General features: G+C 41.2%; 4 protein-coding genes across 9 annotated transcripts; 3 read left to right on the forward strand and 1 right to left on the reverse strand.

Moving 5' to 3' along the window:
• Positions 1 to 4376: 4376 nt before the first annotated feature.
• LRIT1 (leucine rich repeat, Ig-like and transmembrane domains 1) lies at positions 4377 to 15475 on the reverse strand. Its single transcript, XM_055537910.1, has 4 exons — positions 15354 to 15475; positions 11027 to 11493; positions 6822 to 7127; positions 4377 to 5350 (listed from the first exon to the last, which is right to left on the reverse strand). The coding sequence occupies exons 1-4, from the start codon at positions 15473 to 15475 to the stop codon at positions 4377 to 4379; spliced, it is 1869 nt and encodes a 622-aa protein (XP_055393885.1).
• RGR (retinal G protein coupled receptor) lies at positions 4645 to 31895 on the forward strand. Its single transcript, XM_055537917.1, has 8 exons — positions 4645 to 4925; positions 11743 to 11855; positions 20942 to 21048; positions 22076 to 22197; positions 23664 to 23817; positions 25444 to 25561; positions 28351 to 28464; positions 28942 to 31895. Exons 2-8 carry the CDS (start codon positions 11769 to 11771, stop codon positions 29071 to 29073), a joined length of 834 nt encoding a protein of 277 aa, XP_055393892.1. The 5' UTR covers positions 4645 to 4925; positions 11743 to 11768; the 3' UTR covers positions 29074 to 31895.
• A 40793-nt stretch (positions 31896 to 72688) lies between these two features.
• CCSER2 (coiled-coil serine rich protein 2) lies at positions 72689 to 239268 on the forward strand. Of its 6 annotated transcripts, none has more exons than XM_055537937.1 (11): positions 72690 to 72945; positions 82321 to 82453; positions 111191 to 112646; positions 113771 to 113967; positions 145273 to 145363; positions 155730 to 155892; positions 168178 to 168373; positions 186493 to 186576; positions 193545 to 193631; positions 208069 to 208158; positions 237197 to 239268. In XM_055537937.1, the coding sequence occupies exons 3-11, from the start codon at positions 111230 to 111232 to the stop codon at positions 238013 to 238015; spliced, it is 3144 nt and encodes a 1047-aa protein (XP_055393912.1). In that variant the 5' UTR covers positions 72690 to 72945; positions 82321 to 82453; positions 111191 to 111229; the 3' UTR covers positions 238016 to 239268. The 6 variants fall into 6 exon arrangements, 5 of the variants coding, with proteins under 5 accessions (XP_055393912.1, XP_055393902.1, XP_055393926.1 ...); XM_055537951.1 differs by lacking the exon at positions 82321 to 82453 and adding an exon at positions 226529 to 226613 and having other exon boundaries at positions 72691 to 72945; positions 237197 to 237433; XM_055537927.1 differs by lacking the exon at positions 82321 to 82453.
• Positions 105170 to 105892, forward strand: LOC129657455 (adenylate kinase 2, mitochondrial-like). Its single transcript, XM_055587655.1, has one exon. The coding sequence runs from the start codon at positions 105185 to 105187 to the stop codon at positions 105890 to 105892; it is 708 nt and encodes a 235-aa protein (XP_055443630.1). The 5' UTR covers positions 105170 to 105184.
• Positions 239269 to 288358: the final 49090 nt, after the last annotated feature.

Here is a 288358-nt window from a genome sequence, read left to right on the forward strand (position 1 = left end):
GATTCAATCCACGGGTATCACAAATGACCAGTGAGTTCTTTTCTCATCCCAAAATAAAAATGCCAAAAGAGCCCTACATCCCCTACAATTTCTTCTCCGTTCATCCCATCTAGCTTTCTTAAAAGAATCCTGCTCAACTCAGCCTTCCAGTGGTCTGCCGGGAGCTTGAGAAGAACGCCCACTGGCATGTCCTCTCTGAAATCAGCCAGGTCACCTTTGCACTGCTACTTCTCTCCTGACTCCTTCATCTTCTGGTTTCCTTATCTGATATTTGGTCATAGGGAGTAGCTGTGCTGTTGGCTAGAAGACTAAACTCAAGAGATGGAACAACAAAGGGAAGGGATCTGAGAATACTACACTTCCATCTCCCTTCTGGCAGGATGCTCTTAGGAACGTGTCTCTTAGGATTCTTAGTAGAGACGGGATCATGGAAGAGGAGTTACTCTATGTTTGTGAAATAATTAGATAAAAATGGCTTCTGGGCAGAAGCAGATTTCCTGTCTATTCAATTGGAAAAAAGTCACTCCAACATGACCGGAACTTTTTTTTTTTAATATTTATTTATTTGGCTCTGCTGCATCTTAGCTGTGGCATGCAGAATCTATAGTTTTGGCATGTGAACTCTTAATTGCAGCACGTGGGATCTAGTTTCCTGACCAGGGATCCAACTGGGCCCCCTTCATTGACAGCATGAAGTCTTAGTCACTGGACCACAAGGGAAGTCTCATGACCAGAACTTTGGAAGAGCTCAGACTGAGAACCAGACAACCTACTAGGGAGCAGGTGTGTTATCTTTCCTCTTTCTCCAGCTGGGGTTTTTCCTTCATTCTTCCACCTGCTCCAACCACGTCTGAGATGGTCCTCTAGGCTCCCCTTGCTCTGGGGCGTGCCTGTGACAGACGCACAGAGGACTATATCCCTAGGCCCTCTTGAAATAGGTGGGCTACATGACCAATATTCACGCCAATGAAATGTTGGAGGAAATAATGTTTCAAAGGTCCCTCCATGATTCTCCAAGTTCTCTTTTCTCTTGTTGGAACAAGTGTTGCCATTCCAGGTGGTAGAGCCTTCATCAACCTGTGTCCCTGGGTGAATAAGAGAGCAGGACCCTTTCTCCATCCTTCTTTCCCACTCACTCAAGTAGACTCCATGAGAGCAGGAATGTTTCTATGTTAAGCCACTGATATCTGGGAGCTGTTAACACAGCATAAGCCTAAGCTATCCTGACTACAATGCCCTTATAATCAAATAAAATATGCTCAAATAATTGTAAGTTGATTTCTGTCTCTCTTGGATTAAAAGTTTTCAGCTCTAGTCTTCTAAACATGCTGCTGAGTCTCTTGATTAATAGCCTAGTTTAATAACCACATCCACTTCCCAGGATTAAATTCCGCTTGTCTGCCTTTTAGTACCTTGTAAGGTTGCAAGTCTGCATCGAGTGACCTACTATGTAAATCAGGAGGAATATAACCATGTTGCATTTAAAAAAAAAGAAAGACATCATGGAGATGTCATGATTTCAGCCAAGCTCCAAACAAGGCTTCCTAGGGCCACATGCTGTGGGATCACCATAGTACAGGCTGGTCTTCAGCATCTGGGAGATTAGAAATTCTTTTCCCAAGACTCTAAGAAGACATTAGGTTAACCAGACTCATGTACCAACAGACTAATATATAAACAGGACATCATTTTATTTTTTACAACATGAATGTGTTTTTTCCAATGACTTGAATATTCACGAGCACAATCCAGGATGATTCTTCTCTACAAGAGCAAACCAAGGAAGACAGAACACACAAAGAGAGGCTGACAGAAAGGTGCTGGGAGGCTGACCATCTGGGGAGCCATTCCCTTCAGACCACTAAGGTAGGTCTTCATGAATCACTGGGAAGTTGAATCTTTTTTCGCTCTTTTTCACACACACACGTGCGCACGTGCTGGGGGGCACATACACACATAATATTGGATAAATACTAACAGGTTTTTGCTTTCAAGTTCCTGATTTTTTTTCAAACAGGGCTCAATAAAACTGACTACATGTTAGTTGGGCCAGTAGTTGTTCAATCTTGATTGGCTCAGTCAGTCATTTAGAGAAAATATCTTTATCATTTCAACAGATGGCTGCTTTAATCTACCACACTTACATTTGTTCTGATTTGGGGAGTGCCTGTCAGTCTCATACATCAAACAATTAGAGTTGAAACTTGAGTCTCATAAGGCATTGCAGAATGCCTTTACACATCTAGATTGAGGGGGAGCCCAATTCAGTCTGCCACCTGTTTTTGTAAATAACATTTTCTTTGAACTCATCCGTGCTCATTAACTTGCATATTGTCTGAGACTGCTTTCACACTCAAGAGATGAGTAGCAGCAACAGAGCTTAAAGTATCTCTTATCTGGCTTTCTTTACAGAAAAAAATGTTTGCTGACCTATGATATAGACAGCAGCTTCATCATCTTCTAACCAAATAATTTCTCTAGCCAATAGCAACGGTTCTCAAATTATAGTCAGTTGGACCCTCCAGGTGATGGGCAGGAAATATACATGTGTGAAAATCCCATGTTCGTGTGCACTGGTACTCTCATGGTTCTGACCCCAGGTTTCACTTAGATGGAGAAAAACCCATTTCTATAGTAAACCTGCTATGAGTCACACTGCAGAGATCAACACTGAATAAAGACCCTCAGCCTGGCCGGAACATTATCAAAGATTCAGATCCTCCAAGAAAATTTATCACTGTCCTCTATAAATTATTCAGCTCTTTGGGCTTCAGTTTTCTTGTCTGTTAAGTCAAATAGCCCAGGCTTCAAAACAGGTCATTTTGAAGATCAAAATGAGAGAAAACAAGAAAATAAGTTGTAAGGTCGTCCATTGTAAGGTCTTTTGTAAATGTCACAGGAAGTAGTTTAGAAATGATTGCATCACATTGGTTTTTATATTCAGCAAATATTAAAGAAAATACAGGGTCTCCGATGACACTAACAAAGTAGCTTCCTTGCATCACTTGCTGTCCCCAGTTTCAAAAAGCTGTCCCATCACTTGCTTTCCTCAGTTGTTACCCAAAGGCCTTGGCTCCAAACACCTTGGGTGTTCTCTTCATTAGAAGACAGTTCTACAGACAAGACAGAACGCTGTCCTTCTGCGGGGAACATTTGCCTTCTCCTGTGCACAGAGACCACATCTCAGAGGTTTCCCACCTTTAAGCAAATTGAACAGGAATCCTCCTTTGACGTGGCTTATGGAGTGACCCAGGAGGCTCTGAGACACCTCCAGGAACTCAGGTAAGTTTCAGTTAGAATCACAAAGAGTGCTACATAGGGACAGAAGTGAGCTCTGTGCCAGACAGTGTTGGGTGTACCATGCCACCTGCTTCAGAGGATCTCTCAGATCCCTTCAGTCTCACATTCTGAGTAAATGAGCAGTAGTCTCAGGGCATCATCCAAACCTCTAGAATTTACTAAAAATCAGATGATTAGAATCCATAAGTGTCCACAGTGAGGGCATGGTGTTTGTCTCTGTATGTGTATGTGTGTGACTATACAAATGTGGAAAATGGACAAAGAGATTAAATGTGAGTGCCTACGAGTTAGCATACATGTAGTCAAGATGCAGTGTAGGAAGCAGTAAGGACCAGCAACTCCGGAAGCAAGTGTGTGATCTGAACGCTAGAGCTGCCACTTCCTAGCTGTGTACTTGTGAGCAACATAGGTTAAATCACTGCTCAGCAAAGTTTGTCCTGCCCCACCATTACCTCTGTGGGAGAACTGTCCCTTTCTGCCCTGTTAAAAGCTTAGTTTTGGCCATGAGACTCACTTTGGCAGACAGAATATGGGCAGAAATAGCAGTGTTAAGGAGCTTAAGACGTATTGTATGTTTTTTCTCATTTCTCTATCATCTGACATCTCCATGAAAGAAGCCTCCTCCAGATAGCCACTGAGTCTCCATCCTGGGCCCCAAGTAGGACACAGGGAGCAGAGCCACCCCGGTCAACCCACCAGCCTGTAGACTGTGTGAAAATAAGTGCTTGTTGCCTTGTACCCCTGCGATTTTGCCTTTATTTGTTACGCAGCAAAAAGTGATACAGGCAAGTCACTCCCCCTGTTCCTTCTCCAGGTAAGCTAGGAGAAGGGTGGTGCCCGCTGCAAAGGACTGTCATAATAATTAAATGCGTTGATATATATAAAGCACTTAGAACACTTCCTGGCACATAGTAAGTGCTTTTATAAGTGTGTAAATGTAAGAGGAAGCAGGCACCCGGGTAGGTAAGAGTGGGTGAGCATGGACTCAGGTGTCAGAGTGAGCGTGTGGGAGGAGAAGAAGGGGAGTAGGCGCAGGGGTGCAGGCAGCTGTGTGCAGGGAGGGGAAAGCACGGCCCTCAGCAGAAGTACTCGTTGATCCGTCTGCTGGCCCTGATGCCCACGGCCTGCGAGTCCAGACTGGAGCGAGCAGAGAGGAGCCTGTCGGCCTCACTGAGGCTGTGCTGCGACAGATCCTCCGAGCCGTCCTCGCTGTGGCCCAGCCTCTCCAGGTTGACGTAGGCACCTGTGGCCTCGGCGGAGCCCCCGGCGCGGCACTTGCGCCAGCGCCTCCGGACGGCGCCGCAGCAGACGAGCAGCGTGAGCGGCAGGGCGATGACGGCGGCCACGCTGATCACCACCACGTTGATGAGCCGCTGGGTGGCCTCGGCGTCCACCACCTCGTCGGTGGAGAAGATGACGCACTGCTCCTTCCGGGGCACCAGGCCCCGCACGCAGACGCACGCCACGTACTTGACCTTGGGCACCAGCCCGCGGATGGTGACGCTGGTCTTCCCGGGCTGCACCAGCACCCGCCGCATGTCGCGCTTCCCAAAGACCGCGTAGAGGACGCTGAAGGCAGTTGTGTTCCCAGCCTGGGGGGCCTTCCACACCAAGGTCACGCTCTGGTAAGTGTCCCCCACCACCTTGAGGGAGCTCACCGTCTGGGCCTCCTGGGAGCCGGCCGGCACGTCCGAGTGCTCTTCTGGGGCTCTCATCTGGAAGTGCTGGAGGAACAGCTGCTCCTTCGCGTTGAGCACGGGGGGCCCGGTGGCCGGGACGCCAGGCTCAGGGACGTGGGGAACGTGTCTGGCCACCATCTTGTTATACGCTGCAGCTTCCGCCCCCTCGCCCGTCCTTGCCCACCGCGCCCCTGGGCCCCCACTGCGTTCCGTGGACGTCTGGGGCTCCGTGACGACCAGGGAGATAAGCGTCTCAGAGGCTCCCAGGAAGTTCTTGGCCTGACAGATGTAGTCTCCTGAGTCCAGGTGGGACACGGCAGGCAGGCCCAGTAGAGCCCAGCTCGTGCCGTCACTGGAGACTTCCTGGTGCACTGCAAGGGGGAAGAGAGACACAGGACGGAGAATGAACAGCCCCATCTGCCCCAAGCCTATTTCCAGCCAAGTTCACAGCCCCTGGATTGTGTACATTCTGCCCAACACCCGAGAAAAGACTGGGCCTTATTGAACTTTTCTTAGATTGGCCAAGGGAATGGAGATCAGCTGGGATTAAATTTGGGGAGACCCAGACTGGGGCATGGACTTCCGTGGTGGCTCAGACGGTAAAAGCGTCTGCCTACAGTGTGGGAGACCTGGGTTCGATCCCTGGGTCGGCGAGATACCCCTGGAGAAGGAAATGGCAACCCACTCCAGTACTCCTGCCTGGAAAATCCCATGGACAGACCGGAGGAGCCTGGTAGGCTACAGTTCATGGGGTTGCAAAGAGTTGGACACGACTGAGCGACTTCACGTTCACTTTTAATACTGGGGTAGAGTGTAAGAATGATCAGCCATCTAGATCTGAGATGTTCCAGGGCTGTCTTTCAGGGGCCTGAGTTCTGAAGAGCTGACCCCTCAGAGGAGGTGGGCTGATGTTTTGGGGATGGGGGTTTGGGTGCACCTGAGGCAGAGGCCCAGCTGCAAGTGCTCTGCACACCCCTGCCCGGGGCCCACTGCCACTTCCACCAAGGCATCTCCAACTTTTCTGTTTTAGGTTGAGTGGAACTCCCTCACAGTTTTGTTGGTACATCGATTTCAAACCCACAGTCCTAGAACAACACTTGCCAACATAGTTGAGGGAAACAGAGAAGAAAGCTGGGAGGGATGGGAGGTGTTGTGGTCAGAGGCCAAAAAATGATGCCTCCTCCATCCTCTTTCTGCATGTAGGTGGGCTGTGATGCCTGAAAACCCCCTCCCTCCACTCAGTGCCAGGGATGAACCATCTCTGTCTACATAGCAAAAAGGGCACAGACTAAGGAGCCCCAGTTCCTCCTTAGGAGCTGTGTGGTGTAGACCAAGCATTTAGCCCCTCAGGGCCTCAATTTACTTATATGCAAAATAGAAAGATAATCAGGTTGTTCTTTAAAGTTCAGTGACATTATGTACATAATACATTTAACACATGAAGAACTCAGTAGATGGTAACTCGTAGCATTAATTACTCCTAGTGATACTGGCTTCATATTTACAATGTAGAAACTTACTGTAAATATTAAATACACTAAGAGAGCACTTTCTACCCCAAAGCCAGTGTTTTGTTCCTCTCGGGTGGGCCCCGAGAATCCACCAGTCTGTGGCTGGTGGAATATGACAGAGCAGGTTGAGTGCCGCTATCATCACTGAAGCCACTGCCCCCATGCGCACCTCAGGGTGCAGCCCTCCAACTCCATTCAGACAGGACGGGAGTAAAGAGCCTTCCTTAGCCCTCCTCCTGGGAAACCTGAACCCCCTCCCCACCTGTGTGGGGTGTTGACCCACCCATTCTAGTCTGGGATCTCACCACAGTGGTCCCTGTAGGTCACACACCTGTGCCATTGAGAGGGTGCCCATTGGCCCTACTCCAGCTCATCTCTGGCCCGGGGACCCCAGTGGCCCCACAACGTAGCAATACTCTGCTGCCTAAAGGCGACCTGATGCTGGTCATCCCCGGACGGAGCTCCGGACTCTGGCACTTCCTGAGTTCCAGCTGGCTGAAGACCACTCCAGCCAGGCTACGTGGGCTGGCACACCTCAGCCTGGCCTCTATGAAAGCCAGGTTTGGAGCCCAGCCTTCTAGGAAATGGACCAGGTCGTAGAGTCGGCAGTCACACACCCAGGGGTTGTCCTGCAGCCCTGCAGGGGTGAGAGGGAAGGCAAGAGGTAAGCCCAAGGTATTCAGGTCCCCAGGTCCAGCGCCCCTGGTATATCATGAGCTCAGAGTCAGCAGAACTGACCTCCAGGCCCAGCTCCTTGCCTCACTAGCTATACAGCCTTAAGTCTGGTTCTTCATCTAGAATGACAGCATTGGGAATTCCCTGGCAGTCCAGTGATTAAGGCTCCATGCTTTCAATGTAGGGAACATGGGTTCAATCCCTGGCGGGGAACTAAGGTCCCACATGCCACACGGTGTGGCCAAAAAATTTTTATAATAAATAAATAAAATAGAATAATAGCATCGCTCCCTTTTCTGGGTGGCTATAAATATAAATAAAGGTAAGTCATATTAAGCACTGGGTGAGTGGGACAGCATCATGCATGGACCCAGGAGCCCGGCAGGCTACAGTTCATAGCATCCCAAAGAGTCAGACACAACTGAGGTGACTTAACACGCACGTGTGAGCAGGACAGCATATGGACACAATTGGCAGTTACCGCTGCCACTGTTGGGCTGGTCCTCTCAGGCTCCTGGCCAGGCACTGGGTATTTCCGCAAAACCTGAAATATGCCAAAATCTATCTCTAGAAATGCTTCATGACCCCGACCCTTGACACCTGTCCCCCCAGTGTAAGTGTGCTTTGAGCATCACTCCAGCAAAGAGGGTGGATGTTCTGAGCCATGGTCCCTTTGACACAGGCTCAAAAAGACAAGAGTGAGGATGACAGGAAATCAAATCCTATGTTATATCCTCAGCCCTCTTTACTTTAAAATTGAACATCTTTCAGAGGAGCCTGGTAGGCTGCAGTCCATGGGGTCGCTAGAAGTCGGACACGACTCACCGACTTCACTTTCACTTTTCACTTTCATACATTGGAGAGGGAAATGGCAACCCACTCCAGCGTTCTTGCCTGGAGAATCCCAGGGACGGGGGAGCCTGGTGGGCTGCCATCTATGGGGTTGCACAGAGTCGGACACGACTGAAGCGACTTAGCAGCAGCAGCAGCATAGAGCTGAATGCAGGTCACTGCACCCACCCTGTCAAAGAACCTCCAATATATAGAGAGGTATCATGTGTCCTCAATCCTAAAACACAATTCCGTTTCATATGTTTAAATTTCTCAAATACAAAATGAATCATTTAATGTGATGTCCTTCTGTCCTCCCCTGATTGTTATTGAATTTGATAGTGTCTAACCAGTAGCCATGAAATTAAAAGACGCTTACTCCTTGGAAGAAAAGTTATGACCAACCTAGATAGTATATTGAAAAGCAGAGACATTACTTTGCCAACAAAGGTCCATCTAGTCAAGGCTATGGTTTTTCCAGTGGTCATGTATGGATGTGAGAGTTGGACTGTGAAGAAAGCTGAGCGCCGAAGAATTGATGCTTTTGAACTGTGGTGTTGGAGAAGACTCTTGAGAGTCCCTTGGACTGCAAGGAGATCCAACCAGTCCATTCTGAAGGAGATCAGCCCTGGGTGTTCTTTGGAAGGAATGATGCTAAAGCTGAAACTCCAGTACTTTGGCCACCTCATATGAAGAGTTGACTCATTGGAAAAGACTCTAATGCTGGGAGGGATTGGGGGCAGGAGGAAAACGGGATGACAGAGGATGAGATGGCTGGATGGCATCACCGACTTGATGGACGTGAGTCTGAGTGAACTCCAGGAGTTGGTGTTGGACAGGGAAGCCTGGCGTGCTGTGATTCATGGGGTCGCAAAGAGTAGGACACAACTGAGCGAATGAACTGAACTGAACTAAACTGAACCAATAGCATATAATATATTTACATAGATGTATTTGATATATTTGGAGGGGAAAATGTCAGGTGAATTCACACATGCTTGTATATCCATGACTCTGAGGTCCTTCAGAGCACTGGTTAGAAGGCACTAGTTTATTTCCCACCCCCCAACCTCATTCCATCCTGGTGACTGCTATCCTGTGTCACTGGTTAAATGCATTTTATGATACATCTGCATCCCAAGAGTCCTCACTGCCCAGCTCTGGTAGTCAGCTCTCTGACTTCACTTGTTACGACAGAATCCCCAAAGAATAAATACAAATGGCAAAGTGCAAGGAGAGTGAAACCTTCACCAGTCAGATTGGCAAAAGTCGAACATCTGACCACTTTGATCGTTAGCCTCATGCAGGAAAAGATGTCCATCCATCTTGCTCACTGCTGTATGCTCACAGCTAGAATGGAGCCCACACATTGGCTGGCTGAGTTCCTCAAATAACCTTTCTGAGCAAACATACACATGGGTGGGGGGTGGGGGGGCGGGTGGCGGGTAAGAATGGCACGTTAGAGACCATGGTCGATATGAAAACATCTAACTTGTGCACTCCATGGACCCAGAAATTCCCCTTCTCTCTTCCTATTCTAGAGAAACATTTGTCTCCGTGCACAAGGGTGCATTGTCAAGAACGCTCTCTGCAGTACCACAGGTATTAAGAAAATAAGGGAGACAATGTAAAGGGCCGTAAAAGGAGGGATGGCCAGATAAACTGCAGTATAACTGTTTGGTGGGCTTCCTCCGTGGCTCAGTGGCAAGGAATCTGCCTGCAATACAGAAGACTTGGCAGGAGCCTTGGGCTTGACCCCTGAGTCGGAAGATCCCCCAGAGAAGGAAATGGCAACTTGTTTGGAGAATTCCATGGACAGAGGAGCCTGGTGGGCTACAGTCCACGGGGTTGCAGAGAGTTGGACATAACTAGCAACTAAACATCAACAATAATAACTTTATGATGGAATATTATGCCAAAGTTGAAAAACAATGAAGTTGATCCATTTGTGGTAAAGTACAAAGACCTCCAAGACTTATTGCTGGGTGGAAAAGTGCTGTTTTTTATGTATAATATGATGAAATATTCCTAAAGTTTCTATGTGTGTGTATGTATGTTTATGCATGTGTATGTAAATATATTGTAGAAGAGAGGGAACATGCAAATAAACATAACGGCTACCTTTTAGGAGAGGGAGAAGGAATTATAATCAGAAGAGGGTACTACACACACACACACATATATGTGTTTAGTTCATTTCAGTTCAGTCACTCAGTTGTGTCCGACTCTTTGTGACCCCATGAACTGCAGCACGCCAAGCCTCCCTGTCCATCACCAACTCCCGGAGCCTACCCAAACTCATGTCCATCAAGTCAATGACGCCATCTAACCACCTCATCCTCTGTTATCTCCTCCTTCTCCTGCCCTCAATCTTTCCCAGCATCAGGGTCTTTTCAAATGAGTCAGCTCTTCGCATCAGGTGGCCAAAGTATTGGAGTTTCAGCTTCAACATCAGTCCTGCCAACGAACACCCAGGACTGATCTTCCTTTAGGATGGACTGGTCTCAAGAGTCTTCTCCAACACTACAGTTCAAAAGCATCAGTTCTTCGGTGCTCAGCTTTCTTTATATATTTAAAGGGCATTCAAATTTGATTTTCAAATAAACAATTTCTTTCCATGTAAGTACTACCCTATACAGTGTTCTTTACTAGGTAAGAAAGTCTGTAAAGTACACAGAGTTAGAATGGGCTTTGCTGTTCCCTGCCCCACTTCCAGGGAAGTGAGGTGTCTAAATTTTCCCTGTTTGAGAGACATTCCCTGGCCTCAGGGCAGGAGCTGCCCTGAACCACCCTAAGATTGCTCCAGCCCCCAATGCTGGACCCCACATGAGCCGAAGCATGTTTAGGGGACATCTGTCTCTCTGATGATACTCCTCACCCACTCCCCAAGACTCCACCAGGGTTCCCCAACCCTCCTGGGACAAGGGGAAAGTTCAGAGCTGGGATGTGAACTGAAGCAGTCTGGCTGCGAGCTTGAGCTCCTAACCCCACCTTGTCAATGTGTGCCTCTTAAGAGATGCCATTTCTTACCTAGGACCAACCTGGCATGGTGACCGGGAAGGAAGGGCCCGGTGTGCAGGTGGATCCAAGTGGCCAGCAGCTCCTGCGGGAGCCTCAGCAGCTGGTTGCTGGAGAGGTCCAGGAAAGTGAGGTTCCCCAGGAAGCGCGCGGCCTCCGGCGGCACAGCGGAGAGGCGGTTCGCCTGCAGGTCCAGCAGCCGCAGCTGGGGGGCGTCCCTGAGCGCCGCCCAGGGAAAGGCAGCCAGGCGGTTCCCGGGCATGCGCAGTTCGCGCAGGCGGCGCAGGCCCCTGAGCATCAGGGCACTGAGCTCGCAAAGGGCGTTGTAGGGCAGCCACAGCTGCTCCAGGCGGCCCAGCGTCTTGAAGGCGTCACCGGGCACCCTGCGAATGGCTGTCCGCTCCAGGCGCAGTTTAGAGGTGTCCTGAGGGACAGATGCTGGAGGCAGAGTCATGTCCGGGTCGTTGCACACCACTGTCCTGGACACAGAAATGGGAGTATTTCAGCAAAGGTTCTGTGGACTGGGCCCAGTCACCTGCCTGAAGGATCTCAAGCTTGAATTGCTACGTCCCCTTACAGCCCATACCTCCTGCAGCGCACAAAGAATGAATAGTATTTAGAAATCCTGAGACCGTCTCGTGTACTGTTCCATTGCATCTATGAATTGAAAGGGTTTCTTTGTTAAATTATAGCTCAGTTTGTGACTGCATTGCCTTTTCTTCATTAAGGTATATATATATAGCAATGGCATCAGATGTGGAAACCATACAAGAGATGCCTCCTGACTCTGAGGGACCTTGAGATGATCAAGGTGTTTAGCTGGAACTTTGCAGTCTCACAGGTAGGTCCACCTCTGGGCTCTGTCTTTGCTTGCTGGCTGTGTGCCCCTGAGTGTGTTATGTAACCTCTCTTTTCCTCCGTTTCCCCAGAATAATAGACTCTTCCTCAGAGGGTAGTTTTGGGGATTTTAATGAGGTCATATGTGTACCACCTCTGCAATATCTGTTACCCATAGAAACCCAATTACTGTTGACCCGTGTTGTAAGTTTCTGCGTCTAGCACTGCAAATACATCAGGTCAGTCTGACCAGCTCCTTCCCATGCTCTTTCTGCCCAGACAGTGACTTCTTAAACCTCATTCTATCAAGTTTGACCCTAAAGCAGAGGATAGAGAGATAGCAGGAGGCAGTCCTGGAGGAGCTCTGGAGGAACGTCCAATTGGAGCTCTGGAGGAGCCTCCAGTTCAGGACTCTGCTATACACTATCACTGAGAGCAGCACACCCACGTATGGTGAAGGGGAAGATGCTTAAGAGAATAAAACTTGGAGGCTGGGCCTGAGGGACCCAGCCCTTGTGCAGCCCCCATTTCATCCGGAGGACGTCTCCGCTCACACTGCAGGAGGTGGGGAGTGGGGTGGGGTACTGGTAGTTATACTAAGAGAGGTTGTACTCTTGTAATGTCATAACACATTGCTCATATCATCCTTCCTGGCACCACACACACACACACAGGCTCCACCAGCATCCTTCAGCTTAACTCACACACAGTACTCAAAAGTCAGCTGGGCTTAGCTCGTTATTGTCAATGTGCCCACAAAAGGCCCAGTTACTTCCATCCACTCTATTCAAGACGTACATGGAACTCCTACTGAGCGATGAGATTAGTGGAAATTCAGAACAGCAGACTCACAGCCCCTGTCCCCATAAAGCTTATAATTTAGCAAAGAAAGAAAAAAAGCATTGGAGGCAATGATATCTTCAGGGATAATGGAAGCTTGGGTGTTGCAGGGAGGTAGGTCTGGATGTAGGTAGAAGGAAGGGAGTTGATGGGGAAACGTGCTGGAGGGGGGAGAAAACAGTCAAGGAAGGGATGAAAGAAACCAATAAGAGCCCAGTACAGGCCAACAGCATGGCTCCTGGTGGGGCGAAAAGGCACGGAGGACATGACACATCTTTCCAGGTGCCCAGACTCACCCTCCCCCCAGGAAACCACAGGGACCCATAAGTGCACACAATCTTTTTGTGATGAGGGAGCATGGAGCACAGGCAGGCCCACCAGGCGCTCAGATGTAAAAATTGGGCCCTCCAAGAGGCCCGAAGGCATCTGAGATGCAAAAGCAGCCTTGGTCTGACTGTACCATCTGTGCCTGTGGCCACTGGGGACCTCAGGATCCTCTACAGCCTTTCAAGGCCTCATGTCCCCTCATAAGACACTATGCAGATGGCCTGGTGCCTATTAGCTGTGGGACTTCGAGGCAAGTGAGAAGCTGGTGAGAGCTCTGGCTTTAGAGGAGGCAAGACTCTTGAGAGTCCCTTGGACTGCAAGGAGATCCAACCAGTCCATCCTAAAGGAGATCAATCCTGGGTGTTCATTGAAAGGACTGATGTTGAAGCTGAAACTCTAATACTTTGGCCACCTGATGCGAAGAGCTGACTCATTTGAAAAGACCCTGATGCTAGGAAAGATTGAGGGCAGGAGAAGAAGGGGATGACAGGGGATAAGATGCCTGGATGGCATCACCAATTCAATGGACATGGGTTTGGGTGGACTCTGGGAGTTGGTGATGGATAGGGAGGCCTGGCGTGCTGCGGTTCATGGGGTCACAAAGAGTCAGACACGACTGAGTGACTGAACTGAGCTGACCATTGGCTGACTTTAGGGGCCCTGGAAACTGCCCTTGGAATTTCATTTCCATCCTAAAGCCAGCTTGCTGTCAGAAGCCTTCCTTGGTCCTTGCTCATGGCAGCATCACCAGGTAAGAAGGATTCTAGAAGTAAAACTGCAGCTCTGAGTTCTAGGAGCAGCTCTGCCACCAATGCTGTGTGACTTTGAGCCCTGGGCTCTCTGTGGGTTGCAAGGGAGGCTCTTTGTCACTCTGGTCACACTGTTCTTGTGTGCTAATTCACTTCAGTCATGTCTGACCCTTTGCAATCCCACGGACTGTAGCTGCCAGGCCCCTCTGTCCTAGAGATTTTCCAGGCGAGAATACTAGAGTGAGTTACCATTCCGTTCTCCAGGGGATCTTCCTGACCCACAGATCAAACCAGCATCTCTTATGTCCCCTGCATTGGCAGGCAGGTTCTTTATCACTAGCGCCACCTGGGAAACCCCTGTCCTTGGCCATAACGTGTTTCGTGGCCTGCTCAGGGCTCAGCCCTGACTTCCCTTGGGGAGAAAATCCTTAGCTCTGATGATCCATTTGAGTTGGAGCATCACAGACTTGGGCTGAATATGGAGCTCTTCCTGTTCTTTAGACCACATGGGGTATCCTTTCTTGGGGGTGCCTCTCCATTCTCTACCTCCCATCACACCCAATCAGCCTGACACCCACTGGTAACATCATTGAAAGAGTTGTACTGATAACATTGCTGCCCTGATCAGAAACCATCAGTGGCTCCCCAACCCTCATCTAAGACAAGGGAGAAAGGGAGGATGAAATTCCAGAAGGTTAGAAAGATGGTAAGAAAGACCCTAAGCCAGGGACTGAAATCCTTGAGCAAAGTGGGAAATGGCAGCAGTCATTAATGGAGTGCTGAAGAGGTCAGAGAAAAGATAGTTTAAAGATTGCCAAAGAGAGACAGGGAATGAGCCACAGGGGAAGAGCAAGGGTCCACAAACCACGGGGGCCTTGGGAACATTCCAGAAGGGGGCAGAGGAGAAGATATAAATGCTCTCCAGGCTCAGATAGCAAATGGGAAAAGTCAAAGAAGAGGCTGAGGATGGAAGGGCCCTTGCTTGCAATGGAATGGGCACTCCTGGCCTTTCTGAGAGCCCATAGAATGGGGTCAAGGCTGGATAAGTGGGCCAGAGGGGACCCTAAGTGGGAAAAGCATGACGGAGCAGGTGGTCCCATCACGGGTGGGGTGGTAAATACCTGGGATATGATTGGGTACCCCCAGGAAATGAGGAAAGAGAATGGAAGAGTCCTGGGGAAGAAGGAGCTGGGGAGATAGTGAGGGGATAGTCAGGGGCAGGAAGGAAGGAGAAGAAACAAGTGACAGGGAGGTTTCCTGTGCCCTGAAGGAGGTTTCTTCTCTCGGGATCCTGGCAGAAGATTCAGGAAGGATTTCCTGGAGCTGGCACCCCTGTGCCCCACCCCTGCCCCCTGTGTATAGGTACCTGGTGCCCCCACCCCATCCCCAGGGTAGAGGCACAACCTGCTGACTGGAAGAAAATGAGGCACAGACCAGCCCATAAGACCCTCGGATCTTGGTGACCAGGGAGATGGAGGGGTTCACCCAGCTGTGGTCTAGAGCCCTGCATCCAACCCCTCCCAGCCCAGACTAGCTGGGAGAGCCTTGGGGGCTGGGCTACCCACCCCGCACACCTGGTGCCATACCTGGCTTTGCTGCCATCGCTCAGGACGTGGAGGCTGCAGCTGCATTGAGAGGGGCAGGCACCCTGGGCCTGTGGGGACCCTCCGAGGGCCAGGAGCCAGAGCATGCCCACCACCACCCTCATGGCTCCTGGCTCCTCTGTAGCCCAGGCAGGGGCCTGTCCCTCACTGCTCTGTTCTGCCGGCCCAGCAAACCCAGCAGCTGCCTACTGCTCATCGTCTGCCCACACCCCCACTTGAAGCCATCGGATAAACACAGACAGGCTGGGGATTAGGGAGGGGAGCCCTGGCCACAGCACTCAGCAGCTTATTGCTTCCTGGAATCACCCAGTCCTGAAGATGGGGGTGGGGGATCCCCTTTCATGGCAGCAACCACAGGCCCAGAGCACGCAGGGCACAGCCAGAGGTGGGCAGTCACCCAGAGGGGCAGGGGGCTGCTGGACTGACCGGCAGGGCTGCCCACCTGCAAAGCCACTGCACGCCAGCTAAGCTATGACTGCACAGACCCCGCAGGGTGTCTGGGCTCAAAGGAGATGAGGACAGAACCTGGCCTCTAATAAGCGCCCCTGGAAATTCTCTCAGTGACAGTATCTTATAGTGAAAAGTCAATGAGATGAAGGCTGTGAAGGCATTAGAAAGAGCCCAGGCTCCTGGCCAGGTCAGCCAGGTTCAAACCTCAGCTCTTCCATTCATAGGCTGTGATCTAGGAGAAGTTACATGGCCTCTCGTGGCCTCTGTGTCCTCATCTATCAATGGGAAGTAACGTTACTCTGCTCAGGGTGCTTACAAAAATTAAACAAGCCACGTTTCTCAGACCTTGACAGCCTGTGGGAACAGAGGCTTCTTGGGAGTAGTAAGTACCCTGCTCCCCTGGTGCTTCCAAGGACGAGCTGGGTATATTCAGATATTTGGGGGTGACCACAGAGGTGTCTCCCAAGGGCTCATGAACTATCCCAGCCCACCACCCTGAACACCCCATGGACACAGTCTCAGATCACTGCCATCTGAGCCTTATGGGCATTGCCACCAATGGCAAAGGCACGAGGTGTCTCGGCCTGAGGGCAGAGAGCGCCCCTCACCTCTAGTTATCTCTCTCTGAGGAGGGTCCCAGAGAAGGACCCCCCCAGAGCTCTTAGGGAAGGATCTGTCGATTTCTACTGATTGGCCTCATCCCACCCTCAACCTCATCCCACCATCAGCAGCGCCTTTCACTCATCCATTCTTCACATTTGACTCCAAGGCTTTGCTCTCTGGCCAGGCATGCCCTACCTGGCTCTGATGGCTTTTCCAGAAGGCTACTCAGCCCCTTGCCCATGGGCCTAGACAGACCTCCACCAGTGAGGTGTGACCAAGACGGATAGCTGGGGCCCCAGTACACGCAGAAGGTCTGTGCCTGTTGTGCCAACGTTGGCTTCCAGGCACTGTTGGTTTCCATTCCTGCCTCTCTTCCGATTCAGCCAGCATGATTTTCTCAGTGTTTTCCACCTGTAACTCCTCCTCCCTAAACCAAAAAGCCAGCCCTGCCCATTCCCACATCTCTGGCTTTTCTTTCTTCTGTTGGGGATGCCTTTCCTTCTCTCTTTTGCCTACCCAAACTGTACCCTTGATTCCTGGCCCTGTCCTGCTTTCTCTTCTCCCCTGAAGTCTTTTGTGATCTTGCAGGCATGAAAAAAAAAATCTGACTTGTGCTTCTGGTTACAGTAATACAAGATAGAAATCAGGAAGGGCAGGGAGGATTCTGTGGTAACAGGGTTATCAAGGAAGGCTTCCAGGAAGACATGGAGGGTCAGCTCAGCCCTGAGTGTTGTTAGGCTTGGATACAAGTGAGGATCAACAAGAGGAAGGACATGGGGAATGAACACTTCCAGAATAAAATGAACTGCTTGACAGGGAGCTGTAGGGGTAGGAGATTGGGCTTCTGTTCCAGCTCCATCTGTGAATCGGTGTATGACTTCAGGCCAATTCTTAACTGCACTGAGCCTCAGTTTCCTCGCATGAAACTAAAAGGATGATGGTATCTAATTCTTGGAGATGTTGCAAGCATCATCGTAAGATCATTTAGCACAGTACCAGGCCCTGGGCGAGCGCTCAATAAACATTAGCTATATTGCTGGTGTCCTAGGGAAGAACAACCCTGACTCCATACTTGTAATGGATCTGTTTCTTTTACTTTAACCTTTGTTATTCTTTTGCTTTGGCTTTAAGAATTCTGCCTAGAGGGGAATCCCTGGTAGCCTGGTGGTTAAGATTCCAGGCTTTCACTGCTATAGTCTCAGTTCAAACCCTGAATAGGGGGAGCTGAGCCATGCAGTGCAGAAAAAAAAAAAAAAATGTTGCTTTTAGCCTGAAATACACAGGATACCCAGTTCTCAAGGCTCTGACCTCTAAGGGTTTAACACATTTCCGTGTGCATAGAGATGAAAAGTTGTATAAAGACAGTAACATTTGTCTTTTGGAGGAACAGCTGTAAGAACAAAGGATTCTGACACCAAGAAATTTGCAACAACCAACCACACCCCCTTTTCACCTTGCCTTTAAAAGTGCTTTGCTGAAGCTCTTTGGGCAGTTTGGGTGTTTGGGGCAAGAGCCACTCCTTCCTGCACGGCCCTGCACTAAACTTTTCCCTACTCCATACTCACGTTTGGGGTTCTGCATTGGGTGAACCCAATTTTGGATTCAGTAATATTAATAGCAGCACTCTGGACCTTGGTTTCTTTATATGAAAATGAGTTAAGTTGTTCTGGATTAGTGTTTTCTTCTTCCTTTCTTTTTTGGCTGTGCTGTACAGCTTGTAGGATCTTCGTTTTTTAACCAGGGATTGAACCCGGGCCTTAGCAGCGAAAGCTCAGAATCCTAACCTCTGGACCACCAGGGACTCCCCAGAGTTAGTGTTTCTTAATGTAAATGTCACTATAAGCCAGTGTGTAACTTATACCAGGACCTCATTTAAAGAAGGCAAAGTTCTTAGTGGGTCGTGGGCCACTTTCTGTCTCAAGCCAGTGCCTTGGGAGATGTTTATGCTTGCATAGGTCAGTGGACACATAGGTTAATGGGATGCAGGAAACGAAGCCCCAAAGGCTATATCCATGATGTATTCTTCTGACCAGGACTTACACAGGCCAGGGTGGGTGGAGAGGAGTGGGGAAAGTGGTGGGAGATGCTTACTGTGCAAAAGAGACGACTGAGATGACCCCAGAGGGTCTGCCCCAGGGACATAGGCACCAGAAGCAGTCTCTAGTCCCAGTTGGAGCTCTTTCCATGACAGCAAATGACTTCCAACCATCTTTCTTTCCCCAGGGCATGTGAGCATACACATGAGCTCCGATGGACACACATACACGTGTACACACATGCACACAGGTGCTCAGCTTGTCAGCACCTCCAAACACGGAAAAGCCTGGCTCCTGACCCATTCTCAGGCTTGGCTGCAGCTCAGATCCCCCCTTCTGCTCCTCATCCTGGCCCTCGTTATGCAACTCTTTTCTAATTCAGCTTTCGGCTATACACCATTTGGATTCTGGGTCCTTAATCCGATGGAGCTGAAATGAATGAGGCCGGATTCCGTGCTGGCTTCACAAAGGCTACACTGTCTAACTGATGAATGGGTTCCTTCTGTCCGGGCCAAGAAGATGATTTGGAGGGCCAGGGGGCAGCAAAAAAAGAACCCAATGTCTAGCATAATACCCTGCATGTGCCAGCACGTGGAATGGCCCTTTATAATGGAGGAGCCTGGGTTGAGGCAGCCAGAGAAGAGCTGGGTCAGCTGGGAGAAAGGCAGAGAGAATGGCAGAGTCTGGGACCCTGCCCACTGGCTTCGGGGAGCTGGAGGTGCTGGCCGTGGGGACGGTGCTGCTGGTGGAAGGTGAGCCAGGCAGGATCTGGGGTGGAGCGGGACTCAGCAGGCCCCAGAATGCAGGTCACAGCTGCAAAGCTGGCAAGGAGAAGTTCCCAAACCATACTCCTCTGTGCTTAAACCCATAGGGTCTTCTGATGGCTGTACCCGAGGGCTGCAGCTTGCAGCCTGGGAGCCAAGAGAGAGAAGCCGGGCGTGGGACAGGGAGGGAGGAATTTTGAGAAGGGGATGTCTGCCCAGGGCATGACCAAGAACCAGGCCTTTTCATGTCCCTGCTGTCAGGAGAAAGTTGAATCCACTCCCTGGAAATCCTGCTTAGAATCTCGTATAAGATCCGGCCCCTGGTAGGCTGTGAGGACAGTCAGCTCTGACACCTGCTGTCTGAATCACTGAAACCAAGACACCTAAGCTCTCTGACCCTCAGCTCCCTGACATTCCAAATGGGTGGTGGGGAAGGTTAGATGTGATCAAGATATAAAGTGCCCACCTAGACAAACCCAATATTCAAGTTCATTCACTCCCTTCCAGCCCCACATTGCTTTCACCATCTTCTTGCCCTCAGCCCTAAGCACTTCCGCCCTAAGGGCAACGTGGGTCCATGAGATGCGAGCTGCAACCCAGAATCCCTAAGATGCTCACTGAGGCCAGGGCTGGACCGATAGATCCTAGAGTTGGGTGAGCCCAAGTCTAGGGCAGTGGGGGATGTAGCCTTTGTTCAAAGCAGATTCAGAGACAAAATCAACACATTTGAGAATTGACAGTGGAGCGGGAGCAGCCGCCACCAGGCTGGCCCTGAGGCCCTGGACCCCATCAGTGGCGGCCTCTACCCCCTTTCCTCTCCTCTGGGAATCCTGCAATCTAGCATCCCTCTAGGTCCTCAAACGTGCCTTGAAAGTTTACAGCTTTATGTTTTTGCACGTGCTGGTCCCTCTTTCTAGAATGCTCTTCCACACCCTGTCCTCCCTGTGAATGCTCACAGTTTGAAGGCAGGATCCTCCCAAATTTCTCACTTCACATGGGAGAAGCTGAGGTTCAGGGAGCCTAAAGGAGCAGTAAATGAGTGACAAAGCTGAAATTCACAGTTGGGTCTGTCTGCCACTGGGCGCCACCCGCTTGCAGCTCGCGCCCCTGCCTGGGGTCCCAGGAAGCTCCCAGTTCTATTGCCCCCTCCTTTCTGAGGTTCTCCCCAACACTGTTCCAGAGCCCTTGGAAAGGGCATTGTGAAATTGGAAAAAGCTGAGTTCAAGTCCCAGCCCTGCCCCTTACTAGCAGTGTACTTAGGCCAACAGCTCTGAGCCTTGGCGTCTCCGTGGCAAGTCGGGAGGACAGTGTCCAGGTGAAGACTGACTGGGAGGATCCGTGTAAAGTGCTCAGCCTGGCGCGTGATAGGTGCTCAGTGGCTGTCCATAACGGGGATCGCGCTGGCACAGACTGTGCTGCACTTGACTGATTTTCTTCCTCGTCTATCTCTCTATCAGACTGTGCATTGGTAGAGGGCAGGGTGTACATTTCATGGCTTTCAGTATGTGAGGGCCAGCCCGCCTCATAGGCACTTGATAAGCTGCAAGGAGATGGCTGCTGAGTGTGAGGGGGTGGGGGGTTGTAGAGCGCCCATCCATTCTGTGGGCCCTCATTCTGACCCCAGGAGGGCCTCACAGCTCCGGTGCCAGCTCTCCCCTTCTTTTCAGCTCTTTCTGGCCTCAGCCTAAACATCCTGACCATCCTCTCTTTCTGCAAGACCCCAGAGCTGCGGACCCCCGGCCACCTGCTGGTGTTGAGCTTGGCGCTGGCCGACAGTGGAATCAGCCTGAACGCCCTCGTTGCAGCCACGTCCAGCCTCCTCCGGTACCTGCCCCCACCCTAGTCCCTGGGCTCTGGGGCCTGACCTCAGGGCACTGGGAAGCAGGCCAGAGACATGCTTCCTATCTGTAGAAAGCTATAGAGGAGAGGGCAGGCAGACCAAACCAGGGTAAATCCGAATTCCAGACCATGCCTGCAGAACCACAGCTGATTTCTGGAATACAGGCGTTCCTTGGACCTGACCATCAGAGCTGGCTGACTGTGGGGACTAAGAGCCTGGGCCCTGCAACCAGGCTGCCTAGGTTGGAATCCTGACTTCGTTATTTCTATTTCTCTGTAAATTACGTATTATTACCCAACTCATACGGTTGTTGGAAATATTATTTGTAAATAATTTAAAACAATGCTTGGCACCTAGGAAGCCTTAGATAAGTATTTCTGAAAGCAAACAGGCTTTTGACAAGTGTGTAAGACCTTACGTGACCGGGGTCTTCCAATGCGGTCTAAGAAGGTGTTTATAGGATTTTCTTAAGCAGATGGATCATTCCTGTGGAAGCTAGAGCCCCCCCCCCCCCCCCCCCCCCCCGCCCTGCCTCTGTGTACGAAGGCTCAGGGCTGACTGTAGGGTCTGAATCAGTGACGATTCCTTGCCCTGTTGTCCTCTGCTCCTTCCCAGGGTGAGGGACGGGCAACTGAAGCTTCCGCCCTGCCTGACCTGTGGGGCCGGAAGTTGGGAGGCCCGGGGTCTCCCCTCTGACTTTGCCTTCCTGTGCTTTGTGTCACTGGCTCCGCATCCCTTCCTCTCTGAGCCTCAGGCGCGAACTCTCCGCGCATCATGTTGCTCCATTTCCTGTGACATAGGCACCCGATTACCAGGGAGACTCTTGGATCCAACCAAGGTGCCCCTTCACCCCAGCGGCTCGATCCCTAAGGCCTCAGTTTCCTCATAGCAAAACAGACACTAACGCCCTTTTCTAAGGAGCCGAAGGTGCCCTCCAAGCTGCTGACAAGCGGCTGAGGGAGGGGGACGGGGCTAGGGGGAGGGCTCACTGGCGCCCCGTGTCTCCCACAGGCGCTGGCCCTACGGCCCGGAAGGCTGCCAGGCTCACGGCTTCCAGGGCTTTGCCACGGCGCTGGCCAGCATCTGCAGCAGCGCAGCCGTCGCCTGGGGGCGCTATCACCACTACTGCACCCGTAGGTGTCTGGGTTCCACGGACTGAGGGTGGTCAGGGCGAAGGTCTGCTCTGCATTTCCCAGTTCAGGGAAGTGCGGGTGGGTGTACACACTCAGGTGTGCCTGAGTGTGGGGTGTGGGCCCCCAAGAAAGGGAGGAGGGCGGGGGAGCACAGGAAGGTTCCCTGTGCCCCTCACTGTGGCCTCAGGCAAGTCAGGGGTCCTCTGTGAACCTTGGTCTCCTCCTCTGCACGGATGAGTTTTGTAACCAACGTCACACTTTTATTTGGAAACTCAAATGAGATTCTGGATACAGAAGATGCGCTTGAAGACAGGCAGTGTTGGGAGGCAGCAGAGAGGTGGTGTGTGTGAGACAGACTGGGCGCGTGCCTTTGCACCTCACACTTCCATGGAACCTCTGCCATGCAAAGGCTTCATGAAAAGGAGCCTAGTTCAAGACTTCCCAAGCTGTATTGTCAAATTCCCTTTTCATAATTAGACATATAAGTGTACCACATGCTTTGTTATTTACCTGATGTTTTTCTTAAGTGACTCATTTTTAAAAATTTAAACAACTGCTTTAGTCTCATTCTAAAAAGTATCTGTGGAATCACAAAGTTAATGTCATAATTTTAATTCACATAAAGGTAAGAAACACATTCACCCATAGACCATGTAGAATCTCACTCATGCAGAAACATAAACATTCTTTGGGGGCTGTGGCTCAGTCACCCCTCACTCAAACCCCCAGCTTGCAGACTGGGAAACACAGGTTCAGAGAAGTCAAGTAGCTTGCCCTGACTCACACAGCTACAGGAGCCAAGCTGGGATTGTGGCGGCCTGGATGCCTCAGGGAGCCTCCCATTTGTCCCCTGGGCTCTGAGTCCTAATTCCCCGGCACGGAGGTTACTCGGGCTCACAGCTAACATGGCCTTGAGCCATGAGCATCAGGCCTTTGGAACTGCAGATCTGCCCTGTGGACACACGGCTCACTGCCCTCAACAGTGTCACATGCTTCTCTCCAGGGCCAAAAACACAAGCGCCGTTGTTCTCCGCTAATGCTGGCTCCTACCTGCCTCATCTGACCTTGGAGCTCCTCTTCCACTACTTCTAGCCCAGCCCTGTCCCCAAACTTCCCGCAGATCATCACTCACACGTGCACGCACACCTATCTCTTTGCCATCTCCCTCTTTCTCTCCCTCTTTCCCTCTCTTCTCTAAAGAAGATGGTACAGAGTGTCTCTAGGAGACTTCCACATCCATTGTCTCTTTTATTCTTCATAACAATTGTCAGAGGCAAGGATTATCATTCCCAGTTTATGAAGAAGAAAACTGAGGCTCAGAGAAACTTAACTTGCCTGAGGCACTGCGCTGTTAAGCATCAGCGCCAGCATTTAAGGACATTCCGCATGACCACCAAGTCCATTGTGTTTTCACTCTGCCAAGCTATTGCCTCCCCTCCACCATCCTCCTCCTGTGTCCCACGCAGGCAGCCGACTGGATTGGAACACGGCCGTCTCCCTGGTGTTCTTCGTATGGCTGTCTTCTGCCTTCTGGGCAGCACTGCCCCTCCTGGGCTGGGGCCACTATGACTATGAGCCGCTGGGGACCTGCTGCACTCTGGACTATTCCAGGGGGGACAGGTGAGGTGTGGGCAGCAGCTTCGAGGCTTCTTTCCATGGAATCTGGGCTTTGAGCCAGTAGGACAAAAGTGTCAGCTGAAAATCCAAATGGGGATGTGCCAACATCTGCCAGACACTCTCAGCTCCTTAGCCACGATCCTCATGTACAAGTTGACAGGGGGACTAAGGAAAGCCCATTCTGAAGACTGGCCAAGGGATGGGAATGTTACGCAAGTTGGGGTGCAGAGTTGGGCCCCAGAAGGGGTCCTGTCCAGGGAGCTGCGTTGGTTATAACAATGCTGATCTCCTGTGTTGGTTATAACAATGCTGATCTCCTGTGTTGGTTATAACAGTCACTGAGCCCCACGACCCCTTTGCCACCTTCAGCACAGTCAGATCTCAGCTCTGATTTATTGACTCCTACAGGGAGCCATATCCTTGGTTCTATAGTGTCAAACAATGTTAAGATCTTTGCATTGGGAGGGACCTCTTTGGCACTGAGAACAGTTCTCTGGATTCTCTGAGCATTTGCTGTGGGCCAGGCCCTGGAGAGACAGCAGTAAATGCGTGATGGCGCCCCCATCAGGAAGCACTCATCCAGTACCGCCAGGCCCACTGGACTCTGGGGAGTCCAGGGCTCCCTCTAGGGGCTGCCTCGGGGAGGGACCACATGGCTCCAGCCCCGACCTTGCTTCTGCTAGAGACAGGCACACTGCAGTCATCTGCTTGACATGTTTATTCATGTTCACTCATTTATTTATTTGGCTGTGTCGTGTTTTAGTTGCAACAGGATCTTTCATTGTGGCACACAGGCTTAGTTGCCCCGTGGCATGTGCGATCTTAGTGCCTGGATCAGGAATTGAACCCACATCCCCTGCATTGCAAGGTGGCTTCTTACACAGTGAACTGCCAGGGAAGTTCCTATTCATGTTTATTCCTCGTGCACCTGCCTTGATGACAGGCTTCTCAGGTCAAACCCACTGGAGAACGCAGGGGCTGGTCTAATGTCCTCCAGGGAGTTCACTGCAGGCATCCCCCCTGCTGGTGTCCAGCTCCTCTGGCAGCCCTCCCTCCCACCCCTCCTCAGTGGACAGCAGCCAGATGATGTGGTCTCCACCTCACAGAATGGCAGTCTGTCTCCCTGTGACTCCCACCTGCTCCTGGTCAGCCCTGTGCCTCCCCATGTCCACTACCTGGGACCCCTGGTTCTTCTCTGGTCCCTTCAATGATTTCTCCAGTGATACAGTGTCCAGTCTCATCCACAGGACTTTCCTGTGAATGATCTTTCCTCCTGGTCAACTGACATCTCCATTTGCTAAACACATTTCCCAAACAAATTGTCCCGTTCTCCATGTTTGGGGCACATACAGAGAGAAGGGCTGAGTCCCTGAACTGCCCGGCAGCAAATCGAAGCCGGACTATTCTTTGTCCCAACTCCTTGGCCTAAAGGCAGGTTCTAGGAGGACCTCATAGCTCCTGGTTCCCAGGAGAGTTCAGCTGGGACCTGGGAGCACCCATAGTCTGAATACTCACCTGATGGGAGGAGTTCCCTGCATCTGACTGTCTAGCCCGATTCTGATGGGCCTTCTCGGCAACTGATCATCTCTGAGAGGCAGTTCTTGACTTCTCCATCCCCTCTGCCTACAGAAACTTCACCAGCTTCCTCTTCACCATGGCCTTTTTCAACTTCCTCCTGCCCCTCTTCATCACAGTCGTATCCTATCGGCTTATGGAGCAGAAACTCGGGAAGACCAGCCGTCCCCCGGTAAGGATCAGCTCCGAGAGGAGGAGAAACACCAGGGAACATGAACAATGCAACTGCAATCAGGGGTTCTCTGTGTTTTCAATGATTAGGAGAGAAATCCAGCTTTGTATGTAGAGCATGGGGTGTGAGGGCAGAAACGCACGCTCCCCTCCCGTTGCTGGAGATCGCCAAGATCTGGGAGGAAGAAACAGAGCTGCCCAGGTTTCCCAGACCCCTTAATACTGAGAGGCAGGGTGGCCTAGAGGACATCACCCTTGCTTTTACCCTTGCTTCTTCCCAAGGATACAAAGATTGACACAAAATTCCGTGCATTTTAAATGGCTTCAGGATGTTTCATCTAACCGCAGGCACAGACTGTTACCCACAGAGTAAAATCACACCTGCAAGCCCATTTGTCCAAGAGAAACAATGATTCAAAATAAGCCCTCCTGGCCAGTGCTCAATTTCTGCATTAATATCCTCTTACCGGATTTTTTTTTTTATTACCTGAACAGTCTCTAGCAGATGAGTCATAGCTCTAAAGATTCAAAAAACGAAAACAAGCTAAAAAAGCTCAGGTACTAATGCAACTTTGTGTGCATTATATCATTTCAATTTTGCACCCACGCGCTGAGGAAGGAAGGCTTTATTGTCCCTATGTCACAGATCAGAAAATTGAGACTGAAAGGGGCTATTAGCTAAGCAACTGGTCAAAAGCGGCCCCATTGGTAGCAGCAGCATTGGATCAAACCCAGGTCTGGGGCTCTGTCACTCAAGTGGGCAATCCTAGTGCATAAAAGAAGCACCCTCTGTTGAAACACCTCATCTGCCACATTTTTTCCCCTTGTGAATTGGAAAAACGCTGTACCAGTTAATTGTAGCTGTGGACCCAGGGTTTTCTGGTCACAGAAGGAGAGCAAAGGCTGTCCGGGTGTTTTCCTGTTCATCACCGCCTCCACGGTTGCCTGCTTCCAGGAGGCGCCCGCTCCTACCCCTGCCTGGGTGCTCAAAGTCGCCACGTTCATTGGAGGTTCAATGGGCCAGCAGACAAGGCTGCCACACGGATTTTCTCATTTTTCCCAGTTGACTTTAAACCATCCGTCTCACTAGCATCAGCAGGGGTCGCCACGCATTGTCCCAGGGACCTCAGATGCGAGCTTAAGTTACCTTCTTTGTTAAAGGGCGACATGGTTGGTTAGAGAATAGGCACTGATTTTTAGCGTCAGAATTTTAACCTCTGAGTGTATGTGCTGCTGCTAAGTCGTTTCAGTCATGTCTGACTCTGTGCGACCCCAGAGACAGCAGCCCACCAGGCTCCCCCGTCCCTGGGATTCTCCAGGCAAGAACACTGGAGTGGGTTGCCATTTCCTTCTCCAATGCATGGAAGTGAAAAGTGAAGGGGAAGTCGCTCAGTCGTGTCCGACTCTTAGCGACCCCTTGGACTGCAGCCTACCAGGCTCCTCCATCCATGGGATTTTCCAGGCAAGAGTACTGGAGTGGGGTGCCATTGCCTTCTCCGCTGAGTGTATGTGGCGAATCGTAATTTTGCAAATTCCATTCTGAAAATAGTACGGGAATCGTGCGCCCTCCTGTGGCCACTTGTGGTACCACGTCGCCCGCTGCCTGGTTGGTTGAGTCTCTCACAGGGTGGAAAGCGGCCGCTTTGACCCCAGGACAGGTTGAGCCGCCAGTGAATGCAGGAGCTGGTTGCAAGGTAGTTCTGGGACAGAGTTGTGAGGGCAGCTCAGCCTGGGGACCTTTATACACACAGCTACACTCACGCAGCCCCGGGTTTCTTAGAGAACAGACGGAGAAGGAAGCGAATCCTCTACTCCAATGGCTGCCTCCAGGCAAGTCAGGCATTATCAGGCCACTTTTTGGACAAGGTCACTGAGGTCAAGAAAGCTTGCATGAGAGGCCTAGGGTCAAGCATCTTAAACAGAAGAGAGATTCAGCTGGTCCCAGTTTCCACAGGCTCAGCACCTTCCCACAGCCCTGCCAAGCTGGTCCTGGGACCTCATAGGGCTGCCAATGCCGCCCTCCTTTAAAAAAAAAAAAAATTAGAGAATAATTGCTTTACAGTGTGTGGTTTCTGCCATACAACGTGAATCAGCCATAAGTATACACATGTCCCCACCTCTTGAACCTCCCTCCCACACCCTACCCCATCACACCCCTCTAAGTTGTCCCAGAGCTCCGGGTTGAGCTCCCCATGTTATACAGCAACCCCCCCCCCCAGTTATGTTTTACATATAGCACTGTGTATGTTTCAATGCTACTCTCTCCACTCTTCCCACCCTTTCCTTCCCCTGCTGCGCCCACAAGGCTGTTCCCTATGTCTGCATGTCTATTTCTGCCCTGCACATAGGTTCATCGGTACCATTTTTCTAGACTCCACATATATGCATTAATATAGGTTATTTGTTTTTCTTTTTCTGACTTACTTAACTCTGCATAACAGGCTTTATCTACTTCACTGGAACTGACTCAAATCCACTCCTTTTTATGGCTGAGTAATATTTCATTGTACATATGTACCACAACTTCTTTATCCATTCATCTGTCATTGAGCATCTAGGTTGCTTCAGTGTCCTGGCAATTGTAAATAGTGCTTCAGCGAACACCGGGGTACATGTGTCTCTTAGAATTGTGGTTTCCTTGGGGTTTGTGCCCTGGCGTGGAATTGTGGGTCACATGGTGGTTTTATCCCTAGTTTTTAAAGAAATCTTCACCCTGTTCTCCATAGTGGCTGTATCAGCTTACATTCCCACCAACTCTGATGCCACCCTCCTTCACCCATGTCTCCGCAGGTGAACACCGTCCTGCCAGCCAGGACGCTGCTGCTCGGCTGGGGCCCCTACGCTCTCCTGTATCTGTACGCCACCATCGCGGATGCAACCTCCATCTCCCCCAAGCTGCAGATGGTACAGACACCTCCAGCACTCCAGTGCCCTCTCCCCATCTGTGCACCCCTGCTTCTCCCCATCTCTCTCTCTCTGGCTTTATAGCCTCCATGATAGGCTCGCTCTTCCTCTTTTCCTCTGAACGCTCATAACTCACCGGGTATTTGCTTGTCCCCCTGGTCATGTGGGGCCACTGCTTGACATTGCCCAGGCCTCACGTGAGATGACAGGGACAGCCAGCCAGATGGTAATGCACACGCTCTGGGTCCAGGGACTGAGAGTGGTGTCTGGGGAGGAGCAAGATTCCACGCACCATCCGGCCACTAGTCAGAGAAGGCTTAGCGGCTGTGGAGTCAAGCCAAGGGCAGATGCTTGGCAGCTGAGGCAGGGCGGGGTGGGGGGAATGTTGGGTTGGGGGGGGATGGTGGTCACCCACTGGGACCAGGGAGAGGAGCAGAGGCTCTGAAACTTCTTTCCTGGATTTCTCCGTCACAACAGGTGCCCGCTCTCATTGCCAAGGCAGTACCCACAGTCAACGCCATGAACTATGCCCTGGGCAGCGAAATGGTGCACAGGGGAATCTGGCAGTGCCTCTCGCCACAGAGGAGAGAGCACAGCCGAGAGCAGTGAGCCTCTCTGAGGGGCTGCCCAGACCTAGGCCCACCCTGGCCTTCCTGGACTGAGCCCCTGCCTGGGGAGTCCTGTCCAGCAACCTCAGGAGCCAAGCTCCAGACACTCACCCTTCATCCCTGATGGCCCTTTGAGCCTGGCGCAAGGCTGGACACAGGGGATTCAGAGAAAAACCAGACTACATGGAATGAGCCCGGACTCTGGAGCCACACGGACCTGTGTTGGCCATAGCTCTCCACATAGAGGCTGAGAGACCTTGGAAAAGTCACACTCTGACTCAGCTTCCTGGCCTCTAACGTAAGGATGTTAATACGGACTTTGGGTCTGTCGTGAAGCTTGAACTTGGTAGCATATACTCATGTACGCATAGAAGCTGCTGCTCATTAGTACAGCTCTTAGGATTCAGAGACTTACATAGAAAGGGTGAGAGCCCCAGGTCTGGTTGTGGGAGCTCAGCCCAGGCTGCCAGCGTTCAAACACCTTTTATTAAATCGTGATCTCGTACAGGTGGCTTCCACTTCTTGGGCTTGTGTTTCCAATTTGTAAGGCATGACGACAGGAATGGTGACTTGACCATGCAGAAAGGCCCAGCACCTTACCAGGCACGTATGAAGTGCTCATCAAGAGTCGCCATCACCACCCTCCAATTAAGACAGCTGGCTGCACGTTGCTTAGTTGCCAACATTAAAAAAATCAGGACAATTTGTTTAGAACTTCAGGCACCTGGAGGTGAGGCCCCGCCAGCCTGGAGGAGGCTCCACGGTGACGGTTTGGGGCACAGAGTGGCTCTGCCCTCCGTCCAGGGCATGTGCTCTCCCGCCAGCTGCAGCTCATGTGCTCCCTTTGGGGCCCGTGGCATCTGAATCTGAGACACTCATGCTAGGGCCCCCACTCCTGGATTCACCTCTGCACTTCCCATGGGCTCAGCCCCTCAGGGACAAGGCATAGTAGGTGCACGGGCCTCAATGGCACCCAGGCCTGGTTCTAGAGGGAAATGGAGATGGGTGGAGGACAGCTGAGGGCGCTGCAGAAGGTCTGACGATGGAGGGGCAGCTGCCCCAGGCACCACCTAGGCAGGAAGTCTGAGAGCCAGTCCCGTGGAGCTGAGGGAAGGAGGTGCCGAGTCCCTGGTGGGGGTGGGGGACGTGCATGAAAAGAGCATCTGAGAACCCCGCAGACCAGGGTCTGCCTCTTGGCTTTGCAGATGTAGAAAATCAGGCCACAGAAACACGAGACCAGAAGTCTGCACAAAACAGAGGCTGGTTCAGTCATTTTGCAGAACCTCGTGGGGTAAGGAGAGGACCAAGTCTTCATGCAGCACTGTTTCCAGGCACCGTGAAGACGAGATATCACTTGGCCTCATTCCAGCACCCACGCAGGGTTCTTGCCTTGGCCCTGGAGTGGGGCCAGGGTGGGGAAACCCTGGGGCTTGATCCAGGCTCACACACACACTGAAAATGCAGGAAAGCAATGGGTTCTGGGGCCCAGAGATGCTGACACTGCCCCCACAGCCCGTGGATCTTAGAAGCACAAAGTCTCTAAGGAGGGACGAGGGGCCACAGTGAGAAGAGAGGGCAGATGTGCCCCAGAGTCCACGAGAGAAGGGCTGGGAAGGTAAGGGGGGCTGAAGACTCCAGCAGGAGTGGCCCATGTCCCTAAGCAGATCACACCCCTGCCTGTGCTCAGAGAGGAGGGGAGGAAGTTAGGTTGACTGGGCATGGCCAAGGAAGGCGTTACCTTGAGCCCTATATCCCCAAGTTGTATCTGTCCAGAGCTGGGATGGTGGGCTTGGGGCATCTCCACGCTGAGCTGGGTCGGCCGGAGATGCGAGGGACTGTCAGCCCCCGGTGGGGAACGACCAGAGCCCCCCCTGAAACTATCAACTCAGAAGCCCCAAGCCCACCCACACCCCTGCATCTCACTCATGGGCTGGGTTTAGGGAGCCTCATCACCTTTAGGTGCCATGCCTGGGATTATATAAAGCCCAACGTAAAAGCCACAAAGTTTGTGTCCTAACAGTGACCATTCTAAGATCCATTGATTCCAGGGTTTATTTAAGCTCTTTTTAAAAGAAATATAAATTGGGAGATTGGGATCGACATATAGACACTATGGATACTAGGCATAAAATAGATAACCAGTGAGAACCCACTGTTTAGCACAGGGTCCTCTACTCAGCGCCCTCCTGTGATCTAAATAGGAAGGAAATCAAAAAACAGGGAATCTATGTACACATATGGCCGATTCACCTTGCTGTGCGTTAGAAACTAACACAACACTGCAAAGCAACTATACTCCACTAAAACTTATAAAAAAATAAATATAAGTACAGTGAAATAACATGCCCTCATCTCGCCCCATCTTCTTGCTGGGAAAGATGACTCTGCCTGTTGACAAGTGGACTTGAATTAAAGTTACAAATACAGTAGCAAGTTGTTTCTGAGGTAAAGGAATATATAATCTCTGGCCTCCACCCCAATATCCCCCATTGGAACAAGTTTCCTGGGGAGAGAAGGTCTTCATACCTGAAATTAGGAAAAAAAAAAAAGAAAAGAAAGAAAAAGAAACAGATTACTTATGGCCTAAACTATGTCTGTATTTTCTCTTAAAAGTAAAGGGCTTTTGCACATTTCCACATGGATAAATTTGACAGCCGGGTAGTTGGCCTAATTCATTTACATCTTTCCCCTTGCCACAAAATTGAAAGGATTTCTGCTGTTTTCCCTGTTAGAGAGAGTTCTAGTTCAGTTTTTTCAAATACAAGCTCCCTCTCCCACTGTCTCCTGAATTGTTTTTCCAATCTCAGTAAATATCATTAATATCTGTCCTGTCATAAGCTTAAATGAAGAGAAAAGGGTGGGTGGGGGTGAGGATGGGAGAGCTGTGTGCCCTGTGATGGGCAGAAGTCCTTACCCCAAAAATAAGGGTGATGCAGTGCCTAGTTTCTGCCACAGGGTGGCAGTGCTAACTCAATGATCAATTAATTCAACCTGGGCCTTCAGCGCAGCTGTCTCTTGAAGAGCCAGGAGGTCTCACCAGGCTGCTTCGGTGAATCATAGATTTCTGCAGGATCCCAGAGAAGCTTTCTTTTCTGCTCTTGTTATAGAAGCGTGATGTCTACTTGCTTTCCCCTCCAAGTAATGTTATGATTCCACATCTCTCCTTGAAGGGCACGGAATTGCACTCCCACTGTCCACAGGACCCCCAGAGGGCCTTAGCCGGCTCCCCTTCCCTCTGCCTACAGAGCAGTCATTGACAGGGCAGCCAGATGTCAACCTCTCAGGTCTTCCCTTGCGTGGGATGAGGTTAGGAGGTCTGGTCTGGCTTCTGCCTCTAAATTGTGAGAAGTTGGGACAGTGCCTGAATTTTTCTTACTTGGATTGCTTATCTAGAAGCAGAGGTGATACACCTTATGCCAATATTACACATGGAAACACACTGTAAACTACAGTCATTACAAGGACTGTGTGCAGAGAAGCGGCTCAAGCCTCAGCCGAGCTGCCGCAAGCGGCACTGGGTGATGGGAAAGAGCTCTGGAAAAGCCCCGGGTGAAGGCCAAAACCACACTCCTTACGTCTTCCCTGTCCTCTTGGCTGAGGTAACTTGCTGCTCCCCTCTTAGTACTGCTCCCTGGCGGGCACCTAAAGGAAATCAATCCTGAATATTCATTGGAAGGACTGATGCTGAAGCTGTAACTCCAATACTTTGGCCACCTGATGGAAGAACGGACTCGTTGGAAAAGACCCTGATGCTGGGAAAGAGATTGGGGGCAGGAAGAGAAGGGGACGACAGAGGATGAGTGGTTGGATGGCATCACCGACTTGATGGATATGAGTTTGAGCAAGCTCCGGGAGTTGGTGAAGGACAGGAAAGCTTGGCATGCTGCAGTCCATGGGTTGCAAAGAGTCAGACATGACTGACCGACTGAACTGAACTGAACTGGCCGAGACACTGCACATCTGTTCCCTCCCCCCTGCTCCCTGCAGCTGCTGCCACAATGCCTCCATTGTCTCCCTGTGAGGCCTCCTCCATCCAGCTGCCCTTCTTTTTGCAGCTGTCAAGACACCTCCAAGTCCTTCTCTATTTAGGTGAGAGACAGCATGGCAACTTAGAAAGCACTTAGGTGTGGGTATCAGAAAGACCTCGCATGAATCCAGGATGGGCCTTTTTTCAATGTGTGACTGAGTGTGAGCAAGCTTCTTATCTCTGACTTTGTTCCGCTTCCACCAAAATGACCTTGTTGGGGTGGCATATTTTAAAGCACATAGTATGTAGTGCGTGTTCAATAAATATTAGAGTCCGACCTTATCAACAACTCCCTGATTTTTACTATCACTCAAGAAGGGGGCATATGAAAAAAAGAAAGAGGTGTACAGGAGAATTATGATTGAGTGATGGTTTTATGCAACATGTGTCCCCTCCACAACTTTATTTTAGTTCCCCCACCACATCCTCAAAAACATATCCTCAAGCTCATTGGCACCTTTGAACCATCTTGAGACCTGGCGATTCAAAGCAGTCCCTGGACCAGAAACATCTGAATGCTTGTTAGAAATGCGGGTTCCCATACCCCACCCCAGACTTCCCAAATCCAAATATGCTTTTGAAATAACCCCCAGGACCTCTGTGTGCATCTTAAAGATTGAGAAGCACAGTGGAGCTTTACAGACGGTGATGTCTGGTTTCCTCCCGTGGAGGCTGATGTAATTGGTCTGAAGGGCTGGCTGGGCTTGAGGCTTTTAAAAGCTCCCAGATGATTCTGTTGTGCAGCCAGGATTAAGAACCATTGATTAGGGGTGGGGGTGGGGGTTATGGACACTCAGTTTATGAAGAGTGATTTAGCTGAGATTTACTCTGAGTCAGCTCTGAGGCCATTCTTTGCTGTTCTATATAAATATATTATATATACACACACACATATATGTATCTCCACACACACATATGCATATACTTTTCTCTCTAGAAGTCTATTTCTTTGTTACTCACCCCATCTTACCCTATGGCTTGCTCTCATCTTTCATCTTGTATTAATTCCCCAAATCCCAAAGATCATGAACCCAGCAGCAGTGTTCCAGCCTAAGTAAGGCTTTTATCACCATGATATCATTTACAAGAGAATAGGGTCAGGTCTTGTAATCGATGGAGAGACAGTCATAAAGAGTTAAACATACTGCTTAAGGCCATATAGTACGTGGGGAAGCCTGGCTTCCGAGTCCCAGTCCAAAGATTCTGGGGTATCAGAGCTGGCAGTTCACATACCAGCTGGTAGAGAGCTGGGCTTCTCAAGCCATAAGGTGCACACGAACCATTGTTAAGGGCACATTCTGATTCAGTAAGTCTGAGGTGGGGCTAAGATTCTACATTTCTAATAAACTCCTGAGTGAGGCCGATGATGTTGAAGCTGTGGTGTATTTGCCCGGGGAAGCACACTATGATCCCTAGCCCCGATGCCTGGCTTTGCTTTCCCAGTAGCTGAGCGGGCTGTTCAGTCAGCCTCCCTCACCTGCCAGACAATCCATACCAAAGTTTCAAGGTGTGACATCCGGCAATGGACATCTGCTGATAGCCATGCTGTACCTCAACCCACCGCTGGGTGGCGCTCTGGGAACACCTCCCTGCAGGATTTCACGTTGAGCAACTCCTTGGTGTTGGTTCAACAAATATTTATTTAACCTAATTATATCAGGATACCATTTGAACAAGACAGTCAAGGTCCTCATGAGCAGTTTACATTCTAAGAAAATAAACAAGTGTATAAAATAGATCATTATAAACTGTGCTAAGCAAGGACTAGAAGAGGTGGTGAGTAAAGACAGCACCCAAGTGGTGATATTTGAGCTGAGATTTAGAGGATGAGAATAAGGCAGTCAGGTGGAGAGAGAGGGGAGAAAGCAGTCCAGGCAGAGGGAACAACAAGTGGGAATGGGCTTGACTGTTCAAGGAACATTAAAGTTCATGATGCTGGAGCAGGTGAAGTCAGGAGAAGCAAGAGGAGATTCAGGGGCCACGTTCAGTAGGGCTGCAGGATGGGGAAGAAGCGGAGGACAGGTTATTTTAAGAGCAAATGAAAGCCTTTGAAAGGTTTTAGGGAAATAACAAGATCTGATTTCTATTTCTAACTGATGGAGCTGACTGCTGTGTAGAGGCTGCTGTGGAGGGGCCGATGGTGGGGGTAGGAAAGTACAATAGGCTTGTTACAGTCGTTCAGGCTGGAGGCACTCTTGCCTTCACATGGAATGGTGATGATGGTGGCGGGGTGGGACTGGCGAGAAGTAAACAATATAGCACATAATTTTGGAAGCAGATGGGGCAGGACTTGCCAGTAGTTTGAACAGGTTTATCAGTTTGGATGCTTTTGATTTCAGGAAACAGAAAATACGTTAGTCAACTATCTTCAGAATATAAGGTGAATTTAGAGACTCACACAAATAGAAAGTGTGATGAAGATAGGCTTCAGGCAACTTTGATCAAGGCTCTAACCTTATTTTTCTATAATTTTCAGTCTCTGCACAGCTCTTTCTGTGTTGGTTTATTCTTAGGCTGACTTCATACATAATTGCCAGAGGCCTTCAAGAGCAAGATACATGCATGCTTGCAAGATGGTTCCATTTGCTTAGAGGAGGAACAAGCATAATTTGTGACAATTATGAAACAAGAATCTTGATCTTGGCATTGACTGACCCATATTTAAACCAATCCTTATTGCCAAGAGCATGAATCAGATAGGTGGCTTAATACTCCTACTATACCTCCATTGCCAGTGGACTGATTCACTTTGATGAAGTTACTGGAAAGAATTACCATGTGAAATGGAATTAAATTAGTTGGCTTGGATCAATGACAGTATAGGTGTGGTCTGTCCTACCCAAATGACATAGGTGCTGCATAGTAGGCGAGAACAGCATGGATGTTGAGGAGAAGGTTACGATTTCCACTGTGGGAACTATATGAGATTTGAAGGCATGGGAGAACATAAGGATGACTCCTAGGTATTTTGGAGGTGTGATATCTAAGATGGGGGAAGATACACAGGTTTGGAGGGGAGTAAATACAGATGCCTCTTAGAGGCTCATGTATCTGAGTCCAGTGAGCATTTGGAAACATGAGTAGGAGCTAAAGCGAGTTGTCCTGGGTGGAGTAACCCACATCACATGCCATCCTCTAGGTGTGGGACAGAGTGACCAACTCCCAGTCTTGGCACAGTCTCTCTTGACAGCCCAGGAATTAGCACCAGGATAGGAGTGCCCTAGGCTTCTGATGAGAGATTTAGGGCCAGTGATTCTCCAGACCAACTAAAGCCGTCAGTATTAGTATTCTGCTACTAGGGGGATAAGTGGAGGATCTTAGTGAATATGTGGATTGGGAAAATTTAGAATTAAAAACCTCTTTAGGGACTGCCCTGGTGGTTCGGTGGTTAAGACTCTGTACTTCCACTACAGGGGACGCAGGTTCAATCCCTGGTCAGGGAACTAAGATCCCACATACTGCATGATATGGCCAGAAAAATCACAAACATACAAAAAAAAAAAAAAAATCTCTTTTTCAAGTCTTTTCTTTCTGTGATTCTTAGAACAAACAAAATAGGAAAGCAGGAAGGAGATTTTGAGCCCTCTTTTTTCTGAAAAACTGAGATTCACACAGGTTAACTGATGACACCAGAGCCTGCACGAACCCCATCCTCTTGATTCTAAATTAAGCCTCCAAACCCCGCAGATCCGAGTACCAGATAAACTATTCTTGGAGCATATGTCCATGACTCAAGACAGCACGTGCTCAGATGTTTTTTCAGTGGTGACTTAACAGGGTGGCAACAGGTAAAGGGGAAAAACCCTGGGCTCCCAGTCAAAACAACACCAACCTTGGAATTCCAGCTTTGCTGCTCCCTTCCTGTCTGACCTTGGGTGGGTCACTGAATTTTCCTGGTCTTCATTTTCATCTAATAAGGGATTGGGATTTTATAACTTGTTTTCAAAGTTTAGAAAAAATAAAAGTATTTGTTTGTCTGTTTTTGGAGAAAAGCCAAGCCAGGATGTAAATAAACCAGAGAGATCCCAGCTAACTCGTCCCAGTCCTCTTCTCTGAGAACCATCATCCCGGAAGGCCTGATGACCCTCTTTTTGCATTCTAGGAATCTGTGTGTTGCTTCCCTTTCTAGGGAAGTCCTGGGGCTGCCCACCCGCCCCAGCTTTAAAGCCTCCTGCGCCCAGGAATGCTGCCTCGCAGTCCCTGCCTTCACACCTGGCAGCCCCACGAGGCAGCGGGTGCTCTCTGTCCATAGGTCTGTCAGGGCACAAGCCCCACAGATGGAGTGCCTTGGTTGTTCTGCCTCCCTGGGTTTCAAAGAAAGCCTTTGTAGAAGCTCAGGCATCAGAGAGCTAAAGACACTATAATTCATCAGTTGCTGTTGGCAGGTACATTTGCCCAATCCTTGCTTAAGTTAAACAGGAAATGATTAAAGAGCTCCCTGGAGTTAGAAAAGGCAAGAAGAATAAACACTCATAATTATGAGCAGCATTGCCTGACACCGTGCCGTGCTTCATCTCATGTAATCCTCTGAACCATACTATGATCATAATATTATGATCTCAGGTATTACTATCCACATCGCATATAGGAGAAAACTGAGGCTCTAAATGATTATAAAAACTGCTTAGGACACTGTTAATAAGTGACACGGTGGGAGAGAAACTGCCAGAACTATCTGGATACAAATAGTTTTTCTAAGATTCTCTGGAATTAAGGAGTAAAGCCAGAGAATCACAACAAAACACACAAACTTATCCTCAGTGGTTGCCTTCTTGGGACTTCCCTGGTGATCAAGTGGTTAAGACTTCCAATGCAGAGAGTGCTGGTTCCATCCCTGATGGGGAAACTAACATCCTGCATGTCACGTGGAACAGCCAAAAAAAAAAAAAAAATGGTTATCTTCTTTGGAATTCAGTCACTCATTCCCTTAATAACAGCTTGCTATTTACCAAGCTCCTGGCTTCATTCTGGAGGTGGAGATAAGGAGATGAATAAGACATAATCCTTTCCTTCTAGGAGTTCATAATATAGCAGGAAAATAAAGTCATACATTATTATTTGTTACAAGTGCTTTAGGTGAAGTTGATTAAAAATGCTATGGGGTGTCATCAGGAAGGATGGAACAATATATCTCACCATATAGTTCAGTTTTAGAGTATGTACATTAAAAGAGCTACAGGATCTCAGAGGAAAGTTAAAAGGTACAGGGAGATCCAGGAAGGCTTCCCTGAGGAGGTGAAATAAGTTCCCTTTCTATTCCCTCTCAAGTCTCTGAAATATAGTTGGCTTGCAATCATGTTCAAAGCAATGTCTCACTAGAGCACTGAGGTCCCAATTCATGCTGATGGTCCCTCCTACTGCCTTCCTTTCCTCTGTAAAGGCTTTCCATCCCATTGACAAAATTCTCCAAACTCTACTTGTTCATCCTTTCTTCAGTGGAAATTTCTTCTACATCCAAATATATTTTTTGTAACCTTTTAAAAATCATTGTTTAATAGACATCTTTTTTTTTTTTTTGGCCACACCATGTGGCACGAAGGATCGTCCCTACCACCAATGAAACCTGGGCCCTGGATAGTGGAAGTACAGTGTTAACCACTGGGCTGCCAGGGAGTCCTGTAATAGATACCTTGCATGAGAATTTTCACATCTTCCCCATGTTAAAGGCTGGGCCAGGGTGGGGGAGAGTCAGTCCATGGGGATGTAAAGGAAGAGGTGGGCTAGGGGATGAGTGTCAGGGCACGCGGGGCATTATCCTGTGATTTGTAGTATGGCTTTGCAACACACTGTGCTTACACCAGAGTCACATGCTATAAAAGCGATGCTGATAAGGAAACCGTGGCCCAGTGCCAGGATCCACTGGGTTGTGTTATTGATCAGAATGGGTTCAGAACAACAAACAGTGGTGGAAGCACCACGGGGTACCATGGAAGGAGCATCGATTTGGAGATGGGCTGGAGGAGCAAAGTCCAAACTCTAGGTCCTGGAGGAAGGAGCGTTCATCTTTAGAACAGGAATTGCCCTCTTGCCATGCCCCTCCCCGCCAGGCACCACTCTCTGGATCTTAATATCATTGAGATTTGAGAAAGTCATACTATTTTAACTGGGGTGTTTTTGAGATGTGAAAGGAGCCATTGCTCTAAGGCCATTAGGGCTGAAGTAACAAATGGAAAGAAAGAAATCCTGTAAGCTGAGGCAGGACACACTGATCAGACCACACAGGTCTGTTTACAGATTTTGGACTTCACACTAATTAGAAAGCATAGAAGGGGGTTAAGCATAGGCCAATATGATACAATTTATAGTTTGACATTCTGCCACAAAGAAGAGTTTTTGTTAGGAAGACTGGGTGCAGGGGATCAGTTAAAGGCTATTTATGGACATCCAGGGAAAAAATGGTAGAAACTTGGATTGTAACGAGAGCAGTACAAGTGGAGGAAAGAACTGGAGGGTGGATGGGTTTCCAGGGGAAGATTACACGTTCAGCCTGAGATTGTTGTGGTGAAATGTCTATGTGAGGTCAAGCGGAGATGAAGAGAGGGTGATTAAGTATAAGGATTTGGAGCTCAGAGATGTCAGGATAGGGATGCAGATGTGTCAAACTTTGCCTAGAGAGTTGAACTACTTGAGTTGCCTACTTGAACTGTAGTCCTAGACGAGATTTCCTGGGAAACGATTACACATGGAGAAGAGGAAAGAGCCTCAACTGAGCCTTCAGGAACTCAAAGATATTTAATGGCCTGATGGAGGAGGAAAAGTCTTGAAAGGAGACAGAATGAATATCCAGAGTAACAGGGAAAAAAGAACCTGGAGTGGGAGTGTCCAGAAGTAGAGAGAAGTGAGTGTGTCAAGAAGGAATGTGTGAAGTCAAGTAAGGATGGAAAAACGCATGTTGGATTTCGTGACATGGTAACGATCATTGATCTGGTTAAAAACTGTCCCAATGAAGGGAAAATGGAAGCCAGACTGGAAATATAGGAGATTATTTCAAGAATTCTGACTGTGAGGTAAAAAAAAAGAGAGAGAAATAAGGTAATGTGGAGGAGAGAGGGAGCTCTGTGAACTCTTGTTTAAGAAGATTGAGATTTGGGAATTCTCTGGTGGTCCAGTGGTTAAGAATCTGCCATTCAATGTAGGAGACCTGGGTTGGATCCCTGGAAGGGGAATTAAGATCCCACTTGTTGTAGAGCAGCTAAGCCTGCACTCAGCAAGCCCCGACCCTGTGTGCCCCTCGAAAGATCCCGCGTGATGCAACGAAGATCTGAAGCAGCCAAATAAATAAAATAAATATTTTTTAAAAATAAGGATGAGACTTGAGCAAGCTTAAATGGGACAGTAGACCTGGATGTGTTTGTGGGTATACTGGCAACATTTATAAGGAAGCTCCCATTGGATGACTTCTATTTTCTTTGTGAAAGAGGAAATCTGCTATCAGCAAGGGAGGAAGTAAGAATGTCAAAAGATTGGGGGAAATGATAAGAACGAAGAAGATTTAAAATAAATGCTGAATTTTACCAAAGAGGATTACAAATAAGCACATGAAAAGATGTTTAACATCATCAGGCATTAGGGAAATGCAAATTAAAACCATGAGAAGTGACCAAAAAAAAAAAAAAAAAAAAACTACTCCAAAACCCATGAGAGAATTCTTGTTTCCAGGAAATTGGTATAGACATACGATTTCTTGTTCTTCTTGCCAAGTATAACTAAAAACCCCAGACATTATGTATAAAACAAACAAAAGAAATCAGCAAAAAGATGGAGAAAAGGAAGACGGCTCAGAGACCTCAAGACCAAGAAATGACACAGCTCCCTGGGTTTTCTTTCTTTTTTTTTTTAAATATGGAGGAAATGAGGGTGCATGATTGGGTCTCGTGTGTGTGTGTGTGACTGCTCTGGGTCTTTGTTGCTGCGCGGGCTTTCCTCTAGCTGCTGTGAGCAGGGGCTAGTCTCTAGTTACAGCACGCAGGCTTCTCATTTCGGTGGCTTCTCTTGTTGCAGAGCGTGGACTGTAGGGCATACAGGCGTCAGTATTTGTGGTTCCCAGGCTTTAGGGCACAGGCTTAATAGTTGTGGTGCACGGGCTTAGTTGCTCTGCAGCCTGTGGGGTCTTCCTGGATCAGGGATCGAACCCGTGTCTCCTGCGCTGATTGGCAGGTGGATTCTTTACCACTGAACCACCAGGGAAGCCGTCCCTGGGTTTTCTTTTTCCTCCTGTATCACAGATTTGAAGCTGAAGAAGCTAGCAGCCTAGTCATGACAACTAGTGAAGAAACAATAGAGCCCCAGTGAAACCCTGCTCTCTCTAGTCAAGTCAGGAAAGGTGAAAACTGGCGAGACAGAAAGCATTTAGAAAATTATGACCCCAATTTACTTAAATACCATGGAAAATTATACTTAAACACATTATGTGTTCACATTATGTGAAATTATATAAATTTCACAACTTAAATTTTACCAATTCCTTAAAAAGTGCAAACTACCACAATGTATTTGGTATGAAACAGATCATTTAAATAGCTCTGTAACTTTGAAAGAAATTTAATTTATAGCTTAAAAACTCCTATTAAAGAAATCTCCAGGCCCAGAGTATTCTACTAAATGTTTAAAGAAGAATTAACACCAATTGTATGCAATCCCTTTTATATAATAAAAGGGAAGGCTACTCAATTCATTTTATGAAGCCGTCATTATTACCCTGATTTCAAAACCAAAGACAGGACGAGGAAACTATAGACTAATCAGTTCAGTTCAGTTCAGTTGCTCAGTCATGTCCGACTCTTTATGACCCCATGGACTGCAGCACGCCAGGTCTCCCTGTCTATCACCAACTCCCTCCTACTCCTTTACTCAAACTCATGTCCATTGAGTCAGTGATGCCATCCAACCATCTCATCCTCTGTCGTCCCCTTCTCCTCCTGCCTTCAATCTTTCCCAGCATCAAGGTCTTTTCAAATGAGTCAGTTCTTCCCATCAGGTGGCCAAAGTGTTGGCCTTTCAGCTTCAGTATCAGTCCTTTCAATGAATATTCAGGACTGATTTCCTTTAGGATTGACTGGTTGGATCTCCTTGCTGTCCAAGGGACTCTCAAGAGTCTTTTCCAACAGTTCAAAAGCATCAATTCTTCAGCGCTCAGTTTTCTTTACAGTCCAACTCTCACATCCATACATGACTACTGGAAAAACCATAGCTTTGACTAGATGAATCTTTGTTGGCAAAGTAATGTCTCTGCTTTTTAATATGCTATCTAGGTTGGTCATAACTTTTCTTTCAAGGGGTAAGCGTCTTTTAATTTCGTGGCTGCAGTCACCATCTTCAGTGATTTTGGAGCCCCAAAAAATAAAGTCTGACACTGTTTCCCTATCTATTTGCCATGAAGTGATAGGACCGGATGCCATGATCTTACTTTTCTGAATGTTGAGCTTTAAGCCAACTTTTTCACTCTCCTCTTTCACTTTCATCAAGGGGCTCTTTAGTTCCTCTTTGCTTTCTGCCATAAGGGTGGTGTCATCTGCATATCTGAGATTATAGATATTTCTCTCAGCAATCTTGATTCCAGCTTGTGCTTCATCCAGCCCAGCGTTTCTCATGATGTACTCTGCTTATAAGTTAAATAAGCAGGGTGACAATATACAGCCTTGAAGTACTCCTGTCCCAATTTGGAACCAGTCTTTTGTTCCATGTCCAGTTCTAACTGTTGCTTCCTGACCTGCACACAGATTTCTCAGGAGGCAGGTCAGGTGGTCTGATATTCCCATGTCTTGAAGAATTTTCCACAGTTGGTTGTGATCCACACAATCAAAGGCTTTGGCATAGTCAATAAACAGAAGTAGATGTTTTTCTGGAACTCTCTTGCTTTTTCAATGATCCGGCCAATGTTGGCAATTTGATCTCTGGTTCCTCTGCCTTTTCTAAATCCAGCTTGAACATCTGGAGGTTCATGGTTCACGTACTGTTGAAGCTTGGCTTGGAGAATTTTGAGCATTCCTTGACTAGCATGTGAGATGAGTGCAATTGTGCAGTAGTTTGAATATTCTTTGGCATTGCCTTTCTTTGGGATTGGAATGAAAACTGACCTTTTCCAGTCCTGTGGCCACTGTTGCATTTTCCAAATTTGTTGGCATATTGACTGCAGCACTTGTACAGCATCATCTTTTAGGATTTGAAATAGCTCAATTGGAATTCTATCACCTCCACTAGCTTTGTTCATAGTGATGCTTCCTAAGGCCCACTTGACTTCCCATTCCAGGATGTCTGGCTCTAGGTGAGTGATCATACCATCAATATTATCTAAGTCCTGAAGATCATTTTGTATAGTTCTTCTGTGTAGTCTTGCCACCTCTACTTAATATCTTCTGCTTCTGTTAGGACCCATCATTTCTGTTCTTTATTGTGCCCATCTTTGCCTGAAATGTTCCCTTGATAGTTCTAATTTTCTTGAAGAGATCTCTAGTCTTTCCCATCCTGTTGTTTTCCTCTATTTCTTTTCACTGATCACTGAGGAAGCCTTTGTTATTTCTCCTTGCTATTCCTTGGACCTCTGCATTCAAATGGGTATATCTTTCCTTTTCTCATTTGCTTTTCACTTCTCTTCTTTTCACAGCTATTTGTAAGGTCTCCTTAGAGAGCCATTTTGCTTTTTTTCATTTCTTTTTCTTGGGGATGGTCTTGATCCCTGTCTCCTGTACAATGTCACTAACCTCTGTCCATAGTTCTTCAGGCACTCTGCTAAGTCACTTCAGTCATGTCCGACTCTGTACGACCCCATAGATGGCAGCCCACCAGGCTCCCCCATCCCTGGGATTCTCCAGCCAAGAACACTGGAGTGGGTTGCCATTTCCCTCTCCAATGCATGAAAGTGAAAAGTGAAAGTGAAGTCGCTCAGTCGTATCCGACTCTTAGCGACCCCATGGACTGCAGCCTACCAGGCTCCTCCATCCATAGGATTTTCCAGGCAAGAGTACTGGAGTGGGGTGCCATTGCCTTCAGGCACTCTATCAGATCTAATCCCTTTAATCTATTTCTTACTTCCACTGTATAATTGTAAGGGATTTGATTTAGGTCATACCTGAATGGTCTAGTGGTTTTCCCTACTTTCTTCAATTTAAGTCTGAATTTGGCAATAAAGAGTTCATGATCTGGGCCACAGTCAGCTCCCAGTCTTGTTTTTGCTGACCATATAGAGCTTCTCCATCTTTGGCTGCAAAGAATATACTCAATATGATTGGCAATTGGTGGAGAAACAACTCCAGGAAAATTGAAGAAACAGAGCCAAAGCAAAAACAACACCCAGTTGTGGATGTGACTAGTGATAGAAGAAAAGTCTGATGCTGTAAAGGGCAGTATTGCATAGAAACCTGCAATGTCAGGTCCATGAATCAAGGCAATTTGAAAGTGGTGAAACAGGAGATGGTGAGAGTGAATGCCAACATTTTAGGAATCAGTGAACTAAAATGGACTGGAATGGGTGAATTTAACTCCAATGGCCATTATATCTACTACTGTGGGCAACAATCCCTTAGAAGAAATGGGGTAGCCATCGTAGTCAACAAGAGTCCAAAATGCAGTACTTGGATGCAATCTCAAAAACGACAGAAAGATCTCTGTTCGTTTCCAAGGCAAACCATTCAATACCATAGTAATCCAAGTCTATGCCCTGACCAGTAATCCTGAAGAAGCTGAAGTTGAACGGTTCTATGAAGACTTACATGACCTTCTAGAACTAACACCCAGAAAAGACGTCCTTTTGGTCATAGGGAACTGGAATGCAAACGTAGGAAGTCAAGAGATACCTGGAGTAACAGGCAAATTTGGCCTTGGAGTACAGAATGAAGCAGGGCAAAGGCTAATAGAGTTTTGCCAAGACAATGCACTGGTCATAGCAAACACCCTCTTCCAAAAACGTAAGAGAAGACTCTACACATGGACATTGCCAGATGGTCCATACAGATTAATATACTTCATGAATATAAGACAAAAGCGCTTAACAGAATATCAGCAAATAGAAACCAACAACACTTAAAAACAATTATACCTAAAAACATGATCAAGAAGAGTTTATTCCCAGGGACATAAGCCTGGTTCAATATGGGAAAGTCTATCAATGTTATTGTGGACCAAGAATGTCATCTGCCATTTCAGTAAACAAAGAATGCTGACTGCTATTCCATAAACAGCAAATGTTGCCTACCATCAAGCCATCAGCCGCTGCAGCTGCCGCCTCCCTGCGGTGCACCCTGAGGGGAATTCAGGATGGAAAAAACAGGATACTGGCCCTAAATAGCTAAGATGCATATTTAAGGAATAATTTCAGTGTAGCTCAAACTCTTGTGTCTTCCCATTCATAGAAAAAGCATTAAAATCATCGACTTGAGATGTCTGGGTTTTTGTGTGTGTGTGATTAGCAATAGTTTTATGACCTTCAACTGCATACTGTTGTCGTTTTTCATGACAAACTCCTATCTATTCTGGCTTCTCTCTTACCTCTTAGGAGCAGTTCCTCAGAGATATCTGAAAGGCCGTCTCTCAGGCTTTGGTCCTCAGTAGGGTCCCTGAATGAAACATAACTCAGAAGTTTTAGGTTGAGCATTTTTCTTCAGTTGAAATAATCCACCAAATTAACAGACTAAAGAATAAAAATCACATGATCATACCAACAGATGCAGAAAAAGCATTTGATAAAGTTCAACACCCATTCATAATACAAATTCTCAGAAAAATAGAATAAAGTTCTTTAGGCCAGACAAATACAGTTTCTTAATTTGGTAAGAACATCTACAAAAACTTACAACTAACATTCTACTGAAAAGTGGAAAACTGAATACTTTCTCCCTAAGATCAGGAGCAAAGCAAGGATGTCCACTATTACATGTCCTATTCAATATGACGCTAAAACTTCTAGCCCTTAAAGTCAAGGCAAGGCAAGGAAATAGATAGTGTAAAGATTGAAAAAGAAGAGATAAAACTACCTCTATTTGCAGAGGAAAAGATTGTCAATGTAGAAAATACCAACAAATATATAAATAATCACCTAATAAGTGAGCTAATAAGTGAGCTCAACAAGGTCACAAAATAAAAGAAAAACATAAAATCAACTATAGTTTATATACTAGCAACTAACATGTGGAACTGAAATTAAAATACAGTATCATTTATAATTATTCAAAGACAATGGAACACTTAGTGGTGAATCTATCAAGACATATATAGGACTTGTTGATTTTTAAAAAATGCATGAGAGAGTTGCGAGTTAAGTTTTATTTGGGGCAAAATGAGGACGGCAGCAGAAACAGCAGTTCAAATAGCTCTGAGGAACTGCTCTGAGGAGGTGTAAAGGGAGGAGCTAGAGTATACAGGAATTTTGCAACAAAGGGCAGGTAGTCAGGAACATCAAAAGATTACTGTTAAAGAAAACCAGACATCCTAAGTTCAGGAATTGAGTGTCTTTCTATGTATTTGTTGTTTCGTTGCTGTGTTCGACTCTTCTGTGACCCTGTGGACTATAGCCCACCAGGCTCCTAGGCAAGAATACTGGAGTGGGTTGCCACGCTCTCGTCCAAGGGATCTTCCCAACCCACGGATCTAAGCTATGTCTCTACAGTTTCACAGTCAGAGGAGAAATGGGGAGGGGGAGAAGATCTTCTTTGTCTTTCTCGAGTAGACTTCATGCTTCCATCATCATCAGCTCCTCCTGCAGGTTGGGCAGCTCAGTTTTTTTGTCCCTACGTGGTCAAGCTAGGTCCACAAATTATTGCTTTTTTATGTGTTCAGAGAGCATGTCCTAGGGATGGCTAACCTACCGAGCTCCCCGGGCAGGATGCGGTCTCCTGCCACCATTGCTGTGTTGTTTGGGGGCGTGTTGCGTGGTTTTTTTGCTAAGCAAGCCTGCTTGGTTTTGTGGTTAAGCAAGCCTGACTTCTTGAGTGATCATTAATTTACAGGGGTATCCCATATTTTTTTCTACTTACAGCCCTCTAGTGGGATTAGCTTGGAGAAGGCAATGGCACCCTACTCCAGTACTCTTGCCTGGAAAATCCCATGGACGGAGGAGCCTGGTGGGCTGCAGTCCATGGGGTCACTAAGCGTCTGACACGACTTCACTTTCACTTTTCAATTTCCTGCATTGGAGAAGGAAATGGCAACCCACTCCAGTGTTCTTGCCTGGAGAATCCCAGGGACGGGAGATCCTGGTGGGCTTCCGTCTATGGGGTCGCACAGAGTCGGACACGACTGAAGCAACTTAGCAGCAGCAGCAGCAGCAGCAGGGATTAGCTATATAATTACTTCCTTTGTCCCTTCACTGTATCCCTATCAAAACAACCAATTATGACTCTCTCTATGATATTGCATCCAGCCCCACCCCTCACTTCCATCTCTGGGGTAATTAGAATGTATTCATCCTGTGTGTTGTGGAAGTCCAGATACCACTGTCTAAAGTAGTTCTTTAATCTGCCTTTCTAGTGATCCGGTCACAAATGGCTCAACTGAGCCTGGCACGCCCTGTGCTTGGTGTGATTTTCTACACAGCACACTCATTATGGGTGGATAAGACAAATGATCTGATTAATAAAGAAAGCACTTTGTCGGAGACCCTGTAACCCCCATTAGAAGGAAAATACATTTCCTGTTTGAGAAACCTTGGATTTAAGTCTTCCATTTGGAGGTTGGAGAGTGTAAAGAACGGACACTGTAGCAACAAATTCATTCAAATCTCTGTACAAGGTAAAGATTTACTACCGGCCTATTGTTCTGAGCTCTTCATATTAAACTTTTGAGGGGAAAGCAGTCTGGAGTGTCAAGGTGACAGCATCTTCCTGCCTCAGAACTCCTGCGTGCCCTTTATATTATCGAGGAATCAAATGTTAATAATCATAAACACTTTGTGATAGAAACCACTTTCACCCCTCTCGGCTTCATTACACACTGCTCTGAAAATGTTTCAAATTCTTCCAAAGACAACTGCCCGGGGAGTAGTCATAGAACATTCTCCTTCAACCTGCTTATTGACCCAGCAAGAAACAGCTTTGGAATTATGCACCTGTGATCAGGCCAAATGTGGTAGGAACATTATCTACCTCTGTCTCCTCAGACACAAAAACAAACAAACAAACAAACTCTGCATTGCACATCAGCCTCATTTTTTTTTCTTGCTCTCTGCCCGGAGATCCAGCCCCACCCCTTAAAAGGCTGTTTATTCAATCAGAGAGACACACATAGTTGGCTTGTGCAAACCAGGCATAAAAGACACAGGAGCAATTTGTTCTGGTTAATAAGCCGGGAACAGACATTTAGAGGTCAACTGTATGGTGGGCGCAGAAGGGTGTCTTGTTGGCGGGTGTCTAATGTCATGGCTGCTGCTGCTAAGTCACTTCAGTCATGTCCAATTCTGTGCGACCCCATAGACGGCAGCCCACCAGGCTTCCCTGTCCCTGGGATTCTCCAGGCAAGAACACTGGAGTGGGTTGCCATTTCCTTCTCCAATGCATGAAAGTGAAAAGTGAAAGTGAAGTCGCTCAGTCGTGTCCGACTCCTAGCGACCCCATGGACTGCAGCCCACAGGCTCCTCCGTCCATGGGATTTGCCAGGCAAGAGTACTGGAGTGGGTTGCCATTGCCTCCTCCCAATGTCATGGCAAACACTGTTAACTGTTTACCTACCCAACAGCCACCCCCCACCCGCCTTCTTTATTGACTAGAAAAGAACTATTTGCTCCAGGTATCAGGCAGGTGACCCTGGGATTTAGGAAAGAATGATTTGCTACCAGCCCTGGCAGATGAACAAATGAGAATTTCTCTATACAAATGTTGGGAGGCAGCTGTGGGTCCTCAGGTGACTGTCACCTCCTGGTCTTCTTGCGCTTGTGTAATCGTCTCCTGCACTGAACAGGGCTGATGTGTGAACAACAGGCTGTTGTGGAAATGGCAGGCAACACTGGCCAGCAGAGCTGAGGACCCCTAGGAATAAAGCATCTCTTGAAACAAAACCCGAATCAGCCGAGGCCCTCTGGTCTGATGAGAGCTGCCTTTGGACCCACATAACCTTTTTAGTCAGGAGGAAGAAAAGAGTAGATACTCTTACAATGTATATACTGTGTGTTATCACTGGACTAGGTGCTTTATAAAAATTATTTTAGTTGATTCTCACCACACTGTGTGTGGGCAGATATGTTGGCATTATTCTCCTGATGAAGGACCCAAGGCACAGAGAATTTAAGTGACTTGCTGGAGGTCACCAATGAGCTAATTGGTGGCGGGGAAAGAAATTCATTCCAGGTCTCTCTCAGTCCAGAGCTCCAGCTCCTTACACTCTGGATGTTGCTATTTCCAAAAAAGTCAAAAACCACAGTGGACCCTTGACTAATCTAAGAAGAACTAAAGAGCATTTGGATTAGATCATAAATACTGTGGATTCTTTACTATTATAGTGCTCTGCTTGAAGTCAGGAGATACTGTTCTTTCCATACCCACATCTTCAGCCTTCAAGGAAGCACCTCTAGGTGCCAAAAAAAAAGCCTGAAAATAACTTTTTTTTTTGGGAAAAAATGAGACCATTCCTGAAAACTTGGACTGGCAATGCCCTGGAAAGTGACTTAAGCCAGAGAGCACCAATGCTTGACTGCAACGTTAGGATTTCCTGGTGTGTGGTTATGTGCCAGTGAATAGAAGGGGCTTCACACACGAGGACTTGAAGCCCATCTTGAAACCATTCCTGAGGTGTGGTCAGTTCAGCAAACAGCACACTTGGGTATAAACCTTTTATAGTAAGATAATAGCCTGGTGGTTAAGTGCCAATTCAGGGTGTTTGCATGCTCATTGTTTCCACTAGCTGCATAATCTGGGGTGCATTGGTTTAACCCGTAAGCCTTAGCTTTCCCATCTGTAAAATGGGGATAATAGGGTTGCTTGTATGCAATTATGTATGTCATATGCTTGACTTATGGAAAGTATTCACTCATCTTTACGTATCTTTATAATCATCATTACTGTGCAGTGATGCAGGTCACTGAAGGAAGCAGAGATTCAGCAATAAAAGGGAGATGGTCCTTACTGTGTCTCCGTATTCCTTGAAGCAGAGCTGGAAAGACAGGATGGACTTGGCCTCCCTGCCACCCTAGGCCCTCCCTGTTGGATTGTCATTCCTCTGCATAAGCAGCCCCACCCATCTCCTGAACATTCCCAACCAGGACAGGAGGATGTCATGGCCTCAACCCAGCAGCTGTATCACAGTTGAACCTCTCGCCAGATTTCCAGTGAATCCCAGGCCACCACTTCTGCTATCCTTGTCCATCTGACCTGGCTTCTGACTGGTTTTCTGTGCTGAACACTTGTCTGGGACTGTGTCCCCAACATGGATCTCATGGTCCCCTGCCCAGAGGTTGGGGGACGAGGCTAGCACACGCTGAGAGGACAGCTGAGCTCAGTCCCTTGTGGATGCTGGCTGTCAGGAGAATGATGCTCTCTGTTTACTGGAGCGGCTGCCACTCTGACTCCCTCGCCCGATGAGCACATGCCATGCCCCTGTGGATCACCAGCTGTTTCGTAGAAAGCTTCTCCAGTCCTGTGATGACCTAATCTGGCTTCCTTATCGTCCCCAAAATATGATACCCCCGAGGTCCCTGTGGGTCTTGCAGATATACTGACAAAGGACATTTTATACACAAGACAAGTTGCTTATAATTAAACAGACTTGCTTTTCAGTTCCTGGGCCCTACTTCATGACAGATGGCAGCCAGCCATCTGGCTTAGCCACACAGACGAAAGGGATTCAGAAGCTTTCCCACTCATTAGAGCTGCCGCCTTCGATTCTAGACAACACCCCTTAGTGGATCTACTAAAACCCAGTCTCTCTGCTCCACCTGCTTGGTGTACCCCAGGCAAGCCCACAGGCTGTTCTTGATTTCAGTTTCTATCACTGATTGCTATAGGAACATGGGAAATAGTAACCACATGAGAAACTGAGAACGCTCAAACTACCGCACAATTGCACTCATCTCACACGCTAGTCAAGGAATGCTCAAAATTCTCCAAGCCAGGCTTCAGCAGTATGTGAACTATGAACCTCCAGATGTTCAAGCTGGATTTAGAAAAGGTGGCGAGGAACCAGAGATCAAATTGCCAGCATCCGTTGGATCATCAAAAAAGCAAGAGAGTTCCAGAAAAACATCTATTTCTGCTTTATTGACTATGCCAAAGCTTTTGACTGTGTGGACGACAACAAACTGGAAAATTCTTCAAGAGATGGAAATACAAGACCACCTGACCTGCCTCCTGAGAAATCTGTATGCAGATCAGGAAGCAACAGTTAGAACTGGACATGGAATAACAGACTGGTTCCAAATAGGGAAAGGAGTACATCAAGACTTATATTGTCACCCTGCTTATTTAACTTATGTGCAGAGTACATCATGAGAAATGCTGGGCTGGGTGAAGCAGAAGCTGGAATCAAAATTGCTGGGAGAAATATCAATAACCTCAGATATGCAGATAACACCACCCTTATGGCAGAAAGCAAAGAAGAACTAAAGAGTCTCTTGATGAAAGTGAAAGAGAGTGAAAAAGTTGACTTAAAACTCAGCATTCAGAAAACTAAGATCATGGCATCCGGTCCTATCACTTCATGGCAAATAGATGGGGAAACAGTGGAAACAGTGAGATACTTTATTTTGGGGGGCTCCAAAATCGCTGCAGATGGTGACTGCAGCCATGAAATCAAAAGATGCTTGCTCCTTGGAAGAAAAATTATGACTAACCTAGACAGCATATTAAAAAGCAGAGACATTACTTTGCCAACAAAGGTCTGTCTAGTCAAAGCTATGGTTTTTCCAGTAGTCATGTATGGATGTGAGAGTTGGACTATAAAGAAAGCTGAGCACTGAAGAATTGATGCTTTTCAATTGAGATGTTGGAGAAGACTCTTGAGAGTCTCTTGGGCTGCAAGGAGATCCAACCAGTCCATCCTAAAGGAAATCAGTCCTGAATATTCATTGGAAGGAATGATGCTGAAGCTGAAACTCCAGTACTTTGGCTACCTGATGGGAAGAACTGACTCATTTGAAAAGACCCTGATGCTGGGAAAGATTGAAGGTGGGAGGAGAAGGGGACTACAGAGGATGAGATGGCTGGATGGCATCACTGACTCAATGGACATGAGTTTGAGTAAACTCTGGGAGTTGGTGATGGACAGGGAGGCCTGGCGTGCTGCAGTTCCTGGGGTAGCAAAGAGTCAGATACGACTGAGCAACTGAGCTGAACTGAACTGAGAAACTGAGCTTGACTCTGGAATATTATAGAATCCACATTTATAATAAATGGTCTTAAGCTTGGGTCTGTATTATTAAAGGAAATGATTCATGGATGCTTGTTAAAAAACAGCAAGACACAGTTTATTCAAGACTTGCAACAGAAGAGAGACTAACCTCAACTTTGAATATAAATGGAGATAGGAGGGGATTTATAACCAGGGCAGGATGAAGGAGACACTAGCAGAAACTTGATGAGGTATCAAGAGTTGGGAAGAAGAGGAATTTGATTGGCCCTGGGTGTTCTTTGGAAGGAATGATGCTGAAGCTGAAACTCCAGTACTTTGGCCACCTCATGCGAAGAGTTGACTCATTAGAAAAGACTCTGATGCTGGGAGGGATTGGGGGCAGGAGGAAAAGGGGATGACAGAGGATGATATGGCTGGATGGCATCACTGACTTGATGGATGTGAGTCTGAGTGAACTCCGGGAGTTGGTGATGGACAGGGAGGCCTGGCTTGCTTCGATTCATGGGGTTGCAAAGAGTCAGACACAACTGAGCGACAGAACTGAACTGCTAAAAGTGGAGCAAAAGGAGTTTGATTGGAAATCAAAGCGTGATGGGGGTAAATTCTTCATAAACTGGCTTAGAAGGATTATTTGGTGAAACTAGACTTAGCAGGCCAAGGATGCACTCTAGTCAAGAAGATCAAGGAGGGAGTCTTTGTCAGTATCAGTCAGAATCCGTAGAGAAACAGAACCAACAGGATATATGTATATGGAGAGGGGATGTGGGATGAGAAGGAGGGAGAGCAAGAAGGAAAAAAAAGAGAAAGAGATTTATTTTAAGACATTGACTCATGTAATTATGGAGACTGGCCAGTTTGAAATCCATAAAGCAGGCCAGCCAGCTGGAAAACCCAGGCTGAATTTCTGTGTTACAGTCTGGAGGCAGAATGTCTTCTCTGGGAAACCTCCGTTATTTACTCCTAAGGCCTTTCATGGATAGGTTGAAAACCACCCACATTATGGAGGGTAGTCTGTTTGTTTATTTCTGATTTTTTTTTGACTGCACCACTCAGCATGTGGGATCTTAGTTCCCAGAACAGGGATCAAATCTGCACACCCTACTTTGGAAGTGCATAGTCTTAACCAGTGGACGTCTAGGGAAGTTCCCGCTTCATCCCTGCTATATTTTTGTGATCTGCCTTTTTTTTTCCAAGTCAATTGATTGTACCTGTCAATCATTATCTATAAATCACATTTGTAGCAACATCTAGACTAGAATTTGACTGGAAGACTGGCACCCTCTTTGAACCACCTTGACATAAAATCACAAGGTTCAAAGAAAGTACACTATGTGGAAAGCCAGTGGGCATGTCCAGTCCCCTTTGACATCTGACGGGTGCGCACCAACCTCCTGATCCCAGTTTTACAGAAGATGATACAGAGGACCCCTCTCTACAATGGTCCTCTTTATAGCCCAGAGATTAAAATGAGGTAGAAAATACTTGTGCCTTTACACAAGTGGATATCTTTTGTTCAGGTGCCCGCTGTTCTGGGAACATCTGCCTCCCTCAGCAAAGGTGTTTTGAGCTGTTTCATACAGACGCACTGCCAAGGAAAGGGAAAAAATAGTCACTTGAACCTAAAAGCAAGGCCTCAGTCCCAGAGACATTGAGGTTTGGCAAAGATGTTAAGAGCACTGATCCAGGCACCACAGTGTTATTTAGAGGTAAGAGCAGGGAAGGATTAGGCCATAGACCTAATGCTCAGGGATGACTGAAATGAAAAATCTCACTTCTCATAAATGCTATTGTCTCCTGACTCAAAAATGAGCTTCTAGACTGGGCAGGGTGGGAAAAAACACACAGATAAAAATGGCCACCATCCTCCCCCAAATAGGAAATTGGCTTGGACCATCTCACTGGTCTGCTGAATCTTCATAACAATAATCCACAGAGTGAAAGCTAAGCTGCTCAGGACCAGGTTCCCGTGGCTGCTGCTGCTGCTGCTGCTGCTGCTTCACCAGGCACCTCAGTTCCACCAGGACGGGCTTGACCTTATTTCACGGGGTGTTCCTCTAGTCAAAGACTGAGTTGGCCTTCAAATAAGCAAGGGAGTGAATATAGTTTTCCTCAATTCTATGATGGATTTTCTTGGTGTTATTATAAAGCAGGATGTTTGTCTTTAGAAACACAGCTCCCTTGGCTTTACTTACTACATCCTGTTCTCCCGGAACTTAGACATTAAAGGCTGCGCTGAAGGACAAAGTTGTGAGACTCCAGGTCTGGCTCCTTCTTGACAACCAAGCCTGATTGGATGAGGCTCAACCTGTGGGAATTCCTCCCCTCTCATTCACTCACAAATGCACTTTAAAAATGTATTTTGAATGCTTATTACGCACCAGGCACTGCTCTGGGTGCTAGGGAATCAGCAGAGACCACACAGCCTCCACTATCCTGAACTGTCCTGTCTTGTAGAGAAGACCTCTGCTCTCATGACCCCAGTGGTCAGATGTGTCCAAATTGGCCTGCTTTCAGTCCAGACTCAAGATGGGCTCTCTCACCCTAGCTATGTTTGAGCCATGCTGCGAAGCATGAGAAAACTTCCCCTCCAGGAATGGAATCTGTGCCCCCCGCAGTGGACGCTTGGGGTCTTAATCACTGGAGCATCAGGGAATTCCCTGCATATTTTAAAGAATATTTGGAAAGATTTGTCAAATAGCACTTCATGGTAGATAGAGATCTTTAAAATAGGAAAATGCAGAATAATACAAAAAAGAAAAGTAATCCTTTCCATTGATACATCCATACCCAGAGATAACAACTATTAACATTAGTATATCAGTACATTTCCTTCCAATTTTTCCCCAATATGTATAAAATTGAAAACATTCTACCCATCTTTGTAATGGGAAGAATTGGCTATTATCTCCATTTCCTCCAGAAGGACTTGGAGGATCAAAGGCCCTTGGCTGAGGATGAAGAGAAGGCATTGTTAGAAGCATCATTTCACAGATCCTCTCAGAGTAACCAAGGGAGCTTCCTCTGGGGCATAATGTGGCTCCTTTAGTTTTCAGGCCAGGCCCAAGGAGAGGCAGGAAATAAACCAAGCACAACACAGCCTGGCAATGTGGCGTACAGACTCCCAGGAAATAGGGAGGTGCACTTCTAATTATGGAGCTGCTCAGGGAAGAACTCCCTGCTCATTGTGGGTTTGGACACCGTCTCTGACTACTAGCAGTGCTGTTTGTCCTTGGGACATAAGGGTGTTGATGCTGGCTTTAACAACTGCATCATTTGAGGAAGCTGGATGTAACAGGTGCATCCCTGGTAGGAATGTGGCAAAGGAAAGCTGACCCGATGACGGCATCCACCTCAACCCTTGACATCTGAGGGCCAAAGCCACCCCCTCCCTCGGCCCAGGATGTGCAGGGGACTAGATTATGGGGTAGGAGCTCCCAATCATCCTTGCAAAGCCCAGCAGATGACAGACTCAGGCCTGGGGAAAAGCACTGGGACCTTATAAAGGCATAGGTGTGGGAGTGAGAGGGCTTCCTCAGCGGCTCAGCAGTAAAGAATCTGCCTGCAATGCTGGAGATGCAGGAGACTCGGGTTCGATCCTTGGGTAGGCAAGACCCCCTGGAGAAGGGAATGGCAATCCACTCCACTATTCTTGCCTGGAGAATCCTATGGACAGAGGAGCCTGGTGGGCTACAGTCCATAGGATTGCAAAGAGTTAAACATGACTGAGCATGCGTGAGCATGTGGGGAATGATATACTGTTCCTCAGAGGGGCTGTGTTGCTCAAAAGTTGAGTGGAGGTTTAAAGAAGGAGGCATCACCACAGTGCAGCTGCTGCAAGAAGGGGATCTAGAGCTAAATTAGGACCTGGGTCATGCTCTGAGGGGCCCCTCTGTGAGTGGCTCATCTCTTTGGTACTGTTTCTTTGGATTCTGGGGAGAAATGCTAATTACCGCCTTCCATGAGACAAATCCTCTTCTTTTATGTCCTAATTAAAGGCCTTGAATGACATCAGGGGTCAGGAGGCCCAGGTCAGAGTAGACAGATGCCACGGCAAGGGGAAGGCTCTGCCTCCTGGAAAAAAAAGGAGATAACCGCATACCTGTACCACAGAAGCCTTGCTTTTGTGGTTACTGTTTCAAAGAAGAAAAGAAAGAATGTGAGGGCTTCAGGAAAGAAAGACACAAAGAAATGAAATCTACTGATAACATACTCCCACTCATAACATTGTCAACGTGGACATAATCAGGTAGCCTCTGTTTATTGATTTAACCAAAATAGTAATGGAACTATATTGGGAGAATGGAAGGAGGGAAAGATGACGCAAGAAAGCTAAATCATGATCCAAAGGAAGTAAAGAAAGAATGTCTAAAATTAATAAATTATGATTAAAAGTGCTCTTCCAGGGAGAGCTGGGCTGTGGTCAGTGGTACAAGATACTGCTTTATCATCCTCCCCTTCCTTCTCCTTCTCCTCTTAATCCTCTTAGCCATGTTTGTGCATAACTTTTACCACACAATTACAATCTAGGAAATCATTTGGGAAATGGAAATGTGCTTGTTTATATGGCTGGTACATGGAGAGAAAGTCTTGGGGGCTACAGGAGAGTGGTAGAAGAGGGGGCTTCCTGCATGACTCCCCGCCTGCCAGCCCCCACGTGTGTGCTGTCTTGGAGGACGAGCAACAAGCAGCCACCTAGTCGATAGAATCCAGGAACAGCTCGAAAGCTGAGGACGTCCAGCAAGGACCCCTCCTGAGATACACGGTCAGACCTTCTCCTGACTCGTGTAAGTGAGAGGAAGCTGGTCTTGGATGGGGAAGTTGAGGCTGACCCTGATGCTTCACATAGCTCTATGACTTGCTTTTTTCACTTATCTTATAGGCATTTTTTCATTATATATATATATATATATATATATCTCCACTTATATTTTCAAATTTCCCTTTGGACATTTGATTGAAGTGATATCTCGTGTTGTGACTATTCCATGTTCGCGGCAGAACCCAAAGCAACACCCCTGGGTAAGAGGGCAGGTGTACCAGTCCCATCTTCTGGGCTGGAGTCCTGGCTCTACCACTTTCTAGACGTGTGACTCTGGGGACACACAGCTTCAGTTCCCGCCTCTGTAAAATGACCTACTTCACAGGGCAGTTGTGAGATTTAAATAAACGGATACATGCAAAGTGCTTAATATAGCATCTGTTCCATAGCAAGCACTCAATAAATCATAGCTATCACTTAAACAATATTTAACTATCCTCATTTTTAAATTTAGTTTTTTTCCCCTAAAGCTCACTTTGATAAACATCCTTGTACAATTTTTTTTGTAAAACAACACAATCATATTTATTATAGAATTTATATTTATTTATATTAATTTAATTTATTTAAATATATTTATTATAGAAAAAATCAACAATGCAGATGAACAAAAAAATAGGAAAAAGAAAAGAAGAAAAGCTACTTGTAACATTACCCCTCAAAGACAACCGAAATATATTTGGTGTATATATTTCAAATGTTTTTCCTGTATATGTGTATACACACACCCACACACCCACACACACACACACACACACACACAAACTCTTTACAAAATGAATCTTGTGATACTGTTTTATGATTTTCTTTTTACCAGTTAAGAATAATCATGACCACTTGTCAGGAAAAAAAGGCAATGACCTAGTTTTTATTAGCTGCCTAGTATTCCCTTGTATATCATTCCTTATTAGCACCCACTGCCAATTACAAACAACATTTTAGTATTCAAATTGTGTATAAATTGTGGGATAAAAAGATCAGCACAGTCTCCTCAGGTGCAGAAGAATACAGCTTTAAATTTTCTCTATAATTAGCACAAAGTAGTCTCTATCAAGTGGAGCAATGACGAGAATTTAGACCTGCCATTTAAAAAGTTTTGGTATCTCTTCTGGTCTGTATCTCTTATTAGAGATATTAATAAATTCCTGTCGATATTTAGTCTTCTTCTGAAATGGGGATCTGGGTTGATGAGAGCATGGTGTGTATAGGGAGGAGGAGGCTAGTTCTGAGCCAGAACTTGGAGCTCTGTCTAGCATCAAGACTCTGGGGGTCCCTCTCTCCCACCTGAGCCCTTGACCCCTGACTCCTGCAAACCCTCTGAGTCTAGCCACTTTCTCCATTAGTCTCTTGGACAGTCTGTCTTCACCAGTATTTATCAATCTTCAGTACATAGAGCAATTAACTGGAGAGCTTGTCAAAACAGATTCCTGGTATCACACCCAGAGGTTCTGATTATAGGTCTGATCTGGGGCCGAGAGTTTGCATTCCTAACAAACTCCCAGGTAAGGCAGGTCCAAAGGCCATAATTTGCATAGCCCTGGTCCACGTCTCCATCACAACCTCTGCTTTGGGGTCACTTTGCTCTCACGAGGTGGTCTTATGGCTGGCTCATTGGTTTCCAGCTCAGGGGCCTACCCCATGTATCAATGAATGCCTGCTCAGTCATGTCCTAGTCTTTGCGACCCCATGGACTGTAGCCCACCAGGCTTCTCTGTCCAGTGGAATTTTCCAGACAAGAATACTGGAATGGGTTGCCATTTCCTCCCCCACGGGATCTTCCTGACCCAGGGATCACACCCAGGTCTCCTGAATTGTAGGAAGATTCTTTATCATCTGAGCCACCAGGGGAACCCAGAAAATACTATGGAGGTTCCTTAAAAAACTAAAAATAGAGCTACCATGCATACATGCATGCTCAGTTGCTTCAGTCTTGTCTGAACTCTTTGCAACCCTATGGACTGTAGCCTACCAGGCTCCTCTGTCCATGGATTCACCAGCTAGGAATACTGGAGTGGGCTACCATTTCCTCCTCTAGGGGATCTTCCTGATCTGGGGATCAAACCCACATCTCCTGCATTGGCAGGAGGAGTCTCTACCACTGTGCCACTGGGGAAACCCACCCCATGTGTTACTGGGAACTTCAAAGGATTTCCGGATTCCTTGCATTCTACAAGAGAAGCAGGAGTTGGGGCTGGGGACATGCTTCCTCTAGCTCCCCCTGGATGAGCATTCCATGCTGCCTCTTCTCCCCTAAAATGAGGTGGGGAGCTCCCTCTGAGAAGCATCCTTACAAAGTACTAGTTGGGAAGAGAAACACAATCTCCCTGTGCTTTAGGCTTTTGGCCAGAAGAGGCAGTTTATCTCTATGATCTTCCCCCATTTTAACATTAAGATCAAATGAATGTAGGGAGGGGTAACATGGGACCCTGGCATTGTTTGTATCTCTCTTGGTCCTCTCCTTTCCTCCTCTTTTTGAAAGAACCAAAAAGGCTTTTTTTTCATTTCCCCCTTTGTCTGAAAATCGCTTTCCCATTTTTAATGCCTCCTTCTTCCTATCGTGGACATTTGACTGCCTTCCCTGGGGCCATAATGGCAGAGTGGCTTCTGGGAAACATGAATTAGAGACTATTAAAATATATACAGTTTAATGTTTTCAAAAGGTTGTCTCTGATACATGCAGTAATTGTGTTATCTTTTTTCTTTATTACATTTGCCAGACATTTGTCTATTTGTTTATGCTTCTTTATTTGGTTTGATTTATTAATTCTACTTTTTTTTCTATTTTAAAATTCAATAATACTGTTACTTTTTTTTTTTTTTGGTTGCTCTGCGCAGTTTGTGGGATCTTAGTTCTCTGATCAAGGATTGAACCTGTGCCCCCTGTATTTGAGTCTCAGTGTCCTAACCAATGGACCACAGGAAATTCCCAATATTTTTACCTTTATGACATCCTTCCATTTTATATTTTTACTTATTTTTTTCTAACGTCTTGAATAGAAAGCTTAGTTTATCAGTTTTTATCATCTTGAACTTTAAAAATATATTCACAGCACGTATGGTACAATAGGCAATTTTACATAGATGGGATCATGTCACATATGGACATCTTCTCACTACCCTCAGTTAGATCATACCTTTGCATCAGCACTGCATCCCTTTGCCTTTTTCTTCTTATAGAGCATTTGAGGCTAGAAGTTTATCCCTTTAAATAGTTTTGGTTGTATCCTATTAGTTCAACATATAGCATTCTCACTGTCTTTAATTTCTATAGGCATTAAACTCTGGCTGTAGGTTGCCACATAAATAATGTGAATTTGAACATAATGCAAATTTAGATCTATTGAGATGGTGCTTTGCCTTTCCCTTCCTCTGAGCCCTCTTCTTCCTTCTCAAATAGGGAGAAGCTAGAATTCTTCTCAGAGAAGGCAATGGCACCCCACTCTAGTACTCTTGTCTGGAAAATCCCATGGATGGAGGAGCCTGGAGGGCTGCAGTCCATGGGATCGCTGAGGGTCGGACATGACTGAGCGACTTCACTTTCACTTTTCACTTTCATGCATTGGAGAAGGAAATGGTAACCCACTCCAGTGTTCTTGCCTGGAGAATGCCAGGGACGGGGGAGCCTGGTGGGCTGCCGTCTATGGGGTCACACAGAGTCAGACATGACTGAAGTGACTTAGCATAGAATTCTTATCTTCCGCAGAGGAAGGAGGATGTTAGAAGATGTGAGACTGGACAATGAAATGAATTTAGCTGACAACTTCCTGGGATTTTCCTGGCCCACTGGACCCAGGTCAGTTGGAAGACAATCACTAAGAGATCCTGGGACTGTTGCTTATGTCCTGGATGGAACCAGCCACAGAAGTCAGATGCACCCCTGTGAATAGTTAGGTTGGGGCAGTCATCTGCCAGCAGGTAGGACCAAATGCAGCCAGGACCTGGACGATTTGGGCAAATCCCAGCTACAAAGACTTGACGCTCATCTTTTCATTTCATTAAACTTCTAGTAACATAAACCTGTACATTTTACAAAACTGAATATTTTGGACCATTCTAAGTGGATTAGGGCAGGGTTTTACTGTAGAATGTGTCAACAAAGAATAATGAGCATTGATCACCACCCACTTATATTGATACAAGGGTTAAGCTGAGACTCACTGCAGTTGCCCACCAACAGTATACCCGAGAGAAGTTCAGGATGAAAAACAGGATGAGGTACTCTGTGCTTTGGATAAATGGGCTCCTGTATTCCTAGGGAGTTAGATGCCTATCTCAGGAAGATAAATTCATTTCATTGTCCAGTCTCACATCTTCTAATATCCTCCTTCCTCTGCAGAAGATAAGAATTCTAGCTGTCCCCTATTTGAGAAGGAAGTCATTTCAATGACTCTCACATCTCCCCATATATATAACAAAACACTAAAAGCATTCACTTGAGATGTCTGTTATTTGTGATTAGCAGTAATCTTTTACCTTGATGTATGCTTGACTGTATGTATTTCCTAGCCAAAAACAAAACACTGGCTACTCTCCTACCTCACTGCTAACTAAGTGGCCGTCTCCATGGCTATGGTCCTCAGTAAGACCCTGAATAAAACTTAAACTCGCCACTCTTATATTGTGTGTTTTTGTTTAAGTTGAGAGATGAATTATACTTGAGTCTGTTCCTACCCACAACACCATGAATGCGCAGCATCAGAGAATGGCTCCTGCCCCTGGTGTCCACTTAGCCACTGCCCTCCTTTGGCTCATCTCAACTGTTGTCCTGGTGCCAGGCTTTTCTGCATTTTGCAGCCTTTGGTCCTATTCCTGTCTGCCATTTCCTCCCTCAAGCCTTCTGCTTCAACCAGTGATTCTGGTACTTTTCTTTTTGACTGTGTTTTAAAATTATTATTATTACTATTATTATTAGCAGTAGTAATATTTATTTCCTATATTATATAGGTATTTTCTGCATACAGTATGGCATTGAAAAACTACACAAGAGTATACAGTGAAAATAAAGTCTCCTTTCCTCCACATCTCTTAGTAATAGGAGTAATAGAACTCCTCTTTGTGAAAGCAACCACTGTTAGAAGTTTCTTGAGCGTCTTCTGAGAGATGTCCTTTAAAAAATACAAATGTTTGTGTATGTATGATAGCATCACTGACTCAATGGACATGAATTTGAGTGAACTCCTGGAGATAGTGAAGGACAGAGGAACCTGGTGTGCTGCAGTCCAAGGGATGGCAGAGTCAAACAGGACTTAGCGACTGAGCAACAACAAAAACCTATTTGTTTTTCCCTAAACAAATTGTAGCACATTATAAGTACACTTTGCACCTGGCTTTTTCCCCTTGACATTGTGACTTAAAGGATGCCCCGTTCCAACACATGGAGACTTGCTCATTGCTATTAAGACCATTATGTTTCTTTAGCCTTAACTTTTGGAAAAACATCTTGGGTCATTCTTGGGAACCCCCAAAGCTGCCTTCTGCTCCCCACACTGCAGCTTCCAGTTAGAGATACCCTGTGCAGTCCTCCTGCCCTCAGGGACTGGCTCTCCCTGGCTTTCCTGCCACTGGTGGAGAGGAATGAGCCAGTTCTAGCCACAGCGCTCTATTTCTCCCACAGAAGAGATCAGCTGAAAAGGGAAATGGCTTTTTCTGGAAGGGAGTTTGTGGACCTTCAACAATGACATGCTGACGCCTGGCAAGGAGCCCAGAGTCACAAATCCTCCCCAGTCATAGCAGGCAAATAGTGTTTATATGGGAAGGGCAAGCCTCAGTAATATCAAATCAGCAATTCTTTCTGCTTTATCTGCGTGTTTATCCCATAAGAAAAAACAAAGGGTCAATTTCCACAAGGACCTGTCAGCATCCTTCTCAGGGCCCAGAGCTGCAGAATATCTCAATTTCCTGACTCCTTGATCATACAGGTTATTGTGTTCTCACTTCCTAAAAATCAGCCTTTTTCTTCCTAATTCAACAAATATTTTTGAATACACACTATTGTATTCTAGGCACCAAGAATATACCCATACAGGAAGGTCTTTGCTTTCAGTCTAGTTTCCTTATTTTTAAATTCTCCAATCTTCTCTCTTACATACTCTAAAACCTGTTGGCCACTTCTGGTATGATATGTTCATGAGGTGAAATAAAGTGTTAGTTGCTTTGCAACCCCATGGTATGTCCATGGAATTCACCAGGCAAGAATACTGGAGTGGGTTGCCATTCCCTTCTCCAGGGGATTGTCCGGACCTAGGGTCAGACGCAGGGATCAAACACAGGTCTTCTGCATTGCAGGCAGATCCTTTACCTACTGAGCTATCATAATATGTTCATTGGAGAGTAATTTCGTGGGAAGGATTAAAAAGCTTTGTTAAATTTCCTGCTTGCTTTTAGTTCCTATGCCTTCTTCCAGACATGTCCTTGCATCAGGTTTTTCAAGCAAAATCTCCTGGCTTTCTTGGTTTAGTGCCTTGATGCTCTGGATCATGCAGAGGAGGAAGCTGAAGGGAGAAGCAATCAGACACGTCGCTGAAGGCGTCTGTGGCAGAGATTGCCTCTAATACACCTTCTCCTTTCCTTCGTAGGCATAGATTTTTTACCTGAACACAGAACTATAGAGAGGAACGAATGCATTTGCCAGCCTCCCTACAACTAGGTGTGGCCAGGATCTAAAGTTTGGCTGAGGAAATATAAGAGGAAATGTCCTGTCCACTCTCAGGAATCTTCTTTAAGAGACTGCTGGAGCATGAATTTGCCCTGTCTTCATTTCTTTCTCCATCCTACTGTTTAGAACACAGTCGTTGACTTAGATCTTGAAGATGGGAGCCTCACCCTAGGGATGGTAGAGGAACTTCCAGAGAAACTGATAGTGCCAAGCCCCCATACCAGCTGATACTGGGCTACATACACCTTGACTTTTCCTTGAAGGAGAAAGAAATTTTGGTGTAGTTGTAACCTCTGTCCGGTTGAATTTTGCTGATTTTTTTTTCCTGTCCCTACTGTATTCTATATCATGAACTGCCATCCACTCAAAATTCTCAAGAAATGTATTTTCAGGTTTATTTTAAAATCTCTGCTATTACTAATGGCAAGGGTTAATTTATAAATGTTGATTTAAAAGCTATCAGCTTGGGACTTCCCTGGTGGTTCAGTGGCTAAGACTCCACACTCCCAATGCAGGGGGCTCTGGTCAGGGAAGTAGATCTCACATTCTACAACTAAAGATCCTGCATGCTGAAACTAAGACCCAACACAGCCAAATAAATAATAAAAATAAATAAATAAATAAAAGCTATCAGCAATTCTCAGCCCGCTGCCTTTCCAACCTATTCAGTAAATTCTTCAGCTTGAAACGTCAGGCCTAACCTCAGTCTTACCCAGTGTGGGTGAGCCTGAGAGGGGGGTATGGAGTGTGCCTATAGAGCAGGGCAGGGGGTACAGAGGAGTTTGGAATTGTCTCTTTCAGCAGCTTGGATTCCAATCTGCACAGGTTACTCAGGTGATACTCTGAACGCCATGTTCTCAGTCCAGAGCCTGCCTGACCCTTGGTGTTTTGCTTTTCCATCGCGAGCAAGTCACTTACTCCTCAAGGGCGCACTTCCTCTTTCATGTCTGTTGTAAGATCTAGCTATCGGTCAGTGCCCTCGGATGGGAATCCTCTCCATGACGGGTCCTGAGTACCAGGGAAATAGGAAACAGAACTGACACAGGAGCCAGTAGGGAGGAAAGGAAGAAGGCAGCCCATGGGTCACTAAGCAGATGGTTACCTATCAGTGGCACGTTATTGGCTGGAGTTTCATGGGCCCATTTACCCAGCTGGAAAGTCCTGGCTAATTTGTATAGCTTCTGACAGAAGCCTCTATGGGTTTTTGGTGCCTGGTGCCTACTCTCTGCCCAGCTCTAAACCAGACGGGTCACTTGGAAGTGCTCAGATGCTGCCAACTGGCTTATAGTGTCCATATTGTTTAGAGAAACTGCTTTTGGGCTTCATCACTATATCAGACTGGGATGGATGCTAGCTCATAATGCAACTCATATTTGCTATGTACTGTGTATGCTGATTTGGAATCACTGCTCCCTGTATTGGAAGTCCTCTCTACAATGTCCTTAGTGACCTGAGCCTTGGGATTACTCATCATCCCTTTTCTTCCTGGTCCATTGTTGATCCAATTGCCCGGGATCACAGACAGATTTCAGAAGCTCTGTGGTGTTTGCAGGAGCTGAGGTGAAGCCAAGTCATCCAGAAAGACCTACTGAGCCAGAACAAGCCAAGAAGACCGTATCTCCTGCTACCTAATTTGGAGTCTCCACCTGGAAGGTTAAACAAGGGACACAGCTCCAGTGACTAGAGAAGGCAGGAGACAGCATCTTTGAAGACCCCAATTCTTCCCCATGACCATAAGGTCTTAAAAGCTATAGCCCCTGCCTCTGTCATCCCCCATAAATTCAGATACTTTCTTACAGAGAGAAGCAGGGAATGGATGCTGCCACTGAGATATTGGGCCTTTTAACCAAGAAATAATCAAGGTATTATTTAAAAGATCAGCTATGTCCAAGTTTTAAGCAGATTGATAAATTCCGCCCCCCCCCCCCGCCCCCCACAAAACCAGTAGATAAGAAGTCAGGGGAAAAGTCAGATTAGTTATAATCAAATAAAGGAGTTTAAATTTCTCTGCTATTATGGGTTAAATTGTGTTCCCCTAAAATTCATATGCTAAAGTCCTCACCACAGTACTGAGTGTGTTTGGAATGGCAATTACATATTAATCTGTATTTAAAGTGGTAGTATATTTAAAGTAAAATGATTTCAGTTAAGGTAAAATGAAATCATTAGTGTGGGCCCTAATTCAACATGCTGGTGTGCTTTTAAGAAGAGGAGAATAGGACGTAGACACAGAGGGACACAGGGAGCAGATGATCTACAAGCCAAGCAGCGGGGTCTTAGAAGAAACCAACAATGCAGACACCTTGACCTTGGACTTCCAGCCTCCAGAAGATGAGAAAAAAATTTTTATTGTTTAAGCCACACAGTCTTTAGTACTTTGTTATGCAGCCCTAGAAAACTAATATATCTGCACATCTGAATAACAGTGTAAATAAATTTATATTCCCATAACAACCTTAATTTTTGTATAAATTGAAGTGTGCTATAATAATATCTAATTATTTAACACTTCTTCTGTGTCGGGCTTTGTTCTAAGGGCTTAGATATATTCATTTTATTCTTTTTTTAAAATTTGTTTGTAATTGGAGGATAATTGCTTTACAATATTGTATTGGTTTCTGCCATATAACAATGTGAATCAGCCATAAGTATACACATGTTCCCTCCCTCTTGAACCTCCTTCCCACTCCCCACCTCATCTCATCCCTCTAGGTTGTCATAGAGCAAAAGGTTCATTTTATTCTTATAAGAATAACCTCATTTGATCTCTGTTTACAGATAGGAACACCGAAGAACCAAAAATGTAGCTTCTAAAGCCCCACAAAGCATCTGCGGTGTGTGACAGAGCCAGGATTCCAAGCTAGACAGTTAGGCTCCAGAGCTACATGCTCCATCAGCATGGGGAAACTTGGTTTTTCACTGAAACATAATACTTGCTGGTAGTTTCCCATGTCAGTACATGCATAGCTATTGCGTTTATTTAAAGAGCCACATGAAATTATAGTTTTATTTTAGGGTAGGGAAATTAAACCTGCATTAGTGTTTTTGCTGCCTTAACAAGAAGTCTTTTGTCCAGTCTCAGGAATAGTGATTCATCTGGAAAGAATTAAGGGATTTCCTCTCGCCCTGAATGAGCAGGGTGGCTATAGTGCTGCTAAAAATTGGGGGACCCTGGCTTTGCCGCTGCCTCAGCAGTAGAGAGTCCACCTGCAGTCCAGGAGCCCCGGATGATATCTGGGTCAGGAAGATCGACTGGACAAGAGCATGGCAACCCACTCCAGTATTCTTGCCTGGAGAATGCCATGGACAGAGGAGCCTGGCAGGCTACAGTCCATGGGATGGCAAAGACTTGGACATGACTGAAGCCACAGAGCACGCACGCACCTTCACTTTGCAGGGCTCCTTTTTGAGAAGCTTTGCTTGAAAGGAATTTAAACCATATTATGACAAACAAGAAGCAAAATAAAGGTTTGTAGGAGAAGTCCTAGATGGATTTGTCTGGCACCTTGAGAAATGCCTGGGATCAGGGGATAGGAAGAAGTTCTCTGAAAGGTCTTGGGCCCATACTTATATGGTCCTATCTATGGCATATAGTGTGGAGAGAGTTAGGTCTAATGTGAATAGGGTCAGAGGACTGTAAGAGGTTCTATTGGAGTAGCCAGGGTGGATGTCAGATTAGAGGTGTGCTATTTTGCAACAGAGGCAAAAAGCCAGGGTGGGCCACACAGTGGGAAGAGGGTGTTTGTCCTGTCTTGGTGCTAAAGTGCTGCCTGCCCAGCCTCCTGGGCGAGCCTATGAAACCCACATTCCCCAGTGAATCATCTGCCAGTGAAGATTTCCTCTTCATACTCTAGGAATCTGGCATGCCTTCAGGAGATTTCATTGAATTATTTAATCTCATGTCTTCAATCTTTTTTGTTCTTTCATCAATTTCTGAGCGATTTCCTCAACTTTATTTTCTATCCCTTTTATTGTGTTTTTTTCCTTGCTGCTATATCTTTTTCATTTCCAATGGCTCTTAAACAGTTTTTTTCAGAACATTTCTTTCTTTATGACATGTATTCTTGTTTCATGGATGCAAGGATATTTCTTATTTCTTTCCTAATTCCTTAAATATATTATTTATACTTTTTTAAAATGAGGCAAGTGAATGGGGGATAGTTTTCTTCTTATGCAGAGTTTCTGGCTCCTTTCAGGTCTATTTGTTTGAGTCTCTGTTTTCTGTGTTAGAGGTTATCTTCTAGTGTCCTGAAATTTTGGTTTCCTGTTCATTGTTAAGCAGGAAGGGGGAACTAAGGAATCCTATAAAATGATACTAAATTCTGTACCTATAGAAAATATGACTTTTTTGAAGTGCACAATGGAAAATTCTTGAAAATTATCCAAATATTAGGCTCACCAAGAAAATCTCAAGCTATCCCAAATAATAGAACTATATAAATAACATTCTCTGATCATAGTGCTGTAAAACTTTGAGAAATTAATGACAATTTCTGAAAAATAAAAAATTTCCTTTAATCCATTAATTAACTATTGGATTGAAGAGAAAATAATAAATAATACTGCAAAATTTCTTGAAAATAATAATGAAAACATGACATAGAATCTCTGTGATACCACTAAGGCAGTTATTATAGGAAAACTTAGAGCTTTAAAGCACCCTGATCGCAAGAGAAATAAAAACATCAATATAACATCCCAAATGGGAAACTAGGGAAGTAAGCTAAAAGAAAGGAGAAAGAAATGAATAAAGATAAAATTACAAAAATAATGATTTGTAAAACAGAAAAGAGTAGAACTAATAGATCCAAGGGCTTCCCTGGAGGCTCAGACGGTAAAGAAACTGCCTGCAATCCGGGAGACCGGGGTTCGATCCCTAGGTTGGGAAGATCCCCTGGAGGAGGGCATTGGCAACGCACTCTAGTATTCTTGCCCGGACACAAGAGGAGCAAGACATGGACAGAGGAGCCTGGTGGGCTGCAGTCCATGGTATCGCAAAGAGTTGAACACGACTGAGTGACTAGCACAATAAATCCAAAAGCAGGTTATTTGGAAAACACAACAAAATACATAAACCATTAGCTAACTTAAGCTTTAAAAAAGGAGAAATGGCTCAAGTGGTAAAGAATCTGCCAGCCAATGCAGGAGCATGCAGGAAACACAGTTTCAATCCCTGGGTTGGGAAGATACCCTGGGGAGGAAATGGCAACCCGTCCTGGGATAATCCCATGGACCATGGAGCCTGGCAGGTTACAGTCCAGAGTCGCAAAGAGTCAGATACAACCGAAGAGACTGAGCATGCAAGCACACACAAATACAAGAGAGAAATTGCATTAAAGGGGATAAACCATTAGCTAAGTTACGATTTAAAAAGAGAAATAACAAAAATAAGAGGAAAATCACATAAAAACAGAGAAAACAATTTTTAAGAAAAAAGCACTTTGTGCAACTCTATGCAGGTAAACATGAAAACTTAGAAGAAATGGGTGTGTTTTCAGGAAAAGAGAAGCTTCTAAAATTGATCCTAATAGAGACAGAAAGTCTAAACAAGCGAATTATTATAAAAGAAATGAAAAGGCTAAAGAGTTATTGCATAAAAACTAACACACAAAGAATCAGTAAGTCAAATGGTTTCATAAAGAGATTCCACATAATCTTTAAATGCCAAATAATATCGTTGTTACTTAAATGACTTCAGAGAGTTTCTCTTTAGGAAGTACATATAATCTCCAAGCCTGATGAAGACTGCCCGATTTTTATTTCAGTACATTTCAATTTATTTGGAATAAATTCCAAAGATTTTTAGTCCAATAAAAGGAAACCATACACCATTTTCACTTAAGAGTTTCCTTATCTATTCATCCATGTGTTGGTTATTGTAATTATGTTGTGACTAACACCGAGTACAGACAGAGCTTCAGGACAGTGCTTCAGTGTCCTTCAAATATGTACCCAGAAGTGGGATTTCTGGGTCACATGGTAGTTCTATTTTTAATTTTTTGAGGAAACTCTGTAGTTTTTTACATACTGGCTGTACCAAGTCACACTCCCACCAATACTACACAAGTATTTTCTATTCTCTAAATCCTTGCCAGCAATTTTTTAATCTGATTTTTTTCTTTTTTTTGATAATAGCCATTTTGAGAGGTATGAGGTGATATCTTATTGTGGTTTGAAGTACATTTCACTGATGATTAGTGATGTTGAGTATGTTTTCAAAGATAATAGATGTGTATTATAGTCTTTGAGCAATAAATTAATACAGAAAGTCCCTAGGAATACTGACTCCAAACTAGTAAAACATATTAAGATATCTATAAAATTAAGAAAATACACTGAAATATTATGATTGTATTAAGTGTGTTCATTATTGTGTAATATTATTGTATGAAGTGTGTTTGAGAATTGTGAGAAAAGTCTCTGTTTTATCTATTATGATTCTACTATAGATAATTTTTAATCTAATAAACATGCATGGTAAAAATATATAAATATGCTAGCAGACTCGTCTTTAGATTCATTCCCATACAAACATCCATAAGTCAGACACCTCACCTCCCAGACATTCTGTGCTGTCATACCATTTTTCTTAATAAGCAAGTCCAGACTGCAATTGGAAAGATCTTACAATTCCCTGTTTCTGTGCCCTGATAGCACTGGGTCCATCCCACAAAACAAGGAACGTTTGTCACAACACCAGCAGCCCCGCCTCAGCATTTTATGCACCCGCCCCTGACTCTTCACCTTCTGTTCTATTCCTCCTGCTACTGGGACTGGGCTCATACCCTGGACTTCTCATCTGTGCTCTGCTGCCTAGCCTATGTTGAAGGCTGTCACAGTTATGATATTTATCCACATGGTAACACATGACACTTAAACCTTTGTCTCTCATCAGTGATTCATGGGATCCTGGGAGATGGTCATCTCCTACCTGACTAGGATGATAGTTGCATAGATTGCTGTTAGTAACAATGGTTCAAAAGGTGTAGACATTATTCCTTCCAGGAACTTATTAGAGATACAAATTCTTGGGTACCACCCAAGCCTTCTGAATCAGAAACTCTGGGGGTGGTGACCAGCCATCCATGGTTTACTAAGCTCCCCAAGTGATTCTGGTGCATGCTAAAATTTGTGAACCACTGCTCATCTCCATCTGCCCTCTCACCTTTAACCTGTCATAAACTGGCTTTAGAGTCTCAGAGGTCAGACTTCCATGGATATATATAATAAGTATACACAATATATTTGTATTTAATATTAAAAGCTTTTCTATACATAGCTTATGTGCCTGATAGAATGAATCGTAACAACCAAGTAAATGAAATTGGGATTAAGAGTAAACAGCACTTTTCCAAATAAGGAAAATTAGATGAAACTGGGAGCTATTCGTACATAGCAAGCACTCAACAACCTTTGTAGAGGAGGAAGGGAAAGGGGACAGTACATAAGAGCTGCCAAAGAAAAGAGAAAACAAGATGACCTCAAGTCTTTAGAGCATCACAAGAGAGCAACCTAGCAGTTTTGAGAAACATAGCTCTTTCTGGTTTTTAAAACAGAGATGGTCCTTTCCTCCGGCCTCGTATGCATACTATGGAGTATGTAGCATTTTCCCTAGTTCCTATGTATACAAGCCATGAGGAGCCATTTTTTGTACCACCTCTCATTTTAGCTGATGGCATAACTCCCGAAGCACGTTCGTTAAGTGCATCTCTTGAGGATGTTCTTGAGGGTTGTGTTCAAGGATTCAGTCTGGTGTTTGTCTAATTACCTGACTTAATCCAAAGATAAATTATAGTGTTTAGATCTAGTCTTTCTCAACATTTTAAACATACATCTTATCATCCAAGAAATCCAATCTTTAACTTTAGGGGTTGAAATTAAAAATGACACTTTATTTTCCAAATATAAAAGTATTAGGTCATATCAAGAGAAATGTGGTTCTACAAGTTAGGCATGCTCGCTGGTATCAGTCTGGAAAATTTCATTCCCTTTCCTCTTGAAGTATCACTGATCTGGAGGATGGAAAAAATAAGTATTTTTCAAGAAATTCTCCTTAAATATTATTTACTGCAGTGGAGATGTTGATATGGCTGGCCCCCAAGAATTTCAGGTAAAGCTAGCTTATTGCTACATAAGGGCAGCTCCAGGGCTTTTACATCCAGTCATATCCAGGGCAGAGGCCTCCAGGCGCAAGAACACTAAGAGGCCCAGCCATCAAGTAAGAAAGGAGAAGAGAAGGCCTATGGGTGATTTAAGTCCCAAAGGGAAGGAGGACCTGGTCCCAGGCAAAGGAAACCCAGATTGATAGTGTCCTGAATTTGTTTTCATTCTCAGCACTCCGGTGTGCCTCTTTCTTCCCCTCGATCTCAGCAAGATCTGCCCGAGTGTGTGGTTCTAACACTACCAGAGCAAGCACGGGAGGGCAGAGAACACAGATGGACTTAGAAATACAAACTGTTAGAGACGTCTTCTCTATCGAAGGTGGGAGAGAAGCCCATGTCAGACCCAAAGCTCAGACTACTCCTAACTTCTCAGGGTCAGGAGGTTGAATTGCCGGGTTTGACCACGGTCAGGCGACAAATGTTGGTTCAGAAGGCCGGCTATAGGTGGGTCAGCCTGTTTGAGGCATCACAGGTTTGCATCCAGCAAAGGCCTGAGTCAGGGGGCAGAGACGCAAGGTCAGTGGAAGGGGGCGGGTCCCGAGTGGGGGCGTAGCCTGGGAAAGGCTGGCGTGTGGGCGGGGGCGGTGCCAGAGGTGGGCCGAGGCTGGAGTCAGACGGCGGGGGCGGGCCCAGAGGCGGGGCCTAGCCCCAGACGGTTCGCGCCTGCGCGTAAGGGTACAGGGGGGCGGGGCTGCGCGCGCGCGGTGTGCGGGCTCCGGAGGGCGGAGTCCAGGCAGGCGCCGGCCGAGGGAGGGGGCGCGGTGGCTTTGGAGTCCTGCGCTCCCTCAGGCCGTGGACGCAATGGTGGCTGCTGCGGGGCAGGCGGCGGGACCGGCGTGGATGTGATGGGCGGCCCCTCGCTTCACCTGCCGTCCTTGGGCCTGTAGGTCGCTGTGCGACCCATAGCCGGGCCGCGGCTGAGGAGGCAGCGCGACCTCCGCACGGTGAGAGCCGGGGTCGGGGCGAGAGCCGGGGAGCGAAGTCGGGGGCGGGAGACGAGGGGCGGCGAGCCCCCACGGCAGCGCTGAGCAGGGGTCGCGCGGTCCTGGGCCCAGACCTGGGCTCTTGGGATAGGGCTGTGGCGTCTTCCGGCCTCCTGCCTTCCGGAGGACCCTCTGGAGCCCCCGCGAGCCGCCCGAGGCCGGGCAGCTGTGGAGCGGGGAGGCCAGACGCCCCTCGCCCCTGGGGCTGTGACAGGCGCATCGGGGGCCTTGGGCCCCTGGGGCTGCGGCCCTTCTCTCAGGAGAAATCAGAGGCAAGCTGAGATAGCCAGTGATTTCAGTCAGGATGCTTGTGAGGGTTGATAGGGGAAAGTACCGGGGTGCCCCGAATGACTGTGGGGTTTTTTTTTTTTCTTTTTAAAATTACTGGGCCCAAACAAAGACACACCCTAAAGACACATCTTGAGGAAAAACTTTGGTGGCCTACACCGTTGCATAGGTTCAGATTCTTCTTTTCTTTTTATGCATCTGCTGTTTCTCTACATATATATTTTTAATGCACCTTACTTTTTTTTTTTTGTCAGGCAAAGGGAGAATGAATCCTTTGGGGGAGCGTTTGATGGCCAAGCTTGAGTTTGAATTTCAATAATTGCAAATTCATCTCTGTAGGCTACCCAGCCAATTAGGCTTGCTGTTCCTAGACTAGGCCTGAGCAGCGTGGAAATTACCGATGCAGGGACTCTCTGCAGTCCCAGACTGAAGTGTGTATGTTTCACTCTCACTGGTAAAATAACTGGAAGGTAGCCTTTTCAAAATAATATTTTGAAAGACATTCCTTTTCACCCCCTCAGCATTGAAATATTAATCGAACCTATTAATTTTGCCATTTAAAAAAATTTCTTAAGCGTAACCTTTTAGACTAGTCTAAAGAGTGTTTGGTTGTGGCACTTCTTTAACCTAAAGGAATTTAAGATACTTGCTTTCTGCAGAAGATAGTCACAAAAAACATGGTTTATCTGTAATTGATTTATATATTACAAGAATTTAAGCATTCCTCCCTGTTTTGCCTGAAGTCAGACGTTATTATTGTTTACCTCTTTATTTACTACTTCATATCTTTAGTAGTTTCTTGCTTGTTTTCTTTGCTGGTTCATCAACACTGACGTTAAATAATCTTTAGGTAACACACACAACACACACTTCCTTGAACCTTTTAGCTGTAATTCATACTCTTTTACTTCAGCGTTGTATTAATATGCCATAGTAACAAACTGCTGGAAGCCATCCTGAACAGCAGGAGCTCTCCATTTAACAAAAACATAAGACAGTTTATTCTGCCTTTTCTCACTCAGACCTACATTTTCTGTTTGACTCAACTTTGAATGGGAAAGAAGGGGAGATGTTTAAATTTCATGTTTAAAAATCCATCAGTGACTCTTCATAATTTGTATTTGATAAAAGTCAGAGTCCTTCACAGTTTCTGGTACTCGTCTGTATTTCTGATTTCATCTTCTACCATTTTGCCTGCCCTCTCTGTACAAAGAGTACTTAGAGTTTTCTGAAGATGTCCTCTTCCTTTGTGCTTTTACCTCTATTGAGAATTTACCTGTTGCCTCTATTGATAATTCTTCTCTAGTAAACAACTTGCCCTTCAAGACCTGACCAAATTATCACCTCTGAATCTTGGCCAGACATCTTATCCCACTTGTCTCCACTGATGCATTAGTACATTGTACATTCTGCAGTTAGTACCTGTCAGTTGGTAGTTAATGATTACTTAATACGTCTGTGTCCACTAGACTTTTGGGCTTAAGGGAAGAGACATTTGCAACTCCTAACACATGCTGTTGTATGGCACAGGTGCCCACAAACTGTTCATTGAATGAATTTTTGAGGAATGCTCCTAATCTTGAATATAGTTTCTAGGCAAAGCACGTTAGCTACCTCTTTCCATGTTAGAAAACTTAGAAGAGATGACTGCACAAGGTACTTTAAAATTTCTAAGAATAAAGTCAAACTTACTGTTGCTAGTTAGGAATGAAACCCTATTTATGAAAACCCTATTCAGAAACCCTGTTATGAAACCCTTTATAAAAAAAAAGCCAATATGTTTTATGACACAAGAATGACAAAGAGTATGACCAGTAAGGATTTCTGCTTTTTAAATTTAGGCCTTTAAGACAAATTTGGCCAAGGTCATGCAGGTAGAAAAGGACAGAACTGGGATACAATCCAGGTCTTTTGACCATCTGTGTCCTTGCCCCTAGTTTCTTATTTTTAACTCTTTTTAACAATCAGAGTAGGAGGTTTTGAGAGGTTTGGACGTATTTAGTTAAGGGAGTCTATTAGTGGAATATCGAACTTGAAAGGATTAATAGATTATTTGGTTCAGCTTTAAAATTTTCACTCATTAAGCAACTAAATCCCCAAAGGGCAAGAACCTTACTTGAGGTCACTTAGAGTTACTTGTATCCCATATCTCCTGACGTCATGCTTGTGTATTTTTCATTATTCCATGGTGCTCTAGGGGAAAATGAGGAAGTTACCAATTTTCAGAGGGAGAGCAAATCAGCTTCAGCCTCCTTGACTGCTTAGCTGCCTGCCACTCTTAGGGTCTTAGAACCCTTGAGGCTAAGAAACATGATGATTCATTTGGGAATATAGGAGAAACCTAATCTCACTATTCCATTTGTCTAGAGAGATTTGGATCTCATTGCTCGACAGAGTGTCCTATAATAAGTGGCTTCTGCTCACCATATGGAGACCCCACATACAGTTACATTTTGATGGTAAAATAAGATTTAATAAAATAAGGTTGTAGCTGGCCGCTGCTACTGCTAAGTCGCTTCAGTTGTGTCCGACTCTGTGCGACCCCATGGACTGCAACCTACCAGGCTTCTCCGTCCATGGGATTCTCCAGGCAAGAACACTGGAGTGGGTTGCCATTTCCTTCTCCAATGCATGAAAGTGGAAAGTGAAAGTGAAGTCACTCAGTCGTGTCTGACTCTTAGCGACCCCATGGACTGCAGCCTACCAGGCTCCTCCATCCACGGGATTTTCCGGGCAACAGTACTGGAGTGGGGTGCCATTGCCTTCTCCAACAGCTGGCTAATAGCATAGTTAAAATTACATGTATGGCTAGCTGTATGTGAGAAGAGCTATCTGATTACACCTACATGATAGTTTTTTTGGGAAAGAAAAATTGGTTTTATGCCTTTGAAAACTTAGTTTTGGAATGTATACTTAGTATAATAGGCCTGATCAATATCAGCAGGCTACTTAATGGTCAAAAAATGAAAAAAAATTAAAATAAACTTAAAAGTTTTTTCTCATTTATTTGTAATATATACACGATTTTGTACTGTAATCAAAGCATAGATATAGTGTTCAATATTTGCTTTCATATTTAATGTTTTCTTATTGTTATGGTTTTTATGCATTTAAATTATTATACAGTGTTACAGTGAATTTATTTATAATAATTGGATATCTAAGCTGCTTCCCATTTTTCACAGGATGCAGTTAGTTAACTTGTAGAGGTCCTTTGTTTTGCTTCTTACCTTTAGGCTAAAGTTCCAGGAAGAGGCTTATAAGGTCAAAGGGTGTGAAGGTTTTTGTCATCTTTGAAAAATATTGCCAGATTTATTTCTGATGGTAGTATTTATTTACACTGCTTCCAGCAGCTTTATTGACCAGTTTTATTTTTTACTTTTACAGGCTTTTGTTTTTAACTTTTTTTCCCCATATGAGTATAAGAGTATCTGGTGTCTAAGATCACTGTTCACAATAGAAAAGGAAGTGCAGTATTTTTCTCATTGTATTTTCTTCTTTGTAGGATTGTTTATCTTTTGCTTATAAATTTACTGGAATCTTCTTACTAATTTTCATTAGCACTTAGCCTCATAAATATATTATTCTCTTGAAATACGTTTGTGATGTTTTATTTTTGTTATTTTTATTGCTGTAGACTTTCAATTTTAAAATTATTAAAATCATTGACTTAAAATTTTTTGTGTGAGATTTCATCTTTAGATTATGAGGTCTGAGAAAAATGTCCTTCCACCATATTTTTATTTTCTTAAGCTTGTAGAGTTTGTTTTATATATGTGTGTATATATGTGTATATATATATCTTTAACAATAATATATGCAGTTGTAATTGCATTTAAGTTATGTGGCTTTTATACTAAAGAGAATCACATTCTTATGAATATATGAATTTCCATTGCTAAACTACTGTCTTTTTTTCTTCTTGAACTTGGATAGGAAACAAAATGAAGCTAATATAGTTATTTTTTTTTAATAAATGGATTAAAAAAAAATAAATTTAGACCAAAAATTTCATGAAAGCAATATTTTGGTTAATTGAAATATTTGTTGGTTCAGGATTAACTAGAAGATCATTTCTGATTTAACTTTTATTGTTAATCATTCTAAAATATATGAAAATAAAATTTGGTTATCTTCTTCCTTTGGGAGTAAGATAGTCTAGATAGATGAGACAATCTTGGCATAATAGTTAACATTGATTGTCGGTACTTTGCTGGCACTTTGAATAGAACTTCTTACTTAATCTTCATAATGGCCCTAAGATGTGGGTTCTTTTCATATTTTCATTTTGGAAATCAGAAAGAGAGGTAAGGTGACCTGCCAAAGGTAACACAGCTAGTAAGCATTGGAACTAGAACTCAAACAGGCTGCCTGCTTTTGAAGTTCTCTATTTGAAAAATATATTATTTTCCCTGCTAAGGATTTGAACTTTATCTTCAGGTCCTGGAAGTATATTAGATGTTTCAAAGCAGAAGGATGATATAGGATGTTATATCTTTTAGGGAGATGGCTGCTGTGTCATTGGATACGTATTGACATATGTATATTGACATATTGTGGATATTGACATATTGTGGATATATGTTGAATTGTGTTTCTGGTAGGAAGTAGTTGAAAAAGGTCTAATGAGAAATGAAGCCTAAACTGCAAGTTGGAAGTAGAGATCAGGGGATATTATGGAAATATATGGAGCCTAGTAACTGATAAGAGAGTGGGAAGCTGGAGTGTTAATTTGGATGTTATCGAGTTGGGTAATGACAAATGACTATGTGCTCACAGCACTTTGTTCTGTTTTGCTCATAGCACTGACTGTAATTTATTGTACCTAAAACTTAGTGACACATTTACCTCCCCTATTGGGTTATGAACTTGCCAAGGCCAGGAACTGAGTAGAAAGCATGAGCTAATACAGGCAGATGGCAAGAAACGGAACTGGGGGTAGGAAACATGAAATCACCAAATCAAAAAGTGGCTGGAGGAGGAGAAGCTCTAGAGAGTGGCAGCTGTCAGGGAGAAGGGGAAAAGCCATCAGTGCAGGATTGGGTGTGCTAAGGAGAGGGGAGTGTCAGCACTGAAGAGAATACAGAATGCCACCGCCGGCTGCAGATGGCTTTGGTTTGTGTGATTTGCTGGTGGGCAGTGGCTCTGTGGAATTAAATAGTCTTTCCTTCGTTTCTGACCTTTTCCCCTCCTCAGGACCTTTTTCAGACTATGCTGTGTCCTCTTTATAGCTTTTGCCATCTGCTTGCTGCAGGTGCTGATGCTGGGGCCTGACTCAGCCTATGGAGAGCAACCAATCAGAATGATCCTTTCTTTTTAAGTGAATTGACCAAGCAAGAGCATGATAGGTGTAGTCGCTTGAGTTTTCAGTTCTTTTCTCCTGAGTTGGTTGCCTTGAATGCTTCCAGAATTACCTCTCTGACTTGGTTACTACCTCTGGTTGGTTGAGATTTGGAGTCATTTGGAAGCCAGAGGATTCTTAAAACCTGCATCCATGAAACATTTTCACATTTTCCATGTCAATCAGAAAGTTAATTTGAAAATATTTAGATCGTTTTTGAGGATTGTTGACCATCATTCCAAATAATTAAGAATCTGTGTTCTCTTTGTATAGTTCTCTCATTATCTAAGGTGTGGGAACTTGTTTTAAATTTCTGTGATCAGTTCCTAACTTACTTCATATGTCTGTTTTTCGAGGAGTCACTTAGAAAAGGAATTTGTGCATGATATCGTCTGCTGCCATTTGCTTCAGAGCATCCTTTCCTTCACTGTCTGCGTTGTCCTTTCTCTTATCCTTATGCCCAGTTTCTGTACTTGGTAAGTAGAATAGGAAGTGGAAAAGAGAAAAAATATGGGTAATTATTCCTCTCTCCCGCCTTTCCAGTTGTTACTCTTTTCCTTCCCTATTACTGCTCCCAGCTGTCCATTTTGGCATGATCTGCCCCATCTCTTCCAATTCTGTGTGTGGTAATGGGAGATGCAAGACAGCTCTTTAATTGAGGAATGCTGGATTTCTTAGGGTTTTGTTCTTCTGTGGTCTCTGTTTTGATGTCATATTAAAGAGCCTAGATGACATCTTATATCTTAACAGATGTTTTGATTCCCTGGCAATCTACTTCTCTTTAGAATGGAAAAAAATAAATGCAAGTCCTGTTTCTTTGAATCCCTCCTGCCTCCCTCCCCCCTCCCCCCACCCCCAACACCACCCCACCCCCCACCCGTCCTCCCATATCAAGATACCACAATCTTTTGATGATGGAGCCCCTAGTGGATACCCTAGAGACAATGAAGATAGGCAGTCACCAGAAGCTACTTTGAATTGTTGTTGTCATTATATTAATGAGACTTGGTTGCAGCCTGAGTGCTTTGGGGAAATTTGAGAGCTTTCTCTGACCATTATGTCTTGGCAGGCAGTGTTAGGCATGGGAGTTACAATTTTCTCAGAAGACCATAGCTCAGAAAAGCTGGGACTATTCATAAGAGCTGTTGAAGTGTATAGAATGGATCTGGTGATATTTTGATCTGAATTGGTAGGCCAGCCTACAGGAAACATATCCAGGTGGTATTTCTTTACAGGGAGGCAGGGATGGCCATTTCTTCCTCGTTTATTTAAAAATTTTATCTCAAGCTTATTTTATTTTGAGATAGTCTGGACTTGTCAGCCCTTATTTGTAATTGGCATCAGCTAGAGCCAGAGAAGGCAATGGCACCCCACTCCAGTACTCTTGCCTGGAAAATTCCATGGATGGAGGAGCCTGGTAGCTGCAGTCCATGGGGTCACTAAGAGTCAGGCACGACTGAGTGACTTCACTTTCACTTTCCACTTTCATGCATTGAAGAAGGAAATGGCAACTCACTCCAGTGTTCTTGCCTGGAGAATCCTAGGGACGGGGGAGCCTGGTGGACTGCCGTCTATGGGGTCGCACAGAGTCAGACACGACTGAAGCAACTTAGCAGCAGCAGCAGAGATGTAGATTTGGTCGTTTTTGTGGCCAGTTCTGCCGTTGACTTTTTTTTTAAATGACTTGAGGATTTCTTCATGGTAAGTTTCCTCAGCCCAGACTTTGAGACCAGTTCCTGGATCTGGATTTTCTTCGTCTATGCCATCTAGCCATTCAACAAATACTGCTGGGCACTTGCTAGTAATGATGCAGTGAAGAAAACATATTTTCTGATCTTGTAGGAACTTATATTCAAGTAACAAGATACTGGAAGTAAACAAGTATATATGTAATATGTTAATTATTTTTGTTGTTATTATTTAGTTGCTCAGTCATGTTTGACTCTTTTTGTGACCCCATGAACTGTAGCCTACCAAGCTCCTCTGTGCGTGGGATTTTCTAGACAAGAATACTGGAGTGGATTGCCTTTTCCTTCTCCAGGGGATCTTCCTGACCTAGGGGTCGAACCTGAGTCTCCTGCATTGGCAGGTGGATTCTTTACCACTGAGCCACCAGGGAAGCCCATCAGCTACTATATTGCTGTGGAAAAAAGCAAAGCAAAATCAGGTGGGAAAAACATGCAGGGGGGATGCTTCTGATTTATATAAGGCAGCCAGAGGAGGCTGCAGTGATGAGTGGTGAATGGAGATGTGGAAGAAGTGAGGTTGTGATTAATTTGTGCTGATATTAGGGGAGGGAATTTGAGGAAGATGAAATAAGAGTGCAGTCTTTTGTCTGAAGCATGCTTGTACTATTTGAAGAGTTGTAAGTAGATCTTTTTTTTTTTGTACTGTGGTGAGGGACAGGGATGCCAGGTGTGCTGCAGTTCATGGGGTCGCAAAGAGTCAGACATGACTTAACAACTGAACAACAACCACAAGTAGATCATTGGAGGCACTGAGAGAAATGACATGAAGGTGGAAGACGAGGTCAGAGAGATGTGGGAGGGGCTGAAGGGATGGCAGTGGGTGTGCAAAATAGATCATATATGACATTTTAGGCCAATAGATCTTTTCAGTTTTTACCCTTGAAGTGGGAAGCTATTGGTTGATTTTGACTTGTTTTAAATAGACCTCTTCAGCTGCTGTGTAGAGAATGTCAAAGGTGAGGCATAATTAGATAATTCAGCAGGCTTCTGCAATAACCCCCGATGGGAGATGATGGTGCTTTTAGGCAGGGCTGGGAGAAGTGCGCATGTTCTGTATACAGTACATTTTGAAGGTAGAGCCACCAGAATTTGGTGGTGGATTGGATGTGGGTTGTAGGTTTTGACCTGAAAACCTGAAAGAATGGCATTGCTGTTTACTGGCATGGGGAAAACTTCAGGAGAAGCAGGTTTTAGGGGTAAGTAATAAAGAGTTCAGTTTTGGATTTGTTAGCACTCCAAGTGGAGATACTGTCTAGACAGCTAGGTATACATGAGTACAGTTCAGGTCAGACAAATGGCTGGGGATGTAAGTTTCCTGTCATTGGCATAGAGGTAGTATTTAATACTATTAAAACTGATTGAGATAATCTAGGGAGTGAGAGACTTCTCCACTGGAGAAGTCAAGAGACTTTGCCTTGGGGTCCTATAATGCTGTTGGAGAGAGAGGGACCTGGAGAGCGAGAGTTAGTACTAGAGTTAAAAAAGGAGAGTGGATCACAAAGTCAGACACGACTGAAGATTGAGGAGGCGCGTGTGCGCACACGCACACACACACATCAATTTTATCCTAATCTGTGACCCTGAGGTCTGTCATTATCATATATGTGTCTTTATGTATTGACCTATTTTTTCCCAAATGAAGACAGTGGCTCCTGGAGAGAGATATAAAAGAGCATCTCTTCCCTCCAGTTTGGTGAGTTTTATTCAGTTCAAAAAACTGTAATTTTTATATGTGGGTAGCAAAATTTTTAAAGAGGTATTAGGAATCTGTTAAGTTTTTTTTTTGGTTGTTGTTATTTTGACCAGTTTTTCTTTGGTAATTTTTACTAATTACCATTCTCAGTAGTTTTTAGCACTGCTAGCCATGTGATTTGTGTGTTAGTTGCTCAGTCATGTCTGACTCTTTGCAACTCCATGGCGTGTAACTCAGCAGGCTTCTCTGTCTGTGGCATTTTCCAGGCAAGAATACTGGAGTGGGTTGCCATTCCCTTCTCCAGGGGGATCTTCCCAATCCAGGAATCGAACCAAAGTCTCCTGCATTGCAGGTAGATTCTTTATCGTCTGAGCCACCAAGGAAGCCCTTAGCTGTGTGGTAGGTTCTGAATTTTGATTTGGTTTTCTCTGTCTGCTCTTGTAGTTTTATTATGAAGTACCTTAAATTTTTTTTTAAGTAATAAAAACCTTTTAAAGTATAAGCAAAATACTTTTATTTATTTATTATTATTATTTTTTTATCTTTTTTTTTAAATTTTATTTTATTTTTAAACTTTACAATATTGTATTGGTTTTGCCAAATATTGAAATGAATCCGCCACAGGTATACATGTGTTCCCCATCCTGAATCCTCCTCCCTCCTCCCACCCCATACCATCCCTCTGGGTCGTCCCAGTGCACCAGCCCCAAGCATCCAGTATCGTACATCGAACCTGGACTGGCAACTCGTTTCATACATGATATTATACGTGTTTCAATGTCATTCGCCCAAATCTTCCCACCACTGCTGGGCATACACACTGAGGAAACCAGAAGGGAAAGAGACACGTGTACCCCAGTGTTCATCGCAGCACTGTTTATAATAGCCAGGACATGGAAGCAACCTAGATGTCCATCAGCAGATGAATGGATAAGAAAGCCATGGTACATATACACAATGGAGTATTACTCAGCCATTAAAAAGAATACATTTGAATCAGTTCTAATGAGGTGGATGCAACTGGAGCCTATTATACAGAGTGAAGTAAGCCAGAAAGAAAAACACCAATACAGTATACTAACGCATATATATGGAATTTAGAAAGATGGTAACAATAACCCTGTATACGAGACAGCAAAAGAGACACTGATGTATAGATCAGTCTTATGGACTCTGTGGGAGAGGGAGAAGCAAAATACTTTTAAGGGAAAAACTCAGCGGCCACTCTTTCTCCTTTTTTTCTAACGTCTCTGGTTGCACTTGTGCTGTAATTGTTTCTGATTATGGAGTTATCTGAGATGAGTTCGGAAACTCACGTTGAAAGCCCATATTACAGTTACAGCACTTTATGTGCCTCTTTCTGTGGTTCACTTATGGTTGAGTAAGTAGTTGTCAATATTTAGTGCCGGAGCATTATTGCAGCCGTTTCTTCGACTTCTTTAGTTTTCTTCCAGCTTTTCTTTCCTTAGCCACTGATCATTGCTGCTGACTTGGATTTCTGAAACAAGCTTTGTTATTGCTTAAGAACCTTCTGTGTCCCTGCCCTGCGTCTGTCTTCTTTCCCTCCTCCTACCTGCACTTGTTCTCTGCTTTAGGGATGTAGAGTACTCCTTAGGGAATACTAGGGCACATTTGAGGTTTCTTACCACTGGACGACAGGGGAGGGGTCAGATTCCTTATCAGTGTACAGAAAGTCCTTCATGAGCTGTGGCCCTCACCTCTGTCATGGTTCCATGAAGATGAGAAACTCTTTGACATCCCTGTGCTTTTGCACATACTATTTCTTATTTTTACAGAATACTCTTCAACTTAGCTCTATCTTGTTAAGTGACTTCATCTTTTGAAAAGCTCAGCATAGACATCTCCTTTTCCAGGATGGCTTCTGGGTCCATTTTTATCAGGTCTCCTCTCCCCATCTTCCATTATCTTCTCTGTCCTGTTACCTGTGTTCCTTTACATTTTGCAGTTATTTGTTGTAGTATTTGCTGTATGTTACTTTGTTTGCTTTTTGTCTGGTCTCCCTTGTTCCATTGCAAACTGATAGTCCCTCAATAAATTTTTGTTGAATGAATAATTGAATAAAGCAAGTAATTATTCAGTTCAGTTCAGTCGTGTCCGACTTTCTGTGACTCCATGAATCGCAGCACGCCAGGCCTCCCTGTCCATCAGCAACTCCCAGAGTTCACTCAGACTCACGTGCATCGAGTCAGCGATGCCATCCAGCCATCTCATCCTCTGTCATCCCCTTCTCCTCCTGCCCCCAATCCCTCCCAGCATCAGAGTCTTTTCCAATGAGTCAACTCTTGGCATGAGGTGGCCAAAGTACTGGAGTTTCAGCTTCAGCATCATTCCTTCTAAAGAAATCCCAGGGCTGATCTCCTTCAGAATGGACTGGTTGGCTCTCCTTGCAGTCCAAGGGACTCTCAAGAGTCTTCTCCAACACCACAGTTCAAAAGCATCAATTCTTCGACGCTCGGCTTTCTTCACAGTCCAACTCTCACATCCATACATGACCACTGGAAAAACCATAGCCTTGACTAGATGGACCTTTGTTGACAAAGTAATGTCTCTGCTTTTGAACATGCTATCTAGGTCGGTCATAAGTTTTCTTCCAAGGAGTAAGCATCTTTTAATTTCATGGCTGCAGTCACCATCTGCAGTGATTTTGGAGCCCAAAAAAATAAAGTTTGTCACTGTTTCCACTGTTTCCCCATCTATTTCCCATGAAGTGATGGGACCAGATGCCATGATCTTCGTTTTCTGAATGTTGAGCTTTAAGCCAGCTTTTTCACTCTCCTCTTTCACCTTCATCAAGAGGCTTTTTAGTTCCTCTTCACTTTCTGCCATAAGGGTGGTGTCATCTGCATATCTGAGGTTATTGATATTTCTCCCGGCAATCTTGATTCCAGCTTGTGCTTCTTCCAGCCCAGCATTTCTCATGATGTCCTCTGCATATAAGTTAAATAAGCAGGGTGACAATATATAGCCTTGACGTACTGCTTTTCCTATTTGGAAACAGTCTGTTGTTCCATGTCCAGTTCTAACTGTTGCTTCCTGACCTGCATATAGGTTTCTCAAGAGGCAGGTCAGGTGGTCTGGTATTCCCATCTCTTTCAGAATTTTCCACAGTTTATTGTGATCCACACAGTCAAAGGCTTTGGCATAGTCAATAAAGCAGAAATAGATGTTTTTCTGGAACTCTCTTGCTTTTTCGATGATCCAGCGGATGTTGGCAATTTGATCTCTGGTTCCTCTGCCTTTTCTAAAACCAGCTTGAACAACTGGAAGTTCACGGTTCACGTATTGCTGAAGCCTGGCTTGGAGAATTTTGAGCATTACTTTACTAGCGTGTGAGATGAGTGCAATTGTGCGGTAGTTTGAGCATTCTTCGGCATTGCCTTTCTTTGGGATTGGACATCAGTTTAATTTTTACAGGATGTGCAAATAAACAATTCAGACAGCATTCTCAAAGCCAAAGACTCACCCTCATAGTGTCTTAGGAAACTGACATTTTGTTAAATATTTGTTCTTATGAGCAAATAATAATATTTGTTGATGATTCATTATATAGCTCAAATTTCTCTTTTTGTCTGAATATCTGAATGTAGCTGACTTGAGCAATACAGGTTTGAACTGCATGTCCACTTATGTGTGGAATTTTTTCCAAAGTAGATACTATAGTACTGTACCATCTTGGTTGGTGACATCTGCAGATGCAGAGGGACCAACTATAGGGAAGGCTGACTGTAAGTTGTACTTGATTTTCAGCTGCATGGAGAGTTGGCACGCTTAGCTCCTGTGGTTTCATTTTTTTTCTGTTTGATGTTTCTGTTTGGATATTGTCCTTAGACATCTCTCATCCTAACATATCTTAAACTAAACCATATCTTCCCTAAACTTTATCTTGACTTCTCCATTAGTGTTTTCTATATTACCATCTTGTAGTCACTTAGGTTTCTCTGTGGTAACTTTGAATCTTCCTTCTGTATCTTGTCATTACTGAGTTCTTTCGTAATTCAACAAAATTTTTTTGGCCACTTCCTGTGTTCCTGTTTTGTTCTAATGGTGAGAGGCCTAATAAGAGAGGGTCCCAGTCCACAAATGATTACGATGCAATGTGATGGGTATAATAATTTAGTAATAGTGGAATATCTAGGGCACCCTGGGATTAGAGAATATCTCTCTTTCATGTATCTCTTTAATTCTTATTTTGTCTACTGCCAGCATCTTTCAGGCCCTTGTTATTAACGTTTAGATAATTTTGCTGCTAAGTCGCTTCAGTCGTGTCTGACTCTGTGCGACCCCATAGACGGCAGCCCACCAGGCTCCCCCGTCCCTGGGATTCTCCAGGCAAGAATTTTAAGACTGCTTAATAGCTTGTAACTCTCTTGTCATTCCAGTTCATCATGAAATTTGTCACCAGGCTAGTTGTTTCAAAAAGGAAAGAAGAAAGCTACTTGTCTTTCTTTTTTCTCACAGAATAAAATCTAAAATAGAATAAAATCTGGAATGCAAGTCTTTGGCCCAGACTTCCTTTCTTGTCTTCTGCTACATGAACCTTTCATTCCAGCAAAACTCTCCCACATTCTGTTCCAAATACACTTTGCACTCTTCCTTTTTTGTTTCCTCCTCCCAACAATGTTTTTTTTTTTTTTTTTTTCTCTTGCTCCTTCTACTCACTGAGATTGTATCTATCCTTGGACATAATTACTAATTGTTAAATCCTGTGTGAACTGTTTAGATGATCATGCCCATATTCTTGACACCCTCTTTTTCTTGGCTTCCGTGATATCACTCTCTCCTGTTTCTCTTTCTTACCTCTTCTTTCTCAACCGTCATTACTAACTGCTGTCCCTTAATGTTCATATTTTCTAAGGTTTCAGCCTGACCTCTTTTTTTCTTCATTGTTATGCTTTCTTGAACACACATTATTTTTTGTTATCTCATACATGTTCATTTATTCACCCTAGTTTCTCTCTTGAGCACCCCAGTCCTTAAGTTTGCTGTTTAGAATGTCCACTGTTTGTTTAACAGAAAATCTGAAACTTAAAACATCAAATATTTGTACATGGTCTTCTCTGGACTCACGTATTTACTTCATTTCCTGACTTGGCTAGTGATGTTGCCAGTCACTCAGTTACCCAAGTTGTAAACCTGAGAATCATCTTGACTTCTGTTCTTTTTCCTTTGGCGGTCAAGTTCTGCTGATGGAGCTTTTCCTTCCCCATTCTCCTTACTGTTTCCTTGGGCCAGGCTCTAATATTCTGAGTAGACCATTGTAAAAAGCCCTTTTGAAAGTGATTCTTCTCCTTGTGTCCTGGATATTCTACAGGAAATGCATGTTGGTTGTATCCAGCAGGAATGTCAAAGGCAAAATAATTTTGAATCTGCCAGCCTAGAATAGCACTTGAACCAAGGACTAAACGTTGTGTATCCATTAAAGGTCTATTTCCTGAATATCTCTGTTAGGTGACATTGGTATATGCTTTTTACAAGAAATTTGCTTAAGGGTTAATAACATAATCTGTAAGGATAATGGGAAAAAGCAAGAAAAGATACATGGATAAGTGCCAGATACAACCTTACAGGACATTTTCTTAATGAGGTAGGAAAAGAGATTAATGGTTTGAAAGTAATACTTGCTGTTCTGTGTCCAAATGCCAGTTAAAGAACAACTGAGTTTAGGAAGATCTTGAGGCTGTGAATAAATGAAAATAGGAGCTTTAGTGTGGAGAACTGTAAGCTAATATATTTGAGTAGTACTTTGAAGAGATGCTGTTTAACTGTCAGTTAATACCCAGAAGAGACTCCTGATATCATTGTTGCATGTTCCTGGAAGATGCTGGCCTAATATGCTGATGCTGCAGATAGGATAACATAATCACCGTACCTCTACATCCTTTAATATGACTCACCAGCACAAGTTGTTAGTATTGAGTCATCATTTTCTGAACCCAGATATAGCCATAGAAGAGCTCTTTAGTTTCCTGAACTTTTTCTTGATTTGCTAACAGATTTTGTAAAATTTTGTGGAATTTGTCTTACTTGTAACATTTAAAGAATTCTACATTGCAGAAGAAAGTATTTTAAGATTTGAATCCTTTATATTCTGGATGCTTTAGCACATATTTCAAAATAATTGAATTTATATGTTGGTGAATATTTTGCAGAAATATTAAGTGTATTTTTATTAGCCTTTGCTACATTGTTGATCTTTATTTACGTTTTGGATAAATTTAGGGTTTGTGAGGCTGGCAGTAGATTCTCACTTGGAAATTATGTTGGAAAAATCTTTGAGCATCTGTAATGTAGCATTTTGACATTTAGGATGGGGTGTGTGTATCATTTTGGCTTACATTGTTCTGCATAGGGAGCACCCTAGAGGAGGTAAGAAAGAAAGGTAAAAAGTCTTCAGAGAGAATAAGGTGGACCAAGGTACATGAGTGGGCATTTTGAGCCAAGGCGGGTAGTACGGCTCCAAGACTGATAAGAAGTCCCAAAAGATCATGGTATGGTCACAGATCCTTGGGTGGTTTGGTATAAGTGGAAGACAGGGTTTATTGTGCAGTGATGAGAGAGAGCTGCTGCAAGGGAATGAAAGCCAGATTTTGAAGGTTTTTTTGTCTTAACTGCATTTTCTTTTAATTTTTATTTTTAGTTGGAGGATAATTGCTCTACAGTGTTGTGTTGGATTCTGCTGTATAACAGCGTGAATCAGCCAGAGGTGTACACGTTCCCCCTCCTTCCTGAGCCGCCTCCCAGCCCCTCCTTCCACCGCACCCCCAGGTCGTCTCAGAGCACCAAGCCGAGCTCCCTGTGTTGTGTTTAGTTGCATTTTCTTACAGTCTGTGTGTCTATGGATAGGTCGTGTGGTTTCTCCAGTTTCATTTTGCTTAACTTTACAACATGAGAATAATGAAAATATCTACATTGTAGGATAGTTGTGAGGTTTAAATGAGGTATTGTAGGTACCTGGGATACAAGTCCTTGTTGATGTCACCTGCTGCTGTTAGTACTGTTTTAAAGCATTTGTTCTTTGGAGGGCCACTGAAAGAGTTTGAGTTGAAAAGGGAAATGATGAGATTTGTGATTTTAAGTATCAACTCTGGGAAAGCTATAGGGATGAAATGAAGGGGAAGAAACTGAAGGTAGGAATTAAGAAAAATTATGCTAGAATACTAGCTAGAGATGGTAAGATTCTAGATTAGGAAATGAGGTAGTGTTGGAGAAGACAGGATAGAGTTGAGAATTATTACAAATTGACATGACATTGTATTCCATGAGTTGGAGAGATTTAAAGGAAACGATTCATGGGGTCGCAAAGAGTTGGACACGACTGAGCGACTGAACTGAAACTGAACTGAACTGAAAGGAAACTAGGAGAGCAGACAGCCATCATGGAGTACCCAGCTAGGTAGGAAGCACTGTATTCTCCTACTCATAAGAGAGTGCAGAGAGGGTGGTTAGAAGCCAGAACTTGTTATTGCCAGGGAGCTAATGACTGAGCTGGGTTGCCTACTTTTCCTCAGTGGGGCATGAGCATTTGGGCAAGTCTGGATGAGTCCAGAGCAGTGACTCTGGGCAGCTCACTGGGATGAGATAATGGGATGGGATAATGTGCCTACTGTCAGGAAACTCTCATGGGTGGAGAAGAAGAATAACATAGACCACAAGTAGACCTAAGTGTAGTGGGGCGTCCCAGGTGGTGCTAGTGGTAAAGAACCTGCCTGCCAGTGCAGGAGACATAAGAGACATGAGTTTGATTCCTGGGTCAGGAAGATCCCTTGGAGGAGGAAATGACAACCCACTCCAGTAGTCTTGCCTGGAGAAACCCGTGGACAGAAGTCTGGCAGGCTGCAGTCCATAGGATTGCAGAGTCAGACACAGCTGAAGCAACTTAGTATATATAGACCTAAGCAGTACCAGGTATGAGATAGAAAAAGCTAATCCCTGAGAAGTTGGAATGACTGACAGTGTTGTGCCGTATTATTATTTAGATTTTCTAATTACTAAAAGAGGATCAAGCCCTACTAGAGACTCACCTAAGGTAGTCTTGTTAATTTTACAAGCCCAGAAGTATCCTTCAGACATTTGCTATTTTAACATTTGATAGTGAGACCTTTTGAAGTATTACTTTATAGTCATTTTGGGTAAAGATGTATTTCTATTTTTTAGTTGTGTTTTTTTTGAAATACTTTATACCCTTTATGTTTGTGTATTTTCATTTAATTGTGTTGTGTCTGGCAAGTTTAACTGTAGCATTTGAAAAACTACCTTTCACAGTAAAATGATTAGTTTTTAATTTGTTTATTACTAAGTTGACTATTCTTACCTGACATAATTTTACTTAAACATTCTTTCATAACAGAGAGCAAAGTTCTATCTAGAATCTTATGACATGTATTTTCTTGTTACTGAAGTGTTATATGCGTTTTATTGACCAGTTGCCAGTATAGGTTAAATATAAATGTACTTTGATTTTAAGGTGTGGTTTTAAGACTTCAGACTTCTGTGGTTTTAATACTCTGACTTCAGCCTTTAACTTTTTTCAGTCGTAGTTTATGAAATTATCTATTGTTTGTGTCTTTAAGGTAAACATGATTTTGGGATTGTTCATAGTGATATTAGTATTTTCATTTCTTTATCAGCAACCCCTAGTTGTTATATTTCTTTTTCTATGGAATTAGAATAAGACTCTTTCCTACATATTGCTATGTCCAAGGTAAAACAAACAAACCCAAAACACCCTTTTACTAGAATTGTAGTCATAACATTTATTTTCTTCAGTAACTTTCATTTCTTCACTTAGTAGCTTTTACTGTTTTTTCTACATCTTTAAGAATGAAAATTATTCAAATATGTTGTGGTCCTTGTTTTCAAGGAGCTTGCAGTCTAGTAGAGAAAGTAGAACACATGTAGACATGATTTTAAAGATAAAATGGTGTGATACTTGCTATACTTAGAGAGGCATAGGAGTGTTTAGGAGGAACACTTGATCCGGGTAGAGATCACATGGACATGCTAATTCTACAGTGAGGTTTATTGTTTATGTTACATGAAAAGAGAAAATACAGAAGCACAGAGCTGTCATCTAGTAGCCTGATGTAGATCAGAACATAAGGCATAGGACATTCCAGAGAGCAGAAGTATAGATATAGTACTTCATGCGAGGTTGCAAATTGCAAAAACCTGTTCTGGTCCTTCACCTCTTGTCATGCCATCTCTTTGTAGAGCTGTTGTGTATACTTCTTATCTCCCTGGGGGGGACACTGCTCTGGGTAGTAGAAGAGACAAGTTGGCTTGTTGAGGGGAAATACATATGAGATGGGTTGATTTGTTAGCATGAGTAAGAGAAATTTAGCACTGACTGCTTAAAACTTTTTTTTCTTTTAAATTTGGAAATTATTTCATATTCAGAAAAGTTACAAGAATGAGAGTAATACAGAGACTGAGTAGTGTTTATCCAGGTTCACCTTTTGTTAATATTTTATGCCGTTTGCTTATCATTTGCTCTCTCACGTATGTACTTAAATACTTATATGTATACATATGTCTGTATATGTGTCTGTGTTCTTGCACGTGCCCACATGTGCCAAGCATTTGGGAGTAAGTTGCATATGTCATGATGTGTACATGCTAAGTTGCTTCAGTCGTGTCAGACTCTGTGTGACACCATGGACTGTAACCCAGCAGGGTCCTCTGTCCATGGGCTTTTTCAGGCAAGAATACTGGGGTGGGCAAGAATAGTGAATACAAACTACTTCACTAAATTTTACATTGATAGAGTAATTTAATCTACCATTTGTATTCCAATTTTAAAAAAATTGACTGAGTCTCTTTTATAGCTTTAACCCCCTTCCACAGACTGCCTTTTAAAGAGCAGAGAATGAATCTTGAGAGATTTTTGGTAGCAGTTTTCTATTAAAGGTTTAAAGGAAATCATGGAGACTCAAGTTGGATTCCCCTTTTATTCTGCATCTTGTCTGTCCCCCAGTCTTTCCATCTCAGAAAATGGCAGCACCATTAGAACAACCATAAGTTGTTCCATTGAATCTATCACCAAATGCTATGGCTCCTATCTCCCCAGTCACCTTGAACTCCTTTCTGTCCATCAACTTCACCCTGCCTCTCCATATTTCTCATCTGAATCCTTCCTGCCTAGCTTCTAAACTGATTTCCCTGCTTTCATCTTTTCTCTCTTACAATTCATTCTCCACATAACAGCCGGAATAATCTTTTAGAAATGAAAATTGGATCGTGTCACTCTCTTGCTTATAGCCTTGATTGGCTTTTCATTGCATCAGACTGCTAGCTCCTTTTAGATAACAACTTAAATATTATCCCTCTAAGATGCTTTCCTTGATATCTAGGATGCTCTTTTCTCCTAGCATTTCACTGTTTTTCTGCATAGGATTTATGATTCATACTTGTTTACTTGTATTTTTTTTTCTTTTTTTCTGTCTCCTATACCAGACTAATTGCAAAAACCGCAGCAGTCATGTCTATTCTGTCAGCTTCTGTATACCTAGCGCTTAGTGTATTGCTAGGCGCTTAGCAAGTCATTAATAAATATGTGAATACTCTAGTAAAAGGAGACCTGGGGGGGTTTCTAGGTCTGCTGTCCGCTCAGTGTAAGAGTCTGCACTGTTTCTGGCAAGTGACTATCTGTCTTGTTTCTGAATGCATTAACTTGTTGAGTAAATTCTGACAGTTTGAAAAGTTTTCATTATTTTGGTCATAGTTTTTCCTCCAAGGAGCAAGCATCTTTTAATTTCATGGCTACAGTCACCATCTGCAGTGATTTTTGGAGCCCCTCAAAATATAGTCTCTCACCGTTTCCATTGTTTACCCATCTATTTGCCATGAAGTCATGGGACTGGATGCCATGATCTTAGTTTCCTGAATGTTGAGTTTTAAGCCAACTTTTTCACTCTCCTCTTTAAGAGGCTTTTTAGTTCTTTGCTTTCTGCCATAAGGGTGGTGTCATCTACATATCTGAGGTTATTGATATTTCTCCTGGCAATCTTGATTCCAGCTTGTGCTTCATCCAGCCTGGCATTTTGCATGATGTACTCTGCATATAAGTTAAATAAGTAGGGTGACAGTATGCAGCCTTGACATACTGCTTTCCCGATTTGGAACCAGTCAGCTGTTCCATGTCCAGTTCTAACTGTTGTTTCTTGACCAGCATACAGATTTCTTAGGAGGCAGGTCAGATGGTCTGGTATTTCCATCTCTTGAAGAATTTTCTACAGTTTGTTATGATTTACATAGTCAAAGGCTTTGGTGTAGTCTATAAAGCAGAAGTAGGTGTTTTTCTGGAACTCTCTTGCTTTATCGATGGTCCAGCATATGTTGGCAATTTGATCTCTGGTTTCTCTGCCTGTTCTAAATCCAGCTTGAACATCTGGAAGTTCACGGTTCACATACTGTTGAAGCCCGGCTTGGAGAATTTTGAGCATTACTTTGCTAGGGTGTGAGATGAGTGCAATTGTGTGGTAGTTTGAGCATTCTTTGGCATTGCCTTTCTTTGGGATTGGAATGAAAACTGACCTTTTCCAGTCCTGTGGCCACTGCTGAGTTTTCCAACTTTCCTGGCGTATTGAGTGCATTTTTACAGCATTGTCTTTTAGTATTTGAAATAGTTCAACTGGAATTACATCACCTCCACTAGCTTTGTTCGTAGTGATGCTTCCTAAGGCCCACTTGACTCACATTCCAGGATGTCTGGCTCTAGGTGAGTGATCACACCATTGTAGTTATCTGGGTCCTGAAGATCTTTTTTGCTTAGTTCTTCTGTGTATTCTTGCCACCTCTTCTTAATATCTTCTGCTTCTGTTAGGTCCCTACCATTTCTATCCTTTATTGTGCCCATCTTTGCATGAAGTGGTCCCTTGGTATGTCTGATTTTCTTGAAGAGGTATCTAGTCTTTCCCATTCTGTTGTTTTCCTCTTTTTCTTTGCAGTGATCACTGAGGAAGCCTTTCTTATCTCTCCTTGCTATTCTTTGGAATTCTTCATTCAAATGGATGGAGTCAATCTTTCCTTTTCTCCTTTTTCTTTAGCTTCTTTTCTTTTCTCAGCTATTTGTAAGACCTCCTCAGACAACCATTTTGCCGTTTTGTATTTCTTTTTCTTGGGGGTCATCTTGATCCCTGCCTCCTCTACAATGGCATGAACCTCCATCCATAGTTCTTCATGCACTCTATCAAATCTAATCCCTTGAATCTATTTCTCACTTCCACTGTATAATTGTAAGGGATTTTATTTAGGTCATACCTGAATGGTCTAGTGGTTTTCCCTACTTTATTCAATTTAAGTCTGAATTTTTCAATAAGGAGTTGATGGTCTGAGCCACAGTCAGTTCCTGGTCTTGTATTTGCTGACTCTGTAGAGCTTCTCCATCTTTGGCTGCAAGGAATATAGTCAGTCTGATTTCGGTATTGACCGTCTTGTGATGTCCATGTGTAGAGTCTTCTATTGTGTTGTTGGAAGATGGTGTTTGCTACGACCAGTGCATTCTCTTGGCAAAACTCTGTTAGCCTTTGCCGTGCTTCATTTTGTACTCCAAGGCCAAATTTGCCTGTTATTCCAGGTGTTTCTTGACTACATACTTTGGCATTTCAGTCCCCTATAATGAAAAGGACATCTTTTTCGGGTGTTAATTCTAGAAGGAATTGTAGGTCTTCATAGGTGTTCAACTTCAGCTTCTTTAGCATTACTGGTCAGGGCATAGACATGGATTACCGTGATGTTGAATGGTTTGCCTTGGGAACGAACAGAGATCATTCTGTGATTTTTGAGATTGCATCCAAGTGCTGCATTTCGGAGTCTTGTTGACTGTGATGGCTACTTCATTTCTTCTAAGGGATTCCTGCCCACAGTAATAGAAATAATGGCCATCTGAGTTAAATTCACCCATTCCAGCCCATTTTAATTCACTGATTCCTAAAATGTCGATGTTCACTCTCACCATCTCCCGTTTGACCACTTCCAATTTGCTAAAGTTAAACTAAGGCCCAACATTTATTTCCTTGAGATTTAAACACATTTTAATTTTTCTGCAGTAATGTATTAAATTAGCTTAGAGACCTGAGATAATTTGAATGAGAGATTGGTGGGTATTCTTTCCTGTCTAAATTATTTCTTGAAGGTACCAAGGTAGACTGCTAGTACATTATTTGACTTTTTCCTATCAATACTGTGATCCCTACTTTCCTGAAATAGGATACTATTTTGATATTACTTTCAGTTAAAACTAATAATTAAATGGTAATTACAACTGAAGTTTAGAAAGGATTTTTCTGAGAAAAATCTTACTGTAACGTATTTAAAAGTAGACTTAAAAATGAATCCATACTTTGTTTTTACAGAGACATGTGTTTAGAATTGAATTATAGTAATGTCCAAACTTCAGGATGTTTATTTGAATACTTGGAAAGCTGTTTTCTTATAAAACATTATTTTATGTTTGTACAATCCAAAATAATAGACAATAACACCATTGGATATTAGTAGTTAAATTTAGAAAATAAAATTGATTAAAATTATTCTTTTGAATTGATATGTGAAAAGAATCACGTTTTATTAGATGAGCATTAAGGACATTTAAAAAGAATGAGGGAACTGACAAAGGATTAATTTCCAAAATACACAAGCAGCTTATACAACTCAATACCAGAAAAAAAAAACAACTTGGTCAAAAAGTGGGCAAAAGACCTAAACAGACATTTCTCCAAAGAAGACACACGGATGGCTAACAACCACACGAAAAGATGCTCAACACTGCTCATTATTAGAGAAATGCAAATCAAAACCGCAATGAGATATCACCTCACACCAGTCAGAATGGCTATTATCAAAAAATCCACAAACAACAAATGCTGGAGAGGGTGTGGAGAAAAGGGAGGCCTCTTGCACTGCTGGTAGGAATGTAAATTGATACAGCCACTGTGGAAGACAGTATGGAGATTCCTTAAGGAGCTAGGAATAAAACTACCATATGGCCCAGCAATACCACTTCTAGGCATACACTTTTGAGGAAACCAAAACTGAAAAAGACACATGTACCTCAGTGTTCATTGCAGCTCGGCTTAAAACAGCTAGGACATGGAAGCAACCTAGATGTCCATCCACAGATGAATGGGTAAAGAACTTTTTGACCAACCCAGTATAGTTTTTTACACTGGCCATCGTGTGACAGTGTCTACTCAGGTTTGGGGAAAGGGGAAGAATGAGGGGAGCAATTCTCTGGATGACTGACAGCCAGTATGCAAAGTTTTATGTATATGCAAAAGTTTGTTGGTAGGGTCTTTACATTTTAAAAGTTTCTAAGACGTTGCAGTAGAATGTTTTATCCTTGTGTATTGTAACATATACTGTTCAGAACATTTTACAAGCTGCATACTCACACAGACACGCATAACTGAAACTACAGTGTCATGAAATACTTCCACTATGCACGATGCCTTCTGCTATTTTCTGTTCCATTCTTATTGTTGTATCTGTAGCAAGGGCATCGATTAAGTAGGAAAAAACTGCCTTAAGACTACAATAAATCTATAATTTCTAAAATTTAATATAAAGATGACTCTGAAATGTTGCAAAATTAATTAAAAAAAAAATCCAGCTGAGCTTTATAAAAACTGCTGAAGCTGTAACTATCTTAGGTTCTACATTGATTTTCCTTATATAAACACTTAAAAAATAAAAATGTTTACATAAAATAATTACATTTTATAGTACTATTTCAGGTGTTAAAAACATTGCAGGCATGTTTCTTGCTCTAAGTCTGCTGAATATGACATGCCTCATTTCTTTGACCTGACAAATAAGACCATTACTACCCACAAATGGTATCATTCCATAGGAAGAGTCTGTCACCATTTTACAGTCTTTTTCTACCTTAGTCTTTCATCAGCAGCTTGATTATAGAATTCAGATAAATCCTTTTGAGGTTATCTGCAACTTCTGTCTTCCTTTACTGGCATTTTCCCTCATGGTGGTCTATTCCAGTATTATTTTGCTATCGTTGTTGAGTTGCTAAGTCGTGTCAGACTCTTTGCGACCCCATGGATTTTGTAATTCATCCCAAATAATAATTGTTTTTCACCTTCAGACAGTTTTGATTTTTACTTCTCAGTTATATCAGTGTGAATTTCTACTTGCTGTTTTTCTCCTTTAATAATCATTGCCTACTTGTATTTGTATTCTCTTCCAACATCTCTTTGCCTTTTATTTATTCTATAATAAGTTTTAGATTTCTCTGAAGTTCACCTACTACTTATTGGCAAAAACATGTCTTCTTTCATCTGTCTTGTCTCACTTAAAATTTCCCAGTTGTCATTTTATAGCTTCATTTTTCTTTATTTGTTCTTTAATTTCCTTTTACTGATGAAGGTGACTGGCTTCCAGTTCATTATCTCTCCTTTTACTTAAGATTTCTTCCCCAAACTGCTTTTAGAATTTCCCTCTGCATCATTTGAATCAGACAGTTTGACTTCCAGTGCTGTTATGGCATCTTCCTGTATAGAGAATTGTTTTTCATTTTCCTCTCTTGCTTTCTTAGCCACCTCTGATACCTTTAGGTGGTGAGAAGTATCTTCTTAGACTTTAGTACAAGTGTTGAGTTCAGCCTCTCAGTCGTGTCCGACTCTTTGTGACCCCATGGACTGCAGCACACCAGGCTTCCCTGTCCATCACCAACTCCCAGAGCTTGCTCAAACTCCTGTCTATTGAGTCGGTGATGCCATCCAACCATCTCATCCTCTGTCGTCCTCTTCTCCTGCCTTCAATCTTTCCCAGCATCAGGAGCTTTTGTAATGAATCAGTTCTTCGCATCAGGTGGCCAAATTATTGGAGCTTCATCTTCGGTCCTTCCAGTGAATATTTAGGACTGATTTCTTTTAGGATGGACTGGTTTGATCTCCTTGCAGTCCAAGGGACTCTCAAGAGTCTTCTCTAACACCACAGTTCAAAAGCATCAATTATTTGGTGCTCAGCTTTCTTTATAGTCCAACACTCATATCCATACATAAGCACTGGAAAAACCATAGCTTTGACTAGATGAACCTTTGTCCAAAACTAGAAAAAAAACAGAACTATTATCTTTATATCCTCTCAAGTTATTGCCTTTTTCTTTCTAGTCTTTGAAAGAATGGATCACATTTCCTGACTCCATTTCTTTATCTTTTATTTACTCTTGAGAGTAGTAACTCTATAGTTAGTTTTCTGTGCCTCATCTTATTCCCTGAAACTCCTCTGGCAAAGATGACCAAATTTGCAAACTGCCAAGGGGTGATCATTCTTTTCAGTATTTACTTTTTCTTTGCTTATCTGTGGAATTTGACACTACTGCCTATTATCATTTTCAAATTCTCTTCCAGTTCTTTTTTCTTTCCTTTGGATTATGCATTCTCAGCTGCCTTTTTGTTGTTGTTGTTTTCTTCTTCATTTCTTAAATGTTGGTGATACCCTGGACAGTGCCCTCAGTCTTTTTTCCTTTTTCTACGTTTTCCCCGGGTGACCTCACCTGTTTCTGGTGGAACATTTGACAATTATCTCCATAGTCACAAATCCCAAATCATCATCTCTCATTTGGACCTTGCCCTTGCACTTCAGACTCCTTTCCATGGCTAGTAAACACCCCCACTAGCACCCTCTGTAGGTCCCTCAAGGTCAGCTTGGCATGCTAAGTTCATGGTCTGTTTCCCCATTTATAATATTTGCCTTCAGTTAAGGTACCACCCTCTGTTCAGCCAGACAAACCCTGAATCCTGAATCCTTTCCTCTCTACATCTAATCAGTCAGTCAGTTATTCATCCATTTCCATCTCCTGTACTTAATCAGTCAGTCAGTTATTCATTAAGTATTGTGCTCTCATTTTGTGTCTACAGTTGTGATAAAGTTCTCAAAATTCAGTATTGCTAATATCTTTTTTATTTATACCTTTTCCCCTAACCTTTTTGCTACAATTCTTGCCATCTTTCTCATGTTAAAACCTCTTATTCTGTTTCCCTTCCTTTGATCCAAACTTCATACTGAAATCAGTCAGTTTTCAAAATTCAGATCAGATCATTGTTGTTTTCTGGCTTAAAACCCTTTGACTTCCTAACTGCCCATAGTAGAGTTCAAATTCTTAATATGGCATTTAAAGCCTTTCACAGACTGTATTTTCCCCATTCACCTTCTCTTTTTTCCTGTTGCATCTTTGAACCCTGTTCACTACCCTTGTTTAATAAGTTTCCTGAATGTGCCATGCTGGTTCTTTGCTTTTCTTTATGCTCTTAGGCTGTATTGGTTCTCATATTAAGTGTCTTTATTGTTATTTTCTGTATATCGTTTGAGATTCAACTCAAGCATTGACTTCCTCAATGACACCATTTGTGAAAACCCCTTCTGCCAATTAAGTGCTTTTCTTTTTGTGCCCCCATGGTATGCTCTCCTATAGCATTTATAGTACTTTGTTCCCTTTTTCTTGTCTGTATGTCTTTTCTCTGTATTGGAGTGTCTGTTGTATCTACAGCCTCTAGCACAGCCTGATTTGTAGTCAGTGTTTCAGTGAAAGTGAAAATGAAGTTGTTCAGCTGTGTCCTATTCTTTGCGACCCCATGGACTGTAGCCCACCAGACTCCTCTGTCCATGGAATTTTCCAGGCAAGAATACTGGAGTGGTTGCCACTGGAGATCTTCCCGACCCAGGGATTGAACGCGGGTCTCCTGCATTTCAGGCAGACGCCTTACCATCTGAGCCACCAGGGAAGTCTTTAAAAAGGCTTTCAATACATGTTTGATGACTGAATTAATGTGTTCTAAGTTGTTGCCGTGATGAAAACTTTCCTTCCTTTGCCAGAGCTTAAGCTCCTCCTGGCAGGCATTATATCTTGATCTATATGCCTTATCTTGTCTCATTGATGCTCAATAAAAATGTGTTGTAGTAATTTGAGGTGGAGGTATGCAGTGATATAAGTGGGGCTTCCCTGCAGAGGAAGAAGTTTAATTGTGTTAGTCCTAAGCACAATAAGATTGCTCTTATATTATGCAAGTACTGTACCTAACCGTAATCATTCTGATTTTTGCCAAATCAAGAAAATTCGGAGTGCCAATACCTCAGGAGATTGATTAAATGCTATTAACTAGCTTGAGGATTTTTACTTTTAAATATTAAAGGAGTTCCCTGCTAGTCCAGTGGTCAGGACTCCGCACTTCCACTGCAGGGAATGTGGGCTCGATCCCTAGTTGGAGAACTAAGATCCAACAAGTTGTGTGGCCAAAATTAAAAAAAAAATAGTTAAAATATGACTATCCTAGTTCTATTAAAAGTTGTAGAGTAATTATCTCAAATACTTTGTAATTAAGTCTCACAAAGAGTCAGCATTTAAAGAGCACAGTCAGACTAAGACTGATTGTGTCATCCCATTTCTTTTGTAATTTATTTTTTTTAAAAGAAGTTTTAGGCCAAAAGTTTTAGGTTCCTTGGAAAAAACCAAAGAGTTAGGTGTGCATGGGTATGGATAGGGAATGAGATTCCAAACTGGAATAAATTCTTAAGAAGAAAGCTATCAAGGAAGAGATTGGCTTCTTTACTGGGTTTAATAATGAAGTGTGGTTCGAGGAGGGGTGGAGAAAAAAGCTAGTGTCATGAATTTGGGCACCTGTTCTACCTCGGAAAGTAGGAGTTTATAAATAGAAGCTTATATTTGGGCCACGTTGTGTTATGTTTTATGCACACAGATGTTTATATTGTTGATTTGAGGTAAAACTAACACAGTTCTCAGAAAGTCACTGTTAGGGAGTATGCTTTTCTTGCTTTCAACCTGCATTTATAAAATGCCAGTTACGTGCCAGCCACTTAATTTCCTCACTAAGACCACAGTGAGGAAACAAATGAGCGAAAGGCATAGTTTGTATCTCAAAGAACTTGGTCTCCAGTGAGGGGAACATAAACCTGGCGTGGTCTGAGGAATGCTTCTTGGCAGGAATACTTCTTGATAAGAAGTAGGAGTCCACCTTCGTTTGGATACCCTGTGCAGTTACTGAGTTTTATCTGAACTGAATAGTAAAATTTGGAGAGAGAACTTCTGTGGTTTGGCCAAAGGAGCTTGCAGTTAGTTCTTCTTTACCTACTAGTATTCTCTTTGTTCCTTAAATTTAAGTTTCAGGAAGTAATATACTTAGAATCTACATTTAATAACATCATTTAATGTTCCTAAACCACAAATTCATTTTGAGACTTTGAATCCCAAGTTGCTTTGGTCCCCATCTGCCTGAGAAAAAGTTGTAGCTTGAGGACAAAAAGTTCAGCTTGACTTAAAAAAACTATGGAGTTTTGTGTTGAGCTTGGCGTGTACTCTTTAAAGCCATGAAGAAGCGGGAATGAAGTTGTATTGTTTTAAAACTTTATTTTTGAGGATGCCAGTTTTGCTTATTTAATTGCTGTAATCAAGTCTTTGAATCAACTTGACATAGATGACAGCCAGAAAAAAACAAGGGAGAAGGGGATTTGGTTGAGTGACACAAGGTGAAAAAAAAAAAACTTTTAAAAAATTAAGATGTAGTTATCTGAATGTGAAAGCAAGTTTCCAGAATTAACTGGTAGGGGCATGTAGTCATCAGCGTTGTTGTTCAGTTAATTGCTCTTGGACTCTGGAATGAGCTTATGCCTATGTAAAAGCCCTGAAATGCATTCAAATTCATACCTTCTAAAAAGCTACTTGAAAAACTAAAAAAAGAATTTGAGTAGGTGGTTCCTCTGATGATAGGGTAATGGATATGAAAGGAATTTGAAAAACTGAAAGCTCTTACTTGTTTCTCTGCAAAAACTTCTTTAATCATTACCTGCATTCTTTGCGGTCTTCATGCTTCTCCTCTAATCTCTGCTGTCCAGTTCCTTCACTCTTGTCCCAAGCTGTCAGTAAACTCAGAATCTTTCATTCCTTTGTCTGGAAGGCAGTCTGCGTGGATCCTGAAGTCAAGTGGACTTGAGCCTGGATTCTCTTCAGTAATTTCTGAACTTGTGACTTTGGACAAGTGTTTTAGCTTTTCTGAATCTTGGTTTATCTATTTAAAATAGGATGAACTCTACCACCTTATAATATTAGGGCAGTCAAGCAGTTAACAGGGACAAAGTGATCAGGATGGTACCTGTCGTATAAGTGCTCAGGGATATTGGCTCCTGCTTTTCCCCTCTCATCCAGTTGTGGATTCCTTATGAAAGCAAAAATCTTTGATTTACAATTTTTTAAATAAGGAATTTATAAGTAGTTTTGGAAATTCTTTTAAATGTGAATTTGTTGTTCAGTTGCCCAGGTGTGTCTGACTGTTAGTGACACCGTGGACTGCAGCATGCCAGGCCTCTCTGTTTTTCACCATCTCCCAAAGTTTGTCCAAGTTCATATCCATTTCATTGGTGATGCCATCCAGCCATCTCATTCTCTTTCTGCCCTCAATCTTTCCCAGCATCAGGAAACTTTTCCATTGAGTTGGGTGTTTGCATAAGATGACCAAAATACTGCAGTTTCAACTTCAGCATCAGTCCTTCCAACGAGTATTCAGGGTTGATTTCTCTTACGAATGACTAGTTTGATCTCCTTGCTGTCCAGGGGACTCTCAGGAGTCTTCTCCAGCACCACAGTTTGAAGGCATCAATTCTTTGGTGCTCTGCCTTCTTTACAGTCCAGTTCTCACAACCGCATGTGACCACTGGGAAGACCATAGCCTTGACTACACGGACCTTTGGCGGCAGAGTAATGTCTCTGCTTTTCAACACACAGTCCAGGTTTGTCATAGTTTTCCTGCCCAGAAGCAAACCTCTCTGATTTCACGGCTGCAGTCACCATCCACAGTGATTTTAGAGCCCAAGAAGAGGAAATCTGTTACTACTTCCACTTTTTCTCCCTCTGTTTGCCTTGAAGTAATGGGTTCAGCAATGCGTGAACTGTGAACTTCCAGTTGTTGAAGCTGGTTTTAGAAAAGGCAGAGGAACCAGAGATCAAATTGCCAACATCTGGTGGATCATTGAAAAAGCAAGAGAGTTCCAGAAAAACATCTATTTCTGCTTTATTGACTATGCTAAAGCCTTTGACTGTGTAGATAACGATAAACTTTGGAAAATTCTTAAAAGAGATGGAAATACCAGACCACCTGACCTGCCTCTTGAGAAACCTGTATGCAGGTTAGGAAGCAACAGTTAGAACTGGACATGGAACAACGGACTGGTTCCAAAGAGGAAAAGGAGTACGTCAAGGCTGTATATTGTCACCCTGCTTATTTAACTTATATGCTGAGTACATCATGAGAAACACTGGGCTGGAAGAAGCACAAGCTGGAATCAAGATTGCCGGGAGAAATATCAATAACCTCAGATATGCAGATGACACCACCCTTATGGCAGAAAGTGAAGAGGAACTAAAAAGCCTCTTGATGAAGGTGAAAGAGGAGAGTGAAAAAGTTGGCTTAAAGCTCAACATTCAGAAAACGAAGATCATGGCATCTGGTCCCATCGCTTCATGGGAAATAGATGGGGAAACAGTGGAAACAGTGTCAGACTTTATTTTTCTGGGCTCCAAAATCACTGCAGATGGTGACTGCAGCCATGAAATTAAAAGACGCTTACTCCTTGCAAGGAAAGTTATGACCGACCTAGATAGCATGTTCAAAAGCAGAGACATTACTTTGCCAACAAAGGTCTGTCTAGTCAAGGCTATGGTTTTTCCAGTGGTCATGTATGGATGTGAGAGTTGGACTGTGAAGAAAGCCGAGCGCCGAAGAATTGATGCTTTTGAACTGTGGTTTTGAAGAAGACTCTTGAGAGTCCCTTTGGCTACAAGGAGATCCAGCCAGTCCATTCTGAAGGAGATCAGCCCTGGGATTTCTTTGGAGGGAGTGATGCTAAAGCTGAAACTCCAGTACTTTGGCCACCTCATGCGAAGAGTTGACTTATTGGAAAAGACTCTGATGCTGGGAGGGATTGGGGGCAGGAGGAGAAGGGGACGACAGAGGATGAGATGGCTGGATGGCATCACTGACTCGATGGATGTGAGTCTGAGTGAACTCCAGGAGCTGGTGAGGGACAGGGAGGCCTGTTGTGCTGTGATTCATGGGGTGGCAAAAAGTCGGACACGACTGAACTGAACTGAATGGGTCTGCATGCCATGATCTTAGTTTTTTTAATGTTTGGTTTTAAGCCAGCTTTTCCCCTTCCCTCCTTCATCCTCATCTTAAGAGACTCTTTAGTTCCTCTTTGCTTTCTCCCATTAGAATGGTATCATCCATGTATGTGAGGTGGTTGATCTTTTGATCTTTCTCCCACTTAATCTTTTTTTTTTCTTTAATGCATTTTATTTTTGATTTATTTAATTTATAATTGAAGGATAATTGCTTGATAGAATTTTGTTGTTTTCTGCCAGATATCAACATGAATCCCACTTACCTTGATTCCAGCTTGTAACTCATCCAGCCTGGCATTTCTCATGATGTGTTCAACATATAGATTGAACAAACAGGGTGACAGCTGAGAGCCCTGTCGTACTGCTTTCTCAGTCTTGAACCAATTAGTTGTTCCATGCAGGATTCTGACTGTTACTTCTTGATCCACATACAGGTTTCTACCATACAGAATTACCATACTTTAAATGTACTATGCTTAAAAAAAGATTACTCTTATAGAAAGTAACTCAGAAAATCTCAGACATTTCCAAATCCTGTACCATGAATTATTCTTAGTTCAACATTAAATTAAAATTCAAAGACAATTGTAAAGTATTTCAGAGAAGATTATATCATTAGATTGTGTAGTCAACATGTACTTTTTCAAATCGTTAAGACTGCCTTGTTTAATTGCTTAACGGGGACTGTGTATCACAGCTCCTAAAATGAAGCCGACTCACAATGTCTGCTTCAAAGTTATAAACAAATATAGGAGAAAGTTTCATGAATATTTGAAGACCAGAAGTTAGCTTATCAACAAGTGAAGTGATGGCATTCATAATGCAAGCAAATAAGGAAACTTTATAGCTGAGGTGTCAGATTGGCTTTGTCTCAAGAAAGACCACAGTTCAAGACGATTGATATTATTTATGTTGCAATTGTTTGTGCATTTAGAAATCAATAAGAGTGCGAGGTTTTGGCGGCCATGGCTCCCAACGTGCCTGCAGCCGAACCGGTCCCGGAGTCTCCTAAAGGCATCCAGGCTGTGCTCTTAGGGCCACCCGGAGCTGGCAAGGGTACCCAGGCACCCAAATTGGCTGAAAACTTCTGTGTCTGCCATTTGGCTACCGGAGACATGCTGAGGGCCATGGTGGCTTCCAGCTCAGAGCTGGGAAAGAAGCTGAAGGCGACTATGGATGCCGGGAAGCTGGTGAGTGATGAAATGGTTGTGGAGCTCATTGAAAAGAATTCGGAGACCCCTCCATGCAAAAATAGTTTTCTTCTAGATGGCTTCCCTCGGACTGTGAGGCAGGCAGAAATGCTTGATGACCTCATGGTGAAGAGGAAAGAGAAGCTTGATTATGTGATTGAATTCAGCATCCCAGACTCTCTGCTCATCCGGAGAATCACAGGAAGACTGATTCACCCCCAGAGTGGCCGCTACTACCACGATGAGTTCAACCCCCCAAAGGAACCAATGAAAGATGGTATCACTGGGGAACCCTTGATCCACCAATCAGACGATAATGAGAAGGCCTTGAAAATCCGCCTGGAGGCCTACCACACTCAAACCACCCCGCTGGTGGAGTACTACAGTAAACGGGGGATTCACTCCGCCATCAATGTGTCCCAGACCCCTGACGTCGTGTTTGCAAGCATCCTAGCAGCATTCTCCAAAGCCACATCCCAGTAAGAAGGCCAGGCGAGACTGCACCACTGCTCATCACCCCATGCATGATCCCTGCTCTTAGGTGCTGGGCACAGGGAGGGGCGGTCAGGGTAAGGATGGGGGCAGAGGAGCCGTGAGGGCCCAAGACGGGGAGAGGAGCTGTGTTGCCGTGAAGCAGTTTCTTTTACGTGGAGTAGCACTCTTAAAAATATAAGCAAAGAGGGATGGTGTGGGGAGGGAGGAGGGAGGAGGGTTCAGGATGGGGAGCACATGTATACCTGTGGTGGATTCGTTTTGATGTTTGGCAAAACTAATACAGTGTTTGAGGTTTAAAAATAAAAATTAAAAAAATATATAAGCAAAGAGGAAAATGAAGTTTTTAAAACGATTGGAGGGTATAAATAGAAACAAGGAGGTGTAATATTATTTCTAAGGAATCATGTTTTCATTTACTTTGGTCTGGTGACAACTGGACAGGTCTCAGTGCCCTGAGACCTCAGCTTTTTATCAGAACCTCATGCCAGCCCAGGAATGCAGGAAATCACACTGTTGTCCCATAGCTTGGAACAGGACAGGAGTTGATTACTAATCCTGGTTACCCATACCATGAAATCAGAACATCATCTCCCCACGTGAAAGAGACATGGAGTGTGTTCTTGGGGGCGGCGTCTCAACAAATCCAGCTTACTGGAGTCATGGGGCAGGCTGGTGTCCCTCCCTTCCATACTCAACACTGATTTATCAGCCCACCTGCCCTCACGGATGAGCCCTTGGCAGCCACCCAGCATACGCCACAGTCCTGCGCTCTTGCCTTCCTCCATACACATCGTGTGAAAGGATTCTTTTTAATGAATGAGCAAGTGTCCTAAGCAGCATTATCCAAAGACTTTCCTTTCCATCCTCAAATCCTATGACTGGGATCATTCTACAACACTGTGATGTATTATTTTCAATGAGGTGCCTTTCTTAACTGTCCAAATGCTGCCTTGTTCGGCCCCTAAATAAAGTGTGTTAAAAGTTTGTAAAAAAAAAAAAAAAAGAAATCAATAAATATTCTTGGTAGGAAATAGTACATTCAGGTTCTAATCCTTTTTTTTTTTTCCCCAAGTGATAGCACCCTAAGCATTTTGTTATTAACAGTGTGTTTCTTGTGGACTTGCGCCTCTCAGTTATTAATACTTAAGATGTTCTTGGGAGATAACATATATTACCATTATCGGACTGTAAAGTAGAAGTATAGAGAAGTGAAGGAATGTTCCATTCCTTGTCTACTCGTGACTGGCTGGGGAATATTAAAGCCCTTCTGACTCACAGATGACTCACCAGAGGACAGAATCATTAATGTGGGTTCTCTAGTGATTTGTAGGATGGCCCTGATATCTGCTATCATTACCAGTGTTCTTATGGTCATCCTGAAAGGATTTGTATGTGTGGAGTGTGTTTTGTGGTAAAGGTTATTATCAGAAAATAGGGATGGCAGTCATCTGGCACAGGTATGCTGTCTCTTTTCCTGCTTATGGCAGATATTGCTGTTTGATCACAATTCTTTACTGCAGAGTCTGGATTTCACCTCAGAATCCTTCTGAATGGATTGCTCAGGGCCATTACCACAAAATGAAATTATTACTTTTCAGTCTTGACTTACTATTTATTAAATTAATATACACTAAGATTATGAGTTTACTTAAAAGGTGAGGCTCTGTCATATTTGTGCTCCTATAGTAGGCACCAAGTATGCCCTTATACCTTCCTTCGGGCCAGACAGACACGCATGCAATTATAAGACAGACTCAGCTCTATTAGTGGTGTGAAGGGAATATCGAAGGATGAAGGATTAGTTTTAACTGGAAAGGTTTGTGAGTGTAGTGCTGTTTTACTTGGAGGGTGGGGTCTTCCAAGTGGCTTTTAACAACTTTAGCAAGGGCATAGAAGGTAGAAAGTAGAGGATAGATTTTGAGGAATGACAGAAATGTATCTTGGCTTGAATGTACAGTATTGCAGCGATAGGGTAGAACTTCACAGAGAAGCTTAATCTCTGCACAGTGGGTTTGGGTTTTATTTTATTGTTCCTGGGCCACATGTGGTTTTTAATCTGTAGAATGATATGATCAGATCTGTGCTTTGAGAGAATAACTGTTGACAGTCTGTATAGAAGTGAAGTGGAAATCTTGATAATGGAGGAAGCCTTTGTAGTCATGCAGAAAGAGGTGAGGGTGAGACCTAGAATTGTGGAACGGAAATGCTGAATTCTGTATAAAATTTTAAAGATCAAATCGATGTGACACATTAAATTGAGGTTGAAGTTTGGAGAGATTGAAATGGTATCTGTTGACTAAAAGAACCTTTTCTGCTTTTTAATTCAGACTTCTATTTTATGTCTTTTTAAGTATATTCATGTACTATTATAATTTTTAAGAACTTGTTTGATACTGAATACATTAAAAATTTTTTTTAATGCAGTTTTTTGGTTAAAACATTTTAAGTGGCAAATATATGGGCATGTTTAAAGTATATAAGCAATAATGATTAAAAGTAAAAGAAGCCTTCTTTTCACCAAATTCTCACTTTGCTAATGGTAATCACTGTTAACAATTTTTTGTGTTTAAATATACAGGTGTACACATATCTCTATGTGGTATCTTTATCTGTTTATCATGTTACTTTTATAAAAATGGGATTCACTGTACAGATTCTGTAAGTAATGGAAATGAACCTGTTCATTTACATGTCCCAAAGATAGAGTCTTTCTGTAGCATACAATAACAAAAAGCAAAATATGCAAACTTGAAATTATTCTTAGTAATCAGAGTTTAGTATTCTTACTTAGAAATGATGTTTCAAGCCAATGATTATCCATTAATTAATTTAGTTTGTCTAAGCTTTTCTTACCTTAAGTTTCTTGGAAATTATCTGTAAGCTGATGTTTAAGTATATATTTTCTATAAACATAATTATTGTTGAAATAAAATGTTTGTTAGAATAGTCATTCAATTTAAACAGTTTTACATTTTCATAATCTCAAACATCGTGTATGAGTAATATTGGCTTATTTGATCAGTAAGCCTGTATACATTTAGAAAGTTGTTCTAATGTAATAGTCACTCTGCCTGCTTCAGCTTAGGTTTCAAAGCTGTGCTGAAGATGTTTTCCTGGGCGTTTCTAGGGCATGCCTAAGCAGGTCTTTCCATCCAAACTAGAGGGTATTTATTAGTTTCCAAGTTTTATTAACTCACCAGTTTTCTCTCATTACTCCTTCTAGGCAGTGTAATCAGGCTAGGAGCGACCACACTGTATGGAATTTTCTGGCCACTACTTTTTAAAATTTAGAGATTTTTTTGTTTGAGCATTTTCTTGTTTGATTGTAGCTGGTGAGTTTTTGGCTGAAAAATTACACATACATAAACACACATTTTGTATACTCTGTCCCTTTTATTTATTATTGAGGATAGGAAGTTCTGTAATTCTGTTTCACCCCACTATCTTTATTTATTTATTTTTACTTAAATGTTTGTATAATTTTCTAACTATGTACATTTGACTTGAATAATAACTAACATGTACATACTTTAGAAACTCTCTAATTCTTAAGGTCAGAAATTAGAATCAATTTTTTTAATTGAAAAAATAAAACCAACAAATTAAAGACAATGTCTTAAGATACATAGTTAAAAAAAACAGTGACCCTAAGGCATGCATTTTGCTTTTATTTGAATTTTGCTCTTGTTCGTGGTCTTATAACATTTCTGTATAACCACAGAGATCATATAGTGGCCATATTATATTTTTGTTACTGGTGGGACATCTTAATATTTTTAATGTTTAATATTAATCTCAATTGTAATGTCATCACATGATGTAGTATATTATAGTAAATAGTTATTCAGATAGAGGACTCTGTTTCTAATTTTATGCTCTTGTGTGTATTTTGAACCTTTTTATTGTTTTTTTAATTACCTTTAAAATAAATCTTGAGAAGTTGACATTAATGGATTAATCAATGTTACAAAATCATTTTGCTTCTCACTCTGGCACTAACTGTAATGTATGCTTATATTCCTGGATAGATATACTTTTGAGATATTTGTTTAAAATGACAGCTGACATTTTATTCCTTAATACCAGAATAATTTTTTTGCTGCTGTTGGATTCTTTATCTGCATCCTTCCCATAAACTTTAATAATGAAAGTTTAAAGTTTTTATAAGAGCATGTGTGCTTAAAAACAACAACAACAAAATCACACATTTTTAAAGGAGATATTGTTGTTGTTGATTAGTCACTCTTTACAACCCCATGGACTGCAGGCTTCCCTGTCCTTCACCATCTCCCGGAGTTTGCTCGAACTCATGTCCATTGAGGTGATGATGCCATCCAATCATCTCATCCTCTGTTGCCTCCTTCTCCTCCTGCCCTGTCTTTCCCAGCATCAGGGTCTTTTTCAGTGAGTTGGCTCTTTTCATCAGGTGGCCAAAATATTGGAGTTTCAGCTTCGGCATCAGTCTTTCCAATGAGTATTTAGGGTTGATTTCCTTCAGGATTGATTGGTTTGATCTTGCTGTCCAAGGGACTCTGAAGAGTCTTCTCCAGCACCACAGTTTGAAAGCATCAGTTCTTCAGCACTCAGCCTTCTTTATGGTCCAACTCTCACGTCTGTACATGACTACTGGAAAAACCATAGCTTTGATGCTATGGACCTTTGCTGGCAAAGTGATGTTTCTCCTTTAATGTGCTGTCTAGATATATCATAGCTTTTCTTCCAAGAAGCAAGCATCTTTTCATATCATGGCTGCAGTCACTGTCCACAGTGATTTGGAGCCCAAGAAAATAAAGTTTTCCTAAACAGAAAAATAATTTGGATTAGAAATTGGAAGTTGTGCTATAGAAGTGTTATTTTCTGTACAGATTTGTAGTTTAATTTTATTATTTCTGGATTTTGCTGTCATCATCCATAGCCCAAGTTTATACAATTGCATATAAAGATGTTCTTTATTTTCTTTTTTTTTCTGAAAAAGAAAAAAATTTCATTTTAATCTCCATTTTTAAAAAGTAAAGCAAAAATTAAAAGGAATTAGAATTTACAAATAACCCTAATGATTGCTTTAAAATGTAAAAAGTATTTAACAGACTTGATTATTCTTTATTTTCTTATAGTATTAAGTTATTAATCAGTGCATTCAGTATTTATTAAGAGTTCAGTAGGAATCATGAGTAGCTTTTGGGCTTTTCTGCATATAATTATTTAAGAATATGCATTCATATTATGTGATAATCCATGTTATTATCTTTATTTAGGAATGTTTAATCTATTCTTTTGTCTCCTCAGATTCTGTCAAATTTTAAGAACAAATGCACCGTATAGCTCATGGAAGAGAAAACACAAATCAAGACTTTTTTGGGTTCCAAGTTGCCAAAGTATGGAACAAAATCTGTAAGAAGTACACTGCAGCCAATGCCAAATGGGAAACCTGTTAATTTGTTGGGAACTTCCAAGAGTAGCAGCGTCAAAAGTTACATCAAAAATAATGGCTCTGATGGTTCATCGTCCCATTCATTTAACTGGAGAATAGCAAATAAATATGAGTTTAGTGCCCAAAGTTCTGAAGAGCCTAATAATGCTCAGAGTTCACATGCTAAAGTAATTGATCCTGAAAAAATTACACCTACTCAAGGAGTGTTTGATAAAAATGGGATGAAGGAAGGTTTGAAAAATATTTCTCTACTTACATCAAAGTTAGCAAAGCCATCCACTATGTTTGTGTCATCAACAGAGGAGTTAAACCAAAAGTCTTTGTCCAGACCATCTAATCTGGGTAAATTCACCAAAGGCACATTGTTAGGAAGGACTTCATATGCTTCAGTCAGTGCTCCAAAATCTCAGTTGAATGGATTTTATGGAAACCGATCAGCTGGTAGCATACAAAGGCCTAGAGCAAACTCCTGTGCCACCAGAGGCAGTTCTGGAGAAAGCTTAGCACAGTCTCTAGATAATATCAAATCGCTTGCTTGTGAAAAAATGGTAAGGTCACAGAGTTTTTCACATTCCATTCAGAATTCATTCCTTCCACCTTCATCTATAACCAGATCACATTCCTTCAATAGAGCTGCAGATCTTACAAAGCCTTATCAGAACCAACAGCTACCCATTAGAGGGCCTCTGAGGTCAAGTATGCTAACAAGAAATTCCCGGCAGTCAGAAGTCCTCAATGGAAATGAACATTTAGGATTTGGATTTAATAGGCCTTATGCTGCTGGTGGAAAGAAGTTGGCTTTACCAAATGGCCAGGGTGTAACTTCCACTTTCGGTTATAGGATGGTTCATCCCTCTCTTCTGAAATCTAGCCGACCTCTGTTTTCTGGGACTCTCACAGTTGATGGTAATAAAAATTCGCCTGCTGACACATGTATAGAGGAAGACGCTGCACTTGTGGCTAAAGACAGAGCTGTGGATAAGGACCAAGAACTAATTGAAAATGATAGTTATAGAAGAGAAAATGACCAGACCATGAAGCGTGATGCTAAAATTAGGTACCTGAGTGATGATGTGGATGATATTTCCTTGTCTTCTTTGTCATCTTCTGATAAGAATGATTTAAGTGAAGACTTTAGTGATGATTTTATAGATATAGAAGACTCCAACAGAACTAGAATAACTCCAGAGGAAATTTCTCTCAAAGAAGAAAAGTGTGAAAATGTACCACCAAAAGATATATTTGATTCCCCCAAGGAAAATGAAAAATCCTTCAGTAAAACTGATGAATGGATAGATATAAGTGTCTCTGGTAAATATTAATGTCCTTAATTTTTTTGCTTTTTTCTTGATAATATAGCCGAATTTATACTTAGGATTATCTTCTGATTAATTTCAAGATAGTAACAATTTCATGGAGGGATGGATCTAGACAAAATTGGAATGCAGCAACATTTAATGTCCTTGTGACTTTTGTTCCTTGTCGTATTTTTCATGCTAAAACAACATCCATAAAACATCCATTCCCCTGTAGTATCTTACCTTTGTTCTTTGTCACACACAGGCTTATTTCTGCTTGTTTCAAAATTATTTTTTTTCCCTGCTTCCTCCAATCAGTGGCATCCTATTTTAAACTATCTCTTCCCTTAGGAACTAGATCACTGCTGTGTGTTGAGTAAAGCTTCACCAAAGCATAAATGGACTAATAGACGTTATGTCCAATCTAATGGATTTTTTATCCTAGACAATTTTCATTTTTTTCAAGGAAGACTTAGATTTTCTTGCTTAGCAAATCCAATGGCTATACTTTTTCAGGAGCTTTTTTTTTTTTTTAAATGAGAGAAGAGAGGTAGCACCTGTTTGACATTTCTTCTTATACTTGGTAATCCTGGTGCTGAATACTGGAGAAAATATATCTCTTTGCCCATCTGGACTGAAAAAAGAACAAACTGAGGATTTGGGTGAGGCATGTAGTCCGATCAAGGGAGTAGGCTATCGCTGAGATATGTATAAATTCTTGACTGTCTTGAGGGTCTTCTAGTTAGGAATGACTGCTGGAGCAATTTATTTCCTTATTAAGAAGCAGCTGCAAGATTAAATGATAAACACAGAGTAAGGAGTTTCCTGGGCAGTTCTTAAAAATAAATATCCTAGGAGATATTCAAAGAATATGAGGCTTTATTTACATTTCCAGAAATACTGCAGAAGTGAAAGATGGCTCAATGAAATTTATTGGGAAATATTTCAGTAGGTTATTTTTAAGATTTTACATCTTGATTTTTTTATTGTGTAGATTTAGAATATACTAATTATGAATACTTTTTTGCCAACTCTTTTGCTATATTAATTTATTAAAGCTTGTATTTTTGAAACAAATAATTATATTTTGTGAACTAATAACTTTTTTTCCCCTCTCTTTTAAAAATTCAATTGAAGACAGGAGTGAATGTTCAAAACATGCTTCTGGAAATAACTTGATTTCACCAGACACAGATTACAGAGCTGGTTCTTCATTTGAACTCTCTCCATCTGATAGCTCTGATGGAACGTACATGTGGGATGAAGAGGGCTTGGAGCCCATTGGAAATGTCCACCCGGTTGGGAGCTATGAGTCCTCTGAAATGAACAGCATAGTATGTATGGATTTATGTACCATTTGGGAACATTTTGTTTACTTTGCTATTAGAGAGACTTGGGATGTTTGGATTTTTGTAAGTTTATGAATTAACTCTCCTCGTCTGAGAAATGGGAATTCATATTTCTTAAGAGACTACAAAATATCTGGTCTTAAATACATAATGAAGCATATATTTGTGTCATACAAAGACTGAGTTAATTATGGTCTCATATACATTCATGATGCAGTTGACCTTTGAACAACATGGGTTTGACTTTTGAGGGTCTACTTATCTGTAAATTGGTTTCAGTAGTAGAAACACTACAGCACTACACAGCCTGTGGTTGGTTGGGTTTGTGGATGCGAAGCTGCGGATGTGGAGAGCCGCATAGATGGGGTGCCAGCTGTAAGCTAACCATGGGTTTTCAACTGTGCAGAGGGCCAGCACCTCTAACCTTGCGTTGTTCAAAGGTCAGCTCTACATAAATAAATATACATGCATATATTCACATAGGCATATTGTCTTTTTCAGTTTCTCAAGGTAGGGGAAGGCAGTCTAGAGATGTTTTTGTCACATTGAGGAATGCTGCTGGTAACTAATGGGTAGACACTGGGATACTGTTTAACATCCTGTAATACACAGGATAACACCCACAACAAAGAATTATCCAGCCCAAGATGTCAGGAGCGCTGCTGTTGAGAAACCCTGGGCTAGGCTGTGCTGTGGTGGCATTCTCAATGCCAATTTGCAGTGACCTAACGAAATGAAAGTTTATTTTTTACTCTTACAAAGTCTCCTGTAGGTCTGGACAACTCTGTAGGGCAGCTGTCTTTAGTGTTCTAAGCCACTTTGATCTTGGGGCTTCATCGTGGCCTTCTGAGACCCTTTGTCCCTCTGGTAATGAGGATGTCACACAAGCAGTTTACTGACAGAGGATTTACACATGCAGTTACTGCTTTGGCCTGGAGATGGCATATGGTACTTTTACTCACAATTTACTAAACTGAGTTAATCTTATGTATTGAGTGGGCAGGAAGTGTAATTTTCCTGTGTGCCTGGTAGGCAAGGGAACCGAACATGGGTGAGCACTGGAAGACCTACCATATGTTTATACATGCATATTTTAAGAAAAATTGCTAGTAATGTGGATTATATGCAATGTGAATAAAGCATAATTGGTGTGAGTAAAACTAATCTCTATGATTACTTAATATATAAAATACAATTTTCCAGTAGTAAGGAAAACTGGTAGTCCTTGTGGATATATTAAATTCCAGGAAGATTTTAGGTGATGGAATTTTCTGTCTCCATGTAAACCTGTGATTTGGAAAAAAAATAAAGGTCATTTCCAGAAACTTGTTAAATTGCACAGACATGGAGAGGACACATACTTAATTTAGAGGCATCATCTCTTATTTCTTTAGATAAAGGAAGTTCAGAAAAGATTACAGTTCAAGAGCGTTACGTGCTGTCTTACTAGATAGAACTTTTTAAGTGAATATGATTGGAATTGAAATGAGCATTGAGTCCAGCAGATGGCAGCAGTCAGCCACCTGGTACTGGACATTTTTCAGACGGTTCATTACTTAAATGATGAGATAGCCTCTGGAAGAGTTCAGTGCATATCTGAATTGACCATTAGTCTCTACAATTCACGAATTTCCTTCTTGGTTATTTCGCCTGTGTATATGAGATGGTAAACAAAAATATTCATTCTGTGCTCTGGAATGGAATGGTATCTGTGTGTCATTCTCTTTGGATCTAAGAGGAAGACAATTTGAGAAAGGATGGAGAATTAAGTTGAAAAGAGTGTGATAGTGGGTTTACCATTTTTCTCTAAAATTCTACCAACTTTTTGTTTTTTCTACTTTAAATTAATTTTATTAGGTGTGTACTTATTTAGAGTTGTTTCCTTGGTAAATTGGACTTCCAGTCATCATGTAGTGATCTTCTGTAACCCTCATTATGCCTTTTGTCTTAAGGCTTCTTTTTTTCAGAATTAGTATATTTTACCAGTTTTATTTATACATTTTTGTTGCCTTTATCATGTATGGTTTTAAATTTTCGTGTAAATAAGTTTAGTATTGTTTTCCTTTACAGTTTTTACTGTGTGTGTGTATAAGACATCGTTTTCTAGTCCTGGGGCCATACAAAATACTTGGTATGTTGAGAGCTGCTGCTGCTGCGGCTGCTAAGTCGCTTCAGTCGTGTCCAACTCCGTGGGACCCCATAGACTGCAGCCCACCAGGCTCCCCCGTCCCTGGGATTCTCCAGGCAACAACCCTGGAGTGGGTTGCCATTTCCTTCTCCAATGCATGAAAGTGAAAAGTGAAAGTGAAGTTGCTCAGTTGTGTCCGACTCTTAGCGACCCCATGGACCGCAGCCTACCAGGCCCTCCATCCATGGGATTTTCCAGGCAAGAATACTGGAATGGGGTGCCATTGCCTTCTCCGAGTATGTTGAGAGGTAATATAGCAAATAATTAAGAACCAGGGCTATGAAGCAAATTAGATTAAAAATCCCATTACTGTAATGTACTAATTGTATACCTTTGGATTCTCTGTTCCTTTATTTTTGTAATGGAATGGGGATAATAACAGCACGTATCTCTAGGGCTGATATTGGGAAGTACATGCCTGAATGTTTTAGCAGCCATGTGATAGTGGTTGTTGAGTATTTTGAGTATCATCTCAGACTACCCCATAGGATTGTTGTGAACCTTAAATAAGGTCATATATAAAAAATAATTAATGCCAGGGAAATAGTAAGAGCTCAGAAAATGTTAGCCATTTATTATTATGCTGCTGTTTTCATTTTTTTTACATTTGAGGCTTCCATCTGAAGTTGGTATGAGGCATAATAATTTACCTTCATTAATATTCTTTCATAATATACTTGGGGTGCTGTGTGGAAAAAAAAAGAATTAACATAGCAGCTGAGATTGCCTGTCCTTAGAAAGGCTGACCCTTTACTGGTAAACAGTTCCCTTACTGTGATACAGAACTTCCCCTAAGTGGTAAGAGTGGGTCATTGTGCCTCAGCTGTACTCTGGTTTATGCTGTGTACCTGCGTTCCTTCTGGGGTCCTGACATTTTCGTATATCCTAGGCAGAGGGTGCCCATGTCACCAGCCCTCAAAAACAACTGAATTTCTTAGGGACATGTGTAATAGACAACACTTTTCATGTGTTGTTGCAACTTGTTGGAAGAATTGAGCATGAACATTGATTCTGCTGGGAGGGGACTCAAAGCTAATGCTTCCTTTCTTCAATTCTGCCCCATATGATTTTTCCTTTTCTCGTTTTGTTTCATGTCCTTGTGCCGGAACACATATGGACATGAAACAAAACGAGTATATATGACTGCTGAGCCCTGTGAGTCCTTCCTGTGAACCATCTAACGTTGGGGATGGTCTCGAGGGCTCTGACATAGGCACTGATTCAAAGTGCCTTTGTTCAAAGTGCCTTTGATTCAAACACCTTTGTTCACTGCAGTGTCCTCTTTGTTTATCATCTTTCCATATTTCTATAAGAATCGTTTGAAGTAGCTACGGACCAGTTAGTAACTCTTCAGATTTGGTTGAATTTAGGTGGGTTGAGTAAATTGATATTGATAGGTTGGGAACTAGCGTACTCTCAGTCTGGTATTCTTGATTTTCAGCCTTATATCTACTCAGGATAACCGAGCATTTTAAAACTCAGTAAACTTTTAGTTGATATTTAACCTTTTTGAACAGGAAATACAGCATTTTTTTTTTTTTTTTTTTGCTAGTAAATATTGTCAGAATCATACTGTATGTGCACAGCTTTAAGCAGAAGCATTTTCTGCTGTTGTGAGTACAGCGAACCGTACTCAGAACCATCTTTGCTGTGGTGCTGTGACCAATATAAGCGCTCCCATTGCAGGGGAATTGAATTCAGATGTCACAATGACTGATTTCCTGACCCTTAAATATTTAGGGATTGATAATTTTAAATCATCACATGGACTGCTTTTATTTTTGGAAGGATTTTTATGGAAGACTAAAGAAGTGGTTGAACCAGATGTTCCTGGCTTTCTTTTTTTGTTCTATCAGCCTTGACTTATCTTCATATAGTAGGCAGGTTTAACGTCCTTATCATTTAGATAGAACCTTTCTCATTTTAAAATGTAGATTCAAACTCTAGCTTGGAAGCTTTTGACAATCAGTAAGTAGTTATGACTCATGATGCCAACACCTTTTATTGCACATTTCTTTACCTGTGCATTTGTAAGGGAACAGCTGTCTAGGTTTGGGTTGCTACCTTGGTGACTGATGTTGCTAGACTTTATTCAAACTTAAATGTATGCTAAATGTCATAATATTCCTTGCAGTAACTTATTGGGAATAGGACTTCCCTAGGTTTTTTTTGCACTGAATTTTGAAATTACCTGTGGTCTAGAAATGTAGCAGAGGAATACCAGAATATCAATTTGGTTTGTATTTGTCATATTTAGTTTTACTGTGCTTGGTTTAATTTCTGTCTACTGTTTCTTTGGGGTGTATTAACAGGAGTCAGCAGGCTACAGCCTTGAGGCTGTCCACTCATTTGTAAATCAGTTCAGTTCAGTTCTCAGTTGTGTCTGACTCTTTGCGACCCCGTGGACTGCCGCATGCCAGACGTCCTTGTCCATCACCAACTCCCATCGAGTCGGTGATGCCATCCAATCATCTCATCCACTGTTGTCCCCTTCTCCTCCTGCCTTCAATCTCCCAGCAGGGTCTTTTCTGGTGAGTCAGTTCTTCGCATCAGGTGGCCAGAGTATTGGAGTTTCAGCTTCAGCATCAGTCCTTCCAATGAATATTTTTGTAAATAAATTTATGTATATTTATATATGTAGATAAATTTTTACAATAAATTTACATGTAGTCTGGCTGCTTTTGTGCTACTCTGGCAGTGCTGAGTAGTTACAACAGAGACTGTATTGCACACAAACATAAAAATATTTACTGTCTGAGCTTTAAGAAATAGTTTGCTGACCCTCATATTAGAACACTGAAAATACATTTTAAAGATTCAGAGATTAACTTTTTAAACCAAATAAAAGTCTATGGAAACCTCTTAGGCATTCAGTTTTCTGTGTTCTCCTTGCTAAGCTGTCATCCTCTGGCTCCCAGTGGGAGGCAGCCATCGATATATTTAACATATTTGAGTGACCGTCATGGGCAGAGCACTGAGGATACAGTGATCAAGACTGCTGCAGGTTCTGTTTTAGTGCTTACATTCTGTTGAGGCACATGTAGTTGAAGCATTTAGCTAAGTCATTCATTTTCTGCAATTGATAAGTGAGGAAAGTGCTGCTAAGGAAAATTACCAAGTGAAAGTATATTGCTGGAACACCTGGTCTGGTGTGGGTGTTAAATAAGGCTTTTTTAGAAAATGATGGTTAGGCTTAGTTGGCCCAGGGAATACAGTAAGTTGGTGAAAAGGATATATGTGATTGGAAGAATGTTGGTTTTAAGCTGGAAAGGAGCATAACTTGATTTACATTTTCAGAATACTTTGTGTAAAGATTGAACTAGAAGAGAGGCAAACAGTGGCTGGAAGCTGTCATTCATGTGAGGGATGGTAGTGGCTTGGACTAAAGTGGTGGAAGAGGGCAGCTTCGAGGAATCTGCAATTTTGAAAGTGGGTTTAGAGGGTACAAGTGATTAAATTCCATTACTCATTGACTGTAAGGGAGAAAAGTGTTACCTCCTCACTTTTAAAAGTTAGGATTGGTTCTGCTGTTCTCATTCATTCTGCCAAAATCATCCTAAATTGCCAGTTTGACTTATTTTCCTGATGGTTTTCCCAATCCTTATAATGTCAAACCTGAACTACTTGAGTGGCTCTCCATGGCCTCTTCTACTTTATACTGGTCTATCTATTTGCTTTTGATTTCCAGATCCTACTACGTGTCTTGAATATAGTGATGACATCTCTCTCTCATCACTCTTCTAGGTTTCTGGCACTAAATAAGAACTCAATATATACTTGTTGAAACAGTGTCATGATGATGTGCCATTTAATTCAAAATAAATAGAAACACTTAAAACTAAATATAATGTTTAATATTCAATAGTTTTTCCATACACATTGTGACATAACCTATTTACAGAGTAAGTTTCTAAGGTACCACGTGTCATAATAGCAAGTTGCAAATAGCTAAAAATGTGACATTAGCATAGACTGATAGTGGAGGGACAGCTTACAGAAAGTTGAGACCGACCTAATATAGGTAAATGAACATGTCAAACTGACAGTGATACTTTCAGTATGCTCTGATACATACTTTCAGTATGCTGTGATACAGAATGCAGAACTTGAACTCATGGAAGGGATCTATTACAAATAAGGGGACAGAATGAGTTGAGGAAACTAAATTTTTCTTAATTTCCTTTTTATTGGCTGGACTAGTGAATCTGCCATGCCCATTTAATTACTAACATAGCTTCTTGGCCTGTTAATGTATCTTTTAGGTTTAAAAACAGAGTTTAAGTTTATTTTATATAGTTGTTGTGACCCTTTAAACATAATATTTTTCTTCATTCTGTATTATTATTACTTCTCATAAATTAAAACTGTTTAATATGAAGTTCAATTCAGTAATTATTTATTGAGCTTCTGGTATGTCTCAGGCATACTGTTCAGTGCTAAAGTTACTGAATATATGTAAGGCTGTCTTTATTCTTTATGGCTTTAAAATCTAGTATGAAAAGTGATTATAAATATACAGTCATAGTGTAGTTTTTAAGTGATATCATGCATGCTGTGTTAGCATATGTATGATATGTTATGAGGAAGTGACAGTTGAGTTGAGTTTTGAAGAATGGATACAAAGTTGACCAGTTGGTCAAAGAAAAGGGAAGGTGAGTGTTTTGGGCATAAAGAATAGCATGTACCTGGAGGGACCACAAAATCATGATGTATGAGAGGAATATCTGCATTGCTTAGAATATGATGTGTGAAGTAGAGAGTGGTTAGAGATGAAGCTATGAAATTAAGAAAGTGAAAAGGAAGAAGAATCTTACATCTCAAATCAGAAAGACAAATGTTTACAAATCAGGTTTTAGAATAAGGCAGATATAATTTAAATTTTATATCAACATCTATATTTTAGATCTTTATACATACTTCCAGTCTGTATATTAAGACCATGAGTAGAATGTTTTTTTCTGCACAGTTTTTCAGTTTTCACAAACATGGAATTATTGGACTATCTAAAACTTCTCGGTCAAAGCCCCCATTTCAGAGAAAAAGTGAATTTAAAAGTAGTTTGTTAAAGAAAAATAAAAAGAATAAATAGTTCACTACGAAGTCCTTTTTGCCTAGCAGAGAACCTGGCATAGAGTAGATGCATAATTAGTAATATCGGAGAAGGCAATGGCACCCCACTCTAGTACTCTTGCCTGGAAAATCCCATGGACGGAGGAGCCTGGTGGGCTGCAGTCCATGGGGTCGCTAAGAGTTCGACACGACTGAGCAACTTCACTTTCACTTTTCACTTTCATGCATTGGAGAAGGAAATAGCAACCCACTCCAGTGTTCTTGCCTGGAGAATCCCAGGGACGGGGGAGCCTGGTGGGCTGCCGTCTATGGGGTCGCACAGAGTTGGACACGACTGAAGCGACTTAGCAGCAGCAGCAGCATGAATAAAATACTGAATTCCACGAGTTGGATCAGATAGACATTATGAACTAGTTATAGTTAATGAGGATGCTGAGGCTGAGTAGTTAAATGCGTTTACAATTAAATGAAATTTGGGCTTCCCTGGTGGCTCAGATGGTAAAGTCTGCCTGCAATGTAGGAGACCCGGGTTCAATCCCTGGGTCCGGAAGATCCCCTGGAGAAGGAAATGGCTACCCACTCCAATATTCTTGCCTGGAGAACACCATGGACAGAGGAGCTTGCTGGGCTACAGTCCATGGGGTCAGAAAGAGTTGGATACAACTGAGCAACTAACACAGGAGTTATTGAAGTTGCTGTTCTAACCTAAATGAGTAGTCACTTCAGAATTGTTAATTTGTACCCTTACAGGACATACCTTTATCAATTAGAGTAAGGTGCTTACGTAGAATTGCTTTGCCTTTAGCCTTTTGGGCTCCATTCATTTCCACAGTTACTTAGGATAGTGATTTATTCCCCTCACCTCCTTCAGTGAGGTGGTTTCATAAACTTAAAAAAAAAAATCATATGCATTAAGATTTACTCTGTGTGCTGTAAAGATCACTGAATTTTGACAAATGCATAATGTCTTATTTCATAAAGAATAGTTTCACCATCCTAAAATGTCCCTACATTTCATGTATTTATCCCTCCCTGCAACGAACCCCTTGCAAACACTAATGTATATGGAACATCTCTATAATTTTGCCTTTTAAAGAATGCCATATAATTAAAATCATACACCATATAGCTTTTTCATATTGGCTTCTTTCATTTAGCAATATGCGTTTAAGACTGATCCATATCTTTTTATGGCTTGGTACTTCATTTCTTTTTATTGATGAATAATATTACATTGTATGGATTACCACAGCTATCAAAGGACATTTTGGTTGCTTCATATTTGGCCATTCTGAATAAAGCTGCTGTAATTGACCTGCAGGTATTTATGTGGACAGGTGTTTTCATTTCATTTGGGAAAATACCAGAGTGCAATTGCTCAATCATGTGGTAAGACTGTTTAGCCTTATAAGAAATTACCAATCTGTTTTGCAAAGTGGCTGTATCAAATTGCATTCCCACTGACAGTGTGTGAGAGTTCTAGTTCTCTGTTCTCACCAGCAATTGCTATCGTCAGTGTTTTGTTTTTAGGCATTCTAATAGGTATACAGTAGTATTCTGTTATTGTTTTAAATTTGGAAATTCCCTAACAGCAGAACGTTTATCATGTGTTTGTCATCTGTATATCTTTAAATGTCAATTTAGTATCTTTTGTCCATTTTTAAATTGATTTTTTTTTTTGAGTTTCTTTTTTTTTTTTTTTATTTTATTTTATTTTTAAACCTGAAGCACTGTATTAGTTTTGCCAAACATCAAAATGAATCCGCCTCAGGTATACATGTGCTCCCCATCCTGAACCCTCCTCCCTCCTCCCTCCCCACACCATCCCTCTGGGTCGTCCCAGTGCACCAGCCCCAAGCATCCAGTATCGTGCATTGAACCTGGACTGGCAACTCGTTTCATACATGATATTACACGTTTCAATGCCATTCTCCCAAATCTTCCCACCCTCTCCCTCTCCCACAGAGTCCATAAGACTGTTCTATACATCAGTGTCTCTTTTGCTGTCTCGTACACAGGGTTATTGTTACCATCTTTCTAAATTCCATATATATGCGTTAGTATACTGTATTGGTGTTTTTCTTTCTGGCTTACTTCACTCTGTATAATAGGCTCCAGTTGCATCCACCTCATTAGAACTGATTCAAATGTGTTCTTTTTAATGCCTGAGTAGTACTCCATTGTGTATATGTACCACAGCTTTCTTATCCATTCATCTGCTGATGGACATCGAGGTTGCTTCCATGTCCTGGCTATTATAAACAGTGCTGCGATGAACATTGGGGTACACGTGTCTCTTTCCCTTCTGGTTTCCTCAGTGTGTATGCCCAGCAGTGGGATTGCTGGATCGTAAGGCAGTTCTATTTTCAGTTTTTTAAGGAATCTCCACACTGTTCTCCATAGTGGCTGTACTAGTTTGCATTCCCACCAACAGTGTAAGAGGGTTCCTTTTTCTCCACATCCTCTCCAGCATTTATTGCTTGTAGACTTTTGGATCGCAGCCATTCTGACTGGTGTGAAATGGTATCTCATAGTGGTTTTGATTTGCATTTCTCTGATAATGACTGATGTTGAGCATCTTTTCATGTGTTTGTTAGCCATCTGTATGTCTTCTTTGGAGAAATGTCTGTTTAGTTCTTTGGCCCATTTTTTGATTGGGTCATTTATTTTTCTGGAGTTGAGCTGTAGGAGTTGCTTGTATATTTTTGAGATTAGTTGTTTGTCACTTGCCTCATTTGCTGTCTTTTCACCTTGCTAATAGTTTCCTTTGATGTGCAGAAGCTTTTAAGTTTAATCAGGTCCCATTTGTTTATTTTTGCTTTTATTTCCAATATTCTGGGAGGTGGGTCATAGAGGATCCTGCTGTGATGAATGTTGGAGAGTGTTTTGCCTATGTTCTCCTCTAGGAGTTTTATAGTTTCTGGTCTTATGTTGAGATCTTTAATCCATTTTGAGTTTATTTTTGTGTATGGTGTTAGAAAGTGTTCTAGTTTCATTCTTTTACAAGTGGTTGACCAGATTTCCCAGCACCACTTGTTAAAGAGATTGTCTTTAATCCATTGTATATTCTTGCCTCCTTTGTCAAAGATAAGGTGTCCATATGTGCATGGATTTATCTCTGGGCTTTCTATTTTGTTCCATTGATCAATATTTCTGTCTTTGTGCCAGTACCATACTGTCTTGATAACTGTGGCTTTGTAGTAGAGCCTGAAGTCAGGTAGGTTGATTCCTCCAGTTCCATTCTTCTTTCTCAAGATAGCTTTGGCTATTCGAGGTTTTTTGTATTTCCATACAAATTGTGAAATTATTTGTTCTAGCTCTGTGAAGAATACCGTTGGTAGCTTGATAGGGATTGCATTGAATCTATAAATTGCTTTGGGTAGTATACTCATTTTCACTATATTGATTCTTCCAATCCATGAACATGGTATATTTCTCCATCTATTAGTGTCCTCTTTGATTTCTTTCACCAGTGTTTTATAGTTTTCTATATATAGGTCTTTAGTTTCTTTAGGTAGATATATTCCTAAGTATTTTATTCTTTCCGTTGCAATGGTGAATGGAATTGTTTCCTTAATTTCTCTTTCTGTTTTCTCATTATTAGTGTATAGGAATGCAAGGGATTTCTGTGTGTTGATTTTATATCCTGCAACTTTACTATAGTCATTGATTAGTTCTAGTAATTTTCTGGTGGAGTCTTTAGGGTTTTCTATGTAGAGGATCATGTCATCTGCAAATAGTGAGAGTTTTACTTCTTCTTTTCCAATTTGGATTCCTTTTATTTCTTTTTCTGCTCTGATTGCTGTGGCCAAAACTTCCAAAACTATGTTGAATAGTAATGGTGAAAGTGGGCACCCTTGTCTTGTTCCTGACTTTAGAGGAAATGCTTTCAATTTTTCACCATTGAGGATAATGTTTGCTGTGGGTTTGTCATATATAACTTTTATTATGTTGAGGTATGTTCCTTCTATTCCTGCTTTCTGGAGAGTTTTTATCATAAATGGATGTTGAATTGTGTCAAAGGCTTTCTCTGCATCTATTGAGATAATCATATGGTTTTTATTTTTCAATTTGTTAATGTGGTGTATTACATTGATTGATTTGTGGATATTGAAGAATCCTTGCATCCCTGGGATAAAGCCCACTTGGTCCTGGTGTATGATCTTTTTAATGTGTTGTTGGATTCTGATTGCTAGAATTTTGTTAAGGATCTTTGCATCTATGTTTATCAGTGATATTGGCCTGTAGTTTTCTTTTTTTGTGGGATCTTTGTCAGGTTTTGGTATTAGGGTGATGGTGGCCTCATAGAATGAGTTTGGAAGTTTACCTTCCTCTGCAATTTTCTGGAAGAGTTTGAGCAGGATAGGTGTTAGCTCCTCTCTAAATTTTTGGTAGAATTCAGCTGTGAAGCCGTCTGGACCTGGGCTTTTGTTTGCTGGAAGATTTCTGATTACAGTTTCAATTTCCATGCTTGTGATGGGTCTGTTAAGATTTTCTATTTCTTCCTGGTCCAGTTTTGGAAAGTTGTAGTTTTCTAAGAATTTGTCCGTTTCTTCCACGTTGTCCATCTTATTGGCATATAATTGTTGATAGTAGTCTCTTATGATCCTTTGTATTTCTGTGTTGTCTGTTGTGATCTCTCCATTTTCGTTTCTAATTTTATTGATTTGATTGTTCTCCCTTTGTTTCTTGATGAGTCTGGCTAATGGTTTGTCAGTTTTATTTATCCTTTCAAAGAACCAGCTTTTGGCTTTGTTGATTTTTGCTATGGTCTCTTTTGTTTCTTTTGCATTTATTTCTGCTCTAATTTTTAAGATTTCTTTCTTTCTACTAACCCTGGGGTTCTTCATTTCTTCCTTTTCTAGTTGCTTTAGGTGTAGAGTTAGGTTATTTATTTGACTTTTTTCTTATTTCTTGAGGTATGCCTGTATTGCTATGAACTTTCCCCTTAGGACTGCTTTTACAGTGTCCCACAGGTTTTGGGTTGTTGTGTTTTCATTTTCATTCATTTCTGTGCAAATTTTGATTTCTTTTTTGATTTCTTCTGTGATTTGTTGGTATTCAGCAGCGTGTTGTTCAGCCTCCATATGTTGGAATTTTTAATAGTTTTTCTCTTGTAATTGAGATCTAATCTTATTGCATTGTGGTCAGAAAAGATGCTTGGAATGATTTCTATTTTTTTGAATTTACCAAGGCTAGATTTATGGCCCAGGATGTGATCTATCCTGGAGAAGGTTCCGTGTGCGCTTGAGAAAAAGGTGAAATTCATTGTTTTGGGATGAAATGTCCTATAGATATCAATTAGGTTTAACTGGTCTATTGTATCGTTTAAAGTTTGTGTTTCCTTGTTAATTTTCTGTTTAGTGGATCTATCCATAGGTGTGAGTGGGGTATTAAAGGGTATTAAAGTCTCCCACTATTTGATCATTATGTAGTGACCATCTTTGTCTCTTTTCACAGCCTTTGTTTTAAAGTCTATTTTATCTGATATGAGTATTGCTACTCCTGCTTTCTTTTGGTTCCTATTTGCATGGAAAATCTTTTTCCAGCCCTTCACTTTCAATCTGTATGTGTCCCCTGTTTTGAGGTGGGTCTCTTGTAGACAACATATGTGGGGGTCTTGTTTTTGTATCCATTCAGCCAGTCTTTGTCTTTTGGTTGGGGCATTCAACCCATTTATGTTTAAGGTAATTACTGATAAGTATGATCCCGTTGCCATTTACTTTATTGTTTTGGGTTCGAATTTATACACCGATTTTGTGTTTCCTGTCTAGAGAATATCCTTTAGTATTTGTTGGAGAGCTGGTTTGGTGGTGCAGAATTCTCTCAGCTTTTGCTTGTCTGAAAAGCTTTTGATTTCTCCTTCATACTTGAATGAGATCCTTGCTGGGTACAATAATCTGGGCTGTAGGTTATTTTCTTTCATCATTTTAAGTATGTCTTGCCATTTCCTCCTGGCTTGAAGAGTTTCTATTGAAAGATCAGCTGTTATCCTTATGGGAATTCCCTTGTGTGTTATTTGTTGTTTTTCCCTTGCTGCTTTTAATATTTGTTCTTTGTGTTTGATCTTTGTTAATTTGATTAATATGTGTCTTGGGGTGTTTTGCCTTGGGTTTATCCTGTTTGGGACTCTCTGGGTTTCTTGGACTTGGGTGATTATTTCCTTCCCCATTATAGGGAAATTTTCAACTATTATCTCCTCAAGTATTTTCTCATGGTCTTTCTTTTTGTCTTCTTCTTCTGGGACCCCTATGATTCAAATGTTGTAGTGTTTAATATTGTCCTGGAGGTCTCTGAGATTGTCCTCATTTCTTTTAATTCGTTTTTCTTTTTTCCTCTCTGATTCATTTATTTCTACCATTCTATCTTCTAATTCACTAATCCTATCTTCTGCCTCTGTTATTCTACTATTTGTTGCCTCCAGAGTGTTTTTAATTTCGTTTATTGCATTATTCATTATATTTTGACTCTTTTTTATTTCTTCTAGGTCCTTGTTAAACCTTTCTTGCATCTTCTCAATCCTTGTCTCCAGGCTATTTATCTGTGATTCCATTTTGATTTCAAGATTTTGGATCAATTTCACTATCATTATTTGGAATTCTTTATCAGGTAGATTCCCTATCTCTTCCTCTTTTGTTTGGTTTGGTGGGCATTTATCCTGTTCCTTTATCTGCTGGGTATTCCTCTGTCTCTTCATCTTGTTTAAATTGCTGAGTTTGGGGTGTCCTTTCTGTATTCTGGCAGTTTGTGGAGTTCTCTTTATTGTGGCGTTTCCTCACTGTGTGTGGGTTTGTACAGGTGGTTTGTCAAGGTTTCCTGGTTAGGGAAGCTTGTGTCGGTGTTCTGGTGGGTGGAGCTGGAATTCTTCTCTCTGGAGTGCAATGAAGTGTCCAGTAATGAGTTATGAGATGTATATGGCTTTGGGGTGGCTTTGGGCAGCCTGTATCTTGGAGCTCAGGGCTGTGTTCCTTTGTTGCTGGAGAATTTGCTTGGTATGTCTTGCCCTGGAACTTGTTGGCCCTTGTGTGGTGCTTGGTTTCAGTGTCGGTATGGAGGCGTTTGATGAGCTCCTGTCAATTAATGTTCCTTGGAGTCAGGAGTTCCCTGGAGTCAGGGTTTGGACTTAAGCCTCCTGCTTCCAGTTATTGGTCTTATTTTTACAGTAGTTTCAAAACTTCTCCTTCTATACAGCACCATTGATAAAACGTCTACGTTAAAGATGAACAGTTCCTCTACCTTTCTGTGTTTTCTTCCATTCCTCTAAAGGCACACTGATTCATTACTCTGGAGTTGTCCATAGACGCTGTGTCACAGATCCAGGTCTCCTTTCTGCATATAGTCACATGACATCCCCAGGAGATGCACACTGTTGGCCACACGTCACAGAGAAGGAAACGGGCTTCAGCAGCTCAGCCAAGCTCCAGCAGCTCGGCTCCCAGCACGGGCTCGACCCACCGGGCTGCGGCTTGCACCACGGCTACCTGATTTCTTGTTATTGAATTTTAAGAGTTCTTTGTATGCTTCAGATGTGTCTTTTATTAGATATGTGATTTGCATGTGTCTCTCCCAGCCTATGCCTTGTCTTTTCATCCTCTTTAAAGTGTCTTTCACAGAGCAAAGTTTTAATAAATTCCAACTTAATTTTTTTTCTTTCACAGATCATGCTGTAGGTTGTATTGTTAAAAATCATCACCAAATGCAAGGTCATTTAGTTTTTCTACTTTGTTTACTTCAGTAAGTTTTATTGTCTTATATTTTGCATTTTCGTTTGTAAGCCATATTGAGTTAGTTTTTATGTAACACCCATGTTTGGGTTAATTTTTTTGCAAGAAGTTTTGTCTAAGAGTTTGAGCACTATTTGTTGAGAAGACTGTACTTTCTGCATTGAGTTACCATTGCTCTTTTGTCAGAATCTGTTGAGTGTATGTATGTGTGTGGGCCTCCTTTGAGCTCACTGTTCTGTTTTGTTGATCTGTGTGTCTGTTCTTTCGCCAGTAACATACTGTCTTAATTATTGCCTTGTTTTGTCTTATACTAAGTCTTGTGTTGTATAATAAAGAATTCAGCTGACTTTGTTCTCAGTTTTTGTGTGGGAGCCTCTACATCTTTGGAATTTCCCAAGTGATAGGGGTGTTTTTGTTCATGGTGGGTCCTGATAGTTTATGCTTACAAGGTAACTCAGGCTGGGGGTAGGGCATGCAAGAAAAACCAAACATGCAGTTAGAAAGTTGGGGTGTTGAGCCCTCTGATAGTTTGACCTCCAGGGAGCAAGGGAACTGGGCTGGAGATTGCTTTAATCATGTGGCCCATGATTCAAGCTCACGTGTCTTTGTAACGAAACTCCAATGAAAAGTCTGGATACCGAATCCCAGGTGCATGTCCCTGGTTAGCCATACTTTCTGCCTATTGTCATTCATCAGTTTGCCAAGGAGGTGACCTATTCTGACTCCATGGAGAGGGAACACGGAAGCTTCACGTTTGGGACCACCCTAGGCTTTGCCCCGTGTGTCTCTTCTTTTGGCTGGTCATGATTTATACCATGTTGTGGACTATAATACAAGTGTAATCATAAAGTATATTCCTTTGCTGAGTGTTGTAAGTTGTTCTGGTGAACAGCCTGATGGAGTAGTTTGTTGTTTAGTTGCTAAGTCATGCCCGACTCTTTTGCGACCCCGTGGACCGTAGCCCACCAGTCTCCTCTGTCTGTGGGATTTCCCAGGTAAGAATACTGGAATGGGTTGCCATTTCCTCCTCCAGGGGATCTTCCTGACCCAGGGATCAAACGAGCATCTCCTGAGTTTTTGTGGGCAGATTCTTTACCGCTCAGCTACCAGGGAAGCCTTGAGGGAGTATTGGGAACCTCCAAGTTTGTAGTCAGTTAGGAAGTACAGGGCCTGGGAACCCCTGAGATTTTTTGGCCAATGGTGTCTGAATTAAATGTTAGTCTTGTGTAAGACTGTCCCATTAACCTGTGAAGTTTGTGCTAACTCTGGATAGCTAATGTCGAAAGTCATTGTAGCTGGTGTCAGAAAAAAATGAAATATGCTACATCTAATTTGACTGACTGAAAGAGTATTGGGTTGATATAGGTAGGACCCGCAGCTCACTATAGAACCATCACAGATGGCTGTTCATAGTAGGTTACCTGGGGGAGTGGGTAGCCTGGTGGACTGGATAAAACTGACTGTAGTCTGAGTACCTGAGAAGAGAGACTGTGTTTCTTCCATAAATGCCAAGTGGAACATCACAGATTGCCGGCTCCCAGCTGATCCACGGTATTCGAAGGAGAGACGGCGTAGGCGAGGGTCAGGAAACAACTGCTTAATTAAACGTTAATTAAGGATATAAAGAGTAATAGAATGAGGATAGCTCAGTGAGGAAATTCAGTGTAGAAAAGAGGCTGAATAAAATTCCAAAGCAGGGAATTAATGTCACCTACGAAGGCCGCAGGCGTCCTCCCGTTCTCCCGAAGGAGAGGAGACACTAAGGCCTCCCCTGTCGGATCTTAGAAGCCCAGGCAAAATTAGTAGGCTTGACGAGCTTCCCCGCCTCAGAGGAAAAATTCAGCCAGAAGGTGAAAGAAAGAACGACATGGGGAGACCAAATTTTGGTGAACAAAAAAAAGGGGCGTACTTTATTTTCCAAAGTAGTTTTATACCTTAAGTTGTGCATAGAGGATAATGAGGGAAGGGGTGGAGTCATGCAAGGACAGCAGTTCCTGGTTCTAATTGAAGCCAGGCTTTCAAACTTATCATATGCAAAAGTTCAGGTGATTTACATCATCTTCTGGCCAGGAGGCCTGTTAACATTTTAAGAAACTTATTTTTCTCTAAAGGTGATTATTCCAAAGTCAGGCACCAGCCTCCAAAAAAGCACTGGGCAAAGCTGCATTTTACATTTCTATACACCCATTATATCAATCAATACACTGCCAAGGACACAGTAGGTAAGGAGTATGGAGACTTAGCAGCAAACATTGGCCCGACAAGTGAAAAACCCTTCACCAATACAATTTCTAATCAATCTTTTAACTACTCAAAATAATCTGTGTTTAGACAGTTTAGAACATCTCCTGCCTCTCACAGTTGAGAGGCTCTGAACAATCACATGTGGCCGGAAAAACCTATTCAGGCAGGCTAGAGGACTTCCAAAGGAGTTTGTAGGTTGAAACACTGTCACACCCAGGAATTATTAACTGGAGCTGTAAGCTAACTCTCTTTTCAGAGAGAGGTAGTGGGGGACAGCCCCCCGTAAAGTCAGAGGTGTAGGTGAAAGCACAAAGCAGAAAGTAGGCAGACTCTGGTTTTGGGGGTAGATGCTCGAGAATTTCCAGGGGGACTCCTGAGGCTCGATCCCGCCTTTGCATATGCCGAGCCTCCTTCCTCATGACCTTTGCCACGGGCGGAGTGCCTCACCCTGGCCCCCGGCAGTGATAGAATTCTAGTTGAGCTATTCCAGATCTTCACTCAATATGCAATATGCCAGCTCCCGGCAACAGATGACAGGGCTGTGCCCTCTGTAACAAGCCATGCTGGATTGACTTTATGATGATTGTATTATTTTTCTACTGAATATGCCCCATAGTCAGGTCATATCAACTCTTGTGATTAAGAGGACTCCTTTTACATGGGCACCTCATGAAACCATACTGTTGTAAAACCAAGCATCTGCCTAAGAAACCTTATTAGATTTGCTGTCTTAGTTTCCCTTATTGATATTAAAGGTAAAGGAAAAAAAAGTCATTAACAAGAAAAAGGAGGAAAACAGAAAGGGAGAGCCAAGGGATTTGTCCCAGTAGGGGCTGATGTTTATGAGAAGTGGGGTGAATATATGGGACACTGATGAGGTTAAGATGAAGATGTTAATGCCACACTGTTGAATGTTGAGTGTCCCAAGAGGAGCCGATGCTGGTTCTGCAACCCCAAAGGGACCTCAGCTACACCATTCTATTTATCTCAGTTTGAAGGAATTTTAAAAGCTGACAAAGATGAAAACGAGGACTCTGACCTGGAATCACCTGGGACAGTAATCTGGTAGATTAGACAAAATGAAGATAGATGGACAAAAGGGACACGGTCCCTTGGCTCTTACCCTCTGGGGAGGAGTGAGTGGGTGAAAGAGTCACCAGCTGTAGAAGAGACCTTTCTGTAGTCCTTGACAGAGACATCCATGTACTTTGGTATCAAAACATGTTGATGAACAAGTCCTAAACTAGGGCCCCTTTTAGATTGAGAGAAAATAGTAATGCTTGGGTTGATGGATTAAGGTGAAAGTTCCAAGTGAAAGTTTAAGCAGGTTTTATGTAAAGTAATTGGTCCTGTTAACTGAATGTTTTATGGAAAAGGATATTATGCCCTCGGAAGTATTGTGAAGCCAAAGGTTTGATAAAATATTAATAGAGGCTACTGTTAGGAATGCATAGTTGATGGTCCTCTGAAGGTCTGAGAGTAATAATTCCACCACCAAAAATACAATTCTTAGAAACAGCTTGAGGATTTTTATCTTTATCTATTTGAAATAGTTTCTCTCTGAATGGTTATTCCATGAATTTGATACACAAGTTAGACTTGTGTATATTATTTTACTTTTGATTTTTAGGTATTCGTTTAAGCATTATTTGCAATAGTAGAATATTGAAAACAGCATAAACCCCCAAATAACATTCGTAATACATAGGAATAGCATATTATAGAGGCTAAGTAGGGGAAACAGTATGATAATATAGATATTTGTTTAAAAGTTTCAAAATTTTATTTTTTAATTAAATTAAAATGAAAAATTTATTTAAAAATAATTTAATTGTAATTTGTGTATTAAATTTATTTTAAAAATAAGTTAAAAAATAAGTTTAATTTTAAATCGGTAATTTATTAATTACTTATTTAATTTTATATTGGTAATTTTAGTTAATACTCTATTTTAAATCAATAAATCCTAATTATGAATAGTTTAATTATTTTAATTTACGATCAACAATTTATTTCAAATTAATAATTTATTATTTAATTTTTAGAAAACGTAAGCAAATATGAATATATTTACCGCCCTTCAACTTCTAAGCATATACATTATGGTTTTGCTGTTACAATTAGTTCTTTAATAAATAGCCTTGTCTTTTTGTATTTTGGGGATAGATATATAGAATTGTGACACTGTATTAAAGGTTAAATGTACAAGCAATTTTCTTAGATATTTGAGTATATTTTTAAATTTTCAAAAGCTCTTTTTTATTCTTGAATGAAATTTCTTTCAACATGAATGGTTAATTTTATGTTGAATGAAATTTCATTAGAAATGGATTTAGAAAACGCGGAGGAACCAGAGATCAAATTGCCAACATCCTTTGGATCATCGCAAAAAGCAGGAGAGTTCCAGAAAACATTTATTTCTGCTTTATTGACTACACCAAAGCCTTTGACTCTGTGGATCACAACAAACTGTGGAAAAATTCTTCAAGAGTTGGGAATAACAGATCATCTGACCTGCCTCCCGAGAAATCTATATGCTGGTCAAGAAGCAACAGTTAGAACTGGACATGGAACAACAGACTGGTTCCAAATCAGGAAAGGAGTACGTCAAGACTGCATATTGTCACCCTGCTTATTTAACTTATATGCAGAGTACATCATGCGAAATGCTGGGCTGGATGAAGCATAAGCTGGAATCAAGATTGCCGGGAGAAATATCAATAACCTCAGATATGCAGATGACACCACCCCTATGGCAGAAAGTGAAGAAGAACTAAAGAGCCTCTTGATGAAAGTGAAAGAGGAGAGTGAAAAAATTGGCCTAAAACTCAGCATTCAGAACAGTAAGATCATGGCATCTGGTCCCATCACTTCATGGCAAATAAATTGGGCAACAATGGAAAACAGTGAGAGACTATTTTTTTGGGCTCCAAAATCACTGCCGATGGTGACTGCAGCCATGAAATCAAAAGATGCTTGCTTCTTGGAAGAAAAGCTATGACCAACCTAGATAGCATATTAAAAAGCAAAGACATTGCTTTGCCAACAAAGGTCCGTCTAGTCAAAGCTATGGTTTTTCCAGTAGTCATGTATGGATGTAAGAGTTGGACTGTAAAGAAAGCTGAGCGCTGAAGAATTGATGCTTTTCAACTGTGGTGTTGGAGAAGACTCTTGAGAGTCCTTTGGACTGCAAGGAGATCCAACCAGTCAATCCTAAAGAAAATCAGTCCTGAATATTCATTGGAAGGACTGATGCTGAAGCTGAAACTCCAATACTTTGGCCACCTGATATGGAGAACTGACTCACTGGAAAAGACCCTGATGCTGGGAAAGATTGAAGACAGAAGGAGAAGGGGACGATAGAGGATGGGATGGTTGGATCGCATCACTGACTCAATGGACTTGAGTTTGAGAAAGCTCCGGGAGTCGGTGATGGATAGATAGGGAAGCCTGGCGTGCTGCAATCCATGGGGTTGCAAAGGGTTGACACAACTGAGCGAATGAACTAAACTGAAAGTGAACATTTCAGTGGCAGTTAGTGTGTTTGCAATATTGTGTAACCACTACCTCTCTTTAGTTCCAAAACACTTCATCAGCCCTCAGTAAACTTTGTACTCATTTATTAAGTAGTTACTCCCCATTCACCCTTTCCCAGCCTCTGAAAACCATCAATCTGCTTTTTGTATTAATTTACCTGTTTTGGATATTTCATATATAGAATCATACAACATGTGATCTTTTGTGCCCAGATCATTTACTTACCAGAATGTTTTTGAGGTTCTTCTGTATTTTTGTAGTATGTATTAAGAGTCCATTCCTTTTTAAAGTTGAATAATATTCCATCATATGTACATGTCATTCATCCATTGATGGACATAGTACATATGGGCTGTTTCTGCTATTTCATTGTGAATAATACTGCTGTGAACATGTATGTACATGTGTTGGCTTAAATATCTGCTTCAAATTTTTAAGGTATCTCTCTCTCTCTCTCTCTCTCTCTCTCTTTGAGTGAGATTGCTAGACTATGTAGTAATTCTGTGTTTAACATTCTGAGGAACTGCTGAACTGTGTGTTTTTATTTTTTTTAACTATAGCTGAATCATTACATTCCCACCAGCAAAGTATAAGTCTTCTAGTTTTTCTATGTACTCGATGGCACTTGCTTACTGTTTTTTGTTCTTGTTTTTTTATTATAGTCAACCTACTGGATATTAAGTGGCATTCCATTGTGGTTTTGATTTATTTACATTTCCTAAATAAGTAATAATGTTGAACATCTTTTTGTGTGCTTATTGGATATTTGTATATCCTTTTCAGTTAAAGTCTATTTGAGCCCTTTGCTCATTTAAAAAACTGAGTTATTTGTGGTTTTATATATCCTGGATACTAGACTCTTATTTGATATGATTTGCAAGTATTTTCTTTCATCTTATAGGTTGTCTTTTCACTTTATTGATAATATCCTTTGATGCACAGAAGTTTTTATTTTTTTCACAAAAGTTTGTAATTTTGATGAATCCAATTTATTTTTTCTTTATTGCTTCCACTTTTGATATTGTACCTAAGAATTTATTGCCCAATGCAATGTCATGAAGATTCAGGTTACCACACACATTTTATAATTATTTGTTCTAATTCTATGAAGAATGGTGTTAGTATTTTGATAGTGATTGCATTCAATCTGTAGATTGCCTTGGGTAGTATGGTTATGTTAACAATGTTAATTCTTCCAGTCCATGAACACATACATCTCTCCATTTGTCTGTGTCATCTTCAGTTTCTTCACTGTCTTATAGTTTTCAGAGTAAAAGTCATATTCCTGTATATTTTACTCTTTTTGATGCAATTGTAAATGGGACTGTTTTCTTAATTTCTCTTTTTGATAGTTTGCTGTTAGTGTACAGAAAGGCAACAGGTTTCTGTATATTAATTTTATATCCTGACACTTTAATGAATTCATGAATTCTCAGTTTTTTGGTGGTGTCCTTAGAATTTTCTATATATAGTATCATGTCATTTGTAAACAGTAACAGTTTTACTTTTTACTTTCCAATTTGATTTCCATTTATTATTTCTTTTCCTTGTCTGATTGCTGTGTCTTGAACTTTTAATACTATGTTAAATAAAAGTGGCAAGTATGGGCATCTTTGTCTTGTTCCTGATCTTAGAGAAAATGCTTTTAAGTTTTCACTACTGAGTATGATATAAGCTTTAGGCTTATCATATATAGTTTTTATTATGTTGAGGTATTTTCTCTCTATACCCACTTTCTGGAGAGTTTTTAATTGTAAATGGATGTTGAATTTTATTAAAAGCTTTTTCTGCATCAATTGAGATGACCATATGGTTTTTATTCATCTATTTGTTAATGTATTATATCATTGATCTGCAAATATTAAGCCATCTTTTCATCTCTGGGATAAATCCCATTTGATCAAAGTGTATGATTCTTTTAATGTGTTGTTGAATTTGGTTTGCTAGTGTTTTGTTGAGGATTTTGTCTTGTATTGCTATGAATTTCCTTTCTAGAGCTGCTTTTGCTGCATCTCATAGATATTGGAACATTGTGTTTCCATTTTTATTTGTTGCCAGGTTGTTGTTTTTTTTTCCCTTTGATTTCTTCTGTGACCCAGTATTTGTTCAGTAGCATATTTGTTGTAGTTTTCTTTTTTTTCTTTCTTGTAGATGATTTCTAGTGTCATAGTGTTATGATGGGAAAAAAATACTTTATGTGATTTCAGTTTTCTTAAATTTATTGATACTAGTTTTGTGACCTATGATATGATCTAACCTGGAGAATGTTTTATGTGCACTGGAAAGGGATGTGTATCTTGCTCTTTTGAATGGCATGTCCTGTAGATAATTATTAAGTTCAGAGACTAATGCATTCTTTAAAGCCAGTGTTTCCTTACTTATTTTCTATCTGGATGATCTGTCTATTGATGCACATGGGGTTTTAAAGTCCTCTGCTGCTACTGCTAAGTCACTTCAGTCGTGTCTGACTCTGTGCAACCCCATAGACGGCAGCCCGTCAGGCTCCCCCGTCCCTGGGATTCTCCAGGCAAGAACACTGGAGTGGGTTGCCATTTCCTTCTCCAATGCAGGAAAGTGAAAAGTGAAAGTGAAGTCGCTCAGTCGTGTCCGACTCTTAGCGACCCCATGGACTGCAGCTCACCAGGCTCCTCTGCCCATGGGATTTTCCAGGCAAGAGTACTGGAGTGGGGTGCCGTCTCTGTTAAAGTCCTCTACTATTACTGTATTACTCCTCAGTTTCTCCTTTTGTGTTTGTTAATAATTATTTCCAGTATTTAGGAGTTTTTCACTTAAATTGTTATACTTTCACCTTCAGAATTTTTATTTTTCATTCCCTTATGTTCTATATCTTCACTGATATCCCGTACTGAGATTTGAGCATATTTAAGATAGTTGATTTAAAGCCTTTGTCTATTAAGTTCAGTGCTTGCGCTTTCTCAGGGATCATTTTGGTTAGTTTTTTCTTTTTCCTTTCTGTGATAGATGCTGCTTTCTTTGCATGTCTCTAAAAAGGTTTTTGTTGAAAATTAATCATTTTAAATATTTTAATTTAGCAACACTGGAAATCATATCCTTCGTCTTTAAGGTTTGTTTTTGTTACGTTTTTATAGGCTATAGTATAGCGTTTACTTTAGTGACTTTTCTAAAATAGAGAAGAGAGTGTGAATTTCTTCTCGTCATGTGTAGTCTATGAAGTGTGTGTTACTTTAGTTTATGTTTATTGAGTGTTTTATGCAGAGATTTCCTTGAATACCAAATGGCAAATAAAAAGAAAGAAAAAAAGAGGGAGAGAGGGAGAGTGCGAGTAAGAGAAAGGGATTAAGGGAAAAAAGAAGATAAGGAGGCAGAGAAAGAAAAAAGAATTAAAAGGAAAGTGAATTAAAAGACCTTACAGTCAAATTGAAAAAAAAAAAAACCTCCCAGTGACTCTGTCTGCACACTGGCTCAGTGTTGGGACAGTCCTTCAGTACTTAGCCTGACCATTTACAGTTCTACCTTGGCCTTCATTTGCTCGTTTTTTCTGGGCTAGAGATCAGCCAGAAGTGAAAGCTTTGGGTTTTCTTACTTAGGTCATTACTGAGAATACATTCTACCCTGGGCATTTTTTGTGGCTTCTGAAATTCACAACATACATGGCACTTTTGAATTACCTAATTTCCCAAAGAAATTCTCTCCCTAGCCTTTTTTTCCTCAGTCTTTTAGTATTCTATGTCTCAACTATAATCTTTTGTCCCAGGGTGATATGGATTACTTATTTGACTTAAAATGTTTTTGACTAGTGCTCACAGCTTTTCTGCCTGAGTGATTTCCAAGTTGGGCAAAGCAATGATAAGCACTTTGTATTAGTCATTCATGTAACCTCAGACAGGTTAGAGCAGACAGATACACTATTTCATGAATAAAGTCGCCACCGTGCTCTTTGGAACCAGTAGCAGAATCCCACACTAGAAAGATCTGCTTTAAGTCTGCAGTCAAGCTGGGGAGGAGCCTATGGGAAAGGCCGATCTCAATAGTGATTGGAATGCAAATCATTACAGCAGTTCTGGGAAATGGTTTAGCAGTTCCTTATGAAGTTAAACACAGATGCACTATATCACCCAACAGTCCTACTCAACCTGGGTATTTATTTACGCTAGAGAAATGAAAGCTTATGTTCACACAGAAACCTGTACGTGAATGTTCATAGTAGCTTTATTTATAATAACTGAAAATTTGAAAAACCAAAACATCCTTCAGTGAGTAAATGGATAGACAAACTGGTATGTTCACGCAGTGGAACACTTAGTTTTGTTTAGTTGCTGAGTTATGTCCAACTCTTTGCAACCTCATGGACTGTAGCCCGCCAGGCTCCTCCATCCATGGAATTTCCCAGGCAAGAATACTGGAGTGGGTTAACATTTCCTCCTCCAAGGGATCTTCCTGACCCAAGGATTGAACCTGTGTCTCCTGCGTCTCCAACATTGGCAGGCAGATTCTTTACCACTGAACCATGAGGGAAGCCCTGCTCATCAGTAAAAAAGTAACGCGTTATTGATATATTCAATCAATTTAGATTAATCATAAAGGCATTCTGCTGAGTGAAGTAAGCCAGCTCCAAAAGGTTACATACTGTATGATTCCATTTATGTGATATCCTTAAAAGACGAAACTAGTGATGGAGAACAGATCACTGTCTGCTAGGGGTGATGGGTGGAAGAGGGTGTAATTATAGCTGGATAGTACAAGGAAGTATCTTTGGGTGAAGAGATTATGTGTCTTGATTACATTGGTGTTTACACAAACTTATATGTGTTTTAAAATTCATAAACTATATAACAAAAGAAAAAATTAATTTTACCGCATGGTGATTAATAGAAACTGGTGATGGTATCCTTCATTTGTCAAAATCATTTAGGCTTTCTCCAATTTATTAGTGAAGGAGAAATTCATAGAAGGAAGCCCTGGCCCACCATCTGTTTAGTTCACTCTTCTTGAACAGAAAAGCATTCTCAGAGACCAAGGAAGTTCTGTACACTTCTGCTAATATGTGTTCAGTCAGGGTTTTAATTCCAATGGGACTTGTGGGAAGCCTCTGGAAGCCAGAGAGTATACAAATTTAGCTTTTCATTATCATACTCTCAGCTGATGGTTGTGCTAGATGGTCTCCCAACTAAAACAGGTGTATGTGGATGTTGGCTCCCAACAAACGCAAGCTTGCCAGTAAGAGGAAGAGCCTGCCATCACAAACATGGGACAGAGACTCTTTCCCATGTTAAGCAGTCTCCATGCTTATATGGCTTCCTTTCTTCCTATAATAATGCATTTCCTGGGATGTACAGATGACAGATTCCCAACCCAGTGAAGAAAAATTGCAATAAATTTTTCCCCTTATCTGTTTGCTTGAATCCTTTCTGAAAGGTCTAATAATAATATCTCTGATACAGTTCTTCTCAAAATTTGATATTGGAGAAGCAGAGACCTTCTGTAAAAATGAATATGGGAAAGACTGTCTAAGACAGATCTTAGAATCCTGTCTTCTCAGTCAGCATTGTCTCTCTTGTCAGACTCATTATTTGATAGCTTTCAGTTGTCATTTATGTGAGTGACTCCCACACCTCAGATTTTTTTGCTCAACTCCAATCCCCTGTATATTTAGTTGTCTGGTGGACATCTCTTCTTGAAGATGCAGCAGGATGTCAAAATTGTCAGGTTCTGATAGTGTATATTAATTTTTTATCTCTTATCAGATCTGGTTATCCTTTTCTAATACATTATTTCAGTGAATGGAAGTCACCCATCTGTTTCTAAATCTAGGAACCAAGGAGTCATTCATGGCTCTTTTTTTACTTCTTAGTGAACTTTGGTCCTTTAGATCCTGACTCTTCTGTATGTCTTGTAATTGTTTATTCTTTCATTGTCATTGACATTGATTATCATCAGGCTGTGTCATATGTTACATGGATTCTGCAATAACTGCTAAACTGTTTTCCCCCCATTTAAATCCATTGTCTATACTGCAAATAGAATAATGTTTCTTTAGTGCAGATCTCAATTTGTCACTTCTTAAAATAAAGCTCAACAGTCATACCCTGTCATTGAAATACAGTCCAAATTCCTTAAGATGGCTTAAATAGTGGTTCATGATGTAGATGTACTTCTGGCCCTTCCCCTTACACTTTGTGTTTGAATGCTGTCTTAGTTCCAGTTACTGTAACAAAATACCATAGACTGAGTGGCTGAATGGACAGACAATTATTTTGTACAGTTTTGGGACCTGCAAATTCTAGATGAAGGTATTGGCAGATTCAGTTCCTAGTGAAGGTCTCTTCACCTTTTAACAGAATCCTCATATGGTGGGTAGAGAGAGTGTGTGCTCCTGTCTCTTTAACTTCCTATAAGTGCTGCACTCAATATGTCAGCAAATCTGCAAAACTCAGCAGTGGCCATAGGACTGGAAAAGGTCAGTTTTCATTCCAGTCCCAAAGAAAGGCAATGCCAAAGAATGTTCACACTACCACACAATTGCACTCATCTCACATGCTAGCAAAGTAATGCTCAAAATTCTCCAAGCCAGTCTTCAACAGTATGTGAAGTGTGAACTTTCATATGTTCAGGCTGGATTTAGAAAAGGCAAAATTGCCAACATCCATTGGATCATTGAAAAAGCAAGAGAGTTCCAGAAAACCATCTACTTTTACTTTATTGACTACACCAAAGCCTTTGACTGTGTGGATCACAACAAACTGGAAAATTCTTCAAGAGATGGAAATACCAGACCACCTGACCTGCCTCCTGCGAAATCTGTATGCAGGTCAAGAAGCAACAGTTCGAACTGGACATGGAACAACAGACTGGTTCCAAATTGGGAAAGGAGTATGTCAAGGCTGTATATTGTCACCCTGCTTATTTAACTTATATGCAGAATATATCATATGAAATGTAGGGCTGGATGAAGCCTAAGCTGAAATCAAAATTGCTGGGAGAAATATCAATAACCTCAGATATGCAGATGACACCACCCTTATGGCAGAAAGTGAAGAACAAAAGAGCCTCTTGATGAAAGTAAAAGAGGAGAGTGAAAAGTTTAGCTTAATGCTCAACATTCAGAAAACTAAGATCATGGCATCTGGTCCCATCACTTCATGGCAAATAGATGGGGAAACAATGGAAACAGTGGCAGTCTTTATTTTGGGGGGGGGGCTCCAAAATCACTGCAGATGGTGACTGCAGCCATGAAATTAAAAAATGCTTGCTCCTTAGAAGAAAAGCTATGACCAACCTAGGCAGCATATTAAAAAGCATATTGTGTTGCCAAAAAAGGTCCATCTAGTCAAAGCTATGGTTTTTCCAGTGGTCATGTATGGATTTGAGAGTTGGACTATAAAGAAAGCTGAGTGCCAGAGTATTGATGCTTTTGATCTGTGGTGTTGGAGAAGACACTTGAGAGTCCTTTGGACTGCAAAGAAATCCAGCTAGTCAATCCTCAAGGAAATCAGTCCTGAATACTCATTGGAAGGACTGATGCTGAAGCTGAAACTCCAGTACTTTCACCACCTGATGTGAAGAATCAACTCTTCAGAAAAGACCCTGATGCTGGCAAAGATTGAAGGCGACAGGAGAAGGGGACGACAGAGGATGAGGTGGTTGGATGGCATCACCGATGTGATGGACATGAGTTTGAGAGAGCTCCGGGAGTTGGTGATGGACAGGGAAGCCTGGAGTGCTGCAGTCCATGGGGTTGCAAGGCCTTGGACATGACTGAGCGACTGAACTGAAGGACACTAAGCCATTATTGGGTCCCGACCATCATGACTTTGTCTAAACCTATTAATAATTATCTCCCAAAGGCCCTATTTCCAAATATCCTCATATTGGGGTTTAGAACTTCAACATATGAATTTTGGGGAATGCACACACAAACATCCAGTCTGTAACTAGTTTTAATGGTCTACTTGAAGTTGTTTGAATAAAACAGGTCAGCAGACTGTCCTGTATGCCAGATTTGACCAATCACCTGATTTTTCACAGCCTGAAAACTAAGAATGTTTTTTTACACCTTCAGAGGTTACAGTTTAAATGGTTTTATAAATACCTGCGTAATATACTTGATTCTGTCTGTAAGCTTGTAAAATCTGTAATACTTACTTTTCATCTTTAAAAAAATTTTTTGCCAACATTTAGAGTGATGATGTGTTTTGCTTCCTTGCCCTTACTATACTGTAATTGCAGAAGGTAGTCTCCTCTTCCATGTTCTAGGGGCCAAATTTGTTGTTCCTTAGGTGGTCTCGACTTGAATTTGTTTTACGTTGACTCTAATTTGCTAAAACTTATATCCATCTGATGAACCTTCGTGACACTTGGACATTACCATACTATGAAGAACTGTGTGTTTGAGGGACGATAGGTAACCTTGTAGAGTTGTTGTGCCTTTGTTAAATTAACATTTGTTAACTAGAGCCCCAAGGTGTTGGCTGGTGAACCCCAATTCAAGAAAAGATCACATGGAAACTTGAAGTATAAAAGTTTATTGCTCACAGGTCCTGGAGCAAGCACATGGCATGTGTTGAGGAGCCGTGCAAGGGCAGACAGAGTGGCAGGAGCCTGGGGCACGCGCTTTTATCATCAGGGTCCGTGGCTGGAGTGCTTTGAAGGTTCCAGGGTTGTGGCTGGCTTGGTCAGTTCAAACCAGAAAGCGCAGGGTTTTCATAATCTCCGTGGTGGTCTCATCTAAGGTTGCATAAGGGGCAGTGCCTGGGAGACAGGGGAGATCGTTGCTCAGAAGGGCTGCTGGAGAAGCCCTGTTAGGAACTTACATTTGCTTGTGACTCTGGCTGTTATCGGGGATGAGCTTGGGGAAGGGGCACTTTCAGTCCAAGACCCCTACAGGCTGCTTGGCCAAACAAAAATGGATGCCACGACAGCAATATCATGGAGTATTTTAGCTAAACTCAACTAAGATAGGGATTGTCTTTTACCCAGGGTTGTGCCTTGTGTATATTGGTTTTTATATGTGTTGAATTTTTTTTTCTTTTCTTTTCTTTTTTTTAAAATTTTATTTTATTTTTAAACCTCAAACACTGTATTAGTTTTGCCAGACATCAAAACGAATCCGCCACAGGTATACATGTGCTCCCCATCCTGAACCCTCCTCCCTCCTCCCTCCCCACACCATCCCTCTGGGTCGTCCCAGTGCACCAGCCCCAGGCATCCAGTATCATGCATCGAACCTGGACTGGCAACTCGTTTCATACATGATATTACACATATTTCAATGCCATTCTCCCAAATCTTCCCACCCTCTCCCTCTCCCACAGAGTCCATAAGACTGTTCTATACATCAGTATCTCTTTTGCTGTCTCATACACAGGGTTATTGTTACCATCTTTCTAAATTCCATATATATGCGTTAGTATACTGTATTGGTGTTTTTCTTTCTGGCTTACTTCACTCTGTATAATAGGCTCCAGTTTCATCCACCTCATTAGAACTGATTCAAATGTGTTCTTTTTAATGGCTGAATAGTACTCCATTGTGTATATGTTGAATTTTTGAAGGTGTGTTTTGTGGTTGCCTCATGGAGGCGGGATAACTCCCCTCCACCGAAGTTTGTTTTGGTGTGAGGAAAGATGGTGCTATACATGTAGCAAGAGAATGTGGAAAGACGTACTCACACAGTGAGACTTTCTGGGAACACTAGGGCAGGCACCCAAACTACTCCAGATTGGCTTGAGTGAAGAGGGAAGAGGCAGGTGGTTGTGGTTATTACTGTGGTTAGTGGATGGGCTGAACTGAGGATTCCCACGTGGAGGCTAGATATGCGTGCTTTGAACTTCCCTGATCTTGCTAGAAGAGGTTGACTTTTTTCAGTGTGAAGTTTTGCTTATTATAAAAGCAGTATGTCCTTATTATGAAATAAAGTGTAAAAAGTCACAATCAAAAAGAATACAAAGAGCATAAGCACATGTTGTCTCATGAGGTAGAAAATAATAACAATTCTTTGGTATATCACCATTTGGACATTTAAATGTGTTTTTCAGCATTAAAGATGAAGTCATATTGTACAGATGTAATTGCTTCCCCCCACCATTTTACAGAACGTTTTTCCATGTGTCTAGATAAATTTCTGAAGCATCAAATATAATGATTTATTATTGATGAATGTTAATGTGATTTTCTGTGCATTAGTTTCCTCATCTATAATATGGAGATTATATTAGTCACAAAATCAAAGTGAAGACTAAAATTAATTAATACCTGTAACGTGCTTAGAACAATATCCTACAGGTAATGAACACTGTGTAAGTTTTTAAAATGCAAATAAAAACCAACTGGTGGGGAAGAAGACTAGGGAAAGGATGTTAAAATAGCTTAACCAAGCAAACCAGTTGAATTTATTTATTTATGTTTCTCATTTAAAGATTGTATCTTTAAAATCTTTTCTTAACCATACAAACATTGAGTAAAATCAAATTCTCATATATCAGTGTTCAGAAATAATGATTATACTGAGCTAGGTTATAGCATTATTTTTTTTGCTTTTGTTGCCAGGATATTCTGAATAATCTTGAATCATGTGACCTTGAGGATGATGACCTTATGCTTGATGTGGATCTGCCTGAGGATACACCTCTTGAAAATGGTGAGTGTGGATAATATTGAACCTCCAGAGCTACTTGACAATACCCAGTTTGGTATTTATTATCTACAGACTTCCTAATCTCTGTGGAAGTAGCCTTTTCAGACTAAGAATCAGTCTTAAGTGACATTAAATAGGTTCATTTGCACACTTTAAATGTTTAAGACCTGACTTTGTAGGTCTTAGGTATATACTCTATGTGATCCATTGTGTAGCTGTATCATAAAGTAACTGGTAGATAGTATTTGTCCTTTTATTCCCTTTGTGCCTACTCACTTTTTCTTCCCTTTGTCTCATTTGGATTTTAAGGAGAAATAAATTTAGAGAAAAAGAAATACCTTTTGTCTTATGAAACAGTAGTAAAGATCATTAAGTTAATAAATATTAAAAAAAAAATCAAGATGGTGACCTGAATTAATCATTTTATTCTTTTTACTCGCAAATTCAGTCTGTCTTTGTCTTTGGATCCCAGTAACTTCTGAAGTGGGGCTTTAGGTAATCCGTGTAAAAGACGGGCCTGGATGCTCTTGCCTCTACTGATATAGCATTTGTAGGATTTTCTGTCTTGAAGACTGGTTAACAACCAGAGAGTAGCCTAGGAAGCCCCTAGGGCAAAGATTGAAATGGGATCCTCCTGGTAAGAAGTATCTCAGAGAGCTGTGGCTTCTTTGTCAGTCTGCACTTGCCAGGTTTCATTGACTTTCTGGGGCAGGGGTGAACTAAAAAGGGTAGTAGAGTCCTTTTTATACCCAGTGCTAGAAGAATACAAGGGTATTTTTCAGAGAGGCTGGTTGGTTGTTCTAGTGCTTCACTGAGGTTCTAGGAGCCTGCTTGCTGCTCGCTTCGGTCATATTAGTCAGGCTTATTTTTTCTCCCTTACTTCCAGGATGCTGCATAATAATCACTCTCATAATCTCAGTGGCTTTCAAAATAAACACTAATTTTTTGTTTTCTTGAATCTGTGGATTAGCTGGGACAGTTCAGTCTGCAGGACTGAGTTTAGGTCTACTCATATCTTCTTCATTTTGAAACCAGGACTCCTTGGAGTAGGTCATGCTCATGGTAAATGGCAAGCAGAAGGACAACAGAGAGAGCAGTAATATGCATATAATATCTCTCAAAACTAATCACTTAGAACCAGTCCACTGACAGGTTACATGGCCAAGCCTAACACCTGGGGACTGGGAAGTGTACTCTGCTCACTGTGTGAATCTCTGTGGCGGAGGACATTGGATATGTAAGTCTATTGAAGGACAGTATGGAGCTGAGAACACTATTCTTCCACAGGGACAGAGACTGTTGCATCTTCTTATGGTTCTGCTGTCACTTGGGATACTCCAGCAGTCAGTGCTGAGTTCTAGCCAACTGAGAAAGAAAGGTCACAGCCAATACCTGGGAAGAGGAACAGGGAAAACAGCAGAATGGGATTAGAGTGGCCCAAAGAGATAATAACAAGGGCATTTAGATTCCACTGCAGGGCAGTGCTTTCTGGAGCTTATAAAAGATTTCCCAATAGAACAATAGATGACAGAAAGCTTAGCCACTTTTGAAATCTAAATTAGTGTCCTGGAAGATCAAGTGGAAAAAATATTGTAGAATACAGAAGAAAAGCATAAACCATTAACAATTATAGGAGAAAAGTTAATGAGACTTTGTCATGTAGAAGATTTAATGTGAAGATTTGAGGGTGGCTCAGCTGGTAAAGAATCTTCTTGCAATGCGGGAGACCCCAGTTTGATTCCTGGGTTGGAAGATCCCCTGGAGAAGGGATAAGTTAACCACTCCAGTATTCTTGGGCTTTCCTGGTGGTTCAGATGGTAAAGAATATGCCTGTACTGTGGAGACCTGGGTTCGATCCCTGGGTTGCGAAGACCTCCTGGAGGAGGGCATGGAAACCCATTCCAGTATGCTTGTCTGGAGAAACCCCATGGACAGAGGAGCCCTGTGGGCTTCAGTCCATGGGATTGCGAAGATTTGGACATGACTCAGCAACTAGGCGCGCGCGTGCGCGCGCACACACACACACACACACACACACACACACACAGTGAGAAAGGAAGGATTTACCTCCATGAAATAAATTACATCCTTGGTAATGGATTTAACTTTGACCGAGCTATAACAACTTCTCTCTGGAAGCCTGAGCTAAATCAGGAAGCAGAGAGATGGTGTTGATCTTAGAGCCTGACTCATCTTTCAGTTCAGTTCAGTCGCTCAGTCATGTCCGACTCTTTGCGACCCCAGGGACTGCAGCACGCTAGGCCTTCCTGTCCATCACCGACTCCAGGAGACTACTCAGGCTCATGTCCATTGAGTCGGTGATGGATCCAACCACCTCATCCTCTGTCATCCCTTCTCCTCCCACCTTCACTCTTTCCCAGCATCAGGATCTTTTCATATGGGTCAGTTCTTCACATCAGGTGGCCAAAGTATTGGCGCTTCAGCTTCAACATCAGTCCTTCCAATGAATACTCAGGACTGATCTCCTCTAGGATGGACTGGTTGGATCTCCTTGCAGTCCAAGGGACTCTCAAGAGTATTCTCCAACACCACAGTTCAAAAGCATCAGTTCTTCAGTGCTCAGCTTTCTTTATAGTCCAGCTCTCACATCTGTACATGACTACTGGAAAAACCATAGCCTTGACTGGATGGGCCTTTGTTGGGAAAGTAATGTCTCTGCTTTTTAATATGCTGTCTAGGTTGGTCATAACTTTTTTTACAAGGAGCAAGTGTCTTTTAATTTCATGGCTGCAGTCACCATCTGCAGTGATTTTGGAGCCCCCAAAAATAAAGTCTGACACTGTTTCCACTGTTTCGCCATCTATTTGCCATGAAGTGGTGGAACCAGAGGCCATGATCATAGTTTTCTGAATGTTGAGCTTTAAGCCAACTTTTTCACTCTCCTCTTTCACTTTCATCAAGAGGCTTTTGAGTTCCTCTTCACTTTCTGCCATAAGGGTGGTGTCATCTGCGTATCTGAGGTTATTGATATTTCTCCCGACAATCTCGATTCCAGCTTGTGCTTCTTCCAGTCCAGCGTTTCTCATGATGTGCTCTGCATATCAGTTAAATAAGCAGGGTGACAAGATACAGCCTTGACATACTCCTTTTCCTATTTGGAACCAGTCTGTTGTTCCACGTCCAGTTCAAACTGTTGCTTCCTGACCTGCATACAGATTTCTCAAGAGGCAGGTCAGGTGGTCTGGTATTCCCATCTCTTTTAAGAATTTCCCACAGTTTGTGGTGATCCACACAGTCAAAGGCTTTGGCATAGTCAATAAAGCAGAAGTAGATGTTTTTCTGGAACTCTCTTGCTTTTTCAATGATCCAGAGGATGTTGGCAATTTAATTTCTGGTTCCTCTGCCTTTTCTAAAACCAGCTTGAACATCAGGAAGTTCACGGTTCATGTATTGCTGAAGCCTGGCTTGGAGAACTTTGAGCATTATTCTGCTAGCATGTGAGATGAGTGCAATTGTGCGGTACTTTGCGCATTCTTTGGCATTGCCTTTCTTGGGATTGAAAACTGACCTTTTCCAGTCCTGTGGCCACTGCTGAGTTTTCCAAATTTGCTGGCATATTGAGTGCAGCACCTTCACAGCACCATCTTTTAGGATTTGAAATAGCTCAACTGGAATTCCATCACCTCTACTAGCTTTGTTCGTAGTGATGCTTCCTAAGGCCCACTTGACTTCACATTCCAGGATGTCTGGCTCTAGGTGAGTGATCACACCATCGTGATTATCTGGGTCGTGAAGATCTTTTTTGTACAATTCTTCTGTGTATTTTTGCCACCTCTTCTTAATATCTTTTGCTTCTGTTAGGTCCATACCATTTTTGTCCTTTTTTAAGCCCGTCTTTGCATGAAATGTTCCCTTGGTATGTTTGATTTTGTTGAAGAGATCTCTAGACTTACCCATTGTATTGTTTTCTTCTATTTCTTTGCACTGATCACTGAGGAAGACTTTCTTATCTCTCCTTGCTATTCTTTGGAGCTCTGCATTCAAATGGATATATCTTTCCTTTTCTCCTTTGCTTTTCATTTCTCATCTATTCACAGCTATTTGTAAGCCCTCCTCAGACAGCCATTTTGCCTTTTTGCATTTCTTTTTCTTGGGGGTGTTCTTGATTCCTGCCTCCTGTACAGTGTCACGAACCTCCATCCATAGTTCATCAGGCACTCTGTCTATCAGATCTAGGCCCTTAAATATATTTCTCACTTCTACTGTATAATCATAAGGGATTTGATTTAGGTCATACGTGAATGGTCTAGTGGTTTTCCCAGCTTTTTTCAATTTAAGTCTGAATTTGGCAATAAGGAGTTCATGATCTGAGACATAGTTTCCAGTCTTGTTTTTGCTGACTGTGTAGAACTTCTCCACCTTTGGCTACAAAGAATATAATCAGTCTGATTTCAGTGTTGACCGTCTGGTGATTCCATGATAGAGTCTTCTCTTGTGTTGTTTGCTGTGACCTCCTTTCCGAGGAGAAGGGAAATAATTATTGACCATTTTGAGCTAATTGAACACTAAAGGAAACAGAACCTGGGTGTAAAATAAGTAGCCTTAGGAGGCATCAAAGATAAAACAGTATTTAGGTTTGGTATTACTGGGAAGGAGGGAATGACTTTTCTCTTTATAGCTCTGAAGTCCTGAATGACTATACCCACTGCCCTTGAGGTTTTCTGTTGGGAGGATAGGAATGTTATACGGATTGGTACAAAATTTAAGGAGTCTTCGGGTTTTAGTTCCTTTGAGCTTCTGGTTTTTGAAGCTGTTTGCAGATATGAGTAGAGTTTGGGATGGATCACTCTGGATTTGATGGGTTCAGCCTCTCTAATTCTGCCAATATCAGTGGTATTTTTGTCAATAAGAAGACTGGCACCTGTTGAGATCTGCAGTTTGGGTTTGATTTGGACACAAGTTTGCTGTGACTTCATTATGAAAAGGAGAGTCTTCTGGGATTTTAAGGAAGAGGCCATGAGGAGAATATTTCTCTGGCAGTTGCATTTCTGTACATACTAAGGTAGCATATGTGGTAGCGCAGACAAAGAAGGAAGATTTGTGGTCAAATGTTCCTTGGACAGTTTTGAGCTAGGATTTGGGAACTGTCTGAGAATTGGAGATAGCTACACTGGGTGGTTTAGTGACACTGAAGGGGAGGTTATATAACAGTCATAGGGTTAAAAGTTGGTATTATAGTATACCAATATACTATATAAATATAGCAATAATATATTTGCAAGGTTGTCCTTTACGGTTTAGAAAAATTTATCTTTGAATTTAAGGATAAAGCCAGAAATCGGGGGCTTGATTTCCCCCTCAGAATACTCTGGTTAGTCACTCGCTTACTTTTTCTCTTTTATTTCCTAGGCAGTGCAAGACTCTTCATTTTTTTCTTTAGTGCCCTGCTATTTATATTAATGGTATCTATAAGTATATTAAGAGACTTCTTTCTCCAGTGCTTAATTTATTGGAGTGGAGGCATCTAGTTGTTACATGTGAAAGACATAATTTATTCTGAGCCTTATTCTGCTTTTTTCTAAGGCTCTTTCTAAGCATCAGAAGTCTGGCAATGAGGCTGTTTACCCAATTGCTGCCTTAAAATCTTTTACAGAAAGTGAGGAGGGGGACAAGATCATATCACTTTCAGAATCTACTTCTGAATGCTCTCTAAGGGTGGTCAGTCTAAATCTAAATTTTGAAATCTGCAGTGGATTTTATTCTTTCTTTGCTTATAGAACTAAATCAGAGCCCTTTCTGTGTTCACAGAAAATTCTTTTTTGGCAGCTTCTGAAAGTCCTTTTCCAACTTCTTCTGATTTCAACTGCAGGTGATGTAGTTTATGACACACGATCCCCAAATATGGCACCTTGGCATACTGGATATTTTAAGCTGAAGGAGTTTGAGAAAGTGGCAGAAATAGGAACGTGATTCTGATTTTCTCCTCCTATTGTCCATCGTCCCTGAAACAGGTCATAAAATCCTCATGTGAGAGGTGCCCTCCCCATACCTATAGGAAAAGACCATCCTTATCTCTGAAGACAGATTAAGATCCTAACAAACAAACCTTTGCTAAGCTTCCCCAGTCTACCATGCTTATTCATACTTCCTGCCATATTCCTTCTCCACTCTTCTTTGAGCCTAGCATAAAAATACACAGGTCTAACTGTTTCTTTGGGTCTTATCTTCATTTCCTCAAGAAGGCTCACATGTCACGTATTAGATAAATCTGTATGCTTTTTTCCCGTTAATATATCTTGTCTGTTTTATTTTCAGACCCAAAGAGAGTTGAGAAAAACTTCCCTCCTCTACACAATCATGGGTTTGTAAGTCCACTTTAGGTTTTTCACACTGCCTTTTCCATTCTATTTTTTTTTTTTTGGTTCCTGAAGTTCCCTCTTATGTAGGAATTAATTGGTATAGACATAGGGGCCCTGGATTATCACTTCCTAAAACTGTTTAAATTCCTCTGCATATATCTCCTAAACTTGTTTAGACCTTAGAAAGTATATAGCCATGGCTCTCAGCTCAGAATGAGACCAGATCTAAAAATTCACCTTAAGGAGTTTTCCCCTCTTCTGCAGGAAGATTAACTTTAAGAGGTATAGAGCTTCTGAGGCTTCTGGCCAGCTTGAGGGGGTAGGGAAAGGAGGGCAGAGGGAGAGAGGGGGCAGAAGGAAATCAAACACAGAATGAGGGAAGGAGGAGTAAAAGGCAAAAGGACTTTAGATTTGAGCTGTGATTTGGGAGGATCTAAAGAGAGAGATCGTTCTCTTCTACATTTTTCTTTTACCTTGGTCAAGGAATCTCTTAAGGAAATAGGTTTAGAATCTGAATTTCTTTTAGCAAACCAGTGGGTATTTGAGGTTTGCTTCCTTTTTGCTCTAAAGGGTCACTCGAATGAGCACTTGTGTTATGTACGTGTATCACTTTATTTTCTTGCTCAGGCTCTTCTGATGGTCACTCAGTGCCTACAAATCAGTGCCTGACATTTGGCACATTCGTAGTGTCATCTTAAGGTTTATGAAATTTTCATAGTGTATGTTTTCTTAGATGTACTCTTTACGTGTTCTGTTTTAAACTTTTCTCTGTTGAAAAAGATGTCTTTCATTGCTTCCTGACTCCTATCCCACTAAGTTATGGGGCCTATTAAATTATACATATTTCATGTTGTTTCCTAAGGCCACATTTTTGTTAAACATTTTATTGGGGTAATAATCACAGGAGGTCAGTAGTACTGTTTTTGATCACTTTTTAGTTACTATATTTTCTTCTGGAAATTTTCTTTTTCAGTACTAATGGTGTTTAGTAATAACAAGTTCATGATTTTTTTTTTTAACATGAGCTTTTCTTCTTTCAAGCCAAATTTCATCTAAAAGCTTTCCTGTTCAAATTGTAAAACCTCCTGCACAATACATTTTTTCAGACTTTGTGATGTATATAATTTCTTCCTGCTATCTTCATAGCTAGTTGTTAGTTAGAAATACTATGTGTTATTGGTCATTATTTTCTTAGAAGTTTAAGTTATCAGAGAAAGAATCTAGGTTACTTTTGGCATCACATTTTATCCCTTATCAAATTAGAAGAAATGGGTGTGATGAATATTTAATGTAGACATCTCCATATCCTGTGCCTTTCGATTAGCTGTATTAGATTCTCTTTCCCTCTTCAGAGGGTACACGTGCTAGTATTATTTGTCTCTTACTCATAGTAAAAGAACTACTAAAATCTGCTGCCTTTTACTTGTGTAGCTAGAAAGCCCCTTCAGAAGGCCTTTATTTATTCTCTATCCCTAAACTCACAGGGTAAAATCTGGTGTGTAGATAAGGGCTGCCCCATCCTTCCCTATGATATTACACATTCAGAAGGATTTATTCCCTTTCTTAGTCTTGTTTGTCCTGTTCCTTCATTGACTCTGAAAACTTGCTTTAAATTAACTTCATCTTGTAATTTTATTGGCTCTGCATTTTATTTCTATGTTATTTCTTTCCCTCTGTCACAGAACCCTTAGCTTTTTCTAAGAAGCCTCAACTAATGTTATTAAGTATTTTTGTCTCAGTAACATTTTAAAGTACATCAAAACATGATTGATGGATGCTGTAGGTAAGTAGTATAAGCAGGACATTCATAGTCTCAGAGCAGTCATTTTTCTGAGTTTAAGCCTCCTCTATCCCAGTTTTAACAATAGTCCTCTGTGGTCCTGGAAAATACTTGTTTCCCGTTCTTATTTGCCATTATGCTAATGGTTGAATTCACGTTTCAGTAAAAGTGCTCTATTTGGAGCCTGTGTGTAGTACTAGAAATCCTTAGTAGATACAGCATATCAATTTAATAAGAGCAGCACATTGATCTCTGCAGTATAATTTCCCAAAGTATTTAACCCCATCTCCTGGCCTTGTTATTTTGCTTTTTAATACTCTGTGTACTCTGTGTTGATGGTATCATACTTCAGATTCTTATTACAATATTTCTTCTTTGGGGAGTGGAATTTTACCTAAGTGAATAGGAACTTTCCTAGTGGTCCAGTGGTTAAGACTCCACGCTTCTACTGCAGGGGGGTGCAGGTTTGATCCCTAGTTGGGGAGGTAAGATGCTGCATGGAGCAGCCAAAAAAACCTGAAGGCTTTACCTGCATGAATTAAGAATGTAAAGTAGATATAGATTATCCCTCAGCTACATAGAGTTGCTTAAACTAAAGTAACATTTTAATGCCATGTAGAAATACTTGAGGAACTTAACTGTGTCTATGAGTATAATGCAAATGTGAACTGAAAACATTTTTAAGTTTTTGTATGGGTTATTTTTCAATTTACTTTTGTTTTGCAGTCATATTTTCTACTCCTGATTTTTTTTTTTTGGCATAATGGTCACCATACCTTTATTTACCTAATAGTCAGGTTTTCATTATTGAACTTTAAAAAATATATATATATCTTAATTTATCCCAATAAGATGATAAGAAATCATTTCAAATGTAAGACTTCTTTAAAAATATTTTAAAACTATAAAACCTAAAATTTTTTCCCAAAATTGGTTCCGCTAATGGAAATTTTCTAATAAACAAAATTTCAGTATCTTTTGAAACTTTATTTAAATTGTTACTCATCTACAAGTAATATGTTCACAGTGAGTTCAGTGTATATAAGAATTGAACATATGGACTTTAACTGCATCAGCCTTTCTTTTTTGGAGTGGGGAAGTTTGTTTTTATGTGGTATCCTATGCTTCCGTATATCAAATTCAGGTTTGAATTATGTGAAAACAAATCATTTAAATAATGAGTTTGTTTGTTTTTTCCATTGAGGAGGATTACATTGATTTCTGAAGCTTTCTTATTGCAAGGAATTCTGAACATGCAGGATTTGAACTTTCTCGAGTAATAATTGTTCTACTAGAAAGCCCTTTCCTGTTCCTGGCTTGGGTTAGTGTTTAGCTGTATTTTTAGTAACAGTCCTAACTCAGAGGCTATGTACGCACTGAGAAGATGGAGTCACAGGGTACACTGGGCTTGCTTCCCACAGGGCGGGCTGGGAGTTGAGCAGGAAGGAAGGCCTGTTTGTCAGAGCAACTATGTCTGAGTAGGCAGCAGGCGACACAATGTCTCCCTTGTACAAAGTAACTCTCTTAGCGAGTGCTCAGATATGTGAGGAAGAAGTGTTTGGGTAAGTGAAGGAGAAGCTTGGGGTATTTCAAAGAGATTCCTTTCATGTTTTTGTGGCATTTGGATTTCAGGGAGTGTACTGTTTGTTGCAGCAAAGTACTGGCTTTGTTTTCCGTGGCATTTTAGAATTTTTGAACAAGCTCTACTATCGGCAGTTTGGAACGTTTTACTTTCTAAAACTGTGAGCTTAATTTAAAAAATATGATTTGTTTGTGATGAAAAGTTAATTTGTACTTCTTGAAATCAGTAAAAAATTAACCGTGACATACATTTTTAGGAATGAGTTCTTTCCCAGACTTAAAATCTTCTTCTTTTTATTGTCATTTTCATTCTGAAGTCTGAGCCAATGACTGATAATGATGAAAACCACTTAAAGCTGATTACTGGTGTTTAAAATGTATAATGTTGATTTCAAGGATAATTTGCTTGTTTTAAAACAGGGGGGCTGTTGTTACTTCAGTGACTGTGATGAAAAAGTTTTTTAAATTTACTTCAGTTTGAATAATATAAAGTTCAGTTTTCAACACAAGAACTACTCATTTTTCTTATGGAAATCCTGATTTTTTTGTGTTCAGCTAACATAAATGGCTGTTATTTTAGAATACCGCTTTTATATTTTCAGCAGCCTTTAATTATCAAGCTATAAGTAGTTAACTTTTATAGAGAGTATGTACATGTTTCTAGTGTTTTGCTTTTGGATTTGTCTAGTGGAGTGTGACAATATGAACCGCTTTGACCGATCAGACAGAAATGTTCGACAGTCTCAAGAAGGATTTTGGAAAAGGCCACCCCAGAGGTGGAGTGGACAGGAACATTACCACCTTAGCCATCCTGACCACTATCATCATCATGGAAAAAGTGACTTGAGCAGGTGAGTCTAATTTAAAATATGTTTTCTCTCTTAACTAGTTTTGAATCGTATTTCCCCCCAACCCCTCAGAACTGTTTTTTGCCTTTATGTTTAGAGGCACCGAAAAACATTTCAAGTTATCTGTGGTATTAATTGGAATAATGTGTCTAATTCTTTTGTTTTGCCCTAAATCTTTTTTTCTTAGCTTTGTCATGAATATAAGTATTTATGTCTGCTGTTTGAACTTTAAAGTTTGATGTTACTGTCTAGTTCTCATTTGGAAATGATCAGGTGTTTACTTTGTTAAAGTTTATTATGTTTCAGATATTAATGTGTGAAATTAGTGCCAAGTGATTTGTCTTCTTTTGTTCATATAATAAATTGAAATTTAAAAATTCCTCAAGTATGATGCTAGAATTCTTTTTCTTTTGAAGTGTAACGTAGTCTTTAATTTGGTCAGACCTTATGTATAATGTGGTTATGTAGTCATTCAGAGCTGGGATTACACTCTGGCCTGGTACAGTGTAGCTGTGTTAGCTTAGATAATTTTTTAACCTCTCTCTGCTTCAGTTTACCATCTGTAAAGGATGCTTAATAATACCTTTCTCTCAGGCTTAAGGATCAGGGATAAATGTGCCTGGAGCAGTGTTTGACTTACTGTAGGCACCCAATGGCAGTTATTAATTTTTTTCCTTTTTATTCTCTCATCTCATTCCCCTAGGGATTTAAAGTCCTTTTGGAGCACATTATTAGTACAAATAGTAAAATTGGGTTAAAGAAATAGTGGAAAGGGGGAAATATGAGGTGCTGTAGAGCTCTTGAAGAAAGAAAGAAATTTGTCTCTAAGATTCCTTATAGCAAAAGAAAAGAACAAAAAGCAAAGAACAAAACTTGATCCATACAAGATTTATAATGTTCATAGATAAAGGATATGTTTCTCAGTTGATTTGCTTTTATGAGACAGAAACCTATAAAGGATTGCTTTGCATGAGTTCTTACAAGGAGAACACCTTGTGATGTAGTGGAGAGGTCTCAGACAGAATCCCAAAGTAGAATTAATGACAAATTCCTTAAATTTTTAATTCCTTAAATTAATGATAAATTCCATACATAAAAAATCCTTTTTTATTTGTGTTCTTCAGTTCATGCTACAAAGAACTCTAGTCTGAGAAAAAGTAGTTCTACAAGTGAATCATTGGAGTTCTACAACTAAAGTTCCTTCTGTTGATAAAGTCTGATGCCAGGATGAAATTTATAGAGTCTCTGGAAGAATATACGTAGGACATATTCTCCCAGACATTATTTTGGCTGTTCTGTTCCTTACATCTGGGCTTTTGATAAGTAATGGACATCAGAGAGTTGGTACTATCAGACAAGAATCTGATGTAAAGATAGTCTTCATTGCTAATAATGATGATGATGCTTCCTTCATCTTTGATGGTTGGTTTGTAAGAAGGTCAATTTAAGGCTAACTTATGAAAATTTAGAAGCCTACCTAAAATGTGAACCTTGCATACAAGATAAGATTTATTCAACCATTTAACAGGTATTTATTGAGAACCTGTATGTTGAGTTCTAAACTCTTAAGCTGGAATGAATTTGGAGATGGTGTGAGAGTTGAAAGCTGTAGATTGGTAATGGCTTCTTGGAGCATTGTTTTGAGAAGGGTAAAACAAATTGTGCAGTGTGTGAACTTAGTTGGAATCATTGCAGTTATCAGGTTGGTAGAAGATTTTTGTGCCTTTTCCATCCCATAAAAAGTTGAGTAGTAAATATTTCCTGCTGTCAGGGTGTTCAGAGTATGGGAGAGAGAGGTGTGTAGATAGTTACAATGCGGTAGTACAGTGTAATGATGATAAGTGCCTTGAAGTGATGTGTACAGGACTCCAGGAGCATGCAGTTTTTTGCTTAGGATAGTGGTGTATCAAGACAGTTACTGTTGAACTGATAACTTGACTGTAGCAATTGCAGAGGATGAGTTTCTATATAGGGGCTTCCCAGGTGGTGCTCGGAGAAGGCAATGACACCCCACTCCAGTACTCTTGGCCTGGAAAATCCCATGGATGGAGGAGCCTGGTGGGCTGCAGTCCATGGGGTCGATAAGAGTTGGACATGACTGAGTGACTTCACTTTCCCTTTTCACTTTCATGCATTGGAGAAGGAAATGGCAACCCATTCCAGTGTTCCTGCCTGGAGAATCCCAGGGACAGGGGAGCCTGGTGGGCTGCCGTCCATAGGATTGCAAAGAGACTGAAGCGACTTACATGCACGCATGCAGTTTCTATATAAGGATGAGTATTCAGATGGAACAAATAGTGTGTACAAAGCCATGTATGAAACACTATGGTGTTTTCAGAGAGCTACTTTTAGGCTCACAGCTGAGTTGGTAGGTCATTTGCAGGAGTTAATAAATGTGATCTCTAACTATAGATAGCAAAAACTATCCATGCATTTTAAGATAAAGGGTGACAAGTTTCAACTTTGTGAGACTGTTAATAAGAATGTCCAAAAGAGAATGAATTACCTGGATATAGCAATCTCTGTCCTTGGGAATGATCAAGATGTGACTGATTTTTTATCTGTCAGAAAAGTTAAACATTTTTCAAAAACTGTATTCCTGGATGTCAATAGGTGTAGAAAAGAAAACCTTTGATCAGATGACTATAGGAAGGACAAGTTAAATGAAGATTTTTTTTTTAATAGTAGACTCCAGCACCTTTAATATATAATGATAGTTCTGTGATGTTGCAAAAAGCGGTGAAGAAAAATATGTAGCCATTTCCCAAAACACATGACAACAGACCCTTTCTATGCAGTGTACTTTGAGGTACTAGTGATTTATGGGTCATCCACACTCGTGAGTCTGAATGAGGAGAGAGAAATGCATAATACTGTTGATGGTTGCTGATTTGACTCAGGGCAGAGCTTCCCAACAAATGAATTGACACACACTGGTTTCTTGTGACTAGTTATAAGTTAACCAGCTGATTGATTGATCCCCTCAGGCTTTTGGGTAGATGTGTGAGGTTTAGGACTCTTAGATTTCTTAGAGCCAGTTATGGTGTGGGTGGTAGAGAGAAAAACCTCATCCAAGATAAGCCTTACTCCAGCAAACCTTAGAACTATTATTTTCTTTCTATACCTTGATTTTAAAAGATTTGGATGTGCTAACCCCAGGGCCTTTTAATATATAACATGTGTAAAAGTTCCTCTTCCTATTCTTTGACTTCTTAAATGTTGCTGGTTCCCTTTCTTGTCTGTCCTTTAATTCTCATCATTGTCATAATTAATTATAGGATTATGTCGTATCTGTAACTCAGGGGACTGGTGGTTCAGAACCACTCATCTACCTTCTCTGTGTTTTTGTCAGTACTGCTCTCTCTTTTCACCTGACCTAACCTGTTAGTCCTTTTTTTCTCTCCAGACCACCCCTTTCCCCTACATCGTTACTAGCCAAGTGAAATTCTCTTACATCTTAACATCCTTGACCTCTTCCCCTGCATTTTCCTGATTGTAACTTTTCCCTGAGTGTAGCATTCCTCAGTAGCATTCTTAGATGAAGGATTCTTATTTTTCACTCACTCTAGAACTGTTCTCTTTAGGGGTGAGGTTTTGTCTTCATTCCTCATCTTCACTTCTGAATGAAATGTTCTTAAACCTCTTTCCTTTGCCACTTAGGGCATTTCTCTTTATCAGCTTCTCCTTAACGGTCCCATTTCCCTAGCTCACAAAAATCTTGGCCCCAGGCTCACTTCCCCCTGCATTGTAAGTTTTGCTACAACTCTAAATGTAGCCTCCAGTGTTCTTGTACGCGATTCATTTAAACTTCTGGCTCCCTAGTTCCTCTTAAATTAATATGTAAAAATCTGTCATCTGAGAATACAGATAGTTTTACGTTTTTCTTTCCAGTCTGGATACTCCCTTCCCTGGCCCCACATGATTGCTGTGGCTGGAACCTCTAGTACAAGTTGAGTGATAAGAGCAGTCATCTGTATCTTGTTTCTGATTGTAGGATCAAAGCGTTTAATCTTTTACTGTTAAATATGATGTTCACTGTGGGTTTTCATAGATGGTCCTTATCAGATTGAGGAAGTTTCCGTCTGTTCATATTTTGTTGAGGGTTTTTTTAATCATGAAAGGGTATTCAATTTTGTCAAATGCTATTGCTGTGTCTATTGATATAATTATTTTTCCTTTCATGCTGTTAATGTGATATATGCCTTTGATTGATTTTTCTGATGTACTAACTTATTAACATTTCTCAAGTAAATGCTACTTGGTCATGATATCCTTTTAGATGTTGCTAGATTCAGCTTGCTAAGTATTTTGTTGAGGATTTTCTATATACATTCATAACAAATATTTGTAGTTTTCTTGAGATTTTTTTGTGTTTTTGATATTATCACACAGATTGAATTGGGAAGTGTTTCTCTCATTCCTATTTTTGGAAGAGTTTGTGAAGAAGTTTTGTTAACTCTTCATTTAATGTTTTGTAGAATTAGCTGTTGAGGTTATTTGGGCCTGGGACTTTTTTTTGCAGTGAGTGTTTTGATTACTGATTTAATCTCTTAGATGTTCTGTGGATGTCTGTTTTTCTTAGTTTGTAGTGTTGTTCACATCTTCTGTTTCTTTGGTGACCTTCTTAGTTGTTTTAATCTGTTAATGAGGAGGAAACATTAAAGTCTCCAACTTAAGTATATCATGTAGGGAAGGTTTGATGGCAACAAATTCTCTTAGGTTGTTATCTGGGGATGTTTTAGTTTGTCTTTAATTTTAAAGGATAGTTTTGCTGCATATAGGATTCTTGATTAACAGTCTTTCTTTTATAACTCCTATGCTTTCTGTTGAAAAATCAGCTGTTAATCTTATTGAGCATGTCTTCTAACACAATAAAAGGACTTTTTTCTTGTTGTGTTCAGGATTCTTACTTTTTATTTGGCTTTTGTTGGTTTGAATATCATGTGTCTCTCTTTTAGTTTATCACATTTGGGAACTAATGATTAGAAAGCAGTTTCCTTACATGCCTTGCACCAATAAGTTTCCCAGCCTTTTCCAAGGGGCTGTGTGTGTGTGTGTGTGTGTGTGTGTGTATTCAGGGATACCTTCAACAACATGATAAGCAGTTTGCAGTACTGCCTTAGCCTTCATTTCCTGTTTGCTCAGAGGCTCAACATCAGCCAAAGGTGAGGGAGTAAGACCTTCGTAGGTATTTCCTTGACTTCCACACGTGTATGGCCTTCTCTGTGCCCAGGAATATGTTAGGCCTTTCCAAAGCTTCCTGTGGCCATGTGATTCCTCAGGTTTTCCTTTAAAATTTTTCACTTTCTTCTTTGTCCCAACTGGTATTGCCATCTCAGGCAGCTGAGATTTTTAAACCGTTGCCACTAATTTTCTTCTTTTTTCTCTTTTAAAATGTATTGGAGTTAAGGCTGTTCCCACTGAGGGAGCTCTGAATCAGGTCAAATAAAACAACTGCTGAGAATGGACCTTTTCTAGGGAGGTGCCATTTAGGTCAAATAGTAACACTTCTCTGGAAATGGTGCTGCTTGGAGAGTCCCAGTCCCAGTTTACCTCCCGTCTCACCCTTAGAGATGGCTGAATGTCACAGCTACTGCACTGGTAAAGCTGTTGTTTTTCAAGCTGCCACAGAGCTAGGAAGATAGACAAGGAAATAGAATAAATGTCACAGCGTTTGTTCTCATGAAAGTCAGTTGGTTTTCTTCAGTAAGTGCCTTTTAGTTGTTAATTCCAGAGTTGATTTGGTTGTTTCTAGAATTCGGAGAAGGCAATGGCACCCTACTCCAGTACTGTTGCCTGGAAAATCCCATGGATGGAGGAGCCTGGTAGGCTGCAGTCCACGGGGTCGCTAAGAGTCAGACACGACTGAGCGACTTCACATTCACTTTCATGCATTGGAGAAGGAAATGGCAACCCACTCCAGTGTTCTGGCCTGGAGAATCCCAGGGACAGGCGAGCCTGGTGGGCTGCTGTCTATGGGGTTGCACAGAGTCGGACATGACTGAAGCGACTTAGCAGCAGCAGCAGAGTTCTGAAAGAGTTGATTTTGCCAAATTTGCCAGTATTCTGCTCAAACGGTAAAGAATCTGCCCGCAATGTGAGAGACCTGTGCTCGATCCCTGGGTTGGGAAGATCCCCTGGAGAAGGGCATGTCGACTCACTCCAGTAGTCTTGCCTGGAGAATTCCATGGACAGAGAAGCCTGGAGGGCTACAGTCCATAGACTCGCAAAGAGTTGTACACGACTGAGCAACTAACACACACACACTCTTAGAGTTTTTATGTAGGAGTAGATTTTTGGAGATCTTTGATTCTGCCATTCTGTAAGTACTTCCTTCTTTTCCTTTTGTCATGACTGTTCAAAAAAAAATTAATGGCCTTTATTTTTTAGAGCAGTTGTAGGTTTGCATGCCCTGGAGGGGAGGGCATGGCAGTCCACTCCAGTATTCTGGCCTGGAGAATCCCACGGACAGAGGAGCCTGGCAGGCTGCAGTCTGTAGGGTCCCACTGAGTTGGACTCAACTGAAGCGACTTAGCATGAACGCACACATGGATACATGTTTAGCTTGGTAAGAAATTGCCATGGCTGTACATTTAATTTTCTTCCAGCAATGAGTAGGAGCTCCTATGGATTCATACCCTTGTCAGCATGTGGTGTTGTAGATTTTGATCATTCTGATAGGTGTTCAGTGGCATTTCATTGTTGTTTTAATTTGCACTTCTCTAATGGTATGATTTTGGGCATTTTTTCATATCCTTATTGGCTATATCTGTGTTTTGTCTTAGTGAGATGTCTGTTTAGGTCTTTTGCGTATTCTTAAAATTGGATTATCTGTTTTCTTGTTGACCTTTAGGAGTTCTTTATGTATTGTAGATACCAATTCTTTGTCAGATACATTTATTACAAATATTTTCTCCAGTCTGTGTTTTGCATTTTCATTTTCATAATGATATTTTTCACAGAGCATATATTTTTAATTTTATGCAGGACAACTGTCAGTCTTTTCTTTCATGGGTTGTACTTTTTGTGTCATAGCCAAAAATATATTGCCAAAGTCACCTAAATTTTCATTGTTACTTTGTAGTTTTGCATTTTACATTTAGATCATTGACCAGTCAGTGTTCAGTTAATTTTTGTGAAAGGTGTGCAAGGTGTGTGTTTTTTTTTTTTTTTTGATGTATAAATGTCTAATTGTTTCAGTACTATTTGTTGAAAAGACTGTCCTCTCTCCTTTGAATTGCCATTGCTCCTTTACCAAGGATCAGTTCAGTTCAATTCAGTTGCTCAGTCATGTCCAACTCTTTGTGACCCTATGGACTGCAGCACGCCAGGCTTCCTTGTCCATCACCAACTCCCGGAGCCTGCTCAAACTCATGTCCATCATGTCGGTAATGCCATCCAACCATCTCATCCTCTGTCGTCCCCTTCTCCTTCTGCCTTCAGTCTTTCCCAGCATCAGGGTCTTTTCCATTGAGTCAGTTCTTCACATCAGGTGGCCAAAGTATTGGAGCTTCAGCTTCAACATCAGTCCTTCCAATGATTATTCAGGACTAATTTCCTTTAGGATTAATTGGTTTGATCTCCTTGCAGCCGAAGGGACTCTCAAGAGTCTTCTCCAACACCACAGTTCAAAAGTATCATTTCTTCGGTGCTCAACTCTCACATCCATACATGACTACTGGAAAAACCATAACTGACTAGATGAACCTTTGTCAGCAACGTAATGTCTCTGCTTTTTCAATGTAATGTCTCTGCTTTTTAATGTTCTATTTAGGTTGGTCATAGCTTTTCTTCCAAGGAGCAAACATCTTTTAATTTCATGGCTGAAGTCACCATCTGCAGTGATTTAGGAACCCCCCAAAATAAAGTCTCTCACTGTTTCCATTGTTTTCCCATCTATTTGCTATGAAGTGATGGGACCAGATGCCATGATCATCGTTTTCTGAATGTTGAGCTTTAGGCCAACTTTTCCCCTCTCCTCTTTCACCTTCATCAAGAGGCTCTTTAGTTCTTCTTCGCTTTCTGCCATAAGGGTGGTGTCATCTGCATATCTGAGGTTATTGATATTTCTCCCAGCAATCTTGATATGCCAGCTTGTGCTTCGTCCACTGATGTACAGCATGATGTACTCTGCATATAAGTTAAATAAGGAGGGTGACAAAATATAGCCTTGATGTACTCCTTTCCCAATTTGGAACTAGTCTGTTGTTCCATGGCCAGTTCTAACTGTTGCTTCTTGACCAACATAACAGATTTCTCAGTAGGCAAGTCAGGTGGTCTGGTATTCCCATCTCTTTCAGAACTTTCCACAGTTTATTGTGATCCACACAGTCAAAGGCTTTGGTGTAGTCAATAAAGCAGAAGTAGATGTTTTTCTGGAACTCTGTTGCTTACCACGGATCAGTTGACTGTATGTATGGGTGAATTTTTGGACCCTCTCTTCTGTTCCATTAATCTTTTTGTCTCTACCACAGTCTTGATTACTGTCAGTTGATACAGAAAGTCTGTAAGACAGTATCAGTGTTCTGACTTTCTCTTCTTCTTCAGTATTGTATTGGTTATTCTGGGTCTTTTGCCTGTTCATATAAACTTGAAAATCACTCTGTTAATATCCACAGAATATCTTGTTTGCATTTTAATTGAGATTATGTTGAATCTAGCATTAAAGAATAGATAACCATGATGTTAAAAATATATGTGTTTAACTTTTAACATACCATTTTTATTAATAGTGAAAAAAAAGCTAAAGGTTTTGTGAAGTCAAACTGTGATTGAGATTAGGAGATAAATGAGAAAGCAAAATCCCCAAATCTCTCTCTTTTTCTCTCTCTCTCTCTCTCACACACACAGAGTATCTCCACTCACTATTCTAACCTATGAATCACAAATCTTCAGTTTCACATAAAAATCACATATCTTAGTCATAAAGAAGCTCTGATAGAAGTGGAGAAGAATGTAAATGTATGGATAGAGCCATATAATTTGGGGAGATTACTTTGAAATTGCACTAAGTGATTATGCAGCCAAGGGATTATTTGATGTGTGGATTGAATATCAGGTGCTGCTCTTGTATATGGTTTAAATTTAAATTGGTTTTGAAAAAGCTTATTTCTTACAGATTCCTTTTTGTAGTTATTGTGATCCTTTTTTTTTGGTGGTTGTTGATTTTATTGGCTGTACTTATAGAATGATACTGATGATAGTGAGCATTTCATTCTTATGCTTCTTAACCACTGAGGTAATTTTTACCTTCATCCATACCTGTATTGGTTCAGTTCTTCATATCCACCAGCCTATTTGGCCTGTGATTGACCACATAGGTTCTGCCTTTGCAAACACTGCTCACCTTCCAGTGTTTTCTCCAAAGCAGCTTGAAGTCTTCTGCTGCTTTCATGACCTAATTTCTCTTCTAGAAGTCAGTGATTGTTAAAATTTGTACAGAAGTACAAATCTATGACTGTCAAGCTAACGTAGGTATTTTGTCCAGTCCTCTTTGGCTCATGTTTTTACCTCTCGTTCTTTTTTAAAGATTGAGATTTTCCTTTGTGAACTGCATCGTCTTCTCAGAATGTGAAATCTCAATATCTTCATTATCTTGTTTTTTCCTTCTGTTTTAAACAGTCTCTTTTTATTTTCTGAAAAAGCCTCTCGTATATTTGCTTTCTGTTTCAGTTTTGTCTTCTTCTGTCTTTGTACCTTCTCAATTATATTCATTTTTCCCCCCAGCAACCTTCAAATGGCCCTCATTGAGGTGTTATGTTATTTTCAGCTTACTGTCATATGGTTTAGTAACAGTTTACACCCATATTAATAGAGCATTGTGTCAGGATTTATCAATTGGGTAATCTAGGAGAAGGGTATATGGCATTATAGTGTTCTTTTGACATTTGTGTTAGAAAAAATGTTCAGTATAAAGAAGTTAGAAATTATTGATAGTAATAATAATAGTAGTACATCAGTAATTGGTTTTTGCCTAACAATTATTATATATCAAGCACCATTCCAAGCACTTTAGCATATATTATTGCCTCATTTAATCCTTTTACCAATCTAGTGAGATACTCTTATTCTCATTTTATAAGTCAGGAAAATGAAGCATAAAGTAACTTGCCCTTTGTGTTATATAGCTAGTGAGTGACAGAGCTGAGATTTGAACTCAGATAATCTGCATTAATTGGCTAATGTAAAAATGAATAAATCCTTGTTTTCAAAGGGCTTATGATCAGAGGTGACATGTATGTAGGTTTCTTTCATTTATGCTATAAAATAAGTTATGGATCATAAAACAGTTTTATCTAGTTGAAGGGCGTTAAGACTTGGATGAGATATAAGTTTAGTTTTGGGTCTCATGGTGGAAGTACTAGAAATGCAACTTAAGTCATATGAACTTTATTTGGTAGGCGCTGGACAGCACTGAGAGACTCTATGGCCCAAAGATATTGAGTATTTTCAATAGCTAGTTACTATCAGCCAGTGTAACAACTTAAGTTCTAGGCTGGAGCTGTGTCTTTTACACTATTTTGGCTTCTCTAGGTGCTAGTTCTTTGTCCCCATATTCAGTTAGTGATCAAGACCTTTTGACCCTTCCTTCGAAATGTTTTTAATTCATCACTTCCTTACATGTGGTTCATATTTATGCCTAAATCTAATATAAGCCATTATTCCATTCCTGATTCATGCTTTGGCAGTCTCTGGTAATTGGCTGTGGATTAAAAAGCTGGTCTGAGGGAGGCAGGTATACTGAGGGATGAAGTAGAAGAATGAATTGGATTCAGGCTGTGTGTGGTCCCCTAAGCCATTTATGAGAGTCTCCTTGTCCCTGAAAAACACGTACTTTTGTGCCATTTCTTTTTATTTTCTTTTTCTAGAAAGCTTTCACCTTGCATTTCTGCCCAACTCAAACCTTGTACTTTATAGTTCATCCCAAGTTCTTTCCTATTCAACAAAATTTCCCAAATTATGTCAGCTTTTTCTCCAAAAACATAACTCTTGTCTCTACTATTCATTTGCCAGGTGATTCTTTTTGTCTTACTACTTGAAAAATTTTTCATCACTCTGTATATATCTTGTCTATTCAGTTACAGATGGTAAAGTCATAGTAATAATTATCAATATTATTCAACTATATTTTGAATCAACAAAGATAAAATAGTTAAACGTGAACAAATTAGGGTCTTATCTGTGGATCAGCAATTCAAATGTTCTTAAAAATCTCTTTCTTGGGTTGAAAGAAAAATCAGGCCTGAAATCAAGTATGAGAAGTAGCTTCAGAGAATAATTACCTTATGAAAACCAAGCTCATATTGAATATTTGAGAATTTAGAGATTTGGGAATATTTGTTAAAACCTAGAAAATTTATTAGAAAATGTATTTCTACTTTTGAAATTTAATGCATCCATGAATTTAACTTTAATCCTGATATGTTAACATAGATGTTATATTGGAGAGAATACTTTTTTAGTGTATTATTGTAAATATTGAAATTCTACATATATCACAAGTTCTTATATTAAAAACTAACTGGGATTATGTGTAATGTGAATGCAGTAATTTTTAGATTGCTATAGCTTTGACTGCTGGTTAAAACATTATGTTTTTCATGTCCATGAAACACATTACCCCTAGTTTTTATTTCCTCTTATTCAACATGTGTGTTATTGTATGGAACAAAGGAAACTTTAAAATTTTTAAAAAAAATTTTAAAAAAGAGTAGGTATTTTTTAAGGTAGTTTAAGATTAGGAAATATGTGGTGTGTTTAAGACTTTGGAAAAACCTTGTTTAATCTTTACTGGAAAAGATGGTTTATCAGCAATGTAAAAACAAAAGAAGAATAACACTATATTTGTCTTAACTATCTGCTGGAACTTCCCAGAAATAGGTATATCTAAAGTGGGAATTAATGAGGATAACAGCTAAAAAAAGATGTGACGTTTAAGAGAGTAACTAAAATTAAAAGCTAAAGATCAATCAGTGCAGAAAAGTAAAATAAATATAATTTTTTCCAGGCGAGGCCTTTCCCCAGAGGTTTTCTACTCTAGTTCCTAAGGAATAAGCTTTACTTAACCAATGTGTAAAATACACAAAGGGAGGGAGTGCAGATGATAACTGTGTTAATGACAACTAAATTGATTGAAATTTTCAGTGAAAACAAATTCACTATCTGAGATGAGTAAAAGTCAAAAGGCTTTGTGATAATAAATGATTTGTAATAATTTCATAATCTTTATTTCTTTCTGAAATTATATTGTATATCTTTTCCCTCCAACTTCTTCCCCTGCCCTTCCAGAGGCTCTCCCTATAGAGAATCTCCTTTGGGTCATTTTGAAAGCTATGGAGGGACCCCCTTTTTCCAGGCTCAGAAGATGTTTGTAGATGTTCCAGGAAATGCGGTGATACTGGATGAGATGGCCCTTCGGCATATGGTTCAGGACTGCACTGCTGTAAAAGCTCAGCTACTCAAGCTGAAACGGCTGCTGCATCAGGTCAGTACATAGGGGACATTTCCACTCTTGATATTTTGAATTGCAAATGGATTGACTTTACTTTGTTTTTAAAGTAAAGTTGAGTTTCTAATGACTATTTAGATTTGTGGAGAAATAATGGTCGTAAATAGTACCTAACAGAAACTCTTCTGAGAGGAAAAACACTTGAGGTTTTGCATGATGGTCTCTGTAAAGTCACCAACATTTATGAGCTGTATAATACTTGGTGAGCTCTCTGCTTCTGTTTCCTCATTTTCATAGTACCTATGTTGTAAGGTTGTTAAGAGAGCTAGAGTTCATGGTTACAAATTGAGTGATTTAATACCTGAAACATAGTAGGTGTTCAGTCATCAGTGGCTGCAACTATAATTTCAGCTAAGTGAGAAATAAGAAACAGCATTTTATATAATCATAGTCACATAACCCCACTTTGGTTTGAAACCTTCAAGTTTAAACTTTCCCAGTCTTCTCATTTTTTTTGGAGAAAACGTAGACTCAGAGCAGTGATGTGCTTGTCCACATGGGTGAGCTGATAGTAGAAGCTGACTTCTGAATCAGTAGTATTTTCTTGGTTTGAACAGTTAACATATACATTTCCAATGTAAATCAAAAAACTAAGGAATAAAATACTAACTTTAAGTCAGGAATATCTTTAGTTTTAAATCTATATTTGTGTTTTGTAGACTGGGCAAATACCATAAAATTATGGTTGAGGAAGAGCAGTCTGGATTCTCTGCATAACTTACTTTTTGAGTTACTTTCCTCAGGATTGTATGTTCTAGCTTGTTATGAGCAGGGACCAACCATGTCTTAGAATTTCTGGTGGCCATCCAAACCATTTGGAGGCCGTTGAGATAAACGCTCAGTAAAGGCTATTTGAAATGAAATGTGGCTCCTCTGTTAGTAACTACAACTACTGTGAATAGTTTTATATTACTCAGTTATGGCTTTGCTGAACTGCTGTTCTCTATTCTTGTAGATATTTGAGTATTTTGAATAACCCCCTTTTAAAAAAAGATTTAGTCATATATTTTTGGCTTTTTGTTGCTATGCATGGACTTTTTGTAGTTGTGGCGAGGGGGGCGCTCTTCTCCGTTTCGGTGCACGGGCTTCTCGTTGTGGTGGCTTCTCTTGCTGTGGAGCACAGGCTCTAGGCTCACAGGGTCAAGAGCACTGGCTCAGTAGTTGCGGTGCACAGGCTTAGTTGTTCTGCTGCCTGTGAGATCTTCCTGCAGCAGGGATCGAAACCATGTCCCCTGCTTTGGCAGGAGGATTCTTAACCCCTGGACCACTAGGGAAGCCCTGATATTTGACTGCCTTCTTAAAAGACACTTGTCTGTATAAGGCCAGGAGCAAGAAAGTGGAGAATCCTTTTCGGATCTGAGATTCTTAGCTTTCTCTCGAGGCAGAAAGAGATTCAGTGATTCAAATACCCAGACACAGAGTTTACACCTTAGTTTAACTGTAACTGCTGCTGCTAAGTTGCTTCAGTCGTGTCCGACTCTGTGCGACCCCACAGACTGCAGCCCGCCAGGCTCCCCCGTCCCTGGGATCCTCCAGGCAAGAACCCTGGAGTGGGTTGCCATTTCCTTCTCCAATGCATGAAAGTGAAAAGTGAAAGTGAAGTCGCTCAGTCATGTCCGACTCCTAGCGACCCCATGGACTGCAGCCTACCAGGCTCCTCTGTCCATGGGATTTGCCAGGCAAGAGTACTGGAGTGGGGTGCCATTGCCTTCTCCGAACTGTAACTAAGAGATACACCCAGACACAAAACAGGGTAAAGCTAGCTAACTCCAAATACATATTTAACACATTTCAGCTATTTCTCACCTCTTCTACCTTTTCTTTCCAATGTCTCTGAAGCTCCTGATCAAAAAATCTTCTAAAGATTTCAGATTGACTTCATCCTTTGTTTATGTAGTGAAAACAAAATTATGAGAAGAAAATTGCAGAATCTGTTTAGGATATCTTTAACATTTCCCAAAATGCTGATAGAAGTTAAAAAGCTGAATTAGTCCAGTATTTTGTATAACAGCCTCTTAATTTGTCCCTTTTAGTAATTATAAAAACTTCAGTGTGATACGTGTACATGGTTTTAAAAAAATCACATAGTATCCAGAAGCTTAATGAAAAAAGCAATATTTCTGTCCTTCTCCCCACTTGAGCCAGCCTTTTCTAATCTGAACAGGTTACTAAGTGTCTTTAGAATTATCATACACAGATTTCTTTCATCATCTTCTGGGATTGGGACTGTTATTTCTTGGATAATTTATCTTCTTTTTTCTTAGTTTGCTCTCATATTTAGCAGGAATATATCCTTAATTTACTTCCTAAGAGAGGGCAAATGGATGGTACTTTTTTCCTAGCTGATATGTCATTGAAATCTCTTGTTGCTGTTAAGTCGTTTCAGTCGTGTCTGACTGGTTATTACTAATTTTAATATCCTAGAGTAATGATTTCTAGAACTTGGAAAGAAAATTTTTTGATAACAGGATTGGTTACATTTAAGTTGTATAATGAAAAGGTAAAGATCTATAACTTTCAGTTTTAAGTGATAAGAATCATTCTTTTCAGTTGCATTAAATCAAGTTCTTTGCTAAGAGTGGGCAAAACTCTACTAAGTAGTATAACAGCATATTAAGCATATTAGTTGTTATTGTATTTTTTGAATTGGTACTATATTCACAGGGTTTGAAAATGAATTCATTGATACACACTGAGAAGCAAAGCATCTTTCATCTTGTTGCATATGACCCATTCCAAAGATAAGTTTTAGGTAACTGTCATAACTTGGAAAGTTTATCTCCTCTGTGTCATGTAAATGTTTGTGTACAGAGACTTAATTTGACTCATTTGCTTAAATATTTGCAAAGTTACAGTGAATTTTGTTTATAAATTTAGCTTATAATTTTGGAGGGAATGATGGGTGTGGTTTCTGATTGATTAGCAGTAAGATTATATAGCCTTAAACTACGTAGAAAGGTTTCCATGGGCAAAGCAGCGTGTTATTAACAAAAAGTAATTTGAAATTTGATAAAATAGTTTCTTAAGGTTTGTACAGTCTGCTTTAAAGCAAATGTGCATATACAACAACACAGAAGTGCTCTTTAATGCTTATTACTGTTTTCACACACAAACTCTGGTTTTTAATTCATATAAAAGCAAAGAGCATTAATTTGTGTTTTTCCCTAGGGTGCATTTCTGTTCTAGAAGTAAAAGTTAAACCATTTTGTGGCATAAATGTAAAAAAAAAAAAAAAAAAAAAGAAAGTAGAAAGTGAAAGTGAAGTCGCTCAGTCGTGTCTGACTCTTAGTGACCCCATGGACAGCAGCTACCAGGCTCCTCCGTCCATGGGATTTTCCAGGCAACAGTACTGGAGTGGGGTGCCATTGAAATCTCTTATCTACTCTCATATTTCGTTTTTAGTAATACTTTGGCAGGGATACTTTGGCTGGTATAGAAGTGAGTTTTTCCTTAGAAATTTGAAGTCACTTTTCTAGGATCCAGTTTAGCCACTGAGAAAAGTCTACTACATTCTAATCCATCTTACTTTGTGTTTTGTCTGTTTTTAATCTCTCTGGGAGATTTTTAGTCTTCTATTTCTGGCATTCTGCAGTTTCAGTGATGTCCTGGGATTTAGATTTTGTTGTACTTGTTCGTATTCCACTTAATGATGGGTGATCACTGAGTTTTATGAAGATTCATGTGGTGTGAAATTTCCTTAAGTCATTTCTGTGATTATTTTCTTTATTCTGTTTTCTTTGGGTATCTGAGTGTATCTTTCTGGAATTCTTGGTAATCCAAACTAGAACTTATGAGTTAAGTTTTCAGTCTTTTTTTCTTTCATATTTTCCTTTTCTTTGAGTTTGACTATGTTTTCTGGTGTATTTCCTCACCTTCATATTCCAGCCCCCTGTTTCTGTTGAATTACTTATCTTGGCAGTTGTATTTTTAGTTTCTAAGAGCTCTGTATTGTAGCCTTTCATTTTTCATATGATTCAGTTCTTATTTCGTCTTATTTTGTTAGTAAATATATTAAGTAGCTTGTTTCTGTTATGTTTTGTTAAGATTTCTCAAGTTCCCGACATTATTATCTCTTTATAAATGGTCATTTTGTTTTTTGTGTTTTAGTTTCTCTTTCTTTTGGAATGCTTCTTCAGATATATAATGAGTCTTTGTTGTTTATTAATATTTAAGATTAAAGGGTAAACAAGTTGATTCGGGACTCTTTACACATGGGTTGGTCTTGTCAGCTGGCCGGCTTCACCTTACAGTGACGCATGAATATTAGTGGGCCCTCAGTACTCAACTAAGTGGCTGTTTTTCCTGCTCAGGTTGTTACTGTTTCTCCAGCTAAGAAACCTCTGCTTTTTTTTCTTCTTGGAATAGAGGTAGAAGACTGAGAATCTACTCTTGCCTTATGGAGACTTCCAGTTAATTCTCATATTTCTAACCCACATGAGCATGAGTGGTTTTGCTCATCCGTTTTCTTCACTCTTAGTTCATTATTTTCCCTGTTTGCTTTTATCATATTATCACATTCAGCATCTGTTTTGACCTTGGAGTGAGAAATGAAAAATGTGGAGTAGTGAAAAGTACATGATGGTATCTCTTTGATATTTTTCTTTGGGATTACAAAATATTTGATCCTGATGATTCATAGCTGTCTAGCTATTTGATCCTGATGATTCATACCCTGTCTCCCTGGCACGAGCCTGAGTGTTTTATGAACTATCAGGTATGCCATACAAATGTTTTGTTTTGTTGTTTCCTTTCAGCTCCAGTGTTGAGAATAAAGCCAGTAGTGTGTCTCTCACATAATTCTCTTGTCTGTCGGTCTCTGTCTCTTTCTCTTTGTTCCTCTCTCTCTCTCTCTGTCTCTGTGTGGGGGGAATGGATGCATGGATGCAGTGCCAGGTGGATGGACTGTTTACAGCAGCAGCTTCCTGCGTGAATGCACTAAGAGTTGAGGAGCTGCTGAATGATTGCCACGTGGTGGCAGAGAACCACAGAAAAGTCAGGGAACTCAAGCTTCTCTATCCCCAGACTTTTTTCATCATAACAGGAAAACTAAGTTCATGAAATGTACATAAAAGAAGCGTATACAGCATAAGGGTACCCTTTAATGAATAACATGACACGGTTGTATACTCACCACCCAGGTTAAGGAATGAGACAGTAAGAAGTGTTCATTCTTCATTGCAGTATCTTCCCTTTCCAGAATCTAGTACTTCCTTTGTTTCTTTTTCTGTTAATTTTTGACCATCTTTGTTGGCTCAGATGGTAAAGCATCTGCCTGCAATGCAGGAGACCCAGGTTCGTTTTCTGGGTCGGGAAGATCCCATAGAGAAGGGAATGGCAACTCACTCCAGTATTCTTGGCCTGGAGAATATTATGGACAGAGGAACCTGGTGGGCTACAGTTCCTGGGGTCAGAGAGTCCGACATGACTGAGTGACTAACACTTTCACTGGCTGTGCCCCTATAAATATACTACTTTTGTCTCTTAGAACTTTATATAAATGAAGTTATACTGTAAGTATTTCTCTGTGAATTGCTTCTTCCATTCAGCATTTTATTTAAGGTTCTTTGATATTTATATTTAGTTCTGCTTCATTAATTTTCAGTTTTTAGTCTCCAATTCTAAACAGTTTCTTTCTCCATTTTACTCTTGATGTCCATTTTGGTTCTTTTCAGGTTTTTTTTTTTTCCCAAGACAAATGATATGAAGTATTCCTGGTATACATGTGTGAAAATTCGTCTGGAATAACTAACTAGGAGTGGAATTTCTCTGTCATGGGGCATAGAAATATTCCAGAAATACGAAGCTATTTCCCCAAATTGTTCAATCTGTTTGAGCATAGAAATATTCTAGAAATACGAAGCTATTTCCCCAAATTGTTCAATCTGTTTCACTCTTTTCAAGTAGTAAATACTTTTTTTGCATTGTTCTACATCTGAGCAGCACTTGGTATTATCAGACTTCTTAATTTTTGTCATGTGATGGGACTCTAGTGGTGTTTAATTGTGGCTTTATTCTGCATTTCAAAATCAGGAAATTTTGAAGCACTGACACATTACTACCATTTAATCCTCAGAGCCTGTTCAGATTTTGCCCTTTGTCATGGGGTTCAGTTCAGTTCAGTTGCTCAGTCGTGTCTGACTCTTTGCGACCCCATGAACTTTAGCATGCCAGGCCTCCCTGTCCATCACCAACTCCTGGAGTCCACCCAAACCCATGTCCATTGTGTCAGTGATGCCATCAAACTATCTCATCCTCTGTCGTCCCCTTCTTCTCCCACCATCAATCTTACCCAGCATCAGGATCTTTTCAACTGAGTCAGCTCTTCGCATCAGATGGCCAAAGTATTGGAATTTTGGCTTCCACATCAGTCCTACCAATGAACACCCAGGACTGATCTCCTTTAGGATGGACTGGTTGGATCTCCTTGCAGTCCAAGGGACTCTCAAGAGTCTTCTCCAACACCACAGTTCAAAAGCATCAATTCTTCGGCGCTCAGCTTTCTTTATAGTCCAACTCTCACATCCATACATGACCACTGGAAAAACCATAGCCTTGACTAGATGGACCTTTGTTGACAAAGTAATGTCTCTGCTTTTTAATACGCTGTCTAGGTTGGTCATAACTTTCCTTCCCAGGAGTAAGCGTCTTTTAATTTCATGGCAGCAGTCACCATCTGCAGTGATTTTGGAGCCCAGAAAAATAAAGTCAGCCACTGTTGCCACTGTTTCCCTATCTGTCTTGATGTAGTATTCTTTATAACAGAAAGATCTGGTTTACCATCATATGTTGCTTTTAAAAGTTATCATGTTTTTGTGCTGCTAAGTTGCTTCAGTCATGTCCAACTCTGTGCAACCCCATAGATGGTAGCCCACCAGGCTCCTCCGTCCTTGGGATTCTCCAGGCAAGAACACTGGAGTGGGTTGCCATTTCCTTTTCCAATGCATGAAAGTGAAAAGGGAAAGTGAAGTCCCTCAGTCTGCCCGACTCTTAGCGACCCCATAGACTGCAGCCCACCAGGCTCCTCCATCCATGGGATTTTCCAGGCAAGAGTACTGGAGTGGGGTGCCATTGCCTTCTCTGATCATGTTTTTGTAGATTTCTTCAAACTGTGGTACTTCCTCAGTTTTCTTTTCACTTTGATGACCATAATATATTTACTCTTTTAACCAATTCTCCTGACTATAATCAGCTTCTCACCACCTCTCCTGTACACTTGACCTCCTCACCTCTCTAAGATTCTGAATCTCCATGCCTGGCTGCTCTCCTGTGTACACCTTCCTCACCCTACTTGGGCTCTGACTCCTTGTCAGTCTCATGGATTCTGACGCGCCACACCAGTCTCCTCTTCCCATGGATGCCACTTCACTCTGCTTGCGCTTGACACTACAGTTGTCAGTTGATGCCTGCACTTGGGTGCCTTCTTAACCCTACTTGGGTCTGACACCTGACACCGGGCCTTTTCCTGCAGAGATGCCCTCTTCATGCTGCTTGAGCTCTTGTAGCTCTCTAAAGGCCCTCCTGGGGGAGTGTGCCCACTCCACGCCACTCTGTTTAGACTTAGAGCCCACACCAGACTGTACATATATCCTCCTCTTTCTGTTCAGATTTGACTCTTGTATCAAATTGTTCTCCCATCCCCTCTGTGTATGCCCTTTTCAGTCTTTTAAGCTCTGACATGCCTTGGTAAGCTGGCCACTGGCAGGGACCTGTTTTTCAACCTCCTTAGATTCTGAAACCCTGTGCTGGGCTGTCCTTTTTGGTTGGAGACTTATTTATTTATTTACTTTTGCCTCATTCAGGAAGATAAAGGAAAGTGAGGAGGAAAAAGAAGCAAATTTTTAAAAAATGATTGACTTTATCAAGGTGAAATTTGCATTCAAATGAAGTGTGCCTATTTTAAGTATATAATTTGAGTTTTGATGAATATATACACCTTTGTGACCTCTACCACAACAGTCAAGATATAGGACATTTCTGTTGCTGCTACAGTTCTCTCACGTCCCTTCGTAGGCAGTCTTCTCTCAAACCTGGTGCAGGCAGCTATTGCTCTGCTTTCTGTTACTAAGGTTTTGTCCTTTCTAGAATTTCATCTGAAAGTTTTGTCTTCCTTTAAACTATACAGTGTGTTCTTTTTTGTTGCTGGATTTTTTCACTCACCATAATGATTTTGATAATCATCTGTGTTTGTGAGTTTCAGTATATTAGTTTTTATTGTTGGATAACATTCCATTATGTGTGTGTGTATACCACAGTTTTATTTTCATCCATTTACTTGTTGATAGACATTTGAGTTGTTTTTAGTTGTGGGTTAATTGAGATAATATTAAGTTTCTAGAATAATGATGAAAGTTAATAATAAAAGATGTATTCAAAAATTAGAATTTGAACTCAGGACATTTTTTCCACTTGTCTGTTGTGTGATCTTGGATAAGTTAAATTACTTAAACTTCCTGTGCCTAGATTCCCTTATAACAGAAGTAGAAATGATAATAGCTCCTGTTTCAGGACTGTTGTAAAGAAAACATGAGGAAATTTAGTCAAGTGCTCAGCATAGTGTCTGATGCATAGAAAACAGTTAATAATGTTAGCTGTTGTAATACTGACAGGAGCAACATCAATAATGATAAAAATGTGAAGGTCAAGGATTTTTAATTACTTGCATTGCTTATAATTTTATGTAGCTGCCTAAAAAGCTAATTCTGTTTACTTTAGAATCCACTGATTGTTATTTCATCATTCAGTATGCTTTATGAAGCACTTGTTGAGTTTCAAGGATTGTGCTGGTAATGAAGATAAAAAGAAGGAAGATGTAATTCTTGTCTTGTGTCTAGTGCATTGTTCTTAAAACTATATGTTACAGCTGGCTAGTAGATTTTGAAATAAATTTTGTTCATCGTAATTATTTTTCCTAATAAAGTAGAATAGTATAGAAACTATGCTGTGCTTAGTCGCTCAGTTGCGTCCAAATCTTTGCGACCCCGTGGACTGAAGCCCACCAGGCTCCTCTGTCCATGCGAATTCTCTAGGCAAGAATACTGGAGTGGGTTGCCATGCCCACCTCCAGGGGATCTTCCTAACCCAGGCATTGAACCCAGGTCACATTGTAGGCATATTCTTTATAGTCTGAGCTACCGGGGAAGCCCAAGAACGCTGGAGTGGGTAGCCTATCCCTTCTCCAGGGAATCATCCCAACCCATGAATTGAGCTGGGGTCTCTTGCTTTGCAGGCAGATTCTTTACCAGGTGAGCTACCAGGGAAGCCAGCAAACTCAGATGGTTTGAAGAGTTAAATATTTTTTTAAATGTAGAAAAATTAGAAGAAAATCTACAACTAGTATTTTTAAATGGCAAAATAAACCTATAGAAAAAGATATCTATATGTACAAGTTAAACACTTAGGTTTAATAAAAAGGTTTATTATTGAAATTTATAATGAAATTTATAAATAAGGTTTGCTTAGAATATTACAGATTTTAGCCATATATAACAATGTTCTAGTCAATTTGAATGTCAGTAAAATTTTTGTTTTGAAAATGTCTTTGCCCCAAGCACCTGTGAGGATCAACTCATTTCTTAAACTCTTATTGAAAATCAGGCTTTATGATTATATTTTTATAATCTTTCCAAATATAGTTTGAATCATTAGATTTTAAATCCCATAGGTGAATTACAGTATTACTCAAAAATTTATCTTAGCGCACATTCTACAGTTTGTGTGATATGATACGATGTTCGTCCATTTACTTCTGCTATTTAAAAAAGTGACTTATGAAAAGAAAATGAAAAAAATCTCTCCTCTTCCTCCACTGCTTTTCCTAGGATGCCTCTTGTGATTGTGTTGTAGCATATTAGAAACACAAGGGCGCTTTGTTGACATCACTAATGCTGCTTGTCAGCAGAGATTGGTCAGTGCTGCCAGGCTTTTGGTTAGTTCATTTCAAGTGTCCATGTCCATTGCAACCGCCTTGGAATTGATAGGAAGATCCCAATTTTTGGAAACTAATGGAAGACCCACCTGGGTAAGATGGAATTTGTTACAGGGTTTCCTACATGTTAATATGTGAAGAGTTTAAATATTAGAACAAAAGTTTTCCTTTATGCTTTGTTGAAAAAGAAAAATGGAAGATGGTGGAAGTCTTCCTCTTAGACCAGAGGAAGGTGTACCTGTCTTTTTGGATCTTTAGTAAAATACTAATGACATAAGAGTTAATCAACTTAAGGTTAATTGCATTCAGAGCTCAAAAATCCTAACTAGGACTTCCTTGGTGGTGTAGTAGTTAAGACTTTGTCTTACAATGCAGGGGTCGTGGGTTCCATTCTTGGTTAGGGAACTAAGATCTCACATGCCTCATGGCCAAAAACCCAAAATATAAAGTGCAAGCGATATTGTAACAAAGTTAATAAAGACTTAAAAAAAATCCTAACTAGAACCCACAGAAACTGCTGAAACACTTCACTTAGTAAAGCAGCCAGAATACTTGGATACTCAGTTAACTACGAATTGTTTACTTTTGTGCAGTGATGTGTTACAGTTTTTATGTTTTTGCATCTATGCATTTATTAAATATGTTTATTCAAAATGCTTAGAACAGTGCCCAACACTGGTCAATAAACGCTAGCTCCTTAGGTGGTGCTAGTGGTAAAGAACCTGCCTGCCAATTCAGGAGACATAAGAAACACGGGTTTGATCCCTGGGTCAGGAAGATCCCCTGGAGGAGGAAATGGCAACCCACGTCAGTATTTTTGCCTGAAATCCTATTGACAGGGGAGCCTGGAGGGTTATAGTCCATGGGGTCACAAAGAGTCAGACGTGACTGAAGTGACTGAGCACGGCTCTAGTATGTATAGTATGAAGCATGAACATTGCATCCATGGTGGTTATTCAGTGATTTTTAAACAGAGAATGTTTTCTGTACATTTTATGATTCCCACCCTCCCCCCCATCCCCAAAGCTTAAAAAGACTTGTCTCAAAATGTTTCTAATTTTGGCCTGAATACTTTTCATCTAAGTCAAGGTTTTATAGAGTACTACTATTATTTAGTGTCAAAGTTATTTGGAGGGTATGTGGTTTTATTATAGATAGAATTGGAGATTATATTCATGATCTTTAAGCTCTTGTGCTTTGATGGAAATAATAGCCTTTTCCTTCTTTGATCTCTTGAATCTATAATATTAGCCTGTTAAAAATTAGAAGGCTCTGAGACATGCCTTTGAGACATGTGGTTGTTCAGTTGCTCATTTGTGCCCAACTCTTAGCGATATACCCATAACTTTAAACATTAATGAATCCTGGTTGTCTTGGGCCATGCTATAAATTTATTTTATTTAGAAGAATTTTTTTAATTTTCAAAAATGCAGATTTGGTATACAAGACTTCTTTTCTAATTAATTTCTAATCTGGTGGCTCAGCAGTAAAAAAAAAAAACAAAAAACGCCTGCAGTGCAGGAGCTAATGGGATCAATCCCTGGGCTGGGAATATCCCTTGGAGAAGGAAATGGCAACCCACTCTAGTATTCTTGCCTGGGAAGTCACATGGACAGAGGAGCTTGGCAGGCTACAGTCTATGGGGTTGCAAAGAGTCAGACACGACTTAGCAATTAAACAACAACAAATCTTAAAACATCAATAGTAAAGAATAATGTCTATAGGATATAAATTCTTTGGAATGTATTGATACTTCCTTTGTGTCCTAAAGCAAAACTTTGGAAACTTTTGAAAACTTTTCCTTTGGCCATATAGTAAATATGTTTTAGCCCTTTTAGATAAGAGGCAAAATTGATGTTATATTTGTTGTTCAGTCACTCAATTGTGTCCAACTCTTTCCGACCCTGTGGATTGCAGCTCGCCAAGCTTCCCTATCCTCCATTATCTCCAGCTTCTGTCGCCCCCACTCTTCATGCCCTTAATCTTTCCCAGCATCAGGGTCTTATTCACTGACTCAGCTGTTTGTATCAAGTGGCCAAAGAATTGGAGCTTCAGCTTCAACACCATTCACTGAATATTCAGGGTTGATTTTCTTTAAGGTTGACTGGTTTGATCTCCTGCAGTCCAAGGGACCCTCAAGAGTCTTCTCTTTCAAACACCACAGTTGGAAAGCATTCTTTGGCAGTCAGCCTTCTTTATGGTCCAACTCTCTCATCCTTACATGACTACTGGAGAAATCATAACTGTGACTATATGGGCCTTTGTTGATAAAGTGATATCTCTGCTTCTTAATACACTGTCTGGACTTGTCATAGCTTTTCTTCCAAGGAGCAAGCATCTTCTAATTTCATGGCTGCAGTCACTGTCTGCAGTGATGTTAGAGCTTGAGAAAACAAAGTCTGTCACTGTTTTCATTTTCTTCCCCATCTATTTGCCATGAAGTGATGGGACTGTATGCCATGATCTTAGTTTTTGGAATGTTGAGTTTTAAGCCAGTTTTTTCACTCTCCTCTTTCAGCTTTCATCAAGAGGCTCTTTAGTTCCTCTTCACTGCGTGCCATAAGGGTGGTGTCATCTGCATATCTGAGGTTATTGATATTTCTCCCAGCAGTCTTGATTCCAGCTTGTGGTTCATCCAGCCCAATGTTTCACATGATGTACTCTGCATATAAGTTAAATAAGCAAGGCATCAACATAGAGCCTTGATGTACTCCTTTCCCATTTTGAACCAGTCCGTTGTTCCATGTCCGGTTCTAACTGTGGCTTCTTGACCTGCATACAGACTTCTCAGCAAGCAAGTAAGGTGGTCTGCTAGTCTCATCTCTTCAAGAATTTTCCACGGTTTATTGTGATCCACACAGTCAAAGGCTTGAGTGTAGTCAATGAAGCAGAAGTAGATTTTTTTTCTGGAATTCTCTTGCTTTTTCTATTATCCAGCAGATGTTGGCAATTTGATCTCTGGTTCCTCTGCCTTTTCTAAATCCAGCTTGTATATCTGGAAGTTCTAGGTTTATGTACTGTTGCAGCCTAGCAGTGTGTGTGTGTGTGAAGTGAGCCTGTGAGTTGTATGGTAGTTTGAAGAATCTTTGGCATTGCCCTTCTTAGTAGTATTACACTGTATACATATGTCATAGTCTGTTTATCTGTTTAGCAGTTGAAGGATATTTGTGTATTTTCCCAGTTTTTGGCAATTATGAATAAAGCTACTATAAACATTCGTGCACAGATTTTCATGTGAGGATGTTTTAATTTCTTACCTGGCCATGGGAATGCTGGTTGATAAGTATATATCTAACTTCTTGAGAAATCAGCAAGCTGTTTTCCAAAGAGGTTATTTGATTTTGTATTCCTACCACGATTAATGAGAGTTCCAAGTGTTCTGCATCCTGGTCCACACTTGATATTGTCAATATTTTTCAAAAGCCCTTCCCATAGTTATGCATTGGTATCTCACTCTGGTTTTAATTTGCATTTGCCTAATAACTAATGACATTTAACATCTTTTCATATGCTTATTTTGCAATCGTATATCTTCTTTTGTGAAGTGTCTATTTTTTCCTAATAAAATTTTTGTTTGTTTTATTTTTGATTATTAATAGTTCTTTATATATGTTTTTTATCAGTTATGTAAATGATGAGATAAACGAATATTGAAAAATTGAATGTACTTTTTGGGCAAGTATTTAAAATTTGAGTTAATGAAGTCAGTCAAAAACCCTAGATTTTCACATTATCATTATTTTTGTTGTTGCTCTTGTTAAAAGCAGTCACTTTATAAATGCCTTTTGCCTGTTTTGGTGATGGTTTGCAGTTGTCAAAAAACCTGCTTTGGCTTCATTGATTTCTTTTTTTCCCCTGCATGTTTTAAATTGGCTTCACTGATGTATGTTTCTTGATTTTCAATTTCATTAATTTCCGTACTCTATTATTTTCATCTTTCTGTTTGTGCTGGCTTTATTTTGCTCCAGTTATGGATTTGACAACTTTGCTTTAATATAAGATCTGGTACAATAATTTTTCCTTCTAAGCACTGCTTTAATTGTGTTCCACAGATTTTGATACGTGGTTTCATTTTCCTTTCAACTCAAAATATTTTCTTATTTACCTTGGTACTTCTTTTGACCCATGGATCAAAGAAGTATCTTGTTACTTTCTAAGTGTTTGAAGACTATTTTTCTGGTTTTGATTTTCTAGTTAACATTCCATTATGTTCAGAGAGCACATTCTATTTTCTATTCTTTTAAATTGAACTATTCAAATATGTAGGTTCATGTCTTTCACCAGATATGAAGTGTATTTATCCATTATTTCTTGAAAAATTTTTGCCCCGAGCCCTACCTTCTATGACTTCAGTGATATAAATATTAGATCTCTTGTTGTTGTCCTATAACTCCTGCACCAAGCTCTTTTTTACCCCTCCCCCATCCTTTTTTGTCTTTATTGTTCAGATTTCTGTTGGTCTATCTTTATGTTCAATCTGTAACTCAAATGCTGGTAGTGTACTTAGTCCATCTAAGTACCATAGTGTTTAGTGCATCTAATATTTAATGCATCTGGTGCATTAAAATTTTTTGGTTATTGAATCTTTGCAGTTCTAACATTGTCATTTTCCACTTTGTGTGTTATATCTTTGCTGAGACTTTCTCTTTCTGTTCCCTTTAAGAGTTCACCCTTACTTTTGGAGAATTTTTATAATGGCTCTATTAAAATCTCTTATAGTTAATTTTAATTTTTTTTGTTATTTAATTTTAACTTTTTAATTTTGTCATTGATGTTAATTGTCTTTTTCTGTGTGTCTTGAGGTTTTCTTTCTTTGTACATTGAGTAGTTTTGGAGTATATCTTAGATGCTTAAATGTTGTATTATGAGACCCTTAATATTGTTTAAAGTTTATGGAGAATGTTGTTTTTTTTTTCCTTTTAAGCAGATAGATTATTTGGTTGGGATCACACAGCAAGTTCTGATTAGCCACCTTTGGGTTGTGGTTGTAATGTCAGTTGTTTCCAAAGCCTTTGCCGTGCCTGCCAGGTCTGTTTTGAGTGTACACCTTCCAGTGGGCAGCTTGGGACCTGGGCAATGTGGTCTTGGTTTATTTCTCAAAGTCTATGAAATGCTTCTTAGGATCAGATCCAAGCAAGTGTGATGCTCAGGAGTGGTGAACCTAGAAATTTATATACAGTTTTCTAGAGTTACTTTCTTCATGACATCCTGGTATTTTCTATTTCTATGGGCTTGCCTTTTTATTCCTCTACAGTGAAAGTTCCTGTTCTACTGCACACTTCCCACAACTTTTCCCATGTCCAAGGCAAAGCAGTGTGAGCTTGTGTTGTCTCCTATTCCTTGGGGTTCCTGCTTTGCAGTGGCCAGGAAGGTATTGTAGACGTTGGAAAATAAGTTGTTTTATAGTTCCTCTTTTCTCAAATACATACTTATATATAGGACTGCCTTGTTTTTTTTTTTTTAACTTTTAAAACATTTTGTATTGGGGTATAGCTGATTTATATTGTTGTGGTAGTTTGAGATGAACAGTGGAGGGACTCAGCCATCCATATACATGTATCCATTCTCCCCCAGACTCCTCTCCCATCCAGGCTGCCACATAACCAGAGTTCCACATGCTGTACAGTAGGTTATCCATTGTATATAGTTGGTTATCCATTTTAAATGTAGCAGTGTGTACAGGCAACCATAGGTTCATTCTCTAAGTCTGTGAATCTCTTTCTGTTTTGTAGGTAAGTTCATTTGTATAGTTTTTTTTTTTTTAGATCCTACATACAAGTGATTGTTGTATGACATTTTTCCTTCTCTGTCTGACTTACATCACTCATTATGACAGTCTTTAGGTCAGTCCATATTGCTGCAAATAGTGTTATTTCATTCTTTTTAATGACTAATATTCCACTGTATATGTATCACATCTTCTTTATCCATTTCTCTGTCAGTGGACATTTAAGTTGATTACATGTCTTTGCTATTATAAGCAGTGCTGCAGTGAACACTGAGGTGCATGTATCTTTTCAGATCATGTTTTTCTCCAAATATATGCTGAGGAGTGGGATTGCAGGGTCCTATGGTAAATTTCTTTTTAATTGTTTAAGGAACTCTGTACTCTTTAGCGGCTGTACCAATTTACATTACCACCAACAGTGTAAGAGGGTTTCCTTTTCTCCACATCCTCTCCAACATTTATTGTTAGTGGATTTTTTGATGATAGTCATTCTGGCTGGTGTGAGGTGATACATCATTGTAGTTTTGATTTGCAGTTCTCTAATAATTAGCTATGTTGAACATCTTTTCATGTGCCTCTTGGTCATCTGTATGTCTTTGGAGAAATTTCTGTTTAGTTTTTCTGCCCATTTGTCAATTGAGTTGTTTGTTTTGATATTGTTAAGCCTTGTGAGCTGTTTGTAAATTTTGGAGACTAATCCCTTGTTGGTCACATCATTTGCAAATATTTTCTCCCAACCTGTGGATTGTCTTTTCGTTTTGTTTTTTGTTTCCTTTGCTGTGCAAAAGCTTGAGAGTTTAATTAGGTCCTATTTTATTTTTGTTTTTATTTCCATTATTCTGGGAGTTGGCTCAAAAAGGATATTCCTGTGATTTATGTCAGAGTGTTCTGCCTGTGTTTTCCTCTAGGAGTTTAATAGTGTCTGGTCTCACATTTAGGTCTATAATCCATTTTGAGCTTATTTTTGTGTGTGGTGTTAAAGAATGATCTAATTTCTTTCTTTCTTCTTCTTTTTTTTTTTTTTTGTATGTAGCTGTCTGGTTTATAGGACTGGCTCTGTTTTTATAGTTCAAGGCAGAGATAAACTTTACTAAAATGAGTCTTGTAAATTCCTTACTTTTTTAAAAAGCATTTTTAATGTGTTCTGTGAACATTTGTTATTCATTGGGATGTTGGATTCTTTCTCAGGTTGAATCCTTAATGTCTATGGCATCACCAATAAAAATGTAATTTATCTCTGCTGGAAATTTGACAAATGCTAATACTTCACTGTCAGTCACTCTTACTTGTTGAGTTTTTCTAAATACTCATTCCTAGGCCCCATCACTAGTGTTTCTGATTCAATAGGTATATATATAGTACCGTAACCTTTTAACACTTCTGTTCCAGTGTAGGAGATTGCCATATCTGGGAGATTTCCTTCAGGAGAGAGAGGTGCTATGGTAGTGTTCCTTGAACGCTATTGATTCAGAGGGTATCACAAGGCAGCCAGGTACCATCTGAATAAATAAGGTATTGAGTTGCAGTTGTACTGCATTGGTCAGGGTCTACATCCCTCACCATCATCCCAGGCATATTCTTAGTTCATCTTTTTTAAGGTTGTCTGTGAATCATTGGACATGCCATGTTTTATCTGATTATTCCTAAACTATTTAAGCAAGAGGTAGGACTTAATGATACCCTGTTATTTTTTTTAAAATTGTATTTAAGGACAAAAACTTTAATTTTTTCAATTTTTTAAATTGAGGTATAGCATATATCAAGTAAAGTGCTTAAAGGTGTACCAGTCTTAAGTGTAAAGCTTGTACTTTTCACTTGTATGTACCCATGTAACTGCCATACAGAGAGGACACAAAACATTTCCAGCATCTTTATGGGTTATAATGCACTTTACTGTCAATAACCCCTTTCTCCTAAGTCAGCCACTCCTCTGATTTTTAGCACCATAAATTAATTTTACCTCTTCTCAAACTTGATAGAGTCATGCAGTTATGTATACTCATGTGTCTGTTTCTATTCAAATGTTTTCTGTGGTCAGCTCTTTTTGAGTCATTTAATATTATTGTTTCTGACTCCTTTGTACTCAAAGCACTAGATCTGATTCAAATCAGATTTAATTTGACTTTTATTTTACATTTTTCATAGGTGGAGTAATCTTAACATTTTTAAGGAATTGTCCTATATTTCTTTTCCCATTCTAAAACTTTCAGTGGCTTTCTCACCGTCAGCTTACATAGTGAATGTTCCACAAATTATTCTTTCCTGAACTCTGTTGTTTCCTCTTCTATGTTTGTTTCTACCAGTGCATGGAGGTAAAAAGGAGATTTCTAAAATCTTAATTGATTACCATTCTAGCATTTGGTCTGGGGTGAGTTCAGGTTGAGCAGAATGTCTGCAGTTAATTGTATTACTCTTGCGTTTTCCTTTTCTTCTTTCTGACAGCATGATGGAAGTGGTTCATTGCATGATGTTCAACTCTCATTGCCATCTAGTCCAGAACCAGAAGATGGTGATCAAATATGCAAGGTATGATGACTAGGTAGTCATGCTGAATTTAAAAAAAAATTTTATTACTAAAATTATAAAGCAATAATAAAACTTTTAATAATAAATATATTTAAACCTGCAACTTTGTTGTCTTGGGTTTTGGTCAGATTTGCTCTTCACTTTTACTAACTTTTTAAGTTAAATTGATATCCCTGTGGTACTTTAATTTGAGTTTGTTTTATCAGTTGGATAGTAATCTGTCCCAGTATTAATAGTGGTGCAGGATTCTTTTTTAAAAATTAATTAAATCTTTTTTTTTTTTCAGAATTATATGAATAACAATTTAAAATATGACTACCAATAAAAATTAAAACTGTTAATAGGTACTTCTCATATATATATGTGTGTGTATATATATATATAATCACAATATTGAAGAACTTTTAGCTGAAAATGACATTTTTTTATGTTGAAAGATATATAGAATACAGATGCATTTTGTACTTGAAGGTATATTTTTTTTATAGTTCTCATCTTTAGGTCTAGTTTTAGTTGAAGAAAGATTTTTTTTTTTAATCTTCCTGAATCACATATTTATTTCTTAAGGACATACAAGTATTCTTGTCTTTCCTAGTTCCAGGTAAAATTATTGTTTCCTTTCACATTCTGTTTTCAAAGTATTCTAGTCAGTGTGTTCTACTTGTCTGTAGTAACAGCCTCAAAATATTGGTGGCTTACAATAACAGAAGTTTATTTCTTTTTTTTATTTGTTTTTAACAAAAGTTTATTTCTTACTTATTATTTCTCATTATGTTGCATTTTGGTTGTAGATTAGTGAGACTTAATGTTTTTTCTTCTTTCTGGGACTCTGGATGAAGGTCATGCTTTTTGAACCTGAGGGAAAGTAGCATTGGCAGAATACATTGGTTGAATGTAACATATGTTGCTTCCAAAACAGGTCAACTGACCAGTCTTGATATTAAGCGTCAGGGAAGCACAGTTTTCTCATAGGATATGGAGTGACTTTTGGGGAACAAATTTATGTAGAAAACACAAAATAAAAAAATATCAGATAATAGTCACATCTGGTTATCCGATCTTGGCTTTTCAGTGTGTTACCTACCTGTTCTTTAATATAAATTTCTTCCCATCTCCATGTTTCCATCCTGTTGTGAGTATAATAATAGGTTTGCAGGAGGACATCTCTTTTTGAAAAACTTAACTTACATACTCCCTTGAGAGCCATTGATTTAGATGATTTCTGGTTGTCTCTCAGTTGTTTTTTGTTTGTTTTGTGATTGCTACTTTAAAAGTAAAAATTGACTTTTTTCTAAATTTTTTTGTGAAACTTTTTTACGTATAAATAAATTCTTTTTAAAGAAAAAAGTTAATTCCAACCTTTTTTACGGAACTTGTGTCTTTGTTTTTTCCACCCTCCTCTAAAGTTTGTCCGTACGTTTAGTGTTGTAGGATAGACACAGCATGTGTTTCTCTCCTGTCCTCAGTGACTTTCCTTTCAGGCAGATCATCCCTAGCCTTTCTTCCTTCTTTTTGAGGTTAGATGCAGTTTCTCACTGGGCTTCCCAGGTGGTGCCAATAGTCCAGAATCTGTCTTCCAATGTAGGAGATACAAGAGACAGGGGTTCAATCCCTGGACCAGGAAGATCTCCTATGAGTAGGAAATGGCAATCCATTACAGTATTCTTGCTTGGAAAATTCCAGAGACAGAGTGAGCCTGGCTCCCGGGTCACAAACAGTCAGACACAACTGAGCACGCATGCATGCAATAGCTCATACTTACTCTTTCTAGTACACTAGACAGTCCTTCACTTTAATCAGCAAATCCCCGAATCTGCTCATTGAGGATGGTTTTGCAGTTCAATTTCAAATGATACAAATGTTGTGACTTATACCATTACAACTTTAGGGCCTAAACTCTCCACTGGACCTGCCATGTCACCAGTCTCTCCTTTATCCCAAGACAGCTACCTCTGCCATGTCCCTGATGAGCTGTTTCAGACATTGACCACTTGTCTCATCCCCTTTCTCAGCCACTCTTCTCAGCTGCTGCATTTGCCTTGTGTTCATCAAGGAAGATCTTCTTTGCCTTTCTGCCTCCCAACTTATCTGTGTCTGTCACTCTGATTTACTTTATTCCAGTTACAGGGAAAAGTGACCACTGTGCTGTGGAAGACTACCCTTTCTTGTTCTCGACTCTATCTTCTGCTGCAGTTAAAGACCAAACTGTCTGCCTCCTCTCTCATGTCTCATTAGTGTGCTTTCTTTACTTCCTCTTCATCCTCACTTTATAAATTTCTGTATCTTACCTATCCTAAATTCAGTAAATCAGATAAACCTTTCCTTGACTCTCTTTCTAGTTGTTCTGGAAACCTGGAAAAATACACATTTGGCATGGCCTTTGTCATAAAAGCTTTATCCCTTGGTTTTTGTGTCAGTTCTTTTGGAATTCCCTTACCCCTTAACATCCCCTCTCCTCCTCCACACCACCTGCCTGCTCGCCTTTCTTGGATTCTTTTCTTTTTTAGAATGTAGGTTTGTATCTTTAGTCCAGTGTTCATTGAACTTTCCACTCTCATGATTTCACATCTAACATGTTGTGTTGTTAGTCACTCAGTTGTACCCAGTTCTTTGCAAGCCCTTGGACTGTAGCCTGCCGGGCTCCTCTGTCTATGGAATTTTCCAGGCAAGAATACTGCAGTGGGTAGCCATTCCCTTCTCCAGGGGATCTTCCCAACCCAGGGATTGAACCCAGGTCTTCATTGCAGGCAGAGTCTTTACCATCTGATCCACCAGGGAAGCCCCAACATGGGTTTCCCATTGTGAGTGGGACACATTGGAAATGTCCTGTGGACGAGATTACCAAGTATGAGAGAGATTGATTTTTATATATATCAGTATAATCCTTGTCAATATATCCTCCACACAGCTGTCCAAGCCATCTCCAATGCAGATCTATCTGTTAATCCCTGGCTGAAGCATGCTTGAAGTTCAGGCCCTCTGTGATCTGTCCCTTGCCTAGATTACTAACTGCATTGCTCCCCACTGTTCACCACAGCCTTCGTGTGCAGCATTACTGCTTCAGTTCAGTTCACTCGCTCAATCGTGTCCAACTCTTTGAGACCCCCATGAATCGCAGCACGCCAGGCTGCCCTGTCCATCACTAACTCACGGAGTTCACTCAAACTCAGGTCCATCGAGTCAGTGATGCCATCCAACTATTTCATCCTCTGTCGTCCCGTTTTCCTCCTGCCCCCAATCCCTCCCAGCATCAGAGTCTTTTCCAGTGAGTCAACTCTTCCCAGGAGGTGGCCAAAGTATTGGAGTTTCAGCTTTAGCATCATTCCTTCCAAAGAAATCCTAGGGCTGATCTCCTTCAGAATGGATTGGTTGGATCTCCTTGCAGTCCAAGGGACTCTCAAGAGTCTTCTCCAACACCACAGTTCAAAAGCATCAATTCTTCGGCGCTCAGCCTTCTTCACAGTCCAACTTTCACATCCATACATGACCACTGGAAATACCATAGCCTTGACTAGATGGACCTTTGTTGGCAAAGTAATGTCTCTGCTTTTGAATATGCTATCCAGGTTGGTCATAACTTTCCTTTCAAGGAGTAAGCATCTTTCAATTTCATGACTGCAGTCACCATCTGCAGTGATTTTGGAGCCCAGAAAAATAAAGTCTGACCCTGTTTCCACTGTTTCCCCATCTATTTCCCATGAAGTGATGGGATCCCATGAAGATGCCATGATCTTCATTTTCTGAATGTTGAGCTTTAAGCCAAGTTTTTCACTCTCCTCTTTCACTTTCATCAAGAGGCTTTTTAGTTCCTCTTCACTTTCTGCCATAAGGGTGGTGTCATCTGCTTATCTGAGGTTATTGATATTTCTCCCAGCAACCTTGATTCCCACTTGTGCTTCTTCCAGCCCTGTGTTTCTCATGATGTACTCTGCATAGAAGTTAAATAAGCAGGGTGACCATTACTGCTTATAATTCTCCAAATATGCTATCCTTGTCCCCATGTCTATATTGTCTTACAGAATCCCTAAACCTAAAGTCAAAAGTTTGCCACACTTTGTGTGGTTAGAACTTACCCTTTAAAACTTCATTGGGGTTAACCATTTCCTGATATGTTTTCCTTTTCCTGTCTTTATGTGTAAAGTCCTTAGAGCAGTGCTTATCATATAAATAATGCTATAAGCATGTTGGTTCTAAATGTTTTACCATACTCATATTTTGATTTCACTTTTGGGTGCATTTTCTCTAACATCAGCAGATCCTAGTAATGCCTGAAAAGCAGAGACATTACTTTGCCAACAAAGGTTCGTCTAGTCAAGGCTATGGTTTTTCCTGTGGTCATGTATGGATGTGAGAGTTGGACTGTGAAGAAGGCTGAGCGCCGAAGAATTGATGCTTTTGAACTGTGGTGTTGGAGAAGACTCTTGAGAGTCCCTTGGACTGCAAGGAGATCCAACCAGTCCATTCTGAAGGAGATCAGCCCTGGGATTTCTTTGGAAGGAATGATGCTAAAGCTGAAACTCCAGTACTTTGGCCACCTCATGGGAAGAGTTGACTCATTGGAAAAGACTCTGATGCTGGGAGGGATTGGGGGCAAGAGGAGAAGGGGACGACAGAGGATGAGATGGCTGGATGGCATCGCTGACTCGATGGACGTGAGTCTCGGTTAACTCCGGGAGTTGGTGATGGACAGGGAGGCCTGGCGTGCTGCGATTCATGGGGTCTCAAAGAGTCAGACACGACTGAGCGATTGATCTGATCTGATCTGATTGCTGTATAGTATTCCGTCAAGTTGCTACATTGCATTTCAGTTGTCCTCTTATAAGGCAGTCTAAGTTTGTAAACTTGAAGATCTTATGGGTTTTCTTGTACTTAGGATCATTTCTTTGGCATATGAGTTGCATAACTGAAACTGGAATGCAAGTAATTTTTATGACTATTGTATATACAGTCATACGTTTGTACAAAAAGATCAGTTTTTATGTCTGACAATGTACCATTTTTTCTGCAGTCTTATTAAGCACATTGAGTACTTCTCCCACTAATTTAACTCATGATTTGCAATCCATCTTTTTTTTATCTTGATTTGTGATTTTTTTAAGTCCCTGAACATTTTAAAAATTCAACTGAAAGTCATTTTTTCATACACAATAGTTCTTCGCCATTGCTGTGTGAATAACAACTGCAAAATTAAAAAAAAAAATTTTCTTCTCTATTGTTTCTTTCCCATTCTGATGCTTATTTGATACATCAGAGCCTTCATAAAATGTTTGTTTTTGATCTCGTGTTAATGAGACTGAAATATTTTTTATCCCCAACCTATCTGAAGAAGATGGTATACTTTGCTCATTACCAACACATTATATTTGCTTACTTATTATTCTCTCTGGAAAGATGTATCATTTATGTGTATATTCTACAGATGACCCTTGAACAAGTTTTAAACTGCATGGGTCCACTTATACTTGGATTTTTTAAAAAATACTATACTACTACATCAATCTACAGTTGGTTGAATACAAGGATGTGAACCTTTTGGTTTTGGAGGAACTGTGGATGTGGAGCACTGACCAAAAGTTATACCCAGATCTTTTTACTTTGCATAGGGTGGGCGCCTCTAACTCCTGTGTTGTTTAAGGGTTAGCTTTAATTTTCCTTGGCAGCACTATTTCATCAGTATATATTTCTGGATAATTAAATAGCAGTAAACAAAATGATCTAACTATAAGATAATGATACCTTACATGTGACAATATAACCGAATTCCTGCTTACCTTGACAATAGGTTTGTGTTCAGTTCAGTTCAGTTGCTCAGTCATGTCCGACTCTTTGTGACCCCATGAACCACAGCATGCCAAACCTTCCTGTCCATCACCAACTCCTGGAGTTCACCCAAACTCATGTCCATTGAGTCAGTGATGCCATCCAACCATCTCATCCTCTGTTGTCCCCTTCTCCTCCTGACCTCAATCTTTCCCAACATCAGGGTCTTTTCAACTGAGTCAGCTCTTCGCATCAGGTGGCCAAAGTATTGGAGTTTTAGCTTCAACATCAGTCCTTCCAATGAACACCCAAGAGTGATCTCTTTTAGGATGGATTGGTTGGATCTCCTTGCAGTCCAAGGGACTGTCAAGAGTCTTCTCCAACACCACAGTTCAAAAGCATCAATTCTTCAGTGCTCAGCTTTCTTTATAATCCAACTCTCACATCTATACATGACTACTGGAAAAACCATAGCCTTGACTAGATGAGGTTTGTTAATACCTGTTAATACTTTCAGGAATTTCTTTCTTTTTTTTTTTTTTTTTTTTAATTTTGAGAAAGGGATTGGCCTTAATAGAAATTTCTTATAAACTAAGTTGACAGAGTATTTATTTTTTGATTCAGGCAGTTTTCATGAAAGTAGCTCAAAGAAAAAGAATCTTCCTTGATACCCTTTCAGGCACATTTACCTTGCTACTGATTTCTGCATCAGCCATGAAAATGACTCTTGTGCATTTAATGATGCAGTTTCCTCTACTCGTGGCCTTCGTTTCCTCTGACAAGCACTCATATATTCCTTGAAATCTAGCTGAAGTTATTATTTTATGTATAATTTATTTTACTTATGTAGCTTAGTTCCTCATATCTCTGAAATGGGGACAATAGTATCTACCTCAGAGTTGCAGTCGGAATCAATTACTTAGATACCCCAAATTACTTAGCTCTTGGCACCTGATCAGTACTCAGTGAATGTTAGCTGTTGCTGCTCTTATTGTTCATTGTTTATATGTCAGACTACATTAAACTATGAGTTCCTAGAAGACCAAACTGAGTTTTTTTTTAATGGATAAATAGCTAGGATATTTAAGAAGAATCTTCATGTTAAATAAACAGTTCATTGCTCAGTCTGCATCATTAATTTAATATTTTTCATTAGTGTTTTAAAATACAATTAAATACTTCATGTTGAATCTTTTAAAATATTTCAGAATGAAGATTTACTAAATGAAATAAAACAACTTAAAGAGGAACTAAAGAAAAAAGATGAAAAAATCCAACTGTTAGAACATCAGCTTGTAAGTATTATAGTGTGGTATGTAAAGCGAAGCCTTTTCAAACTGGGCACTATATATATATATATTTTATAAAACTAGCCAGAATTGAAATTGTACTTTATTTTTTGGCTTTTAAAATTGCACTATTGTATTGTTTTTAGGTTATATGCACTCTATAAAAGTATGTGGTTTAACTTTCAGTCTAAATAATTTTTCAGAGTGAAAAACTCAATCCATTTTCAGTTGCGTTTGTTTTGGAGATTTGAAATACACCAGCTTACCTTCATGTTACTGAGGAGTGAAACTGGGTATTTAGTCTTAGAAATCTGAATGGCTGTCTTGTTAGAAGAAGGTTATTCTAAAAAAATATTTCCCCATGGATGATGTTCTGTGATTTCTCAGAGCCATATGATTCTTTATAATTTTATAATTGTTACAATGTCAAATATTAGTTCCATATGAAAGCTGTATGTGCTATGTGTTGAATTTAATTAAATTTAGTTTGTAATAAGAAAAGGCCAGGATAACAAGAACATAATGGCATAACAACCATAGTAGGCCAAAGCTTTCTTGGAAGTTAAAAACTTATATTGGCCAAGCAAAGTAATTTGGCAATATGAAATAGTAATTTCACTCAGAATATAAAATATCAAACATACTGAGCTCTGAGCCACTGGGGTCAAATCAGAGATCCAGCTTATGAATAAATAGTAAGGATAGATGGATCAGATATTGTGATTAAGGGTATCAGAGGATGTAATGAACCTGAAAAAAAAATAACCCAATAGTGCAAATTGAGGGCCTACCAAATATAAAATTAAGAAGGACAAGAGTTAGACTAGTTTTTGTATTTCAAAACTAAAGACAGAGAACAAGATGATGGAGGAGTAGGTGGATGTGGAGTACATCTCTCTCCAGGGATACATCAGGAATACACATTCAGAAACAGAAGTGCATGCAGAACACCAGCTGAGAATGGACAGAAGTAGCTGACAAGAGGAAAAGAACATACAGAACCACGCAAAACTTGGTAGGACAAAGGAACTAGGGGAAAAAGCAGAAGCATTAGGACTGGACCTGCCGTCGGCGGGTGGGGGAAGTGAAACAGAGACCTGATTCCCACATCAGGGCAATTGTCTGAGTTGGAGGAGAAACATATAAGGCTGAGAGTGAAACAGCTGATGTGTGGCAGCCTAAATGGAATGAGAATCAGATAGTTCTTGCCAGAGCTGTACATACCCCAGACAGGGACTCAGGTTCCCTGGAAGGCACAGTGGCTGGGAGCTGGAGTTTAGGGATTGTGAAGCAATCCCAGGGCGAGGGCTGCTGTTGACTGCAGAGAGTTGAATTGAGGGGATGTGAGGGAGGAGATTGTGGTGGGAAATGCCTGTGGAGGAAATCCAGGCAGCCATGGAAGCAAGGCGATTCTGCTGAGTCACGCATAGGGAATGGAGCCATCACCATAGCCTCTCTCTCCCCACAAGCCAGCATTGGCAGCTGAACAATAGAGAGGCTGGCCCATCAAATGCCTGATGCACTGAACTACAGAGTAGGACCCACCCAGGGTGCCCCTTGAAGTGCCTGATGTGCCGATCTACAAATTAGGACCCCAGCCAGGGGGACCCCTCTATGTCCCTGACCCATGGAACAACAGAGAAGGACCTCAGGCAAGGGAGCCCTCGAAGTGCCTGAATGGGTGGAGCTATGGAGAAAGACTGGCCAAAGAGGCCTTCTGATTGCCAGCTACAAGAGGCTCGAAAAAAGACTCTGATAGGGCCATCACTGCAGTCTGTCCCTGTAAGCTTGGTACCATCAGAGTCCCCACAAGCCAAGCAGCTGTGCCACCTTCATGCTCAACTGTCACTGGGGCAGAACTGCCACAGGGAAAAAAAGGCTTGCATTTATGCATGCAGGGTCGCTTTGCTAGTGTCCAGCTCTTTGCGACCCTGTAGACCGTGGTCTTCCAGGCTTCTTTATCAGAGGGAGGGGTTCACCAGGCAAGATTACTGGAGCGTATTGGCCAATACTGGTTGCCATACCCTTTTAGAGCACTCTATTTCCTGCTGCCCTGGCCACCAACTCCTCTGAATACCTGGTGCTGCCAGAACCTCTGCCACCCAAGCAGCTGGACCACCTCCACACCTGGCCCTCACAGGGGCAAACCCAAGTCCTCCAGGGCAGCCTCAGGAGCAAACCCCAGTGGACGACCCTTATCCAGAGGTGGAAATAAAACAATTGAAACCCAGGGGCAGTGTGGCTAAGGAAGAAGATCCAAAACCTTCCGACTAGCTGTACAAGCTGCAGATTAAATCCACATGATCAACTGTGTCTATGGAATATATAAAAGGTCATTGAGAGCTCCCACAAAAGGAAACGCACTAGTTCTGATAGCTGTGGACACTGGAAGCAAGAATACATAGGAGTAGGACCAGATTAGAATCTGAGCTGCCCCCACAGCAGGTCCAGAGGTCAGCAGAGTGTTGGAGGGCATCCTAGGGAGGTGAGGTGGACTGTGACTCCCAGCAAGGGAAAGGACTCTGACAGCAGTGACTCAAGAAAAATGTTTATTTTTCTTATGTTTTGACTTGTCCTGTAGATTCTTTTGGATTGTTTTTTCTTTTTTGTTCCTCTCTTTCCCTCTCCATTGTAGTTATTGATTTTATTGGCACTATGAAATCCAGTTAGGCTTTTGAGCTTTTTTTTTCCTCAGTCACATTTTTATTATTGTCATAAACCTCTGCCTCTTTGTTGGTTGGGCTTTTGCAGTTCTGTGGCGTTTTCCTTTTTTTTTTTTCTTTTTTCTTTTTTTAATTTTAATTTTTTAAACCTATTATTTTTTTTTACATTTATTCCTTTGTTTACTTTTCCTATTGTTCTTTTCCCCTTGCAGTCAATCTTTAAAACATATATAAGTCTTCATCTACCTCTATTTAACTTTGCAATCTTTCTTTCCTTTGCTCTCAACATATTTGTTAGTTTTATTTTCACTGCTTTATTTCCCACTTGGCACCTTGCTTTAGTTTTGTTTTCCAGTTTGTACTTTAGTTGTTTGGTTCTTAACTGGTTAATATAATTTTTGATTTCCTTTGTTTGCTGGGTCAGTCTACTGTACTTTATTTTTGTTGGACTGTTCTGACTTTGCTCATGGGTTAGATGTATATGTGTATATTCTATTATTTTAATTATTATTTGCCTGATTTTGTAACTGCCATTTGTCTGGGGTTCATCTTTGGTTTCTCATTTTTGGATATTTGTTCTAATCTCACTTAATACCATAACAAACCACTTTGGAATCTTCATTCCTGACCAGAGATCAAGCCCTGAGCCTTTGGAGTGGGAGTACTGACTCCAGGACCCTAGACTACCAGAGAACTAACCCTAGGGAGTATCAAATAGTGAGTACTCACACAAAGGAAACCACTTGAATACAAGACCCAGCATCACCCAACCACCAGTAGCACCCTGTACAGGACTCCTCATCTAAACAACAAACAAAACAAAAATACAAACCCAATCATCAGCAGCTAGGATTACCATCTCACTCACCCTTGCCCATCAGAGGAAAAGCAAACAAAAACTCAGCACAAATCTCACCCTATATGAAGCTTACAGAAACTCCTGGACCAAACTTAGGAGGGCAGAAACCAAAAGGAAGAAAGAATTCAACCTTGAAGCCTCAGAAAAGGAGACTTCAAACACAATAAGTTAAAAACAAAATAAGGAAAAGGCATAGAAATCAGTTAACAAATGAAGTAACAAACTAGAACCAGAGAAGTCCAAATAAATGAAGAGGAAATAGGCAAACTACCTGGAAAAGAATTCAGAATAATGATAATAAAGATGATAAAAAAAACCTTGAAAACAAAATGGAGAAAATGCAAGAATCAATTAACAAAGACCTAGAAGAACTAAAGAATAAACATACAGAGACAACAACACAGTTACTGAAATTAAAAATACTCTAGAAGAAATCAATAGCAGAATATCTGAAGCAGAAGAATGACTCAGTGAGCTGGAAGATAAAATGGTGGAAATAACTTCTGAATAGCAAAATAAAGTAAAAAGAATGAAAAGAACTGAGGATAGTCTCAGAGACCTCTGGGACAGTATCAAATGCATCAACATTTGAATTATAAGGATCCCAGAAGAAGAGGAGGAAAAGAAAGGGTATGAGAAAATTTTTGAAGAGATTATAGTTGAAAATTTTCCCAACATGGAAAAGGAAATAGTCATTCAAGTCCAAGAGGTACAGAGTCCCACACAGGATAAACCAAAAGAGAAACACACCAAGACACATACTAATCAAGCTGACAAGGACTAAACACAAAGAAAGAATATTAAAAGCAGCAAGGGAGAAGTAACAAGTAACATACCAGGGAAACCCCATATGCTTAACAGCTGATCTTTCAGCAGAAACTCGGCAGGTCAGAAGGGAATGGCAGGATATATTTAAAGTACTGAAAGGGAAAAATCTGCAGCGAAGATTACTGTACCCGGCAAGAATCTCATTCAGAATTGATGGAGAAATACAAAGCTTTCAGACAGGCAAAAGTTAAGAGAATTCAATACCACCAAACCAGCTTTACAACAAATGTTAAAGGGATATATATATAGTCAAGAAATACAAGAGAAGAAAAATGATCTCCAAAATCAACCCTAAATAATTAAGAAAATGGCAGTAGGAACATATATATTGATAATTACTTTAAATGTAAATTGATTAAATGCTCCAACTAAAAGACACAGACTGGCTGATTGGACACAAAAACAAGACCCAAATATATGCTGTCTACAAGAAACTCACTTCAGACCTAAAGACACATAATAGACTGAAAATGAGAGGATGGAAAAATACATTCCATGCAAATGGGAAGCAAAAGAAAAAGAATAGGAATCCTTATATCAGATATGCTGCTGCTGCTGCTGCTAAGTCGCTTCAGTCGTGTCCAACTCTGTGCGACCCCAGAGACGGCAGCCCACCAGGCTCCCCCATCCCTGGGATTCTCTAGGCAAGAACACTGGAGTGGGTTGCCATTTCCTTCTCCAATGCATGAAAGTGAAAAGTGAAAGTGAAGTCACTCAGTCGTGTCCGACTCTTAGCAATCCCATGGACTGCAGCCCACCAGGCTCCTCCATCCATGGGATTTTCCAGGCAAGAGTACTGGAGTGGGGTGCCATTGCCATATCAGATATAATAGACCTTAAAATAAGGAGTATTACAAGAGATATGGAAGGACACTACATAATGATCGTGGGACTAATCTTAAGAGGAAGACATAACAATTGTAAAATATCTGTGCATCCAACATAGGAGCACCAACATACATAAGACAAATACTAACAGACATAAAAGGTGAAATTGATGATAACATAATAATAGTAGGAGACTTTAACACCCAGTTACACAAATGGACAGATCGTCAAAACAGAAAATTAATAAGGAAACACAAGTCTTAACTGACACATTAGATGAGATGGATCTCATTGATATCTTCAGGACATTCCATCCAAATGCAGAAGAATACACCTTCTCAAGTGTACATGGAACATTTTCCATGGTAGACCACATCTTGGGTCACAAATCAAACCTCAGAAAATTTAAGAAGATTGAAATCAAATCAAGCATCTTCTCCGACAACAGCACTATGAGCCTAGATATCAATTACAAGAAAAAAACTGCAAGAAACGCAAAGACATGGAGATTAAACAACACGTTTCTAAATAACCAATAGGTTACTGAGGAAATCAAATGGGAAATGAAAAAATTTCTAGAAACAAATGCCAATGAAAACATGACAACTCAAAACCTATGGTATGCAGCCAAAGCAGTTCTAAGAGGGAAGTTTATAGCAATACAATCCTACCTCAAGAAACAAGAAAAACATCAAATAGACAATCTAACTTTACACCTAAAAAAACTGGAAAAAGAAGAACAAAAAAACCCACAAAATTAGTGGAAGGAAAGAAATCATAAAGACCTGAGCAGAAATAAATGAAAAAGAAATGAAAGAAACAATAATAAAGATTAATAAAACTAAAAGCTGATTCTTTTAGAAGATAAACAGAATTGACAGGCCTTTAGCCAGACTCATCAAGAAAAAAAGAAAAATTAATGCAACAAAATTAGAAACAAAAAAGGAGAGGTTACAACAGACAATGCAGAAATACAAAGGATTATGAGACTATTATTAACAACTATATGGCAATAAAATGGATAACCTGGAAGAAATGGACAGATTCTTAGAAAAGTTCAATCTTTCAAGACAGAACCAGGAAGAAATAGAAATTATAAACAACCCAATTACAAGCACTGAAATTGAAGCTGTGATAAAAAAAATCTTCCAGAAAACAAAAGCCCAGGACCAGATGACTTCAAAGGAGAATTCTATCAAACATTTAGAGAAGAGCTAATGCCTGTCCTTCTAAAACTCTTTCAAAAAATTGCAAACTAATTCTACGAGGCCACCATCACCCTGATACCAAAACCAGACAAAGACAACACAAAAAAAGAAAACTACAGGCCAATATCACTGATGAAAGTGAAAGAAAGTGAAGTTGCTCAGTCGTGTCTGACTCTTTGCGACCCCATGGACTGTAGTCTACCACACTCCTCTATCCATGGGATTTTCCAGGCAGGGGTACTGGAATGGGTTGCCATTTCCTTCTCCAGAGGATCTTCCTGACCCAGGGATCAAAGCCAGGTCTCCCGCATTGTAGGCAGACGCTTTACCATCTGAGCCACCAGGGAAGTCATCACTGATGAACATAGACGCAAAAATCCTCAACAAAATTTTAGCAAACAGATTACAGCAACACATCAAAAAGCTCATACATCATGAATAAGTTGGGTTTATTCCAGGAATGCAATGATTCAATATATGCAAATCAATCAGTGCAATACACCATATTAACAAATTGAAAGATAAAACTATATGATAATCTCAATAGATGCAGGAAAAGCCTTTGACAAAATTCAGCACCCATTTATGAATAAAACTCTTCAAAAAATGGGCATAGAAGGAACTTAATAAAGGCCACATATGATAAGCCTACAGCAAACATTATTCTCAATGATGAAAAACTGAAAGCATTCCCCCTAAGATCAGGAACAAGACAAGGGTGTCCACTTTCACTACTAACTCAACATAATTCTGGAGGTCCTATCTACAGCAATCAGAGAAGAAAAAGAAAGGAATCCGGATCGGAAAAGAAGTAAAGCTCTCACTGTTTGCAGATGATGTGATACTGTATATAGAAAACCCTAAAGATAGTATCAGAAAATTACTGGCACTAATCACTGAATTTAGCAGAGTTGCAGGATACAAAATCAGTACACAGAAATCACTTGCATGTCTATATACTAACAATGAAAAATCAGAAAGAGAAATTAAGAAATCAATCCCATTCACCATTGCAACAAAAAGAATTAAATTTCTGAGAATAAACTTACCTAAGGAGACAAAGGAACTGTACACAGAAAATTATAAGACACTAATGAAAGAAATCAAAGACAACATAAACAGATGGAGGGATATTCCATGTTCCTAGGTAGGAAGAATCAATATTGTGAAAATGACTATACTACCAAATGCAGTCGACAGATTCAGTGCGATGTCTATCAAATCACCAGTGGTATTTTTCACAGAACTAGAACAAAAAATTTCACACTTCATATGGAAATTCAAAAGACCCTGAATAGCCAAAGGACTAAGGGTCTGAGTCCTTAGCTGGAGGACTCACCCGTCCTGAGTTCAGATTATACTACAAAGCTACAGTCATCAAGACAGTATGGTACTGGCACAAAAACAGAAATATAGACCAATGGAACAAGATAGAAAGCCCAGAAATAAACCCATGCACCTATGGGTATGTTATTTTTGACAAAATAGGCAAGAATATACAATGGGGCAAAGACAGCCTCTTCAATAAATGGTGCTGGGAAAACTGGACAGCTACATGTAAAAGCATGAAATTAGAACACTTCCTAACACTATACACAAAGATAAATTCAAAATGGATTAAAAATCTAAATGTAAAACCAGAAACTATAAAACTCTTAGAGGAAAGTATAGGCACAACACTAATGACATAAATCAAAGCAAGATCCTCTATGACCCACCTCCTAGAGTAATGGAAATAAAAACAAAAGTAAACAAGTGGGGCCTGATTAAACTTAAAAGCTTTTGCACAGCAAAGGAAACTATAGGCAAGGTGAAAGGACAACCCTCTGAATGGGAGAACATAATAGCAAATAAAACAACTGACAAAGGATTTATTTCCAAAATGTGCAAGCAGCTCATACAACTCAATACCAGAAAAACAAACAACCCAATCAAAAAGCGGGAAAAAGACCTAAACAGACATTTCTCCAAAGAAGACATACAGATGGCTAACAAACACATGAAAAGATGCTAAACATCACTCATTATTAGAGAATTGCAAATCAAAACTACAATGAGGTATCACCTCACAGCAGTCAGAATGGCCATCATCAAAAAATCTAGAAACAGTAAATGCTGGAGAGGGTGTGGAGAAAAGGAAATGCTCTTGCACTGTTGGTGGAAATGTAAATTTATACAGCCACTTTGGAAGACCATACGGAGATTCCTTAAAAAAATAGGAATAAAATCAACATATGACCAAGCAATCTAACTCCTAGGCATATACCCTGAGGAAACCAAAATTGAAAAAGGCACATGTATTCCATTGTTCGTTGCAGCACTGTCTACAATAGCTAGAACATGGAAGCAACCTAGATGTCCATCGACAGATGAATGGACAAAGAAGTGGTGGTACATATACACAATGGAATATTACTCAGCCATAAAAAGGAATGCACTTGAGTCAGTTTTGATGAGGTGGATGAAGCTAGAAGCTATTACACAGAGTGAAGTGAGTGAGAAAGAAAGATATAAATATCATATTCTAATGTATATATACGGAATCTAGAAAAACGGTACTGAAGAATTTATTCACAGGTCAGCAGTGGAGAAACAAACATAGGGAATAGATATGGACATGGGGAGAGGGGAGGAGGGGGTGAGATGTATGAAAGAGTAATATGGAAACTTACATTACCATATGTAAAATAAGATAGCCAACAGGAATTTGCTGTATGGCTCAGGAAACTCAAATGGGTGCTCGGTATCAGTATCAATCTAGAGGGGTGAGATGTGGTGGGAGATGGGAGGAAGGTTCAAAAGAGAGGGGGTATATGTATACCTATGGCTGATTTATGTTGAGGTTTGACAGAAAACAACAAAATTCTGCAAAGCAATTATCCTTCAATTAAAAACGACTAAAGACAAACCCAACCAATGTAGCCAATTTTCAGGGAAAAGAAAAGGTAGCTTTAGGAAATTAAGCTTCACATTTTACAGAAATGTATTATAGAGCACAAAAATTGTATCTAGTGACTTTAGAAAAAAAGATTATGACCCTCATATTCTGTAGCTAAACACATTTTTATTTATATACAAAGGTACATTCTCTGACCTTTAATGTATTGAAAAATATGCTACACATTTATCTTCGTAAAATTATTTAATGATGCATCCCAAATACTTGAGAGAGAAATCTTAAAATAACTCAGGAATAAGGAAGTAAAGATTAAAATGAATGAATGGTGAAATGGAAACCCATCTTTAGAGAGACTCGATGGGATAATCTTCCCAACTACTAATGGAAGAAAACTTGAGGCTCATTAATCATATGTCATGGTATATCATTTGAATGTTAAATTTGTTTAATTTATAGATTAAAACATTTTTGAAATAAAAATTATTTTTAACTAAAAACTTAAATTTCTATTTTTGTAAATATTTAGATAAAATAGGTTTCAGGAAAGAGATAAAGGGTATACTGAAGAAGTACTGAATTATTTATCTACAAATAAGTATCTAAAATTATTCTTATTATATACTTAGATAAAATGTTTATGGACTGCTCTAAGGTAACTATTCGTAGGTTAGAATAATGTATCTTGCAAAAGATAAAAGAGGACATAGAGAAATACCAAGGATATCTAAAAATAGCAAAACTAAGGTGACAGAAATTCAACCAAATGTAATAAATATTAATATAATAATAAATGGAGATGGCATTATCTCATGTAGAGAGCTTTGTTGAGGATTTAAAGCAAAATCCATTCATTTCTTCACATAAAGGAAAGTTAGGTAAAGTAAAATGGCATAGTAATACTGAATATAAAAGGTTGGGAGTTTCAATATTAAAATAAATCCAAGACTGAAATAATTATAAAAAAGTCACTTTATATTGATACATGATTAATAAATAATGAAAGATAACAGCTTTTTATGCTGAGAAGTTTTAATAATTCTTTTAACTTCAGTATGCCCTTTAAAAAAATACTTTTCTCATTTATAATATTACCTTTAACCAGTTAACAGTAATTTTTAAATATTTTCTAAAATTCAGTCCATATTCTGATTTCTCTAGTTCTGAAAATATCTCGTATGTTTATACATTACATCAAGTTATATCCCTTAAGTCTCTTTTACTTTAGAATCTTTTTTTTTTTTTCATTGTACTCCCTTATTAAAGAGACTGGGTCAGTTATCCTGAAGAATATCTCACCTTACAAATAACATTTAGAAAGGTTTTAGAAATATCTAAGAGAATCCTAAAGAAAGAAAGAAAAACACAAGCAAAAACATTACTCTTTATTAATATGTGAAATTGTCTGTATTTGATATATTAAATTTAGACATTATTTATTTTAAAAGAGCCCATCACCTATCTTTAGTTATGGTCTAGAAAGTCTCTTGTTCAAATCAAGAATTTCAAAGGATATAAACCATTGAAAGCAGAGATATGCAATTGCATTTTTCAGATTACCAAAATTAAAATTTCCCTTCTTTTTATAGTCTTTTTCTTTCTTTATATCCCTTAATTAGTTTTCTAAAAAATAGCAAAATGTCATCAGAGGAGCCATGGAATAGGAATTAGAGAACTTTTCTTGTCTGTATTAATTAGCTGAATGACATTGGCAGTTTCTATCACTCTAGTGCTTTCTTTATCAAAAATGTGGAGGTTTTTCTAGGTGATTTCAAAGTCCTTTTCCATTTTTAGCTTGCTATACTTTTTATTTTTTTTTCAGAAATAGACACTCAGCTCTAACCTCTGTTTATATGTAAACTTAAAAAAATACATCGACAACATAATGTGTTAAATTCTTATTTTATGAGAAATATGCAGATATAAAATCAGATTGCAGTGCTTCAAAAATTAGGCCAAAAAGTATAGAAGCTTGACTATTTAAACCTTATTCCAAATGCTTAGAATGTCTGTATATTTTCACCTCAGTATACTGTAGTTAAATAATAATTAATTTAGATATATTTGTTCTTTGAGTCCTCAGAATAACTATTTATAATAGCCAGGACATGGAAGCAACCTAGATGCCCATCAGCAGATGAATGGATAAGAAAGCTGTGGTACATATACACAATGGAGTATTACTCAGCCATTAAAAAGAATACATTTGAATCAGTTCTAATGAGGTGGATGAAACTGGAGCCTATTATACAGAGTGAAGTCAGCCAGAAAGAAAAACACCAATACAGTATACTAACGCATATATATGGAATTTAGAAAGATGGTAACAATAACCCTGTGTATGAGACAGCAAAAGAGACACTGATATATAGATCAGTCTTATGGACTCTGTGGGAGAGGGAGAGGGTGGGGAGATTTGGGAGAAGGGCATTGAAACATGTATAATATCATGTATGAAACGAGTCGCCAGTCCAGGTTCGATGCACAATACTGGATGCTTGGGGCTGGTGCACTGGGACGACCCAGAGGGATGGTATGGGGAGGGAGGAGGGAGGAGGGTTCAGGATGGGGAACAGAGGTATACCTGTGGCGGATTCATTTCGATATTTGGCAAAACTAATACAATATTGTAAAGTTAAAAATAAAATAAAATTAAAAAAAAAAAAGGAAGTACTGGTGTAGAATTTTCTTTGTGGAGACATAGAAAGTGGAATTCAGCTTAAGTAGGCTAGCTGTGTAATTGAGTATTTGAGAACCCATGACAAGACTGAAGCTGCATAGACCTAGGTTCAAATCCTGGCTCTGAAACTTAGTAGCCATACTCTCTTAGGGAAGTTACTTAATTTTTTTTAACCTCTTCTGTGTGTGGGGATAGTAAAATAACACCGATGGTGACAGTATAGTGTTGTATTATAAATTAAATGACCTATGTATGTAAACTCCTTAATGCTATAATTGGCCCATGGGTACATGATAAATAATAACTTTTATTTGATGATTTGCTCCAAATCACCATCTAGTGAATCAGTGCCTGTCTAGTGATGTTTTAAGTTTTAAGTAAAAGTCTGACTAAAGTGACTTGAAAATAAGAATGTTTATAAACTTAAATAACAAGAAAGTGTATTGGCCCATCTGTTTTCATGGTTTCCTAATTGGTCATATGGGTAATGGTAAAGTTCTCGCATGACTTTTCTGAAGTCCTCTTGGATTCTTGCATGTCCTTCCATGGTCACAAGATGTTTGTGGTGACTCTGTGTCACATACTCATGCTGTGGTCCCCAAAGATAGGAAAAGCACCTGTTTTTCTTTAGCATATCCATTTTTAAAATTAGGAACACTTTCTTAGAAAGAACCCAGAAGTGCCTCATGTTTTATTGGCTACATTTGGGTTCTTTGTCCCTTAAGCATTGAGGAGTAGGATTAATCACATTGGTTCAGACTAATCAAAGTCTATCGAGTCAAGAGAGGATACATACTTCCTGAAATATGGGACCACACAGAAGGTGAGCATCTGAAAGAATCTGTCAGCAGTAAAGAACGCAGATGGAGAGGGAATGATATGAGTAGCTGTTGTCTGTCTATTGAAATGTCCCTAAAAGCTACATTTTTCGAATTATAGAAAATTCAAATATTTGCCAGTTATTGTCCTACATATGTTAGTTAGCACATAGGCTGCAGAAAGGAAATTGTTTCTGGAATTGCAGTAGTCAAGATAAAATAAGTAATGTGCTTGCATTAAGATAAATGTTTTATCTTTTTTCTGCTTTCATACCTCCCATATATGTTAAAAGTTAAGTCCTACTGAATTCCAAGAGATCTAAGTTGACCTGCTTATATATTGAATTTCATTTCAATGACTGTCCCATGTTTTGGAATGGAAAATGTGTACATACTACAAAGAATAGGAAACATGTCTGTATTACAGAGGTTTTTGTTTTGACTAGATTTTGATTCTGGAAATTGTAATGATTTGATTGCAATTAAGAAAAAGTTTGAATATTGGTAAATATTTTTTTTTTAATTTTATTTTTTTTTTAAATTTTATTTTATTTTTAGACTTTACATAACTGTATTAGTTTTGCCAAATATCAATATTTTAAAAGTAGAAACATCATTTTAGCTTGATGAAATAATCAAGAATTTGTTATAGAGGTTTTCCTATAAAAAAGTATATTTACCTCCAGTGAGGTTGTTTGATAAATAATACAGCTGTATTCCAGCTTCACACTGAGGAGAAATTCTCATTATCAGTCTTCTCATTTTTTAAAATAGTTTGATGTTTATTTGAGAGACCATAGTTTACACAATAGGCATGTTACTTTGTGTCGTGTAAATGACTGAATGAATATGTTCTGAGTGAAGTTACGAGAAGAGAATTTATTTACGAACTGAGATGGTCAGATGGATTTTGTCAAAGGGCAGAAATCCTTTAAAATACTCCAGTCCAATAAAGTTAACACGTCTTTAAAGAGGCTTTTAAATGCATTGCAGGAGTGAAGAAACAACTTTTCTGGAGGGCCTGTAGTATTTAATATCTGAGTCCCATCAAAAATGAGTTTAAGAGACTGCGTACAGTGATTGTAGTACCATTTTAGGGAAATATTTAGTTTTGCAGTTATATTCTTTATATGCTTATATATTGCTGTATATATTCTGTATCTGTATACATGTATATTTATATACATAAAACCATAGGTAGTGTGTTTCATGGTAAGAGATTGCCAAGGGTAGTTTCGACTATTTAAAATTTTGCCTTGGTGGGTGAACCTAAAACCTAGTCTGTGGATAAGATGGGAGACTACTAAGTAGATTTTCATGTTTTTCTTTTATTTTAACCTCCTAAAGTGAGGTCGACAGTCGTGTCTGACTCTTTGTGACCCCGTGGACTGTAGCCCGCCAGACTCCTCTGTCCATGGGATTCTCCAGGCAAGAATACTGGAGTGGGTTGCCATTTCCTTCTCCTGGGGATCTTCCCAACCCAGGGATTGAACCTGGGTCTCCTGTATCGCAGGCAGATGCTTTATCCTCTGAGCCACCAGGGAAGCCCCATTTTAACCTCCTAAGAGAGACCCTAATTGCTTTGTTTGTATGTATAAGTGTATATGTAAAATTACACTAACATATACAATATTTTAATGTAAAAATTTGTGTTTTTGTTTAGGCAACTCGGTGTAACTGCTATCAAAAATCTAAAGAGGAAAAATGTACATATGCTGATAAATATACCCAAACATCCTGGAGAAGAATTCCTGTAAGTAACACATGCTCTTCTCCTCTTTTCTTGTCATTTTCTATTTTGATGTTTTGGTCTACTGTTTTTACTCTAATAATTTTGCATCTGCCATGACTGTCAAAATTTTTTTTTAAGGTAAGTGGATTTTTCTTGTCTCCCAGTTGTTTCTGTGCTTTCTAAAGTTTCTATTCTGTGTCTTATATGAATGAATGTGCTTTAATAGCTTTTCCATTCTGCATACTGTAGGTCATTTTATTTGAGTGTCTAGTCTCCCACTCATTGCATGTATTTATGAGAGTGGTGTTTCCCCATGCCTACAAGAAAAAGAAGTCCAAAATACAGTCTTCTTCAATGGCATAAGACTCTGAAAATATATTATGTAGCATATTCTTTTTATTTGTTGAGATTTTTCAAATACATTCTCTTACTACGATTACCCAAATGTTGAGGCTGTTAGGAAGCATAAATGCATTCAGATACAGACAGTAAAGGTTATGTTTTAGGCATAGAGTAAGGAATAGTTTCTTCTAAATGGTAGAAAATAATCATGCATTCTGTGCTTCCTCATTGTTTTTCAAAAATATTACATTTAAAAACATATTATGTGCTAAAATACACTTTCTGAAGTCAGTTCAGGATATGCCTGAGCCAGAGAGCTGTCATGGCTGTCAGTCATTGTTATCCTATGGTATGGTGCCAACTAATAAATACTTCTTGGTAAGAGAATGCCTGATAAGCCAGCCTTGACCCTGCTTTTGCCTTATTTTGATCTGTGGAATCCTAGTAACACAAATGAACAGGGAATTATAATGGTTAATTAATCAACAGTCTGATTTTTTTAAGCTTAGTTATAGGCCTTTAAAGTTTATAAAATACTTATTTCTTTTCATTTAATAAGTAGTTATTTTTTGTGTGCTCTGTATAAAGTATGATGCTAATAATTTCAGCAAAGGTTTGCTGAGCCCTTCCTATCTCAGTTGCCTCTTGAAGTGTGGAATTGGGGAAGCAGACACACAGACAAAGAAAGATTCTTCCATCTTCCATCAAAGTGCTTATTAAAGGAATTGGCAAGGGGATACAATTAAAGTGTAGAAAGTGCTGTAAGGTTCAAAGGATTGGGAAAGTCTAGATAAAAGAATCGAACTTAGTGAAAAGAGTAAATGTGGTGGTTGAACCATAGAAAGCACAAGATCAGTAGATAGAGATGAGTTCTAGAATTGAGAATGAGAGACTCTTCTACATTAGCACCCTTCCATAGAATTTCCTTGCTGTCTAATGCAGTTGCCACTAGCTGAATGTGACTGTTGAATACTTGAAAATGTGGCCAGTGTGATTGCAGAAGAGAATTTTAAGAACTATTTAATTGTAATTAATTTAAATATAAATAGCCACAAATGGCTAGTAGATATTGGACAGAACATCTCTAGAGTTAATGATGAAGTAGACCTAGATGTATATGGGAAAACTGTGCTGTGCATTGTTGCTCAGTTGTGTCCAACTTGTTGCGACACCATGGACTGCAGCCTTCTAGGCTCCTCTGCCCGTGGGGATTCTCCAGGCAAGAATACTGGAGTGGGTTGCCTGGAGCAATAAGTAACAGGGAAGTCAGTGAAGGCAATTTTTGTAAGAAATGAAAAACAGTTAAAAAAAATGGAGTTCATATTTAGGTAGGGGGAAAAAAGAGAGAAAGAGGTAAGAATGAGTTGTAGGAGAAGATGGTACCTTCAGAAGAGTGGATAAGTCAGTTTCCGACCAAATGTTCTCATTTAGGGACGGAATACTCAGATAAAATGGTGAAATGGATAATGTGGTGAGAAGAATAAAAACATTAAAGGTACCTAATCATTCACACAAAAACACTTGAAAGACGAGGAATATGCAGGAAAATGGTGATTATGTGAGAAAGAAGGATTCACATTAGACATAAAAACTTAATGAAACTTACTTTTAAATATTACTATCCATGTGCAAGCATGTTCTTATATAGCATTTATAAGGACATTTCTTGGACTGGATTGTAAGTTTTTTTAAATGTATTTTCAGCATCATTGTTTAAATGCTGCTCTGCTTGTTTATGACTGCACTGGGCCTTTGTTGCTGCAAGCAAGCTTTCTTTAGTTGTGGTGAGTGAGGGCTACTGTCTAGCTGCAGTGTGTGGCCTTCTCACTGTCACAGCTTCTCTTGTTGCGGAACATGGGTTCTGGAGCTGGGGCTCGGTAGCTGCGGCCCGTGGGCTTAGTTGCCCTGAGGCATGTGAAATCTTCCCCGACTAGGGATTGAACCCATGTCACCTGCATTGGCAGGAAGATAACACTGGACCAACAGGGAAGTCCTACAGTATCATTTTAAAAGCATGTAGCAGCAGTATTTGAAGATGCTAAGTTAGTTTGCACATTAAGTAAATTCTAAATTTTCATGATACATACTTTTATAAAGTATTTGTTCAAACATCTTAGCTATAGAAGCCACAATACCAGAATACATTTCTAGACTCACACATCAGAACTTAATGTTTTGCCCTTTAATCTCAAAGAAGGGATTACAAGATGGACCCAAAGGATTCATATAATGACCCAACCTGGATTACTCTGAAAATTGAGTGTAGTGTTTTATCAGTGTCAGTGGTAAAGGTACCTATCAATTAAAACTTAGATCATGCACAGTTTGACCTGATACTAGTTTTCTCTCATATTTTAAGAATTCTTACTAAAAAAAAAATGCTAGGCTTAAGCAGTATGTGAACCAAGAACTTAACAGATGTACAAGCTGGATTTAGAAAAGGCAGAGGAATCAGAGATCAAATTGCCAACATCTGTTGGGTCATAGAAAAAGCAAGAGAATTACAGAAAGATAGCTGCTGCTTCGTTGATTACGCTCATGCCTTTGACTGTGTGGATCACAACAAACCGTGGAAAATTCTTCATGATATGGGAATACCGGATCACCTTACCTGCCTCCTGAGAAATCTGTATGCAGGTCAAGAATCAGTAGTTAGAACCAGACATGAAACAACAGACTGGTTCAGAATTGGAAAAGGAGTACGTCAAGGCTGTGTATTGTCACCCTGCTTATTCAACTTAATATGCAGAGTATATCATGTGAAATGCTGGGTTGGATGAAGCACAAGCTGGAATCAAGACTTCCGGGAGAAATATCAATAACCTCAGATACGCAGATGACACCACCCTTATGGCAGAAAACGAAGAGGAACTAAAGGGCCTCTTGATGAAGGTGAAAGAGGAGAGTGAAAGCTGGCTTAAGGCTTAACATTAAAAAAACTGAGATCATGGCGTCTGGTCCCATCACTTCATGGCAAATAGATGGGGAAACAATGGAAACAGTGACAGACATTATTTTTGGGGGCTCCAAAATCACTGCAGATGGTGACCACAGCCATGAAATTAAAGGGCGCTTGCTCCTTGGAAGAAAAGCTATGACCAACCCAGACAGCATATTAAAAAGCAGAGATATTACTTTGCCATTAAAGGTCTGTCTAGTCAAAGCTATGGTTTTTCCAGTAGTTATGTATGGATGTGAGAGTTGGACCATAATGAAGGCTGAGTGCTGAAGAATTGATGCTTTTGAACTGTGGTGTTGAAGAAGACTCTTGAGGGTCCCTTGGACTGCAAGGAGATCAAACCAGTCCATCCTACAGGAAGTCAACCATGAATATTCATTGGAAGGACTGATGCTGAAGCTAAAACTCCAGAATTTTGGCTACCTGAGGCGAAGAGCTGACTAATTGAAAAATACCCTGATGCTGGGAAGGATTGAAGGCAGGAGGAGAAGGAAATGACAGAGGACAAGAAGGTTGGATGGCATCACTGACTCAATTGACATGGTTTTGAGCAGGTTCCACCAGATGGTAAAAGATAGGGAAGCCAGGCATGCTGCATGCAGCCCAAGGGGTTGCAAAGATTTGGACACGACTGAGCAACTGAACCGGAGAAGGCTATGGCACCCCACTCCAGTACTCTTGCCTGGAAAATCCCGTGGATGGAGGAGCCTGGTGGGCTGCAGTCCATGGGGTCGCAAAGAGTCGGACACGACTGAGCGACTTCACTTTCACTTTTCACTTTCATGCATTGGAGAAGGAAATGGCAACCCACTCCAGTGTTCTTGCCTGGAGAATCCCAGGGACAGGGGAGCCTGGTGGGCTGCCGTCTATGGGGTTGCACAGAGTCGGACACGACTGAAGTGACTTAGCAGCAGCAGCAGAGCGACTGAACAATTACATGTAGCAAAGGAATGAAAAAGGTGCTTTTAATATAAATTTTAAATGGTCTGTTGGATTTGGTTTCTAGTACTGAATTAATCCACCTTATAGCATATTTAATAGATATGAATAAAATTTATATAAATTTAATATTTGAATATGGTCAACATCATCTACAGTCCTTTGTGCTTATGCCTCAGATTTATTGGATCATTCATATATTTTAAAATGTCATTGTCAACTAAGTTCCTACTTCAGCTGTTTATAAAATAGACAATAGGAAAGTTTATAACAGACATACCACAAAAAACCTTATCAATTGTTCATAATTCCAAAAGGAGACAGTATTTACCTAGCTCTTACAGTCATGATGTATGTGCTAGTGAAGAACTCCCATCCTTTTTTTCTCTTGCCCAGGATATAAGGTGAAATGTTAAATGTGAGGATTAATGTAGCTGAAAGATTTGTCTTGAGTACTTAGTTTTCCTATGGACTTAGTTTTCCTAAGTCCTTTTTCTTTTACCAGAAAAATGCCTTTCTGATTTGGAAGTGGGCAGCATTATGTTTATTTTTATGCAAGGGTAATATCCTGATTTTAAACATAGATGTGCCATTTTCTCCAGTTGGAGAGATGTTCCGTTAGTGTTAGTATATATTTCCAAAGGGAATTAAGGGATTTATTTCTTTGCCAGATTCTTTATTTATATTCACTATTGTTTATATTTAAAATATGCCACTGGGAAAAGTATTTTAAGTGAAAAAAATATATTGCATTATGTGTATATACACATACATACTTTGGTGTATAAACATGTGATATTTATGATGTGGTCGTGCAGTAATGTTTAGTCAGTACTAGACATTGAACATGAAATATGACCTATGTTTCAGTGAGCTAAATGTTGATAGGAACCATCTTTGTACCAAGACAGCATTCTGGCATGTATTTGTGCATGACAGCACACCAAGAATTCTATTATATATGCCTTTTACACTCAAGGCTAGGGATAAATGAAATTTAGATATTATAGCAGTTTGAGTGACTTATCTGATCATAAATTTAAGGATATTTAAATTCATGTTCTCTAATACCAAATTCCAGAACTAAAATAGTAACTTTGTTTAGAAATATCCACTGAAAGAAGAAAAGTTTGTGTCACAGCAGGTAGAAAACAAAGGGCAGCACCAGTGTTTTCCATTGCTGGGAAATATTTCATATTCCATTGCTGGGAAATATTTCATACAGTGAGGGCAGGACATAGATTTTATTCTTAGAATTTAATGTTAGGAACTTCCTGGGTGGTCCAGTGGTTGAAAATCCACCTTGCAGTGCAGAGGACGGGGGTTAATCCCTGATAGGGGAACTAAGATCGTACATGCCGAGGAGCAGCTAAGCCTGTGTGCTCTAGAGGCCGGCCGAGTGATACAGTTAAAAAGTCTGTATGCTGCAATGAAAGACCCCATGTGCCACAGCTAAGACCACAACTTATACAGCCAAATAAACAAAGGGTTTTTTTTTTCCCTTTTTTTTTTTAAAGAATTAATGTGAGGTAGTGAGAAATGCATGATCTTGCTAACTTTCTAAGAAGCAGCATGATTAAATCTGTCTTTTAGAAGAAATTGATCAGCTTCCATAAGAGATAATAAGAGAGATGCTAAAAGCTGCTCCTCTTTTAGTTTGTGTTAGCAGAGTGCTAATTTATTAGGGCTTCATTTGTTGGAACATTCTAGCTTTTCTTTTTCTTAGGTAATTATAAAAACAGCTTTCCAGATGTTTTAGAAAATTCCTTTCTTAAAAAATGTCATACGTAACTAAAATTTTTTTCCTAGAGAATGTCTCTTTAGTTATTATGCTTGGAAGCTTCTTTTGGAAAATGACGTTGACATTTCTGACATAGCAGAAAATAATACCTAGTCCTAAAATTTCTCAACAAATGTAGCTACCCTGATGATTCAGAGCAGTAAAGCGCCAGTGACCTTCAGCCAAAGCCCACCCGTTACATGCCTGTGAAACAGGGTGGGTGGATTACTTCTTGTGGCCAGGAAGAACACACTTCATGAAGAATGATCTCAAGCATGTGCCAGATGATTTCAGCTTTTCTTGGATGGTTTGAGGGAAGATCTAAGGAAGCAGGAGTTTGCTGAGATTAAATACTAAAAGAAGGTAGACAAGTCGGGAGTATTTCCTGTAGGACACAGTATAACCTTGCTTTTATCTGTACTTAGGCACCATTATGAAGTGGCCTTATTTTGTTTCATGTTACCTTGGTCCTGGAATACCTGGTACTCGGTGAGATTGTTTATGAGATCACTGAGCACCACAGGCTGCTTGTTATCTTTCTCAGACACATTACCTGGGCATGGATTAAATAAAACTTTACCAAGCAGGTGAAATTTATTGTTAAAACTGTAACTTGTGGATTGTTACCTCTGTTTTTAAAAAGCAGTTACTGTACTTTGCCATATTTTAGTGTAGTTATTGGTGATGGTAGCAGTAATGATTACATTTAGAATATTATGAGGGAGAGAGAAGTTTGGAGAATTACACTTGGATGGAATTATGGAGAGACTTAAGATGTTAGACTGAGAACATTCAACTTAATTCTGTAACCGGAAGTTTCTAGCAGGGACCAAACTTACTATATTTTGCTATATAGGAAGAGTAATATGAGAGGAGGAACTAAACATCTTGAGGCAGGGGCTGTGTCTCCTTCCTTCCTGTGTGCTTAGTGTCAGCGCAGGGCCCAGAGGACTGAACCAGTCCCAGTGAGAACGTAACGAAGGTAAGGAAAACTTATTAGACGATTATTATAACAAGCCCAGGCATGAGGAGATGAGGGCTAACTTACGATTTTTGATCTCTCATGGAATGGAGAGAAGATCACTGAAGCAGAATCTGTTGTCTTGATAGGTGATTAGATGAAAAAGGTGTGAAGAATGAAAAGAAGATGACTAAGTTATCAAATGTGGATGACAGGGTAGATGCATGTCAGTTAAGAAAATGGGAGAACTGAGAGAAAAAATTTTATTAGGGAAGGAAGACTGCAAAAGGTTTTATATATGTTTTAATCACTTGAACTTGGATTCTGGCAGTACAGAAGGGTAGAGGAATTTGAATATGTAGGATTGGAACTTGAAAGGTGCCAGAGAAATTAAGATACAGGTATAGATTCAAAATGGGGCAGGTTGTGTGTGGGGGGTGCATTCATGAGTGTATAGAAGACAGTTTCATCCACAAGAAAGCTCAGTGCTTCAGTGCCAAGTGCCCAGACCCCTTCTGAAGCAAGGAAGACCATTCCAGGAGACTTCCTAAGCTCTCCGAGAAGAGGGAGACACAAGCAAACTAATCTTCATGAATCAGAAGAAGTTTTATCTCTTCAGTGTTAAAATTAAAAGTCTGCCATCCTCTAAGCTCATGGTGACTCTCATCTGTGCTCATCTCTGCTTCAAGAAGAAGCAGCTGCTGAGGAAAGCGTGGCAGGTGTTCTGAAGGATTTGGCCCACAGTTCTGTATCTTGTTCCACAGGGTTAGAGTTCATGGAAGAGTGTTTTTACTTGGTCTCTTTAGGCTTTATCTTGAGAGAAATGAAATTTTCTCGCAAACCCTGAGTACAGATACTCTTTGTTTTTTACGTTTCCACATTCCTTTGTTCTTGTTTGTGTGTGTATGTGTGTGTGTTGTCCCACTAGTTTAAAGTGTACCTTGAGTGTTATGCATATGGTTAAGCTCTATGTCAGATATCCTATGTTTTCCTACAAGTACTTTATTTTTTCCCTTGGATGTAATATATTCATATGCATCCCTACTGCCTTTTGTTTTTATACGTGTCTACTGTGATTTCTCTAGCAGAAAGCATCTCATGCCAAACCATTTCATCTTAAAAGTCATCAGAAGATTTAAGGTAGACTCAGATGAGCAAAAGGCTCTTTCCTGGTCAGAGCTTAACTAAAAAAGCACCAACTAAGAGAGAATTATATGCTTTCCTGCCCTCTAATTAGTGCTCCAATATAAATATAATGTGAACTATATATATAAATGCTTTAGTATCCAAATTAAAGGAGAAACATGCAAAATTAATTTTAATAAAATATTCTGTTTAACCCGGTAGTACCATTTGAACATGTAATCAAAATAAAGAGATTGAGATAGATTGCATTCTGATTTTTGTTTTTGTACTAAGTCTGTGACATCTTGTATGTATTTTACATTTATAACACGTTTCAATTCAGAAACGTGTCTGCTTGGCCCCACGTAGTTGCTAGCAACCATATTGGACAGGGCCAGCTCTATATGGAGGTCACTGGGTTTGGCTTTAAACCTGAACTAAGTAACAGGAATTGACCAAAAAAACAAAGTAGAAAAAACCATAGATCCATTTATTCATTCATTGAGGGAACTTTGACTAGTTTTTTCTGTTTTTCAATCCCAACACTAAGGTCTTTGGATACTAAATAAAAGGTTGCCTGATTTTTGGCTTGTGATACTCATGGACAGTCAGCAAGATGTAAATCTGATGATAGGCCTTGTTTCTGGACCAGAGGATGGTAGACATGTCTTCCGGATATGGGGACTAGACCTTCTGACCCTCAAACCTGCCTTCATGCTGCCATGACTTCTGCAGTTTTCAGTTCAGGAGTACAGTGTATTCTAGCACTCACTGCCAGAACAGACCTATTCATCTGGGAACTTTTTCTTTCTTTGGTAATGCTGTCTTTTTGCTCAAAATTAAGTTTCCCTCCCTTTGCTTATTAAATCATACATCCTCTAAGTTTCTAAGTTAAAGTCTTCCCTACAAGTTCTAGAAACACTTCCAGTAGACATGGAATCATGGGGAGCCAACACATGCTGTTTCTTAGTGCTGTGGCTTGGAGTTGCTCACATGTCTGCTGTCTCTGAACTTGCCTGGTCTCATTTAGTTAGTCATACTTTATAGCTATTTCAGTTGTTTTTAACTACTGAAAGGAATATATAACTTTCTTATTATCGTGGAAATTAGTTTATAGAGTTGAGAAGGTCCTTAAACATATTTCCCTTCTCTCCCCAAGAAAATATGATCCTATCACTATAATTAGCATTTCAAATAATTTTCCTCTATGTTACTCTACAGTGCATTGCTTTTACGTCTCTATTTATGCTTTTACTTTTTATTTTAAATTCTTAAAATTCATAGGAAGTTGCAAAAATAGATCTCTTATTTCTTTCACCCAGTATCTCACAGTAGTTACATTTTATATAACTATAGTAGAGTATCAAAACCAGGAAATTGACATTTAGAGTATGTACTATTGCATTTTATCACTTGTGTAGATTCCTACAATGACTACCATATTTAAGGCACGGAATTATTGCACCACTACAAAGTTCTCCCTTGTGTGCTGCCTTTTAATAGTCATAGCCATTTCTTCCCTGCCTTTCCTAACCCCTGAAAACCACAGTGTTTTCCATATCTCTAATAATCTTGTCATTTCAAGAATTTTATATAAATGGTATATAGTGTGTGAGCTTTTGAGACTGGCTTATTTCATCCAGCATAATACCCAGGGGAACCCATCCAAGTAGTTGTGTCTATCAGTAATTTGCTCTTTATTGCCAAGTAGTATTCCATAGTAGGGATGTTCCAGTTTGTTTCACCATTCATCTATTGATAGACATTTTGGTAGTTCCCAGTTTTTTGCTATTACAGATAAAGCAAATATTTGTGTTGGTATAAAATTTTTCATTTCTCTAGGATAAATGCCCAGTAGTGTGATTTCTGGGTAATATTGTATCTGTATATTTAGTTTTCAAAGAAAGTGTCTGTTTATCAGAGCATCTGTGCTGTTTTAGATTCTCATCAGTATTGTATGAGTGATCTGGTTTCTCTGTAGCCTCATTAGCATTTAGTGTTGGTTTTATTTTAATTCTAGCCATTCTAGTAGGTATGAAGTTGATATCTCATTGTGATTTTAATTTATATTTTCCTAATGGCTCATAGTGTTTGTCTTTTTGTGTGGTTATTAGCCATCATCATTGAAATGTTTCTTCAGATCTTTTATATAGCTTTTTTAATTGGATTTCTAATTGGATTGGATTTTTCTACTATTAAATGTATATACTTTTTATATTCTTGATATGAGTCCTTTTTCAGGTATGTGGCTTGTGAGTTTTTACCCTCAATAGCTTGTTTTTTCATCCTATTGACAGTCTTTCATGGAGCATAAAATTTTAATTTTGATGAAGTCCAATTTATTAATGTGTTTTTCTTTTACAGATTGTGCTCTTTGTGTTATGTATAAACTCTTCTTGATGCCCAAGACACTGAAATTTTTTTCTTATAAAATATTAAAATATTTATAGTTTAATATTTTATATTTAAATCTATGATCTATTTGAGCTATTTTTTTGGTAGAATATGAGATTTAGATCAAGGTGCATTATTTTTCTGTGAATATCTAGTTGCTTTGCACCATATGTTTAAAGACTCTCCTTGTTGAACTGCTTTTGTGCCATTGTCAAAAATCAGTTGACTGTACTTGTGTGGATCTGCTTCGGGGTTCTCTGTTCCACTAATCTATGTGTTTACTCCTTCACCAATACCATATTGTCTTGATTGCTGTAACTATATTTGCTGTTGTTCAGTCTCTCAGTTGTGTCTGACTCGTTGCAAGGACTGCAGCATATCAGGCTTCCCTGTCCTTCACCATATCCCAGAACTTGCTCAGACTCACGTCCATTGAATCAGTGATGCCATCCAACCATCTTGTCCTCTGTCATCCCTTCTCCTCCTGACTTCAATCTTTCCCAGCATCAGGGTCTTTTCCAGTGAGTCAGTTCTTCGCATCAGGTGGCCAGAGTATTGGAGTTTCAGCTTCAGCCTCAGTCCTTCCAGTGAAGGACTGATTTCCTTTAGGATTGACTGATTGGATCTCCTTACTCTCTAAGGGACTCTCAAGAGTCTTCTTCAACACCACAGTTCAAAAGCATCAATTCTTCAACACTCACCCTTCTTTATGGCCTAACTCTCACGCTGTGGGCTTCCCTGGTGGCTCAGCTGGTAAAGAATCTGCCTACAATGCAAGAGACCTGGGTTCGATCCCTGGGTTGGGAAGATCCCTTGGAAAAGGGAAAGGCTACTCACTCCAGTATTTTGGCCTGGAGAATTCCATGGACTTATATAGTCCATGGGCTCGCAAAGAGTCAGACATGACTGAGCGACTTTCACTCCCACACTATATAATAAGTCTTAAATTGAATATAGTGATTCATCCTACTTTATTATTATTTTTTAAAAATGTTACCTTTTGATGTAATTTTAGAATAAGATTGTCTATATCTGAAAAAACAAATCTTGGCCTGGATGTTGAAGGAAATGTGTTAATAACTAAATATCATTTTGGGGAGAAGTAACATCTTTAATATGTTGGGTCTTCCAATCCATAACTAAGATATATCTCTCCATTAGTTTAAGACTTCTTTTGATTTCTTTCATCAGCATTTTAGTTTTCAGAATACAAGTTCCTGTATATGTTCTTAGATTTATTATTTCATTTTTTGAGTGATCATAGATTATATTATTATATTTTAAATTCCAGTTTCCATGTGTTCACTGTTGGTATTTAGAAGCACAGTTGAGTTTTGTGTATTTATCTTGTTGTATCCTGTGAACTTACTGAACTCGCTTATTATTTCTGGGAGTTTTTCTTTTCATTGGGATTTTCTTTGTAGACCATCATGCCATCTGCAAATAGGAATGCTTTCTTTCTTTTTGATCTACATATCTTTATTTCCTTTTCTTGCATTGGCTAGAACTTCCAATACTATGTTGAATAAGAATGGTGAGAGTGAGCATTCTTGCCTTGTTCTTGATCTAAGGGGGGAGCACTCAGTCTTTCTCTAATAAGTAAATTTTAGCTGTAGGTGTATCATAGTGGGAAGGCTGGGGAAATTTTCTTCTATTCCTGGTTTGCTGAGAGGTTTAATCATGAAATGTGTGCTGATTGTTAAATGCTTTTGCTATACTAGTATAATATGAGCATGTGATTTTTTCAGTTTAGCCTGCTGATTGCATTGATTGATTTTTGAATAGTGGATCAGTCTGGTTAACCTAAATCCTACTTGGTCATGGTGTAAAATTCTTTTATATACACTATTTCTTAATTATATACACTAGTCTTTTGTTAAAGATAGTTTACATCTATATTCATGACGGATAATGGTCTGTATTTTTTTTTTTTTTTGATGCTATTTTTGTCTGGTTTTGTGTTATTAGGTAATTCTGTCCTCATAAATGAGTTGGAAAGCATTCTTTCTTCTACTTTCTGGAAGAGATTGTGTAGAATTGTTGTTAATTCTTTGAAATATTTGATAGCATTTGTCAGTGAAACCATCTGGGCCTGACAGTTTCTTTTTTGGCAGTTTTTAAAGTTATAGACCTATTCAAATGATGTCTTTCATCTCAGATGAGTTTTGATAGTTGGTGGTTTTGAGGAGTTAGTCCATTTCTTCTCAAATTTATGACTAAAAGGTTGTTCATAGTATTCCTTTGTCTTTTTAATGGCTGGGAGACCTATATTGATATCTCACCTGATTTTGTTAATTTGTGTCTTCTCTGTTTTTCTTTGTCAGTCTTTGGTATGTTGATTTTATTGACTTTCTTGTTTTCTTAATTTTCTTTGTTCAGTCTCAGTAGTTTCTATTCTTTGTTATATTCTTCTTTCTACCTCCTTTTGGTTTATTTTGATCTTTACCCCCTCCCAAGTTTCTTCAGGTATGAAGTTTTAGCTTATTGATTTGACATTTATTTTTTCTGTTTTTTCTGCAACTTTTGAAATTTTGTAACTGTGTTAGCTGGTGTATTTTGCCAAATGTTTTCACTTCTGTCTCAAAGGATTTGTTAACAAAATAAGCCACTCCTTATATACAGATACATAATATAAATATTTATTAGAGAGTTATCTAGTTTACTTTCAATATACTAACATTAAAAGAAAAGAGAAACAGAAACAGCAGAGGATACATCACCAGATTGGGTTTTGACCAACATCCAGACTTAAACAGTGCTGTCAAGTCCTGTGTCACAGCATTTGGACTCCCATTTGGGAAAAGGTCCTGGGCAACACATCTGTTCTGTGGGTGAGATTTAAGATTGCAGTTCAGGGTTCCTGTTTATAATCCCAGGATGCAAACTCATATCATCATCAGTCTGTGACCAAATTGGAGCTCTCGTTTCATATTAATGCTGTTTTGTTGTGTAAAACTTGCAATGTAGTTAAGCCTGGGGCTTGGTTGGCCAGGCCCCCTCCAGGGGCTCAACAATCTCAAGATTTCTCCCCCATCTTAACTGTGGTGCTGCAAGTCTTGCACTCACAGCAGGCAGTCACCCACAGTCTCTCCCAGTCAGGGCAGAGTCTGGGAAGGTCAGAAGCAGGGTCAGAGGCCTGCTCTGCTCTGTCTCTGAAGCCTAAGCAAGACTGTTCATTTAATTTCCCTGACAGAGTCCTGCAGCTTCTGATATTGTGTCACTGCTTCAGCTGTGTCCTACAGCTTTCGATAATATGTATTTACTTTTATATTCATATGTGTGTTTTTTTTAATTTTCCTTGAGAGGACCTATTTGACCCATGATTACGTTGTTTAGTATCCGAGTGTTTGGAAATTTTCCTGTCATCTTTCTGTTACTGGTTTCTCCTTTGATTCCTTTATGCTCAGAGAACACATTCTGTGTAATTTCAGTTCTTTTAGGTTTGTGGTGGTTTATTTCATGGCCTAGGCTATGGTCTGTTTTGGTAAATGTCCTGTGGACTCTTGAAAATAATATGTATTTTGTTGTTGTTAGACAGAGCATTCTACAAATGTTGAGTAGATCCCATTTGTTGATGGTGTCCTTGAGTTCTTCCATATCATTGCTGATTTTATTGTCTACTTGTTTTATCAGTTGTTGAGAGAGAAGTGTTGGACTCTCCACTGTAATTTTGAATTTGGTTATTCTCATTTCAGTTGTGTCAGTTTTGTTTCATGAACAGTTGGTGTGTACACATTTAGGCTTGTTTTGTCTTCTTGGTGGGTTGATTCTTTTATCATTTTATAAGGTCCCTCTCTATTTGATAATTTGCTCTGAATCCTCCTTTATCTGATATTAATGTAGCCACTCTTGCTTTTTTTTGAATGTTTTTTCTGGTATATACTTTTACTATTTTACTTAAAAATACTTACACTTTTATATATAAGGTGGATTTCCTGTGTGCAGCATATAGTTTGGTCATGAACTATCTGCCAATCTGTCTTTTCATTTGTGTCTGAGCACCCTTTATATTAATGGAATTATTGATAACGTTAGGGCTTAAGTCTGCCATTTCTTTGGTTTCATCTTTTTTCCTTTCTTTTATTTTCTGTTTTCTTGCCTTTCTCTGTTTTATTTTTAGTTCTTTTAGAATGCCATTTTGATTTATATGTAGTGTTTTGAGTGTATCTGCTTATAGAGAAATATCATGGTTGCTCTTGGTATTATGTTATATATATAACTTTGTGTGGTATACTACTAAGCATAGAAATCTTACTTTCATTAGATCTCTTCTTCTCCCCATTTGTAATATACATGTTTTAAATATTTCCTGTACTTAAGAACTTGCTAACTGAAAGGACCACAAACTCTACAGAGGCAAAAAGACAGTTTATTGGGGAGGGGGGCGGTCTTCAGAATTGCAACTTAGTGGTCACAGTTTTCTAGAGGAAACGAGAATATTATCCCACTGGAGAAAAATGGGCAGAGGGTTTTACAGGAAAAAGATGGAAGTTAATGCACAAGTTATTTACTGAGAGTTTGTACTGGAAGGTAAAATTATTCTATACATACAATAGGGTTATGGAACGCATCTCATTCATTATAAGGGAAAAGTAAGTTTTCTTTAGTTCAGAAGATGTCCAGTTCTCAGCGTTATTCTTCTCTTTTAGCAACTATTCAGCAGTTTTAATTTAGGATCTGCAGCAGGAGTCCAGCATGTGCAGGAAACAGATTAGAAGTCCTCAGGTTACATTGCCATCAAACCTGATGTAGCTCATTTCAAAAACTCTGTAAGACATTGGTGGTAGAGCTAGTGAGGGTGGCAGCCTGCGTTTCCCAGTTGGCCTCTCCTAATGGGAATAGGCGTGCTGGAGCCACCGTGCGTCCCGTGTGTTTAGCAGTTTATTGAGCACAAGTGCTGTGTATCGCCAGGCCACCTCTCTCCTGGTCCTTTGGCAGGGTGCAGCTTTTCCTTGAGACTTTGTTGATTTTGTTTATGTGTGTGTCCATTGGCATTTCCAGATGCTGGCTTCTTCATCACCTAGTCTGGGATACATTCGGTGTTGGTGGAGTGGGAACAGGGAATTTTCTACGATGTTTTTTTTTTGGGGGGGGTTGAATTTCTAGGACCCTAGCTGGTCTGTCTTCTCAACTGTACCTTTCAGAGTTCTTTGTTTTAGATTTAATGTCTAGAGTTTTTAGCTGTACTTTGCAGTAGAAAAAGGAGAGTGTATCTGTTGCATCTTGTGTGGAACTAGAATTTTTTCTTCTATTAAATTTTAAGCATAGTGTATTACTTTGATTCTGTGAAAGTCAAGAAGATATAGTTGACACCAAGAAAAGTAAGTAAGCTATTATTATCAGGGTGGTTATCTTTAGTAGAAGAATAAGGAAAATACTCAAATCAACATAATGAAAAGAGGAAGAAAAATTCTGTGAGACAGGTATCCACTAAGAGATATGGATGCTTATAAACAAAATGATTGTAATTTATTTAGGTAGGATCAGAAAAAGCTTTTACAAAATGGTTTGAAATGGAATGGGAAGGCTGGATAGGATTATGATAGCTAGCGTTTTGGAAGTGAAAGGAAGCATTTTTAAGTAGCAAAAATAGAACAAGTAATTTTCTTTGCCTTTTTAGGTAGAAAGTCAAATGTTTGACAGCTATTCAGTCAGCTTAATAGAGGAGTGCCCCTTGGCAGTCACAGGCAGAACTGTTTTTATGTATTATTCACAAGATTCTCTCTTTCTCCTTCTCATGCTCAGGTCCATCCCAGAGATCATGATTTGTGGTCTTGGGGGAATTAAGAATGGGTATCATTGTGTTTGTTTTTTTAAGAGAGACAATTTAATACAAAGTTGATTGTTTTAAGTGCCATATAAATAGAGTTATGAGGTTAAAGAATCACAATGACTGTGGAGTGGGGATATGGAGCAACTGAATTACAACAACTAAAAGTGTTTAGGCAGTTAGAATACCATAGACTAACTGGCTTATAAACAATAGAAATTTATTTCTTGCAATTTTGGAGGCTGGTAGTTCCAAGATCAAGGTACCTGCCTGCTTCCAGATTGTAGACAGCTGTCTTTTCCCTGTGTCCTCACAATGGAAAGGGACGAGGGAGTTCTCTGTGATTTATTTTACAGGGTACTAATTTGGCTCATGAGGGTTCCATTCTTGTGACCTAATTACCACCCAAAGGCCCACCTCCAAACCATCACACTGGGGCAATAGGTTTCAACATGTGAAACTTGGGGGTAGGGACACAAATTCCAACCCTGATCTTACAAATGAAAACTGAGATTTAGAGATCAATGGCTTTCTCAAGGTTATAGGGCTCTTAGAAGATACAGGGGAAAACACAGTTCCCTGATTCCCAGTGGATACTATTTCCATAAACCTCCAGAGAGAACTTCTTAGAGAGGGAATCTCTTGACTGCTGGTTTAGCTTGTATACAAAATCCTTATCTGAAAGTTTCTTTAGCCAGTGCAGTGAGTGGAAATTGACCCTGCTGAAACCCATAGGGAGGGAAGGGCATGCTCCTTCTTAGCTGTGGACTTGCTTTGTGTAAATGTTTTGGGTCAGAACATCTCTTAAGCAGCAAAATGGAGTTCCAGAGTAACATCTATGGAGAGCGCCTGAGGTCATCACCCTATTAAATATTTTCTAATCTATTTCCAAAAATATCCATTGCTAAATTAGTGGAGAAATTACAATAACTTCAAAAGACAGGATTTCTATTTACTAGGATACGCTAAAGATTGTTAATTGTATTTAGGTTCTTATGGCTATTTGTTACCTTAATCAACATAGAAAATCAATCTTCTCTTTTGGTTTTTGCTTTATGGTGAGCAATGTAGAATTACTCATAAATCTAAAGAAGTGTTTGATTATACTGAACCATAGCCAAGGAATTGAAGGTACCGGGGTGGAAATAAGTTTTCTATTTGGACCTGAATGTTCCTGAAATCTCTAAACATCAGTAAAATACACTTGCAATCCTTTAGTACTTCATTTTAATATCAGATTAATTGGTGTGAAAAATTATGCATACTTTCTTTTTACAAATTGAGCTAGGTATGGTGGTGTTTATGGGCTCATTTTTCTTGATGTTATCACAAGTGTTTCTATAGTTTAATGTGTCTCATCAGTGAGGAGGCAAGGAACAGAGAGACATGAGACCTAATCTGGTTCTATTTGTGTGAACAAATTCCCTCTAGAAGACCCAGTTTTACCTGGAATGTGAGGAAATTGAAGTAAATGACATTTCAGTTGTATTCCAGTTCTTATAAGCTGATAAAAATAAGTAAAGCTAAGAAGCCACAAGTTTTTAAAATTAAAAGGTTTGCATGTGTTAGCCGTGGCCTGTATGTCACATTCTTGATATAGTACTCACTCTTACAACTTTCTGAGTCTCTTGAGTGCTCTGGTGGTTCTACTGTCTTCACTAATGTTCTTTATTTTTCTTGCTAATCCTTTGAAAACCTAGGATTTAAAAAAGAAATAAAAAATTTTTGAATGGTAATTTTTAATTGCCTGATTTATTATTGATGCAATTTCTGTGTGTTTAACACCTAAAGTCTGTCTTCCCTTTTAAATGCTTTGATTTTTGCAAAAAACTGTAATGTACTACTTTAAAAAGAGATACAAGCTGATAGATGTTTACCAAAAAAAAAATTACTTCATATGCATTAACCATAAATGTTAGAGGAAATAATTTTTTCTTCATATATGAAAAATAACTAGGTTGGATTAAGATATAATTTTAGTAATTTGGGCTACCTGTATTTTAAAAAATGGAATCCGTCTTTTCATTAACACTGTTGTTTTTTTTAAAGTATGACTGTGGTGTCTCTGTGTTTTGGTTCCCTTTTTTATTATGCCTCCCACCCCCGTCTCTCTCTGCACAGGGTGGGTATTCTGCTCCCTCCTTCTCTCCTTGGCAGGGCTCCTTCCAAGGGATCCCACGGACTGTCCCGCCGCACCGCAGACAGAGTGAGTCTGTGTCTCTCACTCCTATCCTGCTCTGCTTCCCGTTCACGTATCCCCTTTCTGCATGACCGCCCTCCCCAGCACCTCCTCTCTGTCCAGAGTGATCTGCAGGCACATGCTAAACCAGCACTCCCTGGGCTCTCCTCTCTTAATTAATATTTCCTACATCTGCATGTGAACAGACTTTTCCACGTAGAGCCTCAGGAAAGCTGTCTGAAGTTAATGTTGTTCTAATGCCATTTAAACCTGTTGCCGGTGACGCTATACCTACCGACATGCATCTGTCTTTAATGTATTTTCTCTTTTCATGACCTTGAGATAATATGAATAAAGCTTGTTTTTAAATATAGTCATGTTAAAAATGTACACTCTAAATGCAGTGGTAAAATGGACAGATGCATATTGTTTAGGGAGCAGGCTTACTAGACCATTGCACATTTCTTTAAATATTTCCTAATCGAAAGGCTTTGGTTGCGTTTCACTGTTTTCTAATACAGAAATCTTTTAAGTCATTTAAAGGGTGTTTTTAAATAACTAATATGTCTTTATAATTTATCAGCCGCTTTACAGTACAGAAGAAATGACTTTTGAATATGCATGGTTTACTAACATTTCTAATGATTTAGTAACTGTTTGACTTCAAAAAAAAATCTTTGTTTCATTGAATCTGCTTTCCAAAACAGTGTTTATTTGTGTTATATACTTACCTGGTAAGTTGATTATATTTTATCTTTTTTGAAAAGTCACCCAGAAAAGCTAATATTAATGAAAAAGATATTTAAATTTTGTCAGTCACAGTCACTTTTATGCCTTCTCCATGGATTTGCCCTAATTTTTAATTCATATCAATTTTTTCATAAATTATCCTTACCTAAATAATGTGAAGTATCAAAGATCTAAAAGGGGGAAATTTTAAGCAGTTAAAATTTTTAAATGTGATTTATTCAAATAAAATTTTATTTCTTGAATTAGTCAATAGGAAGTATCAACATGAATTTGAGACAAGGTTTGAAATGTATGTTTTGGTCATTATGCCTTTCCTTCCCTTTTGCACTTTTTAAAGAATAGTGGGATAGAGTTTGCATAGGCTTTTATATCAAGTTATTTAGTAGCAAGTTAATTTGTTCAAAGCATTCCTCCCTCCTTCTTTCCCATCTCCCACCACCTTTGTAAATCCTCCTTTTTACTTCCCTTGCTTCAATTAAGTTGCTTTCTTTTCTCCTCTAAAGATTGCTAGCACATAAAGAATTATATACTAAACTACTGGTGAACTGATCTGAATTTCAAAGGACAGTTTTTTTTTTTTTTCTTATTTTTTTTTGATTTTTTTAAAAATTTTATTTTATTTTTAAACTTTACAAAATTGTATTAGTTTTGCCAAATATTTTGATCATGTATTCTTAGGCTGTAGCCATACTGCATTTACCTCAGAAGGACGCGCCTACCTTGGATTTTCTGAAGCCCCCTTTTAGTCCCCGTTCTTTTCCCCACTGTTTTTCTCTTCTATTCTCCTTCCTCTTATCTAGATGCATTATATAATTGGAGTTGACAGTTAACTATTCAGTATTACAGATAGTTTTAGATTTATTTTTTAAAACATGTTTCCCAGAAGCACCCATTTCACTAGTTTCTTATCTGCATACCTTTAGAAATTTCTTGTCCCTCACCTGAGTCATTGGCCCTCCATTTCCAAATGCTTCTTTCTCCTTTGGATTTAGAACTACTTTTTAAATTTCTGTGAAGCAACACTGTCTGTTCTTCCATACTACTATCAAGATCTGTCTTTCTAGCTTTTCTGTAGATGAAACCTCCTTTCTCTGCACCTCCAAGTTAGCAAAAAGAAAGTTTGGTTCTCCAGCATTTGAATGTGTTGGCCTCAATATACATTGAGTCTTTTTCTTGATCATTGAGACCTTTAGGACTTTGTGGAAAGTGATAGAGGACTTGTTCACAGTTTTTTGACAGCTCTTCTTGAGCTTTGAAGGTTCCTTTAAAGGAAATATGTATTAACTGCTACATTATTTGAATTTACCCTGAGAACAGCTGACAGGAATATAAAAATAATAAGTATAAAATAATAACATTATTATTATGTAATGACAAAATAATAGAGGAGAAGGTTGTGAAACAATGGATAAATCCAGTGGTTTTCCAGAGAGTTTGGGAATAGGTCTCCCCTTTTCCTACACTAAACTGCTTATGTAGTCAGTGATACAATATTTGTCTCCACATTTAATCAGTATGTAACTTCCAGTGCTGATTTTTGGAGAGGTTAATTCTGTAAGTGATAGCATGTAGTTGAGAGAGTTCTCTTACATTATTGTATTTCAGTAGTAAGTTCTTTCTGATGCCCTCCTGAACATCAACTTAAGCGAACTGCCTTTTTTGGTAAATGCAGAAGCCAGGTAAGCTTGGCTTATTAGTTTTCAGTAAGATAGTCTGTGTTTGCTTTTGTATTTTAAAATGTGTAAGAGCAGTGGACCTAACACAGGCATAAAGAGATAGCTTGTAGATATTGCAGAGCGTGAAATAACTGATGTTTATGGGACTGTTTAGCTCTGATAACTCTAGAAAGCTGCAGTGGCTAAGGATGTTCTTGGTTAATTTAAGAATATCTCTAAAAAAGATAAAGGAGATAAATGGAAGATAAAGGAGATAAAAGGAAAATCCTGCTCTTTTGTTTAAGTGTCTTTCCCCACCCCTCCCCCCCAGGACATTTTGACCTATCTTTCTTTTCTCAGGTATATTACTAATCTTAACTTGATGATGCTTGTCTTCCAGTTTCAAATTAACTTTTCCCTAGGTTAGAAAATATCTACATTTAGACATTCGAAAGATCTTCCTGTTGTTAGTAGGCACTTCAGCTTTTATCCAAATTGACTTACCAGCTGGCATTAGTTTAGTATTTCTAATTTCCACCTGTGTAAAAGTAGGAATGATAGTTTTATGTGTATATATATAAAAGTTTATATATATATGTAAAACCTACTTCACAGTATGAAAATTTAATAAAAATAATAACTTTTGGCAAGTAAAAGTCTTAATGGTAATCTTAAGTAACAGTTCTTGCCAGAGCATACTGTTTCTAGAAATACTTGACTTTAAAAAGTGTATTGAATACTGCCTATTTCTTACCATGCCTAAAGAGACTTTTAAAATTTGCTCTTTAACACCTTCCTCGAAAGAATTTAGAAATCTTGCTACCTTAGCTTCCATGTGCAGTAACTTAAATTGGAAGAAAAAAGATACTTTTAAGCAAAAGAAGTCCTTAATAATGTTTACATATTAAAAGCCCTGTTAAGCCCAAAGTCTATTTTTAAAAAAATTTTATTGAAGTACAGTTGGTTTAGTGTGTGTTTAGTTTCTGCTGTACAACAGAGTGACTCAGTTATACATATATATTTTTTCATATTTTCTTTGAGTATGACTTATCACAGGATATTAAATATAACTCCCTGAGCTATACAGTGGGACCTTGTTGTTTATCCATTTTATATATAATAGTCTGCATCTGCTAATTCCAAATTCCCAGTCCAGACCAGTAGTTTCTTGATATGGTGTTACCTGGCTTGTAAATTTATATAATAATTATAATTAATTATACTCACCAGAGTTATGTTAAGGATAACAATTATATTGTCTTATATTTTCCTCCTCCTCTTATAACCTTCAGTGGTTGTTTTACAAACCTTTTTTGACAACTGACACAAATTCATTTTACATCATAACCTGCTATGTATTTATTGAATGAAACTATACAGCCCAATATATGCATCTGTGTATATTTAAAATTCAGACAAAAGATTCATGAAATATTACTTTCTCTTAGGACATTTGATACGCTCATATTTTCAGTTTTTGTTTTGCTTTTTTCCATATAGTATTATCTGAGCATTTTTCATACAGTAAATATTTCTTAAAAACATCATTTTAATGACTACATGGTAATATGTTATCATGTGACTATGATATGCTTTATTGTTTTCCTGTTGTTTCTGTTTCCCCCTATTAAATAGAGATACTAGAGATATTATTGTAGTGCAGTTTATTCTTGTGTATAGATCAGTGTTCGCACTAGAAGGATGGTTGTTAAAGGGCATGTGCTTTTTAGAATGCTTGATGTGTGTTGCTGAACTGACAAACATGTTCATAAGGTATACCTTAACGCAGCTCAATCTGATTGGCTTCACCATGTGACTGTAATCAATTTTATATGTAAAGATAGCATGTCAGTGTTTTAATGAGAAATTAGCTCGGAGAGTGACTTTTCATGAAAATAAAATATTTTTCAGTGAAGTAGAAAAGTAGTAAGTCAGTAAAAACAGAACAATTTGATTTTACAGTAGGCTATTTTTTTAAATGTAGTTAAGATAGAATATGTGTCCACTGTGTCCATTTTGCAGCTAGTTCAAGTGCATATTAGTCATTGGTTAATTGACTAGAAATGTGCATCAAACATGGTCCTGGAAGCTGCCCTGTAAACGTCAGCATGGGTTAGTTTCTTTCTCAAAAGCTTGCAATTATGAGAAACAAAGCAGTTGCCGTTGTCTGCATAAGCCATTTATAATGCTCCGCAGACTCTGCGGTTGTTTTATTAGCTGTGTTTGTTGCCCTGTCATAGTGCCTGCAGCCCCCTACTCTGGATAAGTATACCATGCATATTGGTCACCAGTGGCATTGTTCTATTATGATGTTTAGTTTTCTCTTTTTTTCTGAAGTATTCTGCATCCCAGAAGTAGATTCTGATGGGTTTTACATCTCAGAGATGTAAACTCATGAAATTTAGGCATCTCATACTGATTATGCCTGTGTGGTAAATTGCTTAAGTCACTATTATTCATGTTTATTCATTATTAATTTTTAAAAGCTGTTAACTGATTAACTTAGAAAAGCCATTGAACTCCTTATTTCAGAAATTGCTTATTTTTAATTTGTATTTATCAGTCAGGTATCTTCCTTAAGTTCTCTTGAGATTTGGGGACATTACTCTAACATCTAGGGAATAAGACATTCTTGGTCTCCCCAAATCCCTGAAAACTTTGATTGGGTTCATGTGAATTATAGAGCAGAATTCATTGGACCCAGTTATGCTAGGGATCCAGTCCTGTCTTCCATCTCTCTAGTGATGTATGGAGCCTTGCTTATAATGTGGAACATCATATTTAAGACATACATGAAGATCAGATTAGTCTTTTATTGCCCTTTAATGCAGCAGTAGTAAACTGAGTTGTGTTTGCAATATGCAAGACTCTGAAGTTATTAAAAATAATTTCTACTTCCTTTATAAGGGATTGCATGCAGTTAAACCATTTTAGGTCTTTGGAGTATGAATATTAATTGTGTCAAAATTCTTTTCAGTATTTTATTTGTGTAAGATTCTTTACGTGATTCCTTTTAAGGGTAAGAAGTTTATATACACTGTGCTGTGGATAGGAATATTTGTATTAACTTATAAACCACTTCAGCAAGTATCAATCTATTGAGATATGTTTTCATTTTATAGAAATCTATTAAAGTAGTGCCTGAAAAAATGCAACAAAAGCAAATACTGTTGGCTGCTACCCAGTCACGGCAGTTCCTTGGTGTTGTATGTGGTCTCTGACACCATTGTCCTGTCTTTTTCTTGTCTCTGCTCTCCCATTATGCTATTGGCAAGGAGTTGAGAAGTTAGTCCATTACTTCTCTGACAAAGCGTGGTACAGTACAATTTCAGATTTTTTCCTACCACCTTCCTCATTGTCACTTTTTTCTCCCCCAGTTTGCATGATGCATGTCAGAGCCTGCATGAAATTACAGGCATGTTACAAGTGGCTCCATTACCATCTTCCTTTTATTCTTTAAAATGTATTAAATATTGATAATAAAGTTATATGTACCAAGGAAAAATAATATTAGGTAATTCCTGTGTCTGTTACGCAGTAGCATTATTATGCTTCAGGACATTTTCTTCTTTCTACCTTACCTAGATTGACATACTTTTTTTTCCATCAGGACTTGATATTTCTAGCTGCCCTCTTACTATTGGTGACTTCAGAACATGAATGTTTACAGAAACTGATACAACTTTTTCCTTATGTTAAAATGCTTGATATCTTTGAAGTGATATGAAACAGAGGTGAAAAGTTTTTCTTAGTGATGTGTGCTGATTTGCATTTCCTTGTGTTCAGTGTATTTCCTCCAGTGGATCACTTGGAACCACCTTTTCCTGGAAATACTGCTTCACAATGTGGCCTGAGTTTGGTATCTGAGCATTTTCCTGTGTAGGACAGATCAGCTAAGAAGGCAATAGGGCATCATCTAAAAGAGTTAATACGTGAATGTTGGTATTGAATCTGCCTTTTGAGTTTTTAAAATAGTCAGCTGGCTATATTGCATATTCTGAGAATCTGTGAGCTCGTTGGACTTAGTATACATAGAACAGTGGAGCTTCCCAGGTGGCTCACTGGTACAGAGTCCGCCTGTCAAGCAGGAGAGGTGGGCTCAGTCTCTGGGTTGGGAAGATCCCCTGGAGGAGGAAATGGCAACCATTCCAGTATTCTTGCTTAGAAAATCCCATGGACAGAGGAGCCTGGCGGGCTACAGTCCAGGGGGTTGCAAAGAGTCTGACATGACTGAGTGACTGAGCATGCGCTCGCACAGAAGAGTCAAGTTTTAGTGCTGCATTTTAAATTCTCTGTCAGTTCAAATTCTGACTTTGCTGTTTGCTAAAGTGTGTGAATTTGAATAACTACTTAATTTCATTTAACCTCAGTTTACTCATTTACAAAAAGATTATACCTTCCACCTGGGGTCTTATGATAATCAGAGATTATGCATGCTATGTAGAGTTTAGCTGTCTACCACTGGGAAGAAGGGAAACCCTTCTTTTACAGTCTGAAGTATATTTCTCAAGTATTTGGAATGTGTCAGGTGTTACGTTGATACTGAGTAGGTTGTATGCATGTTACCATTTCATAGTGATTAACAGCAATTCACTGAGGTGTAGGTGCTGATATTATCCTCATTGTACAAGTCATGAAATTCCATCTCAGAGGAGTAAGATAATTTACCCGGTATCTCATTGATAGATTGAGAAGCCAGAATTTAAACCCAGATCAGTCTGTCTTCAAAAACTAAGTGGTTCAGTACTGTGTTGTACTGGCTCCTTCATATAACCACATGTAAATTCTCTCTAAATGTTAAATTGCCTTGCATTTCCTAGCTTTGGTTTATCTCCAGGAGGGCACTTGAGGATATGTGTCGTATCAGATATGCCTCCTGTGAATTGAAAATATTTAAATATGACCAACATTATTGAAATATGTATTTGGATTCTAGAAACCTTGTAATCTGTAACAACTAGTTTATTATAATACTATTACAGAATTTGCTTTTCCCCCCTCCAGACCTAGCTACTAAAGGGCCATAGCTTGAATTAATCATTTTCACACCTTTTAACAATCATAAGTGACATTTATTGAGCAATTTTAATGTGCTCTGGGAGGTTCTATCCTAAGTGTTTTACATGTTATAGTCATTTTTAATTATTAGAAATGGAAAATAGTTGAATGCTTGTTAAGACAGTTTCCCTAACACATTTCATTGAGAAATGTCTAGTCTCCAACTAAAAAGCACCTCTGGCATAGCTGGTAAGTCACTATGGGGGGTGCAGGTCATATGGGAGGTGCTGTGTTCAAGTTAACATGTAATGAATCCTTCAGGCTGTGCTTCTAAACTTGAATCATTAAGCTGACCCCAAACTTAGAGAACACATTTTTTAAATTATAAAATTTCTTGTCCATCAGTGTTTTTTAAAAAATTTGTTTAAATTAGTGCTGTATCATTGACCTATGGTAATTTATTACCAAAGAGGCAATTTTGGAATGTACTATTTATCAATAGTTATTCATTTATCCTATAAATATGTATTTAATCCCCATTATGTGGCCTTCCCAGGTGGCACTTGTAAAGAACTGCCTGCCAGTGCAGGAGACACAATAGACATGGGTTCGATCCCTGGGTCAGGTAGATCCCCTGGAGGAGGAAATGGCAACCCACCCCAGTACTCTGGCCTGGAGAATCCCATGGACAGAGGAGCCTGGCCGGCTGTAGTCCATAGAGTCGCAACAAGTTGGATGTGACTGAAGCGACTTGCACACATGCATGCACACACATACATGTGTGAAATACTGAGGATACAAACTACAGCAACAAAAAAAATATGAATAAAGAAAGCATGGTGCATGCCTTAAGGAGCTCGTAGTCTTTGGTTATCTTTGTAAGCAGCACAGAACAGACTTTTAAGATTATCATTGAAGATGCCTGTCAGCCCCTTACATAATTACTTGGTAGTGCGTGTTGCTGGCACTTTTGACCTTAACCTCTGTAGCCGTTGCATTTGAGAATTCTCAGAATAGTGCGTTGAAGTGTATGTATTCAACTACTGAAGTAAGACTTGAAGTAGCTGAGTCCAGTTAGAAGCACTGAGCTCTTTCAGTCTAGGAATGGGTCTCCATTTTTAAACTTTAGTAACCAACTTTTCTATAAATTATAAGGAGTACTAAAGCTCTACTTATTTGTGACTACAGGGAGTTTCCTGAGATCCCCTAGGCATAGGGGGAATTCGTCCTGCCCTCTGAGTCTTGTGGGCTGCTGAGGTTGTGCAAAGAAAGGACTGGTGGGCAGCTTACCCAGAGGTCTTTTGTTTCTGGATACAGGGCAGTTATCCCATCTTTCATCTTCAAAGCCAGAAACCTAGAACTCACCTTAAACTTCTCTGTTTCACCTTCAAAATCTTTTTCAATCCTTTTCTTTTTTTTTTAACTAATATCCTAATTTAAAACCCATATATTAATAATTCACCTGCGTGTTGGCAGTGGCATACTGTCTGGGTGTTCTGCTTGACAGTCTCATCCCCTTCTGTTACCTTCCTCACTGATTCCACCAGAATGACATTGTAATGACATTGGGTCTTAGGATTCCTCTGCTTAAAATTCCTCAATGTCTCCCATCACCTACTGTACAGAGTCAAGACTACTCAGCCTGATGTGAGTTCCTTTATGAGCTGGCCCTTGCCCACACCTTCTCACCAGCACTGTGCTTGCCAATCAGTCTAACAATTTAAAGTTGCTGGAACATATCATGTTCTTTTTTTGCCTTTGTATTTCGCATCTTGTGGCCTCTACCCTGACTGTTTTTCCCTTCCTGTCTTCTTGGCAAACTCCTGCTCTTCTTAAAACTCAGTTCCGATGTTGGTATTTCTTGGATGCCTTCTGTGACCTCTCTAATGAGGCGTATGTTTTGCTTCTACCTGTTGTTATGCTTGAGACACGGTCTCATCTTTTGTTTATCTGACTCTCTCTCGTCAGGCCTCTCAACCACAGGAATAGCATTGTGTTCAGGTTCATATTTTCCTGTACCTACTACAGTGTGTGACATGCCAGACATTTTAAAAAAAGAATGTGTGGGAGTGTGTATGTATGTGTGTGCATTTAAAACATCTATAGCAACCATCTGCGTATCATGAAAGGACCAATAGGCTTTGTCCCATATACTGTAACTATTTGGGCCATACAAAGATAACTTTAAAAGTCATATTTTCTTTACCGACTGCCCAAAAGTAATAGAAATCGTATATTTCCCTTGATTTGTATAGAATATAATCACACAGTGGGCTCCAGAGACGTGTGTGCAAGGCATGTCAGCCTTAAGAACTTTTCTATTGTAGGCTTCTGAGCTTTAGTTCAGGTTACAGGCAACTTGAAATCTGTTTTACTCTCAGACATCATTCAAAAAAGCTGACTATTTTTAATTTTATTAACAGACATTTATTCCTGGGGAGGGTAAATCCATTTTTCACTTATCGGCCATAACAGAGCCTTAGTTGATCCCTCAAATGGCAGTGAGACAGAACAAATAAACCGTGAAAGCCTTTCATTCCGAAACTTTTCAGTAAGAATGTTAAAAGAAACTTAACATTAGCTTAAGACGTTGACCTATTTTTGTGTAAGTGATTAGAATTTCACATCAACTTAGAATATAATCTTCATTCTAAATTGTGTTTATCTGCTGGTAATTTTGATTCTCAATTAAAATTTAGAGGTACAGCACCTGACACTTTTAAATTAATACTTCCTCTAATAAAGTGTTTTGAAGTGGAATACAGCTTTTCTTTAAAAAAAACTTTAAAATGGGTAATATTCTGAAATTCTTAGTGACTGTCTGAATGTTTTATGGAGATTAAACCAAATGACTATATAGAAATCATTCTGTCAAGCTCTCTTTATATAAAGTTTTAAATAATTAGTGAATCAAGATAGGAATCTTTTTTCTTCAATAAACCAGTGCTTTAATATTTTTCTTTTATCCTGTTTGATTTTGGATCTTGTTTAGTGTTTACTGCTTGTACCATTTTTTGTTTGCATCATCACTCATATGTGTCTCATAAATTACTTGAATATTGCAGCTTATTTTTTAATTAAAAAAAAAACCCACATGCTTCTCATATTAAAACATAATAAGTGCCAGCACAGCCTAATTGGAACATATTAATTCTGGGTGGTGTTTCTAAAATGAATTGTTGCTAATGTTGTTTTTAATTTTAATAGCCTCAAGTACTACAGCCTTCCAGCAGCCTTCCCAGACCCACAGACCACACCCAGGGAAAACTAGTAAAGCCACAACGTACCGAGGCCCACAGTGAGTGCACAGGCCAGGGCACACATCAGGTTGTTGTACCTCCAGGTGAAAGCTTTACACACGGCTCGCAACAAGAAAGCAGCAATGGTCTGGAAGACCAGCCTTTTTCTTCAAGCCCGGAATTCACTAAGGATGTGGTGAAGAGTATGCCTTCTGAAGCAAACTTGAACACGACCTTGAATGCTCAAGAGCCTTATCATCTGGCAAATAATCAAATCAGTGACATGCAGTTTGTGCCCACTTCTCTTCAGACACTTCCCCAGTCAAGTACAGATGACCAGGCTAAGAGAGTTGGAAGAAATCAGTCTTCTCCAGAGGGCTACACATCTCAGCCCAAGTCCTCGCAGCTTTTTAAGCCACCCATCTTGAATTCTTTGGTATCTCCTCCAGTTCCTGAAACATCTCCAAATAGGACTCCCACTTATAAGAAGTCACCAATAATCACACAATGTAATTCCGCAAAACTCCAGCCAACATCTTGTCAAACAAATCTTGCAAGTAATCCAAATCCAAAAGCGTCTAAGCTCCGCCCCCCTTCTGGCTCTTTCAAACAAAAACACATAAGCAGCCCCCGACTAGAGCCTCAAAACTTCCAGGCCAAGACAAGCATCCCAAGGCCACTAATAAGAAGAAAAGAAATCATGCAGACTCCTAATGACAATTTGAATTCTGGGGATTGTTTGGCCTCTAATCAATACTCTCGTCTTCCTAAACCAAAGATACATTAAGTGCATAGCCATCACCTGCCAATTTGTTTTTTTTAAAAAACAATTTGTTCCGTAATAGCTTTATGTGTGCAGTTTGCTACCACGATGGAAGTTCCATTGAAAGCTTGCAAATCCTAAAATTAAAACATGGAAGCTTCTACTGGTTTGGCTCTTCTGTTTTATATCCTGGTTGAAGTATATACCATTTGAGCATATTTGTCTCAGGTAAACACGAAAGTTTGCTTACTCATTCAGAGGTCTACAGAAGGCTCTGATCATGTCATCCATTCCTCTGCACATCAGAAACTTCATAACATTCTGCTTAGCAGGCAGCAAATGTGCTTGCTGACGGGTCCCTTTAAGATCTGTATTAATTGTGGTTCTCAGAGCCTCACCCTTTTCTATTTGTCCCTCTGTGAATATGGCTATTATTTTAACTGAAGATTTGGTGATAATGAAAGATAATAGTCTGTAAGCAGAGTTCTGGCCAGTGATTTGTATATTTTAAAGGTCTATGCAAAAGCTCTGTGATGAATAAAGGAGAATGAATTCAGGCTTTTAATGGGAAGTTAATATAAGTTTTATTTTTCCTTGTTATAGTCTCAGTATTTATTTATTTACCAGACAAATTACCCTGGATAAAGTTCTTCATATTATATATATATATATAAACCAATTATATGTTGCTTTAACATCTTGTTAAACACACACACACACAGATTCACACATAATTTGTATTTGTTTTTGTTACCGGTTGAATTTTGGAAGGCTTGAGTGAAGATACACCTGAAACCTGACCTAAAGATATATTCATTTGTAACATATGTTGGTGCTAGAGTTTTGCTGGTAATTCCGTTTTAAATCCTATAGGCTTATGGATCCATGCTAGCTGTTTTGAGGTTCCACAGTATATATTTTAAATTAAGTCTTTATTGTAATATTTATATTTATTGACTTTCTGCTAATATCCGAGGACTGGAATAATGGACTTGAAATGTTTGCACAGAACTTTGATGGGATATAAATGTCTCATACGTGGGGATTTAAAACTATTTTCTATAGCAAAATGAGTTAAAATATTTTGAGTATAATTATAAATTTAAGTAAGACTATCTTGAGAAAATCAGAATTCATAATAGTTGTGTTCTTCTGGGTTTTCCAGGTTTTCCTTTTATGTTGGTGTGTATTTGAAAAGTAGATTTGGGAAGAAAAATAAAATTGGAAAGGGGAAATTGTGTTTTATTAAAACGTATTAAAAGATATTTCAATGGCAATGTGCTTTTTTATTTTAATGTGCTAGGAAGGCAGCTGTGGAACTGCCAAGGGACCATACGTGTTAACCTAATCATGCTGCTGACCGCTTGTCAGGTGGTTCAATGTGCCCTCCTGTTCTCCCAAATCATGGTGTCTCTAGGCTGTTCATCTGCTGCTGCTTTCGTTAGGATTAATGTCTTTCAGACAGACAGTATTTACAAAGTCAATTTTTGTTGTGATCAGTTGACCAAAAATTTATCAAAAGGGATCATGGCCAAAAACTCAGTCACTCAAATTTCTAGTGGTCCCTTTACGAAATGTACATTGCCCCATTTTAGAGAAACAGCACAGCAAGGGCTCTAGTGGAAATCTGAAAAGAGGTGTTTCCTGCCATGTGACGCAGTCACCCCTTCCTGCCAGGGGACCATTCTAGTGGGTCTGCCACTTCACCAGATAGTGGCCCTTCTTGGACTTGGTGATAGGTGAGCAACCCAAGTCTCGGATCAGGCTCTCATCCAACAGCACTCTGCCAGAGAAGCACTAGAGTTTAGAAAGTGTTCACATAATGCAGGTATTGTTACTATGCTAAGTGATGAGGTATATCAGGAATGCTCTTTTTTTTACTTCATAGAGCAAGCAGTCATAGCTGAAGCTGTAAGTGGGTACATGTGGTCTTTTATTTTGAGGAGGAAAGAATACTGTTCTCAGATAGTGCAAATGAGGTGTTTCCCTAAAGTAGAACATACTGATTAGAAGGTTTTGGTTTATTTGGACATTGAACCAAACTCTCAAGAAATGTTACCTTTATCTTTAGGGAAAAAATTTTTAGATATTTACTTTAACCCCTTCGTCTGAGGGCAATGTCTGTGTATGAAAATGTTGACTCCTGCAGTATGTTTATTCGAATCCTTTTCCTGGTCTGTTTTTTATTCCTGATGAAATTGCAGAAATATTAATCCATCAGTTCAATTTCTGTGTACCTTTGTTGAGCCTTAATCTTGGCAAAAGGCTCATCAATATAATTATGAAGCATACTATTATATATAAGAGAAAAAAATCTAGGATGCTTGCACGAAACAACAGAGTATTTGCCTGCAGTTTTCTTTAAAAACTGCAAGAATATTATGCTAGTCTGTCTGCTCCTTAGTAAATGTTAAGTCAGAAATGAGGTGGGGCAGCAGCTCACCTGAGTAATCAGAAATCACTGTCTCAGATTTGGCTTGATCTCTCTGTAGTGCTTCTGTCAGTCAACTCTGTGCCAAATCCCTCTCCATAGGAACTCAGATCACTTTTTTCCTTGGTTCTTGTGATTTTGGTGAAGATGGTTGCAGTGTATGAATTTTTAATCCTGAGGAAGAAGTTTTTATTGGTGTTAATCACATTTGTGAAAGACAAAATAGAGTATGTGGAATTATATATTTGGCTGTTAATGGGATGCATATCAAATTCCTTAAAGATAGCTTGGCCTAAGGAGTTAATCAGTACAGATGCAGATGATTTTGAAGGCGCTAAAGAATTATGTAGTTAATATCATTTAGAATGTTTCTGATAACTGAGACCCTCTAGCTTTTTTCTTTAGGAGTCTCATTTTAATTTGTGCAATATTTTCAGGCATACAACTACTGTTCATTGTATTTATATAGATATTAGAGAACCTTACTAAGTATTTTAACAAGTAAAAATCTGAATATGAGAGAAACTATCAGATTTGCACTTTAAATGAGCTTAATTGCTTGGAGTTGTGCCTGAAATATCGAAATGCCTCCTATTGGGTGTGGCTTCCTTTGTTGAAATGAATTTCTCTATAATTGTTGCTGTTCGAAGTACAGCCTTTCACAGTTGTATTCTAAGCATGTCACTTTTTCCATTAAAGCACTAAGTTCTTTGAATGTCTCATTGTCCCATAAGTATTTTACTCAGACCCATCAAAGAGAACACAGTCCCCATATAGCTGTCACTTCTAGATCTTCCTGTAGCATAGACGGTACAACAGACACAGACGCACTCTGCATTTCTGAGCGGAATCGTCGCAATGGTTTCCTGGTCTTGGGGGCACTGAGGACGTGATCTGGAAGCACCAGACACGCTTGCAGTGGAGAGCAGTGAGACTGCAGCACAGTTTCGGTTTACTCTCAACCTTAAGTTTCGTGCTTTTGAATCAGTTGGGGTGGTTATGTTTGCATGCTTATCCATACATTTGAACATTAATTATAGCTGTAGTACAAATACCTGGCGTTTTTCCTTGGGGATGGTGGCCTTGCTATTTTTCTTAATTCTGATGCCTGAATTATGTTTTAAAATTTTCTTTTCACACCTCCCTTCGATTTTTCTGCTGCAGCAATTTGAAAGAGTGTGTTTGGATACATGATTATGATGGTGAGCACCAATCTACAACTATGCTGTTAAGTAAAGATACATTGTATGTTTTAACCCTACTGGGGGAAAGCTACCCACTTTCTCCTTGGTAAAGCATCACCACAACAAAGTAAAACTGACCCTAAGAATTTAAAATCTCTTAGTCATTGCTGACTAAGAACACCACAGTCTTTACTATCTGCAGTATTGTTTTTCCCATTGACTTAAAAACCAGTTCAGAGTAAATACTGTATATTAGAATTTGCTTGTAAAATGAATTATAAAAACTGGATGTAAAGTCTCTTTCCTGAAAATGTTGGCATAGTAAATAAAATAAAATTCATAATTATAAAAATTTCCTTGTCTTTCTCAACATTGATGTCCACAATGTACTTTTTCTTATACCTTTTTTCCCACAAAAATCTAAAATGTTCGTTTGATTTTTTTTTTCCAAACTCTGTATTATTTCACACACACCCTGTGTGATGACATGTACATCACACTCCCAGCCCTCACTGAGTAAAAGCAATAAATGGATAATAAATTAATAATTTATTTCATTTTCCAAGTTAACTTTATGTGATAGACATTATATATAGGATATTAGAAGTTGCTGCAGGGATATGTCACATTGTTAACCCAAGATGGTTACATAAATGCCAGAAAAAGAGTGAATGAAATTTTAGTAGTAATAAATAGGACAGTGGCATTTACTACATGGTAAGACACCAGTATCAGCTTTAAGGCCCTCAGTGGTGTTAGCAAGTATTGTCTTAAAATACCAGTCATCATTCTAAGCACTTTATACACTACTTTTTAATTCTAGCAACAATCCTATGAAGCAAGCACTAATATCTCCGTTTTACAGAGAGGAAGGCAAAGCTCAGAGAAGTTAAATAAGCTGCCTAAAATCTCAACACCTATTGAAATGGCACAACAGAATTTGAAACCAGACCATCTGTTTCAGAGTCCATGCAATTAATCACAAGGCCATTATCATTTCCTAAGATATATTTCACCTGTTTCTTTTTCACATGATAGACTCAGGGTGAGTTAAAAGTCACTTGCCCAAGTCACAGTTATTAAATAGCAGGACTGGTTCTGGTGGGGGTGGGGAGTTGAAGCAAATATATTTTATTGAGCTATGCTGCCATCTAGTGGTAAATCATCAGAAGAGAACGTCATTTTACATATGTTACCTTGCCCGTTTCCAAGAGGCTTCAGAGTTGTGTAACATTTCAGAAGAGAGAAACCCTGCAAAATCCCTAAAGCATTAAATGAAGAGTGAAGGGACAACAACTAGACAACAATGGGGGTATGAAGGAGACAGTATCTTTAAACTGAGAGCCGACATGGTTCTGAGTTTCCTGGTAGCCAAGGCAGAGAGAACATTTTAGTGAAAATGTTACTTGCTCATTTGTGTCCCAACTCTGCAACTCCACAGACTGTAGCCCACCAGGTTCCTCTGTCCACTTAATTCTCTTGGCAAGGATAATGGAGTGGGTTGCCATTTCCTACTCCAGAGGATCTTCCTGACCCAGGAATTGAACCTAGGTCTCCCACCCTTATGGCAGAAAGTGAAGAAGAACTAAAGAGCCTCTTGATGAAAGTGAAAGTGGAGAGTGAAAAAGTTGGCTTAAAGCTCAACATTCAGAAAACTAAGATCATGGCATCTGGTCCCATCACTTCATGGCAAATAGATGGGGAAACAGTGGCTGACTTTATTTTTTTGGCCTCCAAAATCACTGTGGATGGTGATTGCAGCTATGAAATTAAAAGACGCTTGCTCCTTGGAAGGAAAGTTATGACCAACCTAGACAGCATATTAAAAAGCAGAGACACTACTTTGCCAACAAAGGTCTGTCTAGTCAAGGCTGTGGTTTTTCCAGTAGTCATGTATGGATGTGAGAGTTGGACTATAAAGAAAGCTGAGCACCAAAGAATTGATGCTTTTGAACTGTGGTGTTGGAGAAGACTCTTGAGAGTCCCTTGGACTGCAAGGAGATGATACCAGTCCATCCTAAAGAAGATCAGTCCTGGGTGTTCATTGGAGGGACTGATGTTGAAGCTGAAACTCCAATACTTGGCCACCTGATGTGGAGAGCTGACTCATTTGAAAAGACCCTGATGCTAGGAAAGATTGAGAACAGGAGGAGAAGAGGATGACAGGATGAGATGGTTTGATGGCATCACCGACACAATGGACATGGTTTTGGGTAAACTCCGGGAGTTGGTGATGGACAGGGTGGCCTGGTGTGCTGCAGTTCATGGGGTCGCAGAGAGTCGGACACGACTGAGCGAGTGAACTGAACTGAACTCCCACATTGCAGGCAGATTTCTTTACCACCTGAGACCACAGGGAGAAGTGTCCATTTTTCTCACTGCCAAAAATAGAAATAAAAAAGTAATACACCAGCAGAGTTTTCCCTGTCTTGGGTTTCTTTAGTAATTCAACAATAGCGCTGAAAACACTGGAGGTGCCCTCCGTGTGGACATCCATTTACTGGAAAGGCCAGCCTAGAGTCTGAATAGAGCAGGTGTGCCTGTTTATGTAGGAGCCCTGGCTTAGCCTCTTCCTCTCCCCAGTCTCTCCTGGGATGGGACTGCCTTCTGAAGTCTTCAGCAAATTACCCACTAAATCTTTCAGGCCCAGGTGCCCACATATATGGTACTTCCGGCCCAGCTATATTTCAGAAGCAGCACTGAGCACCTGCCATCCTGGTTTGGACTTTGGAGGATGACGATGATGGTGCTCAGTTGTGTGGGAGCCCACAGAGATGAACTCTAGACCTGAGAGTCCAGTAAAGTAGCTGTGAGCCACTCGTGGCTGCTGAGCAGTTGAAATGTGGCTAGTCTGAATTGAGATATCCTCCAGATTCCATATAAAAAGGGTAAAATCTTATTAATTTTACCCTCATTACTTTCTGAAGTAAAGTATTTCATATTGGGTTAAATAAAACATGCCATTAAAATTAAGTTCATTTATTTCTTCTACAATCTTTAAATGTGTCTTAAAAATTTATGAGGCTTGCGTTGTATTTCTCTTAGAGCCAGTCCAGACCATTTGCCATCCTCTTCCTGGCTTCTACCAGGGAGCAGGTGTACTTGGCACTGTGGTTGCCCTGTGATGTCCAGGACCCTTCAGCCTTCTGTGCCATCAAGAGGAGAAACCCTGTTCCCGTCTTCCAAATACAGGCTGACTCCAGAGGGGATTTTCAAGACCCTAATACTAACTATACCAAAGCTGGGTTAGCGATGGAGAATTTGACTAACATGTCCAATAGTCCCAAATAACTTTGCTGGTTGGGACATCTTGTTCTCTAGAAACAATTCTAGGACGGGGGGGGGGTGGGGGGCGGTGGGGTGGGGGTACTGCCAGCAGCGGGAGAGGAGGAAGCAGAAAGCAGGTCTTTTTTTGGAGCCCAGAGTGAACAACTCCCTGTACCTAAAGGAGGTCTCTCTTTGGTAAAATGTCCTCCAGTCTCCAGGTGTATATTATTCAGTCTTTTGCAGGGTCTAGGGCCAAGGTTTGGACTCCACCCACTAAGGCACACTCTGATTTGTTTTTGCATTGGTCATAGCTTTCAAAGGCCAATCTCTGCAGATTTCCTTTGCAGGCAGCATAAAGTTTTTGTCCATTATCAAAATCCCAAGAATAAACATGTGCCCACATTTTCACAGGAACCACAAGTCCCCAATCAGATAACAGCTCATCATCACTGTGATTCCATTTTTTCCTAACGTGGTGTGTTAAAATATTAAGGATCAATTTCCCAGAAGTTTCAGTGGCTTTGCTCTGACTGTGCCAATTATATCAATAACGAACCCTCACAGTCACATCAAGTGAATGTCAGCAGATCCCAGTGTGCCGTGCTCTGCATAATGACTACATGAAGCCAAATTTCTTTAGAAAGTTTTTGGGGGACAACAGGAATTTTTGGCAAAATCCAAGAGATGGCATCAAGCTCCTCCATGTGCCCTGGGCAGCCTGGCCCAAATGTGATGGCCTGGATGGCTGGATGGGTTTCTTCAGATTTTCCAATCTACTCCTAAGACATTTAAAGGTACCCTCCAACTCTTAAGTAGGATGAGTGCCCACCTGAGTTATTGGACAGGTGAGAGTGCCTCCCACACAGTAACTCCTCAAGTGTGAGTCTCTATATCAAGGAAGCCAGAGGTGCATGAAGCCTTTTCCTGGGGCTCGAAGTTGGGGAGGGATCAGTGAGAAACCTCCTGCTGAGGTGCACAGGATTCATTATGGGGGCTTGGTCCTTGGTAAATCTGAATTTTGGGGGGTAGATCTGAAAGCCTCTAAGCGTAGAGGACACAGCATCGAAGCCAGGAAGGTGACTGGCTCTTGGCGGGACTCCCATCAGCCCTGCTTAATGAATGCAAGAGTGAAGTTGAGTGAGCTGTGCTGGTCTTGCTGCCTGTTACTCTGGGCCGCTTTTGTGCTGCCCCAACTCTTCAGGGCAGCCCTGGAGGGGCCCTGCACCCAGTCCACCTGAAACTCTCATGGGAGGCCTAAGACCCTGGGCCAGTATGTGCTTCCTGAGTCCCCAAAAAGAAGGGGAGAGGCTGCTCCTCGGGGGGAGTGCCTATCATAGGAGGTCCGGTTCTATGAAGTGTCTTCCAGTTTGAGTAAGGCCTGTCGAAGGGCCCCAGGCACCTCGCCTCTTCTTTCCCCGCCTGCCCACGGGCGGTGCTTTCTCCCCAGGGCCTTTACCTGCCGGTTTTGAGCCTGGGGTGGCCAGGTTCCAGGACCTGCGTTCCCAGAAATGGCCACACGGGGGCGCGCGGCTCCCGTTCCGAAGCAGCTTCTGCGTCTGGGAAGGAGAAAGGCAGACCGGCGTGGGGCCGAGAACGACTACTTCTTAGGGTCTCAGGAGCCCTGGCCCCCTCCTCGTACTCCTGTCTTAGGGCAGCATTTCCTTTGAGCGTCTAAGAGGCGACGCCGTTGAGCCTGGAGGTGTCCTCCGACTTCGTTTCCAAGGACGCTCCCGCGGGGACCGCTGGTGCGGCCTGGGTTCCCGCCTATCGTCTGGGAACAGTGACAGCAGTTTTTTCCTGCAGGGTTGTTGAGAGATGGAAAAGGTTAACAGGGCCCAATTAGTCCTTTTCAGGTGCAGGGGAGATGGATGCGGGTCTCTTCTGCCTGCGGCGGGGGTGAGGGGGGTGTAGGAGAGGCGGCAACGGTGCCACGGAGGCCGGGGAAGCACAGGCAGGCTGGGGGCTCCCTCAGGAACCCTCTGCGGTCCTCGCCTGTCTCCTCTTCCCGCCTCTGAGCATGGGTCTGTTTGTCTGTCCGTGGTTCGCAGGGCCGCAGCGTTTGCCCCCAGCTGGGAGCCTCCACTGTGAGAGAAATGGGCTGGCCCACAAACTTGACCACTGAAGAAAGGGTTCCTGACCTTCAGTCCAGTCCTGAGTCATAAAGGGAACCAGCCTCCAGACTCTGACAGGAGCGGCTGGGGTGACCAGCCCGGCCCAGATAGAGACCTGGTAACAGAGGGGCTGGGGCCTATGTAGCAGCAGTTCCAGCATCTGGTGCTCACTCCAGGCTGGGCCTTCACTCCAGGCCAGGCCCTCCACATCTCAGATGGTACCTCACTTAATCCCACTGCCACTCAGGGACATAGGCGCTCATGGTCCTGGTTTGCCAGATGAGAAAAAGGAAGCACAGTCTGCTTAAGGAACTTGCCCACAGCTCTACCCACCTGTAGAGGGTTACAGGGCTGTGAGGTTGATCTTAACCACTGCAATCCCGTGGCCCCAGGACCTAGCCTCACCCGAGGGTTCAATCTGCTCTCCTGGCAGCTTTTCATATCAGGGTTTCCCAGATGGCACTAGTAAAGAACCCTCCTGCCAACGCAGGAGACATAAGAGACACAGGTTCGATCCCTGAATCAGGATGATTCCCCTGGAAGAGGGTATCACAACCCACTTCAGTATTCTTACCTGGAGAATCCCATGGACAGAGAAGTGTGGCAGGCTCCAGTCCGTAGAGTCACAAAGAGTCGGACATGACTGAAGCGACTTGGCTGGTACGTGCTCATCTGAGCTGAGCATCCTTGTCTAACACATCTAGCTAGGCCTTTCAGCACTGCTGGGGTGAAATGAGTGTCTTGTGAGACACCTGGGGCAGGTCCAGGCCCAGAGTAAAGGTCCAGGAAGTAACTTTCCCAGGGAGCCCACAGGTGGCTGACCCAGTGTACAGAATTCCCATTGTGAAGGACCAGGAAAGTGTCTCATAACTCCTGGGGGATTCTTCTGTGTTTTATGTGAAAGTCTGGAGTGCTTTTTTCACAAATATTTTTAGTGTTTGCCCTCTGTCTGCCCCAGTTCAAGGTGTTAGGGATGTACCAGTGTGAAGAAAAAAAGACACAAGTCCCTACCTTCATGAAACTTACATTCTGGTGGGAAAGACAGAATAGAAGATAAATAGACCTTTAAATGGTGATCTGTGCTAGAGCAAAAAAAAAAGGACAGGAGACGAGGAACGTGTGTGAGTGTGTAATTTTGTTTTTGATTGGGAGGTCAGGGTAGGACTTCCTGAGAAGATGCCATTTCACTTGCTCCCTGAGGAAACCAGGTGACCCCACCCTCTGACCTGAAGCTGCAGGGACTAGAGAAGCAAGTTTACAAGACTTGGAGCAGATGGGGTACATATGGAGTATGTACGAGAGTCCTCAGCACTGGCATCTGTAGGAAAATGGCCATATTCTCAAAGGCCTAAGGGACAGCAATTCCTGTTAAAACAAGGCCAGGGACACAGAGACAAGAAAATCGACGAAAAGGTGAATGTCCTCTAGACGAGTAACTGGTTACAGTTGTAATACATTTGAATATATGATAACGTGGAATTTAAACCTTTGGGTAGCAGCAGGCAGAAATGCTGAATTTGACCTTCATAAAGTGTTTTATTTAAAATCATTAGATGTTCTGCCAGTTAATGTGCTGAGGAGGCAGCAAAAAGGCTTCCAAATGCATGCGTATCCCCCAGGTCCTGCTTCGGGAACTCATTAGGTCTCCTATGGGTGGGCCTGCTGGGGGTCAGGCTGCAGCCCTGGAAGTTGGGCTCCTGGCCAGCACAGTCCTCATTATCTGCTTGGCCGGTGGATGCCTCAGCCCCGTGGGCACAAGTGCCCGTCTCTGTGTGATGAGATTCCAGAGCCCAGGTATCAGCACAGTCCTGTGCTGACTGCCCAGAGGTTGGCCATCTTGTGATTTGGTCTGGCTCTTGGACTGAAAGTCTCACCACCGGAGAGGTCCCTTCAGTCCCAGGAAAGCCTGGAAGGCTGTTCATCTGCTGGAGGGCCAGGCACCTTCCCTGGGTCTCTGCCTGCCCATTCCTCCTTCTGTAGCCTGCAGATGATTTATGAGGACCTGCCGATTAATGCTATGTTCCTGCTAGGGCCCTGAAATCGGACAGATGCAGCCAGGCACTTGGACAGCTCAATTTCACGCAGCTACTTCCGGGCTTTTTCCCTGGCCCTTGGGCATGGTGGCTTCCTAGCCTCAGTGTGGGACTCCCAAGGGAGGGCTCTGATTGGGCCATCTAGATCTGAGGACTGTGACCAGCCAGGAGAGGGCTGCTTCTGGGAGAAGGGGTGCAAGGGACTGTCACAGAGTGACTTCTGTGGTAGAGACCATATTTACAGACTGACGTTACTATCCCCATTTTACAGAGGAGGACATTGAGGCTCAGGGAGGAAATAATCTGCATCATATGGCTGGAAGCAGTGGGCTGAGATTTGAACTCAAGTCCAAATGACTCCTAAGAGCAGCTTGCCCCTCCGTATTGCAGGCCTGTTTTGTGGGGAGCCACGTGAAGAGTCCCTGGGCTCTTGACTGACATCTTAGGACAAAGGAGGCTGCTGCTGCTGCTAAGTCACTTCAGTCATGTCCAACTCTTCAGGACCCCTAGCCCACCAGGCTCCTCTATCCCTGGGATTCTCCAGGCAAGAATTCTGGAGTGGGTTGCCATTTCCTTCTCCAATGCATGCATGCATGCTAAGTGACTTCAGTCGTGTCTGACACTGTACGACCCCATAGACGGCAGCCCACCAGACTCCTCTGTTCACAGGATTCTCTAGGCAAGAATACTGGAGTGGGTTGCCATTTCCTTCTCCGACAAAGGAAGCTGGGCCCTCCCTTTTGTGCCCTTGGCTTCAGGTCCCGGCTTTCCAGGTGTCATTTCTGTCTGGGCCTCTAGGTGTCGCCCGCCTCCAACGTCCAGTCTGAATGCGGTTCCCTGAATTGGCCAACAAGGTCAGCAAACTGTGCTGGACCCCACCAAGTACAGGGCCTGGGTCTCCTTCCCACAGGCTCCTGAGGTCCTAACCGCTGTCCCCACCCCGGTAGGCTGCGCATCTGGGCGACTGGGAGGGTGGGAGGAGTGGGTGGGGCCATGGTCTCCCCGTGGGCCCCCCAGCCCCTCCTCTGAGCAGAAAGGCCGACCCCCCATTCCTCCCCTCCCCTCTCCCCTATCTCCCCTCCCCTCCCACCCCCGCTCCTACAGGTAGATCCTTCAGGCACACTAGCCGGTCTCTGATGGGGCAGCTCCAATGATGAGCAGATCCCCACTTATCGGTATGCTGGGGCTCTGGGTCCTCTGCAGACCGTTCAGCTCTCCCTGTTGACCCCGCTAAGCCTGCCCCCGGGGGCCAGAGGAGCCCTGGACATTCGGGTCTCTGCCAGTAGGCCCCATCAGCGGGGCGCAAGACCACCCTTTGTGCAGCCCCGGCAAGGCCAGCGATCAGGACTGCTGCCTGAGTTCCTTCCCGGCATGCGGCAGTCATGAATTTGACCGTCCCAGAGGTGGGTGTACTGAAATAGTTGTGTTGTTTCTTAACGAAGTAGTTGTGCTTGCTCAGAGACGCCGGTTTCCACCCGAGAGCGATGTGTTGACAACCTGAGGTAAGTCTGTGACTTTTCACTTTGGGTGGACGCTGCTGTCCGTTGGCTGGGGAAGCTTGTCCCCTCTCCCGTTCCCTCCAGGGTCTGGGGTGATTTTGCTGGGGGAAGCTGGGGTAGAGAGGCATTGGGTCTCAGGGCATCTTCGGTCCTCCTCCACCTCACCTGAGAGGTCCAGTGAGTCCAGCCAGGGTCAGGTGGGCCCTGTGCCCCCCGCTGTCCCTGGCCCCACCTCCATCTCCACTTTGCTGTCCCTTCATCCTAGCCATGGGGCCTCTCCCACTGCCTGGGTCCTGAGGAGGGGTACACAGGTATTCTGGAGGGGTGTCCCCAAGGCTTTGGGCTGGGTCCGAAACAAAGAAAGCCCTTCTCCTCCACTGTTTGACGTTTCAACTAGTAAAAACCCAAACTGCTAGCCATCGTCTCTCATGTAACAAACCCAAACTCAGGACACCAGCAACATTAAGTTATGCCTTCCTGGTGCTCCGTCCACACGCACCTAATTCCCAGCAGCTCAGCAAGGCCAGTACTGTGAGCATTGTTGCCCCTGCCAAGCGGGGTCAGCAGTTTATGGTCAAACCCAGACCCACCTGGCTCCAAGTCCAGGTTTTTCCCATCCCCACAGGGCTGCACGGAGGGGAGCAGATCAGAGAGAACTCCGGCAGGAAACTGTACCAGTGTTACAAGAAGGCGGAGCACAGAGTGGGCCCCCACGGGTGCTCTGTCCTCTCGGCCACAGTCCCTGGCCTTCACAGACTTGGGGGGAGAGCAGGACAGTGTAGAAAAGAGAAAGTGAGCAAAACTTGGGGGAAGAAGTAGAAGGGCCCAAGGAGATCATACTTCCTCCCTCTGAGGGCGGTTCAGTCATGTTTTTCTTTGTGGAGGAGGGGGCTTAACACAGGGTGACTGTCTATTTGGGCTGCTACAACAGAACAGGTGTAGAAACAACGGAAGTTGATTTCTCACGGTTTTGGAGGCTGAAAGCCTGGGATGAAGGTGCCAGCATAGTCGGGTTCTGTGGCTTCCTAATTTGAATTCTGTCTTCTCACTGTAACCTCACTTGGCAGAAGGGATGGGGGAAGCTCTCCGGGGTCTCTGCTTTAAAGGCCTTAATCCCATTCACAAGAGTTCCACCTGCACGGCTTAGTCATCTCCCAGCGGCCCTCTTCTAAATACCATCACATTGAGGATTAGGAATTCAGTATATGAAATTTTCGGAGAAGGCGATGGCACCCCACTCCAGTACTCTTGCCTGGAAAGTCCCATGGACGGAGGACCCTGGTGGGCTGCAGTCCATGGGGTCACAAAGAGTCGGACACGACTGAGTGACTTCACTTTCACTTTCCACTTTCATGCATTGGAGAAGGAAATGGCAACCCACTCCAGTGTTCTTGCCTGGAGAATCCCAGGGACAGGGGAGCCTGGTGGGCTGCCGTCTACGGGGTTGCACACAGTCGGACACGACTGAAGCGACTTAGCAGCAGCAGCAGCAGCATGTGAAATTTTGAGACTTCCTAGATGGCGCTAGTGGTAAAGAAGGCACCTTCCAATGCCGGAGACACGGGTTGGATCCCTGGCTTGGGAAGATCCCCTGGAGGAGGGTATGGCAATCCACTCTGGTATTCTTGCCTGGAAAATTCCATGGACAGAGGAGTCTCTCGGGCTGCAGTCTATGTGCTCGCAAAAGAGTCGGACATGATTAAGCACACGCACATACATATTAAATTTTCCGGGGACACCAGCAATTCAGCCAGTTAAAATTCATGTGGTCTAAAACAGCCACAGAGCTGGGACTCATCCCCTGCCCATCTGTGAGGGGTTGCCTGGGGATGTTCTTTTCCTCCGCTCCAGGCTTAGGTTTATCCCTGGGGATTTAAGTTGCAGCCTTGAGTAATGTCTGCAGTCAGTTTGGGTGGATCTGACAGGCCCAGATGAACCCCTTACATTCCTTCCCTTATCCCTGACTGGCCCAATAGGCTTTTCCATGCTTCCCAAGTCTAGACTCAGCTCTGCCCTGCCCTCCTCCACTGCACACACAGACACCCACACCATCCACAGCTCACCTCTGGGGCAGCTCGACCCAGCTGAGTCCCCTTTTTTCCATTAGTTTGAGCCAGGAGGGTATGTATGTATACAGGGTCCCAAGGCTGGTTATGAGGTTGTCTGTTGCCCTCCTCGTCTTAATTTACAACCTGGGCTGTCCATGCCACCCTCCATCCCCACGGCCATGACCCATGGTGATAACATTCCCCTGACTCTTGAGTTCTTGAGCTCAAGTCCTGCAACAGGGACCCTGGTTAAAGACTTGATTTTCTCCATTATCCTCAATTTTAAACTCCTGTGTTCTTGTGAAAGAAGCTAGTTGCCAATTGACTGCTTAGAAATCTGAGGATCTCACCCCTAATATCCCCGAGAAGGCTCTCGAGGTAGATTGAAGTATTGGTAATAGGGTCCTACATCCACCCTCACCTGGCCTTGTGCTGTGTGGGGTGTTTTTCCTGATCCCTGGCTTTGGCCTTGGCTATATAACTTTGGCCAATGGAATGCTAGCAGACATGAGGTTAGCAGAGGCTTCGTGATGTGCTTGGCAGATTACCTTTGTCTCCTGCCGTCCGAAGATGAAACGCGAGGCTCATTTCTCCTGTATCTGCTGCCCTTTCATGCTGGGCTCCAGGACAAGCACGTGCGGAGCAGGTGCCAACTCACAGTGGGGAGAGCATGGCGGAAGCAGAGCGGCCCTGTGTGCCCAGCCTTCACCAGTGGTCTTCACAGGCCACACGCACCAGCATGAGACGTGCAGACTGCCACAGGCCGCTGAGGGTTTGTGCTGGCCATCCAGCAAAGCTGAACAGTTAGTGCTCTTGTGGGGTCAGAGTTCCAGCCCGATTCCACGATGTAAACGACTTCACAGTGGTGCCTGTGTGTGCAGTCGTGTCTGTCTCTTTGGGACCCCATGGCCTGTAGCCTGTGAGGTTCCTCTGTCCGTGGTATTGTCCAGGCAAGAATACTGGAACGGATTACCATTTCCTTCTCCAGGAGATCAAACCTGAGTCTCTTGCATCCGCCACATTGGCAGGTGGATTCTTTATCACTGCGCCATGACTTCATGGTGACCCTAATATTCTGAAGACTGTACAAGCCAGACTGCTGTTGGTTTCTTGCGGGGCGGGGACGGGGGGGCGGATTTTTCTGTGTGTTGCATGGAGTATGTATGTAGTATGTGTGTGATATGTGTATGTGTGTGGTATGTGTATGTGATGTATATATATGTATGGTATACATATAGTGTGTATGGTATGCATATGTGGTGTGTGTGTGATATGTGTGAGGTATATATGGTGTATGTGTATGGTACATGTGTATGGTGAGAATGTGTGTGTGGTGTGTGTTTAAGTGGTGTGTATATGTGATGTGTGTGGTGTGTATGTGTTCAGTGCAGTTCAGTTGCTCAGTCATGTCCGACTCTTTGCGACCCATGAACTACAGCATGCCAGGCCTCCCTGTTCATCACCAACTCCTGGAGTCCACCCAAACCCATGTCCATTGAATCGGTGATACCATCCAACCATCTCATCCTCTGTCATCTCCTTTTCCTCCTGCCCTCAATCTTTCCTAGCATCAGAGTCATTTCAAATGAGTCAGCTCTTCGCATCAGGTGGCCAAAGTACTGGAGTTTCAGCTTCAACATCAGTCCTTCCAGTGAATACCCAGGACTGGTCTCCTTTAGGATGGACTGGTTGAATCTCCTTGATGTCTAAGGGACTCTCAAGAGTCTTCTCCAATACCACAGTTCAAAAGCATCAACTCTTTGGTGCTCAGCTTTCTTTATAGTCCAACTCTCACATCCATACATGACCACTGGAAAAACCATAGCCTTGACTAGACGGACCTTTGTTGACAAAGTAATGTCTTCTGCTTTTTAATATGCTGTCTAGGTTGATCATAACTTTCCTTCCAAGGAGTGAGTGTCTTTTAATTTCATGGCGGCAGTCACCATCTGCAGTGATTTTGGAGCCCAAAAAAGTAAAGTCGGCCACTGTTTCCACTGTTTCCACATCTGTTTGCCATGAAGTGATGGGACCAGATGCTATGATCTTAATTTTCTGAATGTTGAGCTTTAAGCCAACTTTTTCACTCTCCTCTTTTACTTTCAGCAAGAGGCTCTTTAGTTCTTCTTCACTTTCTGCCATAAGAGTGGTGTCATCTGCATATCTGAGGTTATTATTTCTCCTGGCAATCTTGATTCCAGCTTGTGCTTCATCCAGCCCAGCATTTCTCATGATGTACTCTGCATAGAAGTTAAATAAGCAGGGTGACAATATACAGCCTTGGCATACTCCTTTTCCTATTTGGAACCAGTCTGTTGTTCCATGTCCAGTTCTAACTGTTGCTTCCTGACCTGCATACAGGTTTCTCAAGAGGCAGGTCAGGCGGTCTGGTATTCCTATGTCTTGAAGACTTTTCCACAGTTTATTGTGATCCACACAGTCAAAGGCTTTGGCATAGTCAATAAAGCAGAAATCGATATTTTTCTGGAACTCTCTTGCTTTTTCAATGATCCAGCAAATGTTGGCAATTTGATCTCTGGTTCCCCTGCCTTTTCTAAAACCAGCTTGAACATCAGGAAGTTCACGGTTCATGTATTGCTGAAGCCTGGCTTGGAGAATTTTGAGCATTCCTTTACTAGTGTGTGAGATGAGTGCAATTGTGTGGTAGTTTGAGCATTCTTTGGCATTGCCTTTCTTTGGGATGGGAATGAAAACTGACCTTTTCCAGTCCCGTGGCCACTGCTGAGTTTTCCAAATTTGCTGGCATAATGAGTATAGCACTTTCATAGCATCATCTTTTAGGATTTGAAATAGCTCACCTGAAATTCCATCACCTCCACTAGCTTTGTTCGTAGTGGTGCTTCCTAAGGCCCACTTGACTTCACATTCCAGGATGTCTGGCTCTAGGTGAGTGATCACAGCATTGTGATTATCTTGGTTGTGAAGATCTTTTTTGTACAGTTCCTCTGTGTATTCTTGCCACCTCTTCTTAATATCTTCTGCTTCTGTTAGGTCCATACCTTTTCTGTCCTTTATTGAGCCCATCTTTGCATGAAATGTTCCCTTGGTATCTCTAATTTTCTTGAAGAGATCTCTAGTCTTTCCCATTCTATTGTTTTCCTCTATTGCTTTGCACTGATCACTGAGGAAGGCTTTCTTATCTCTCCTTGCTATTCTTTGGAACTCTGCATTCAAATGGGTATATCTTTCCTTTTCTCCTTTTCTTTTCACTTCTTTTCTTTTCACAGCTATTTGTAAGGCTCCTCAGACAGCCATTTTGCTTTTTTGCATTGTGTAGTGTGTATGAGTATGTAAGGTGTGTGTGATGTGTGTGTGTTTGGCAGGGGAAGACGACATGCTGTCCTGTGGAGCTCGGGCAAATGACCTGCACACCTGCCCAAGGTGAGGGGCCAGGTTCCCACCTAGCATCACCCTGGATGGAATTCCTCCTCGACTTTATAGACAAGTTGGCTTGACACCGCAACCTCGTTATTAGTTGTCTCCCGGTCCTGTAAGCCTTCTTCTTAAGGAGATGCCTGTGGGTAGAGCCCAATTTTGTTTCCTTTTTTCCTGTTGGATGGAGGCAGGGTCCTGTCTCCGTTCTGATGCCACAGCAGATGCTGCCACCAGTGAAGTCAGTTGTTTCCAAGCATTACAGATTTCCTGGTCCCCCTGGAATTTAAGTACAGCATCATGGTCTGAAGATCCTGATTTGCCTCGAGTTTCCATCCCAGAAAGAGGTATCCTTCCCCAGAACCGAAAAGCACTGCAGATGGAGGCCTGAGCACCCTGCACAGGTGTCCATGGTAGTCAGCCACCAGCCAGTAGGCTGCGTCTCATAGAGGCAGGTTCTCCAGGGTTTACCCTCTGGTTTGACAGGGTAGGTAGAAACCTCTGGGGGCTTCCCGTTGGGCATTAACAGCTGGCCTTTAGCCATCATTGTGGGCTGCCCTTCCTCCCTTGCTACCCACTTGTACATGGTGTGTGACTGGGGGATTTTCTGGCCAGCTTTGGACCCCTTCCCTAGCTCCAGCCCCTTTTCATCCTTCACCACCACATCTTCCCTGGACATTGTTTTGTGCAAAGAAAGAAAATACCAGGGAGTTGTCAGAAAATGCAGGGGTCTCATAGGGCCCACTGGCTTTGATATCCGAGCTTCTTTTCTGAAATGTTGCTTCTAAAACTCAAAAATCGAAGCAGATTTTTAGCAACCACTCCAACTCCTTTCGATATGATGAAATAATGAGAAGCAATTGCCCTGTGACATCTGACACAAAACGTTTCTGTTTCTAGTTTACCCAAATAACTAGATAGTTTCATTTATAATGAGATAAACGGAAAGGATGCTCAGTAAGGCTTGGTGTCATTATAGAGCTATTTCTATGTTAATGGCGATGGGAAGAGAATGCAGAAATGGCTGTCACAGATTGAAAGGGGTGATGTTAAATATGTCTGTTGTAATGCAGCCAAGGTGGAAGGCCCCATTTTAATAAGGAGGATGAGCAAGTACTGTATGACTTGTGTGTTTCCTGGAGAAGAGGGTGCTTGTGGCCCTTTGAGCCCCCTCCCCAGAGTCTTTCCATCAGTTACTCTGGTCTTCTCACACCAGAAATTTGACCCTTTAGTGCAGGGGTCTGGGGGATCTTTGACTCTGATTGGCCCCTGTGCCCATCCCTGAAACCCCCCCCATGCCAGTTGAAATGTGGTACTCTGGTCAGGCCTGGGCCATGGACTCCACCTGAATCCCGTGGTCCCCAAATGATGGTCCTCTGTGAGTCCTTGCCTGTGTCTGGGGGTTTCATGCTCCCCAACAATACTGATAAGGGGACAGGTTGGGTGAAGCAGGGTCCAGCCCCAAGCCCACCAGGGGGTTTTAGGGAGGCAAATCAGGATGGGTCCCACATGTATGGGAGTTTCTTCCATGTAACTCTTAGGCCCATCCCCTCTTTCTGCCTGCATTGCTGCTGCTTTATTTTGAGCCCCCCCATTTTTCTTTTTTCCCTCCCAAATCATTATGGTCTGAGACCTTTTTGTGGAACACAAAACCTGAGTATGCCACATCCATGCCAGGATGAGGCCAGAGTCTTTAGTGTGAGCCTTCCTGCCTAGGCCTCTGCCCCTTCCTTCCAGCCTCCTCGGACCAATCCAGGGCCCCCAGACATCATGCTTGTGTTTTGCACATGCGTCTCCTGAGGTGCCCAGACACCCCTGCCTGCAGCTAAAAACTCCTGTGTGTCCCTCAGGACCCAGATCACATTGCCTGCTCCGTGGCGCCTCCCCACGTTCCCCCAGACGTTTGTCTGTCTGTACGCAGGCTCCCTGTGTCTGCTTTTTCTTTATCAGTTTTAACAGCTGCCTCCTTCTCTCATGTCCCCAGAAGCCTGGAAGTTCCTTTAGGACTGTGCTATAAACTATTCTTTTAAATTTTTTATTATGAAACATTTCAAATATTGGAAAACTACAGAAAATAACAAATATGTATTCACAACCCAGATTTCATAGATAACAACGGCTTGCCACATTTGTTTTAGATTTCTCTTTGAAGAAATAAATATTAAAAAATATCACCAAAGCCCCAATTCCCCATTCCCTTTCCCCTCGCTCCTAAGCTCCTGAAATTGGAATGAATCTCTATTCAACACTACACTCCTGAGAATCATCCATGTTGATTTGTGTAAATATGTTTGGCTCATTTGTACCACAATGGAGGGCTTTTGATTTTAAGAATAAACTGTAGTTTATTTATCCTTTTTCTCCTCCCAGTGAATGGCCTTGTTTTTGCTTTTTCAATGTTCTAAATGTACCATAGGGAAGGTTCTTGTGCGTGTCTCCTGAGATCACAGGCAGGGAGGTATCAGCAGATAACCCAGTGGTGGAATTGTTGGTTCACATGTATGTAGAGTCCATGCATCCTTGCCTTTGATAAACTTTGCCTGAGTTCTTACCAGGGTGTTCTCACCAAGTGTACCTGCTTACATGCCCCCGAGGGATTTCAGCTCTGGGCTGATCTCAAACCTCCCCAACGCTGACTATCGCGAGCCTTTTAAATGTTATTCGGACCAGAAGAAAATGAAGTTTGTTTCATTCGCCTTGCTCCACGACTGATGAGGCTGAACGTCTTTTCATGTGATTGTTGTGAGTTGTCGGTTTTCCTAGCGGCTTGCTTGTCGCTCTGCGTCCTGGAGTGGACTCCTTTTTCTGCTGGACACATCGTGTCTTATCCATCAGTGAGTCCCTGCGTCCCTCCCCGGCGGCCCCTAGTGACTATTTGCCAGAGAGAATGGAGGAGGTGAACTGTGGGAAGCAGAGAAGCTGGCCTGACTGTGCGACTGTACAGGATGGAGGAGATAGGTCTGCTGGGAAGCGAGGTGCTAGGGGCTAGAATCTGAGGGAACAGAAAGGAGGCGATGGCAGACAGTGCAGGAGGATGGATGTTGAGGCCCTGAGAAGGGATGTGAGCGAAGGGTCCAAGGCTGTGCTTTAAAGAAAGCCTCCTGAGGAGTGTCGTGGGGAGGAGAAGCTGGGGAAGCATCTCAGCAGGAGTGGTCGACTCGCCCATGAGGAGTGAGGACGTCACAGCTGCCTGAAGGCCAAGGTTGGGAGTCAGGGAGACTGCCGGGTCTGGTGACCCTTCTCAGCTACACCTTCCAGAGCAAAGAGTCTGCGAGTCTTCCTGACTCTGTTGACAACAGTTCCTCTGATGCCTCGCTAAGCTCCTTGGGGGCAGTAAGAAGTGAGCCACGGGGCTCTCAGTCCTCTCTCCAGATGAACCTGTTAGCAACGATCTTCAGGACTTGCGTCTAGACTTTTTATTTCCAATTCCTCCTGTACTGAGTCATTCAGCAGGCCCCCAGAATGTCTCCACTTGGACACACACTCGAGGGAGGGCAGCCCCTGGGGGCTTTGCAGAGATGGTAGAGGATGGTCCTGGGCTCCAGCACTCACTGGGAGAAGTGGGCACTGGAGTCTCAAGTCCTCATCATGTCTTTATTAGCAAAGATCCACTTGCAGCCACTCTGTGGCCACAGGTCAGTTCTCATCTATGCATAAGTGATTTTTGAAATAAAGTTCAGAATAAGCTTTGAGAGGACAGGGGTCATGGCCGACAGCATGCCAGCACCTTCGTTACACCTAGCACATAGGAGGCTGCACTAATGAGTTTTTTCAATACATGAATGAAAAGATCAGAACACCCGACACTTCAAAGATGGCAGCTCTCCCTGAGTTTGTCTGTACATAGAATTCCAATTCAATTAAAATATCATCAGGGTCTTACTTTATTTTTTAAACACTTAATCAAATCAAAGTTCATCTGAAATCATGAACATAAAATAGCCAAGAAAATCCTGAGATGAAAAATTTTCACAAATTAAATTTCCTTCCTATAATAAAACCTGTCATAAAGGGACAGTAATTGAAAGGATATGGTACTGGTCCAGAAATGGACATATTAATGGAAAATATTAAAATGCAGAAATGTATTCAAGTAATATTGGAATTTTGGTCATAATAAAAACGGCATATCAAAACAGTGGAAAGATGATTATTTAATTGATGGTGTCGCAACCTCTGCCAGAATATTTGGAAAACCAGAAGAGTTAAATCTTGGCTTCACACCATGCACAAAATTAAGATCCAGGTGCTGGGGGAAGTTTTCTAGAGTGCATTTCCAGTTTCCGTCAGACCAGGCTGCCTTGTTCCTTACCCCTAACCCCTCTCAACAGAGGGGGCTTGGGCCCAGCCCCACTTCCTTGGCCTGTCATGAGGGGCCACTGCTCTTGCTGGATGTGGGTCCTTGGTCCTCTTGCCCTTTCTTCTCAGGAGGTTGCCGTCCTGTAGGAGTGTGAGGATTTGAGGGGCTGATGACGGTAAAAGATATGACCATGAGAGGCAGCAACACACAGCAAACGTGGTTGGGTGATGCTTGGACAGGGTTGCATGTGGGGGAAAAGAGTCATAGCAGGAGCCTGAATAGAAGGCCTGGCAGCTCAGGGTTGCTGCTCAGAGGGGAGGAGGGCAAGGGACATCTCAAGAAGAGAAAGGAATCAAGGAGGGCAGCTTATGTATCTGAGGTCTCTCAGCAGCATAGGCCGTAGCAGCTTGGGGCCTTATGACTGCAAAGCCCATCTTATCAATAGGTAGCAGCTGCTGGGTGAGGTGGTTTGCAAAGCAGGCATTCTCTAAATGGCTAAAAATGTGCTTGTTTGGACTATATTAAAAATAATTGGATGTGTAAAAATTTGAATTTAGCAATGGCAAGCTTTTGAGTGCAGGGGTCTCGGTCTGCAGTGAAGAAATAAAGCACCATGGAGACCAGTACGCAGAGGCCATCTTTGGCTCATTTCTATAGCAAGTCCCTGTCTGCAGCTTCAGTGGAGGTGACTGGTGGGCCCCCCTCCCTTACTGGAGGAGCCGTGTATGAGCAGATCCTCTGAGTAGGGTCCAGAAGCCAGGATTTTTTTTTAAGCTCCCCATGTGATTCTTCTGTTTCAGGCTTCACTGGAAACCACCGACATGGGTCATGGTCCTCAGACCTAGCTGCCTATTAGACTATGGGGGTGAAGGTGAGAAGGGCGATAGCATCTGCCAGGAGGGCCTCAATGCCCACATGGACAGGGAGTGAGAGTGTCCAGTTAGTGGCTGCCTGGGGCTTCCCAGGTGGCTCAGTGGCAAAAGAATCTGCCTGCCAGTGCAACAGGCTCGGGAGTTGCAGGTTTGATCCCTGGGTCGGGAAGATCCCATGGAGTAGGAAATGGCAACCCCTTCCAGTATTCTTGCATGGGAAATCCCGTGGACAGAGGAGCCTGGTGGGCTACGGTCTATGGGGTTGTGAAGAGTTGGATATGACTGAACACACACGCAGGTACTTGATGATTTCCTGTGTCTTTGCATCATTTCAGACAGGAAACCACGCCACCCAGCCTTCCACTCCCTCCTATTCTCTTCTTCATGTCACTCAGGCTTTGCCAGGATTTTTCCTTGACTGGCAGTGACACTGCCCAGACCTGGGATTACCTGTAGCATTCATGTCCATTTACCTCCCACTCCTTCTGTGGTGTCTGACAGAGCTCTCTCTTGGCCTGTAGAGCTGAGATAGAAAGGTGACTTTCCAGCTGAAAGGTGCTGGGATTACTGGCACGTCTTCCAGTGGCCCCAATTGAGGCCTTGTCTCTCATAGCTCAGGACGTGCCCCTTCCCCACTGAGGTGGGCTCCCCTCAGCTCTCTCATTGCTGCACAGATTCAGAATCTGATCTCAGATTCTCATGTAGCCATTGTACTGTTCTGTGGGGTGCAGAAGGCTGAGTGCCAAGGTCCCTCTCCAGACTGACCTGAGAAGAGTGCATAGTCTGTGCTCTGTGTGCAGGGCCTGGCACTCAGCCTTGCACACATCTGCTGTCCTGGCTGCTCCTGAGCCTGTATTCCACTGGGTCCCTGGCAGTTTGCGAGACTCTTCCCTGAGACGTGTGGGCTGGGCAGGGAAAGAGGGGTGCAGAGCCCATCTGTGCTCATCTCTCTTCCCTCCTTGCCTGCCCAGTTCCTTCCTGTAACATGTGTGCCCGAGCGAGGCACCAATACCTCGAGTGGAGTTTGACCTTTACAGAAAGGAATGATTTGATTTTCCAGGGAAGGTAGTGAGCATCAGATAGACTTTAGCCATATCAAAGCAGCATATCAATTAAATATCTGCCCAAGAGTCCTGTCTGGGTTTCCATCTTCTAAATGGCTCACAATAAAATTAACTCCAAAGTTACTGAACTGAAAAATGTACAATTACTGTCTTGTTGGTAGAATAAAATAGGAAGGAATGTTTAGGCACTTAATTGGCATCCAACAACAAGCGATGGTATGTTAATTAGATGTCAATTACGGCAGATTGCTAATTGACATTTGATAAGCATTCTGACTGATAAGCAATGTTTGCTTTGCCAAATTAAATGGCTCGGTGGACTGTGCTTGACGGCTGGGAGGGGGCTTATCTAAGGGTTGCAAGTGCCTGGCAGTCTCCAGGAGGCAGAGGCTGCCTCTGGGGCACCCTTCTCCTCATTGAGAAACACTTCCAAGAGCCGAGTGATTGCTTCCTGGTCTTGAGTTTTCTTCAAATGTTGCCTCTGGGAAAAGAGATGGTCCTCCTGATGGAACCAGGTTTCACTTGCCTCACATACAGATCATCTTCCCATTTCTGTCTTTCCTTCTCAGCCTGCTTGCCCAGGTGTGAGTCCAGTTTCTTTACAGTCATACCTATTTGAATGCTAAGCCTGGATCCACCTCTTCAAAGCTGTGAGCCCTGAACAAGTGTAGTTGACTTCTCTGGACCTCATTTACCTTCTCACTGACACAGGGACATTGCCTCAGTATCAAGACCATTGGCAGAAAAGTGTCAGGCAAATTTCTAGCACAGAGGAGGAGCCCAATACATTTTAGTTCCTCTTTTTCTCTCTCCACTTTCCCTTCTGGTCTCCAAGTCCTACTCCTGGGCTATGGCTTTGTTCCGTTCTGTTGCACTGTGGCCTGATTGCCATCATTCCCAGTGCTCCTTAGCTGAGACCCAGGTTGACAACCAGCAGAGAAACACAGTGGCTTGGTTTAAATGCTGGTTCCGCCACTCATTAGCTATGTGACACTGAGCCAGTTACTTCCCTCCTCTGTTCTTTGGTTTTCTGCTCTGTGTTGCAGGAATAATTGATGATGCTTATCTTCTAGAGTTGATGGAATGACTTACGATGAAGCCTGTGCTCTCAAGTGTCCAGTGTACATTGGCTGTTGAAGTCATCAGACCCAGTCGTCTAGAGTGAAGCCATTGAACTTGATTCTCTTATTCAGTAATCAACTCTTGAGTGTATTCAGGCTTCCACAATCCTTTTTTAAATGGATGGCAGCATGCCAAATGGCCTTATTCCATCCTCTTCACCTCCTTTCTCTTGAGGACTGCTGGATTGGTTCAGATAAACTCTGGCTGCTGTGTGTGGCAACGACATGGCACGCTTTGTTAAAGAGTGCATTTGCGTGTGCATGTGTGTGTGTGTACTTGCACAAGGGCCCGCAGACTGATTAAGTGTCAGTGAGTCCTAGTTCTTTTGTAATAAAAAAAAAAAATGTGACTCTTTCTTTGCTACCAGTTGGCATTTTACTCTAAAATATCACTTGGGAACTTAGATTGCCGATGGAACTAGGTCAATTTGATGAAAGCTAATTTATTGAATGGCTAATTTGCCAAAAGCCAATTCACCAGAAGTTAATTTGCTGAATCATTAAATCACTGAATGATCAGTTCACTGAAAACTGTCAAACCCTCCACCCTGTTTGGGAGTGGTAGCTGTAGATGTTTTGTGGTCAGAACCAGAAGCACATGTGGAAAAGACTCAGAGGCAAAGGCAAGGGTTAGGCAAAGATCCTTAAAAATAAAGGAGTTAGGAACTGGAATTAAAGGGAAAGCCCCTCTGCTTCCAGTTAAATACCTTCCGTTTAAAAAGTGTTCTGCCTTTGAGTGTTGAAACTATACACGTAGTTGACCTGGGCTGCTCTGTGGTTCAGTGGCTGCAAGCAAGCGATGATGAAACAGTAACAAAAATTCATTCTCAAATATGTATGACTAAATCACTTACAGATTGGCTTTGGCAAACTGATTTTCAGTGGATCAGTGAGAATGGCCAACTGAGAGAGGCCAGTCATCCATCCATAGAGAACAAGAGGCTGATGGTGGCCCCTTGTCCACATCTGCATCTGAGCCGGGGCTGGGACAGGGGAACTGGGGCGGGGAGCAGGTCAAGCAGCCTGTGCCTCTGGGTGCCAGTAGGATTGAGGATTAAGCCAGCAGTGGTTCTTAGTTCTGGGGCATGCTTAGAAGGATGCCAGACCCAGACACTGCTAAGAACGGGACAGGCAGAAGCTCAGAATTGACCTGGGCCCAAGGCAATAGGCAGGGCTCTGGGGAGGTGCCCTACAGCCCCAGGCCTTCTATGAGGAGCAAAGCAGAATTGGCAGGGGCCTGGGGACAGCCCCAGCACACCAGGTTAAGGTGGAGATCCCAGGTTCCCTGAATGTAGGCTCACTTATCAAGAAAACAAACAAACAAACAAACTATCATGTGCTCATAACAGTAAAAAAGAAATAATATTAGCTGAATATGTTCTCAGTCGTGTCCGACTCTTTGCAGCCCTATGGACTGTAACCCACCAGGCTCCTCTGTCCATGGGATTTTCCATGCAAAAATACTGGAGTGGGTTGCCATTCTCTTCTCCAGGGGATCTCCCTGACCCAGGGATTGAACCCAAGTCTCCTGCATTGCAGGCAGATTCTTTATCGTCTGAGCCACCAGGGAAGCCCCTGAATGTATTGAGCATTTACTATGTCCTAGAACCATGCTAAGCGCTTGTACATAAGATCACAGAACTAACAAGAGTCAGGGAGTGGCTTTACAACTAGCTCTGTCTGGTTGCAGATCTATGCCCTTGACTCAAAAAAGTTTATATAATTATCAGTGTGCTAAGTTGCTTCAGTTGTGTATGACTCTTTGCAACCCTATGGACTGTAGCTTGCCAGGCTCCTCTATTCATGGGATTCTCCAGGCAAGAATACTGGAATGAGTTGCCATTTCCTTCTCTAGGGGATCTTCCCAACCCAAGGATTGAGCCTGTGTGTCCTTGACTCCTGCATTGCAGGTGGATTCTTGATTGCTGAGCCACCAGGGAAGGCTCATATGTAATTATATGTAAACATATATGCATGTTATAGCCTTTATTTTTAAAATACATATGAGATAATATACTGTTCTCTTTACTCTTTTCATTTAAGTACATGAATTGAAATTCTTTCTATGTAAGCACATATACATACTTCATTCTTTTTAAAAAACTGAGTGGTATTCCATTGTGTAGAGCTGTTGAATCATTGTTTATTTAAACAAGCATGAGGTTCCAACTGCTATATTTGACAGTTCTTGGTATGACTCATACTTTTAAGTTTAGCCATTCTGGTGGGTGTGAAATCGTGTTTCATTGTGGTTTTATTTTTAAATTTTGTTTATTTATTTTCGGTTGTGCTGAGTCTCTGTTGTATGAGGGCCTTCTCTGTGTGCGGCAAGTGGGGGCCCCTCTTCCTTGCATGGGCTTCCCGTTGCAGTGGTTGGTCTCGCTGCAGAGCACAGGCTCGCGGGGTGCGGGCTCCAGTAGCTGCAGCGTATGGACTCAGCAGTTGCGGCTTGCGGGCTCTGGAGCTTGGGTTTAGTTGTTGTGGTGCACGGGCTTAGTTGCTTTGCAGCAAGTGGAATTTTCCCAGACTAGGGATTGAACCCATGTCCTCTGCATTGGCAGGTGGATTCTTATCCATTGTACCACCAGGGAAGTCCTCATTGTGGTTTTAGTGTACGATTTTGTGATGACTACTGGAATTGAGTACATTTTCATATATCTATTGGGCATTTTTCTACACTTTTTTGTGCCTGCTCAAGAGTCTTTCCTATTTTTCTATTCAGTGTCTTATTTTTGTTTGTGTGTATGTTAGTCACTCAGTCGTGCCCGACTCTTTGTGACCCCACAGACTGTAGCCCTCCAGGCTTCTCTGTCCATGGAATTCTCCAGGCAAGAATACTGGAGTGGATTGCCATTCCCTTCTTTACTTGTAGTAAATCTTTGTGTATTCTGGATTCAGGTCTTTGGTTACTTACATGTGTATATTGCAGAAGTTCTTGCATCCTCTGACTTGTTTTTGATTCTTGGAATGGTATCTTTTGGAAATAAGAGGGTTTTCCTTTGTTGGTTTGTTTGTGGTTCTTTTTGTGTTTCTTTTTTGGCTATGCCACAAGGTGGGTTGTGGGATCTTAGTTCCTGGCTAGGGATTGGACCTAGGCCCCTTCAGCCCTCCACCCCCAGCAGTGGGGGTGCCGAATACTGATTACCAGCAAATTCCGAGAATTCTCAGTTTTAATCGGGTTCAACCTAGCAGTTACTTCCTTTAAAGTTGGTGTCCTCTGGGTCCTGTTTAAACGTGATTCTTTATTCCAAGATAATGAAGACATTTCCCCATATTATCTTCTACACGTTTTATTGCTTTATGTTTTTATTTATATGTACAATCCACATGTTTAATTTTTGTTGATGACATAGAGGTCCAGATTCCACTCTTTTCCCAAATGTTTATCAAATTGCTGATGTATCCATGGGGAGAGATGTATTCCACGTCAACCTCCTCCTCTGCCTTCTTGTTCTTCCTCCTTCTCTGTTTATCAAATTAACCTAATGCCAGGTTGATTAAAAGGCCATTGTTTTCCCCTCTGCTATATAAAGTTACCTTTGTTGTAAACCAGGGGTTACAAGGATTGGATTGACTGTTTCTGGACTCATATTCTGTTTCATTGTTTAATTACTGCCTTAATTATTTTGGCTTTCTAAATCTTTATAATGAGTGGCTCCTACTATTCCATCTGGTTCTTCGAGAGATTCTCCGTTTTTCTTGGCCCTTCGTATTTCTATATAAATTTTAAAATTGTCTTGTCAACTTCCAAGCTGAATAAGAAAAGCATGCTGGAATTTTGATAGGAGTTCATGATGTGGTGTATCCCTCCTTTATTTAGGTGATCTTCAATTTCTCACAGTATTTTGTAGTTTTCTGCAGAAACTAGAATTATTGTACCTTCTTTGTTAAATTTATTCTCACATTTATTTATTTTTCTTACCATACTATAATTGGAGTATTTTCAAGTTTTGTTTTCTACTTGTTCATTGGACTTTATTATAAAGCCACAATTACTTTTTCTGGGTTGAATTTGTACCACTGACTTTGCTAAATATATTAATCCTAGCAGTTTTGTCTATAGATTTTTGTGTATTTTCTCTCATACTGTCTTTAAGGCAGTCTATATGTTAATTTATGACCCTTATATTTTCTTTTCCAAATTTTAAATATTTCCGTTTTGGTTATGGCATAATTGCACTGTAGTATCTCGAGCATAATGTTGAGTAGATGCTGTGACAACAAGAATTCTTGTCTCATTTCCAACTTCAGGAGGAAGGTGTTTAGAATTTCATGGTTAGAATTAAATGTTTCAAACAACTTGTAGATTTTTTTGTACCTGTAAATTAATAGATTAAGAAAATTTCATTTTAGTCCCAATTTGCTAAGATTTTTAAAAAATCATGAGTGGGTGTTGAATTTATCAAATGATTTGTCTTTATTAAAATGATCATGTGAGTTTTCTGCTGTATTGTTTATGTAGTAAATTAAATTCGTTGATTCTCTAGTAGTAAATTCCTGTCAGCAGAACAAAAACATCTTCATTGTGGCATATTATTTTTATGTCACTAGATTTCTATGATTTTTGAATCTGTGTTTATAACAGAGATTAACTTGTGATTTTCTCTTCTTGTAATCACTGTCAGATTTTGGAATCAAAAGTTGTGCTTGCTATATAGAACACTTAGGGAAGCATTTTCTATCTGGTTGTTTCTGGAAGAGTTTAGGTGTGTCTGACATTATTTATTCTTTAAATATTTTGAGGAATTCACCAGTGCAGCTGTCTGGGCCTGAAGTTTTGTTTGAGGAAATATTTTTTGTTATGGATTTAATTTCTTTAAAATGCCATAGAACACTTTATATTTCCTATTTTGGGAGTATTTTCTTAGATATTTATCCTTTTCATCTAACATTTAAATATATTGGCTAAAGGTTGCTTATTATTTTCACTTATTTCTTTTTCATGCCTGGCAGATATGAAGTCATATCAGTTTTTTATTCTTGATATTGATTCTTATACCCATCCACCCCATACTTAGTCTTCCAAGGGATTTATAAATTTTATTAAAGCTTTCAAGGAGCAAACTTTACTTTAGAACTTTGGCTCTCTTGATTTTCCTCTGTTCTACATTTGTTTTCTCTTTTATTAATTTCTGTTCTTTATTATCTTCCTTGACTCTGAGCTTGATTTGCTGCTCTTTTGCTGACTTAAGATGGATGTTTAGATCCTTGTCTTTTGGCATTTCATCCTTTCTCATGAGTACATTTAATGGTAAACATTTTCTTCTATTTATAGTTTTAACTGAATTCCATACATTTTGACATGCCACGAATCACTGCCTGCTGCTGCTGCTGCTAAATCATTTCAGTCATGTCCGACTCTTCGCTACCCCATGGACTGCAGCCCACCAGGCTCCCCCGTCCCTGGGATTCTCCAGGCAAGAACACTGGAGTGGGTTGCCATTTCCTTCTCCAGTGCATGAAAGGGAAAAGTGAAAGGGAAGTCGCTCAGTTGTGTCTGACTCTTCGTGACCCCATGGACTGTAGCCCACCAGGCTCCTGCATCCATGGGATATTCCAGGCAAGAGTACTGGAGTGGGGTGCCATTGCCTTCTCCATTCAGCTCCAGATATTTTCTAATTTCCATTGTAAGTTTTTCTTTCACTATGTACTATTTAGAAGTATATGGCTTAATTTCTAAATATTTGAGTTACTTTGTTACTCATTTCTAGTTTACTTCCATTATAGTTAAAGGTTATACTCTGAAAATTTAATCTCTTTACATGTGTTGATATTTGGTTTATGAACAATATATGGTTGGTACTGGTAAATTTTCTGTGTGCCCTTTGAAAATAATTGTATGTGTTGCAGTTTGAGATATAGTGTTGTATCTATGTCAATTAGCTAAAATGTCTTAAATAAGTTTAAATACTCTAGAGTTTTGTCTACTTACTTTTTCAGTTATAAAAAGGTGTATATGAAAATTTTTCATGCTAAAATTGTGGATTCTTTTACTTTTTTTCCTTTTATATTTGTCAGTTCCTGGTGTTATGAATTTTGAATCTATGCTATTCAGTTCAGTTCAGTTCAGTTCAGTCGCTCAGTTGTGTCCGACTCTTTGCGACCCCATGAATCGCAGCACGCCAGGCCTCCCTGTCCATCACAAACTCCTGGAGTTCAAACTCATGTCCATCAAGTCAGTGATGCCATCCAACCATCTCATCCTCTGTCGTCCCCTTCTCCTCCTGCCCCCAATCCCTCCCAGCATCAGAGTCTTTTCCAATGACTCAACTCTTCGCATGAGGTGGCCAAAGTACTGGAGTTTCAGCTTTAGCATCATTCCTTCCAAAGAAATCCCAGGGCTGATCTCCTTCACAATGGACTGGTTGGATCTCCTTGCATTCCAAGGGACTCTCAAGAGTCTTCTCCAACACCACAGTTCAAAAGCATCAATTAGGTACATGTAATTTTAGATTTTTTTCCAATTTCACTGTTGTTCACTCTTTTATCATTATGAAATACCCCACATTCCCATTTGTAATATGTTGCCCCTAAAGTTTATTTTGTCTGATATTACCACAGCTGTCAGGTTTCTGATATTGTTTATTTGGTACCTTTTCTAGTTTTTTACTTTCGTCCTTTCTATATCCATATATTGGGGTGTGTCTCTTATAAGAAGCATATAGTAATTTATTTTTAATCCCTATGATAACCTTTACCTTTTAATTGGAATATTTAACTTATTTATTTTTAATGTATTTCTTGATATGTTTGGGTTTAAATCTGTCATCCTGATTTTTTTTTTCTTCTATTGATTCTGGCAGTTCTATGTTCCTTTCCCTATGTTTTCTTGCTTTCTTATAGATTCATCAAGTAGTTTTTATCCCCTTCTCTATTAGTTTGATGGCTTTTATATTCCTTTACTGTTTTTAAATGGTTACCTTAGATGTTACAGTAACTGTCCTTGATTTTTTAAGCTCTAATAAATTATCCTTCACATCTCAGTAATTCAAAGAGTTTGAGATACTTTAACTTGATGTATTTGTTGCCTTTTGTACTGCTTACCTCATGTATCTTAATTGCGTAAAATTTTAAACCGTGCGTGACATCATTATTACTGTTGTTTCATACAGTCATTTAGATCTACCCATCTTTCAGTCTGGCTGTATGTATACCCTTCCTAATTCTTTTTGTCTTTTCTTGGAAGTCCGTGCTTCCATTTAGAATTATTTCTCTTCTGCTTAAATAACTGTAGTGTTTTGTGTAATGCGGGTATCTTTTGTGAAAAAATGTCTGTATTTTGTCTTTATTTTGAAGGACATAAAGAATTCTTTTGCTGGTGTAACACTCTTAGTTGTCGGTTAGCACTTTGAATATATCCTACCACTATTTCAGACATTCTCCTCCTTGTCTCCAGTGGGAAGCAGCAGTCTTATTTCCGCTTGATCATCAGGATCATGTAACCCAGTCTGTGTAGTTAGGCCCCCTTGTTGCTTACTGGTTTAATGGCATGTGGAGCTCAAAATTGCCATGTGGCAATCTCAACTCCTAGTGTCTCTGGAAGAATAATCTCTCCCTTTGGGCTTCCCTGGTGGCTCAGATGGTAAAGGGTCTGCCTGCAATGTGGAAGACCAGGGTTCGATCCCTGGGTCGGGAAGATCCCCTGGAGAAGGAAATGGCAATGCACTCCAGTACTCTTGCCTGGAAAATCCCATGCACGGAGGAGCCTGATAGGCTACAGTCCATGGGGTTGCAGAGTCAGACACGACTGAGCAACTTCACTTTCACTTTGTAATTATGAGCTTGCAGCCAGCAGAGCTCCATTTTGTGCCGTATATGGGCTCTGAGTCATGCTGTGATCTTATCCTGGAAGTGGGTCTTCAGGCAAGAAGGAGTGGTAGCGGTGGTAGGGGTGTGGATCTTAAGACTGAGTCTCCTTTTGCAATTAATCCTCTTGATGCCAGGCAAACGATGACTCAAAAGGATCTGGGAATTTGAGGTGTTGCGTTTCATCCATGTCTCCCCAAATGACCCCATTCTCAGGGTCCAACCCAATCATCCTATCTTTATCATGAGAAATCTGGTGAGAGTGTGATTCTTGTTCTCAAGCTGTTTATCCTTTCACTGAGAATACTGCAGGAGACTCCTGCTTCAGTTCAGTTCATTTGCTCAGTCGTGTCCGACTCTTTGTGACCCCATGAATTGCAGCACACCAGGCCTCCCTGTCCAACACCAACTCCCGGAGTTCACTCAGACTCACATCCATTGAGTCAGTGATGCCATCCAGCCATCTCATCCTCTGTCGTCCCCTTCTCCTCCTGCCCCCAATCCCTCCCAGCATCAGAGTCTTTTCCAATGAGTCAACTCTTCGCATGAGGTGGCCAAAGTACTGGAGTTTCAGCTTTAGCATCATTCCTTCCAAAGAAATCCGGGGGCTGATCTCCTTTAAGATGGACTGGTTGGATCTCCTTGCAGTCCAAGGGACTCTTAAGAGTCTTCTGCTTGCTGCTGCTACTGCTAAGTCGCTTCAGTCGTGTCTGACTCTGTGCGACCCCAGAGACAGCAGCCCACCAGGCTCCCCCGTCCCTGGGATTCTCCAGGCAAGAACACTGGGGTGGGTTGCCATTTCCTTCTCCAATGCGTGAAAGTGAAGTCGCTCAGTCGTGTCTGACTCCTAGCGACCCCATGGACTGCAACCTACCAGGCTCCTCCATCCATGGGATTTTCCAGGCAAGAGTACTGGAGTGGGGTGCCATTGCCTTCTCCGCTTCTCCTGCTTACCTCACAGTAATTACAAAACCATAGATTGCATGAAGCAGAAAGTTATTTCCAAGTCTGAAGAGAGCAGAGTCATAAACAATGTAAACAAATAGTAGGATTAAAGAATGTGTGCCACATTTGTGCTGGCAATGGGCGGAAATCCTTTTCAAAAAAAGTACTTCCATACCTTTTTAGTAGGAAGAATCATGGCCTGTAAAGATACCCACACCTAATCCCTCAAACCTATTCAAACATAAAACAGTTTGTTTTATGTGACAGAAGGACTTTGCAGATGTCTTTAATGGACCTCGAGATGGAAAGCTATGCCTGGACCATCTAGGAGGGCTCAATCCAGTGCATCATTAAAAGGGAAGAATCTGTCCTGGCTGCAGGGAACCGGAAAGATGACAGCATCAGAAGGACTTAGATAGCTACTGTTGGTTTTAAGATGGGTGAAGGGGCCATAAGCCAAGAAATGTGGGTTTCCTCTAGAAGGTGAAGGAAGAAAAGAAACAAATTCTCCCCTAGAACCTTTAGATAGTAACATAATCTAGCCAGCAACTTGATTTTAGCCCAGTGAGGCCCGTTTCTCACTTCTGACCTTTATAACTGGAAGAAAAGTTTGTGTTGTTTAAGCTACCAAGTTTGTGGTGATTTGTTACGGCAGCAATAGAAAACTAATACAGTGAGAAAAAGACAAATAACTCAACAGGAAAATAGGCAGAGAATATGAAGAGATAATTCACAGAATTAGCCAATTAACATTTGGAGAGATGCTTAATCTTACTAATGAAGCAGGTAAATGCAAACAGAAACAAGATACCATTTTTCACTCATCAAATTGGCAAATGTTAAAGCAATTGATAATACACCCTAATAGTGAGAACTAAGTACTTTTAAACATTGCTGGTGGGAGCTGAATTTCTGTAACTTTGGGGAAAGTAATGTGATATCTAATAATATAAATAACATACAAATTTTCTTTTTTAAAAGATCTTCCCTCTTTATCTATGGCCTTCCCTGGTGGCTCAGATGGTAAAGAATCAGCATGTAATGAAGGAGACCTGGGCTCAATCCCTGGGTTAGGAAGATCCCCTGAAGAAGGGAATGGCAACCCACTCCAGTATTCTTGCCTGGAGAATTCCATGGACAGAGGAGCCTGGTGGGCTACAGTCCATGGGTTCACAATGAGTCAGACACGACTGAGTGACTAAGCACACACTCTTTACCTGGAACTCCTGGTTTTCTTATATATATATTTCAGATTATTTTTGACTGTGTTGGGTCTGTGTTGTTTCTCAAGAGCTTTCTCTAGTTGCAGAGAGGAGGGGCTACTCTCCAGCTGTGGCGCACGGGCCTCTCACTGAAGCAGCTTTTCTTGTTGCAGGGCATGGGCTCTAGAGGCTGGGTGTAGTAGTTGTGGCCTACGAGCTTAGTTGCCCCTAGGCATGTGAAATCTTCCAGGACCAGGGATTGAACAGGTGTCCCTTGCATTGCAAGGTGGATTCTTAACCACTGGACCCCCAGGAAAGCCCCAACACACAAATCTCTTGACTTAGTAAATGAATCCAATTTCGGCCATCTTTCTTTTACAGAAATAATAGGCCAATTTTTTTCTGTAATGTAAAAGAAAATTTGGTGTCAGAAAGCTAGAACTAATTTGAAGTTTCATCTTGGGTAGTGGTTAAATAAATTTTGATAAATTCATGATATGAACTATTATGCATAAAGTAATATTAACTAGATCTCTATGCAGGGGTCTATAAGGTGGTCTCTTGTGTACTATTGAATAAATAGATTGCAAGATAATGTCCATAATATGAATCCATTGAGATACAATATAATACAACAAAGCATAAAGTAACATTTGCCTGCATATGTTTTTATATATTTCTATTTGTGTAGAGAAATATGTGTAAAGATATACACAGAGCAATTAACAATGGAGGTAGGGGAGTAAATTAACTTTTTTTCATACATCTCTATTGTTCATCTTTTTACAGCGAGCACATGTAACTTTTCACTAAACATTTAAACATTTCTAATACAACACTTAAGAGAGGGAGGAAACCCTGCATTGTTGAACTTATTTGTCCACCCATCCGCTGACACATGATCCTTTCAGCTGGTGCTGGTGGCCATGCCCCCTGGGCACCAGGCCAGTTTTGGCCACAGCATACCTTTTCGTCTACACAGCAGTGTACCTTTATGTAGCTACTTCAGTGTTTTGTCCCTCTTTTATAAAAATGAGGGGAAGATGGAAAAAAATGAAAGTGCAGATAAGAAGTGTAGGTTTCATAAATTTAAAACAATAGACTCCAAGATGGAAATCGTTAGATGTGCTAAAAGTAATAAATCTCTTGCCTGAATCAGATACTCACTGGACTTGAAACAGTTGATGGTGAGTTTGGTTGTGAAAGAAAAGAATAAAATTAAGGAAAAGAGGCAAAGGTCTTATATCTTTTGAGGCAAGTAATTTGGGGTTACATGATATATTTTTTTCTCTCCAAGATGGAACCACCTCTAAACACACTTAAAACTGATAGGTCATTGCAGGTTATTCTCATAATTACACTTTTTTCAGGTATACATTGGATGTGTACAATAATAATTTATGCTCTTACTGCTTTTTCCTGGCATTTCTTTGTACTCATGTCCTGATCCTCACCTCTGGTCAGGTAAGACCCTCATGTGGTCTTCAGGATGGGTAAGATAAATAGGAATAAAAAGAGCACGAAATAGTCAAATTTCAACTATTTGTTTCCCCAAATGGGCTTTTAAGTTTCAAAGGGGCAAACCCGAGTGAGACAAGGGACAGAATTTATATCACAAGAAAAGACTTGGAGAGAAGTCACAAGGAGAATAAAAAAAGGAAGGGGCAGGCTACCCCTCTCATGGCAACTGGGAGCAGAGAGAAGGTGGCTCAGGCTAGAGAGGAGAAGGGTAACAGTGAGTCTGTCTCTACGTGACCCTGGCAGGGACCGTGACAGCCTTTGGTCTTTGCTTGATCCAGAGTGAATATGGACACTATTTCTTTTTTAAACAAAACAGCTTTGTTTGTTTATCTAGAGGCAACACTAAGGTGCTCAATGATATTATTTATTCTTCAGTATTATTTGGATTTTTTGTCACTTCACACCACCAGAAGCACTAGTGATCTGGGGACCCCTTTGCTTGCCTGTTGCCCACCTTCTCACATGTGCTGATAGAGCGGTGGTGGGCTATGTCCCCTCTACCCCTGCCTGTAACTGAGTGAGTCAGTGGTGGACACAAGACCCAGATTTGTTCATCATGGAGTTTGCAGAAGTTACTCAGAGACTCTGCTTCTGTAGTGTTGAGTGCTGTGAGGACGCCTCATGAAGAGCTGAGATGGCCATGTGCTCAAGAAGAGAAAGCTGGGGAGAAAGAAAGCTGAGGTTTAGCTTCTAAGAGATGAAGGGCTGAGAGAGAAAGGGGACCTGTCCGTGGAGCCTGGATGGACAGGGGAATCTCGTTCCAGACTTTTCCATCTCTGACTCCCTCCTGAGCCTTGACTGTATCCATCAACTTTTTTTGCCATGAAACCACAGGCTATTAGGGTATTTATACTTCCTTTTACCTCCTGCCTCCTCTCCACTATTAAAAAAGAAAATTTTTTTTTTGGCTGCATCTCTTTGCTAGTTTGATCTTAGTTCCCCAATCAGGGGTCAAACCTGTGCCTCCTGCATTGGAAGCCCAGAGTCTTAACTGCTAGACCGCCAGGGAAGCCCCTTCTCCTGTTTGGTATTTTTATTAGTTCAGTTTTTTTTGTTGTTTTATTTTAACCTTTTTACCTGGAAATAATTTTAGATTTCCCAAAGAGCTGGAAGGGTGGTACAGTGTTCTTGTATGCCCTTCATCAGCTACCGCTAATGTCATGATTCACATCACGAGGATATACTTTAGTCAAAAGTAAGACATGAACTTGGTAACCCACTCATCCAGGTTTTTCTGAGACTTACCTGGTTTTAGCACTGAAAGCTTCCTGTACCAGGAAGAACCTAGTTCCAGACAAGCCAGGGCTATCCTGATTTTTAAAACTGGAAGTCCCATGCCTAAGAGACCCCTTCAGACCTGGCAAACCAGGATGGTTGGTCACTCTGTTACCTAATGTCCAGACTTCCTTTGGATCTCCCCAGTTTTTCCAGTTTTGTCCTTTTCCTGTTCTGGGATCCAGTACAAGAGATCACTTTGCATTTAGTTGTCCTGTCTCCTTAGTCTCCTCTGATTTGTGACTATTTTCAGTCTTTCCTTGGTTTACATGACCTTGACACTTTAAAAAAAATTGATTATTTTAATTGGGAGATAATTACTTTATAATATTGTGATGGTTTTTGCTATACTTCAACATGAATCAGCCACAGGTATACAGGTGTCCCCCCATACTGAACCCCCCACCCCCACCTCCCTTCCCACCCTACCCCTCTGGGTTGTCATAGAGCACTGGCTTTGGGTGCCTTGCTTCATGCATTGAATTCGTACTGGTCATCTATTTTACGTATGGTAATTCACAGCTTTCAAAGCTATTCACTCATATCATCCCACTCTCTCTTCCCACAGAGTCCAAAAGTCTGTTCTTTACGTCTGTGTCTCTTGCTGCCCTGTGTGTAGGATCGTTGCTATTGTCTTTCTAAATTCCATATATATGCATTAATATACAGTATTTGGGTTTCTCTTTCTGACTTACTTCACTCTGTTTAATAGGCTCCACTTTCATCCACCTCATTAGAACTGACTCAAATGCATTCCTTTTACAGCTGAGTAATATTCCATTGTACATAGTGTACTACAGCTTCCTTACCCATTCATCTGCCGGTGGACGTCCAGGTGACCCCCACGTCCTGGCCATTGTACACAGTGCTGCGGTGAACACTGGGGTATGTGTCTCTTTCAGTCCTGGTTCCCTTGGGGTGTATGCTCAGCAGTGGGGATTGCTGGATCACATGGCAGTTCTATTCCCAGTTTTTAAAGGAATTTCCACACTGTTCTCCATAGTGGCTGTTCCAGTTTGCATTCCTGCCAACAGTGCAAGAGGGCTCCCTCTTCTCCACACCCTCCCCAGCATTTATCGTTTGCAGGCCCTTTGATGAGGACCACTCCGACCAGCGTGAGATGATACCTCCTTGTGGTTTTGATCTGTATTTCTCTAATAATGAACTATGCTGAGCATCTTTTCATGTGTTTATTAGCCATCTGTATGTCTTCTTTGGAGAAATTTATGTCTTCTTAGGACACACTTTTAAACAGTACTGGTCAAGTATTTTAATGGTAGCTTTAAAAAAATTATTTACTTTTTATTTTTGGCCGTGTCGTGTCTTAGTTGCAGCATGTGGGCCCCACTGGGGTGCACAGGCTTCTTTCTGGTTGTGGCACGCAGGCTTCAGTAGTTGTGGTACGTGGGCTTTAGCTGCACTGAGGCGTGTGGGATCTTAGTTCCCTGACCAGCATTCAAATCCACTTCCCCTGCATTGAAAGGCAGATCCTTAACCACTGGACCACCAGGGAAGTCCCTGGTCAGTATTTTATAGAATGCTCCTGAACCTGGGTTTGTCTGATATTTTCTCATGAATGGTCTGGGGTTATGAATAAAAGAGGATGAAGAAGTCAGTGCCCTTTCTGTCATATCACGTCAGGGGCACATGACAGCAATTCACCTTATTACTGGTGACTTAACCTTGGCTGCTGGGTTAAAGTGATATCTGTCAGTTTTCTCTACTGTAAAGTTATTATTATTATTATTATTTTTGCCCTTTCATAGCCTGTTCTTTGAAATTGACTCAGTATATCCAGCTCACACCCAGGAGAGAGGAGTACCAAAGAATTTCTGGACATATGCTAAAATCACCATAGCAATGATTGGTGGAGATGCTTTGAGGCTGGGCAAAGGTCTTTGTTTCTCCTAAAAAACTGGCCCACTAATTCTCAGCGTGCATCAGGGGGTCTTGCTTGTGAGTAGCTGTTACTGTGGTGTTCCAGTGCTGATTTTCTATCCTTTTATTAATTTAATTGTCAAAGTTTATAATATTGGTACTCTGTCCAGGGTGCCTCTTCTCCTGTTTAATTCTGTGAGCTTTACCTCAAGTTTTGCACTGATTCTCCACTTTGCCAGGGTTAGCTCAGCTGGATTCTTTTCCTTATAAGCCAAGTGAAGCCTCTGAGAGTGAGTACTTAAGATGTAGAAGGTGCTCAGTAAGTAATTTTTCGCTATTGCCTTTCTCCCCAAGGCTAGCAGGGATCTATGCAAAAGAATAGCATCTCACTTGGAGCCCTAGTGGCTGAGGATTCTGGAAGAAGAGAGATTGAGGGCTGAGATGTCACTTCCCAGAATTTCTCTTCCACCTTAGTAGAGGACTCACCCAAACATGGGAGCACTTCCCTTCTTTCCTTCCCCTTCCCTATACTAAGTTCTCCTCCGTGGACCTTTCACATGGCTGCCAGAGTTCCAAGCTGTCTTCCTCAAACACAATACTGATCATGGTTCTCTCTTGAAAGCTATTCATTGCAAGCAGAGTTACGTTCTAACTTGTCACAAGATCCTCCATATACTGTCCTTTACTTCCCCCTTCATCCTTATCTTTCACTATCCTTCTCTTTAGATCTAAAACTGGGACCACACTGTACATCTTTCCTTTTCCTAAAACACTGCTGTTATTCCATGGCTCTGTGACTCTGCATGGCATGACCTCTCCAGCTGGACTGTCTTTCTGTGATATCTTTGCCTTGACTTTGCCAAGATCTAGTTTCTGATGTTCCTACAGCAGTTTTCACCTATAAACCTCTGTCATGGATCATGTTATGTTTTGCAGTTTATCTGTGTCCATTTCTGTCGTTTCTACTAGACTGAGAACTCTTAAAAAGCAGGTCATCCTGTTTATTATTTATGTATTTTTGTCACGGAGCCTGGCAACTAATAATATGAGCTAACGTTTTTCAAGTACCCGCTTTATACCTGACAAGACAAATTATATCATTGATTCCATTTAAGAACTCTCTAAGGGAGGTATTTTTTAAACAATTCAGTAGGGGCAAGAATAGTCTTTTCAATAAATATTTCTGGGAGAACTAGATAGCCACATGCAAAAGAATGAAGTTGAACCCCCTACCTCACACCATATACCTTTAAATTAGATCACAGACCTAAATGTAAAAGAAATTGCACAACTCTTAGATTAAAACATAGGGGTAAATCTACATGAACGTGGGTCAGGCAGTGGTTTATTAGATATAGGGCACAAGCAACAAAAGAAAAACAGATAAATTGGACTTCCTCAACATTAAAAACTGTTAGGCTTCAAAGCACATTATCCAGAAAGTGAAAAGGCAGTCCACAGAACAGGAGAAAGCACATGCAAATCATATATCTGATAAGGGTCTTGTATTCAGAATATATAAGTAATCATGGCATGTGTGTGTGCTAAGTTGCTTTAGTCACGTCTGACTCTGTGACCCCATGGACTGTAGCCAGCCAGGCTCCTCTGTCCATGGGATTCTCCAGGCAAGAATACTGGAGTGGGTTGCCATGCTCTCCTCCAGGGGATCTTCCTGATCCAGGGATTGAACCCGCATCTCTTATATCTCCTGCATCGGCAGGCATGTTCTTTACCACTAGTGCCGTGTGGGAACTCTTGGACAACTTAATAATTCAAAGATTGTGGTGCCAGCAGTTTGGACAGGTGTCTTGATCTTTGTACTGCCAGGAGGCTCTGTAGTCACCGATGAGACAGAAGTGTGATAAACAGTACAAGAAAGCCCATTTGGGCAAAGCCATGAAGGCCAACCCTTTTGAAGTCACTTCTCATGTAAGAGGAGCTGCACTAAAAAACATGGAGTTTGGAGCCAAACAACCAAATCCTGTCATCAGGTAGTGCGTCAGGGTTCAGCTAATCAAGAATGGCAAACACATCACAGCCGTTGTGCCCAGTGATGCTTGTTTAAATTTTATTGAGGAAAATGTGAAGTTTTGGTTGCTCGGTTTGGTAAAAAGGTCATGCTGTTGGTGGCATTCCTGGAGTCTGCTTTAAGATTGTCAAAGTAGCCAGTGTCTCTCTTTCAGCTTTGTACAAAGGCAGAAAGGAAAATCCAAGACCATAAGTTTTTTTCCCAAGATTATAAGTTTTGAGGGTGAAAGTGTGATAGTAATAAATTTTCATGTGCCAAAAAAAATAATAATAACTAAAAGACTACCCAATTAAAAATGGGCAAAATATTGTAATAGATATTTCTCCAAAGAAAATATGCAGATGACCAATAAACACATGAAAAAATGCTCAGTATCATTAATACTTAAGGAAATACACATCAAAAACAAAATGAAATGATACTTCACGCTTATTGGAATGGCTGCAATCAAGAGGACCAGTAATAACAGGTATTTGTGAGGATATGGAGAAATTTGGAACCCTCATATACTCCTGGTGAGGATGTAAAATGGTAAGTCATTTTGGAAAACACTGAAAATTTCTCAAGAAGTTAAACATGAAGATACCATGCTGCTGCTAAGTCACTTCAGTCGTGTCCGACTCTGTGTGACCCCATAGACGGCAGCCCACCAGGCTCCCCCGTCCCTGGGATTCTCCAGGCAAGAACACTGGAGTGGGTTGCCATTTCCTTCTCCAATGCATGAAAGTGAAAAGTGAAAGGGAAGGCGCTCAGTTGTGTCTGACTCTTTGCGACCCCATGGACTGCAGCTCACCAGGCTCCTCCATCCATGGGATTTTCCAGGCAAGAGTACTGGAGTGGGGTGCCATCGCCTTCTCCAGAAGATACCATATGACCCCACAAGTTCCTATATATAACTGTTCTATGTACAGTTGTCCCTCCGTATTCATGAGGGATCAGTTCCAGAACCCTGCTGATACCAAACTTCTTGGACATTCAAGTTGTTTTTATAAAACTGTATTTGCGTATTACCTATGCACATCTTCCTGTACACTCTTCATCATCTCTAGATTACTTGTAATACCGAATATGATGTCAATGTCATTTAAATATTGTTGAGAGTGAACATTGCTCCGTCGTGTGTTGGTGCACTGCAAATTCAAGTTCTGCCCTTAGAAACTTTCTGGAACTAAACAGTTTGTTTTCTGGATCCGTGGGTTCACAGACACAGAACCCATGGTTATGGAGAGCCAACTGAATATACTCAAAAGCAACGAAAACGTGTCTGCACAAACCCTTGTACATGAATATTCATAACAGCCTTATGCATAATGTCCAAAAAAGCAGAAACAACCTAATGTCCATCAATTAGTGAATGGGTAAACAAAATGTAGTATAGCCATTAAAACAGAGTAATTATTCACAATAAAAAAACAATGAAATATGGATACATGCTACAACTATTGATAGATGGACTTTGAAAACAGTATTCTAAGCAACGGAATATGGTCACTAAAGATCATATGGCTTCCCTCATAGCTCATTTGATAAAGAATCTGCCTGCAATGCAGGAGACCTGGGTTTGATACCCGGGTTGGGAAGATCCCCTGGAGAAGGAAATGGCAATCCACTTCAGTATCCTTGCCTGGAAAATCCCATGGACAGAGGAACCTGGCGGGCTACAGCCCATGAGGTCACAAGAGTCGGACTTAGCAACTAAACCACCACCAAAGATCATATATTGTATGATTACATTTGCATGAATATTCAGAAGAGTGACTGCTAATGAGCGTTGGGTTTCTTTTTGAGGGTAATGAAAGTATTCTAATATTAGTAGTAATGGTCGCACAACTCTGTGAATATACTAAAACCCAGTGAATAGTACACTTTAAAGGGACTAATATTATGCAATGTGGATTATATCTCAATTAAGCTGATATGTGTCATAATATATCTGGCTTAAAACTCAACATTTGAAAAACTAAGATCACGGCATCTAGTCCCATCACTTCATGGCAAATAGATGGGGAAACAATGGAAACAGTGACAGACTTTATTTTCTTGGGCTCCAAAATCACTGCAGATGGTGACTGTGGCGATGAAATTAAAAGACACTTTCCTTGAAAGAAAAGCTATGACAAACCTAGATAGTATATTAAAAGCAGAGACATTACTTTGCCGACAAAGGTCCGCCTGAAGCTATGGTTTTTCCAGTAGTCATGTATGGATGTGACAGCTGGACCAGATAGAAGGCTGAGAGCCAAAGAATTGATGCTTTTGAACTGTGGTGTTGGAGAAGACTCTTGAGAGTCCTTTGGACTGCAAGGAGATCAAACCAGTCCATCCTAAAGGAAATCAACCCTGAATATTCATTAGAAGGACTGATGCTGAAACTCCAATACTTTGGGCCTCTGATGTGAAGAGCTGACTTATTGGAAAAGACCCTGATGCTGGGAAAGATTGAAGGGAGGAGGAGAAGTGGGTGATAGAGGATGAATTGGTTGGGTGGCATCACCAACTCAATGGATATGAGTTTGAGCAAACTCTGGGAGATGGTGAAGGACAGGGAAGCCTGGTGTGCTGCAGTCCATGTGGTCGCAAAGAGTCTGACAGGATTGAGCGACTGAACAACTGCAAATGCCATAATATATGTCTGTGCACACACACACTTAAAGATATGAAGTGGCGGTAGCCTGTGATTATGTCAACAATAATAGAAACTAATTTATTAGTTACTAAGAAATTTCTTCTACTTAAAAAAAATTGAAGATGTATATCAATGCTATCTTTCTAAGAGTTTAATCAAATAATATTAGGTATTTTGAGAATGTTTCCTTACCCAAGGGCTTAATTAATTCAAAAGGTAAAAAAAAATCTCCTTTTCTTACAAGTAAGAATTCTGAGAAACTATGAAAGAAATGAAAATGAAGTATTAGAGATGAGATAAAATAAACTCAGACACTTAAATGAAGTGCTGGAGCCATGATGTTGGGCAGAGCACATTGAATAAAGAGAAGTATACTTGGGAAGAGAAGTGTGAGGCGTCCCTTAGGAGCCATCCAGTAAAAATCATGGGGCTGCAGTTGTTAGCAAGCTGGAAGGAGCAGAGAAGGGTAACCAGGGGAATACATGTGTAACTGGGAGCTTGGCAATGCTTGGTGCTGGAGACCAGAGCCAGACACACGCAGTACCTGGAGAACGATATTATGAATAACCACTGAGATCTGCAGGAACTGTACAAGCTGCACTCGGTGCATCTACTTAGATAATGAGAGGTCTGAAGAGAAAGTGTTCAGCAATGGTTAGTTACTTCTCTGCCTGCCCCCCCCGCCCCTGTGCACACTTTCCTCGTTTAATTCCCTACAGTTAATGTTTTATGTCCTTTAAGTGATCCATGTAACAGAAGATACTTTAAGCCATTGTGAGCTTGTTCTTCAGTGACAATGGCCGGAACACTCTCCTTGGCTTCAGTTGGGGGATAAAAATTAATGGAAATTTGAGGGTAGAACTGCAATATGAGTAGAAATGGCTGGTGGTTTCTGAGGACTTGGTGAACTGGACTTTTGTGCATTTTCATGTTTCCTTTCAGGCAAACTCGCAATAGTTGTACCTCTGAAAGCTTTGGCAGCTGCAAGGCTTGCTCTTGTCCATGGTCTTCCAGGCTGCCCACGCGGGCAGCTGGACTGCTGGTTTCCTTCTGGAGTGAGTGGGACCTGATACATCACCCTCCACTTCTCCTCGTCCTCCTCCCCCTTCTCCTCACCCTCTCGTCCTCCTGCTGGCCTTTTGGGGAATGTGCCCTCTGGGCAAGAGGGTCATCTTGACAGCAGTCTCCACTGCTCAGGAACTCTATATAGGGACAGTGTGGAGCAACAGTCTCGAGTGTGGCCAATCGGTATTACATCTATTGTTTCCTGGCCAGTCCCCAGAAAATTCTCCAAGTTACTAAGGAGAGGAGGTATCCAATCATCTAAAACTGAGTCAAATGAAAGATCTGTAAGAAAAGACACTGGTTCTCCCCGACTGGGGAAGAGGACACCCAAAGCTGGCATGTCCAGACATGACACTGAGTGCAGAGATTAGAAATGAAATGAAAGTGTCACGAGTCTGCACCGGGGTGGCAACACGAGCTTCCGCTTCAGCCATGATGGGTGAGGTCCGCTTCATGGCCACGAGCCCAGGGCCACCCGGGAGAGGCAGCGTGCACAGGGACAGTGAAGACAGGAGCGTGACACCCAGCCGCCCAGAAGCACCCCAGGACACCGAGAGGTAGGCCCTTGTCTGAGGGGCTCATGCGGATTTCATACCTGGGGCTGAAGTCAGAGACTCTTGTGACTGGGACCCACATTTCATGATTTTGGTTTTTCAGTCTGGCCTGTGGGAATGGGTGCTATTTCTGGTCTTGTTGAATGTTGATCCCCCTAATACTTGAAGGTGCCTCCCATGCAAGCTTCCGGTGGTTTATACACACACACACACACACACACACACACACACACAACTTGCTAAGTACTCATGGGGATGGGCTGCACATTTCTAGATTTCCATTCCTGTGCCCCTCTGTCCTCCTCTCGACTCTGTCCTGGGGACTCTGATCACCTTGGTCCCTCTGGACTCTCACTGCTGTCTCCTCACCTTGTAGAGCCAGGGCCCCACATGGACCCCACCCCGCTTCCTCCCTTGAAGCTCCCTCAAGGCAGGAAGCTCACCATATCTGTTTCCCGTCTCTCATGGGTCACCATTCTTCATGGCCAGATATCCAGGGTCTTGAAAACCATTATTTTATACATCTAATGTGTTTGTTGTTGTTTCAAAGGAGGAGGGGAAATCCAGTCCCTGTTACTCCATCTTTTCCAGAAGCAAGAGAAATCATGTTTGAACTTGGACCCAGTCCACTCCAGTGCATGCTTCACCTCACCACCATCAAGCCTCAGGCAGAAACAGACTGCTTCTGGGCCAGCAGACATCAGTCCAGCAAATCTCAGCCGATGTGTCTCCTCCTCAGGCCCTTCCTGGCCTCCTGAATTTGACCTTGGACTCCTCTTGCTGTGCTGCAGGAGCTCCCCATGGCCCCCGTGGGCTGCTCCCTGATTCTCATCAACATCTCCCCTACCTGAGCTCTGGGGCTCACCACCTCTTCCACTGCTCAGCCAAGACCAGTCCTATGGGTGGCTAAGGGGATGAATGAGCGAAGGAACCCTGGTCCTTGGTCAGCTGAGCCCTGGGAGACTGAGTGGGAGGCAGCTTAGGGAGGGAAATGATTTAAGTCTGGCCTAGAAATTCTGGCAGAAGTTCCCTCTGGAATCCCCAGTTTCTAGGCTGCTTGACAAAATATGGGGACTTGAACCTGTAAAAACAAACAGAGTGGCATTTTATAGAGAAGAAGCTTAACCTTCTTAGTTGGCATATTTTCAAGTGAGAAAGGCACCCTCCAGTGAGGTTGGGGTTGTGGTTCATAAAAAAGAGCTGTCTTCATGGTGACTTTCTCATGAGGGCTGGGGAAGGGGGCTCAGACTCAGGGATGTTTGGGGTGATACTTAGCATCCAGGAAAATATCAGGAAATGCATTGCTGAAGATGACAAAGCCAGGTCTTGGGGGAGGGGACAGGGGGAAGAGACCTGTGCAGAGTGGTGTGGATTTGGGAAAATAAGAGAAAGATGAGAATGATTTGTTTTTAGGCAAGGATAGTGTCATTTCATGGGCTTCCCAGGTGGCTCAGTGGTAAAGAATCCACCTGCAAGGCAGGAGATGCAGGGACGTGGGTTTGGTTCCTGGGTCGGGAAGATCCCCTGGAGGAGGACATGGCAACTCACTTCAGTATTCTTGCCTGAAGAATCCCATGGACAGAGGAGCCTGATGGGCTACAGTTCACAGGGCCACAAAGAGTCGGACAGGACTGATGTGACTTAGCATGCACGCACGCTGTGTTATCTCATGCTCTTGTCACATAGAGGAAAGAATATACACACTTGGCATAAATTTAAGAACTCATTGCTTATTAATGAGCAAGAAGGGCTCATTGCTTCACTTACAAGAGACTCAATTTTGCTGTCTGTTGAAGGGGTTGCCTGGCTAGGAGAGACAATGATGGGAAGCACGAAGCCCAACACCATGTGGCTTTTCTTCCTCTTCTCACCTCTTGCCAGCTCCTGCTCCTTTATACAGGATGGGAAAAGACCAGCCAGATGTGTATGGTTTCAGTTCCTTAAGGAAATGAGGGCATGGGAGCACATTCTCTCTACCAGCCTGTCTGGAGCTTTAAGGGCTGGGTGACTGCGCTGAGGCTGCCCCATCATTGGCTGGTTGAGGATGCTCAGCCCAGAGTAGTGTAAACAGGAGCAGTTTTATTTTTCCCCAGTTGTTTCTCTTATCTACACCTTGCTGAATCTCTTTTGCATCCTTGACAAAATCTTGGTGAGATTCTGTAACTTTCAAGTCTCTTTTGGATATTTAAATTTAATCCCGATTTACACCTTCAACCTCAACCTTGATTTGAACTCACTTCCTTGGAATGTAGGACATTTTTTTTTTTTTTTGCCTTGCCTTGTGGCATGTGGGATTTTAGTTCCCCAGCGAGGGGGCACTGAATCTGTGTCCACTGCATTGGGATCATGGAGTCTTAACAACGGGACTGCCAAGGAAGTTCCTAGGACATTGTTTAGTGGGAAACCTAACTGCGAACTCTTAGGCAATGGTGAGACTGTTGCTCAACAGGAAGTTTTGCTTCTTTATGATGGAAGGGCAGGGATGGGCTCCTGTGGGGCGGTTAGAGGGACCTGTCAGCTTCAGCTGCTGGTGTGTGCCCTGGAGTGAGGAGCTGGCTGCTGGGTGTGCTTGTGAGTGAGGATAACAGTGTTGGCCTGCTCTCTCTCCTGTCCCCAGATATGTGCTGTCCATCTGGGATGTGGTAACCTCATTTAAGAGCTATTGAAATCATCTAGTTCTAGCTAGATAGTCCAGTTGTCTTTCTTTTTGGGCCATACTTTCTGTTGAACCATTAAGAAATGTGCCTCTCAGATAGGTAGAAGGGGATCTGATTCACAGCCCCACCTCCTTTATTTCCTGTCTGCCGGTGAATGGGGAGCCTGGCAAGGGTACCGGGAGGCCATTTGGTCCTCTTTTCTCCTATTTCCGAGTGCCCACACTCATTCCTGAGTCAAAGCTGACCATCCTAGCTATATGGAGGCTCCTGCCACTATCCTGTGGTCTTTCCTTCATCAGCTCCATTTTTTTTCTCCATCGCACCTCTGAGATGGTGTCCCCTTGCTGACCACCTCTCCAGCAGGCTGAGCCCACATGTCAGGGCAGGTGCTGGGCCCCTGGGTTGGTGGTGGGGACAGCAATGGTGTGGTTCAGGGCACCAAGGAGAGTGGTCCAAAGGCAACATCATAAATGGCAGGGAATACAGTGGGATTCTGAGCGAAAGGGAAGACTCCAGGGGTTTTGTAAAAGACAAGAAATTTAAGAAAAGATAAAGGTGTTTTCCAGCTCCAGCCCCAAGTCCTCAGGGGAAACTGTTTCCCATCAGCAGTAGGGAGGGCTCCAGGCCTGGGGGCCACTCCGCAGCCACGGCTGAGTTCCTTCTTCCTCCTGAACCCACTCATGGCCATGCACTGTGCTCAGATATGCAATGACTTCTTCTAGATCCCTGCTTGGAGACTCTTTGCACTTAATCCCACTATCTACATCAGACATAAAACAATCTCATTGTTTGTATCACTTAACTGAACATGCTTAGGAGACCTCATTTTCACTGAAGGCAGGACCATCCCTCTCACTATGTATCAACCAACCAACTTTAACCTTGGTAGTGCAGTTTCTTCTGGTTTAAGACATTGTACATTTGGTTAAGTATTCAACTGAATTCAGAACGGACCCTTTCTCCTCCCACTGTCCTCACTTCTGGGGAGAAATTAGTTCTCAGTGGGTGTTTCTGTGTCATCTCAGCTTCAGAGAAGGCAGGGTGCCACGAGACACAGACAGCTGACAGCTGAGCCCTATTCACCTTGGCCATGGACATTGCTGCTCCAAGACTGCTGAACTTCATCCCACCTCTGCCACCATGGAAACCAGCTACCCGATCCTGGGTCCTGCATCATGCAGGAGCCAAGGCCTGGTGGTAGCACCTGATTGGCCATACTCAGGTCACATGTCCACCCTATGGGCTGGCAGGTGGGGAGAGGGAGGAACTGCTTCCCTTCTCTACTGCATGGCTTTAGAGGTAAAGCTATTCCTTTTTATCTTGGGATTCCCCCCAATAGGAAATACTTTTGGGGAACCAAAATGAGAAATATTTTCTGGAGCCAGAGAGGGCCTGAGCGAACGTCTGTCTGTGTTCCTTCCCACCCCTAGTCTCTCTCAGTTCTCGCAGAGCCAGGAGAAAATCTACAATGATTCCCTGGTGACTC

The sequence above is a fragment of the Bubalus kerabau genome, chromosome 1 (assembly GCF_029407905.1).
Source record: "Bubalus kerabau isolate K-KA32 ecotype Philippines breed swamp buffalo chromosome 1, PCC_UOA_SB_1v2, whole genome shotgun sequence".
Classification (NCBI taxonomy): Eukaryota; Metazoa; Chordata; class Mammalia; order Artiodactyla; family Bovidae; genus Bubalus; species Bubalus kerabau.

Coding starts and splice junctions, on each gene's coding strand:
- RGR (XM_055537917.1), top strand. CDS start 11,769: ATGTGGAAACCATACAAGAGATGCCTCCTGACTCTGAGGGACCTTGAG. Junction 23,818..25,443: donor GACTATTCCAGGGGGGACAG/GTGAGGTGTGGG, acceptor CTCTGCCTACAG/AAACTTCACCAGCTTCCTCT. Junction 25,562..28,350: donor GGAAGACCAGCCGTCCCCCG/GTAAGGATCAGC, acceptor ATGTCTCCGCAG/GTGAACACCGTCCTGCCAGC.
- LRIT1 (XM_055537910.1), bottom strand. CDS start 15,475: ATGAGGGTGGTGGTGGGCATGCTCTGGCTCCTGGCCCTCGGAGGGTCC. Junction 11,494..15,353: donor AGCGATGGCAGCAAAGCCAG/GTATGGCACCAG, acceptor TTCTGTGTCCAG/GACAGTGGTGTGCAACGACC. Junction 5,351..6,821: donor GCACCCTCTCAATGGCACAG/GTGTGTGACCTA, acceptor TCCCCCTTGCAG/TGCACCAGGAAGTCTCCAGT.
- LOC129657455 (XM_055587655.1), top strand. CDS start 105,185: ATGGCTCCCAACGTGCCTGCAGCCGAACCGGTCCCGGAGTCTCCTAAA.
- CCSER2 (XM_055537937.1), top strand. CDS start 111,230: ATGGAAGAGAAAACACAAATCAAGACTTTTTTGGGTTCCAAGTTGCCA. Junction 145,364..155,729: donor GGATACACCTCTTGAAAATG/GTGAGTGTGGAT, acceptor GGATTTGTCTAG/TGGAGTGTGACAATATGAAC. Junction 193,632..208,068: donor AACTGTTAGAACATCAGCTT/GTAAGTATTATA, acceptor GTTTTTGTTTAG/GCAACTCGGTGTAACTGCTA.